This window comes from Ptychodera flava, chromosome 22, assembly GCF_041260155.1.
Source record: "Ptychodera flava strain L36383 chromosome 22, AS_Pfla_20210202, whole genome shotgun sequence".
Classification (NCBI taxonomy): domain Eukaryota; kingdom Metazoa; phylum Hemichordata; class Enteropneusta; family Ptychoderidae; genus Ptychodera; species Ptychodera flava.
In genome coordinates this window covers 22,393,203-22,681,560 of record NC_091949.1, presented here as the reverse complement: position 1 = coordinate 22,681,560, position 288,358 = coordinate 22,393,203, and the positions used below count along the sequence as shown (strand labels likewise).

At 36.7% G+C, this 288,358-nt stretch overlaps 13 protein-coding genes across 18 annotated transcripts in view; 9 read left to right on the top strand and 4 right to left on the bottom strand.

Moving 5' to 3' along the window:
* The window catches only part of LOC139122378 (polycystin-1-like protein 3), a 19,422-nt gene extending 15,493 nt beyond the window's left edge, over positions 1–3,929 (top strand). Inside the window, exons 9-13 of the mRNA XM_070687763.1 lie at positions 157–268; positions 641–768; positions 1,285–1,513; positions 2,126–2,217; positions 2,994–3,929. Coding sequence (XP_070543864.1) covers positions 157–268; positions 641–768; positions 1,285–1,513; positions 2,126–2,217; positions 2,994–3,074 — 642 coding nt within the window. The 3' untranslated portion in view covers positions 3,075–3,929. The remainder of the gene's footprint in view (positions 1–156; positions 269–640; positions 769–1,284; positions 1,514–2,125; positions 2,218–2,993) is intronic.
* A 132,011-nt stretch (positions 3,930–135,940) lies between these two features.
* Positions 135,941–151,462, top strand: LOC139122974 (uncharacterized). 3 transcript variants are annotated; one of them, XM_070688899.1, is made up of 9 exons: positions 135,941–136,081; positions 137,132–137,210; positions 139,588–139,788; positions 140,828–141,020; positions 142,380–142,509; positions 143,070–143,208; positions 144,246–144,464; positions 147,237–147,358; positions 148,373–151,462. In XM_070688899.1, exons 3-9 carry the CDS (start codon positions 139,650–139,652, stop codon positions 148,547–148,549), a joined length of 1,119 nt encoding a protein of 372 aa, XP_070545000.1. In that variant the 5' UTR covers positions 135,941–136,081; positions 137,132–137,210; positions 139,588–139,649; the 3' UTR covers positions 148,550–151,462. The 3 variants fall into 3 exon arrangements, with proteins under 3 accessions (XP_070545000.1, XP_070545002.1, XP_070545001.1); XM_070688901.1 differs by having other exon boundaries at positions 137,132–137,253; XM_070688900.1 differs by lacking the exon at positions 135,941–136,081 and adding an exon at positions 136,144–136,615.
* A 5,952-nt stretch (positions 151,463–157,414) lies between these two features.
* On the top strand, positions 157,415–163,863 carry LOC139122973 (sphingomyelin synthase-related protein 1-like). The gene is made up of 5 exons (XM_070688898.1): positions 157,415–157,550; positions 159,393–159,784; positions 160,139–160,256; positions 161,074–161,224; positions 163,053–163,863. Exons 2-5 carry the CDS (start codon positions 159,459–159,461, stop codon positions 163,388–163,390), a joined length of 933 nt encoding a protein of 310 aa, XP_070544999.1. The 5' UTR covers positions 157,415–157,550; positions 159,393–159,458; the 3' UTR covers positions 163,391–163,863.
* A 1,884-nt stretch (positions 163,864–165,747) lies between these two features.
* LOC139122971 (voltage-dependent anion-selective channel protein 2-like) lies at positions 165,748–176,845 on the bottom strand. 2 transcript variants are annotated; one of them, XM_070688894.1, is made up of 9 exons: positions 176,721–176,845; positions 175,438–175,527; positions 173,106–173,155; positions 171,646–171,730; positions 170,122–170,242; positions 169,160–169,270; positions 168,608–168,724; positions 167,714–167,922; positions 165,748–166,716 (listed from the first exon to the last, which is right to left on the bottom strand). In XM_070688894.1, exons 2-9 carry the CDS (start codon positions 175,505–175,507, stop codon positions 166,625–166,627), a joined length of 855 nt encoding a protein of 284 aa, XP_070544995.1. In that variant the 5' UTR covers positions 175,508–175,527; positions 176,721–176,845; the 3' UTR covers positions 165,748–166,624. The 2 variants fall into 2 exon arrangements, with proteins under 2 accessions (XP_070544995.1, XP_070544996.1); XM_070688895.1 differs by having other exon boundaries at positions 176,439–176,743.
* A 52-nt stretch (positions 176,846–176,897) lies between these two features.
* Positions 176,898–186,742, top strand: LOC139122968 (sphingomyelin synthase-related protein 1-like). 2 transcript variants are annotated; one of them, XM_070688891.1, is made up of 5 exons: positions 176,898–177,062; positions 177,650–178,362; positions 179,865–179,982; positions 180,603–180,753; positions 181,423–186,742. In XM_070688891.1, exons 2-5 carry the CDS (start codon positions 177,716–177,718, stop codon positions 181,734–181,736), a joined length of 1,230 nt encoding a protein of 409 aa, XP_070544992.1. In that variant the 5' UTR covers positions 176,898–177,062; positions 177,650–177,715; the 3' UTR covers positions 181,737–186,742. The 2 variants fall into 2 exon arrangements, with proteins under 2 accessions (XP_070544992.1, XP_070544993.1); XM_070688892.1 differs by having other exon boundaries at positions 176,929–177,062; positions 177,679–178,362.
* Positions 186,743–189,753: 3,011 nt separating this feature from the next.
* LOC139122969 (carbohydrate sulfotransferase 3-like) lies at positions 189,754–192,390 on the bottom strand. The gene has a single exon (XM_070688893.1). It carries the CDS (start codon positions 192,199–192,201, stop codon positions 191,074–191,076), a length of 1,128 nt encoding a protein of 375 aa, XP_070544994.1. The 5' UTR covers positions 192,202–192,390; the 3' UTR covers positions 189,754–191,073.
* Positions 192,391–197,511: 5,121 nt separating this feature from the next.
* Positions 197,512–212,233, top strand: LOC139122972 (uncharacterized). Its single transcript, XM_070688896.1, has 3 exons — positions 197,512–198,219; positions 207,213–207,442; positions 210,247–212,233. Exons 1-3 carry the CDS (start codon positions 197,647–197,649, stop codon positions 210,419–210,421), a joined length of 978 nt encoding a protein of 325 aa, XP_070544997.1. The 5' UTR covers positions 197,512–197,646; the 3' UTR covers positions 210,422–212,233.
* A 4,906-nt stretch (positions 212,234–217,139) lies between these two features.
* Positions 217,140–222,331, top strand: LOC139122965 (S-crystallin SL11-like). Its single transcript, XM_070688888.1, has 5 exons — positions 217,140–217,480; positions 218,698–218,793; positions 219,696–219,811; positions 220,983–221,096; positions 221,916–222,331. Exons 1-5 carry the CDS (start codon positions 217,330–217,332, stop codon positions 222,081–222,083), a joined length of 645 nt encoding a protein of 214 aa, XP_070544989.1. The 5' UTR covers positions 217,140–217,329; the 3' UTR covers positions 222,084–222,331.
* Positions 222,332–222,850: 519 nt separating this feature from the next.
* On the top strand, positions 222,851–227,093 carry LOC139122966 (hematopoietic prostaglandin D synthase-like). Its single transcript, XM_070688889.1, has 5 exons — positions 222,851–223,125; positions 224,252–224,347; positions 225,012–225,124; positions 225,851–225,958; positions 226,246–227,093. The coding sequence occupies exons 1-5, from the start codon at positions 222,981–222,983 to the stop codon at positions 226,411–226,413; spliced, it is 630 nt and encodes a 209-aa protein (XP_070544990.1). The 5' UTR covers positions 222,851–222,980; the 3' UTR covers positions 226,414–227,093.
* On the bottom strand, positions 227,092–235,953 carry LOC139122967 (gamma-glutamylcyclotransferase-like). The gene is made up of 3 exons (XM_070688890.1): positions 235,774–235,953; positions 230,623–230,765; positions 227,092–229,606 (listed from the first exon to the last, which is right to left on the bottom strand). Exons 1-3 carry the CDS (start codon positions 235,873–235,875, stop codon positions 229,336–229,338), a joined length of 516 nt encoding a protein of 171 aa, XP_070544991.1. The 5' UTR covers positions 235,876–235,953; the 3' UTR covers positions 227,092–229,335.
* A 3,530-nt stretch (positions 235,954–239,483) lies between these two features.
* On the top strand, positions 239,484–246,743 carry LOC139122964 (gamma-glutamylcyclotransferase-like). Its single transcript, XM_070688887.1, has 3 exons — positions 239,484–239,675; positions 245,356–245,498; positions 245,873–246,743. The coding sequence occupies exons 1-3, from the start codon at positions 239,574–239,576 to the stop codon at positions 246,141–246,143; spliced, it is 516 nt and encodes a 171-aa protein (XP_070544988.1). The 5' UTR covers positions 239,484–239,573; the 3' UTR covers positions 246,144–246,743.
* A 6,757-nt stretch (positions 246,744–253,500) lies between these two features.
* LOC139122963 (dual adapter for phosphotyrosine and 3-phosphotyrosine and 3-phosphoinositide-like) lies at positions 253,501–268,219 on the top strand. The gene is made up of 7 exons (XM_070688885.1): positions 253,501–253,677; positions 261,199–261,321; positions 262,067–262,206; positions 263,236–263,366; positions 263,707–263,817; positions 265,713–265,892; positions 266,675–268,219. Exons 1-7 carry the CDS (start codon positions 253,640–253,642, stop codon positions 266,714–266,716), a joined length of 765 nt encoding a protein of 254 aa, XP_070544986.1. The 5' UTR covers positions 253,501–253,639; the 3' UTR covers positions 266,717–268,219.
* Positions 268,220–276,763: 8,544 nt separating this feature from the next.
* LOC139122962 (chondroitin sulfate N-acetylgalactosaminyltransferase 1-like) overlaps positions 276,764–288,358 on the bottom strand; it is a 21,440-nt gene continuing 9,845 nt past the window's right edge. The window contains exons 1-2 of one of the 2 annotated variants that reach the window (XM_070688884.1): positions 288,322–288,358; positions 276,764–285,796 (exon numbers count right to left, since the gene is read on the bottom strand). The exon at positions 288,322–288,358 is cut by the window's right edge and continues 118 nt beyond it. In XM_070688884.1, coding sequence (XP_070544985.1) covers positions 284,080–285,726 — 1,647 coding nt within the window. In that variant the 5' untranslated portion in view covers positions 285,727–285,796; positions 288,322–288,358 and the 3' untranslated portion in view covers positions 276,764–284,079. The remainder of the gene's footprint in view (positions 285,797–288,321) is intronic. The other variant, XM_070688883.1, reaches the window with a different exon arrangement.

The following is a 288,358-nucleotide window of genomic DNA, read 5'->3' as shown; positions in this document are numbered from 1 at the left end:
AAAAATATAATAATAATTTACAAACGTCTAAAATGGGTGTGGACTTATAAGGACACTGATTGATATAAAACGATAGGTGTTAATAATATTTTGTCAAAAATCAACAATATGATTGATATCTTAGCAATATGTCGTCATGTTTATTTTTTCTTTCAGGTTAAATGCTTAAAAAGGAAATCAGTTCAAGCTGATGATGCCAAGGATATCGTCTCAGAGTTTGATATTCTGTCATTATCATTTACAGACAGGGCAAACAAGGAAATACAAGGTACATTTGAATTTTGTCATAAGGAATGCACTAGGACTGACGGTTTGTCCACGTCATAACACTGTTCTTTGTGAAGAGCAAAGTAACAACATAATAAGCAATATTTTTAATTCCTAAGCACGTGTTTGTTTAGTCAAACTGTCAAAGTATACCCAGATATAACTTTCATTTAAAGTTCACGTCAGATACTTAAAAGACCTGGACATGAAGACCCGTGAATATGTACAACTTATTGCTGAAAAGACAGGAGCAGCGCTAAATTTACAGATGACATTGATGGACACGTTCGTAATGTCAAATGTATATGTAGAGAAGAAATTTATAGTATTTGGATAATGTCTCACTAACATTTTTTCTCATTTTCATTTTAAGTGACAGGTACAAAGGAAGATATTCGAATGACTTTTACCAGCGACACCCATGCTAATGACTCACACGTGAAATTGGAAAGTTTTTATAGCGGAACCGACCATCTTACGCACTTCGCGACAATGTTCGAGGTAGGAATAACTTAGTTCACGATGCACCCGTGCTTCAAGCATATACATGTGTATTGCTGGTTGTTTAATTAACTATAATTCAGGGATCAATATTGCCCTATGATGTTGTAATGTGTAGCGGATACATCCATGCACAGTCAAATGTGCCTGGATTATGCCCTTATATGTATATGTATGCACACAAGCACACAACTACTCAAGCATAGGCAGGTAGGTACGTGCGTGCATAGTACGCACATACATACATACATGCATACATACATACATACATACATACATACATACATACATACATACATACATACATACATACATACATGTTTAACTACATTAATTCATTCATTATAAATCATTAATCAGTTAATCACATTTTTTATGCAGACATGCTCTTCGGTATGTATATATGATGTAACAACAAAAAAACACCTATTTAAAAATTAATAATTATTAATCTCTAATATCTCAATAATTATTAATCTCTAATATCTCTTAATATTCTTTGTTGCGTACATGCAGGTATCACAGTTGTTCCATGCTATCATTATAACGCTACAAAACTCAGAACCTATGCAAGGAAAATCTGTAGCGTTTGTTTTTAATAGCATCGTCGAGTATTCACATGATTACCGTGGTTACCAGTTTTCTGTGGATGTTGAGTTCAACGGAAACAATTCCAAGATCTTCATTCCCGAGGATTACATTATGAGGACTGGAAAATATTTCTTAACATTTTCCGTTCCAGAAAGTAAGTTGCGATCGCACATCTTTGATTTTGAACCTCCCGAAATGTTATTGTAATACTATAAATTACCTTGAAATGAAATAATTTCAATTCGCAAAGCGGGCAGTAGACACTGTGGCGGTGTTTTGATGATGCACATAGTCGCTGCATTGCAATCCCTTAACGCTTACGAGTTTTTTCATTACACAAAACGGCCGTCAGTATTTCTTTTAATTTTGATTAGGTTGTGAAAGTGATAAATGTATTCAGTAAAAAGTTACTCAGACATGATTTAAAAGACAATGACCAATATTTTCGCTTTTGATAAAATATATAACGTCGTTCGATTGCAACTGTCATGACTTGTGTCGAGGGTCACTGTCTTGGCGCAATATACGCTGGTGTGATACTGTATTATACTGTGAAGAGTGAATTGTCCCTTTCAGTTCAAATCATGCTTTCAATTTTACTTTTGTCAAGCTTAAAGGGTTAGTCCTAATAGGGAGGTTCTGGACAAAGTACTGATAGATATATAGATAACCACCATGAATGTATATATGTAATTCACAATTTGATATTCATTGTCTCATTTTAATCAAACATCAAACAATGTGTTTTTGTTAAATCAATTTGCAGAAAAGACAGTGAAGTTCTCAATGATTGTCAAACAAACTTCCTGTACGTATTTGAACAAGAGCAAGGGCACATGGCAAAGAGACGGGTGTAAGGTATGTATGTATGTGATAATTGTAATCAAAGTAATGGCCATATGCCATAATTATAAATAATGATAGTATGAGTCGCCATAAAAATATGTTCTTTGTATCACTGATAATACAGAACAAAAGCGATACCCATTAGTATGCCACCCGTTTCCATGATAGTAACTGCGAAAGTTGAAACAACTTTAATTGCTGCTAGATTGGCAAAGTTTTGGTCATTAAGCCGAAATGTTTCCATTTTAGATAAAATCTTTTCAAACTATAAAAACGCCTTCATCTTGTATTAGTTTGTCTGTTTATATAAGTTGTCTCTGTGCACATCGATATAATATGACAAGTAGTGGGGTGCCTTGTATGCTATTGATTACCGAAACATTTGTACCTATAAGTCTGCTTATAAAATATGAAGCGTATCGTCGAACAGTGCAAGTAGGAAGACGCATTGGTGAATATGATCTTGCGTACTCATTTAGTGCGTTGAACTGGTGCAAGTAATATTTGATCGGTCTTATTTAGCGGTCGAATGGACTAAGGAGGGACAGGCCTGTGCATTAAATCCAATGATGATTTTTCGCCATGTCAGCATTCCAGTCATTCAAAGATACTGGTTGGTAAAAAATGTGAACGGATTTGATATTCTGTTTGTCTAGTTCTGGCACTAAATGTTATGCATGGAAGCTAGTATTTACGTAGCTGAAAAAAACGATTGCAATTGAAAATATATAAGTAGGACACGAGCGCAAATTATGAGTATTTTATGTCACATTTCTCTCCCAATTCAGGCATCGTCAGTATCTACGTTGATGTCTACAGTGTGTCTTTGCAACCACTTGACCATTTTTACTGTGCCATCATCCTTTTGAAGAATCGGATGTGAGTCTGCTGTCCTTATTGTTATATACCTTTGAGCTGAGCTGTAAAGGTCATGGAGTCATATCGTACTGATCGTTCAGTTGATATAAAAAGACCTTGTTGGTGTACTGAACTATGACTCTTGTACGAGAGACATATAAAGAACATTTAAAATATACTGTGTATAAAGAACAACGAAATTGGAGCAGGCTTTGATGTTTTTACTGGTGATGAGGTGTCCAAAACGGTATGATTTTACTCATCTCGGTTATCTTTTACAGCTTCAAAGCAAATATGTTAAAGTTATCTGTAGCTTTATAAGTACAGATCTTGTTATTAGTAAGTCTAATTAAATAAATAATTAAAATTACATGTATAGTGAACAACTGTTGCCCAACAACACCTACAACAACAACAACAACAACAACAACAACAACAACAACAACAATAACAACAACAACAAATTCTATACCTAAACAACAAGAACAACTACAACAACAACAATTATTGACGACGGTTTGACTAGTCTATTCATTAAGCATGCTTATTAAATTTATCGGTTAAACAATAGACAATATAATCAAAGCCACAGGCAGTGTAATTTTGAATTTTATGACTTTAAACATTTGTTTAATCATTTTTTCTTGTCATATTTAGACATTTTTCCTACATTGATGGTGTATTCATTAGTTGCTAAAAACTATGTGTATTATTTTTCCATTGTATTCCATGAGATGACAAATACAGAGCACATAACAAGCATAACAAGGAATGAAAAGCCAAGAAGGCATACAATCTGAAGGAGAAACATGGAAAATAGTGCAATCCGTTGCCCAACTAGACAGTACATCAGTATATTATTGATTAATGACTTGATAAATTACTAAAGTATATATATATATATATATATATATATATATATATTATATATATATATAAACAGATTACTTCAAATACAAAGTAATGAAATCTATTACTTAAGTTTCATGCATCTTGCAATCCTCAGATAGAGGATATATATATATATATATATATATACACAACTGGACAAAATGCTTGATATGCGTTCAGTATATTTACCAAATTAATATTTACGTGTATGGAACATAAACTTAATGCAATACGAAACTTTCGTACGTTCATCTTTGTATATGAAATAATCCAATACGTTGGTGGTATGCTTAGCGTAAATCTATGCGGATGATGAGTATACGTAATGCAGATCTTTGCACACCAAGAGTACACTGTAGTTTTACATTTTATTAGCATACGTATACGTGTATATATATATATATATATATATATATATATATATATATATATATATATATATATATATATATATTATTATATGTGTGTGTATCTATATATCTATATATATGTATAGATATAGATATATAGAATTTAATTGGGTGAAATTAAAACAAATGAAAAAATTACAAAATTTTTAAAACATTTTGATACACTGTTTTGCGACAATGATGAATTATCCCGAACTTTATCAAATTATAAATAATGTTATCTTTTGCCTGAATTGTCCTTCTTTTATCTCTATCATTTTTTGCACATTTTGTAGGAACAATGTAATTTTTATCCTACATGAGATTTTCAACAATTACACTTTGTTGTTGAAAGTACATTTTTTACTCATCAGTATAATTTTTGTAGTTACAAATATCAACATATTTAAGACTTAATATTCAATTTTATTTTATTTCATTATGTAATTTGTACACCATTTACTTCTAATTTTTCAATCATGCAAACCGAAGATACATGCGCCACACCAAAAAAAAAACAACAAAACAATTACCGTTAAATTATACATATTAACTGTCAATTTTTCTTTCTAAATAAATCCTTTAACGAGTGTGAATTATACGTGTCATTTTGTCCATAGGATAGTATTGCATTTATGTAACTTTAAAAAAAGCATTTGTCTTAAAATTATGGGAAGTATAATTAAATATAGGTACGTGCAATTTAAAAATAGACATCTAATTAAATAATACAGATACTGGTATAAAATAGGATATCGTGAGTCATGATCATTCTTTGAAGATACTAAGGAAATGAATAGAAAAACACGACAGAATAAAGTTTCAGTTTGCAACTTGGGGAAAAGTCTCACACATAATACTTGTCAAAAATACATTCGGAATAATTCGTACATAAAATGCAATAAGTGCTGATTTCTCAAAACATAAATTATCTTGAATAACACTAAGTACATAAAAAAATCAAATCTATGACTACGGCGCGCCAAATGTTTCAAAAATATTTATCGTCATAGAGTAAAAATAAACTGTCAAATTTTCTTTCTAAAAACAAGTCTTAAACGTGTATGAATAATAAAGAAAAAAGTTCTTTCGTCCATATCAATGCATTTTATTAATGTACCTTTTCATAAAAATAGCATTCATTTGAAAATACGTGTCATTAAATATTTGAATGTGCCTGTACAGATAAAGATGACGTGCAACCGTATTTCTTGATTGAAATAAAAATTCGATGGAATTACGGAAGAAAATAAACGAGAAAAGTATTATTGCAAAAAAGGGCAGAATGTTATGTAATGCTTAATTGTAAAATATTCTTTAAACCGTAATGAGAAGATAAACTTTTCAAAATTTGGAATACCACACTCCATACTTATTGACGTACACATACACGTTATTTGATATAAAGGTGCAATGAATGCTGATTATAAGGGAAAAAAGAAAAAAATCAAGCACACACAAAAAATATTGAAATGATTAAAACAAAACCACAAATAGTACTTGCACTACTACCAAAAACAAAACGAACCACCATCAGGTACGGCGCGCCAAAATGTTTCAAAATATTTATCGATTCAGTGCAAAAATAAACTGTCTTTCTCGATTGAAATAAAAATTCGGTGTCATTAGGAAGAAAATAAGTAAGAAAAGTATAATTAAAAAACAAAAGAACATTTTAACTTGAGAAAAAATCTTTAAAGCGTAATTAGGAAATAAACAATTTTCAATGATTTAAAAAAATCATATATCCATACTTATCGACATACATACACGTATAATAGTTCGCGTAAAAGGTGCAATGAGTGCTGATTTTAAAAAAAGAGTAAAATATATTATACAGTGGTACGTCCACAAAATTCACAAGAAAATCACTAAAAACCACTACTACCACACGGAAAAAATATTACAAAAAATTAAAATGTGAACCACATACAGAAAATCATTATAAAAGAATCAGACAAAAAAAAGTCATGCATACATAAAATTATTTATGTACTTAAGAAAATTAAAAAGCGCTACGTCTCATAATAAACGTATTATAGATAATCAAAAATATAATATGAACCACCAGCCGCTTTGACAGTAAAGAGAAAATCAGAGAAAAAATTCGGCAGTGATGGCTCTATACAAAAGTGGACATCATCTACCAAAAAATAAAATAAAATAAAATAAAATAAAATAAGATAAAAATAAAAAAAAAATAAAAAATGCCATGAACACAGGAAATACAAAAAAACGCGTGGGCCTGTGGAAAAAGAAACAAGTGAGCACTCGCCACAGCCACAAAAAAAAGAAAAAAAAAAAAGAAAGAAAATAACGAGCACTCGCCACAGAAAAAAAAAAAAACGCGCGAAATTACAATTAATTTATTCAAAAACTCATGGTTCACGTTTCCTTCGATCGATGAATCCAAACAGCCGGGAATCCGATCACCACATACTCCAATGTTTGACGAATATTAAATGAGCATTTCAGTGATAACTTTGACATCTTAAAACCTAGCTCTGTTTGGCTGGGCCCTGCCATGCACGCATAGCTACTTGAAACCGTACTTGATGAAGTGAAGTGGGCAATATCACCTAAAGAACGTCCAGGTTAACAGTGAATAGTTCCAGAGAGTCAAGTTAACTGAGCCAATTTTAGGCAGTCCACAGGTCAGATCACGAGCGAGACGTACAAACCCATGACCTTTCATAGCAACAGTGCGAACATATCTATGCCTTAAGCGCGGTATGGCAGGGAGCCCACTGCAGGCCTTCCACCGAGCCGCACTGTCATCGCCGTTACATGATTTCTACACAGTCTATACGTGTGGTTCGATACATCGGGTTCCAATACCATAATAATAAACCACCTCGTTGTTTGGTAATTCCTCGTCTATCCTCAAAGATCACCCAAATCATGATAAATTGAATAGTTTTGAAGAAATCTGCCTCGTGTTGGGAGAACGTCCATCTTTTTCCGTGTTCGACAAGATGAGTGACGCAACTGCCCCTACAAGCCTTACGAGTATGAGAGTACTTAGTTACACGTAATTACGTTCGATCAGTACGCGTAGCGTCTTTGTCACGTGATAACCAGACGTCGCGTACGTGAAGCACAGACGTTCAGAACGTCAAACAACACTTCTACACGTTGTCATAATGACGTGTAGTATTTTTGAGATTTGCTCAATGATTTCCACGAATTTAGACAAGCAAACTCAAAAGGTATCATTGTAAATTAGCAAACATCTTTGATATCAGAATATTTCGTAGAGTTTGCAACTGTACAAGGAGTACTTGCCATAATTTCCTTACATGAACGAAATGTTGTAGTCGCATTCCACTTTTTGTCTGACGCCTTCTAAAAGAATTCTCTAAACCACATAAATAACTGTATCAAAGAAAATCGGCCGATTTAAGGTAGTTCGAGGGTACAACGAGCTACTATAAGAGTGGTCCTCACTTATCGAAATTCATGTTTCTTAAAAATTACACGAATTTTTGCATGTTTCTGAGAAAAATATGCAGCAAAATAATCGGGAACGCACAACTAACCTCTCTATTCACACGTGAGCACGGATACGCGTACGCCACTGCGCGCCGTCAGACGTACAGGTAATTACGTGTAACTAAACCTCTCTAGTGTCCGGCCTTCGCAACGCCAGACACTCTCACTATACTCGCAGGGCTACCCAGCTAGACCGGCACATACAAGACATGTCGATCCCCATTGCAGAAAGCTTTATATCCACACAGTCCAATATATGGAGCTACGATATTTGTGCAGTAGCCTATATACACAGCGCTGGGTGGCAGGGCTGTGAGTTACCGGCGTTATACGGCCAAGCCGTATAACGCCGGTAACTCCCAGCCCTGCCTCCCAGAGCTACAGAGAAATAGCGGCTGCTTGATCAGTGTTTGTCAAGTCGGGCGCGTTCGCGTTTTAAATGTACTAGTGAAAACGTTGCCTCGAATTTAAACGGAGTGTTTTAGCCTGAGTATTTTTGCCTTTGCCACACTCCGTTTAGAGGCTAAACCCAAGGGATACGTGTGTGGTTCGATACATAGCGGCCGCTGCGCTGCGTGGTATGCAATTTTACTATGCATAGGCCTACCCACACGCGGCCGCTATGTATCGAACCAGACGTAACCGTGGGCTAGCAGCAGCCATCGTTTTGTTGGGGTAGGACTCCATGGTTTGGGCATAGACTGTCTATAGTTTGGGAGAGGCGGCCCTACACTTTACAGCGAGGGGATCGCTGGTTGCCGGCGTGTACTGTACTAGCGACGGGACCGCCGGCCGCTGGCTTACCACCTCGAGTGTACATTGGAGCGAGGGGACCGGACCGGACCGCTGGCAGCCGACGAACCACCACGAGTGTTTTGTCCACTTGTAAGTGTTTAATTAATATAGAATGGGACATGTCGGTAACTTGGACGTCCAGGAGATGATATATGAAGACTAGAAGCTGAGAGTTATCGCTGAAATACCCCAAATATCTTGTCCAACACCTGAGTGTGATGATCCAAAACCCTCTGGCATTAAACTCTAACAATCATGACGTTGACAATTATTCAATTTACATGTTGGGCTTTTTCTGCGGGGCGTCCCACTCTGTTTTCTTTTCTCGAACGGGCCTCTTTTTTGTCTACTGAGTTTTTTTTTTTTTTTTTTTTGTAACCTCGTTTTGGTTTTTTGGTTTTTTTTTGAACCTCGTCTTGGTTTTTTTTTTTTCAAGCTGACCTCGTTTTGGTTTCTTTTCAGCCTCAACGCCGGCGCGATCTCGGTCGACTTTTCAATTGTGATTCTCTTTCTTTTTTAGTCAGACCTGATAGTGATTCATTTTGTTTTTTTTGTAGTAGTGCAAGTACTATTTGTGGTTTTGTTTTTAATCATTTCAATATTTTGTGTGTGTGCTTGATTTTTTTTTTTGCTTTTTCCCCTTATAATCAGCATTCATTGCACCTTTATATCAAATACACGTGTATGTACGTCAATGAGTATGGGAGTGTGGTATTTCCAAATATTTGCAAACAGTTTATCTTCTCATTACGGTTTAAAGAATATTTTACAATTAAGTATTACATAACATTCTGCCCTTTTTTGCGATAATACTTTTCTCGTTTAATTTCTTCCGTATTTCCATCGAATTTTTATTTCAATCGAGAAAGACGGTTGCACGTCATCTTAATCTGTACAGACACATTCAAATATTTAATGACACATATTTTCAAATGAATGCTATTTTTATGAAAAAGTACATTAATAGAATGCAATGATATGGACGAAAGAACTTTTTTCTTTATTATTCATACACGTTTAAGACTTTATTTAGAAAGAAAATTTGACAGTTTATTTTTACTCTATGACGATAAATATTTTTGAAACATTTGGCGCGCCGTAATCAGGTCTGACTAAAAAAAGAAAGAGAATCACAAATTGAAAAGTCGACCGAGATCGCGCCGGCGTTGAGGCTGTAAAGAAACCAAAACGAGGTCAGCTTGGAAAAAAACCAAAGCGAGGTTACAAAAAAAAAAAAAAAAAAAAAAAGAGGTTATCAAAAAAAAAAAAAAAAAAAAAAGTAGAAAAAAAGAGGCCCGTTCGAGAAAAGAAAACAGAGTGGGACTACCCCGCAGAAAAAGCCCAACATGAAAATTGAATAATTGTCAACGTCATGATTGTTACAGTTTAATGCCAGAGGGTTTGGGATCATCACACTCGGATGTTGGACATGATATTTGGGTATTTCAGCGATAACTCTCAGCTTCTAGTCTTCAATATCATCTCATGGACGTCCAAGTTACCGACACGTCCCATTCTATATTAAACAGTTACCAGTTTTGGTTAAAAGTGGACAAAACACTCGTGGTGGTTCGTCGGCTGCCAGCGGTCCCCTCGCTCCAATGTACACTCGAGGTGGTAAGCCAGCGGCCGGCGGTCCCGTCGCTAGTACAGTAGGCCTACACGCCGGCAACCAGCGATCCCCTCGCTGTAAAGTGTAGGGCCGCCTCTCCCAAACCATAGAGAGTCTGTGCCCAAACCCCAATAAAACGATGGCTTGCCGCTAGCCCACGGTTACGTGTGGTTCGATACACAGCGGCCGCCGTGTGGGTATGCATAGTAAAATTGCATACCACGCAGCACGCTGCGGCCTAGTTCTGCATGGCATGGCAGGGCTGTGTGTTACCGGCGTGACACGGCTTCCCGTATAACGCCGGTAACACGTACACAGCCCTGCCATGCAAAGCTAGCAGCGGCCGCTATGTATCGAACCACACACGTATCCCGTGGGTTTAGCCTCTAAGGGTTGGACCATTTGATATCCTGGGGGGGGGGGGCTTGGAAGATTGGTGGAGAGCCATTATTTTTTTTTCCCACCTGCTTCACCATGAATTATTTTTTTTCTACAGGGCATATGCTGGCAACTTTTTTTTCACTTTCCTTCTTCGAGATATATTTTTTTTTTACCAAATTTCGGTGCAATGTTTGTTTGCTTGGTTTTTCACACCCAGTAACAAGATGCTGTTCTATCGCACACAGACTATATTCAAGAAACTAAATAAAGATATACTAAATACATGTACATTTTTGATTCACTTTACAAAAATATCAGTTTATAGATCTTATTTATACCATGGGTAACACACTGAAAATACAAATCAAACAACCTGATTACTGAGTTCAACATTAAGCATTAACAAACTTACAGTGAAAACTTTTCTGAGAACATCACTGGTGTCATCTGAAGAGATGATGGTATCCTACATCAGGGCTGTCAATGTTTTTCAGAATAGAAGGGTACAAGTGAAAGAACAGGAGGGTACAGCCTTGTGCGGAGTGAAGCGGAGCAAGGCGTGTGCGCAAGCGCACGCGGGGGGAGGCCAGGAGGGGGGTGTCCCCCCTCCTGAAGCTCAAGCTTTTCTAATTATTCATCTTCAATTGGTGGCCTGTGGTGGCACTTTTGAGGGCAATTTACTGTCAAGTTTATTATAACTGAAGTATCAAAAGTAACATGAAATTGAATCTTGTGAAATAAATTATGAAAGACAAACAGAAGTATGTTTATTGATACACCAGGTTATTATTATTTGCATACAAATTCTGTTGAATTACAACCTGCTTAATAAAGATCATAATCTGAAAATCTTCCTCAATGAGACCACTTCAGACGAGTTCTTGTTTTCAGTTGCTGAAAGCTACAGTGATAGTAGCTGTAACTTTTGACAATTTTTCAGTGTTTTTGTTTGTGTATTTATTTCAATTCCTCGTTTAATAAATTCTAAGTTATTGTTCCTCAAGCTTGAAATGGTTTATGCTTTATAAAACTCCAGAGCTACTGCTTGATTTTTATTGATGCTGCAGTGTGCATCGAACAATTGCCAAGATTTTTTTTTCCGAGTCGCAATGGTCCATAATTGTTTTTCCATCAGCCACTTAAAGCCAGGGTTTTTTTGAGCAATTCCACCTGGTATCTTTTTTTTCCCCCAAATCTTCCAAGCCCCCCCCCAGGATATCAAATGGTCCACCCCTAAACGGAGTGTGGCAAAGGCAAAAATACTTGGGCTATAACACTCCGTTTAAATTCGAGGCAACGTTTTCACTAGTACCTGTAGAACGCGAACGCGCCCGACTTGACAAACACTGATCAAGCAGCCGCTATTTCTCTGTATACTGTAGCTCAACACAACCAGCAAAGGGAGTGGTAGGGCTACGGAACCGCAGCAAGACCGGGCTGTGAGTTACCGGATACGGCCAGGCCGTATAACACCGGCGTTATACACCGGCGTTATACGGCCAGGCCGTATAACGCCGGTAACTCACAGCCCTGCCCTGCCACCAAGAGCTATGTATAGGCTACTGCACAAATATCGTAGCTCCATATATTGGACTGTGTGGATATAAAGATTTCTGCAATGGGGATCGACATGTCGTGTATGTGCCTGTCTAGCCCTGCGAGTATAGTGAGAGTGTCTGGCGTTGGGAAGGCCGGACACTCTCGCTATACTCGTAGTCGTAAGGTAAGGCTTGTACAGTTGCGTCGCTTGTCTTGTCGAACACGGAAAGCGATGGACGTTCTCTCAACACGCGGCAGATTTCTTCAAAACTATTCATTTTATCATGATGTGGGTGATCTTTGAGGATAGATGAGGAATTAGCAAACAACGAGGTGGTTTATTATCATGGTATTTGAACCCGATGTATCGAACCATACGTATAAAACTATGTAGAAATCATGTAGGCCAAACGGCGATGACAGTGCGGCTCGGTGGAAGGCCTGCAGTGGGCTCCCTGCCATACCGCGCATAAGGCATCGATATGTTCGCAGTATTGCTATGAAGGGTCATGGGTTGTACGTCTCGCTCGTGATCTGACCTGTGGACTGCCTGAAATTGGCTCAGTTAACTTGACTCTCTGGAACTATTTACTGTTAACTTGGACGTTCTTTAGGTGATATTGCCCACTTCATTTCATCAAGTATGGTTTCAAGTAGAGCAGGGCCCAGCCAAACAGAGCTAGGTTTCAAGATGTCACGTTATCACTGAAATGCTCGATTAATATTTCGTCAAACATTGGAGTATGTGGTGATCGGATTCCCCGCTGTTGGGGATTCATCGATCGAAGGAAACGTGAACCATGAGTTTTTTGAATAAAATAATTGTAATTTCGGGCTTGTTTTTTTTCTGTGGCGAGTGCTTGTTTTTTTCTTGTTTTTTTCTTTTTTCTTTTTTCTTTTTTTTTTTTTTTTTTTTTGCTGTGGCGAGTCCTCATTTATTTTTTTCTTTCCACAGGCCTACGCGTTTTTTTTTGTATCTCTGTTCATGGCATTTTTTTATTTTTTTCGTCTTTATTTTATTTTATTTTATTTTATTGTAGATGAGATCCACTTTTGTCTAGAGCCATCACTGCCGAATTTTTTCTCTGATTTTCTCTCTTTACTCTCAAAGCGGCTGGTGATTCATATTATATTTTTGATTATCTATAATACGTTTATTATGAGACGTAGTGCTTTTTAATTTTCTGAAGTACATAAATATTTTATGTGTGCATGGCTTTTTTTGTCTGATTCTTTTACAATTATTTTCTGTATGTGGTTCACGTTTTTATTTTTGTACTATTTTTTCCGAGTGGTAGTAGTGATTTTTAGTGATTTTCTTGTGAATTTTTTGGACGTATCACTGTATAACATATTTTTCTTTTTTCTTTTTGTAAAATCAGCACTCATTGCACCTTTTTCGCGAACTATTATACGTGTATGTATGTCGATAAGTATGGATGTATGACTTTTTCAAATCGTTGAAAATTGTTTATTTCCTAATTACGCTTAAAAGATTTTTTCTCAAGTTAAAATGAAGTATTAAATGGCATTTCTGTTTTTTATTTTTTAATTATACTTTTCTTACTTATTTCCTTCCTAATGAGACCGAATTTTTATTTCAATTGAGAAAAACAGTTTATTTTTGCACTGAATCGATAAATATTTTTGAAACATTTGGCGCGCCGTACTATGACTACAAACAATTCAAATTCGAAACAACGTCTGGTTTTACATGAGGAAAAAATAGATTGCAAGTCGACCGTGAAGGCGGTTGATTTGAATGCAACTAGGCATCATCTGCTCAACGAAAATAAGAGAAAAAAATGCACTGAAAAAAAAGAGGCCCGTGGAAAAAAGAAAACAGAAAGGGACACCCTATAGAAAAAAGCCAAAATGCAATTAAGTAATTCAAAATACCATGGTTCACGTATATGATTTTCTTCAATCGATGAATACCATGATGCCAGGGAATTCTATCGTCATACGCCAGTGTTGGACAAGATATTATAGAAATAACGGGACGCGCTGACCATTAACGGGCAAGGGCGAGAGGAAAGCCAAAAATTAACCGGCGAGGCTTGCCGAGCACGTTAATTTTGGCTCTTCCCCTTTCCTTCCAATGTACGGGCCATGGATTTAAAGATGTTTTTACTTTCTTCTAAAAGAAGCACTCATTGCACACGGGAACTATTATACGTGTATGTACGTCAGTAGGTATGGGTGTGTGACTTTTTCAGAATCGTTGCAAGCTGTTTATTTTCCCATTATACTTATAAGAATATTTTAAAATTAAGTATTAACAGGCACTTCTTCTTTTTTTCGAATTAAACCTCTCTTTATTATTATTATTATTATTATTAAATGAATGTTCTTAAATGTACTCAATGTCCACGCCAGCGCAGATTTGTATGTTGTCAGCTGTAACTCGGTAGTCTCTTCTTTTTTGCAATTTATATCATTTCTTCTTGTGTATAAAATCATATAAATTCATAAATTTGAAATATGTTATTTTATCTATTGTACATTTCTTATCTACGCTACCGTACCTTACTTTCTCAGCCTCTAATTTTGCCGAATATTTGCAAGTTATGAATCGTAAATAAAAGTAGGTGTGCTTCAAGCTGTTAACACTGTCATCATCCTTCACTAATCAGTTAAGCAATAACCCCCGCTGAGGGCGGGTACAACAATAAATATAGCACAATTCACTACATACATGCAAAGAGTGCAATCTGCTATATCAAGTGGTATACACGTCTTAAGCGGGTACTATTGCTATTATTATTATATCAACTCCATGTTATTACGTTTGTAGACATTAAAATCTATGAAAAGGCCATATTCAAATACTTCAATGGAATGCCAAAGAACATGCATTTTAACTTTCTCCAGAAACACCCGCACTCAAATACCGAGATTTGCTCATAATACGTTTCGTTTCATGATTGAAAGGATGTAACTCTGTGACAGTGTTTATTGTTTTAATTTTGTATTACCATATATACCGATGGGCACAGCAGTTACAGCGCTTCACTTATTAGCTTAGGCTATATGCTACAGTACCTGTAAAAGTACAATATAATCCGCACTCAGGCAAAATGTTGTCATATATTGGACACACCATCGAGTATAATTCTGTTCGTGGACAGTAGCACTTTGGACAGCCTCGTAAATAAGTCGATAATGGGAACCGGTTATTGCTTTGGCCAATCGGCAGTAGACAAATGATTCTTGAATTTGTCTTACGCAAATAAACGACGAATAGTGCTTACACTTACGGCCGTACGTAGCTTATATATACTACTTGTACCAACTTCATTGGCAAATAAAGGGTAGAGATTTTCTTTTAATTTCTGGGAACAATGTGTACCCTTCAAAGCTTTTTTAAAAAACTCATGTGGTCTTTTTCATTCATGATAAAATTAATACACCAAATTGCTCATCTTTGCGTCTTGGCATAATGTTTCTGGCCAATAGATTTAACGTTTGTTTACTACGAAGGTTGGATTGAAATTCTCAATTTTCAAGTAGTTTCCAGGAAACTCAACTTGGCCTTTCTTATACAAAAGTATTATAATCGCCTTTGTTCACTCTACTGGGCGAACTGTCATGCATAAATTTAATAGTTGAAGAAGATCTAAAAGAAGGAACACAAACACTCGGAAGATTTGAAACCTTCAGTGATTTCTGCTTTTGGTCAAAAATTGTCTTCTCTCAAACCGCTTGACGAATCAGTTGGCACAGCAAACATTTGCCTGGGCAGTTGGGGTATTCTTAAATGTCAGTACTCAGGCAACGTGCGCCACCAACGATGTAAGCCGTTAGCAGTCACAGCCAGCAATGATGCATGCAAACGAACACTGGCTACACCCTTTCGCATCCAAAAACATAATCCACTGTATCATCAGTAATGTGCTCGTGATATTCAAAGATTCTTCATTGTTCATTAGTATTCTCTGCAGCCAACACCTTTTATTAAAATTATCTTCCACATGATAGCGAAGCAATAGCAGCCACTAGGTTCCTTGTTAAATTTCACTGCCCGTCATCTAACCATTAAGAATGTTTCAATCTGTCTTTCTTTAAATCCACCAGCCAAATACAAATTATATTTGCTCTTTAAATAGTGAGAAAACATAAAAACCATTTATCCTATAGGATAGAAATGCTCAATGAGTAAAAGAATCGAATGAGAAATTAGGTATGATCACAGACTGTAGAGTTTCTTTACTGTCTATGGTATTGATAGACCATAATATTTTCACGTAAGTATTACAGTCCTATCATAATTTAGACTTTCTTCATCAAAATAATTCTATTTTTTGAGTCACTTTTTAAATTAAAGGTTCAACCCAATTATGATAATCATTATTAGATTTACAAGGAATACAGTGCCATCAGTACTAATTCAGTCAAATTGCCGATCACAGGGACATTCGAACATTCGCTTCGCAGGTATGTTTAATGTTACTTGACCATGTTATTTGTCTAACATTCTGGATACGATATCAAGCAATTTATCTATAAACACGATTGGAACGAATTTAGGATAATTGAATTTTCATATTTTTCAAATTTCTCAAAAGTGTTAGGTGTCGTACAGCTGAATGTCGCAATATTACAAATTACTTATAAAAACAAGTGTGTCACTTATAAAAAAAAGGAAACGAGATTGCATTTGCAGATTAAATCGACATAACTTCACCATCCAGTTATTCCAAATTAGTTCCAATTGTGTTTATGGCATCGTAAATTCATTCTCAAATAGCACAATACCATTTCTAGAAGAGAAATGTTCATAAATTATTGGATAAACTGGTGATACGTATTTATTTATCGAAGAAAAAACATCAACGAAACGGCTATGAAAGGCCAATTATTATCTGCCATCGAGGAACGTCCAAGGTCACTGTTTACAGTATCTGATACATGTATCCCTACAACATTTTCGAATTAGAAATGGTTAATCGATCACAAGTTCAGCATCTGAACCACCGTCATTAATATTTCATGCTCTCGTTAAAACTAAATGAACTACATGCACGTCTGAATAGAAATAAAGAAAATTTGATTCCAATTCGAGCTTTCTCAATGCTAGTGTTAATGTGAATATCGTATAACAAAAGAATATTTTCATTTTATTACCGATATTTTACGGTTATTGAATATTAATGACTCGTTTCCATGCAATTTTTTTTCTACCAACCATCGTGGTCGTCAGCTCTTCACTGGTTACACTAGTGCCATAGCAACGGCAGTGGGAAGACGCTAACAATATAGTTGTCACAATAATTCAACCGAGTCCATTAATCGAATACATTCAAGAAGAGAAAGACATTTCACAGCTGTTATTGGCCGTTTAACTATTTCGCATTTCCGACGCATGATTACCCTCTACAGATGAAAAGTGGCTCCGAAAATGGACAGGCAAAGAGTAGTTTTTGCTCGGGTTATGATGATATTGTTCATTGTTACCATGAGTTTGATTACACATGGTATAAATGCCTCGAAAGGTAAGTAATGTATTTTGACACAATGAAACAAATAATACATTTTTTCCATTCTTTTATAACGTAATAGATAATTTTACACAATCCCTTTGCACCTATATGCTACCAAGTCAGTTCTTCCTTGGTATATCAGCTCTTCACAATCGTGTGTACTGTACAGATTATATTGAAAGTTTCTAACCACAATGCTAAATAACCTAAAGTGTAAAGATTGTGGAACTACTAGAAAGGTATGTTTAAACATGTAAATAGATACGTTTCCACCGCCGTTAAGAAATGCATTCTAAACCTAACATTGCCACAAACACTGACACACTGGTAACTTCATGGCCCAACTTGCAAGCATCCTGACAACTCTGGCCAACCTTATGGCAAAGGTAGAACACCTAGCCAATAAGGGAGGCAAATTATAGTTACTACAGACATCGGTGCAATATCAGAAATATTTCAAGGAATACAGAAAAAAAAATTGCCAACATTACCAATAAGAGCAAAGAACTGAAAGAACAATTTCAGTGATGCTATTGAAATCGTCAACGGCCGACCTTCAATATACGCGTCGCAATAATCTTGAAATAAATGGGATACATTCAAGAAGTGACGAATATACTCACAAATAGCGCCAAGGTCACTGTAGAGGGGAGAGTAACCATCACAGAAATTAATATCGATGTTGGCTATCGTCTGCCAAATTGCTAAATTCTTACCAATAGTAGTCCTTTTACAAAGGAAGTCTTCGAAACAAAATGTACGACGATTAAAACCTCGAGAAACAAACGTAGCAGTGACATAAATATCATTGGTGAAAATGGTGAATATGACAAAATCTATATATGTAAAATTAAAAACTGACCCTCAGGAATAGAAACTCCTATGAAACCAGGAAAAAACTCAAGGGAGTGGGATGGAAATATTTTTTGACACACAGCAAATATATCTTCGTCAGAAAAGACTGAGATGTGAGACATGTATGCAACAAGTCCATCAGGCTGTTCAACGCATACAATAGTGAACCCGGTCCAGTAATTTACAATACAGTGAAAGTCTTTTAAAACTCATGGATCCTTTATTATCCGATGACACAATTTGTAAGTTTACATTTAATATATTGAAAGTTAGTGAACTTAATGAATGTTACTGTAAGAACTCTTCCCATGTCTCTTTCAACTATCTGCATATTAACATACACTCCATCAGCAAGCACTTTGAAATCTCATGCAACTGAAGGATAGCATTAAACACGTACCACTTTATTCCATCGCAATGTCTGAAGTTTTGCAAGGAGGAAACCCATCATTGGACAGTGTTCCAGCTATAAACTAACGACAGTTAGGCCGACAAGGAGGTGGAGTCTGAGTATACATAAACAAATCATCATCCTTGAGATCATTAAAGATATAATTATACAACATAGCGAATCTCTCTGAGTTAAACTTCATACTGGTCAAGAGCCTTACGTCATTGGAATAGTTTACAGAAAACTTGGGATTGATGTCCTTACAGAAGGCGTTGAACATGCTTCTCATAAAGTTAAGTCGATGAGGTTCTAATACATTTTTGATGGTGATTTCACCATTGATTAATTTGACTCTCCAGACGTGTACTACTTTTACCAATACACTCGCAGCCAGTAATTATACACAGATGATTATTGTTCGAACTCGTATTTCCCATCACTCTAGAACCTTAATAGATCACACATGTACTGTAATTTCAGCAACTATTTCATAAATTATGCCTCTATTTTAGCTGATTTATCTGATCACCTACCTATATTTGCAGCGTTCAATAGTCTTTGCAGTATTTTTGCTAGAGAGATCCCGATCAAAATCAAGAGTTTTTCAAATTTCAATGTGATCTCTTTCCAAATATGATAGCTCGTATAAATGGGTTCCTGTTATACTTAACGATAGTATCAACTATTCCTAACACTATCTTTCCAGTATTCGTGAAAGTTTTTGTTCTAATTATGCCCTATTTGTTACTCAATCACATACAAAACAACAATAAAGATAAGCTATAGATCACTCAAGGTCTTGAAAAGTCCATCAGGGCAAAATATAAGCTGTGCTATTCGCTAAGGTTTGTTAAAAGTAATTTCAATTACGCAGTTAGGGCCATCAATTTCACTCGTACTGTACAGGAATATGTTGACCACCCCTAAGAAATCAAAGAATTTTTACCATGCTAATGAACCCAGAGAATTTAAGGCAGACCCTGAATCATGGAAAGTGATAAATTATATCTTAGATACAACGGACTGAACTTTCGGAGTGCTGCCACGAATACTGTTACAGAACCACCTTCCATTATTCAGAATTTTATGACTTCTTTGTAATATTGTGTTTATATAAAATATATAATTCTCAGTTACCATCAATCATTACCTGGACTTCGCAAGGAACACCGTAAAGAAATATCTGCCAAGCTAGCTGATAAATTGACAAATTGACTGTTTATATATTCAGCAAATTACTATATCGACGGGTTAGCTAGCGACCTAGGAATTTTAAACGGGCGTTTTCTTAACTCCGAGAAGGCGATAATTTATATTTGTTGATCCGTATCCATTACAGTCATTTGTTCAATTGCCTTACTGTTGTTAAGATGCACCCGATCGTGCCGCTTATTATCACTTTCAGGGCTTTCAACTACACTAAAGCCGATTTTTCTTCAGAAATACTTATGTAGTCTTACGAAATACTAATATATCGTTTATTTTTCTCATTGATTTGATAACCAGTCCAAAATGTCCGTCAATTTCAAGATCCGACCTTAGGATGTCCAGGCTGAAATTGTTCTGGCCTCACTTTGCCCGAGACATGTCCATACGGTACTGAGAACCAAGTATACTTAAAATGTGTTTTTGCCACTATTAATATCATCAACAATTACTGCTGTAGTTTCATCAAGATTACCTTAGCAGAGTTTTGAATTTATGCTCCGTTTCAAACACATTTCTTTAATTTGTGCACGTTGAGTTGACGATATTCCGTTGAAACCACAAAGAACACAGAGTCACGCGGTGTACGTTGATCAAGCACCGAACACATGATGAATGAGCGTACTTAATACCCATTTCTACCCAAGGAAACAGCCATTTCTTAGAAGTTAAACGTTCGTTAGGGACGTTCATTAGTGAGTTCTACGTTACAACCAGGCTTTCAAATTTCCTTTGATCCTTTCTGCAACCTGCACTACGTTTTACATGCCCTGACGGAGCTTTCGCCTGGCCTTGGCAATGGCGCCACCCTTATGTGATTTCCCCAAATTTTAATTATTTTTCTCTCATTACTACTAATGCCACTTGTTTTGACTTAGATCGCCTTGGTGAAAAGTAAGTTAAGAACGAAAACGACTTTACCGTTTTAACCCCTTTTCGTCAGCCTCGATTCAATTCATGACAAACTATACAAATTTCGTAATCAGCAGGTGAGTCTGTATAGAAACGGTAGTTTAAGGTCCCTAAAGAATTACAAAAGTGAACAAGAAACATACCCTTACTCAACAAAATAACAATCAACACCAGCATGTCATATTAGTCCGTAGGAAATGTTACAAATTGCAGAATAAGTTTTTTAGAGCAAAAAAGTTTTCGGGGAAAATCCGTAAATGAATAAAGCACAAGTACTGCACGTACGTACAGAAAAAAATCAACAACATTATATTAATATGAAAAACAAGCACATTTATTTCTGAAACCATATGCGATAATCTATAGCGATGGAGTGATCAAAATCCCTTGCGAGTATCGCTGCCTATAGGCCTAGAGCAGCGTGGAAACATGATTAAGTTCACAGAAAAAACTTACTTTAGTTTGACAAATTTCTGTAGGTTACATTCATTTGTGTTCATCTGGTACAGGTTATGTTGATAAGATGTACTTCCAGTGTTCAACAACCAAATGAGTCGTAAAGCGTTGCGTTTGAGTATAGTTTATTTGCCCTTCATGTTCATATTACAGTGATATTTATTTCCTTAGCTCCCGGACAACACAGTAGTTTCTAGTTACGACAATATTCGAGATAAAATTCCAACACGTGTATTTCAGACAGGACAACATTTGCGATTTCACGACGTTAAACGTACGCGTCTTTAGAATGTTCAACAAATAGCCGTGGACTTGCGTATTCAAATAATCAGCACCAGTCTACTATTCTTATACATACGGAACCTTTGTCATTATTTCTGATCAATATTTAATCAAATATGGCAATCTAAAGGTAGCCTTCCTGCTTTGCAACGACTTCTTATCAAACGTGAATTTTGTCAGCAAGTTGTGTATTTTTACCCAAGTATTATATATCAACTGAAAGTTACTTCCATGATTTTTTACATGATTAGGAAAATGAGAAATTGGATAAACTGACGTAAAAAAGTTTTAGTCAGAGTGGAAGGGGCTATTGTCTTGATGTCAAAGAGTAATTGTACTGAAGAATACTGGCCACAAAAAGTTGTCTCAGGTTTTTGGAAAAGGCCTTAGTTTTTTTTCACAGTGTTGAATCAAAGTTTATCGACCGATTAGTCTCACAATGCCGTCTAATGAAGCAGCGATAACTCGACTCTAAATATCGTCATCAAAAAATTGATATTTTTTTTTATAGAGAACCTATTCGACGTCTGTGAAAATCTAAAATCTCGTGTGTGGAGGGACTGAGGTTACATGAAGGACATTCTCAAACAATTTTGTTTCATTATCGATCTGTAACAAACAGATTTGAACGAAAGTCAACATAACAGTTCGCGCATGGATATTTTTCATCAAGCGTTAAGTGTATAGCTTGATGTCGAAAACGTCGAAGGGCTTCACCGGACAGGGTAACTGTGGAAACCGGTCACTACATCGTTCACACGGCCCGCTAACTGCCCAGAGTTCCGAATCAAATCAGTGTACTGATTTGCGCTCACATCGAGGCATTTAATAAAATGCAATTTTATGTAACCATTCGATCTCGGAATGGGTTCATAGCCGCAGAAGGTTCTGATCAAGCGATCCTGATAATGAGTGTCATACCGAATAGAATATTGGTTGACAACACAACAAAACTACCTGCATTTGTTGCATTTAGATTGGCAGTGTCTGTAAAAATGGAGGCAAAAAACTCCATGCTGTGATTCGGTGAGCTACTATATTTTTTTCACGCGCTTGAAAACCGATTAACACTAGTGGACAACTACGAGCGTTTCTTTGACAATAGCTCTCTTTACAACATTTCTGTCGTGAAAACCAACCCTGGAGTCATTTAGGCTGACATAAACCAATCGCCAGTCAGTGGCAACAAAGTAAAAGAGTAGATAATTTGAAAAAACTTAAACACAAAGAAAGACAAGAACGTCATATCATGTGAGCCGATGTTGTCGTCGAAGAGTGTCCAAAGAAGTTGCGTGTCATCGGTATCGTAACAAATGCTGTCATCGGACAACGAATCATCGAGCACGATCGAGCGTTAAAGTTTGGTTGTAGTGTGATCCTTCGTCTGACATTCGCAGACTCTCTTTCAAACTTTTTGACATTGATGTGGTTGTTTTAGACATTCGAGGACCCCTTTTCCATTGCCTTTCTTTCATGATGCTGTTTACGTCTCTACCTTGACTGCCGAACATGCACGGGTATCAGTGTCGCGGTATTGGCTATCACCGAGGCCCCTACAGGAAAGTACCATTTATTTATACGGAATGGTCGCGGCCTCTCAAAAAGATGTTGACTCCGAGTGCTCTTTAAAACGCGCAAAAATTTGTCAAATGATGATTTGGAATGTGGCACAAACAACTATAAATACACGTCTCGCCGACACGACTCGTCGTCTGACCCGGATTATACCAAATATAGCCCTTGTATTCTGATCAAACTACTGTCTTCCCTGAGAATCATTGAAATGAACAAAACCAACGAGCGATCTCTGAAAAGCGAACATGACGACCATGACTTTTTATCACTTTCAACCACTTGATAATAACTGCAGGTCCTGCCGTTACACATACTGTAGATGGTAACAGTCGACATATGCTAAAATTGGATTGTCAAAAATTTCTCAAGGCTGGCTTGCCGCTATAAGCTTACTTATGTTGCCATCTTGTTTTGGGCGGCCACCCCTATGAGAAAAACGGTACGATCCACCTTTCTAGGCCTGATCGCTACAAACATACGATCGTCTCAGTGAACGGTAAGTGACAATGAGATTTTCACAACTGATGCTGTCCGAGCGCATGCAACGATACTGTGACGGTGCCGCTAAGCAATACTTTCCTGAAAAAAATTAACTTTTATGTTTTCGACATAAAATACCCCGATAAAGGTGGAAAGCTACCTATCATATGGTCACTGCAGCCCAAAAGCCCCTCATTTTGTCCGATGAAATGGGCCCCAACTTTTCGCCGCACATACGCGAAGTAAGCTTACGCGTACAGAGGGTCTTGTTGAAAACTTCGCCGAATTTCCTCACTGCAAAGGTAAATATTTATGAAAGAGTTGCAGATTCCATTTCCCTTACATGTTGCCCTTTCCATTATAGTATTTTGGCAAGAATTTCAAGGAGGAATTCCAAAAATATCCAAGTGATAATAGTCATGTGCAAAAATAGGTGAAAACACAGTCAACAGCCAAACGATCGTTAAGTCGTCACCTCAGAAAAACAAGAGAGAAATTCAAAAAAGTAAAATCATAGACTTTTTAGTTAACCTTCAAGAGATGTGTAATCTCAAATATTGTAAGAAATAACAGCGAAATGAAAAAGTTAACTCAACGAGTTTTTCAGATGTATTTTTCATTTTACGATGTGGCGAATAAGCTCGATTTCTCTTAGAAAACAATGGCGTCTAATGTACAGAACAGGTTGCACACTTCTTTCAGGTTCAAATTTTTCAATTCTGAACCAATGATGGTGAAAAGTGACACGGCGATCCTTTGATTGATATCCTGTGGTTTTAGATTTTTGAATTTCTTCGCGAAACTTGTTTTATTTGCATTTTGTGTATTCCGATCACTGAAATATATTCTTGCCCGGAATAAAATGGCGATCTGACGGCGTTTACATACACAGAACAAGGATCTCAAATTGACGCATTGTAATCAGTAAGCGTCTCTTAAGTTGTACAGACCAAATACTTGTAAAGTTGTCATAATTTACACACAATTTCAGCGAATATGAACCATGAAAATTCCAGTAAACTGAAAAAATAACATAGAACGGAGGCAAACGAACGCAGGGTCTCCACTGTAATCGTGCAGTGAACGTTATCGATCGATATTCTTTTGTCGGAAATTGATACATTGTTGTGTTGCATACTCGCCGGTCGCCCCCGGCTAAGTGGCGGCAAACTAAGCCAAAGCGCTAAAACACACTGAAACGTTAAAGTATTACAAAAACTGAAAAAGTGTCGTCGATTTCCTTAAAGTACAAGAAACCAACAGAAACCTTGATGTTGTGGTAAATAAGTCAAAATATACGGGTTATTATGGAAATATTCATGGCGTGACCTGAATTACACGAGCGGCACCCAAGCACGTGCACATTTCGATCGATAATCTATTGAAAATAAATTGATACAATGTTCGCCGTTGTCAATAGCGACCGGCCGATAGCGCTGTGCGGTAGGAATTATGCTTCTCGGAGTACTGGACACTCAGACATGCTTTTGGACCGCAGCGGGTGGAGGTTGTATTTATGGTTGCCATCTGTTCAATCGAATAGAGAAAATTATAAGATTGGAATACTACTTACAAAAATCATGGTACGCCATACATTTATGAAATATTGTAATATCAAACATACCTCTTTTAAAGGAAACAGAATTGTCTAACTTTGATGCTGATATACATGATAAAGACCCGATAAATGTAGAACTCACTGTCTTTTTAAGTAATTTGAGTTGTGTCTGTCTAAGGTGAGAATTGTTTTAAGATTTCTGCTGTCTATATCAGGTCAAATTGTCAGTCGTTAAATCTTTAATCCAAACCTGCTTGTAGATATAAGCATACATGCTTCACATTCATAATTTATGGTATATGCCAGAAAGTATGTTACCAGCATATTTACATCTTGAATACACATTAGGTATGAGTAAGGTTCTAATGTTATGAGCTTAATGGCATAAATAACTTCTGACTTAAATAATAATCTGAAAGATAATAAATTTGTCCCATTATCGACTGTATATCATTTATGATATTCCTTTCAGATCCGAGTACACTTGAGTTGAAGAGCGTATATACTAACATAAGCGTTTCAAAACTTATTAATGAAATGTCAGAAGTGACCGTTTGCGTTTGGATCAAAATTAGGAAGAATGAAGGCGAAGCTGCGTTGGTATCGTATTCGTTTGATGATGGCAATAATGAGATGCTTGTCAATTATGAAGGTACCTTATTCGGACTTACCATAAGGGACCAATCTGTACGAGGGAATGAACTTTTGCTATATGATGGCTTATGGCACCACATTTGTACGACCTGGTCATCAATTGATGGCGTCTGGGAATTTTACGATAACGGTGTCAAACACAGCAGTGGCATTGGTCTAAAGGCTGGCAACAACGTTAGAGGTGGAGGCTTCATGGTTTTAGGACAAGATCAGGATATCCAAGGAGGAGTATTTCAAGAAAACCAAGCTTTCATAGGCAGTTTTACAGAGTTCAACATGTGGTCCAGGGCACTGAGTGATGCTGAGATTGGAAGGATAACTGTGGATTGCTCTGCTGAAGGAGATGTATTCACATGGAATGTTAATGACCTCCGGGTACGTGGTGACGTATCACTGACAAACGAAGATATTTGCGGTAAGTAAATTAGTTTTCGTTATTACAGAAAGCACAAAACAAATTACTTTGGGAGTGGTTGTTTTAGTTGATATTGATCCGTATCATGAGCATAATATGGCTATGCAGAAAACCAATTGGTATAAGCTTTTATAACTGATAAACGTAATTAATTTAGGAACTATACTAGTGGGCGATTTTTGACCTAAGATATATACAAGTATTACATCCCTATTTACGATACAATAATATTTCACTTTTATTTTACTTAAACAGACCTACACTATAAAAGCCCTGTTACTGGAAATCTATGCAAACGCATGTTGTGGTCAGTCTTATAATGCGTAATTTTTCATGTTCCAAGCGTTCACTCTCAATGTATCTTGCATATGATGTCTGCGGATATATTATAAGTAAACTTAAAAAAATATTGATGTTAATATTTTATGTCAAGCGTCGTCAGGATTGATTGGGTATTAATATAATGCATCCTAATACAACACATCCTTTCAGATCATGATACATGTTTTGCAATGTCTATGTTATTCGGCTAGCTGTGGAGGCATCATGGGCCAGTGGCTAGAGCAGTGGACTCACGATCACAGGATGGTGAGTTCGAGCCCCGGCATGGCCATGGTGTTGTGTCCTTGAGCAAGGCACTTTATTCCTCATTGCTCCTCCCCACCCAGGAGTGATGGGTACCTGGTAGGACAGTGGTTGTAATGTGTTTGTTTAGCTCTGCTGCGCTTATTGGCTGCACATGTGAGCTGTAGTTTGCTCCCCAGGGAGTTGAGTGGTATCATATTGGTCCAGTGACCAGGGGTAATAATAATTGTAAAGCGCCTTGAGCACATGTACTTGTGGATATGTGCGCTATATAAGAACCCAATATTATTATTATTATTAGGCTAGCTTTATTAACAAAACAGTTGAGATTCAACGCCATACCTCGTTTTCGATCACAATGTGCCAGCAAAGAAATCTTTACATTTATTTTCCCTGTGAACGTTCGTTTCGCAGTGCTTTCATTTCATAATAATGCGATCAAATAAACATGGAGACGCATCAATAGGCAGTTGGGATCGATCAAACAATGTTTTTCAACAATACAAGTAAAGTGAACCGTGCAATTGCCAGTGTTATCCTAGCGCAGCTTGTCCTTCAAATTAGAAAAGTATGATATAATCTAATACAGTCTTTTTATTGACATTGTAAACTCACAAATGAATAATATTACAGTCTCACTTTGATGCGCTTTGCTACGCCAACCAATCAACAAACCAACTGACTAATTGCCACATGATATCGACAAGGCATATAAAATGCAATGGCTTATAAAATGTAAGTCGGTATATGAAAATTCGTAGTGCATGACGCTACGCGCTGCTGGTCTGTGAACTCTACCAAACGAACGAAGACGCAGTGCAGACTTTGTTTGTCATTATTACTTGTTTAGGTGTATTTAGGGTCTATCTTTATTAGCCAAACATTTGCTAATAAATTAGACTGTAACCTACCAAATTTTACAGAAATATCCGGCCAGTGGGGCAGGACGTATAACTACTTCCATAGGGCAGGCAAGTAACTGATTAAGTTACCGAGAAACACAAGGAAATTCGTGAAACACTCGAGCCGATGAAAGACGATATCATAGTGAAAAACTATTGCTAACAGGGCTGATGGGAATGACTGTAATTTGTGCAAACTTTGTAAAACTGAAAACCGTTATAAAAGCCTGTCTTCACTGGTGCAACAATAGTTGATTAGAGCCATACAACTAATGTAACACGTGCACTATTATTATTTCATGAAGAAATGCCATGGGCTCAGATTTTGACACACGGGTGCGAGTAGTTTTATCTATAAAATTCTCTTCCAACTGGTAAATGACAAGGCCTGGGATATTTTTTAGGCAAATGGGAAAATACATCTATATGTTAATATACGTGCAAAGCCTGATCGAGTTCTGTGGACAGAAGGGAGGAAGTTCGCGGTGTAGCTTAGCAAAGCCGATCTTCATCAAGTGAGAATCACATCATTGTGATTTCACAAAGTAACCTTTCTCTCTAGTCATATGATCAGGTGACTATCATGTGACAGTCACATGTTCCAGCGTAACCGATCAGTGATCTGAAGTATGTCTCAGAAAGTACCATTACTCTCTACATACTCGCCGTTTTATTTTTTCTTTATCACTCAAAATGCATAAGGTTTCTTCACTGTACGATGAATAAAGCACAATCGGATGATATATAAACAACTAAAAATATTGTCTTTCAGATCCTCCCACAATTTTGTTGAAAAGTAGTGATACTAGTACAACAGTTTCAAGATCCCTCTCTGATATGTCTGCGCTTACTGCGTGTATTTGGATAAAAAGCGAAAAGAGTGGCGACCAGTCAATGGTATCTTATGCTTACAGTGATTCCGATGACAATGAGTTCTTTATAATTTACCAATCTGGCAATTTCAAAATCTCTATTCTCAATCACCATTTGCTAAGTAGTAATATGGCATGGAATAATGGTAAATGGCAACATATTTGTACCACATGGTTATCCAGTGACGGCAAATGGAAATTTTACCACAATGGTGTCCTTGATAGTGAAAAGACTGGTGTAAAAGTCGGACAGAAAATAAGAGGTGGAGGAGTTTTGATTCTAGGACAGGAGCAAGACAGCTTGGGAGGATCGTTTGAGTTGAACCAGGCTTTCATTGGGAGTTTATCGGAATTCAACATGTGGTCTGTGGTTCTCAGTAATGTTGACATTGGAAGAATAAAATTGGATTGTTCAATTGATGGTGATGTTTTCAAATGGACTATTGCTGATCTCGACATAGAAGGCGATGTTTCAACAGTGTCCGATCATGTATGCGGTGAGTAAGTTAACTGATATCAATACCGTTGTAAACTATGTAGGACTATCAAGGACGATGTATCCACATGACATTCAAGTTATGACTATTGTTAATAAATCATATGATTCTTGTATCGACCATGTGGTAACATTCGACTTGAATAGGGTTAACTAAGCTGTGTACTTTAAAATCAATCAGTAGATAATTGTTTGTTTTAACTAAGATATTAGTAAACAGCAATTTTGTTGAAATTTACTTTTTTCGGTCATTGAGAGTTTAAGAGCGAAATTAGAAGGAGACTTGTCGGGCATAGACTTTGAGGCCACCCTCTCGGTAGAACCTGTGTCGTCTCCTTCCCGATACCAACTGTAAAATAACCACCAATTCTGAATATCAATAAAGCACCAGACAGCTCTCCTTTCGTTGCCTGGGCGATTTATGCAAAACGTACATATCAGACTCGGCTAAGCGGTAATTGTACAATGTTTAAAATCCGTTTAGCATAAAGTTTAAATATTTCGTGTTACAAATCGAAAAAAATAGTGAAACGATAAAAGTATAAAATACTCCAACGACTTTGAAAGTATAGCAACCAATGCAATTGGACGGTAGTTGGGAACGTTACTTGCCAAGTTCGATTTTACCTTGATAATGGGAACCAAAATGACAAAAGTTAGACGAGAAAGCAAGTACGCATGGTAAAACATAGCATTAAAACATTGCATAAACACTGGGAGAATTTTTAGGATTGGAAAAACTTAGATGCCCTGCTTTTTAAATACTGTTAATTACATCTGATTGTTTGTTCGGTAAGCTACAGAAGACTGTAAATGTTCGTCCCAAGAAACGAAATTGTCAGTCTAAGAAGAGAACGCAGCTTTATTCAAATTCCCCTGTACACACCTCATACCGAAAAGATAGGACACGGAACTTTATATTACACTGAAATTTTTATGTCACATTTACCAATATTAACTTTCCCAGTTTCATCGATTACTATTTTCTTCAAAAGTAACTATAGATTGCTTGATCGTTTTCTGACCTTGTTCGGAAAATTCGGTTTATTATACACTGCAAACGATTTGCAATTTTATAAGCTCTAATTTTAGTTAAGACGCGAAATTTATACTGGAATTTAGCCCGAGATTAATCAATTCAAATAAAGTACCGTGTTTGAGTTTCCCTATATTAACCCAAACAAAGAAATATTTGCGGGCAGTCTCATGAGCGTCCCTGATATTCTAACCTCGACATTAAACATATCGAAATGAAGTTGCAAGAGCGTTTAATGTTCTATTGAGGACACGTAATTGCTTCCCCAAATGATTCGTAATCTCAAAGTGATAATTTTTACCCACGTGCATATTATCTTCAACATAATGAGCATTCTTGTGTTTCCACAACAAAACAGATGTAGAACTTCCATCGATAGAGTGTCCATCAGACGTTGAGGTGATCGTCGGAGCAGGGAAATCAGTAGCAACTGCTGATTGGCAACCACCAACCGCAACTGATAATTCAGGCACTTTGTCTATTACGACAAACCATGAACCAGGGAGTGATTTTCCTATTGGTGTTACTATGGTAACTTATAATGTCGTTGATCCTTCTTCAAACCATGCTTCCTGTACATTCAAAATAACGATACGAGGTAAGTTTCCTTGACGTCCCCCTCCGAGCAAGCAGTTGTGCGACATATATGAATGCACAGTGGATATAATACCCGTACTAGTCAGTTTGTCTCGAATAATATACATGTCCCCAGACGTCAAAAATGCCGACTATCTTAGAAAGGAATTTGTAAGAGGATTAGGAAAAACATGAAGTGAGTACACTGTAAGCTGCAGCTGTAGTGTCGTAACTCGTTCGTGATTTTGTTGCTGTACGAATAAAACATATCAAAGGTACTTACGTCGTCTGCTCGTATAATTTCGTTCCTGGCTTGCCTAAATAGAACTAAACTTCCTTTAACAACCTAAACGAAAGTTTGACTGTCCCTAGATCTTACATTGTGTCTGAAACCCGCACCGGTGCCACCGGGCACGATCATGACCTGTGAATCTCACTGACAGATACAAATCGGAAATATAATATATTATAATATGTGCCCCTTGTCTGTTGCGAGATTTTCAGTGCGGTGGATTTTTGTGGCACATTCATGGCTGTAAACGATGTTGCTCACCACCTAGATACTTAACCTCATCGACTGGAAACTTGTCGAAAAACGGTTCTATCATGATGCTCTATCAACCGGTATCTTAATCTTCAGCAGCGTAGACGACATGAAAACACTACACCGTATGGGACCGGCCGTGAACGATGACAGGTGTCGGCAAAATGATACAAATTTCCAATACGTTTGTTTGTATGTTTTTGGTACAACTGTATTTGTACCTAAGTGCAATGCCAATGAAGTGATTTCAAACAACAAAATTTTGACCATAATCATAATGACGTTTCGGATCATCTTCAATTGTATTCACTAAGCTGTTTTATATGTATATGAACATACCGAAAAAGGTCATGCATACCAGGGAAGGTCACGCGTACGCGTAGCTGTAAGTAGTTCGGTTACAGTGAAAATATAATTCGAATTTTAACATGTTATGATATGGGTTCAAATTAGTACCGTCTAAACAATAGGAGAATGGCAATACAGGCATAGCATGTGTGATAATGTCTCATTTTAATTGACACCTAACATGGAGCAAACGCAATTTGAATCTAATGTTAAATGTATTTTTGCATGTCGAAATGTACAAAGTTGTCTCTTACATGTTAATTTTCTAAACCCCCTGGACCATGACGGTCTTAAGGGAAATGTTTTAGAGGAATGCATATCAGTCAGGGCCCATGATTACCCCTCTTTTTTAATTCCTGCCAGATATCTATTGTGCTCCTCGTATTTGGAAAATATCAACGATTAGACCAGTGCCTAAAGAACCGGGTGCTACACTTTTAAACGACTTTAGACCAGTAGCTCTGACCTCCGTTATCTGTAAATGCATGGAGAGAAATATATGTGGCGGGATAACCACGTCTCTGTCCGATAGTATGGATATGCCACAACTTGGATATAAAACTAAGAGAGGAGTAGACGTATGAAACCTTGACACTTCTCAACTTAATAATGGGCCATGTGAATTCCTGCTGAAATTTCGTTAGAATTTTGGTATTGGACTTTTCGTCAACGTTTAACAAAACAAAGCCTCACGTTCTGCCCAAATGTGTTGTCGATTTGGAAGCCAACACAACATTAATTCTTTGGATTAGATCATATCTGTGTGATGTGCCTCAACATGTAAGCATACAGAGTCATCTCTCGAACGAATTGATTTTTAATACACGAGCTCTTCAAGGCTGTGTACGGTCACCCATTCTTTTCTCTGTTTATACAGATGAATTAACTTGAATTCAATGTTGGTAAAACAATACATTTGTGCCATGCGGGAAATGAAGCAGGTTCCAGACTCACTGCTTCCTTCAATAGCAATAGAAGGAAAGTGTCAATTTTTGAATATCTTGGTGCAATTAAAGATTCGAAATGTCGTTTTACAGGCAATACTAAATTTGTGGGTTTTTAAAAACAACACAGCAGCGCTCATTCTTCCTCATAAAACTGAGAGACTTTAACTTCAGCAAGAATATTATAGTAACTGTATATCATTCGCTTAAATCATCTCTTGTTGCAGTAACATCTCAGTAAAGGACAAATGAGATTAAAACAATCTGGCAGGAAAGATTGTTGGTATAAAATAACGGCAACTTTCCATAATATATTACCAATCTTTGAGAGGAAAGCCTCTCAGATTAATCAGATCAAACACACCCACTGAAAATCCTCGCGTCAGATCGATGGCTAAAGGTAGTCATTTCTAGCAAAAACTTGTACAAAAAGTTTCATTGCTTCAGCTTGAATTTGGCATATAATAAATATAATTTTTCAGTTTGTATTTATGTTTGTTTTAATATTTGCGTGTCGGGAGCTTTGTTTCCTAGAGAAAATGTTCAACTTGTGCATGTTTCATTAATGGACAATATAGTAATTTGAATTGAATCGAATTATTGACGTGTGTTAAGGTTGTAGGCCAAGTCGTATCCAATAGTTAAACAATTCACACATTTATTTTTCATTTTAATGCTGAAAATTTTGTAACTTCAAATGAAATAGTACACTGAATATTTTATCTGGAGAGATCTTAAATACTTTGACTAAATACAACCATGTCGTAGGTATAAACATTTGTAACAATTTTATGAGCCACATAAATAAGATGTAGGCTGTTCTATATCTCATTGTTCGAAAGTTTTATAAGATCGCTGTTGATATTGAAACTTCAAGTAATGATGTACCACGTGAATTATCACATCTAGACTTTAGATCCGCAGTCGAGCTAAAACAATTCGTATCAACTCTTGCACGTTTCGCGTCTTATAGCTTCCAATGTACAAGGAATAGGCTAAACCAAATCTTATCAGTAACACTTGCAAAATTTTTACATGAAGGCAATTGAAATTGAGACTCTGCATCTTAGTGTAATTAATTTATTATCTTAAACAGATCTTACTTTGATACAAATAAATCATCTAGTCTTTGCATAAAAGTTCAATATATTTACAAATTTATTATCATAATAAACTTTACTTTGATACAGCTCTATCATTGAGTGACTATATTTCGTATCAACTGTGACATGTTTTGTGTCATATGACCCCCAATGCTTGATAAGGTCTAGGCTTAGCCATGTCTCAACGGTAACAACTTCCCTAAGTTTTATGTGAAGCCATTGGCCAAGGTATGCTGATGTATTTCAGACAACACTCGGCCACAAGCGGTCGGTAATGAGAGGGCTCCTAGCGCAAAATTAAGATCAAATAATTGGTCTTTATATTATGAAAGATATTTTAGCAATGGCATCTCGATCTAACTGCTATGTTAATATTCTTTATGTAAATTTATGCCCCACAGCAATACAGTGTTTGAAGTTTTGCATGATCTTTATTAGTTACAGTGGAGCCAATTTCTTCACAGAAATAAGCAAAAGTGTCATTTACATACAAAATTATGACATCCTTAGTTGCACCAGAGGATTTGCTGTTACTGAACTCTTTAAGCTGCTCTGCTTTTAGAATGGAACATTCTGCATTTCAAAAGATCGGCATTCAAACGTGCTGCCTAAGGTCGACAGTCCACGAAAAGTCAAGTGTGACATTTTCAAAAATCGGTGGTGGTCTCATTAATTATGATACATAATCGTTGAAGTTTGATTCAAATATTGTGAACAACAACAACAACAACAACAACAACAACAACAACAACAATAACAATAATAATAATAGTAATAATAATAATAATAATAATAATAATAACGATTTTAATAATTAATATAAGTATTATATAGAAATAATAACGCGAATAATAATAGGTTCAATTTCCGTGAAAATTTCATCATAAGGGTATTTTTGGTCGAAAAGATAAAATATGATATCGATTTCACTGCCCAATGTTTCCATGGTAACCATTTTAGGGGTTGAAAATTTCAGTCTTTCTAATATGCAATGAAAAGTTACCTTGATTGATATGAAAATTATCTAGCGGTGGGAGTTCGGGTCAGAGAATACAAAAACCAGACTTATTTCAATGTTTTGAGTTGCCATGGTAACTATTCTGGGATTGCAAATGTTCCTTTTTCCCTATTCCTATAAAGAACTATTGACTGATTGATAATGAGGGTTTTTCTGGTTAGCACATCACAACCATAGACCCCCGAGAAGGTCTATGTTAAAACATAATTCACTGTTTTTTATTTATTTTATGGATTTCTAAGAAACAACTTTTAACATTTGTTCTTTAATAATAATAATAATAATAATAATAATAATAATAGTTGTAATTTCTTTGCCTTCATTCTATAAAGAATAATAAAGATAATGTATATTGGGGCCATTTTGGTCAAAATTATGTTTTCCGTTAATTTTAGTGTGTTAGAATTAATGTTATTAATTAATTTATTTTACATAGACCAGAAATAATTTTTCAAGCATTTTTAATTGTGTTTCATGCAGTCATCCCAAATAAGTGTTATATAGTATATTACTAACTTATTATGCATTTATCGAATTAAGTTTATGCCTTCAAATTAATTTTATGTCCTGAAATTAATTCTACTAGTATCTGAACCCAATCCTCCTTATCACCCAATTTAGCATTATATTTATCACAAGCAGTAACAGTAGCGCACGGTTTTTTTTGTTTTATTAAAAACATAATTCACTGGTACTTATTTTATGGATTTATAATTAATGACGTATAATAATGTTCATTTTATAATAATTTATTTTGATTTCTTTGCCTCATTCAAGGAAGAATAATGAAGACAAATGATATATTTCTGATGTTTAACTAAAGTAAAATTATGGCCATGTAGTGGTGTATTATTTTTTGTGTGACCTGGCGTGACCCTACAAACTCTATGATTCTGATGATTAGATAGATCTCCCCCATTCCATGGTAACAATGGCTAAATTTGAACATGATCCCTGTATACCTTAAAACGTTTTTTTAAACCCAGCAGGCCAAGACAAGGGGAAATATTACAAGTTAAATGTTTCATGTTTAGTATTGCCCAGGGCTCGAAATTAACTTTTTTCCCCTGGTAGTCCACTTGGACAACCATATATTCTGAAGTTGGTGGCCCGGTGACACTGGCTGGTAGCCCATTCATATTTTAGATCAGGGGTATCTTTTTTCGTTAATCAGACAAGAAAGGTCTATTTTACAAGGTTCTGCCCATGAAGTGAATTTTCTAGTCTTTTGATATGTATACTTGCACACCTTTAATGCCCAAGGAAACAGGTGTAATGGACGACAGTGGGACTTAAAAGTTTTGTGACCTATACACAACCCGTTGCACTCTCACAATTGTATGCAAATTTTAAAAGTCGCCATGACAACATGACAACAATATGGCCTTTTCAGCACTAAGACATACTGTACCAGGGCTAAAAATAAACCATGGGCCTTCTGTTGGGAAGAGGCATAATTTCCGTGTCATTGAGATTGATACATTATTATCAAAATGAAACGAGAATGCGTTTTTATTGGCCATCGTTTCCTGTGCCTGTCATTCAAGTACGTCAGTTCAGATATGGAAACTTTGTTGCAAAGTTCCACCGCACGGCCGGTCGTCTCAAGAACAAAGTCATACTATGGCAAATTTCTATGCCCAGCTGGGTTTGACTGCATTTATCTAGCTTGTCCCAAAGTGACGGACGCATCTTTCAACCTTTAAGCTTGGTGAAAAACGCATTTATTGATTCGCCAAAGGCCTGTGGACTCGCTTATTTTGCACAAGTGCTATATTGACATAGGAAAAAGTTGTTGAATACTCACTGTTTCAGTGAATCCGCCATGATGAGAGTTCTCAAATCAAAAAATGTTGCCAAGCTCGAATACAAATGTCTTCAACGTCATTGTTATACAAGAGTTAGCATTCCAAAGTCTGTTACCCTGATTTTTTTCAAAGTTTGGAGAAGGCCGGCATTTTCATCTGAATGATTGAACGACGTGAAACGCAAAATTCCATCGCATATTATCTGGCAATATGTACAGTAGAAATACTGTATACCGTCGCTCCAGGTACGTATAAGCTTATACTCCACATAATGGCCACAGGCGGCGTGAATTTTCTGAAAGGATTTCCTAAACGTCCTACTTGTTACCTTAGGGACTCACTTGTGATGTCCTGAAAAGTATTCTCTGCAGTAATTCCAGTTTCTGTCAACATGCAAAGCTCAACGACATGATTATAGCACAAGACGTAGTGTACAGACTACATTCACGCGCAGGTCAACTCAATTGCGCATGCTCATATTGGCAGACTACACCGGCAAACGAGTGCGCATGCGTGATGGTATATTTGCAGCAAATACACTGGCATAGACTCTCCACAGTCGCTGTGCCTTGTTTTGTGCGCGCCGACAACTGCCACGATAGGCCTGCATTCAGACACCTCTTTTTCAGAATTCCCACAGCTTCAATGAACTGTTATTAGATTTCTATATAATACTTATAGCCCCTTAACTTTTAATAATAATAATAATAATAATAATAATAATAATAATAATGACTTATTTCACCAGAAAATATGTGTATAACATGGTGGGGACCAGGGAAATAGTTGTAGTGGAACTAATCAAGTCCCTGGCCTTGGATTCATTCAAATCATGAAATCAAAGTAGTATAGTTTGCCATCTTTTTCAATAAGGACATTCAAAATTTAAGCAGTGAAGTGAAATTACATTAAAAGAAATAAACTTACAGAGATTTCACTATTCTAAGTTCAAAAGGTAATTGTTATTTGAAGTTTTGAATAAATTTTCTGATTGTACAGAGTCTATCTTCTATGAAATTTCATTCCAATACCTATCAATTGAGTAATATATATCATTTTAAGTTAATCTTAAATTTACCTAAATATATGTTTTTTTAGTCAATCTTAAATTTATGATCTCGACAAATGCTATATATTGTCATTGTGTCGGTTAAGTATTAATACGAATATAATCAGCTAATAATCACAAGTGATGTAAATGTATTTTTGTTCATTTAATGTTTTGCAGACGCTGAAAATCCTCACATAATATGCCCACCAGACACTAACGTAACAACATCTCTTGGCAATCCAACAATCCAAGTGATATGGGCAAAGACAAATGCAAGTGATAATTCTGGAATTGTTCATGTAATTGAAAGCCACGAACCAGGTGACAATTTTAACATCGGTGTTACTGCTGTGCATTATGAAGCATCGGACCTTTCAGGCAACACAGCTTCATGTTCGTTTACAGTGACGGTGAAAGGTAAGATTTACTTTGGTATATTACAAGCTAAAGACGCAATTATATTTCGATGTATTTTGATTTTAAACAACTTGGGATTAAGTTTCCCTATGAATTTAACATTTTACGATATTGGTAGACGTCCGTGATTAATTTAATGTCATCATGGCTTTAATATGTACAATCTTCGCATCTTTGTAAGTCTCTGTACATGAATAACTTAAGCTCTGGAGAAAGTGAAAGGTACATTTGGAATTGAACAATCCAAAATTCTAAATTCCAGTGTTTTGACCTGCCTTTTATTGACAGAGGGTCCCTTTCCACAATTTATCGAATAAACAGCTAGCACGTTTATGCGAATAGTGCAGCGACAATTGTACCGTATTCACAGTTGTTACGGGTTGTCACACAAAGCTCCTATAGACATAAGACATTATCAAAACAGTCTTGTCAAGTAGAGGCCTTGTTATATTTGCGATTACTGATCCCATTTCGGCTCGAAGTTGTGCGGTTCCGCGAAAAACACTCGTATATGATGACGTCAAACAGAGAAAAATATCATGGGATTATACATTTATCACATAAACAGTCTTCTTATTTTTCTTTTGATGGATCAAAATTACTTCAACAAATTACATGAATTTCGCCGCGATTTGTGTTTATTTACGCGGATTACTTTCATTTAATGAGTAAAACGGCCCATCACCCAGGAGATACTTTCATTTATAAATCGCATCAAGTTGAAATTTTGATACATACGGTTTCGGTCACGTGAAGGTGTCAATCATTGTCTCGCGCTGTACCGATGCCAAATTGAAGGCATGTCGGCCATTGGCGGACATAGCTTACACCGCGCTAGCGATGAAAAGCCACAGTTTTCAGCGTTATTTAGAATATTTACAAATAGATATATGAAGTGAATGCCACTACACGACCGAAACAGTAATTCTCATTAGATGCCGTGGCTTTTAAAAATATCACACAAGTTTACGACCTTGGCGAGCGCGAAAGATTCTGTTCGATGACACACAGACTCGAGTGTACCTCATTGCATATTTGTGCCGATAACGCTGCCATCAGCGATCTCTGCCGGTGTCAACTCGTCTATCTCGATCTCGGTCGTCAATGTTTTCGTTTACGGACTTTGATGTCTGCAGTAACACATATCTCGCACCTGGATATATCCTAATTCAGTTACTTGACGGAAACTCTCTTTTGAGTGTTGTCTGAGTCAACTTTCGAAGTACATTGGATTCCACAGCGCTGCACTGCAATGCTGCAAACTTTGAAGCTCGACAGCTTACATCTTTGCTACAGCCTTACGCCGCGCTTCAGGTTTGATTCCGAGCGAGAACTTACGGAACTTTTTATGTGATGAAGGGAATTTATCGTTGTTCGTCGCATGACTTATGCTTTTGCCTACTATGTCGTTTTCCCGAAGATTATACTGTACTCATTTATTCAGTTGAACTTACTTTGAGGTGAAGGTTTCCGGTTTATCGCCAACCTGGATCGCCAGCTACGACGTCCACATTGAGCCTTATGACTTGACTGGATATATATGTGGGGGGGGGGGGGGGTGTAGAAAACAGGCGACTGTTTCATTTTGCATTAAGCTATCCTTATTCTACAATGGAAGGGGTTGAAAAATTGAAACTCAAGGAGTAAAGTGATTAAAATCATGATAAGCAAAATTTCAATGTCCTTATCTAAAATGTAAGAACTTTGTTGCACAAAAAATTTTGTTTTGTTATATTTTATTTAAGACCACAGTGTGATGTCTTTTGAAATTTTAAAATAGGGGAAAAGAGAAGCCAGGAAATCGGACGATGTACACATATATTCTTTCTCAACAAATGTACGTTTGCTTGACAAGCTAAAAGGTGAACGCAACCAATATTTTAATCTTCGGTTAATTAATTACTTAAATCCTTCACTCTAAATATGCTAAAATGAAGTGAAAATTGGACGATTATACTTTATGTATCATTTATTTGCTTATTTTTTACTTATTTATTTATTTATCGCAGTTGTAGTAAACCCCTTCAGTGTCATTATAAATAGAACACAGGTGGATATATCAATTAAGGAAGTAAGTATGAAATTGAAATTCTAATTGCAAAATAATTCAGAGTATCCTAAGTGGGAGTCATACGAATGTGTTCTTCAGTACTTTAAAAAGTGCAATATTTTATATTTAAGTCATGCCAAAAAGTGTTTGCTACAATGGTACAGTCGTCACCTAATGTAATTGTTTTTCTAATAAATCATATTCTTCATCGAAGAAGCAAAATTTATGAACTGAAAAAAGATTTGTAGTTTAGTGTTTTACGGTTGAAGAGCAAGCTGAATCAATTCATAGATATAATATGTTTATATATAAAACAATTAGTGTATTAGACTGCTGGTTTTCAGGTTCTAAACATGACATGATGCAGAACGTTTCTAAAATGAGTTGTGTTTTTATCGATATTAGTTCTGATACTGGCTGGAGCCGGATCACTACAATTTACATTTCTATCATTGACAGATAACGGAAAGTTTCAGTAACTATTCAAAGATGATCCACGGTCTGGATAATTTTAATATATCACAACAAGAAAGGCAAGCTTTGGCTTCAGGTTAGTAATTCAAATATTTTTTTTTGATAATGACAAAGTCCGACAATTTGGAATCATTGCCGGATGAGCTTGAATCACTTTGGCATGTTGGCAAAAAGATAATTGTAAATTAAGCTCCAGTCTTTTCGATAATCAAACTACAGAGTTCAGCGCTTTCACATGCTCAGAAACATATAAATCTAATATAAGGCAAAATCCCCGTCTGCAGGGTGTCGTAGAGTCAATTTGAATACGGGTTTCTCTATACAGTACTCGTTAACCCGTCATGACTAATTCCTGTGTGTACCCGCCTAAGGAGTAGATTTTGCTAGATCATCCACATGCAAATTAGACCTGGCTTAGCCTTAACAAGACCATGATTACAAGAGGTCCAACAACGATCATGAACTGGCGAAATTGTTAATTAAACATTGATATGTAGAATAGAAGTTTGAAGCTATATCTGAAAACACAACGAGAAACGTGCTCTGGCATGTCTACAAAATGACTCATGACAAGCAAACATGAAGATGCCAGTTTTAATCATTCTTAATGAAGGAATCGTAACCTGTCTTTGCAGGGGACTTTTGCATTATAGAAATAACGTTCGACGCGCTGAACATTAACGTTTATTTCTTTCCGGGGCAAGGGCGAGAGAAAGGCCAAGCCTCGCCCGTTAATTTTTGGCCTTCCTCGAGCCCGTGCCCTTAAAAAACGTTAATGGCCAGAGCGGAGTCTGTTATTTCTATTATATTATCAACGACCCGAAGAAAAACCGTCAAAATTTGCGAAAATTTTCAGAGCGAACGACAACTGGGCCCAAGAACTGAGCAATACGCAACGCACTGTCACGCGCGCTATAAAAAATTGGCAAATCCCGAGATATTATCAGAAAAAGTATTTCAACTTGGCCCACATGTGTTCCATTTTATTTTGTAAGTGATTATGATTTACGTTTGAGCTGTAAAGTTACGATATTTTGAGTTGTTAATCTTATTATTCATATTCACGGGCATGTAAACAAACCATTACTGTGTATTTGTGGTCAGTCACTTGGTTCAGCTCGACCAATCAAAATGCGACAGGCATGGCATGGTAATAAAATACACGTTTTGTATTGTTTACAATATCCAACAAATAGTTAACAATTGTGTGATGGCTGAAAATGATATGTATGTAATGCGGGTCAACATTTCTTTGCTTTTATGTATGTCGTTCTTTAAAATGCTTTGAAAAGATATTAAACTGACAAATGAAGTTGATTAATGGCGATGTTGTCGATGAAGAAGTACTTTCGAAGTCGTATTAATTTCATACACGTCATTTTCTTTTGTGGAACATATCATTACCTTGTACGCTGAACCAACAAAACAATAATGGCAATATGTTTCCAGTCTAAAACAGAAAAATCTCTAAAGGGTAATGAATGAAACATTTCATCCGACGATACCACCACGAAGCTGAATGTGATGGTCTTCATTCCAGTGCATAGTAAACATTTTATTGATATCATGCCTTCTTGGCCTTGGAAACACTACGGATTTTGGAAGGTTGCAACAACATTTTTACAGCGGCTTGCGCTTACACTACAATTGACAGACGACAGGAAACACGTACTATACCTGACATTTGTTTCTTTGCTGTTTCCCCCCTTCCAACGTATAAAGTTGTGAACTTTAGCATCATACTTTTCAATAACGTACAATTTTGATTTAAAAGTTCCAATCTGGTTCTAAAATCATGGCGAAACTTCTAATTTAAAGCTCTGTAATAGCTGTAACTCTTGAAATTTGTAGGCCTGAAGAAAGCTTTTTATTTTCTTTGATTTTCTTGTCATTCTACAAATTTACATGAGGGCGCCATTTTACGTGTGGGCAAACGTTTATTATTTATCTTGCTCAAAATTGCACATACAGTCCAAGTGGATATTTTATTATTTTTGTATAAACACCCTTGAATGAGTACATTCCGACGTGTTTTAGTGTGGAAATAAATTCACAAAAATAACGCTAAAAGATACAGCTATTGGGCCTTTAAACAATTGATTTTTCTGGGGCTTCAGTCTTATTTCATGTAAGGGATGTTTTGTTTAATTTGTATTGCTTTGGGAGAATACCTAAAGTGTAAAGGGAATTTCACTAAAAAAATCGCATCCTCTCGAGTTGTATAACTCTCTGCGTTCTACAAATGAAATGGCAAGCTCTACCGATGATACTTAACATTACCACTAGTATCTCATGCCTGTTTTCATAATTATTTTTTTCAGAACTTTATAGAATTTAACCATACTAGAAGTTTTGACTCTATTGTAACAAACATTGTTATTGACTAAGGAACAAACAAATTGCTGTTTTCTGAAAGTATACTCATCAATAGTATAGACAATTATGCTGCTTGTTACGAAGCTCACATACTCGGGTCTAGAGACAAATAAATTGTTTAGCTCTCTGCTTTATTTTACATGCATTTTCAGTGTAAAATAATTGTTCTACATCGGGACAGCTACATACATATCAATAAACGGAGAGTGTCGGGGACATGTCAGGGATTACCTGTCAGTGATCGATGCAGGTTCATTAATCAACTAAATGAAATAGGAGAATGATGAAACACTCCTTTTAAGGTAATAAGGGCATGTCCTATATTAAGCGGGCATGACATAGTAGCATTATTTTTATTAGTAGTTTATATTTGCATTACACGATTGTGTTTCTATGTAATAGTGGAGAAAAAAACTTCGCCAATAGGGAACAGTGACTTTAACAGTCTTTATTGTTTTACCGGCTCTATTTACAGATATCTTAAAGGCAATGAACACGGATATTGCAGCATTACACGCGTCGGCAGAAGTCAACGACGATAGCTTAATCGAAAAGGACGTGTTGATAGAAAGTATTATGAACACAACAGACGATCTGTCAAAGTTTATTTTAAAGAATATAGAGCCTGGTAGCGGCCCTGTTATATTGGACACACCCTCAATAAGACTTACTTTAGAAAGTGACAGTTTGGACAAGCTCACCAACCGCTCGATTGCGATGGGAGACGGTAACGGATTTTACTTGCCAGCAGCGGACAAGCTGTTCTCCGACTTAGTACTAGGGGAAGGAACATTAAATTTGATTGTAAGTTTATACTCAGTAGGCAAATAAACACATTTACAAATAAATAAATAAATAAATAAATAAATAAACAAACAAAAATAATGAGTAATATTTAAGCTTATGTCACAGAAGTTATTTATGAAATGCTAGAAAATGATCACTTCTAGACCAATGAAGTTGATAATAATCCTTGCAAAAGAATCACTTTGATGCTCACGTTAGCAGCAAAAAACCTCATTTCCATTTGAATAATTAAGAAGATCAAACCATTTTGATTTCTGCTGAACCCGTTTAAAATGAACGTAGGGTTTCAAGGTGACACTGAAAGGCATAAAATAGTTACTTCAAAGAATATTTTAAAATATCAACCATAAACAATGGATCTGGCAGAATCTTGATGTTATCATTTGTTTCTCTTACAGGTGAAATACTTAAAAAGAAGATCATTTCAAGCTGATAATGTGAAGTCTGCCTTTTCAGAGTTTGATATTCTGTCATTGACTTTTACAGACATGGCAAACAATGAAATAGAAGGTACGTTAAACGTTTTCTTTTATGGAAAGCCATAACGGTTAGCCGGCTTCAAGATACTTTTTCTTGTGAAACGCAAATGAACAACATATCAAAACTTGATTAGTCAAATTATCAACGAGTACAAAGATATTATTTTCATTTCGACGTCATGTGCCTTTTCGTAAGATACTAAAACAAAATGAACACATTTGCATAAGCACAAGCTTACAACAACACACAGCTACATTTAAAGACGGCATTAAAAGGCATGTTCGTGATGTCAAATGCACATGGAAAAAAGAAGTTTGAAGTATATGGAGACTGTGTCAGAAAACATTTTCTCATGTTCATTTTTAAGTGACGGATACACAGGAAGATATTCGTGTCATTTTTACCAGTGAAACCGGTGTGAATAGATCACATGCAGAGTTGGAAAGTTTTTACACTGGAACCGATCCTGTTACGCACTTTGGCACAGTTTTTGAGGTAAGAATACCATGGATCATGAGGCACTTGTATTTCAAACAGATACATGTATATTACCTATAATTGATGAATTACCTTAATCAGCGACCGTGCCTTAATTCAGAGATCAATTTAGCCCTGGCATGCCGTGGTGATTGACGGATGCATCAATGAGAGGTCGAATGTGCCTGAATATATGTCATTAAATGCACACAAGAAAACACCCTACACATACATACATACATACATACATACATACATACATACATGCGTACAGACGTGCATATATACATACATACATTAATTGGCTGCATTAAAAATGCAAACAAGCACACTGGTGTGTGCATATGAACAAATACCACATTAAATATCAATTATTGACCTGTGACCTTTCCAAACGTTGTCTCTGTTGCATTCCTGCAGGTATCACAGTTGTTCAAAGCTATTGTCATAACACTACAAAGCTCAGAACCTATACACGGCAAATCTATAGCATTTGTTTTTGATCGCCCTCTTGAGTATTCACATGGTTTCCATGGTTACCAGTTTTCCGTGGATGTAGAGTTCGACGGAAACAATTCAAAGATCTTCATTCCCGAGCATTACATAATGAGGACTGGAAGACATTTCTTAACATTTTCCATTCCAGACAGTAAGTTCCATAACTTTTGTTTGTCAAGCTGCTGAAGTTAGATTGTACACTGGCATAAATTACTTCGAAGAGAAATGATTTTAATCTCGCACAGCGGGCCGTTGAACGCTGATACGCATACGTCGACACTATTGCAATTCCTTAGTGCCCGTGAGTTTTTCATCACAAATAATTGCCTTCAGTACATCTTTCACTATGATCAAGATGTGCAAGTGATAACTTTATTGAATTACTGAGGCATTGTTATTTTAAAATAAAATGACCAATATCTGCTTAGGGTAAATAGAAAACATCGTTCCACGGCAATTGTCATGACTTGTGTCAAGGGTCATCGTTCTGGTATGTATCTACTCTGTCACTTTCAATTTTGCTCCGCGCTAGCTTAAGGACTCTGTCCTATCGCTATATATCACATTAATAAGCTACTTAAATATACAGCTGAACAGCTTGGAAGCACGTAATCATAAAGTCTTTTCATTGTCTCATTTCATCAAATATCAAACAATATGTTTTGTTAAATCAATTTGCAGATAAGACAGTGAAATTCTCAATGATTGTCAAACAAACTACCTGTACGTATATGAACAAGAACAAGGGCACGTGGGAAAGAGACGGATGCAAGGTATATGCTAGTGAAAATTATTATCAAAGAACTGTAAATATGCCAGAGTTATAATAATAATCGTACACGTCGCCACAATATAGATGATGCTCATTTGTATGTCATCAGTTCTCATAGCAACTAATTGAGGGACACGTTTTTCACATTTCTTTAAAAATGATTCGAACGAATTTAATTGCTAATAGATTAACAAAATGGCGAGAGTTTCGTCATACAAGGTAGAAGTGTTAAGTTTCACTACAGAACAGTAAACATCTTTTTTCTTTTTTGGGTTTTTTTTTTTTTTTTTTAATTAGTTTTCTCTATTCAAATCAATATTACATGACAAGTATTCGGGTGCCTTGCAGGCAACAACGTTTTTACTTTGCACTCTTCTAAGAAAATTTGAAGTACATCCTCAAACAATGCATACAGTTAAACAATTAATAAATATGCAAATGATAAGTAGTGAATTTAACGTTTGCGCGTACATTCAATTAATGATAATCAACTAGTTTCGCGGTGAAATGAGAAAACTTTAAGGCAGACTTGTGCCTCAACATACTCATGTTTGCCGACACTGAATCCCATGATTTCGCAATGTCCGCATTTCCTTAAGCTTACCTTTTTGTTTGAAAGGAATCTGATCTCAATTTAATGTCCCATTTTGTTAGCTATAGACACATTTTCAATCTCAACTCAGGGACAAAACAGACCGTATTGATACAACTTGTCACTTGTATATACTGTTTGTCAATAAACAATATGAATGGATTCAATTATTTTTGTTACGTATTTCTTGACTAAATGTTATGCATCATAGTAAGTATTTTAGTAGCTGAAATAGCAGTATTAGATTGCAATTTAAAACATATTAGATAGAGAAGTGAGAGAACTATGAATATTTATCCCTGCTGTACTGTTAATGTGTTTGTAATATCAATATCAAGTCTGTCACTGTGGTGATTATGATGAAGATTGCGACTTTGTACTATTGTTCTGATTCATTTTATATGACACTTCTCCTCCGTTTTAGGTATCGTCGTCATCTACTTTGATGTCTACAGTGTGTCTGTGCAACCACTTGACCATGTTCTCTGTAACACCATCCTCTTGAATAGCCGGATGTGAGTGTGCTATCCCATTTATGTAACGGAGATACGGATAGGCCAAGAAAACATATAATGCGTCTGATGTCCGCCAATTCTGCTTATATTTGAGACTATATTTAATTATTCGCAGTGCATTTTGAAGACTAATCGGTTTCATCGACTTAAACACGCTGTGTCTGTCTGAGAGCCTCGCCTTAATATGTTCTTTGTCTGAAAATTCTGCAAATTTTCAGATAAGATGGCTGAAGGATGGCTGAAAGATAGAGCATATGCATACATGGAAATATGGCTACTTTACGATTTATGGAAGCAGTTTAATATGCAGATTAGCACTACTAGCTAGAAACATGGAAGAGCCGAGTAACTGTCATCGTTATGTTCACATTGTTTCATTAATTTTTGTCGAGCCAATCCAGAGATATATCATCGTTGAAATATAAGCAATCTTTCCTAGCTCAGAGGTCCGAGCTTGGAGGATTAGACTGAGGTCAAAGGCGGCTGTCGAATACTTAGTGTATGGCTCAAGTATTGCAGTAATGATTGCATGAATCTCGTCATAAAGTCATTGCATATGAACATGTAATTATTAGTTCTGCATAGCATAAGCTCGCTACTAAAAGTTCTGGCATGACTGTGTGCATCAACATGTCGGAACATATCGCATAGCATCACATAGCACGTACTTTGACATGATGAGCACACGTGTTTACACACTTGAGTTATTGTCATAGCGATGTCTGTCTGTCTGTCTCTCTGTCTGTTTACACGATAACTCAAAAACGCCGGAACAGACTCAAGTAAGATTTGGTAGACAGATACCGTATGCTAATTGCAAGAATCGATTAGATTTTGATTAGTGTTGCTTGCATATTAATGAAGTTATGACATATTTTTCTTTTCATATAATGGTTTCCCTATGGAGACAGTAATGAAAATGTCGACATATATTGAGAAATACTGAGCAAAATTTCATGAAACGTTTCACAGATGACAATCTCACAACATTATGATGATACTGTGAGTGTCATGTCAATCACGTGCTCATTTACATATTAAATGAACTTTTGTAATTAGTGACATAACTCTGAAATTCCCGCACCAACTTTTATGATACCTGCAAAAATATTGATCTGATATATAAGTAATTGTACATATCAGAATTGGGAAGTGTCAAGTTAATAAATAACATATTTGCATATTTTATGAAGTTTTGTAATTAGTCGTATAATTCTGAAATAACTGCACAAAATTCGATCCAATCTGCTGCAGACACTGATCAAATAGATATCTAACTTTGTTGTAAAGCATTTAGTTGTGTGAAGTTAACTAAAGGTTCATTTTCCTATTTAATGAACGTTTTAATTAGGCATATAACTCTGAAATTACGGCACCCGATGCGGTGAAACCTGTTACAGATATGAATTTGATTAATATCTAATTGTACTTAGAAGCACAGGGCAGTGTGAAGTTAATATATAGCTCATTTGTATATTTTATGAAGTTTTATAATTAGTCATATAATTCCGAAATAAATGCACCAAATCAGATGACATTTACTGCAGACGCTGATCCGACAGATAACTGACTGTGTTAAAAAGCATATAGTAGTATGACTAATTTAGGGTTCATTTACATATTTAATGAACTTTGTAATTAGGTATATTTCATCTCTGTTTCACTGAACAATAAACAACAGGTAGATTCAATTTACACGGTCTTCAGCAAGGCTTTTGACAGTGTCTGTCACACACTTCTCCTTTACAAAGCCGCCAAGTTTGGTAATATGTGGTAACCTGCATAGTTGGCTGGCTTCTTATCTTCATCTTAGGCGGCAGAGGGTAGTGTTTGTTAGTTGCTTGTCAAAATGGTACACTGCTTCGTCAGGTGTGCCCCAGGGTTCACTCTTGGGCCCACTACTTTTTGTTATGTTTATTAACGATATTTCACTGTTAGACATTTCTGCAAAGCTCAGCTTGTATGCCGACGATGCCAAGATCTATCGCACTATCACATCCCTCGCTGACTGTTTTATGCTACAGCAAGATCTTGACAAATTTGCTCAATGGTGTAACAACTGGAAGCTGTCACCTTATATCAGTAAATGCAAATTTATCAGTTTTTCAATTAAGAAAATAATCATTTCCTCTCTTGATTACTCAATCAATGGTACTCCTCTTCAACGGGTCTCTGTTGTCAAGGATTTTGGCATTTACCTTACTAACCTTAATTATTCTTTTCAAATCAATAACATTGTTTCTAGAGCCTTCAAATCTCTTGGTTTTATTAAGCGTCTCTGCCAACCATTCAATGACATTTCAGCAATTATTTCTCTGTATTTTGTTTATGTAAGATCTATTCTAGAGTATGGCTCTATTATGTGGTCACCCCACCAGCAGGGCCTGTCAGAAAAAATTGAGCGAGTACAAATTAAGTTTGTGAAATACATTTGTCGCAAACTTAATGTTCACTGCAGTAAATCCAGCCACCCATTTTTTTGCAGAATCCTGAACATTCCTAAGTTATACAATAGAAGACTAACCCTTGACATGTGCTTTTTATACAAAATAATCCATTCACATTATGAGTCACCAAATATTCTAAATCAAATCTGCTTTTATGCCCAAAGTAGAAATTTACGCAAGAAACCCCTTTTTAAACCAGACTTGTGTTCTGTTAAATGCAGAAAATTCTCGACAGTGTCTAGATACATGTCTGTTACTAACGATATCTCTTTCAAATGTAATATTAAAGACATTTTTTCCACGCTGTGTAGTTTAAAACTTTTTTATCGAGTCATTTTAACATTTCTCTTTTTTGATTCGTACATGTTTTTTCAATTTAATGTAACGTGTTACATTTATGGTTGTCTTGTACATTTGTCTTGTGATGGTGTGACTTTTTTGTTTCGCAGATCAGTTAGTGGGTTTTGCCCGTTGATCTGTGTATCAAATAAAATAAAATAAAATAAGTATATAACTCTGAAAGTACAACACAAAATTTGGTGAAACCTACTACCGATAATGCTCTAACAAGTATCTAATTGTACAATGAAACACTAAGCAGTGCCAAGTTAATTAAGGGTTAATTTGCATATCTCATGAACTTTGTAATTAGTGATATTACTCCTAAATTACAGCATTAAATTTGATGAAACGTGCTACATACGCTGATCTGATATGTATCTAATTGTCCCATGAAGCATTGAGCAGTGTAAAGTTAATAAACAGCTCATTTGCATGTTAAATAAAGTTTTGTAATTAGTGATCTAACTGTGAGAGTACTTTGCGAAAGTTGATGAAACCTGCTACATATAGTGATATAATAGATATCTGATTGTTCTGTGAAGCGTACTACTATAAGTGAACATGTTGTAAAACATGTGAGCACATTCAGTTCTCATCTGGCTTTATTATCGAACTGCAAAGCAGCAACGTCGCATAGCTGTATCTCATAATGGCGCTGTCGAACTGGCTCACAGCATTCAAGCTCTGTATTACCATGGTTTTCTAATTATATCATGTCATTCCCGTATTGATATATCGCAAAGGAAAATTTGATAGGCATTCAAGGCCATAGCATATCAATTTTAAAGGGATATCGTCGTAACAAGTCATGAGGTCAAATCGTATCAATCGTTTGTTGATATGAACAGACATTGTTGATGAACAGAACTGTTACTCTTGTGCAAGATACATAAATAACGAAAGTGCATATACTTTTTTCTAAAATAGATGTTAAATTCAGCTGTTGTTGTAGTATATTTGTATTGTACTTTTAATTGTATATTTACTTCATCAGATGACAAAAACAAAATACGCAATAAGAAACCAAAGGTCAAAAATGTGTATATTTGATGGGGTCATGGAATAAGTTTTGTCTGTGTCCAGGCTTAACAGAAGGACATAATGTGACACTGAGCATGTGCGCATGAGTTGATGTTTGCATTTTATCCCATTTATTTTCAACAAATTATATATATATATATATATATATATATATATATATATATATATATATATATATATATATATATATATATAATTAAAGAATTATATTCCCACTTTTTTTTCTTGATGTGATTTTCAATAATGTACACTCATTGTATTTATAGTCCATCTTTTGGAAACATTCAACTCAATACTTTAAGGTATGTAGTCACAAATATAATCACATTTAGGATATCACAATAAGCTCCGCTCTCAGCGACGCGGAGCTTATCGTCGTCCGTCGTCGTCGTCCGTCGTCGTCGTCAGTCAACAATTGCCTTCTCCTCTGAAACCACAAGTCCAATTGCTTTGAAAATTTAATATGCAGTTCACTTGGACTGACCTCATGTAAGGACCCTAGCACAACAGACATACACAATAATGATGTATGATCACGACTTTATTGATTTCTGTAATGTCTTTTTTTTCTCAGATTTAATGAGACATGTATTTGAAAATTTTTGATAACTCCAATAAAAACGTTAAAAAAAAAAAAAAAAAAAAAAGTTTGTTCAAATCGTTGTGATATTTGCATATTTGTATTTTTTGGGTATTTTTTACTGTTTTTGTTAAAAAAATCTTCTTCTCTGAAACCGCGTGTCCAATTGCTTTGAAATTTGATATGTAGTTTACGTCGGGTGACTTCAGTGTTCAAATCGTGGTGAAATTTGCATGTTTGTATTTTTAAGGCAATTTTTAGTCATTTTTTGTAAAAAAATCTTTAAAAATCTTCTTCTTCAAAACTACCAGTCAGATAGCTTTGATATTTGGTACATATGTCCCTAGGGATGATCTATTTCAGATTTGTTCAAATTGTGCAGAAATATGCAAACTTACATTTTTAAGGCAATTTTTGCCATTTTTGGTCAAAAAATGTATTTCTCAAAAAGTTTTGAAATTTGGGATACAGTTTTCTATAGATGAACTAAGTAATATATATTATATTTCTGATGAAATCTGTAATTTTGTATTTCTGGGCCAATTTTTGCCATTTTTGGTCAAAAAATGTGTATTTCCAAAACTACTCATCTGATAGTTTTGAAATTTGCTATACAGGTTCCTACAGATAAACTAAATGATATTTATTGAAATTATGATGAAATCTGCAAATTTGTATTTTTGGGGAAATTTGTGCTATTTTTGGTCAAAACATGTGTATTTCCAAAACTACTCATCTGAAAGCTTTGAAATTTGGTATACAGTTTTCTACAGATGAGCTAAGTTATTTATATTGAATTTCTGATGAAATCTGCAATTTTGAATTTTTGGGACAATTTTTTCCATTTTTGGTCAAAAAATGTGTTTCTCAAAAAGTACTGGCCTTACAGCTTTGAAATTAGGTATACAGGTTTCTATAGATAAACTAAGTAATATATATCGAATTTCTGATGAAATATGTAGTTTTGTATTTTTGGGGCAATTTTTGCCATTTTGGTCAAAAAATGTGCATTTCCAAAACTACTCATCTGATAGCTTTGAAATTTGGTATACAGGTTCCAATAGATGATCTAAATGATATTTATTGAAATAATGAGGAAATCTGCAATTTCATATTTTTTGCAATGGGGGCAATTTTTCCATTTTTGGTCAAAATATGTGTTTCTAGAAAAGTACTGGTCCGATAGCTTTAAAATTCGATATGCAGGTTCCTACAGATGAACTAAACTTGATCTTTTGAAATTATGATGAAATCTGCAATTTTTATTTTTGGGGGCAATTGCTTTTTGGTCAGAAATTTTTATTCTCAAGATCAGATAGCTTTGGTTGACATGTTCTTAGGGATGATCTGATGTGATATATTCAAAGTATGATATAATCTTCAATTGTGTATTTTTGCAGCTATTTTAGCCGCTTTTTTCTGGCCATTGCATTGAGCTTTCAAAGATTTCCACCTTCTTCATCAACATGTGTCAAAAATAGTTATTCTCTACATAAACACAGCGGAGCTATATCGGCCGCTAGGTCGCTTGTTATAATTGTTGACATTACTGAATTTTCAATTAGTCAAAATGAAGATACCACTATAAATTATACAAAAAAAATTAAATTTGTGTTCTTATCATTTTACCGAACAAGAATACTGTTTTGCTATATCATTGTTCTTGAATATAATCAATGTTATCATCGATTTCTACATCAGAGTAGTATTTGTGAATTTTCATATGCATGATAAAAAAATAAAATGAATAAATTTCAGAAGGATTTGTCTCACGTTCATGTGGCATGAGAAGAATGAACGCGTTAAGATTGGTGTGATCGCGGATGCTATGTGATTTGCAGGTATCGAGTGATTTAATGGGTCCATTTTAAGGTTGAGCGCTAATTTTGGCCGTTGCAAAATTTGATGCATGAAAACGTGTTGACAGGCGGTCCCGGTGTAACTCAAATCACTGAAAAATAGAGAAACAGACTAGCAACGGGTATTGTTCAAGGCGTGAAGCGGTTACGTAACCCATCCATGTTCGCCTCGCCTCAGGTAGCTCTCGCCTCTCTTTTCCGATGAGTGCCGACCATGCATCCTTCGGTAATTTTCGGATTTTCGCCAATTGTTACGCGAAAGTATGTTCGGCAAAGTTTGTGTTGTTGTTGTCGTGTGGTGCTGATCGGAATTGGCGTGCTGGCGAGAACGGGAGTGTTTTGAGCTTCAGGAAAGTGGGTTTTACCATTTTAAAAATTCCTCTCATATTTTTATAATTGCGTGTGTTTGAACCAAATTTGAAAGTCTTTTATCGATACTGTCTGGTTTTACTCAATGGTTTACGGTCAGTCATAACGTCTTTTACACGTCCGTCAAGGAAGGACATTTTTATGAAACTGCTGGCGTGTTATGTTTTGATTGGTGTGAAGCAGTGTTTCTGCCCTGAGAGCTCACGAAATAACTATGGTTGCTATGCGACTGGCAGCACGATGCCATCTCGTCGTATTTTTCGCATAATCTCGTGCAATTATCAACCACAAACAAAGTCTCCTAAAAGTTTAACACCTTTGAAGCTCATTTTAAAATGAAAAGGCCATAGTCTACCGAGACGGCCGTGGAACAAAAGGCATGTCGCGTTGCTAGTCTGTTTTTCTATTTGTCTGTGCTCAAATAGTCAATAAGTCTGTTCTTTCTGGAGAATTCCCTTGTTGACGGTCTTGTAAATCTGCCATTGTTCTTCCCCTTCCCATGAAATCTGACTCCTACGTGTTCTTAATAGACGCAAGCATGTAACATTGATTTTACTTGATCTATATGCTGCCTTTGACACGATTGATCACGATATGTTATCACACATGCTGTCATAGATTTGGTATCACGTGGATCCTATCTGCGGTGGCGAACGCAGTCTGTGTCGTGTCTTAGGCACAATCTCTCTATTGTGGCGTACATCAAGGGCTGTTCTCGGATAAATTTTATTCAATCTTTACAGATCACCCTTACAGGATATTTATTTTCAAGCATAAGTTAGATTGCATGATGTATGCTGATGACACGCAATCGTATATCATTTTCGAGGCAGATCGAGTGCCGACAACTTTAATTGAGCTATGTGTTAATGAAATCAGGGGATTGATGCGAGACAATATGCTCGCTCTGAATGATGGTAAAGCCGAGGTCACTCATTGTATGTTGTTTTAAATTTACAGGTGTAGGTCCGGCTCCTCGCTGTGATATTCGAATCGGTGATGCCATTGTTTATCCATCTGATAATGTTTGCAATCTCGGTGTCATGATGGATTTTAGTAGCAGTATGTCACCACAGGTTGCCAATTTCTGTAATTATTAAAATCCGTTATAAACTTGATCAGCCTTCAACTGAAAAAGTTATATATGCTTTCATTACATCAATTTGCGTTCATATTGTTATGGGAAATTAAGTAACATTAACCCATTGGTCGCACAGCTTACTGTGGGGATAGAGCTTTTTTCAACTTGTTTGCCTCGTTTGTAGAATTCTTTACCGTCACACCTTAGTGCACTTCAGTCACTTGTTAATTTCATTGCCGGGTTAAAAACTTATACATTGTTATTTATTAATGTATTTTAACTATTTCATGATTTTTACCAGCTGTCACTTTTATTAAAACATTTTTACTGATGTCATTTTCCACTATTTTATTGTCAAGCGCATCGAGATGTTTAAATATGTAATGCACTATATAAGAAATAAGGATTATGATTATGATTAAGGAAAACAAGTCAAGGCAATTATTGAACATAGAACAAAATATTTAAATGGATAATGAAAATGGAAAATGAATAAGTACTTACATGGGAACTTTTATTGAGACAAAAACGCAAAATGACAGCAAGCTGGAAGAACACGCACGAATGGTCTACCAAGCTGCCATTGTCTCCAAAGGCGTCGAAGTCAACGATTTTCTTTGGAATAAATTTATCAAAAATAATAACTAAGTCTTGGGAAAATAATAGGAACAAAACAGGGCAAAGATTACAGTAATTAGCTTAGCTGGGATGGCACGAAACTCCTTAATTACAGTCTCCAAAGATTAGAGTCAAGACAGACACTGATGAGCGAGAAAGTAAGTCCTTCTCTGGCTACAGGCTTGATGTGGGTCTGCACCGTGCAGAGTTCATAGAGCAAGATCCAGTGTGAAAATTGTGAAGACAACCTGATCAGTGAATATCCCAAAGTCTAACTTATCTACTGGATAGCCCCGTTTTTCTAGTGAAAATAATCTATCAACAGACAATTAGAAAATCTAGACTTTCCATTGATATGCTAACTACGGTTTCAAAAAGGATCTTCACTTATAGGAAACATAACGTTCAAGAATGTTGAAGACTATACTCGACTGTGAATAAACTGGTTATAGGGGAGAATGACCGACACAGGTTTCTAATTGGAAAACAAGAAAAATGAATTTGTTGTAAGGGAAAAACATGTTAATAAAATTATCAAAAGATATAGTTAGTGTGATTCGAGTTAGATATAATATACTGTTTTATTCAGACGCAGTTGTTATTATTTGACCGACGCACCTTGAAGTTCATAAAATGAGTGTTGGCTAGGCCTTGAAACCAAAACACTTCTATTTCAGTGCATTCAGTTTTCACTTATTTGTTCCATATCTTTCAAATCAACTAATTACAATTTGTTGAAAAACAGAACCTCAAGTATGACGATTACTTCGGAATATTTCCACCGATATAAACGCCATTGTTCATACACTGTTTATAAAAGATGCACCAGATAAACAATATTGTCAGTAAGTTAGCTTAATACGGCCAGGTCAAATCCAGCTTTTAATGATTTTCTGATGAAAGAGAATAATTAATTATAATGCTACAAATGAGTCATATCTTCGATCAAAACAAAAAGAAACCGTGATCGAATTTTAAATGGCGTAGAAACTGTAAAGCCCTGAATGTTCCTTACATGATATCGTCCAAACCTTGTGCCCCAGCCACAGAAATTCTTAAAGATTGGCGACTCTTGATTTGAAATAGGCCATAATTCGAGCATGGCTCATATAGTTTACGTACACTTTATGATCAGGTAGTATCGAAGCTTCATATGTTCGTGTGTTTTGATTTTGAATGCCTTGACTTCGTCTGCAAAAATCATGAAATGTTTGATAAAATTAATACAAAAGTTTTCCTTTTTTAAATAAGCCGACTGTATTCAGGATAATACATACACGCTATTTGGCCAGTTAATATATGTAGGTACCTATAGTAAACATGCGTTGATTAGCAATGGATTGCCTAATTAGAGCTCTTTTCTCTTGAATACTTCATGGAGATAAACACTATAGAAACAAAACAAGCTCCCCAGTTTACCAATCGATTTTTTCTGGTAAAGGTAAAAAGAGTCAGTTTAATCGAACTTAAAAGTTTGAAGAACCAACCAAAGTACATAACCAAAATACAGCACTTCATTGATGGGTAAATCGTACAAGACTATAGCGAAAACAGCCGTTTATCGCAAATAATTCGGCATTGTTGTTATTCTAATTACTGTAGTATAGGGAAGCGTTGTCCTACCCAACAAATGATAAAAATTGTATTCTTCGGCGAAAATCAAGTATGCAAACGGGACTCCTACATGTGAGACTGGAAACTCTCATTTACAATTGTAAGAATTTTGTTTTGTTCACACCATACAAAGTCAGCTTTGAGAATCAAACATTCTCACCTTTTCGTTTGTGAGAATGACAAATGTTCTATATTTCTGATCATCACCAACGTATTCATAACACAAATACTTTTAATAAAACTGTACACTAAACATTTTATGACGTTGCCGTTAGTGGCATAACTGTTAACTGGTTACATTAACTAAATTACACTTACATACCAATCTAAAACATGCAGTCAGACTTCGACTTAATGTAAGATGCTTGTTTTGATGTATTAGGGATAAGATGGAAACCTGTCCCACGGCGAAAATTTCATTTCTGATGGTGCCTTAGTCGCGCTATATAGTCCATTTAGGACCTGGCTGATACATCTATGTTGCTAAGAGTATTCTTTGTCGCATGGATGAACTAATCTAATTCCCTTTTAGAAGGACCACCTTGGGAATTTTCATTGTTTTCTTTACTTGTTTTCATTGACAGGCTTCAAAAATTTATTTTCACAAATTCTTTAAAGTGCTGATGAGTTCTCTCATAAATTGTGACATACAGAAGTACCGAGTACAGCGTTAGATGTAGTTTCTAATTACAGTGCGCATAAAGAGACAATACGAATAGAAATTAGTTTTAGCTTGAGGTGCCATGCCAATCAGAGAAGCACTTATTAATGTTTTGCATCATAAATGGAATAATTATTTAAGATATCGTAGTAACAGAACATTTGTTATGGCAGTAGTCAGGATATATTGATCGCTAACAATTGAGGTCAAAGCGGAAATTGACTGGAACTCATTTGGGATAATTGGATGGTGAAGTAATGTCTGTTTAATCTGCCAATGTAATAAGCTCATCTGCTTTTCTTTGTAAGTTATACAATTGTTTTTATGAGTAATTTGAAATATTGCAACATTCACCGAACACTTTTGAGAAATTTGAAATAAATGAAGATCCAATTATCAAAAATTAGTTGCAATCGTGTTCACTGTAAACGTGGGTTAGCACAGCTCTTACTTCTTTCATGGCAGCCCTGCGCTCACACAGAACTTGACTGGGTGCAAACCGTCAATCTGGCCTGAAACGACGTTCTGCACCTCGTCTATCAGTTATGCATAGTTTACTTAACCACTAATGGAAGATGCGCTTGGCAACTTTTGATCGCCTTAGCAAACGATCGGCTGTTCCCACTATACGGTTTCAACCCCACTAGAATTTACCAACAGCACCACTGTTGTCGACAATGTCAACATAACTAAATATTTACGACATCATCAGCAGATTTCATCAGTCGCAGTTCATGCCATTCTCCTCACAGTAAAATAAAGCGAGAGTGGTTACACACATCAACTTCTCGATTATGTTTAGATTTTTCGAGTCCTTAGTTCATTGCAGGCTGCTTAAGTGTGTATTGTTTTTCGTGCCGTGTTTGTGTTGTTTGTTTTTTTTGTTGTTTATTTGTATTTTATTGTATACAGTGTTTCTGCAAGGAGTGTGCCATAGCGAGACGAAGCCGAATCGGTTATGTCTGTGACACCATGATATTTTGACGCTTTCGTTTCGGAACCCTTAGATGTTCCTTCATCAGTCGCTTGAATGGTTTGTGTTGATTGTTTTGTTCTTCTAACAGTGTCAAGGCATGGTATAAAGGACTTTCATCGTTTACATACGCGTCTCCTAACAAACTCATTTCTTTTATGATATAAAAATATAAACAAACAGACTCAATTTCTCCGTGACTGAACACATCGTGGCCCTATTCCAGCCCCGCGCCCACAAAAGAATTGACTAGCTCGGTATCATGACCCGTCAACTAACTCTATTATTCCTGATATTTTTCCTCAAATGTTTGGTTAGTCCGGTATACTTCACACCTTTCGGGAAACTTGTACGTGATGGGTGTGAAGGGCTCTTCCCATAAGTTTGTATGGCCCCTTGTACTGGTTAGGTGTTGAAACTTGCTTTTGCCAGTAATAAATTGTCAGCGACACAACAGTGAAAATATAACAATTGCATAGTGTTACATGGCAGAAAACGAACAAAAGGGTGAACTCAGCAGTTTCCGTGTAAAACGAAATTTATCACGAGAAATAAAACTACTTGCTAAGTCAGGGATAGAACAAAAACTGTTAAAGTGTACAGACTACTTATCTCAGCTGGGACGGCAAAGATCCAGTCTCAGAGTTGTAACAGTCTATTGGATGAATGAACAGTCCTTTGGCTTGCAGGCTTGAAGTTGCACAAAGTCCACAGTATAAATCTAGCGTGGCAGTGAAGGTCTTAAAAAGTCTTGAAATTAATACTGCTAGAGTTTCCAAAGACTTGAAGTAACACACGAGAGACATGATCCCAAAATGTCTGACTGCTAGCTGTGCACGTCCCTATTTATACCCATAACACATTTAGAATTATTTTGTGATTATAAGATCTTGACCATTTGTTATAATCTATTTAAAATCATCAATCTAACAGTGTTTTTGTGTGAAGGCGGGGGCAAATTTCATAAATTATTGGTAATTGCACAATCATCAAATACATCTCGAACAAATTTTACATTTTTGTCTAGCTTTTCGCACGCTCAGGAAAGGAGACTTCATTAAATGTAACTGATTTGTCAATTTTGTTTAGGTTTAAGTCAAAATACAAATTTCCTATCCAAGGTTGATTTGTAGGCATTTACTATCCTCACCAAACGATGCATGATAAAATTTCAAATTTTCGATGGGAAAATAGCCTTCTACCTCTACCCAAATCACATCTGCTGTAGTGTATGTTTTTTTGGTGATCTTTCTTTCAAATGATTTGGTAGATGTTAAGAAAATGTCTTGTACATTTATTTATTTCATATGCAAGGAAATAAGACCTGGTTAATTTGATTGAACTACCCTTTTTTGCGAGTGTGCTAATAAATGCTAGAAAATTTTACTAAATTGCTGAACTATTTCAGCCCTCCTATTAAAAATGAACTATTTTTGGTAGATGCAAAGAAGTGTAATCAATATCATGTCTGTTGAAACCTTAAAATATTAACGGTAGGAACCAACAGTTTTTGTCTGGAATTTTTAGTGACTGTACAGAGATGTCTTTTCAGCTTTCAGGGACCACTCTGAGGAGACCCTAAATTTTTTAGAGACCACACTGACTTGACCTTGAAACTTTTAGGGACCACCAAGATGTGATCCTAAATCTTTCAAGGACTATCCTGGTGTGACCTTGAAACTTTCAGGGACCACCCAGATGAGTCCTTGAAACTTTCAGGGACCACCCAGATGAGTCCTTGAAACTTTCAGGGACCACCCAGATGTGACCCTGAATCTTTCAAGGACTATCCTTGTGTGACCTTGAAACTTTCAGGGACCACCCGGATGAGTCCTTGAAACTTTCAGGGACCACCCAGATGAGACTCTGAATCTTTCAATGACTATCCTGATGTGACCTTCGCTCATCAGCTTGTGCATTCACAAGCATTACTTGGTAAAGCTGACAGGCAGAGGAATCACTGGAAAGATTTGGTCCAACTTTCTGCACATAAGCGTAAATATTCATTACCTCGAAGTTAAGATTATGTAATGGCTTAACCCGGCGTCCTCAAGGCTCCGATATGTGACTGGTCGGCCAGCGCCGAAACACGTCTTTGCGTATTTATCGCGCGACGAGATCTACAAGGCTTGTTCTCATAAATGTAATGAACTGGGCAGTGGCTGAACCTTCAGTCGATTTAGACGAGCAGTCTTGACGATTAATGGTTATGTACTCGCTTGTTGAAGTATGCTGTCCCTAGCTGACACGACGCTGGTCTTAACAGTAAACAATTTGCAAACAATCATTTCATGATGGCATATTCCATTTTAACCTACAGGGACACCTAGGGCGCATCGCGCGATTGTGTAAGAACCCGGGTAAGGTACATGTTGCTCTTTTATGCTGTAAAGTTTTCCCACCGTTTAAAATACTGTGGTGGTATGTTACAGTTTTTATGATTAATTTGGAGATGTAGTTAATGATGCTTTTCTCGTTAAGCAAGACACCGAATCATACACCAAATAATATGGTCCTTGCTAATTAACATAATAAAGTTCATGGGTCATATTGTTATGAGCATTGTTTCAAGTCGAGTGTGTAAACGATGCGACGTTCGAATGAATTTTGTCCACTGCACTAATTCCTTCGTCGGGAAAGGTTACCGATTCTGAATGTAGGACGTCCATTACCCCAATTATTTAATGACAGGACTACATGGAAAGCAACGGAATACTGGATATTGCCGATGAATTTGATGTCTGTTACCAAGGTCCTTTGTGGAGTGACAGTGCTGTTCCCGATCTCGACAATGATGTCAGCAACTGTGATCGTAGCGTGAACATGACTAAGTCTATGAGTCCTTGAATCTTTCAGGGACCAATTGAGGTGTCCCTGAATCTTTCGAGGACTATCCTAATGTGACCATGAAACTTTCAAAGACCGCCAAGACGAGTCCTTGAAACATTCAGGGACCACCCTGATATGTCTCTGGATCTTTTAGAGACCACTCGGATGAGTCCTTGAAACTTTTGGGGACCACCCTGATGTGTCTATTAATCTGATATGACCCCTAAACATTGTTTTAAGGACTGGCCTAGAGAGGCACTTTGAAATAGTAAAGAACCAATCAGATATGATCCTGAAACCTTCAAATGCATCCAGGTCCTCTAAACAATACAGCAATCATCAAGTTTTGACCTTTAATCTTGACATTTTCAAGAATGTGTATCAATGAGAAGAAATATCCTTAAAAATTGTCAAAAAGGATAAATTTACAATTTTTGAAAAGCAGATGGCTTTTAATACTACAATTTTTTATACTACTTTAACATTTAATTCGATAATTACAGTTTTGATATTTACATTAGAAAAAATGATAATTACTTAATGCTTTTGAGTAAACGCTCTCTAAGAGAGCATATTCTGTGACTTTTACTGTTCATCTTATAATCACAAAATAGTTCCAATTGTGTTCCATTTGCTTACATAAGGGCATATATGAACAATCTAGAACTTCAATTGACATGCTAAATACTGTTCTAAAATTATCTCTCTTGAATGACTCAGTAAATTTCCAGAACATTTCAAACATGACTAATTGAATTCAAGGTTGTGAGGTCATTAAGGGCAGTGAGCTTGAGAATTTTCTAGACTAATTGAACTCAGGTCATGATGAGTGTGTGGGGAAATGACCTACACAACAATAGCATCTTCTGAGATGACATGGAAGGTTTCGTGGTTGGCTGCAAATTAGAGGCTCTTGACAATAGTAACTGGTGAACCAAAGAAATTGCATCACTTCTTGGTCTTCTGGCCAGAGGTCCATATATCTTTCTTTCATGAATATGACTTTGCTTGTGCACCGTCTATTTACTGTCTGTTCTGTGCTATGTGTCTATGTTTACAACTATTGTGTCTATGTTTACAACTATTGTCTTACGAATTCTGACCTGCTGTCATTGGATTATGGATTGGTATGATTGCGATTATTATACATGTATCTAGTTAGGTTTAATGGTTGGTCGGCAGAACGGCTGTTAATGAACAAGAAATATGAACAATAAAGCAAACAAACAAACAAACCAACAGGAAAAAGTCGCACCCGAAAGAAACTGACATGAAAAAGAGAGGGAAACAAAAGTTTAATTTTCATTCAGAACCTCACATCACACATTTTAACCATCATAGAAATCTGAAGATTGTTTTGAAAAAAGTGTCTGCACTTGGCCCCAAATGCGCCATTTTATTTTGTGATTGATTATGATCTTTGTACAAATTACAATATAGAAATAACGGACGACGCGCTGACAGTTAACGTTTATTATGGGCAAAGGCGAGAGGAAAGCCAAAAATCAATGGTTGAGGCTTGCCAAGCTCGCCCTTAAATTAATGGTCAGCACGGACTCTGTTATTTTCATTATATTATCAACAAACCCCGAAAAACTGTCAAAATTTACGAAAATTTTCCCTTGCGAACGACAACAAAGCCCCAGAACATGTCAGTGAGTAGTGCGCGCTGCAAAAATTTTGCAAATCCGGAAATTTTTTGAAAGAAGCGTCTTAACTTGGCCCACAAACACTCCATTTTATTTTGTGGTTGATTATGAATTTTGTGCAAATAACAATTTTCGTTTTAGCTGTAAAGTTACTATGTTTACGATATTATTCATACTGACGGGCACATAAACAGACCATTACTGTGTATTTGTGGTCAGTCACATGGTTCAGCTCAGCCAATTAAAAAGCGACGGACATGGCATGGTGATATAATGAATTATATCAACGGTTTCATACAGAAAATGAGACTCCGATACATTCTGAGACTAAAAAAGTCCAAACAACACACTTTCACTTGGAAATCAAACTGGGCACCACATCCATGGCCAGTAGTCAAGAATTCTGCACGTTTTACATTTTTTACATTTATCCATGCATGCACGAAATACATTCTTTACATTTAATACATTAATGTAAAGAATGTAAAGAATGTAACTCGTGCAGACCTTTCATGTAAAGAATGTCTTGCAGACCTCTCGTGTAAAAATGTAAAAAATGTATTAAATGTATTAAATGTAAAGAATGTATTTCGTGCAAGCCCATCTAGACCCGGTCCCTATCATAAAATGTAATTCGTGCAGACCTTTCGTGTAAAAAATGTATTAAATGTATTAAATGTAAAGAATGTATTTCGTGCAGACGTTCGTGACATAAATGTAAAAAATGTATTAAATGTAAAGAATGTATTTCGTGCAGACCTTTCGTGTAAAAAATGTATTAAATGTAAAGAATGTATTTCGTGCAAGCCCAGCTAAACCTGACCCGACCATAGAGTGTATTTCGTGCAGAAATTTCGTAATCATAAATGTAAAATATGTTAAATCGGCAACTATTGGCCATAGCTCCGTCAACGACAGGAAACGAAACATATCATGCGCTGTAAAAACACTATTAAAATATTAACAAACAACGATCAAAGCACTCTACAAGGGTAGAGGCATCGCCACCGTCGACACACATGATAACATAATAGAGTGGGAAAGACAGCTGAGCAACGAACAATACTACAGGCAACTAACAAAGAACAACTCTGAAATTCTCAAATGAAAGTACACAATCTGGCTTCAGAATCACATGGTAAAAATACATTGATCCACATGGAGCTCTACGATCTCGATAAGTGAAAAAAGCTTGATCCTGCAAATAAAACTACATGAACACCACAGTGGTATCTATTATCTTCAGTACACATTACTCTTACGCCCGGTGCAAAATGTTGTAGGAAGGTCAATCATTATCGGTCGTTCAAGTCCTACACATTACATCTCTTAATTCATAGACTACTACATTAAAACAATAGTCGCCAAACAAAAAAAAACATACAGTCGATATCCAACTGACCTCATACGGAAAATAGAAACTTCGTGAGTTCCGAACAACAAAGTTCTCGTCACACTTGACGTTGTTTCTGTGTACACAAACACTAAGTCGGCAAAGCCTTACAATAAACACAAAACGTTTACAAAATCAAAAAGCCACCCACGGACTATGCTAACACTCATGCATACTCAAAAGGAACACATTTGAATTCAACAACAAATCCTATTAACAAATCTGCGGATGCTCAATTGGCTCCAAATAATCCCCAGAAATAGCTGACATTACATTCTAATGTCTAAAAATGAAAATCATCTAACAGAACGAGACACGGATAACTCTCTCGTACAGATTCAGAGACGACATTTTCATGATATTTTATTGAACACAACATGATCTAGTCGAACTCATTGCCGAAATCAATAAACTACACCGACATTCGAATTTTCTCATGAGAGTTCGACACAAAAGGTAACATATCTTCATCTAGTCATTTTCAAGTGCCAGAGATATAACAGCAAGCAAATTCTTGATACCAGAACACATACAAAAACAACAGAGATTCCGACATAAAGATTCGTGTCACCCTACAGCCACATTAAAAGGATTCATCAAAGGGAAACATTAAGATACTGCAGAACATGTAACAAGAAAGAGGACTTAGACAAACAAGGTAACTTAAGCTTCTTCACAGAACGAGGATACAACAAACATGAAATATCACAAATAATGAACAAAATAAATCGCGAAAACCGACAAGAACTTCTCAGAGACAAAAGCAAAACACCAGTCTTCACAACAAAATACAACCCATTTATTAAAGCAGCTGATATAAAGCAGGCACTTCCCCTTAAACACTGGCATACAATTGAGAAAGATGAAAAACAGAAAGAAATTTTTCCGAAACAATAAAAATTGCATACAGAAGAAACAAAAACACAAAAGACACATTAGTGAAGGCAAGACTAAACAAACAAACGAGCAGCAAAGACGCGGTAACAGTGTCCTTCACGTAATTTTATGTCCATGCCTTTGTCATAATCTTACAAAATTGGCACAAAGAATAGTAATATTTCACGCTTTAGCGTTCTGGGACGCGAGTGATTAACTTGAAGCTGACGTTTCTTTGTTTGGACTCTAACAATGCTGGCGCCACGAAATACCAGCACAGTATCGACAACATGATCTCGCTTATTTAGACATTTGAAAGAATTATCCAGTAACAAACTCATTTTCCCATGGAAGTATTCTGCGTACTACCCCCATGTTCTATTGTGTTTCAACCAATCGTAATATTGATCCGTTGTCATCATTTTAATTTATTGATGGCATGGTTTGAAACAAAAGAATTGTAGCAAGTCACGCACGGGCATGTGATAATTTCTACTTTGTAATCTTTTCATTGGTTGAAACAAAATAGAACATGGGGTAGAACGCAGAATACCTCCCTCAGAAAATAAGTTACTGGGTAATTGTTTCATGTGTAAAAGAGCGAGATCATGTTGTTGATACTGTGCTGATATTACGTGGCGCCAGCATTGTTAGAGACCAAACAAAGAAACGTCAGCTTGATCATTCGCGTCCCAGAACGCTAATGTATTTTGAGCGCGAAATATTACTATTCTTTGTGCCAATTTTGTAAGATTATGACTCCTTAGCAAATCAAAACATATACATTGTAACATGGACGTAAAAACACTGTTACAAGAACAAAACACTCAATACAAACCATTCAAGCGACTGGTGAAGGAACATCTCAGGGTTCCGAAACAAAAGCGTCAAAATATCAGCTTGTCTCAGACATAACCGATCCGGCTTCGTCTCGCCATGGCACACATTAATTGCCAAAACACTGTATACGATAAAACACAAATAAACAACATACGAACAATGTAAAAAAAACGGAACGGAAAACAATTCACGCTTAAACAATCTGCAAGGAAGGAAACACACGAGAAAACAAAACACAATCAAGTAGTTGATGTGTGAAGCCACTTTTGCTTTATTAAACTGTGAGGGGAACAGAGTGAGCAGTTATTGATCACGCTCCCTCCTGGACTGATGAAATCTGATGATGATGTAGTAAATATGTAATTAGATTGTCATTGGTCGACGACAGTGGCGCTGTTGATAAATTCTACCCGGTTGGAAACCGTATAATTCGAACAGCCGATCGTTTTCTAAGACGACCAAAAGGTGCCAAGCGCATCTTCCATTAAAGTAGTAAAGTATTATGCATAACTAATAGACGGGGTGCAGAATGTCGTTTCAGATGAGATCGACGGTTGGCACTCCATCACGTTCTGTGTTGGCACAGGGCTGTCATGCCATACAAAAGGACTGTGTTGACATAAACAGTTCGGCAACAGGGATGTTCTCGACACCGGCCAATGTCTTCAAAATTATTCATTTTCTCATAAATTTGGGGAGGTTGAAGGATAGATAAGGACTTGACACAAAAAAAAGGTTGTTCGTATTGAATCTATCCCATCGCAGAAACCGTGTCACAGATAAAGGGCGATTTGGGAGCGGCTCGATGGAAGGTCTTCAATAGACCCCTTCCAGACTGCAACTGAGGCATCACTCTGTTGGGGACCGCTGGCGCACCATGAGCACTTGTCTACTTGTATGATGCAATGGATAGTACACACTGTAAACAGTATGTCTTTACAATTTATTCAAACGCAGAAATCATGTTCCCCGGCACGGCAATGGCAGTGCGGTTCGGTGGAAAGCTTGCAGCGGGCCCCGCCAGACCGCGGCTGATGCATTTCTATGTTCACGTTGTTGCTTTCAAGAGCTGCATGTCTTGCTTTTGGACTGAAGTTGTGGACTCTCCAAAATTGTTCACAGTTAACCTGACTCTCTGAAACTATTAACATTTGACCTGGACGTTATTTAGTGATATTAATAACTTCAATTTATCAAGTAGGATTTCAAGATGAAAGTTATCAATGTTCCAAATATCTAGTCAAGCATTGGAGTATGGTGATCGGATTCCAAGTTGTAGGGATTCATATCGATCTAAAGGAAAGGGAACCGTGTGACGTTTTCGATTAAATTAATTTTAATGTTAACTTTTGTCAAGAGCCATCACTGTCGACATTTTGTCTCTGATTTTCTTTCTTTTTTACAGTTCAACCGACTGGTGGTTCATGTTACATTTTTTAATTATCTCTAATATCTTTTTAATTGGACGTAATACTGTTTTTTACTTTCTTATTACTTATATAATTGTTTGTATGCATGACAATTTCTTTTCTGTATGCTTCTTTTATAATGCCTTTCTGTGTATTTTTTCTAAGCCAAGTCGAACGTGGGTCACATTTTTCATTTTTGGCTATATCTTTACCAAGCGGTAGTAGTGTTAAATTTCTATTTTGATGTTCTATTTCGTTTTTGTGTACGTAGCATTGCATTTAAAGATATTTTTACTTATTCTAAAACACTAATTACACTTTTTACACGAACTATTATACTATAATACTATGTACGTCAATCAGTATGGTTGTAAGATTTTTTCCGACTCGTTGCTATATGTTTATTTTCTCATTAACCTCTAAAGAATATTTAACAAAAAAGTATTAAATGGCATTTCTGTCCTTTTTTAAAATTGCACCTTTCTTAGTTATTTCCTTCCGTAATTCCACCGAATTTTTATTTCAATCGAGAAGGACGGTTTATTTTTACACTATAATGACTAATATTTTTGTAACATTTAGCGCGCCCTAGATACCATTAAAACTATATAATCATAATTGTATTATTTTTCTTTAACCAAACACAGATAGTAATCTGCTCAATAATTGTTCTCGAATGTAATCAATATCTACATCAAAGCAATATTTCTATTTTGGAACCTGTAACTCGAGAGTACTATCATTTTTTCATTTTGTATCAGTTTTTCTTGTATAAAATCATTATATGAATATATAAATTTTGAATAATTTCAGTCAATCTATTGTGATATCTTGTACATTTCTTATCTGAGCTACCGTATCTTACTTTCTCAGCTTCTTTTTTGCCGAAGTTTTGCAAGTTATGAGCCTTCAATAAACGTAGGTGTGATACAACTTGTCAAGGTTGTCATCATCCTTCACTAGTCAGTAAAGCTATTAGTTCAGCAATCCCCCTCCCCACCGATGAGGGCGGGTATAACACAAGATAGAGCACATTCACGATAAGCGAGTGAATGCAATGAGAGCAATGACTGTGCTATATCGATTGATATTCTCGACCGCGGGCCATCCGGGTACTTGCGGGTTCTTACTTCATTTTAGCGTCACAGCGCCGTGAAAACAAATAATTGAAGTTCGGATTTTTCAACCATCAAAGCAATATTTACAGTTTCAATATACATAAATGACATAACTTTTAGTAGTGCTTTTTCACACAATTTCTGTATCATTCTCTCTTCTGTATAGTCTGATCTCTCATTCACCTCGCTCGTATGCATTTCACCTACTAACGTCACTCCGCGGTCGAAAATACCCGTCTTTAGTAGGGGTTATTGCCATTTAAGCGATAAAGCACACCCAGCGATGGTATACCACGATATTTTGACCAGTTCACGACATATATAAACGAGCGAGTGCATATATGATGTGGAATGGTCAAATTCGAGTGGTATACCGTCGCTGGGTGTGATTTATTACTATTATATCATAAAAGTATATTGAAATTCTGGCGTGGAACGTCAACAACGGATTTTTGCTAAAGCTGAGAGCTCGCACGTACGCCAGCCGTGGTATATCGCCAATATACCACGGTTCTTTTCTCGTCTCGACCAATCAGATCGCTGTATTTGCGCCATCAACATACTGGTTTAATATAATATATATGATATGACATTTCTTGGCGATGGCCACAATCAGCTCCAATCAGTTGGTACAGCACACGTATTGCTTTTTCATCCAAATTGAAAAGGGCAATGATCTGATTCCGGGCTTAAAATCATCTCAAACGAATGAGATTTTAGAGAATATAGAAATTACTATATCAGCTACGACGCTAGCTCAACTTTTTTCTTAACATTTAAACTCTTCGTACTGCGAGTCATCACCAGTACGTTTATTTATTATATTATAATTAAAGGCTCAACCTAATTGTCCATTTGATGTGGTAATTACAGGCCAATTTCAATTCTGCCAGTCTTTAGTAAAATTTTTGAAGCAGTTATCAACAAACAACTGGTTTCTTTTCTTGACAAGTACGATATTTTAATTGATACGCAGTATGGATTTCGCAAAAAGTACAGTCCTAAAGTTGCCCTCGCTGACATTGTTGCTGATCTTATAGAGTAGATGGACCTTGGTTATGTTACATTAGGTATTTTTGTTGATTTGAAAAAAGCCTTTGACACTATAGATCATGATATCCTTCTTCAAAAACTACATCATATGGAGTGCAGGGCCCATCACTAAATTTATTTCATAGTTATTTAACATATCGTAATAAGTTTGTTATTGTCAATGGTAAATCTTCTTGTTACAGGCAAATCAAATGTGGTGTACCGCAGGGTTCCATTCTGGGTCCGACTTTATTCTTGGTATATATTAACGATATTTGTAATTCAACAGACTATTTTAATTGTAGACTTTTTGCAGATGATACCAATATTTTTAAATCTCTACGTACCCAGAATGTAAATCTAACTCAAATTAACGCCAAATTTAATGAAATTATCAGTTGGTGTATGGCCAACAAACTCACAGTCAAAGTTGACAACACCAATTATATGATCATAAAGACACCACAGCGAAACACCACATTTGAAGGAAATTTGTCAATTGGGAATGATACAATAGAAAAAGTTTCTTGTGCAAGCTATTTAGGAGTTACGATAAATTCATCTTTGTCATGGAAATATCATATACGAAAGGTCATGAAGTAATTACACCCAAAATTGGTATCATTACACGACTAAGACACTATGTTCCAAAATCCATTCTCATTCAACTATATAATGCTTTCATCTTACCTCATATAATGTACTGTTTGGAAATCTGGGGAAACACTTTTTCCAGCTATTTAGAGCCAATTTTTCGCCTTCAGAAACGGATTGTTCGCTCAATTACCTTTTCTCATTTCATTGCTCATTCCGAACCTCTGTTTTACAAACTGAATATTTTAGATATCTACAAACTAACTAAATATTGCCTGACTATCTTAAACAATTTTCAAGTAGACAAGTTTTCAAGTCTGCATTGAAACATCACTTACTGAATTTACATTAAAACTGTGTTTGTTTCTATCCTCCATCACACTTAAGCTTGTACTGAATAATTATTAGTATACTCACGGGCCATGAACTCGACTAGTCCTTTTAGACTATTTTCATGGTCCCCACCAGATTTTACAATATTGCAATGTTCTTTTCTTTTCTTTGACTTTGTACAACTTAAGTAATAAACAGTTTCTTATAATTTTCATTATTGTACATACTGTGAAGCATCTGGTGAAATAAAGCATTCATTCACTCAATTATAATCGTTATTAAACAAATCATTAACTCCACAAGGAAAACAGTGCCATCATTACTAATTCAATCAAATTGCTGATCAGAGAAAAATGCGAACATTCACATTGCAGTGATGTCTAATGTGTATGACTCAAATTATTTGTTGAACATTCTTAATACGATATCTGCAAACTAAGTATCAGTAAATTTATTATCAAGTAGCTAAAACTATTTCTAGAAGACAAACTCCAATAGATCTTTGAATAAATCGGTGATACGTACATTTATCAAAGAGAAAAAATCAAGAAACTGTTGTCAAAGGTCAACGAGGAACGTCTAAGGCCAATGTTTATCTGATACCAAGCGTCGACCATTAAAGGCACGACGTGACACAATAATGCCTCTCAAACATCTTCTGATTTGTAACGGTTAATCGATGACAAGTTCAGCATCTGAACCACCATCATTAATATTTCAGGCTCACGTTAAAAGTGTATTAATTACCCCTACGTCTTCATGGAAGTGAAGAAACAAGTAAGTGAAGTACATTCGAATTTGAGCTTTTATAATGTTCGTGCTAATGTGTATATCGTACAATTAAATAATATTTTACTGCCGTTATCTATATCCTACGGTAATTTTTTATGACTCGTGTACGAGGCGCCAAATTTAAAAAAATAATTTACATACATACATACATACATACATACATACATACATACATACATACATACATACATACATACATACATACATACACACACACACACATACATACATACATATATATATATATATATATATATATATATATATATATATATATATATATATATATATATATATATATATATATATATATATATATATATATATATATATATAATACAAGGTCCTATATATAAATAATTTTGCGGCTGTATCAGTAAGTCAGAACGAGGTCCTATGTATATAACATTTTGCAGCTGTATCAGTAAGTCAGAACGAGGTCCCATGTATATAAATTTTGCAGCTGTATCAGTATGTCAGAATATAGCAGGGTACACCAGAATTTGAAAGGTCTTTACGAATATGTTTTAAATTTCTCAGAAGTATATTTTTGAAATGTCACCCATTTATTTCAGGGTTTATTTAAAGATAGTACAAACAAACAAACCTTTTTGTTTATGAAGGACTTTGTTGGACAAGGAAATAGGTTTTACCCTGCCAAGGACCCACTTTCCCCATTTCAGCATGTTGTGCCTTACTGTGACACTTTGACAACTTGACATGTGTTGACATGTGTTTACTTTAGTGTGGACAACTACTTACCATGTGCACCAGAGAAGCCTTGACTAACTTCTCTTTTCTTCAAAATTTACAATTGTCTATACAAGAGGAAATGTCTTTAAGAAACCATCTTACAAAAATGGAGTATGCATTTCATACATATACATCTTTTTAACACAATAAGTATGCCAAATGTTGAGCTTTTTCAGATGATTTTTGTACGTTTTATGTTCATACTTTAAACAAGTATGAACATAAAACGCACTCCACAATATGGTGATTTTTATTGCTTATGTTTTGATAGGAAGGTGTTAACACTGTTGTTTTTTTTTCCTCTGACAAACTTTACATACAAAGTTGCAATGTTTAATTTAGCAGTTTGTTGGTAAACAACGTAAACAACAAAATGGCTGCTGCTCCCCGCCTGCGAAGCGATGTCGCCGAAGTAAAAACTTGAAGGGCTTCGAGGAACACGGGTAAGCTTATTTCTGGTTGCAAAATACGGAAATAACATGTTGAGTCTTGAAATGTTTTCCCCTGGTATAGTTCTAGCAATCATTCTGCCGTTCGCACTTCACCGACACTGTGCATGGTCTCCCCGAACAGGTAGTTTGGCTGGTCCCCGCCTCAGCGACAAGCACAAAGAGGCAGATAACGGGGAAACGCCATTTATCGAATTACGAAATCTGATTGGTTGAATCATGGGGCGCTGTCATTGGCTGTTCAATTTTATTTGAGTGTAACGCTAAAATTATCACAGTTTCATGATGCGAACGTGGCTAGAACGTAACTAATGATTTAATTACCATTCTTAAAAGTTTTGAAAAATTGGCAGCTACCACATTATACAAAAAAGCAGGTGACAAAAAATGATGCACTATATGTGCGGGAATGCGCAATTAACAACTTCCGGGAGACGACTGTTGACATGGCAACTCTCGGGGTAAATAAACAAAATGGCGTCCCCTATCCGCGCGAGCTCCGTGCCGTACAACGATCGAAATCAGGATAGATTTAAAGCTGAGCACAGTTTTTGATCGGTTTTAATTGTAATAGCATATTGCACCTTAAAAGGTTCCTCCTGTATGATGATTTTTGTATCTCAGTTTCTTTCCTCTTGGGTTTCATTGAGATATGGACGACTTGCAGCGATATCGCGCTTGATGTTGACAGCTTCGTCGTATAAGCTTACTTTATGAATGAAGCCTGTTAACATAAACATTCTGATATTTATGCGCAAGGCGTAATAAAGTAAAGCCTAAATATTTAAGGTTTTTCGTTCTATTAGTAAAATTATGGGCATGGATATATGATAAATCGGTTATTACCCAATATCGCCTGTTCCTTGTGTCGTATCAGCATGAGTGTCATTTGTGCTGCGTCAGACACTCGACTTCATCCCGTATCTGACGCAGTACAAATGTCACTCATGCTGATATGAGACAGGAACAGGTGATATTGAGTAATAACCTCTAATTATTATTCGGGAAGTAATATTATCCACCTTGTCACTGATACAGAATGTCGTTACTATCACGCCTCAAAAATAGAAAAAGGGAGAAACCTGTCGTGCATATGAACGAGGGCATACGCAAAGAATGCTGGATTGAATTCTAGAAAAGCGCCCCCTGTGTCAATAACTAGATGCAAAAATTGAAGTTTGCAAGTGGAAGTTGGGCAGTGAAGTTACTATTGCAACGATAACGATGGCATAAAACGTCCCTTGTTAAATAACATAGGCTATTATCATGGTTAAATTGCCAATTTTTGTGCAACACATTTACACATCACAGAAAACCTATACCTCCACGGTCTGTCGTCGTGTACGTGTGTGAACTGTTTTTTTATCAGAGGGTAAACTGGGTATAGCTGTTGTACAAACGTATAGAGCAAGTAACAATTAATTCTATTTTATCATGAATCAGTACAAATAACATTTCGAGTCTTAACCCCTTGCGCGACACCAAGGGCTGAGCCCTATATATCATTATGCTAACTAAGGTTCCAAAAGATATCTTCACTCATAGGAAACATAACCTTCCAGAATATTCTAGACTGTACTGGACTAAATTAACTGGTCATTTGGGTGAGTGATCTAAATAACACAATCGATTTTAAAGGTTCCTAATGGGAAAATAAGAAAATGAATTTGTTTTAAGGGAAAAAACATGTCAATAAAACTATTAAAAGTTATCGTTATTGTGATTTGAGTAAGATATAATCTATCGTTTTATTCCTGAGCAGTTGCCATTATTTGACAAACATACATTGAAGTCCCTAAAATTAGTGGTATCCAGGCTTTGAAACCCACAAACTTCGATTTTCTGTGTACTCAGTTTTTACGTAACAATTTGTTCTGCATCTTTCAAGTCAACTTATTACAATTTGTTGACAAACAATAATTTCATGGAGTTCACTTAGGAATATAACCACCAATAAAAACGTCAGTTTGTTCGTGTCATTGTTCATGCACTATTCATAAAAGATGCACCAGATGAACAAAATGATAGCAGTGATTATAATTGATCATAATACGGACGGCTAGAATCCAGGTTTTATGATATACTGATGAAGTAACACTGCTGTGCATTTATCTGTTTGTGCATTCCTATGTTATTTTCATATTTTTGCGCGTTATTGTTGAAGAATAACAAATTTGAGAAGAACACACCCACGTCACAGGCATCATTTCTAGGATGACAAACAAACTTTTTTATTTTTCTTAGCCTTTTAATGCTGTTCTGTCTTCTTTTCACAGTCAAGTCGAATGTGGTTCACATTTTCATTTTTTGCTATATTTTTCCAAAGCGGTAGTAGAGTCTTTTATTATGATATTTTATTTTGTTTTTGTGTACGCAATAATTGCAGGAAATAGGGCACGATTCATTTATGCAAATTATACTTTGGGTAGCGAAGGGTAGCGGAGGTAGCGGGCCATGATTTCAAAGTTTTATCTATTCAGCAATTGTTTAAAAGCACATTACTTGCTAAATGTCAAACAATTACTCTAAACTAGCAACCTTTATCGTGTCTTCGTATTCCTATAACACCTGTGCGGCAGTTATGAAGCTACTAACACTTCCCCGTATTTTTGTCGAGGGTAACTTGTGAGCTGCATAACTGCAGCTACTTCCAGTCACCTCGACCCCTGACAGTCATCTACGGCACTCGCTCAACTGTTTGCTTTACATTGAACTTTTCACACTGCGAGTCACCACCTTTAATTCCATTTACAGTGGTTTTACGAGTTATACTGCATGCACTGTAGCTGTCAGTGTCTGTGTTTACACTTTGCCACCCATGGAGTCACTGTAGTCAGATCAGATATCAAGTTTGAAGTGAATTACACAAGTGCTTTGGTAATTACCGATCAAAGTCTCAACATCATCAGTGAACTTGCTGGTAATTACCAAGTTTCCTGTTCGGATAACTCTAAAAACCACAGAAGATATAAAAATGAAAGGTTTAACCTTATTATGATAATCGTCATTAAACAAATCATTAAGTCTAAAAGGAATAAGTACCATCATTAATAATTCAATCAAATCGCTGAGTACAGAAACATGCAAACATTCACATAGCAGGTATGCCTAATGTGATTGGCCAAAGTTGATTGCTGAACACTCTGAATACAATTTCTAGCAACTTCGCTAAATCACCATTAAGTTCGGCTCTAGTAGCTCAATACCATTTCTAGAAGACAAGCTTTCATAGGTGTTTGATTAACCGGTGATACAAAGATTTTATGAAAGAGAAAAAACTTCAAACAAACGGCTGTCAAAAGTTAATGTTCATCTTCCATCGAGGAACGTCTAGGTCAACATTTGCAGCAAGATGCATGAGAGGTGGATTTGTATTTATTTATGCAAATTACATTAGACAGCATTGCTTCGGTATTAAAATTGTCTGGTAATGATTCCCTATCAATGCGTAATATTCATTTACCTAACATTTTGCATGGTACCGATAAAAAGGTCAATGTTTATCGGATATCTAAGAACGACCATGAAAGTCACGATTTAACACAACAATGCCTGTCAAACATATTCTCTTTCGAAATAGTTAATCGATGACAAGTTCAGCATCTGATCCATCATTATTCATATTTCAAGGTCACGTTAAAACTCGATGAATTACAAGCACGTCGTCATTGAAATAAAGCAATAAGCAAGTGAAGTACATTCAAATTGAGTTTTCATAATGCTCGTGATAATGTGTATATCATACAATTACAGAATAGTTATATTGCCGTTATCTACATCTTATGGTAACTGAATAATAATGCCTCATGTCGATGCGAAATGTTTTCTAACATCCAACCTGGTCGTCCGCCCTTTTACTATTTACATATAGTGCCATAGAAACGGCCGTGGGTAGACGCTAATAATAGGTATTTTATATTTGTCTCAATAAATAAACCGAGTCCATTAATTGAGTACATCGAAGAAGAGAAAGACACTTCGCAGCTATAATTGGTCATTTAACTATTTCGCAGTTCCGACGCATGATAAACTTCTGTAGATGACAAGTGGCTCTGAAAATGGACTGGCAAAGAGTAGCTTTTGCTTGGGTTATGACGAACTTGATATTTGTTACCATGAGTTTGACTACATATGGTGTAAGGGCCTCGAAAGGTAAGTAATGTGTTTGACAACATAAAACAAAAAAAATGTATTTGTTCCGTTCTTTTATAACGTAATAGGTAATTTGACATAATCCGTTTAACCCAATTCCGCTACCAACTTAGTTCTTCCTCGGTACATCAACTCTTCAAAAACGTACGTTCTGTAAAGATTATTTTGAAATTTTCTCACCAAAATGCTAAATAACCTAAAGTGTTGCGGAACGACTAGAAAGGTACGTTTGAAAAATAATCGCAATCATACCAATCCATAACCCAATAACACTAGGTCAAAATTTGTAAGACAATAGTTGTAAACATAGACACAAAACAGCACAGAACAGACAGTAAATAGACGGTACAAACAAAGTCAAATTCATGAAAGAAAGATATATGGACCTCTGGCCAAAAGACCAAGAAGTGATGTCAGGTGTTTTGAGTTATGTAAGTAGAAACATTCCCACCGAAGTGAAGGCACGCATTCTAAACCAAAAATTGCCGCAAACACTGACACTTGTAATTCGACGGACTTTATTGCTCAACTTGCCAGCTTCAAGATAACTCTCATCAATCTCACAGCATAAGTAGAACACTGAGCCTATATAGAAAGCGAGGCAAGTTAGAAATACGACAGACATCGGTGCAATATATAAGAAGTGATATTTCGAGGCATATATAGACAGGAAGCTACCAACATAAGCAAGAAGAGCAAAGAACTGAAAGAACAATTTCTGTCATTCAACGAAAATTGTCAACGGCCGAATATACGCGTCGCAATAATCTTGAAATCCACGGGATACATGTGAGAAGCTTAAGTGACGATAATACTCACCTAATAGTCGTCAAGGTTGCTGCATCAGGGAGAATAGCCATCAAAAAAATAAATATAGATGTTGGCAATCGTTTGCCAAATAATTCACAATCTTATTCATTACTAATAATCGTCGTCTTACGAGGGAAGTCTTCAAAACAAAATGTAGGACACCTAAAAGACTCGCGAAACTAACGTAGCAGTGACATAAATATTGTTGATGAAAATGGTGAACATAACCAAATCTATATATCAAATGAAAATGGCCCTCAAGAATAGACAACTCTTCTTTGAAAGTAGGAAGAAAGTCAAGGAAGCGGGATGGAGATATATATGGACACACAGCAAATATATCTCCGTCAGAAAAGACTAAGGTCTGAGACATGTATGCACTAAGTCCATCGAGGATGTTCAACGCACGTAACAGTAAACCAGTACTTTACAACGCGGTGGAAATCTTGATTTATTCATGGATCCTTACCATCCTACCATCCGATGACACAGTTTGTAAGTCCACTTTTAATACACTGACAGTTGGTGTACTCAATGAATTTCACTGTAAGAACTATTCCCATATCTCTTTCAACTTCCTGCATATTAACATACACTCCCTTAACAAGCACTTTGGAAATTTCATGCTACTCAAGGATAGTATTAAACACGTATCACTCAATTTCATCCTAATGGCTGAAGTTTTGCAAGTAGGAAACTCATCGTTGCACAATATTGCAGACCATCAACTAATTCTATATCAAAGACTGTCCGGTCAACAAGGAGGCGGCGTTGAAGCATACAACATCATCAGCTTTGAGATCATTGAAGATAACGACATAGCGAATCTCTCTGATTCAAATTCCACACTTATCAGGAGACTTTAGTTATTGAAGTAGTTTACAGAAAACCAGGGACATCCATTGATCTCTTTACGGAAGGTGTTGAACTTGCTCTTCGTAAAGTTTAGTCAACTAAGTACCAAATATTCTTGTAAGTGATTCCAACATTGATCACTTTGACTAACAAAATCTCCAAACGTGAAGGTTTACCAATACACTCGCAGTCAGTAATTATACACGGTCGATTACTGTTCCAACACGTCTTTCAGATCACTCTAGAACCTTAATGGACCACATAGACTGTAAATTCAACAACTATTTCATAAATTGCGCTTATATACTGGTCACCCAACAATATTTGCAGCCGTCTTTGCTGCTTTTGTTAGAGACAACCCGATCATAATCAAGAGTTATAATACACAGTCGTCTTTTTTCAAAATAACGTAGCTAGAACAGACCGGATACTGTTTTACTCAATCATGATGTCAACTATTCCTACAGCTATTGTTCCGTTATTCTTGAAAGTTTTTGTTCTAATAATGCTCCATTTATTACCCAACAAACAAAAAAAACAACAACGGATCATTCAATGTTTAAAAAAGTCCGTAAGGGCCAAATCCAAGCTATACCATTAACTAAGTCTTCTCAAGCGTATTTTCAATTTTGCAGTTAAGGCCATCAATTTAACTCGTAGGAAATATTTTGACAACCATTTAGGCAATCAAAGGAACTTTACCATACTAATAAAATCAGAGACTTTGAGGTAGATTCTAAATTATGAAAAGTGATAAATGATATCTTAGATACAATGGGGAAAACAAACACTGAACTTTCCAACAAAATATTTTTGATATTAGAAGTGCAGCCACAAATACTGTTATAGAACCATCTTCCGTTATTGACAATTCGATGACGTTTTTGTGATACTGGAAAAAACAGTAGTAGAAAATGTAGACTCAGGTATAATTCATAAGAACTACATTACTTTCTCTCAGCCAAAAACATTTCCTGTATTAGAACAAGACGTTGTCAAAAGAATATTGAGACTTACCCGTCATAATATGCAAGCTCGTTTGCTTCTTGATGTATCTCATATAATAGCTAAGCCTTTGTGACACATGATTGATTTATATTATATTGTTATCATGGTAATTTTCATGACCGTCTAAAATTGCAAAGATTTGTCCTATGTTCATATAGTTCCCGTTACAATATTAGTAACCAATTTCCATCCAACCTCATCTTAGTAAAATATTTGAACAAATAATGTGTCAAAGTCTAATTACCTTTCTTGGTAAACATTTTCAGATCTACTAAGCATGCGTTCAGGAGAAAGCTATAGTAAAAATTAGCTCTTACTAATCTTATTGAAAAAAAGATTAATACAAGGCTGAATGTTATCCTGATACAGTAATCTTTATTCATTTAACTGTAGCTTTTGATACATTCAACGGGTGCATCTTATTGGACGAGTTGCCCATGTTGAACTGATGAGAAAGTTTTCTAACTTCGAAGAAAAAACAGAATGTTTGTACAGGAAACATACTTCAACACTCAAATCCAGGGCACATGGAGTACTCCATAGTTCAATTCTAGATCATTTCTCTTTCTATTTCTCCTTTACGTCGATGATTTGAATATATGCATGTGAAACGAGTTTCCAATCTGTTTTTGACGGGTTGAAACAGTTTCTGGCCGAAAGCTTCTTCACTACGTTACTTGGCATGTCCATTAGTTTTCTTTTAGATATTTTCTAGCTCCAATTCACATTCATTCGTCTTTCGAAAAGAGAAGAATTTCCTAAAAGGGCTGTGTTTTTTACAGAAGTGATTGCGTGATTGTAATGATTGATGACTTATTGTGATATCTTCCCTGGTATTTACTTTTTCGGTTATAATACACAGTAAGTTTAACAAAAGGTCTTTATACTTCATAAGAAAAGCAGCCTCTCTAACTTGTAATAATGGATTGCGATACTATAACATTTATTGTAAATATAGAAACGAAAATTGAATGAATGAAAAGAGCGTTTGCTTGTATTCCTTTGGATGAGTCAAATGAAGATGGTTTACTGCTATGTGACCAAATAATGGTCGTCTGCAAACTTGTCTATTCGATTTTACTATATGTAAGTATCACAGATCGATGTTTTCACGAAATGTGCATATCGAAAATCTGACGTTAAACTACAGGGTGACATTATCGAAACATTTTGTTCTAAATTGCTTTCGCCTTCATAGCCAGTTCGCAAAGATACATGTATACATTAAGTTACATGTATGCTGTTTACGATTTAAATTCTACTCTATATCAATGTCGTGAAAGTTCTCAAACTGTGCATCATATGGTATGTGTTATATGGTCAAATTGCAAAGCACTAAATCAGACACCAAATACCTTAAACCTAGTAAGACGTTGCAATAATTCGGTTAAATATTTTTTCTGTATAATCATTGTAAAACATTGACGCCGTACGCGCATTTTCAATTCAGAGTGTCAAAAAGCAATAGTCTTCTTTTGGCAAGGGTAGTACAATATAAGCCTGGAGAAGCATGGTAACACGATTTAGATTACATAAAAATCACTTCAATTTGACAATTTCTGTACGTTACTCCAAAATTACAGCATTAAATTTGATGAAACGTGCTACAGATGTTGATCTAATATGAAGCATCGAGCAGTATCAAGTTAATAAACAGCTCATTTGCATATTAAATGAAGTTTTGTAATCAGTGATTTAACTCCGACAGTACTGGCGAAAGTTGATGAAACCCGCTACAGATAATGAGGTGATAAATATGTAATTGTTCTGTGAAGCGTACCACTCTATGTAATGAAGCTGTTGAACATTCAGTTCACACCTGGTTGTTCAAAAGGTACGGATTATATTGATAAGATGTTCTTCCATCGTTCAACAACAAAATGAGTCGTAAAGCGCTTGGTTTGAGTATAGTTTATTTACCCTCGATACTCATGTTACAATAAGGCTTTATTTCATTAGCACGCAGAGAACACAGTCGTGTGTAGTTACGTCAGTATTCGGGAGAAAATCCCAGCACATGTATTTCAGACAGAATAGCATTTGCTATTTCAAGAACTTAAATTTACGCCTAGATAGAATGTTCAACAATTAGCCGTGGACTTCTCACATTGCTAAATTGCGTATGTAACAATCAACGTAATCAACACCAGTCTACTTTTCTTAAATATGAAGCCCTTGTCGTGATTTCTGATTTTTCTTAAGGTAGCTAGATATCTTATAGACACTTTCAGATTTTTATTTTTCCTCAGTTACAGAAGTCCCAAACCCAAATAAAGTATATATATTTTCTGAAAGCCCTGATTTGAGAAAATGTGACCGTGCACAGAACATGGTCATTATTTGTATAATAGTAACGTGACAAGCGTTATGCTGAACCTTCAAAAAAATCGTTTTTCCTCCCTTAAGCAAACATGCTGCACGATTTCTGGTTCAAATTTGTGCATTGACAATCTTTGGTAATATCCTTTAAAACCATGTCTGGGATTGCCTTTATTTGCTTTTGTTTTTTTGTTATGCACTACTAATGGTGTTAGACTAAGGTGCTTTTCAAGGAATTGTAATTCTCGCGCCATATAATTTGAATGGAGACTCGGAGAAAAAATCACAGACACGGATTTGAAGGGTATAAAGTGGGAAAAACAACTATTGAAAAACGCTTGTCACGTGGCAATCATGCAAATAATGACTGTGTACTGTGCACGGTCGAATTTCCCAATATCAGGGCTTTCAGAAAATATATACTTATTAGCGTTTGGGACTTCCATAACTGAGAAAAAATAATGAAAGTGTCTATAAGGTATCTAGCTACCTTCATGTTGTTTTGTTTTCCTATTTTCAGTATTACATCGTCGACTTTTTTATGTTAATTACTCTGAACTCTCTCAAAAAGCACCAAAACTCTGGTAAATACCGCACATATAGCCAAAATCTGAAGGCCTATTTTATCAATTACGTCAGATTGAAAATTGAATGCTTAGTTGAAAAGGCTAAAGATACTTCATTATGTTTTTCAGAAGACCCAAACAGCCAATGTAAAAATGAACTTATCGGAGTCAACACCATACTCGTTGAAAAACATTTTTTTTAATTCTTCATATGGAATATTCACCTACTTGCGGGTTGGTCCTGTAAGAATTACATATGTCGAACAGCTGCATTCGTTGAACAGGTTAACTTTGCTGAATTAATGAACATGATTTATTGTTATCAGAGTATCCGTTATCTAGTGGAGTAACCAAATAGTCCAGTTCGTATCTGTCAAATCATCAACAAATAATCTATGATATGGCAGTCAAAATTCTAACGGCTTGAAACTGCAAGAATTCAACATGTATTGATTTTATTTTCATTATTATGCTGCTTATAAACGATCAATTATTATTCGTCGACTTATATTCCTTGAATATGATATGTTTATTCCCAAAGTTCGATGTGTAGAAATTTACGTTCGACTCTTAATGCAACCTTGCATTGGGACGTTCATGTTTACAATTTGCGTAAAAAATCTAGTATATGCAAAGCTCAATTCTTCTAGATTGCGACAATACATCCTCTTTGAGTAACGTACGTTATAGTATATTTTTGTCTATTCAACAATGCTATTAGCTATTGACGTATAGTATAGGCCTGGGTAATATTACAGAGAAAAAGCATATTGTCAACGTTTCCCCTTTTTATAGCATTATATATACTTTTAGAACTTCCCATTGATTCTACTTCATAAAAGGCTTTTATGTTGTTCACACAACGTAATTCTTACTTGGCTGCGTATGAACTGGGCCAGTCTATTATATTAATTCAGTCTGGTTATCACCTTTAGCAATGCACATGATCATTATCCATAGTCTGCTAATCCCTTGGACTGTAAAGTACCAAGAAACACTTTACGTTGGTAATCGCAGGCTTCACTTCCGAAATACAGAAAGGTGCAGAATGCCATACCTATATTAGTCTTAGGAATGCACAACAGCGTACTAGTGCAAATAAATCTCCATGGTGATATAATTAACATAGTGGCCAAGTGGCCAGTCTTGCTTAAGAAATTTTTCTATAGACTGAGTTATTCGACTTTGCACTATTTATGACGTACATTAACATCTACATGAATGTCAGTTAATCGACACTACATCAAATATGGCCATCCTAAGGAAATTTGATTCGAAAATGTATTAATAGGGTAAAATAATAATACAATTAGGTGTAAAAATATCTTTAAATCAAACTTACCTTTCAAAAGGAATCGACAGCAGAATTGTCAAACTTTAGTAATGATGTACATGATAATGACCTGATAAATGTAGACCTCACCGTCTTCTTAAGTAATTTCAGTTGTATTTGTCTAACATGGGAATTTATTTAAGTTGTCCTGCTCTCTATATCATGTCAAATTGCCTGTCATCAAATCTCTAATCTGCACCGACTTGTAAATATATTTATGCATGCACAAAATTGATAATTTATCGTATATACCAGAAATCATGTTATCAGCATATTTACATCTTATCTATATGCTAGGTGTGAGTAACGTTCCAATGTTTGTGAGCTTAATGGCATACAAACGTCTGACTTGAAAAAAAAAATTACACATTGACAAGTGATTTGAAAGATAAATAAATTTGTCACATTGTCGACCCTATATTACATGACATTCCTTTCAGATCCCAGTACACTCGAGTTGAAGAGCGCATATACTAACATAAGTGTTTCGAAGCATATTAATGAAATGTCTGAATTGACCGTTTGCGTTTGGATCAAAAGTAAAAAGAATGAAGGCTACGCTTCACTGGTGTCATATTCGTTTGATGATGGCAATAATGAAGTGCTTGTCTATTATGATGCCACCGCATTTGAACTCTACGTAAGAGGCCAACATGTACGAGGTGATGAACTTTCGCTACATGATGGCTTATGGCACCACATTTGTACCATCTGGTCATCAAATGGTGGCGGCTGGGAATTTTACAATAATGGTGTCAAACACAGTAGTGGCATTGGTCTAAAAGCTGGCAACAACGTCAGAGGTGGTGGCTCAATGGTTTTAGGACAAGATCAGAATATCCAAGGAGGGGAATTTCAAGAATATGAAGCTTTCATTGGCAGTTTTACAGAGTTCAACATGTGGTCAAGGGCACTGAACGATGCTGAGGTTCAAGGGATAACAGTGGATTGCTCTGGTGAAAGCGATGTATTCACTTGGAATATTGATAATCTTCGGATACATGGGGACGTTTCACTGACATACGAAGATATTTGCGGTAAGTGAATTAGTTTTCATTATCACAGAAAGCACAAAACAAATGACCTTTGGAGAAGTTGTTTTAGTTGATTTTATCCGTATTATGAGGATCATATGGCTATGCAGAAAACTTAGTAATATATGATTGATAAACGTCATAAACTTCGGAACTATATAGATTTCAGAGAAACTAGTGGGTGATTTTTGATTTACGATATATACAAGTATTATATACTTATTTGTGATACAATAATTTTTCACTCTGAGTATTTAATGAAATAGACCTCCAGTATAAAAGCGCTATTACTGGAAGTCTATGCAAGCGTAAATGGTCAAGCGTCGTCAGGATTGAAAAAAATGAAAACTAGTATAATCCTAAAACAACATATCCCTTCGGATCATGAGACCTTTTTTGCAATGTCTATGTCATTCGTATTTGCTTTACCTAACGTAACAGTCATGATTCAAAGCCGTACCTCGTTTTTCCGATCACAATATGCTAGCATAGATATATTTAAATTTATTTTCCCTGTGAACGTTCGTTTCGCGAGCGCTTTCATTTCTTAATAATTGGATCAATAAAATATGCAGACGTATCAACAGGCAGTTAAGATCGATCTAACAATGTTTTTCAACAATACTGGTAAAGTGAACCGTGCAATTGCCAGTGTTCATCCTAGCGTAGCATGTCCTTCAAATGAGAACTGTACATTAATATAATCTAATAGATGGGCTATTTATTGACACTGTAAACTCACAGGGGAATAATAGAACAGTCTCACCTTGATGCGCATTGCTATGCCAACCAGTCAACAAACCGACTAACTAATTGTCACATGATATCGAAAAGGAACATATAAAAAAGAAATGGCTTTTAAAGTACAAGTTGGCATACGAAAACTCATTGTTCATGGTTTGTTACCTGTACCAAACCAACGATGAGGCGCCACCGACTCTGTGTACGTCATTATTAGATGCATGGTTTGTCTGTGTTTTTGAAACCTTCTCGAGCTCAAGCACTCAAGCAATTTTCTTACATTGGATTTCAATTAACTCATACCAAATTGTTATGCCAAGTCAAATAGTTTTTTGAAGATAGTATCGTGTAATTGCCGTTTAAGAAACAAAATATCGATTTTATTATGGAGTTATGAAATGGAAAGAGCGTCGATAGGTCAGCTTATTTTTTAGCCGCCAAAAGACTTGTACGGGTTTGTCCCGCTAAATTTCCTTGAGCAGATTGACCCCTATTGAAATTTTACCTTGGAACTAAATATATGTGTTTGATTTTTTAAAACCGCCATTGATCTCGAAACCAACCATATGGCGAAGATTAATTCAACATGCAGCAATTATTTATGGAAGGCAGAGGTCTTTTTCAATACTCTCAGACTTGGAACAGAACAGACGAACAACCAAACGTTCAGTATACCGTGAAAGTTTGGACAGCTTCAGCTAAAATATGTCACTACTTCTTTTTTGTATATCCTATCATTATTTAAATTAAAGCACAATGGATTCTCTGACCTATTGTAATTCACGTTTCCGTAAAAGCCCATCCTTTCTATTGTAAGTTCCTTTTTTGTGATTTTTAGCTCATGTTTTCATACACGTGAGCCAATGTAGCAGCAATTCCTGTCTATCTATCTGCCTGTCTGCTAGTTGGCACGATACCTCAAGAACGGTTTAATGGATCAGAATCAAATCCATTACATAGATTCTGTTTAAGAATGACAAGAATTGATTAGTCTTTGGTGGGTGTGGCTTGTATACTTTATGCTAGTTTGCATAATTATGATTTCAGAAAAAACAGACATACATTGAGAACGGCTGCAATGAATTGGATGATATTTGCTACAAATGTTGATCACACAAGTATTTATGCGCTATGAAAGACATAAAGGAGTGACATGAAAGTTAATTGCTAATTTGCATATTTGATGAACTTTCTTAATTAGATATATATCTGAATCGACTTGACCAAATTGACGAAACTCGGGATGTGTATTAAAGATACTATGCTTTAACTTTATTGAAAGTCATTAAGCAGTTTGACTTCAGCCAATTTCTAATTTGCATATTTAACGAACTTTCTTTATTAGGGATATCTTCATGGACTTGACCAAAATTGACGAAATCACAGGCGGTCCACAATCTATTACTAAGCTTATGATTGAGTTTTTCTCAGTTTTCTCTATCAGTCTCTCTCCTTTTCTTCATGCTCTGACTGATCGTAGTAAATAAAATCAATGACTATATAGCCTAACCTATCCTCTTGACTCTTTATTTATTTTACACCCCATTACAAGGACGTTTATCTCTCATATACACACATCTTGTAATTAATTAGTCAACACAACTAATTATGCTAATCCATGGATTTATCAGGGATTTTATGGGTTGGTCAACTTTGCGAAAGATAGGAAAGGCTCCTTTTTCATTAAAAACACTATGAGAAATATTTTGAAAAATGAGATTTGCTTATTTTTCATGTTTTCCCATACAAAACAGAAGAAATAGAGGTAGTCAAAATAATTTCAATCTTTACCTCTCATAATTTCTAAAAAATCTCCGAGGCTACCAAAATAACCTAAATGATTTCTTTTCCTCTGATGAAAATCAGAGTTTGCAAAAGAACACAGGTTACCCATTTTTTATAGATAATTTGTACACTTGCAAGGAGAGACTTGAATTGCTGGGGCAGAGAATAAGCACCCCTGGAACCTGTTTGACAGAGAATTAGAACCCCTACACTTGGTGAGGCAGAGAATTGGTACCCCTGGAAACTTAATTAGTGGGACAGGGATTTCGTGTCCGACACTTGCTGGAGAAGAGAATTAGTACCCTGAAACTTACAGGGGCAGAGAAATAGTACCCCTACAACTGCTGGAGCAAAGAATTAGTACCCCTGGAACTTACAGGGGCAGAGAATTAGTACCACTGGAACTGTTGAAGCAGAGAATTAGTGCCCGACACTTGCTGGAGCAGGGAATTAGTACCCTGGAACTTGCTTGAGCAGAAAATTAGTACCCCTGGAACTGTTGAAGCAGAGAATTAGTGCCCGACACTTGCTGGAGCAGAAAATTAATGCCCTGGTAAAGCTGGAGCAGAGAATTAGTACCCCTGGAACTTGCTGGAGCAGAGAACTAGTACCCCTGGTAATGCTGGAGCGGAGAATTAGTACCCGTGTCAAGTTTAGAGAAATTTCTCCTAGCAAATCAATGCAATGTTGGTAGTCTAAATAGCATGATTTGATTTTCTACCAGAGAAACTACAACTTTAGCATGAAATACTTTCTTTTTCAAGCAAACATCATTTTCTTGACCTTTTCATTGGAAATAACAAATGATTGCCAACCGAGCATATAGTTCACATTTAACTATGCAGCTGATGTTAACAAATCTACACTGTAAATATTTATGTATCAAAAACGCCGATTAATGTGGAGTTGGCTGCACAGTTCAAACTTTTGCACTGAAAAAACAAGAAAATGAGTGGTTTTCCTTTGATTTTCATTTATTTTGCTTCAAAATTTGTGAAAATCAGCAAATCTCATTTTTCAAAAATATTTCTCATAGTGTTTAAATCTCTCTATCTTTCCAATGCTGACCAACCCTTGATAAGTCCACGGATTAGCATAATTAGTTGTGTTGACTAATTAATTACAAGATGTTTATATGAGAGCTAAGCGTCCTTGTAATGGGTTGTTGAATAAATATAGAGTCAAGAGGCTTGGTTAGGTTATATAACCGTTTATTTTAATCACTCCGATCAGTCAGAGCATGAAGACACAGTTCCTATATCCATATAGGGACTGTACGAAGAAAAGGAGAGGAAGTGATAGAAAAAACAGTGAGAAAAACTCAATAATAAGCTTATTAATAGTGTCCTGATCGCCTGTGGCGAAACGTGCTAAAAAGTACATTGAAGATACGCAGCATGATTGAAAGACATTTAGCAAATTTTACCCCAGGCAATTCAAAATTTGCATATTAACGAACTTTCTTATTAAGGGATATATACCCCCTCTCAAAACCGGACACCTCTCAAGACTGAACAATCTTCTCAGTACCACTGGTGTTTTATTGTATCTTGATTGGCATAGGATCAACTTCAAGATAACACAGATTATCACAAGAAGTGACCCGTATCTCCACAAGTGTGACGTACACCAGCACAGTTAGGAAATCCATATTACCCCTGTTGTACGTCATCAACCAGAACCTTTTCCTGCATGGTACCGTTCATACTTGCACGCCGCCGCGGACACAGACCGATTTGTCGTGATGAATGCCGTGCTGGCATGACACTTTTACAAAAAGGTGACCCGAAAAATCCACACATGGAAACATGGAAGGCATGTCAAACGACATTTCGAGTCGCTTAAACTATAGCTATTCTTGAAACTTAAATGGGCATACCGTCGATCGTTTTATTTTAATGGCTCAGCATGGACTCAGTAACGTAGCGGCTAGGCTCCAGTCGAGTCGAAAAGCAACCTGGCGATCCCGGTAAAGGTTGGAGATAAAGCTGAAATATACACCTCAGCGTAAGTTCATCTGAATAAATGAGTAATGTATAATCTTCGGGAAAGCGACATAGGAGGCAAAAGCAAAAAGTCATTCGACTAACAACGATAAATTTCCTTCATCACACAAACGTTTCCTAAATTCTCGCTCGGAATCAAACCTGCAGCGCCCTAAGCATGTAGCGAAGACATAAGCTGTCGAACTTTAGTGGAATCCGTTGTATTTCGAAAGTTGACTCAGACAACTCTAACAACAGAACAGAGTTTCCGTGAAGTAACAAAATTAGGATGTATCTACGGGCGAGATATGTGACACTGCAAACATCAAAGACGTTAGACGAAAACATTGACGACCGGCGGAGATCGATGATGGCAGCGTTGTCTCCACAAACAAACATGCAATGTATGTGGCCTACTATGTGTGTCATCGAGCTAAATCGCGCTCGCAAGGTCGAAAACTTGTGCGATATTTTCAAAAACCACGGCATCTCTAGGAATGAGACTAGACTGTTTCGATCGTGTCGTTGCATTTTACTTCATAAATCTATTCGTAAATATTCTAAATAACTATGGCTATTCGTCGCTAGCGCGGTGAAAGCTATGTCTGCCGATGGCCGACTTGCCTTAGCATCGACAGCGGGAGACAATGATTGACACGTTCACGTGACCGAACCCGTATGTCGGATTGGTAGAGTTACCGTTCGATGTATCAAAATTTCAACTTAATGGGATTTATGAATGAAAGTTTCTCCTGGGTGACGGACCGCTTTACTCATTAAATGACAGTAATTCGCGTAAATAAAACACAAATCACGACGAAATTCATGCAATTCGTTACAATAATTTTGATCCATCTACGTCAAAAGAAAATAAGAAGACTGGGATTATATATAATTATGAACGCAAGAGAAATGACTGATTTCTAGATTTCAGCCTGTTGGAAAAAAACGATCTAAGATGTAAGGAAGTAGCAAAGCTTTAAGTTTCTGAGTAACACAAGGACGAATTGAAACATTAGAGCAGATGAAAGAATATATAATAGCGAAAGCAAACTAATGCTAACATACCTTATGGGAATGACTGTGATCTGTGCAACTTTGTAACACTCAATTCAGCCATAAAAAGCCTGTCTTGATGGGTGCAACAGTAATTGAGCTGATTAATATACAACTAATGTAAGATGTGCACTATTATTATTTCATGAAGAAATTCCACGGTCTCAGATTTGGACACACGGGTGCAGGTGTAAATTTATATGTAAAATACCCTTCCAACAAATAAATGGTCAGGGATATTTTTAAAGCAAACGGGAAATTACGTCAATGTATGAACATACAGTGTTGTTCAGCAAAGCTGATGCATCGAGTGATAATCACGTGATCACAGATTTCATAAAGTAGCCATTCTCTCCAGTCATGTGATTAGGTTATAGTCATGTGACAGTCACATACTCCAGGCTGGCGTAACCGATCAGTGATCTGAACAATTTCATAAAAAGTACCGTTACTCTCTTCTAGGGTGTTTCATAACTAAAAATGCATAAGATTCCTACACTTTGCGATGACAAAAGCATAATCGGATGTCATATAAATGACTGAAAATATTGCCTTTCAGATCCATCAACAATTGTACTTAAAAGTACCAATACTCGTACATTCGTTCCAATCTCTCTGTCTGATATGTCTGCAATTACTGCGTGTATTTGGATAAAGAGCAAAAAGAGTGGCCAGCAGTCATTGGCATCTTATGCTTACAGTAATGCCAATAATAATGAGTTCTTAATAATTCATAACTCTGCCAAGTTCCAAATCGCTATCCGCGGTCTTCACCTGTCAGGTAGTGATATGGCATTGAATGATGGTAAATGGAAACATATTTGCACCACATGGTTATCCAGCGACGGCAAATGGAAATTTTACCACAATGGTGTCCTTGATAGTGAAGAGACTGGTGTTGAAGTTGGACAGATAATAAGAGGTGGAGGAGTCTTAATTCTAGGACAAGAGCAAGACAGTTTGGGAGGATCACTTGATCCAAGCCAGGCTGTCATTGGCAGTTTGTCTGAATTCAACATATGGTCTACGGTTCTCAGTGATGCTGACATTGGAAGAATAAAATTGGATTGTTCAATTGATGGTGATGTTTTCAAGTGGACTATTGCTGACCTTGACATAACAGGCGATGTTTCTACAATGTCTGATCATGTATGCGGTGAGTAACTATACTAATATCAATACCTTTATAACTATGTAGGACTATAAAGGACGATATATCCACATGACATTCAAGGACGACTTATGAGAATTGTTCATACCATGTGATTCCTGTATTGACCATGTAGTAACACTTGATTTGAATAGGGTTAACTAAGCTGTATACATTAAAATACATCAGTAGGTATCTGTTTGTTTTACCTAAGATACCTATGGGTATTTAGTACATAGAAGTTTTATTAGAATTTGCTTGTTTTTTCGGCCATTGAGAGTTTCAGAGCAAGACCAGAAGGAGACTTGTCGGGCAAAGACTTAGAGGCCAGACAAGTGGCACTCCCACTTGGTAACATTTTTAAAGCACATTTTTTAATGCCAACGGTCGATATTTGACGTGGCGACTGTGCGCGGATCGCGAGATATCGATAAAAACATGTCTTCAAAAAAGTAAAAGTTTGAATTCCGGTGGCCCACCTAAATTCAGCTTCCGAACATCGAACGTTCGGCACTGGGGCCGTTGTCAACTAAGCTATAGAGTACCAGTCTACGCTAACGCTACTGTACGCCACAGTACCACTCGCGTCGGTGATCGGTCATGCCCCTTGGGAGAAGTCTAACTGACTTGGTCAAAAAACGAAAAACAAATTTTTGCTGATTACACTAGAATTTGCGTAGGTGACTAGCACAGTTACGTGGGTTGATACATAACGGCCGCCGCGTGGTATGCATAGACTCATACCACGCTCGCGGCGAATCACACGTACTGTGTGGCGTACGACAAAATGTAGTCATTGGAGGCGGCTAATATTTAAGACGTAAAAACTGATGTTTATGTGGTATTGGTTAAAAATATAATACAACTGATTTAGAATAATGAAAACGACGAAAACTAAGGAGAAGTTTTTAAAAACTTATCTTAGGTAGAGGCATAATGCTGTGTATAAAGCTTTTGCAGTGGGAAGTAAATTAATTGCGTCGTTCGAACTGATTGTAGACTCCCTAGAATATTGTCAATCAGCACAACAACTAACCTTCGGGGGATTTCGGGTCAAAATCAGAAACGATCGTAAAACTTCGGGATGTGAAAAATACGCTCGGGAAATGACATGTTTTTATCGATATCTCGCGATCCGCGCGCAGTCGCCACGTCAAATATCGACCGTTTGCATTGAAAAAATGTGTTTTAAAAATTATACCAAGTGGGAGTGCCTCTTTAACGACCATCCTCTCAGTAGAACCTGCGCAGTCTCAGTCTCGATATCAACTTTAAAATAACCACCATTTCTCAACATCAATGAACCATCAGACAGCTCTCCTCTCGTTGTCTAGGCGATTAGTGCAAAACGTACATATCAGTCTTGACTAAGCGATAATTGTATAATGTTCAAAATCAGTTTGGCATAAAGTTTAAATATTTCGTGTTGCAAATCGAAAAATAATGTTGAAATGATAAAAAGGGAAATAGAAACTAACGAAAAAGAGTTAAATAATGTGGACAAATGTTTCCTCCGAAAGAGAAAGCTTCATGTGGATATTCCAGTCTGATTTACATATAGTAGAAATTGATAATGCGTTTATCAATTTATCAAATTTAAATTTTGTAAATCTTATGTCCGATAACTTCCCCAAGAGACATTATCGATGTCTCAGTGCAAAAGGGACGTTTCTCTTATGCTTTGAAATAGGAGATACGTCAATCAATGTATATATTAAAAGGTAAGGAGAAAGAATGTATCCTTACCTAACATTATTATATAGGGAAAACCAAAACCCAATCAGCCACTGAATTTCCAAATTGTGTACAAAACAAGTGGTTTGTGTATCAAACAAAATTGATCTTGCTATATTGAGGGAGACATTCCCTTATCAGTCAGCACCTATACTAATTTGAAGTGGTTGACAAGATCGAAGCAGTTTGATGCGTCTAGAAAAGCAAACGATCTCTGGAAGCCCTTGCTGGTACAGTATGACACATTTTTGAAGGCAAAGAAACAAAGGTCAGTTTAATAACTGCGTTTGAACCCAAACTGTATATATCGGAAATCATATAATATCAATATCTCTTACAAGCATAAAATGCTCCAAGGCCTTTGAAAGTACAGCGGCCAACGCAATTGGACGGTAGTTGGGAAAGTCAATTGCCCATTTCACTTTGATAATGGGAACAAAAATGACATCCGTAAGACCAGAAAGCAAGTACCCATGGTAAAGCATTGCATTAAAAAATTGCACAAACACTGGGGGATTTTTTTGGAGTGAGAAAACTTTAGATGCCCTGCTTTAATACAGTTAATTCCACCTGATTGTTTGTCCAGCAAGCTACAGAAGGCTTATAAATGTTGGTCCCTAGAAACGAAATTGTCATGAGAAGAGAACGTAGCTTTATTCAAATTCTCCTGTACACGCCTCATACCGAAAAGATAGGACACAGAACTTAATATTACACTGAAATGTTTATGTCACATTTACCAATGTTAGCTTTCCCAGTTTCATCGATTCCTGTGTCTACAAAAGTAGGTAGGCTGCTCGGTCGTTTTCTGACCTTGTTCGAAAACTTCAGATTATTTCACTGCAAACGATTTTCTATTATGTAAGCTCTAATTTTATTTAAGACGCGACAGAGATACTGAAAATCTGCCCGGGTTTTCCTAATCATTTCAAATAAGGTACCGTGTTTGAGTTTCCCCAATATTTACCTAAACAAAGAAATTTTCGCCGGCAATCTCATGAGCGTCCCTGATATTCCGACGGGGATATTAAACATATCGAAATGAAGTTGCAGTTGCGTTTAATGTTCAATTGAGGACATTTAATTGTTTCCCAAATGATTCGTAATCTCGAAGCGATACTTTTACCCCCGTGAATATTATCTACAACAATTTCAGCATATTTGTGTTTCCACAAAAAAAAACAGATGTAGAAATCCCTTCGATAGAGTGCCCATCAGATGTTGAGGTGATCGTAGGAACAGGGAGATCAGTAGAAACTGTTGATTGGCAAGCACCAACCGCAACTGATAATTCAGATTCTCTGACTGTAACGACGAATTATGAACCTGGGAGTGATTTCCCTATCGGTGTAACTATGGTAACTTACAATGTCGTTGATCCTTCTGCAAACCATGCTTCCTGTTCATTCAACATAACGGTACGAGGTAAGTTTCCTTGGAGTCCCCTTCCGTCTTTTTCACTCACACTCACACACACACATATACATATACATTATATACATATATATATATATATATATATATATATATATATATATATATATATATATATATATATATATATATTCATATTCAATTAAACAATCATATATATATATATATATATATATATATATATATATATATATATATATATATATATTCAATTAAACAATCCTATTGCACAGTATTTCAAGGCAATCTTTGGAAGTAGACCTAGAAACCATTGCAGACATATGCAAGTAAAGCATGAACAAATAAAAAGTCTCACTTAGCTATACAAATGATGCAATAAGCACGATTTGGTGTGGAATCACAATCTGAGTGTTTTACAGTGCTAACGAATGATATATTTTAGTAATTTTATCGTAAAAAATGTCTCACTTTAATTGACACCTACAATGGAGTAAACAATTTGAATCAAATGTCAAATGTTTTTGTGCAGGTCGAAACTGACGAAAATGGAAGTTCTTTCACAGGTTAATCCTCACAAAGCCCTTGTACCAGACGGTCTTAGGCGAAAGGTTTTAAAAGAATGTGCATATCAGTTATGTCCAATGATCACATTTTTGTATTAAATTCCTGCTAGATATCCATTCTATTGCTTGTATTTGGACAATGTCAACGATTAGACCAGTCTCTAAAACACCGGGTGCTAAATTGTTAAACGATTTTGGACCAGTAACTCTGACATACGTTATTTGTAAATGCATTGAGAGGAATATATTTAACAGCATCAGTAGGTCTCCGTCCGATCGTATGGATCTGCTACAATTTGCATATAAAGCGAAGGGAGGAGTAGAAGATGCAACCTGAACACTTAATTATGAGCCATATTGATTCATCCGGAAATTTCGTCTGAATTTTGTTTATGCACTTTTCGTCAGCGTTTAACACAATAAAAAGCTTCACGCTATGCTCAAACGTCTTGTTGATTTGAAAACCAACACTTTATTAATTCTTTGTATTAGATTATTTCTCTGTGATCGGCCACAACATTTAAACACACAAAGCCATGTATCAAACGAATTAATTGTGAAAAGGGGGCTCTTCAAGGCTATGTACTGTCATCCGTTCTTTTCTCTGTTTATAGAAATAAATTAAGATGTAATAATATTATTCTCAGTCTCATAAAATTTGCTGATGACATGGCCTTGGTTGCATGACTAAAAGATGAACGCTCTCTTAGTCTTTATTTTCTATTTATACATTACTTGAAGTATTGGTTTGATTAATGCTTTCTGGAATGAAATGTTGGTAAAATTAAATAAATTGGTATCATGTAGGCACAGAAGTAGATTCCGGATTCACTGTGACGAACAATAACAATAGAAGGAAAGCAAATTGAAAAAGTGTCATTTTTTAAATATCCTGGTTCAATTTTAGATTTTGATTTAGTCATTTTACAGACAGTACTAAATTTATTTTTAAAAAGCACAGCAGCACTTATTTCTCCTCATGAACCTGGGGATTTAATGTCAGCAAGAATATTTTAGCAGCTGTGTATCGTTAGCTTGTTGAGAGCAATTTTACGTTTAATATCGTCTCTTGGTACAGAAACATATCAGGTCAGGAAAAAGTGGGATCAACAAAAGTCTGCAATCTGGTAGCAAAGACTCCATAATATATTACCAATCTTTGAAGAGGAAACCATTCAGATCCATGAGGATCAAACACATCCACTCAGTACAAAATCAAAAATCCTCCCGACAGGTCGACGACTTAAGGACCCTTTGCCCGTAAAAACCTGTACAAAAAGTATTTCAATGCTTCAGCTGTGGCAGTTTTAAACTCGAAATTTTATACATAATTCATTGATTTTTTCAAATTGTGCTTATGTGAGTTTTAATAATTGTGCGTCGGGAGCTTTGCGTTGCCTAGAGAAAAGTGTCTATTTTTGCGTGATTTATTAATGAACAATTAGGTAATTTGAATTGAATTATTGGCCCATGTTAAGGGTGAAGGCCAGATCATATTCAATAGTTAAACATAGAACACAGAATTTTATACAATCACACTGAAATGTTTGTGTCACATTTAGCAATATTAGCTTTCCAAGTTTAAATATTCCTGTATCTACAAAAGTAGGTAGGCTGTTCGATCGTTTTCTGACCTTGTTCGAAAACTTCGGATTATTACACTGCAAACGATTTTCTATTATATAAGCTCTAATTGTATTTAAGGCGCGACAGAGATACTGGAAATCTGCCCGGGTTTTCCTAATCATTTCAAATAAGGTACCGTTTTTGAGGTTCTCCTTTATTTACCAAAACAAACAAATTTTCGTCGGCAATCTCATGAGCGTCCCTGATATTCCGACCAGGATATTAAACATATCGACATAAAGTTACAATAATTGCGTTTAATGTTCAATCGAGGACATTTAATTGTTTCCCAAATGATTCGTAATCTCGAAGTGATAATTTTACCCCCAGAATATCATCTACACTAATTTGAGCATTTTTGTGTTTCCACAAAAAAACAGATGTAGAAATCCCTTCGATAGAGTGCCCATCAGATGTTGAGGTGATCGTCGGAGCAGGGAAATCAGTAGAAACTGTTGATTGGCAAGCACCAACCGCAACTGATAATTCAGATTCTCTGACTGTTACGACAAACTATGAACCTGGGAGTGATTTCCCTATCGGTGTAACTATGGTAACTTACAATGTCGTTGATCCTTCTGCAAACCATGCTTCCTGTTCATTCAACATAACGGTACGAGGTAAGTTTCCTTGGAGTCCCCCTCTCTCTTCTTGTACACTGAAAAGTGTTATCATTGCACCCAACAGCTTGTCGCAAAATAATTACACAGTTAAGTTAAATATAACATAATTTGAATATGATTCAACAAAATTGTCCAAAAATATCTTTGCATTAGAGAATAAAGTGTTGTACAACACAACCGTGACAAGACAATAAGATTGTTGGTTGAAATAAAGATTAATCACGATCCATTTGTACTTTCATGAAATGATTAGCTTCTGAAAATACTGTATGTATTGTCGTTATTTTTCTGCTCGGCTTATAGAGTTGAAAAGTATTTATGTCAATATGTACAGCATGTGCTAGAACTATTAACACGGTACATAAAATGGTCGAGTTGAGCTTCATTGGTGTTCACTTATCTACCTGAGACTTTCTATGGTGTACATTTTATCCGAAATAGCCAGATAGCCATGTGTATTGAAGAGAGAGCGCCATGTTTTCGGAACAAAATTAAAGATATAATTGAAAATTAATTAGTGTCAAATATCAAATTCCCACATATTATCCAAAGCACGTGTAAACAATCCGAGGGCACAACCGAGTGATTTCATTTACATAACACTTAGGGACTGTTCAGTCAGTATAGCTGGAGATCAATCGGCAATTTTTCTGGCACCTCCTCCGTCGCACTTAAAATATTTATGAACCCCTCAAGAAGATAATAAATATTGACTAACGCCTCCCTACTACGCTAATTCTTACACAGGTATTTAGTTAAATTTGTCCCATTTATTAACTACAGTTTTTTTGTCTACTTCCAAAGATTGCATTTTTGAATACCTATCTTGTCAATGCATCTTATCAGTGTGCCCTGTGTTTTGTCATTTGAAAACTAAAATTGAAGTCTTAACCTAAAGTGTATTATCTACGCCAACAATGCAGGCAACACAAACATACATACATACATACATACATACATCATACATACATACATACATACATACATACATACATACATACATACATACATACATACATACATACATACATACATACATACATACATACATACATACATACATACACACACACACACACACACACCTATACACACACACACACACACACACACACACACACACACACACACACACACATATATATATATATATATATATATATATATATATATATATATATATATATATATATATATATATTCAATTAAACAATCCTATTGCACGGTATTTCAAGACAATATTGGAAGTTCACTTAGAAACCATTGCCGACATATGCAAGTAAAGCATGAACAAATAAAAAGTCTCACTTAGCTATACAATTGATGCAATAAGCACGATTTGGTGTGGAATCACAATCTGAGTGTTTTACAGTGCTAACGAATGATATATTTTAGTAATTTCATCGTAAAAAATGTCTCACTTTAATTGACAACTACAATGGAGTAAACGCAATTTGAATCAAATGTCAAATGTTTTTGTGCAGGTCGAAACTGACGAAAATGGAATTTCTTTCACAGGTTAATCCTCACAAAGCCCTTGTACCAGACGGTCTTAGGCGAAAGGGTTTAAAAGAATGTGCATATCAGTTATGTCCAATGATCACATTTTTGTATTAAATTCCTGCTGGATATCCATTCTATTGCTTGTATTTGGACAATGTCAACGATTACACCAGTCTCTAAAACACCGGGTGCTAAATTGTTAAACGATTTTGGACCAGTAACTCTGACCTACGTTATTTGTAAATGCATTGAGAGGAATATATTTAACAGCATCAGTGGGTCTCTGTCCGATCCTATGGATCTGCTACAATTTGCATATAAAGCGAAGTGAGGAGCAGAAGATGCAATCTGAACACTTCTCAACTTAATTATGAGCCATATTGATTCATCCTGAAATTTCGTCTGAATTTTGTTTATGCACTTTTCGTCAGCGTTTAACACAATAAAAAGCCTCACGCTCTGCTCAAACGTCCTGTTGATTCGAAAACCAACACTCCACTTATTCTTTGTATTAGATTATTTCTGTGTGATCGGCCACAACATTTAAACACACAAAGTCATGTATCAAACAAATTGATTGTGAAAAGGGGGCTCTTCAAGGCTATGTACTGTCATCCGTTCTTTTCTCTGTTTATAGAAATAAACTAAGATGTAATAATATTATTCTCAGTCTCATAAAATTTGCTGATGACATGGCCTTGGTTGCATGACTAAAAGATGAACACTCTCTTAGTCTTTATTTGCTATTTATAAATTACTTGAAGTATTGGTTTGACTAATGCTTTCTGGAATTAAACGTTGGTAAAATTAAATAAATTGGTATCATGAAGGCACAGAAGTAGATTCCGACTCACTGTGACGAACAATAACGATAGAAGGAAAGCAAATTGAAAAAGTGTCATTTTTTAAATATCCTGGTTCAATTTTAGATTCCAAATGTCATTTTACAGACAATACTAAATTTATTTTTAAAAAGCACAGCAGCACTTATTTCTCCTCATGAACCTGGGGCTTTAATGTCAGCAAAAATATTTCAGCAGCTGTGTATCGTTAGCTTGTTGAGAGCAATTTTAATATTGTCTCTTGGTACGGAAACATATCATGTCAGGAAAAAGTGAGATCAACAAAAGTCTGCAATCTGGTAGCAAAGACTCCATAATATATTTCCAATCTTTGAAGAGGAAAGCCATTCAGATCCATTAGGATCAAACACATCAACTCAGTACAGAATAAAAAATCCTCCCGACAGGTCGACGACTTAAGGACCCTTTGCCCGTAAAAACCTGTACAAAAAGCATTTCATTGCTTCAGCTGTGGCAGTTTTAAACTCGAAATTTTATACATAATTCATTGATTTTTTCAAATTGTGCTTATGTGATGAGTTTTAATAATTGTGCGTCGGGAGCTTTGCGTTGCCTAGAGAAAAGTGTCTATTTTTGCGTGATGTATTAATGAACAATAAGGTAATTTGAATTGAATTGAATTATTGGCCCATGTTAAGGGTGTAGGCCAGATCATATTTAATAGTTAAACATTTTACATATTTTTGTATTGGAATGCTGTTAATTTTGTGACTTCAATTGAACTAGTGAACTGAATGCTTTTTTTTATCTGAAGAGATCTTACAGCTGGCGTACGAGTAATTGGCACACCAAATTAGGTATTAACCCAGCAACTTAGCATTTTGCTACATGACCTTTCGTTTACCTAAACAAGTCGGTTTTATGGTCTTAAGACGAATAAGAAATCCACCAAACTCAGCACGCAGCTCCTTCGCTGAGTAAACTGATATGCCCAAACTGGAAAGTTTTGAAAGGCGAAATAAAATAGTGCAGAGTGTAAAACGTGATCTATTGTAGTCATTTTGTGTCCTGTCTTTACTTTTGTATTTGAATTATAACTATACCAAATCATGTTTTACATCCTTCAATATTTTATCCCCTCCCTTCTAAACTCTCCAATGAACTAGGTGCTAGTTGAAATGATTCGTTCTAGCATATCCGTTTACTCAGATGAGGAGCTGCCTGCTACGTTTGGTTGATTCCTTACCAGTCTTCAGACAATAAAACAGACTCTTGTTTAGGTAAACACCGGGTCAAATAGCAAAGTACTCAGCCAAGTTGCTAGGTAATTACCTAATTTGGTGTGCCAATTACTGGTACGCTAGCTGTAATTCTTTGAGTAAAAGCTTCCATGTCGTAAAAATAATTTGTTTCGAGTATCACATTTCTATTATGTAACAATTTTATGAGCAATTTTATGAGCCAAATATATGAGATGTAGGCTTTTCTATGTCTCATTGTCGAAAGTTTTATTAGATCACCGCAGATATTGAAACTTCAAATACTGTGATGTGTTAAATATATATTATCAAACGTAGATCATATATTCGCACTCAGCAAAACAATTTGTATCGACTATTTCACGTTTTGTGTAATATTCCTTCGAAAGTATAAGGAATAGGCTGAACTATATCTTATAAGTAAACACTTGCCCATGTTTACATGAAGGCAATTGAAATTGAGACTTTGCATAAGTTCAATAAATGTATTATCCTAAATAGATGTTACTTTGACACAGATCTTTCATGGAGTAAATATATTCAGTGTCAACTATGACGTGTCTTGTGTCATATAAGCCCAAATGCTTTAACAGATATTGGCTTTGCCATGCCTAATCGGTAACAACTTCCGAGCGTTTTATATGTAGCCATAGGGCAATATGCCTTTATTGCGTTTAAAAGCCTCCGGCCCATATGTAAGTGCAGAACCGAACTAACACATACATGCAAAGCATTCTTAAATTTTGAATGAAGCCATAGGCAAAGGAATGCTGATGTGTTTATAGCTGGCAACACACCGTCACGAGCGGTTTGTAATAACTGGGCTCCATAGCCAACTTAAGATCACATAATTGGTCTTCATAATACTGAAGATATTGCAGCAAATCCATCTTATCCTACGCGATGTTAATTTATTTAAGTACATTTATGCCCTGCAACAACATATTGTTTGAAGTTTATTGGAGTGTTCTTAGTTACAGTGGCGCCAGTTTCTTCACACAGAAAAGCGAAAGTGCCTTTTACATACGAAATTATGGCGTCCTTAGTTGCACCAGACCATTTGCTATTAATGAACTTTCTTGGCAACCCCAACGCCCTTCATATAGTACAAAATATAGTTTTAACACTTGTGGGTTGTAGTCATTCTGTCTATTCAGTATAAGTAGGGATATAAATCAGTTAAGTGATTTAAATGTTTGTTTTCCTGTTTATTATTTACAGACACTGAAAATCCTATCATAGTATGTCCATTGGCCACTTCTGTAACAACGCCACTTGGCAACCCCAGCACCCTGGTGATATGGCCAATGACCAATACAAGTGATAATTCCGGAATTATTCATCTACGTGGAAGCCATGAACCTGGTGACAATTTTAACATCGGTGTTACAATTGTACATTATGAAGCATCGGACTCATCGGGAAACACTGTTTCATGTTCTTTTACCGTGACGGTGAACGGTAAGATATATTTGGCATATGAAAAGTTAATAACTCGATGTTACTTCCATGCTTTTTAATTTTAAATTAGTATCTCCATAAATGGGATGAACGTTTTACGATTTTATAGTTTTTTGCGATTAATTTCTTGTCATGGTGGTTTTAATATGTATAATTTTTTCATATTTGAAGGTATCTGTATATGACATTAACTTAAGCTCTCGAGAAAGTTACATGAACATTAGGAATTGAACATGTTCTTGTTCTCCATGTTCTTGTCCACCACATTCTTAAAGCACTTGTTAAGTTGTACTGTAAAGTCGCTTTATCACATGTTAACGAACGATCGTCTCTCAAATGACTTCACCAATACCTATAACTCTGCAAATAGTAAAAGATGATAATATTTTTCTGAATTCTGGAAAGCTTCAGATTGAGATTCACACAATTTGAACAAAAAGCCGCCTGACAATGGTTTCAAATTGCGATGAAAGGTAGATGACACGGCAGAGACAGAGGAGGGAGGAGCAAGAGATGAATAGTTTGTTACACTATACTTTATTTTAACTCATTTTGCTACAGCAGTGATTGTTAGGTTATTTAAATGTATTTAGAATATTGTACTTATTGCACGACATGGATTAAATGTACTCAATGTGGCCTTGTACTTTAACGAAAACAGTTGTTCTATGGAATATTTTCCGTCAGAGATGACACGTAAAACTCCTCGTACTATATATTTTCAAAATGCAGATAATCTACGGGTCTAATATTGTAGCAATAATTTACTTAAACGATGAAGGGAATATATTTTGGGGAAGGATATCCTAACTTTTGTTATAAATGACAATAATTTATTTAAGTCTAATACTTTATACTATTTTCTGAAATTTCATATCTCACTTGAAACAAGATTGTATATTGAAAAAGCGACAATTTTATTTTGCATTAGCTATCCCTATTCTAAAATTGCAGGCAATGAACGACTGACACTCTTAAGGATGTACGATCGGTAAAATTAAAAGTAATGTCATTTCTCTAAATTGTCAATTTTTGGATTCTCCTTTGTAAGTATTATCATAATGTGTGATAAAATATAGGGGTCACCGCGCTCGTTTGTGAGATAAATGACCATGAATTTTGCCATTTTTGAGAAAAAATGCTGAGTCAGCATTTTTTCACCAATGCATTTTCTATGGACGAAATAATTCAATACTGTTTATCTCAAAATTTAGCGCGGTGACAATATAATTTTATTTGATCAGTATTATTTATTTCTCTAGACTGAGCTTTGTGCAAATTTTCATGAAAATGACATTAGTAGAAATTGATTTTCCAGCAAATTTCAATGTAATCCTATGGGAAGTGACAAATTCCACGCGCGCGTACCGCTCGTACATCCTTAATAGTCTTTAAAATTATGATAAGCGAAATTGATATGCTTTTATCCAAAATATGATAATTTTATTGCAAAACTAAATGGCTGTTTTGTTATAGAGTATTGTAAGAACTTAATGTGAAAATTTCATAAAATTTGACCAACGAAGACGAGTTAAATTCGTTTGAAATCTTGAAATAGGGAGGAAAAGAGAAGCCAGAAAATCGAGTGAATTGAAAAAGTTTGCATAACTTTACCCCTTTCTCTCCTCCATCTTACGGCTAATTTACCACCTTAAAGGTGAATTAAACCAATATTTAAATCTCAGATTAACAAATTACAAAAAAGTGATTCTGAGCAAAATATGCTGTTATAACATGCAATGCCACATAAAATATGCTAAAACGACGTGCAAATCATTGGACAAATTATAATAACAATTTATTTATTTGTATTTTATGGGTTCATTGCAGTTGTTGTCAAGCCGTTCAGTGTCATTCTAAATAGAACACAGGTGAATATATCTATAGAGAATGTAAGTATGAAATTGAAATTAAATATGCAAAGTATTGTAGGTGACGTTCATGCGAATGTGTTGTTCAGTACTTTAAAACGTGCAAAATCTTATATTAAAGTAATGCCACCGTTTCTAATATTTACTACAATGATATACTCGTCGCCAAATACCATCGTTTCTTAAATGCCGATCTAATAAATTACACTTTTCATTGATAGAAGCTAAATTTTATAACCTAACACGATTGGATCTAATTTGGGATAATTGGATTTTTATATTTTGCAAATTTCTCAAAAGTGTTTGGTGCCATATAGCTATATGTTGCAATATCGCAAATTACTCATAAAAACAAGTGTGTAATATAAACAGAAAAGCAAATGAGATAACATCTGTGCATTAAATCGGCATTACTTCACCATCCCATTATCCCAAATAAGTTCAAATCCCGTTAACTGAAAATAATTCTGTTTAGTAATATTTTGCTGAAGAGTAAGCTGAATAAATTCATAGATATGAGATTTTTATTTATAAAAAAATGTATGAGACTTCCGGTTTTTCATTTACGCAACATGACATGATGCAGCAACGTTTCCAAAAGTAGTTGTTTGATTTTTTGCTCGAGCGGGATTAATGCTTTTATGTTTCTACCACTGACAGATAATTGAAGGTTTCAGCAACTATTCAAAGATGATCCACGATCTGGATAATTTTAACTTCTCAAAGCAACAAAGGCAGGCTTTAGCTTCAGGTTAGACAATGAAATGTTTTATTGATCATGACAAATCTTGTACATTTAGAATCATTACCGGATCAGCTTACATTTCTTTTGACATGTTGGCAAACATTTATATCTGCAAAATACTCGTAAGTTATCGTGTTTTGGTAATAAAACGACAGAGTTGGGAGCTTTCATATGCCGGGAAACATATCAATCTAATATAAAGACAAAAAAACCGTCTGCAGGCTGCCATACAGTCAATTTGTATACAAGTCCCTCTATAAAGCACTCGTGCCACACTTAGCCCTTGGGTTGATTGTTATAAATAGGGTTAACACGTCACCCATATTTGTAACAATCAACCCTATTTGTAACAAAAGTTAACCCAATATAGGTTATGTATGATTTCTGTCAGAAAACAAGATTTTTTAACATTTTTGACAGAAACAAACTTTTGGCATGTATCTGCACGACTTGATTATATCTCACAAGTAGGCCACCTATCCCTAGGAACTGCACAACGAAATTTAATCTAACGAGCAGTTTCACAAGAAATGAGTTTCGACAAGGAAAAAAAAGAAAATCGTTCCCATAAATACAAATATGCATATTTCATCAAGATGTCAACAAATACGGCCAACTTTTTTTTAAAATTAGGTTTGTTACAAATTGGTTACATTTTGTTACAAATTGTGTTAATGTTACAAATAGAGTTGATTGTTACAAATACGGTGGACACCTCAGCCCTATTTGTAACAATCAACCGAATTTGTAACAAAAGTTTACCCCATATAGGGTTGGTATGATTTCTGTCACAAAACGTGATTTTTAACGTTTATGACCGAAATTGGTGAAAATTGCCCCAAAACAAACTTTTTGCATGTATCTGCACGACTTGATTACATCTTACGAGTAGGCTTCTTATCCCTAGGAACATGCACAACGAAATTTAATCTATCGAGCAGTTTCGGAAACAATGAGTTTCGATAAGGAAAAGAAATGTCCCCAACATATAGGCCTAAATATGCATATTTCATCAAGAATTCAACAAATATGGTCGGTTTTTTTTGAAAATTAGGTTTTTGTTACAAATTGGGTTAACTTTTGTTACAAATAGGGCTGCTTGTTACAAATAGGGTTGATTGTTACAAACAGGGTCGACACGTCGCCCCTATTTGTAACAATGAACCCAATTTGTAACAAAAGCAGTTTCAGAGAAAAATGAGTTTCGACAAGAATAAAAAGAAAATTTCCCCCGAACATACAAATGTGCATATTTCATTACGATTTCAACAACTACGGCCAGGTTTCACCCCTATTTGTAACAATCAACCCAATTTGTAACAAAAGCAGTTTCGGAAAAATGAGTTTCGACAAGGAAAAAAAATCGTTCCCAAAAATACAAATATGCATATTTCATCAAGATTTCAACAAAAACGGCCAATTTTTTTGGAAAATTAGGTTTTGTTACAAATAGGGTTGATACGTCACCCCTATTTGTAACAATCAACCCAATTTGTAACAAAAGCAGTTTCAGAAACAATGGGTGTCGCCAAAGACAAAGAAAGAAAATTGCCCCAAAACATACAAATATGCATATAAGGTTTCAACAAATACGGCCAAGTTGTTTTGAAAATTAGATTTTGTTATTTGTTACAAATAGGAATGATTGTTACAAATAGGGGTAATACAGCCACTCCAGTCTTATTGCGCTCTACAAATGAAATGACAAGCTCTGCCAATGTAACTCAGCATTGCAACAAATATCTCACGCTTATTTTCATAATTATTTCTTGTTAAAAACTTAATAGAATTTGACTACCCTAAAAGTTTTGACTTTGTTGTAATGAATATTTTTACAGACTTAGAAAGAAACAAACAAATTGTTGTTTCCTGGAGTATACTTTTCAATAGTATAGGAAATTATGCTGCTTGCTAAGAAGCTAACGTACACGGGTCTACAGACAAAGAAATGTCATAGATTTCTGCTTTAAGCGTTTTCAGTATGAAATAATTTTATTAGTCTTTCTATATCTGGCGGAGACATGTCAGGGATTACCTGTCAAGTGATCGACGCAGGTTAATTAATTCACTAATGAAAGGATTGAATGGTGAAACTGTAAACTTTATAATCTTTTCAGCCCTGATACGGCTTTTGCAGCCTGAGGTCGTACGGCGGAAGGGCCCGAGCGTGCGAGGGCCCGTACGCCGTACGACCAAGGGCCACAAAAGCCGTATCAGGGCCGTAAACGTTATATTATATACCTTATGGATAAATATGTAGTTTACATAATATTCAACATTGTTTAGGAGATAAAAATGCGTGCGATATCAAAACGTCATCGCCATTTGTGTCAGTTTTCATAAATACGATGGCCGCTTCCCGTCGCGGATTGACATACATAATGACGTCATTTGTTTACCTGCAGAATTCTAGAACGCGCAAAGCAATATGCGTACTAATTACGTGACCAACAGAGATCAAGGCTTAAATCTAGGTGTAAGAAGTACAAAAGTGTGATGTCTGTTTCTTGTAATTTATACTTAACAGGAACGCACTTAGTATACACGGGATTTCACTAGAATTTAGAAATAAAAGCCGATCCCTGTCACAGTTACCGGTGCGGCTCCACTGTCGCCACGCGCAACTACGATCTGAGCGAGCAGACGTTTTCCAAACTTTGTGTACCAATGCAACGTTTGCGGATAGCAACGCGCGTAGTAACCATAATCGAGATAGTTCAGAAAGGGCGCTTTCCCCCATAGCTTTATACAGGCACGTGAATGTAGGTATATGATAAAGGTAATTAGGGCATATCCTGTATTATATTATAGCTTTGTCAATACCAGTGAATTTTGTGACGTCATACCCATACATTATTACTGATAAAGTATTCCTTTATTCAGTATTGCGGCCTCACAGCGAACAAGTTTTGTTTTGGAAAACGAAAAAAGGACTGCACATTTAAAAGGAGGGAAAGTATTTTCATTAGTGGTAGTAACAGTATTTGCACGTCGTTATTGTATTTCTATGTAATAGTAAATAACAAAGATCGCGATTAGTGACTGTCCTGATTGATTTGCTGGCTCCATTTACAGATATCTTGCACGCAATGGACACGGATATTGGAGCATTGCATTCGTCAGCAGAAGTCAACGACGATGGGTTAATTGAAAAGGACGCGTTGATAGAAGCTGTTATGAACACAACGGATGAACTTTCAAAGTATTTTTTAAACTATATAGAGCCTGGTAGTGGCCCTGTTGTATTGGACACACCATCAATAAAACTTACTTTAGAATGTAACAGCTTGGACAGGCTCACCAACCGCTCGATTATGATGGGAGACGGTAACGGTTTTAGCTTGCCAGCCGCGGACAAACTGTTCTCCAAACTTGTACTGGGGGGAGGAACATTCAATATGATTGTAAGTTTGTACACAGTGGACAAATACACACATTTACAAATAATTAATTAATAAACGCGTAATATTTATGTCTAAGAAATTGTTCATGAAATGTTAGAAAACTATCGTTTCTAGACTGAAGTTGATAATAATCCTTCTGAAAAAGTCACTTTGATGATCGCTTAACCGGCATAACCTTATTGCCAATGGAGATTGCAATTGAGAAAAACGAAACATAATATTGATTTCTGCTGAACACGTTTAAAACGAACATAAGTTTCCAGGTAATACTGACAATCATAAAAATAATTGCTGCCAAGAATATTTTGTAAAAACCAACCATTAATAATTGATCCCTAGCAGCATCTTTGCGTTATCATTTTTATCTTATAGGTGAAATACTTAAAAAGAAGATCATTTCAAGCTGGTTATGTCAAGGATGCCTTTTCAGAGTTTGATATTCTGTCATTGACTTTTACAGACAGGGAAAACAATGAAATAGAAGGTACATTAAGAGTTCTCTTATATGGAATACCATAACGGTTAGCCCGCGTGATGACACTTATGTTTGTGAAACGCAAATAAACAACATGTTAAGTATTAATTTTATTTACTCACATGCTTGATTAGTCAAACTATCAACGTGTACAAAGATATTACTTTCATTTTGACTTCATGTGCCATTTCGTAAGATAATGAAACAGACATGAACACGCGTGCAAGAGCACCACCACTTCGTAATGTCAAATGTACATTCAAAGAAGTATATGGAGACTGTCTCACAAAAACATTTTCTCGTGTTCACTTTGTAGTGACGGATACACAGGAAGATGTTCGTGTTATTTTTACCAGTAAAACCAGTGTGAATAGCTCACATGCAGTGTTGGAAAGTTTTTACATTGGAACCGATCATGTTACGCACTTTGGCACAGTTTTTGAGGTAAGAGTAACATAATTCAGGAGGCACTTGTGTTTTAAGTAGATACTTGTATATTAGCTAGTTGATGAATTACCTTAATTCAGAGATCATTTAGCCCTGGGATTCTGTGGATGGATGATGGATGCATCTATGCATGGTCAAATGTGTATGTATGTATGCCATTAAATGGATATGCTTGCACACAAGAAAATAACTTCTCACAAATAGACACAATACACACATACATACATACACACATACATACATTTATTGGTTGCGTATAGGATTCAGACAAGTACATTGGTATGTACATATGATGTAATGACAAAAAACACTATGTTAGAAATATCAATTATTGATCTGTAATATATATTCCAATGTTGTCTTTGTTGCATACTTGCAGGTATCACAGTTGTTCAAAGCTATTGTCATAACACTACAAAGCTCAGAACCTATGCATGGCAAATCTGTAGCGTTCGTTTTTGATCGCGTTGTCAAGTATTCACGTGGTTTCCATGGTTACCAGTTTTCTGTGGATGTAGAGTTCGACGGAAACAATTCCAAGATATTCATTCCCGAGCATTATATTATGAGGACTGGAAAATATTTCTTAACATTTTCTGTTCCAGAGAGTAAGTTACACAACTTTGATTTTAACCTACTGAAGTTAGATTTCACACACTATAAATTACTTTCAAGTGAAATAATTTCAATCTCGCACAGCGGGCTGTTGAACGCTTATACGCATACGTCGCGACATGTCGGGGCGATAAGTTTTTTTTACGTGATACACATAGTCCCGCTATTGCAATCTCTCAATGTCTGTGAGTTTTTCATCACACATAATCGCCTTCGGTATTTCTTTTTACTATGATAAAGATGTGCAAGTGATAACTTTATTGAATTACTGACTAGAGGCATTTTTTATTTTAAAATAAATGACCTATATTTTGCTTGGGATAAATATACAACATCGTTCCATAGCAATTGTCATGACTTGTGTCAAGGGTCATCGTCCTGACAACCGAAACTGGTATGAAGTTGTATCCACTGTGAACAATTAGCTGTCACTTTCAGTTAAAATCATGATTCCAATTTTGCTCTGCGCAAGCTTAAGGACTCAGTCCTATTGGTATATATCACATGGACAAACTACTTAAATATAAAGATGACCAACATGGAAGCACATTTGTAATTCACAAATTCATATTCATTGTCTAATTTCATCAATCATTCAACAACGTGTTTTTGTTAAAACAATTTGCAGAAAAGACAGTGAAGTTCTCAATGATTGTCAAGCAAACTACCTGTACGTATCTGAACAAGAGCAAGGGCACGTGGGAGAGAGACGGATGCAAGGTATATGCTTGTGAAAATTATTATCAAAGAACTACACATTGTGCCATTGTTAGAATGATAATTGTATGCGTCGCTATAAAAATATGCAGGTGTTATTGACAATAGAGACATAGATGATACTCATTTGTATGTTATCCGTTTTCATAGCACCTAATTAAGGGTTAAAAGATCACGTTTTTCACATTTCTTTGAACGAATTTCATTGCTATTTTTGTCATACAAGCGAGAAATTTTACGTTTAACACCAGAACTTTTCAAGAGTAAACTCTTGTTTTCCTTGTTTAGTTTATTTGTTTGTTTGTTTTTATTATTTGTCTCTATTCAAATCAATATAACATGGCAAGTATTTAGGTGCCTTGCAGGCAGTTGATTGCCAACAACTTATTATATACAATGCAAGATACATGAATATTCCACATTGATTAAGGGTCATTAGCATAGAATTTTAATACCGAAACAATTCTCATTAATGTAATCTGCATATTCGAATATCATTATACCTCGCATCTTGCACTAATAGACTTTTTAGTTTGCACTCTTCTCAGAAGATATGAAGCACATCGTCAAACAATGCATATAAATATGCACATACTCAAGTAGTGAGCTCGTACATTTAGCGGTCGAATTAAAACAAAATTAGGGAAGACTTGTGCCTCCAGAGACTTATGTTTGTCGACACTAAATCCCATGATTTCGACATGTCCGCATTTCCTTTCAAAATGTGTGCCTACGTTTTTCTTTTAAAGGGAAACTGATCTCATTTTTAATGTCCCTGTTTTGTTTTTGTTTTTTGTTTCTTAAAGAGATATTTTCAATCTCAACTCAGCAACAAAACAGATTGTATTGATATAACAAATCACTTGTATATACTGTTTGGTCAATAAACAATATGAACGGGTCCAATCATTTGTGTTACGTATTTCTTGCATAAATTTTATGCATCATAGCAGCCATTTTTGTTGCTGAAATAAAAATATAAGATTGCAATTGAAAACACATTAGATAGAAAAGTGAGAGAAATTGAGTATCTATCTGTACTGTTTGAGTTTGTAATATCGAGTCTGTCACTTTGGTGATTATGAAGATAATGGTGGCGTTGTACTATTGTTCTGATACATTTTATATGGCACTTCTCCTCCGTTTTAGGTATCGTCGTCATCTACTATGATGTCTACAGTGTGTCTGTGCAACCACTTGACCATGTTCTCTCTTACACCGTCTTCTTGAAGAACCGGATGAGAGTGTGCCATCCCATTGATGCAACGGAGACATGGATAGGCCAAAAAATATAATGCGTCTGATATCCGACAACTCTGCTTGATTTGTGAGACCAGATTTAATTATAAGCAGTGTATTTTGTTTCAACAACTAAACACGCTGTGTCTGATTTAGTGTATAGCCTTAATATATTCTTTGTCTTAAATTTCTGCACATTTTCACCAAAGATGGCTGAAGGATGGCTACTTTACTAATTCTGGAAGTGGTTTAATATGCAGATTTGCATTAGATATCCAACACAAAAGTGCCAACTTACTGTCTTTTTATATTTACATGCCGTTTTCCATCAGCTTTTGTCGAGCCAATCCAGAGAGATACCATCGTTGAAATGTTATTAACCTGTCCTAGCTCAGAGGTCTGAGCTTGGAGGATTTGACTGAGCGGGTCATAGGCAGATGTCGGAGTAATGATTGCATGAAACTCGCCATATAGTCATTGCATGCAAATAATGTAATTTTTATAGTATTTTGCATAGCATACGCTCGCTATTAAAAGTTCTGGCATGACTTTATGCATCAACATGTCGCAACATCGAATTGCATAATCGCATCGGGGTAGTCTGACATCATTTCATTATCGAACTATAAAGCAACAACGTGAAATTGCTGTTTCTCATAATGTCAAATCGAACTGGTGTACCATTCCATAATATGCATATGTTTCATCATTGCGTCGCTTTAAAATTAAGATTTTTCCCAAAATAGATGTTAAATTCAGCTGTTGGTGTATTATATTTGTATTGTACTTTGAATTGTTTATTTATCTCATCAGATGCCTAAATCAAAATATACAACAAGAAATCAAAAATCGAAAGCAACCTTATAGGGTCACGGAAAATAGTTGTATCTTAATAAGTCTTGTGCATGACTTGGGTGAACAGTACAACATAATGAGACTGATGATGTGCGCATCTGTTGTTGTTGGCTTTTTTAACAGCTTACCATTTATTACCGAAAAAATTATTTGTTTTATCATTAAAAAACTTCCTTATATATATATATATATATATATATATATATATATATATATATATATATATATATATATATATATATATATATATATATATATATATATATATATATTATATGTGTGTGTGTGTGTATGTCTGTACGTATTTATATACACCTAACATTTTTGAGAAATTTGAAAAATATAAAGATCCAATTATCCCAAATTAGTTCGAATCGTGTTATTTACATATTTGCATCCTTATTAATTTACTGAAACACGATTGGAACTAATTTAGGATAATTGGATGGTGAAGTAATGTCGGTTTAATCTGCAAATGTAACCTCATCTGCTTTTCTTTTTAAGTTACACACTTGTTTTTATGACTAATTTGTAATATCGCAACATTCAACAATAGGGCACCTAACATTTTTGAGAAATTTGAAAAATATAAAGATCCAATTATCCCAAAGTAGCTACAGTCGTGTTCTAAACAGAGAAAATGTTTTGCTAAATAATTGTTCTTGAATATAATCAATGGTATCATCAATTTCTACATCAGCGTAGTATTTTAATTTGTCATATGCATAATAAACTTAATAAATTTCAGAAAGATTTGTCTCACTGGCATGAGTGGAATGAACGCGTTAAGATTGGTGTGATCGCGTACGCCAAGTGATCCTCAGGCCTCATCTGATCTACTTTGCCAATTTTAAGGTTGGCAGCACAACGCTTGGCCTTGGAAAACATTTGAAACATAGTGAAAACAAGTAAAGGCAAACACTGAAAATAGAACAATATATTTAAATGGATAACGAAAATAAGAGATGGAAAATAAATAAGTACTTACTTGGGAATCTTTATTTAGACTTAAAAACGCCAAGAGACGGCGAGTTGGAAGAACACGCACGAATGCTCTTCCAGCTGCAATTGTCTTCAAAGGCGGTGAAGTCAGCGATTTTCGTTAGAATAGATTTATTAAAACTAATAGCTAAGTCTAGGGGAAATTAAATAGAAGTTACAAATCAGAGCAAAGATTACAGTACTTAGTTTAGCTTGGTCGACACAAAACTCCTAAATTACAGTCTTCAGGGATTTGACTCCAGACAGACACTGATGAGCGAGAATATGGGTCCTTCTCTGGCTACATATTTGATGTGGGTCTGCACCGTGCAGAGTTCATAGAGCAAAATCAAGCATGAAAGTCTTGAAGTCAACACTGATCAGTGAAAATCCCAAAATCTAAGTAATTCACCGGACCGCCCTGTATTTATAGTGAAAAGAATCTATACCAATGCCTTGACTACGTCTGTAAAAATCATGGCATGTTTGATTCAATCGATACAAAATTCCTATTTCAGCGTGTCTTTCCCCTATTTATCAGAGCAAAAAAAATAAAAATGCTTCATAAGTTTCCCGTTTTTAATTTATCTGAATCTATTCAGGATAATGTATAGATCGCTGGCTGGTGAGTTAAAAATACATGTAGGCACCTAGAGTAAACATGCGTTGATTTGCAAACTGTCTCATTAGCTTTATGTTCTCTGGAATGCTTTACGGAGATAAGCATCATAGAGACAAACAGGCTTCCAAGTTTCCCAATTGACTTTTTCTGATAACTGTGTAAAAATGTACCGAAAATCTAATCTAACTTACAGTTTGATGAACCAACGAAAGTACATTACCAAATTACAGTACTTCACTGACGGGCAAATCGTGCGAGATTATAGCGATAAAAAGTGGTGTTTGTCGCAAATAGTTCGGTATTGTTGTTATTCTCATCGCTGAAGTTTAGGAAAGTTTTGTCCTGCCCAACGAATGATAAAAATTGCATTCCTCGGTGAAAATTACGTGTGACAACGGGATTCTTACCTGTAAGACTGGAAAGTCTCATTGACAGTGTTTAGAATATACTATTCTGACACCATACAGAGTCAGCTGTGAGAATCAAAAGTTATTATCTTTGCATTAGTGAGAATGACAAATGTTCTACATTCTGATTATCACCAACGTGTTCATAACACAAACACTTTCATTAAAACAGTGCACTAAATATTGTATGACGTTGCTGTTCAGTGGCATAACTGTTAATATATGTTAACTGGTAAGATAACACTTACATACCAAATCAACCTAAAACATGTAGACAAATTTTGACTCAATTTAGAATGCTCATTTTGATGCGTTAGGGATAAGACGGAAACTTGTCCTGAAAAGAAAATTCTATTTGTAGTGCTGCCCTATCATATATGTGCTGTATTGTCCATTTTGGATCTGGCTTATACATCTATGCTGCTTAGAGCATGGATGAACAAATCCAATTCGTTAGTAGAAGGCCTACCTGCTGAAATTTCATTGTTTTCATTGCTTTCATTCATTGTTTTCAGTGACAGAATTAACAAATTTATGTTCACGAATTCTGTAAAGTGCTGATGAGTTCTCTCATAAATCGTGATGTACAGGTACAGCGTAAGAACAAAGAGACAATACAAACAGAAATTATTTTTAGCTTTAGGTACCATGCCAAATACAAACACACGTATCGATGTTTTGCATCTTTAATGTAATAGTTAATTTAGATATCGTAGTAACGGATTATTTGTTATGCCAGTAGTCAGGACTTATTGAGGTCAAAGTGGCCACTACTGTAAACCTGGGTTTACACTGCTCTTACTTCTTTCAAATTTTTTTACCAAGATTTACAAGTCTTCTCATCGTTAGATAAAACGTAAACAAATAAATCGTTCTAAATCGAACTTTGAAAGAACCAAATATAGTAACGGATAATCGAAAGAGAGAACTAGTTTAAGAGTGAAACACACTCTATAAACAACACCATTGCAACTAATTGGGGAGAATAAGGGTCTAGTAATTGTTCAAATTTATCAAAAGTGTTAGGTGACCTACAGGTGAAAGTTGCAATTTATAAATTACTCATCAAAAGAAGTGTAACCAAACAAAGAAAAGTAGACGAGCTTACATTTGCTGATTAAACCAACATAATTACGATATACAATAATCCCAAATTAGTTTCGATCGTGTTAAACCTACATTTCACCCCGTGCTTCCGTTAGGCGATCAAACGTCTCACGTGTACTGAGTTATACTTACACACCGAATGGACAATTATTCCGTTTATAATAATAAATCTAATTTTATTAATACAAACACTTTATTTTGCTATTTCAATGACGGCAATTTGCCAGTATTTGCGGAATTTTGCAGCAAACCTTACAGCAGTGTTTGCGCTTCAAAGCCTGAGTTGGAAAAATTATAATAAGATGAACTGCAAACAAATAGACTTTTATGCCAGCAATTTCACAAGCAATGCTTGACGCGACTCATCTGAAACTCGAGACAATGTATGGTATGTTGATGCATATTTAGAAAACATCTAACATCTTCAAGCGGCTGATTCGGAATCCATGCCCTTCTCTATCGTATCTGACTTCGACTACATATTATGGAATGGTACAATCGCTGGAAATTTACTATTGCAAAGGCATGATTTTCCTTAATTAAAAAAGCGTGTCGATATCCTGGTCGATCTTCCAATCCATCAATATAATAACTGCCAGGCTAGAATGTCTGGAATTCAGTACTATTTCTATCGGTTAAAAATCGCAATTTACCGTACAAACTCATTTCGCAGAGACGTTGACATGAAAAAACGCGCAGACATATCCCCAACTCGATAACATGGCGGTTTTATTGGTGGTAAGTTAGCATCAATAAATTTAATTAGTTTGTCATTGATACCCGTCTAAAATCCATTCACTTGAAGAAAAATAGCGGTGCAACTCGTATACATCTCAACAGAAATCATTCGCATTTTCGAAGTAAAAAAGTTGTAAATATTAGAAAGATCCTGATATCCAAACATTTAAGAATATCGCTTACGGGATGATCACAAGCTATTGTAGTGTACTTTATGATAATTTGCGTCACTTCACTTACTTAAAATGTCTTACATACTGAACATTAAGTATGTGATATTCCAGATACTAAAGTACTGTATATAGAACCGATTAGCCACGGCGAAACACAGCTGTAATCAACGAGTAAGTGCACAGTCTCTATACTTCAAAGTGGAGACACGGTAGAAGACTATGATCGTTAACGCTAATTTCAAGTTTGCCAAGCTTTCACCATCAGTCGCCTAAAATTTATCTTCGTTGGAATCTTCGCCGTAGCTAATCAGCTCCATACACAAGATAGCGACACATAAATGCACTTACAAAATACACCGAACGTTAACGCTAATTCCTATTTCAGCGTGTCTTTCCCCTATTCATCAGAGCAAAAAGAATAAAATGCTTCATAAGTTTCCCTTTTTTAATTTATACGACTCTATTAAGGATAATGTATAGATCGCTGGCTGGTGAGTTAAAAATACATGTAGGCACCTAGAGTAAACATGCGTTGATTTGCAAACTGTCTCATTAGCTTTATGTTCTCTGGAATGCTTTACGGAGATAAGCATCATAGAGACAAACAGGCTTCCAAGTTTCCCAAATTGACTTTTTCTGATAACTGTGTAAAAAATGTACCGAAAATCTAATCTAACTTACAGTTTGAAGAACCAACGAAAGTCCCAAATTACAGTACTTCACTGATGGGCAAATCGTGCGAGATTAGGCCTATAGCGATAAAAAGTGGCGTTTGTCGCAAATAGTTCGGTATTGTTGTTAATCTCATCGCTGAAGTCTAGGAAAGTTTTGTCCTGCCCAACGAGTGATGAAAATTGCATTCCTCGGTGTAAATTACGTGTGACAACGGGATTCTTACCTGTAAGACTGGAAAGTCTCATTAACAGAGATTAGAATACTATTCTGACACCATACAGAGTCAGCTGTGAGAATCAAAAGTTATTATCTTTGCACTAGTGAGAATGACAAATGTTCTACATTCTGATTATCACCAACGTGTTCATAACACAAACACTTTCAATAAAACCGTGCACTAAATATTGTATGACGTTGCCGTTCAGTGGCATAACTGTTATTATATTATATCATGCTACCATGCGCCATTCTGATTGGACGAGAGCTGCATTCCACCAATGCTAAAATACTGTTTTAGCACTGATAGCAGTGCTAAAACGGGCCCCTAAACCAGCATTGTCGTCGAAAATTGCCAGGTCGGTGCATTTGAACGTAAACCATAGACCCTCAAGAAAGACCGAAACAGTCCACTTTGTTTCAAAGACCGAAGACCGAATTTTGATACACCGATAAAGTGTGGGTCTGTAACTCACCTCTTGGTGTAAATAAGTTGGGATCGATGATGAAAGACATCTCTGAAGCAGCACGTTTGGGTATGATGCACACAAATATTAGGGCGACAGCGCACCGTGCACTTTGCTTGATATTGCGGGAGTCGAGACGCGATATATCCTAGTACCGCTCTTTAAAATGAAGATGGTCTTCGTTCATACACAAATAAATTGACACTTGCTCACAGTAACAGTGTGTCAGATATCAGCCAGCGGATATCAGCCAACGCCCGAATCTTAAAGACATTGATTAAAGGGATATAGTCGTCGGAACTGCGCCTGTGCGAGTTTCTTGTTTACAAACAATGTATTTCGTGCACGATATCAAGATGCACCTCATCATCATAGCTGCAACATTTAAATTATACGATGATAGATTATGACAGACATGTTTTAACTGTCATAAATCACCATTGTGCCTTGGATACATTGTTGCCATGGGTCGTATGGGTCCCATACGACCTTTGAGCGCAGTTCCGACGACTATATCCCTTTAACCGCGGCATGTCCACGAAGGACACATTGGCGTACCTCGATCACACAATTAACATCGGGGATTACGCGCAATCTTTTACGACATCATCAGTTTTATCGTATGATCACGAGTATCGCAAGAAACAGGCGACGGACTCAATCACATGGGTTCCGTGGACCTCCATTTATCACTGTATCACCTCGATAAACGACAGGCAAACGGAAATACGCCAAGAAAAACACTACGAAGGACACTGCGCGCCGCAACTTTGTCACAGGAGAAACCGAAATCTGCTTTGATTTCCAAAAACCAGCCGGCTGCAACCGCACTTCCTGCCGTTTCGCGCACGTGTGCATAGAGGACGGCTGCCGCAAAGACCACCCACAACACCGCCACAATTCGCTGCTCAGCCAAGAACTGGGTGGCCAAGCCTAGCATAAGGTAGGAACGCTCGAGGGTCAAAGCTAACAATGAATACTCAAGGTAGCCTCGTTCCCACGATATCCAGCACAGCCTCGAACCCGCCCCATTTAAATTACAATAAAACAAGTATTATTGCACACGATATTCTTTACCAAAGTTTGGGCTATAACAGATCGGGATGTCCTAACGATGTAGACCAAGAAGTTCAAAATAACAATGGGATGACTCCTGGCGACTGCGACGATATTTGACATCAAATGCAACGGCAGTGTCAGCGTCCAGCTCTCCCTGCAGCGGGCAACACACTCAGAATCTGCACAACTGTTCATCACAGTTTCAGTCATCGCACGTCTGGATTATTTTAAAACTGCTTGTTTTCTAGTACAATTAACGTCCAAATTATCCATCAAAAATAGATCCTGTAACTTCACTGTGCCAACACTGAATGTCGCGGGCTTATGATGAACAACGAAATAGATGCTTTGCGAAATCGCGAAATAACGAAATGACACATTTCCACAACCCCCAAATTTTTTCTTCAATAAAATCTAATATTTAAATAATGTCCGTGACCGCAGCAGTTGGTTTACTGGGTTAAATGAACGGATTAGGTATGTAATGGAATATTTTGAAGTGACTTCAATCACGGTCGAACTACAAAGTGATACATGGCGAAATCATGGGCCGCCATGAAAATATCAGTATGAACACGTACTCCCACAGTCACTACGTACAGTACCTGTTTAGTCAGGGGAGTTGTGAAGCTTCACAAATCTCTCTCGAAATAAGCCATAACATTTTGGAATTGAGGTTTTTAATCTTCAAACACTAGCTGTCGAAACGCCGCTATCTGTTGGCGGTGAGCGTGCGTAGATATGCGGTGGCAGGGTTGACCTTTGATCCGCAAAGCTCTGCATGCATGCAGGGCACAGGCGACCCAATAAGTATTACTGAGTTTTTCACACTGTTTTCTCTATCATTTTCTCTTCTTTCTTCATGCTCTGAATGATCGGAATAAATAAAATAAATGGTTTATATAACCTAACCTAGCCTCTGTGACTCTTTATTTATTTTACACTCCATTACAAGGACGTATATCTCTCATACACACATGCTGTAATTAATTAGTCAACACAACTAATTATGCTAATCCGTGGACTTATCAGGGATTTTACGGGTTGATCAACATCGCGAAAGATAGGAATGGAATACTAAAACCTACCTTTCCGATGTTGACCAACGTCTGATAATTCCACGGATTAGCATAATTAGTTGTGTTGACTAATTAATTACAGCATGTGTGTATGAGAGATATACGTCCTTGTAATGAAGTGTAAAGTAAATAGTCACAGAGGCTAGGTTAGGTTATGTAAACCGTTTATTTTATTTATTCCGATCATTCAGTTCATGAAGAAAGCAGAGAAAATGATAGAGAAAACAGTGTGAAAAACTCAGTAATACTTATTGGGTCGCCTGTGCCCTGCATGCATGCAGAGCTTTGCGGATCAAAGGTCAACCCTGCCACCGCATAACTACGCACGCTCACCGCCAACATGCAACAGATAGCTGCGTTTCGACAGCTAGTGTTTGAAGATTAAAAACCTCAATTCCAAAATGTTATGGCTTTATTTCGAGAGAGATTTGTGAAGCTTCACAACTCCCCTGACTAAACAGGTACTGTAATAACTGTGGGAGTACGTGTTCATACTGATATTTTCATGGCGGCCCATGATTTCGCCATGTATCACTTTGTAGTTCGACCGTGATTGAAGTCACTCCAAAATATTCATTACATACCTAATCCGTTCATTAAACCCAGTAAACCAACTGCTGCGGTCTCGGACATTATTTAAATACTAGATTTTATTGAAGAAAAAATTTGGGGGTTGTGGAAATGTTGTAATTTCTTTATTTCGCGATTTCGCAAAGCATCTATTTCGTTGTTCATCATAAGCCAATGTCGCGACGGTATGCGGTACAGAATGAGACAAATCTATTTTAGTATGCCAAAAAAGCCAGGACTATTGTTCTTATGTAAATTTACGAAAAAAATTGTTACTTTTTTCTTTTGATTTGAACTCTTGACCCATTTTCTGTGTGAGTGCAGCAGGTATTTTTGACAAGTATCGTTCGTGTTGCATGCGAATAAAATGCAATGTCGATATGAATGTAATGCGTATTTATCGTAGGATATTGTGTGCCTGTACGGAATCCCAACTTATAAAAATGCTCGGTCTCGGGCGCAGAATTTCCGACGTTCGATCTCTCAGACGTCCGTTTTCTGCATTTGGCGCTTAGAGTTATGAAAATACCCAAGTAAGACAACAAATACACGCAAGTTGATATAATATAATAGCAATAACCCCCTTCGCAGTCGGGTATACACTCGATTTTGGTACAATTCGCTCCATATAGCACTCGCCTATCGGCTCGTGCTATATGTCGCGCATTGTACCAAAATCTTGTGTACATACCCTCCTGCGGCAGGGGTTATTGCTTAAATATATGTTAACTGGTAAGATAACACTTACATACCAAATCAACCTAAAACATCTGGACAGATTTTGACTCAATTTAGAATGCTCATTTTGATGCGTTAGGGATAAGACGGAAACTTGTCCTGACAAGAAAATTCTATTTGTAGTGCTGCCCTATCATATATGTGCTGTATTGTCCATTTTGGATCTGGCTTATACATCTATGCTGCTTAGAGCATGGATGAACAAATCCAATTCGTTAGTAGAAGGCCTACCTGCTGAAATTTCATTGTTTTCATTGCTTTCATTCATTGTTTTCAGTGACAGAATTAACAAATTTATATTCACGAATTCTGTAAAGTGCTGATGAGTTCTCTCATAAATCGTGATGTACAGGTACAGCGTAAGAACAAAGAGACAATACAAACAGAAATTATTTTTAGCTTTAGGTACCATGCCAACAAGAAACACACGTATTGATGTTTTGCATCTTTAATGGAATAGTTAATTTAGATATCGTAGTAACGGATTATTTGTTATGCCAGGAGTCAGGACTGATTGAGGTCAAAGTGGCCACTACTGTAAACCTGGGTTTACACTGTTCTTACTTCTTTCCAATTTTTTTACCAAGATTTACAAGTCTTCTCATCGTTAGATAAAACGTAAACAAAGAAATCGTTCTAAATCAAACTTTGAAAGAACCAAATATAGTAACGGATAATCGAAAGAGAGAACTCGTTTAAGACTGAAATACATTCTATAAACAACACCATTGCAACTAATTTGGGAGCATAAGGGTCTTTTAATTGTTCAAATTTATCAAAAGTGTCAGGTGCCCTACATGTGAAAGTTGCAATTTATAAATTACTCATCAAAAGAAGTGTAATAAAAGAAAGAAAAGTAGATGAGCTTACATTTGCTGATTAAACCACCATAACTACGATATACAATAATCCCAAATTAGTTCCGATCGTTCTAAACATACATTTCACCGTGCTTCCGTTTGGCGATCAAACGTCTCACGTGTACTGAGTTAAACTTACACACCAAATGGACAATTATTCCGTTTATAATAATAAATCTAATTTTATTAATACAAACACTTTATTTTGCTATTTCAATGACGGCAATTTGCCAATATTTGCGGAATTTTGCAGCAAACCTTACAGCAGTGTTTGCGCTTCACAGCCTGAGTTGGAAAAATTGTAATGAGATGAACGTGCAAACAAATAGACTTTTATGCCAGCAATTTCACAAGCAATGCTTGACGCGACTCATCTGAAACTCGAGACAATGTATGGTATGTTACTGCACATTTAGAAAACATCTTACATCTTCAAGCGGTTCATTCGAAATCCATGACCTTGTCTATCGTATCTGACTTCGACTACATGTTATGAAATGGTACAATCGCTGGAAATTTACTTTTGGCAGGGCATAATTTTCCTAATTAAAAAGCGTGTCGATATCCTGGTCGACCTTCCAATCCATCAATATATTATAACTGCCAGGCTAGAATGTCTCGAATTCAGTAATGTTTCTATCGGTTAAAAATTGCAATTTACCGTACACACTCATTTCGCAGAGACGATGACATGAAAACAAAAACGCGCAGATATATCCCCAACTCAATAACATGGCGGTTTTATTGGTGGTAAGTTAGCATCAATAAAGTTAATTAGTTTGTGATTGATACCCGTCTAAAACTACATTCACTTGAAAGAAAAATAACGGTGCAACTCGTATACATCTCAACAGAAAACATATATGCTGCTTAGAGCATGGATGAACAAATCCAATTCGTTAATAGAAGTACTACCTGCTGAAATTTCATTGTTTTCATTGCTTTCATTCATTGTTTTCAGTGACAGAATTAACAAAATGTGTTCACGAATTCTGTTAAGTGCTGATGAGTTCTCTCATAAATCGTGATGTACAGGTACAGCGTTAGCGTTAAGAACAAAGAGACAATACAAACAGAAGCTTTAGGTACCATGCCAACAAGAAAGACACGTATTGATGTTTTGAATCTTTAATGTAATAGTTAATTTAGATATCGTAGTAACGGATTATTTGTTATGCCAGTAGTCAGGACTTATTGAGGTCAAGGTGGCAACTACTGTAAACGTGAGTTTACACTGCCCTTACTTCTTTCCAATTTTTTACCAAGATTTACAAGTTTTCTCATCGTTAGATAAAACGTAAACAAATAAATCGTTCTTAATCGAGCTTTGAAAGAACCAAATAGAGTAACGGTTAATCGAAAGAGAGAACTCGTTTAAGACAGAAACACTTTCTATAAACAACACAATTGCAAATAATTTGGGAGAATAAGGGTCTTGTAATTGTTCAAATTTATCAAAAGTGTTAGGTGCCCTACAGGTGAAAGTTGCAATTTATAAATTACTCATCAAAAGAAGTGTAACCAAACAAAGAAAAGTAGAAGAGCTTACATTTGCTGAATAAACCAACATAACTACGATATACAATAATCCCAAATTAGTTTCGATCGTTCTAAACATACATTTCACCGTGCTTCCATTCTGCGATCAAACGTCTCACGTGTACTGAGTTATACTTACACACGGAATGGACAATTATTCCGTTTATAATGATAAATTTAATTTTATTATTACAAACACTTTATTTTGCTATTTCAATGACGGCAATTTGCCATTATTTGCGGAATTTTGCAGCAAACCTTACAGCAGTGTTTGCGCTTCAAAGCCTGAGTTTGAAATATTGCAATTTCACAAGCAATACTTGACGCGACTCATCTGAAACTCGAGACAATGTATGGTCTGTTGCTGCATATTTAGAAAACATCTAACATCTTAAAGCGGTTCATTCGAAATCCATGACCTTGTCTATCGTTTCTAAATCTACCTTCGACTATGTGTTACTGAATGGTACAATCGGTGGAAGTTTACGGTCGGCAAGGCATGATTTTTCTTAATTAAAAAAGCGTGTCGATATCCTGGTCGACCTTCCAATCCATCAATATATTATAACTGCAAGGCTAGAATGTCTCGAATTCGGTAATGTTTCTATCGGTTAAAAATCGCAATTCTCCGTACAAACTCATTTCGCCAAGATGTTGATATGAAAAGAAATCGCTCAGACATATCCCCAACTCAATAACATGGCGGTTTTATTGGTGATAAGTTAGCACCAATAAATTTAATTAGTTCGTGATTGATACCCGTTAAAAATCAATTCACTTCAAGGAAAAACAGCTTTGCAACCCGTATACATCTCAACAGAAAACATTCACATTTTCGAAGCAAAAAAAGTCAATATTAGAACGATCTCGATATTCAAACATTGAACAATATCGCTAACGGGATGATCACAAGCTATTCTATTGTACTTTATGATAATTTACGTTGCTTTACGTAGTTGTAAAATGTCTTACATACTGAACATTAAGTGAGTGATATTCCAGGTACTGAATGTACTGTATATTGAACCGATTAGCCACGGCGAAAGACACCTGTAATCAGCGAATCAGTGCACAGTCTCTACACTCCATAGTGGAGAGACGGTATAACACTGCGATCGTTATCGCTGTTTTAAAGTTTGCCAGACTTTCATCTTCAGTCGCCTAAAATTTATCTTCGTTGGAATCTTCACTGTAGCTAATCAGCTCCATACACAAGATAGCGACACATAAATGCACTTACAAAATACACTGAACGCAAACAACAAAAATATGAACGATCTGTTGAGTTGATTTCCCTCTATTGTTTAAATCGCTCTGTTAACTGTAATGATCAAGTGTGTTTGTTTTCGTTTTCCCTCCTCCATAGTCGCTACTGTTTGGTACATTGATTAATGAACGAATCAACTGCTGACTCAGTTTTATTTATCAAACGAAATAATTTCATCAAGGCAACTAATTGAATGGAAAGTATCTGTTGCAAAGAATTCTATTAGCCCTAAGTTGCTTCAGTCAGGAATCCAATGATATTCCCAGTAAGCAGGGATTTTGTCATGGATACTGAATTGGTAAGTTTCTAAGTATACGATTCATCTTATATTATAAGATTGGTCACACTATTTAAAGCGGCACTTTTCAATCCCTGGTTTTCGCATTAGTGGAGTTCTCCTCCCAGTCAAACACATGGCCAGTATGTTTGATTTCTATAACATTAATTACACAAACTCATCTCAACATTTTGTCACATGTTGCTAATCCTGCAAACAGAGTTTATGCAAGCTTTTGATTGACGGTCAGTTCAAAAAGTCAATGGTCATTGATTCCCCACCACAAACGCTCGAATTTCCTAAAACATTGTCTTCCAGTCGCGTTAGACTTTGAATATAACCACAGAGTTCGATCAGCAGCAACGTCACGCTGACCGCTTGGCAGTCTGTCTGGGTTTTTGCGGCCGGGGAAAACTAAAAATTTGCATTTTCTGGAGCGAGTGCCCGCGTGTTGCCTGTTTGGTGTCCACTTAACAGTGAAAGCCGCCATACCTTGGCGTCCTTTTAAAGGGAGGCTCCGCCTTTAAAGGTGGCATGGTATGCGCCTGGAAAGAGAAAGACTTACACTTTTGTTCAAACTTTCCTTAAGGAATCTTTCAACCATTCTCATTCAAAAACAAAAATAACAATCGGGGGTCATCGTGCAAATTTTGGTACTAGAGAAACAAATAACCCAAGATTTACCGATTTTTACAATTCAAAATGGCCGTGATCTCTGTCTCAATGCAGAACAATAATTCGTCTTCGAATTTCGAAAAAAGTGAACCAGTGAAAAGTTTTCTTTCACCAAAAGCTTTAAAATGAACCGTTGTGACCCCCACAATTTGTATATCAGAAATTATATTATAGCTTTGTCAATACCAGTGAATTTTGTGACGTCATATCCATACATTATTACTGATAATGTATTCCATTATTCAGCATTGCGGCCACACAGCGAGCAAGTTTGTTTTTGTTTTTTTTGGAAAACGAAAAAAGGACTGCGCATTTAAAAGGAGGGGAAATATCGGATAAACCAAGTAATACACAAAACTATAAATCTTGACAATGGTTCACAATATTGATAATAATGTCTTACTGTACGATTTATTACATTTTTTGAGTCCTCACGCACGCACTTGCCGTCTGTCTGGCTGGCACTCAGCATGCAGTCCCCGTCCGATACGCTGGTTGTACTACTACGTTTGTTTACAACATGGTTCGCTTCGTTGCCGTATAGGTGAAACAGAACTCAGGACGTTTGCAAACTCCTAGACGATACTGGGTTTGACAGATGGCAAATTATGTATGTCAGTGGCCATGTAAACGATGCGAGCGTGAAAGGCTACTCGAACCAGCCGTAAACGGGCCAACAATTAACGGCAACTGTCATCAACGTTGACCGTAAGTGTCTACGGAAATTACTACGGAAACATTCAAAGTCTCGGTCCAAGGTCAGCTACTGCCAACAATCATGACGACCGTTGACTCTCCGTTGATCTAAGGGACTGGACACAAATTACAGGGGGGGTGGGCCGGTGTTTTTGGGGGTGGGTCGCCATTTTTCGCGCAAGCATTTTGAAGGGTCATAAAATTTTGTGCAAGCCTATGGGGGAGGGTCACCTTTTTTCATGCATCAAAGCTGAAATTGCATGTGCACGTTATGGAATACTGAAAAAAGAAAAAATAACTCCTGGCACTTTCATTTTCTGCCATTACCAAATCGGCGCGCCCTTCGGGCGCAAATTTCAGGTATAATAAACAATGTATTGATGATCAAAGCAGCCACATTGATTTAAGTTGTCATGATTTCTACTTATTCAACACTATTGTGCATAACTGTCCCCTATAATGACTCTTTCAATAACAATTTGGGAGATTACTTATTTGACATCATTCTCCCATTGACATACATTGGGTATAGGTCGGTGTCAAACGTTCATGTCGCTGTATGTACATTTTTTAATTTTTTGAGGACATTGACAGAATACAAACTGTTCAGAATAGTGCATAGTGTCATCAATAACAACTGGAAGCTTCAGGTCGAACAACTTTTGAATAACAATTTAGGATCAGATAACCTATGAGTTATTTGTAGTTTCCTCATAGCCACAATGTATAGTGAATCAACATTTTGGTGAAATTCCGAAATCAAATTTCTTGCACAACCATTGACTTGAAACCACTCTAGTCTAATCATGAATATTAATACTAATAATTAGGTGTACATAAATGCACAGGTTTACCAAGTTTTGTATTGGAAAAAAATTATTCATAGTTTCATCATAGACTGCCATGTATAGTGAATGGACATTTCAGTGAAATTCCAAATCAAATTTCTTGCACACCCATTGACTTGAAACTACTCTGGTCTAATCATGAACATTAATACCAATAATCAAGTGTACATAAATGCACAGATTTTCCTATTTTTGTATTGAAAAAAATTATTCATAGTTTCATCATAGACTGCCATGTGTAGTAAATCGACATTTAAGTGATATGCCAAAATCAAATTTTTTTGCACAACCATTGACTTGAAACCACTCTAGTGTAATCATGAACATTATTACCAATAATTGAGTGTACATAGATGCACAGATTTACCTATTTTTGTATTGGAAAAAACATTATTCATAGGGTTTCACCATAGACTGCCATGTATAGTGAATCAACATTTCGGTGAAATTCCAAAATCAAATTTCTTGCACACACATGGACTTGTAACCACTCTAGTCTAATCAAGAACATAAATATCAATAATCAAGCATACATAAATACACAGATTTGCCAAGTTTTGTATTTAAAAAAAAATATTCATAGTTTCTTCATAGACTACAATGTATAATGGATCCACATTTCACTGAGCGAAATTCCAAAAACAAAGTTATTGTACACAGATGCATGTGTTACCACCCTCTTCTAATCAAGCAAATTATGTCAATTATTCAGGGTCATATATACACAAATAGTGCATATTTTTAATTCTGAAAATTTTTTTTACAGTTTTGTCATAGACTCCCATGTATAGTGGATCAACATTTTATGCGAAATTCCAAAAACAAAGTTATTGTACACAGATGCACATTTTACCACCCTCTTCTAATCAAGCACAATTATGTCAATTATTCAGGGTCCATATATGCACAAATAGTGCAAATTTTTAATTCTGAAAATCTTTTGACAGTTTTGCCATAGACTCCCATGTATAGTTTTGTCATAGACTCCCATGTATAGTGAATCAACATTTTGACAGAAATTCCAAAATCAAATATCTTGTTCACATGTGCACTTGTAAACAACCCATGCTAATCAAGTATATCTATATCAGTTATTAAACATCTGTATATGAACAGATATAGCTAGTTTTATACTGGAAAATACACATTCGTAGTTTCCTTTTAGTCGACTACATGTATAGTGAATCAACATTATCGATAAAATCTAAAAATTACATTTTTTGTACAGGCATGCACTTTTTACCTGCCACTTCAAGCAAAGTACATTTACATGAATAACACACATATGATTTGATATTTTTTGGACAACGCGTTATATCGGCCACATTTTGCCTTCCTTTCGGGAGGGCGACTTAAAAAGTATAGCAAGTCAGAAGGGGGTCTTTAACACATTGCGGGTTTTTTTGGGGGGTATTGAGTAACAGGGGAGGGTCACTTATTTTCATGCACGGATAAGGGGGAGGGTCACTAATTTTTGTGCATGAACTTTTGAAGGGTCACTATTTTTTACGCAGCGGTTTTTTCGAAAAACACCGGGCCCACCCCCCCTGTAATTTATGTCCAGTCCCTAACATCTCGGCAACCTAATTCTGATGCACTGTCTGTAATCGGAGACAACTTTCATTCATCGTTTTTTTCTCCATCTCCGTGATTTTACCTTGCCTTGTTCTCGATATCGCGACGGTACCGAAACCCTCTAGTATGTTTGTCAACTGTACCTTTCAAGCACCGGTATCTGCTAAAGTGCGGGCTGCGGGTTGCGGGTTGCGGGTTGCGGTTGCGGGCTGCGGGCTGCGGGTTTTTAGAATTATGGCTAGATTTCTTATATATGTAATATGGCATTTAGTATATAAGAAATAAAACCTTTAGAAGGTGTCTATTATCAATAATCATGATCAGGTCTATCGTACAGTATCCCTTTTCCTGCCAAGTCCATATTTCAACATCAGGTCAAGATGGTTAAAATTAATGAAACACAACATATTCCATATTGTGTATTTTACATAATACTGTACATTTGAAGGCTGTTGAAAACATATATGCTGTAAAATTGATTTTTTTGGACTAAAGATGCTATAACAGACCAAACCAAGTGGGTGAAAATACGTCATGTTTCTGAAAAAAATCAAAATCTGCTAAACTAAAAGCGGCGATTCCGAGGACCAATTTATTTGTTCCGAGCTGCCTGGCCATTACAAATAATTTGGGATCTGAAATCACTTTTCTTTCTTGCCATGGATGTGAGTGAGAAATAATACCAGACTGACAAAAAAAATTCGCGCCTCGGAAATGTCGCCACTTATCGCGGAATGAAAATTGTTACATTTCTAGTATCAGGCCATAGGAAGTAAATTCTTTGTAATGCATCTATTCACAATTCGGTTCTAGGGCAACACATACAGAAAATTAAACAATGCCTACTTAAACGCAATGTGTAAGGAAAGATTTGACTTACAAAAGCGTGGAAGTGTTGTGTATTTAAATGCCGTGTATTTTTCATGAAATCTTTAAAAAGAAAAAGACGTACGACAATGGACTTAGCTTACTTTGCCGTTTCGGTTCAACCGAGGTCACGACCACAGAGAACGACATTCCGCTAACATTTTACGCGAGAATTTCAGCGGGAAAAACACGTCGGTGCGTTGACTTATTTTCAAGAATCGATCTAATAGGAATATTTTTGGATGAGTTTGTGTTCTGCAGCTCTCAATAATTGTGTATCTCCTAATATCATGAACATATTCTATGACTTGCACCTGCAGCATGATAGTCGCTCCATATGCATTTGATCCAGCGTGACTATGAAAAGTTTCCTAGGACTATTATCGTGTTCACCACAATAAAATAATTTTAAACGGCATTGAAAACGATTCTGAAAATTGTGCTTTTATCGGCGGTTGAACTAATCTGAAGTGTGAGAAGGGCATGGCATTCTATGAAAAAGTAACAAGGCGTGTCGAGTTTCAACGAACTGAAGTTCATCGCCCAGTTCATCTGTGCTGTCAACGATCCGAAACTTACTTTTAAACTATCCATCCTAATCATAACATAAAAAGTTAATATAGCGAGTTGTTGTGAAATCTGTCTTGTGTTCATATTATAACTCATCCGTGTTCAGTCATATCATTTCGAAAGCTTCGATCTGCAGTGCGCTGTGCAACGGCTAATGTTGGATGGGAAATGGACTATTCTGACGTTGGTGGCGCTTTACCAGATGTAAGATGAAATAACGGCATTATTTTTATTTTTATTTTTTTTTATTTTTTTTTATTTTTTATTTTTATTTGATACACAGATCAACGGGCAAACCCACTAACAGATCTGCGAAACAAAAAAGTCACACAAACACAAGACAAATAAACAAGACAACCATAAAAGTAGCACGATACATTAAATTGAAAAAAAACATACACGTATCAAAAAGGAGAACTGTTAAAATGACTGGATAAAATAGTTTTAAAACTACACAGCGTAGAAAAAATATCTATATTACATTTAAAAGAGATATCATTAAAAACAGACATGCATCTGGGCACTGTCGAGAATTTTCTGCAATTAACAGAACACAAGTCTGGTTTAAAAAGGGGTTTCCTGCGTAAATTTCTACTGGGGGGATAAAAGCAGATTTGATTTACAATATCTGGAGCATCATAATGTGAATGAATTATTTTGTACAAAAAGCACATGTCAAGGGTTAGTCTTCTATTGTGTAACTTAGGAATGTTCAGAATTCTGCAATAAAATGGGTAGCAGGATTTACTGCAGTGAACATTGAGTTTGCGACAAATGTATTTCACAAATTTAATTTGTACTCTCTCGATTTTTCCTGACCGGCCCTGCTGGTGGGGTGACCACACAACAGAGCCATACTCTAGAATAGATCTTACATAAACAAAATAAAGAGAAATAATTGCTGAATGTCATTGAATGGCTGGCAGAGACGCTTAATAAGAGATTTGAAGGCTCTAGAAACAATGTTATTGATGTGAAAAGAATAATTAAGGTTGGAAGTAAAGTAAATGCCCAAATCCTTGACAGCAGAGACCCGTTGAAGAGGGGTACCATTGATGGAGTAATCAAGAGAGGAAATGATTCTTTCTTAAGTGTAAAACTGATAAATTTACATTTACTGATATTAGGTGACAGTTTCCAGTTGTTACACCATTGTGCAAATTTGTCAAGATCTTGCTGTAACATGACACAGTCAGCGAGGGATGTGATGGTGCTATAGATCTTGGCATCGTCGGCATACAAGCTGAGCTTTGCAGAAATATCTAACAGTGAAATATCGTTAATAAACTTAACAAAAAGTAGTGGCCCCAAGAGTGAACCCTGGGGCACACCTGACGAAGCAATGTACCATTTTGACGAGCAACTACCAAACACTACCCTCTGTCGTCTAAGATGAAGATAAGAATCCAGCCAACTGTGCAGATTACCACATATACCGAATTTGGCGGCTTTGTACAGGAGAAGTGTGTGACAGACACTGTCAAAAGCCTTGCTGAAGTCCGTGTAAATTGAATCTACCTGTTGTTTATTGTTCAGTGAAACAGAGATGAAATCTGTATAATCCACTAAGTTAGTTGTAGTGGATCTGTTTTTGACAAATCCGTGCTGGTCGATGGAAATATTTGGTTTAATATGTTGATAGATATGAGGAACAATAACTGCCTCGAAGATCTTAGCAAAAAGAGGCAACAAGGAGATTGGGCGGTAATTTTCAACTGCTGATTGACCACCAGATTTAAACACCGGGGACAACATGGGCCTGTTTAAACTGAGAAGGAAACTGACCAAGACAAATGGATTTTTGGAATAAAATTTGGAGGGGAACAACAAGAACATCGGTACAGTGTTTAATGATGCAGGCGGAGATACCGTCCGGGCCACTCGCTTTGTTCAAGTCTAGAGAAGCGATGACTTTCTTAATACTGTCCGGACATATATTAACATGTGATAATTGTCCAAAACATGGATAATTAAGCTCGGGCAGATTAGGATCATTGTTTTCAGTGAACACAGAGGCAAAAAAATCTGCAAACATTTGAGCAGCCTCGGAACTGGAGTTAGAATGCTTACCGTTAAATTCAAAGTTCAAAGAATTCAGAGTTAATTTACGTTTTGATTTCACATAACCCCAGAAGCGTTTGCTGTTATCGTGGATGGAGGACTGGACATCTGAGAGATGTCCAGTCAAGAAGTTCAAGAAGTTCACGGCTTTTATTCCATAAACAAATACATCTAGATACTCTTTTAGCATTCATTCTAACTACTAGCGAAAATGATACCGAAAATCACGCATTTTTTTATGCCCGCAACCCGCAGCCCGCAACCCGCAAAATAGCGCATCCGTCAAGCACCCGTTTACGTCAAGTTCTGTCGTTCGCCGAAATAAAATAGCTCTTCTCAAGGAGCCATCGAAAATTAAATTTATAGACACAATTATTATTGAAATATGAACATTTGAATAACAGTGTTGAACTCTGTTGATGTCGTTTGCAATGAATGCTGTACTACTAGCGCCATAATAATGATCGTATTGATCAGCTGATACCATGGCATGCAGCTCGCTGATCATGCTGATGTCGATGCATGAACATTCCGTTTTCTTCATCTCTGGCATTTCACCGTGTCGATTTTTTGAATGGCATGATATTTAAAGGTGATGTTTCAAGTTTGATATAGACGGTAGGGATGCAGTTACTTTTCATTTCCTTCGAAAATACATCGTTTTTCATTCAAAATGAACCGTGAAAGTGCTGGTCATTTTTTTGTGCTGAACGTGCGTGTTCAGTGCAGTGCACTGTGCAGTGGTGGAGTGCATGTAATGTGTACAGAGTCCAGGGCCGATCATGCTGGACGACGCTCACTGGCTTCAAACTCAGTTATAATTTCCTTTTTTATTCGTTTTCTACAACTACAAATTCACTGGTATTGCCAAAACTATAAAATAATAGCAATAATGCACCCCCTCCCGGCCCATAATGGACTCAAGCAAACTTTGCACTCCATAATGTACATTATGTCGTGCAAAGTTTGCTTGAGTCCATTATGAGCCGGGAGGGGTGCATTATTGCTTAAATAACTGTAGAAGTTTGAGACTCTGAAAATCTGTCCCAGAGGCGCATTTGTCTGGTAATGGTACAAAGAACAGTGATGACTATAATCATCCCGTCCCTTCGTTTAGACGTTATCACCTTTTTGAATGAGAAAGACGGGTGTAAGATTCTGCTACAAAGAGGGACCTCTAGTATTCACTTTACTTATCTATATCCAGTATATAATATTTATAATGAATCAAGTTAAAGCAAGTCAAGGTGATTTAGACCAATACGTCGAAAGTGTCAGCCCGGACAACGTGATTGCCTGGTTGCAGGCAGTCTTTATAGCCTGGGATAGTTTACAACCTTAGAATTACCAGGCTGTGCGTGGTACGTAACGAGTTGTTTTCGTTCAATGCTTTGCTCATTTATCCTGTTTTGCGTGATAATCACAGTCAAGTCTTTTGGATATACATATAATTAATATATAATATATATATATATATATATATATATATATAATATATATATATATATATATATATGTGTGTGTGTGTGTGTGTGTGTGTGTGTGTGTGTGTTGTGTGTGTGTATGTATGTATGTATGTATGTATGTATGTATGATATAACGGTATTGCAGGTCAGGAAATCCCCAGTGGATTGTGCAACGGATTAATTAGTAACTGAAAAAAAACGTTGAAAAGTAGCAGGCTGACACTCTGGTTAATTCTTGTAGACTTAGATGTATTTCTTGTGTACGACGTTTCACTCTATAGGCAAAGCTTCTTTAGGCACATCTGCAGAGAGTGATGAAATGTTCAGATCTCGGTATTGAATTGCAAGATGCGCAGTATGATGAATGTTTTTCAAACCTTCGAAAATACATAGCTTGTGTAGAAGACTTTGAATATGACATACCTTGTATAGCAGACTTTGAAAATGTAGTGAGTGATGCGAGGATAGAAGTGGATTTGACTGAAGAAAAAATTACATGGCAATCTACAATGAAAGAAGTGTCCATAGCATATAGTAAAGAACGTACATGATATGCTGCGGGATATATCTCGGTTACGGGAAAAACATAATAAAGATATGAGTGAGTTTGAGTATTTAATTTGTTCAAGAACGGTGCTTGTTTGTTGATTTATTTATTTATTTATCTATTTATTTATTTATTTATTTATTTATGCATTTATGCATTTATTATGCATTTGTTTGTGTTTGTTTGTTTGTTTGTTTGTTTTTTTGTTTGTTTGTTTGTTTACCAGGATAGCCAATAAATGTTACCTTACAAAAACAATTTGCATATGAAGTAAAACTCTCTAAAGATAAATAATGCTGTCTGTATATACTCGCCCTTTTTATTTGAAAGGGTGAGCATTCGAGAGTTGTTGACACACATGAATGCTTACTCCTCGTGGCAAAGGAGGGGCATTCCTTGTTTTTTTAATTGGTTAGTATTACCAACTTTTTAAAGTATCCCTTCTTTTAGTATACTTGTAAACAAACAACAAATAAAGAAACAAACACCGTTCTTTTATTGACAAATATGAACAAAAATACAGCTCGTTATTGTTTTTATTGTATAAGGAAACAATCATACTTGACAAATAAACAAACAAATAAACAATCCGTGTGGTTTGCATGAAAAATGGAGAGGTGATAGATTTTGTGAAATCACTTTGGTTTTGTTTCTGATTTGTTTGTGTACTCTTGTTTATAATGGCTGTCTTCATTTGTTTTTTTATTTGTATGGGCGATTTTTAACTCAGTGTAAAGTAATTTAAAATAAATGTAATTAATATTACTAGGTTCCTTGCGGAGCTGAGTACAGTGAAGCCTACAAAGGGAAAACTGCGCAGTGACTGTACGCAAGGGGTCACTAGTTGATCTCCGTACCCATTTCTACCGCTGGCTGCGCTGCTCACGAAAATAGCGTGAGCAGCGCAGCCAGCGGTAGAAACGGATTAGGGGACCGGGGGCACCAGGGGTCAATGTAAGGTCAATGCGTCCTTGCACTTGTGGGACAAAACAACAGACCCTGTGACGAAGCACCAACTCGCCCGTCGTGTGATATATGTAATATGTATATGTGAGTACACCAACGCCGAATTTATCTGACGTATACGTCAATATGAATTAATCCATGTTCATGTACACTTACACTGGGTGGACTTGATTGGGACGCCCCGGTTCATGTGACCGGAGTATGACCGGTTCTTGCCGTCACGTGGTCGGGGTCGTCCGGTGGATTCTCCAATCAAGTGGCCGCCATATTGTATTCGTCGTCTGCCCCGACCAAAATCGATCGGGCTATTCGGGGATCCCCGAATAGATGCGCGCGCAGAATCCCCGACCCAATCAAGTACGAACTTACTTGGCCTGGGTGCACCGGTCTACACCGGTCGTCCCAATCAAGTCCACCTACAGTATTCAATAACTCTACGTAGCTCGCGGGAGTGCAGCCCTAGTCTGACACTCTGACAGTCTTCAAAGCCAAATCCTTGATGATAAATAGCTGCAGTGCTGTAGCGAAAGGTTCTGCCTCGGTATCGGGGTCAGACAGCAAAATCTGCAGCAAAATCTGGTTTTGCCGCCCGACTCACATGAAAAGCAGAATCTTGAAGTACAGTACCGTAGCTAAGTCCTTGACTGACTGACAGTGATACACTCGGAATTTGGTTTCCGCGATGGAGTAGAAAACGACATCCTTTCACCGCATGCAGTAGCTGCAGTACAGTAGCTCGAGGTTTTGCCTGGGTATTTGGGTCGGACGGCAAAACCAGACCCAAATACCCAGGCAAAACCTCGAGCTACTGTACTGCAGCTACGCATGCAGCAAACATTTTAGCCACTTACACGGAAAAAGGTCAACCTCAAGGTCACCATGGGTGTCCGCCGAGACGTTGTAAGATGGTGCATAGAATAATGGGATGTCGTATAAACGTTTACTGGTGATGTAAAAAATACAATCACTTGGAAAAGACCTGCACGATGCAAGCAAATCCATTTTTACCCAAAAACTGAATCATGCCTATTTTAACAAAATGTTGGTCTTTAAGATGCACACATTCATCTAAAATTAGTGTCCATACATTTAATTATTATCAATTTCATGAATTCCCAAATTGTTATATTTCAGTTTATTGTATGGGTGCTTAATGTCCCTGAGTCTTCAATAGAAGAGATCAGGTCACACAGATTTGTAACAAGGACTACAGGTAGGTTGACCTGTTTTCATCCAAATTCATTCTCTGTACACAGGTATGTATATACACTCATGATTGATAACAAGGCTTTCAAACCAAACCATGCTAATGAAGCAGTTAAATTTATCTGCAATTATATTGATGACAGTCAGAATCGCAGGCTTGTGCACATCCTACAAAGTTTCTTTGTATTTAAACAAAAAATTAAATTGTATTTAAACTGATGAGGACAACAGTGTTCAATTGTTCTCCCCAGGATTTTCTGGTGGAGTAGCATCTAATTTGGATAACAATAAATTTAATCGTTATTGTAATGATTTCTATTGTTTACCTAAATTTAAAGAGTGGTGGTCACCACTCTATAGGGCCGTTCACATTAGCCAAAAAAGACTAGGCCCTTGTCCTAGCCAGGTTCGTGGCCGGCCAAAAAAACAGGTGTGAACGGTTCTGGCCGGCCACTGTCCGAACAATTTCTGTCCTAGTCGAGAGGGGTGGTTTGTGGCCGACCCAGGTCTCTGGCCGAGCAGTAAACAGCGTATGTGAACGCGTTTTGTCCGACTCAGGTCCCAGTTGACGCCCTCTGTAGTTGACATGCAGTGTAGTCTTTGACCTATTCGACGATTCAGTATCATTTTAGACATGGCGAGTCGAGGAGTCAACTGGGCTACGGAAGAAATCAAGTGTCTTTTAGGCATTTGGAACGAAGATATGGTGAAAAATCTGTCAGAAACACAAAGCGCCTTCTTGACCGCCAAATTTCCTCACGCTGCTGACGACCACTCCGTCGATTTCGCCTTCGAGGTTCACCAGTTAACTCTTGTATACCAGATACCTCGTTTAAAAGCGATCGATGGGTCAAATTGTCCTGTCTCAATCGCAAAAATCGTAAAAACAACCAGAACAGGACGAACATGGTCCTGTTGTCGAAGACAGCCATTGTGACCTGTATAAGGTCAAAGGTCGGCTAGACCACAGGGCCTCATAAGTGGCTATTTAAGTCAATATTACAGCGTTTTTCTTTCTTTTTCAATGTTACAAATAAACTAGCTGAAGAGCACAACACTTGTGTAGCTGTCTTTTGTGTAGCTTGTATTGGCATGTATAGTGCGCCCTCAACGGAGAATATGATCATATGTAAATGCGACCTTTAGTTCCGTGACCTCTGGCCATGCTAGCCTTCCCTCTCCATATGGCCGGCCATGCGTACAGACGTCGCTGTGTTTACTGACGTCGCTGTGTTTACTGTACTAATTTAGTACAGTAAGCATGGCGAGGACAGGAAGTAGGAATGGCTAGAGGTCACGGAACTAAAGGTCGCATTTACATATGATCACACTCCCTATTGAGGGCGCACTATACATGCCAATACAAGCTACACAAAAGACAGCTACACAAGTGTTGTGCTCTTCAGGCTCAGCTAGTTTATTTGTAACATTGAAAAAGAAAGAAAAACGCTGTAATATTGACTTAAATAGCCACTTATGAGCCCCTGTGGCTAGACGCTACCAAATGATCTAGGCTAGGACAGCGTTGAACGTAATGTGAACGCGGACAAAAGATTAGCTTATCTTCTCACATTCTGCCGGATTAGTTCTGGCCGGCCCTGGGCCTAGATGTGAACCCCATATATAATTGCTCTGGGGAGGGGGGTCCAACAATTTACCAGCCACATGAAGGAGTGGTTGTATACAGCAAGAAGTTTACAGTCATGTACATCAAATCTGATTTGACTGTGTGGATGAATTGTAATTAGGAATGTACAAAGCAGTAAGTTGTTTGTCATAATTTGCCTGAAAACAAAGTTTCAAGCAAATTTAGTGCTCATTAATTTGATGTCTAAACAGCTGAGTATCAATAGAGCAGATCATAATTCCAGGTTTGTTACTAAATATAGCTGCACATGCACAGCATCAGACGCAACTCCGTGAAATTCAGACCAGCTTTGTTGACGTGGCTGTTGTTACCCCCTGTCGTCTGAGCCATAAATTAGTGTGATTTTTTTATCCTTTGTAACACTAGCAGGTTTTACTTTCGTCATCTAAGCGGAAAATGTGGACAAATATTTATATTTGCATATTAATGAAAGAAAAATTGTCATTTGCGATCATTGCTATTATGGTGATTAAAATTCAGCATACTGTTAGTTTTACCAAAACTGTGGTTCTGCCATAAATGTAAAATCTTTGAAGTATGTCATCAGAATATACAATTCAATAATTCAATGAATAAGAACAAGACTCAGTGTTCTCAGGCCAACCCTATACTATATTTTGTAGCTTTGTTACTTCCCAACAGCGGACATAAATAATCTACAATTTACCATTTCACAAGATCTGTCACTATCCTGGTTGATCCCAACTCATAAACTATACTTTTTCATGCATTCCAGTATTTCCGTGTTTTAAGTGGTCAACAGAGACTGTTTGTCCTGAAGACATTACTGCAGACAATATGGGCTGTACATCAAGTTCAACTGCATATGAGGCTCCAGATCCCTTGGCTTTTTTGCCACAAGATGCTACGCCATACAATGGACCACCAGTTGAATATCTGTTCGTTAATGTGCCTGTCACAATGACAGCAAAATACAGTAAGTACACAAAGATATTAAGGTAGAATGCGCCTCGGGGACAGATATTCAGACTCTCAAACCTGTACAATTCTTTTCTGATATACCACTTGTGGGGGGATCATCTTAAAGCTCTTGGTGTAAGAAAACTTATCATTGGCTTAGTTTTTCAAAATTTGAAATCTTATTTTTCTCCCAAGAGTTAACACAGGGATAGAGGCCATTTTGAATTTTAAACATCGGTAAATCTTGGGTTATTTGTTTCTCTAGTACCAAAGTTTGTAACAGTGACCCCCTATTTTTATTCTTGATTTTGAAAGCGAATGGTTGAAAGATTCCTTAAGGAAAGCTTGAGCAAAACTTTAAGACTTTCACTTTCGAGGCGTATACTACCTTAAGGGGCAATTAATAGCAAGATAACAAATGAAACACTCCTTGAAATTGACCACGAATTTGGATAATGTTGATGCATAGTACAGCTTTACAACAAGTTTAAAGTTATAACACCAGTAATACTGCACTCCAAAGTTTGATGTTCATTAAGTGCGTGTCAGTTTTAGAAGCTTGCATATCTATGACAGGAAAATTGTACCGATCAAGACTTAGCTGAATAAAGATGCAGACTTGAATTGCATGCTGAAAATAATGTCACTCATTATTGGCATCTTTCTCAAAGAGGGACTGAAGTAAGTGACAGTGAGCGTCTGTGTGTCTCAACATCTTTCAAGATGATAAAAACTATGCTTAAATTGACTTTTCAAAGTACTTACGAAATTTTTAACTCAAAAGCATTGTCTGAAGAGAAAGTCTTTACCATACAGATTCACAAATCTTACATCAGAGTGCTATTGTTATTGACTTTGTCAGATGTTATTTTCCACCAATCAAACAATAATTACACTTGATGGTACAACTCCTGAGTTTAGACAGTGTGTCTATTTCTTGTATTGCCAACAGTTCAACACAAACTACTGTGTGCGTGATCGTCAAATGTCTCATATTTTTGGTTTCGCTTCAACTGTTTAACACTGATATTGTGTACGAATGATTTATTTTACAGGAGGTTTAATTGGTTATGGTATGAACACAACCACCGATATCGATGCATATTATCCACTGTTAGCTCAGCAATATGCCAACGGCTATCACCTGCTACAGTTTAATATGATTCCAGGGACTTACGATCGGCATGGAGCATTTTCCATGAGCATGACATATGACTTTCAGGGAATATTTGCAAAAAATCAATATGAGTAAGTAATTGTGACAATACTCAATCTATTATCATTTGCTAAGACTTCAAAGAGTTAGGTATAACATTACAATGGAGTAGCATAGTCTAGAGATTAAATTGACCTTTTTCAAGAAGAGCTGATGATTTCACCAAAATAGTACTTCAAAAACCTCTCCTACATTCTGTCTCTTCTGTAGATACCTGTGCCATAAACAGGCATTGCGTCTTAACATAGTGTCAATTTCAGGGATTGCAGAGGAAAATATCATTTTGGTGTGATTGTGACAAAGTATTGCTCATTAAACTGTAGATGATCCAACCTTTAATCATTAACAGAAATCTGATCACTTGTGTACTTTTTTGAAACACTGTGTAGTTCCTATCGAATCAGTTGTTTACATCTATGCCATTATGCATTCTAATGGATCATCAAACAGCCATACATGTATGTACATGTACTATGTTGATAAGCCTTTTCTACCTTAAAGGGAACTAATGTGGCAATGGTTATAATGTACCAATGTTTAGTTAAGTAAAACAACACATGACAGCAAGGGCATGAGATCATGATTTGTAACCTGCCCATGAGATGGTGCTCATGACAGTAAAATCAGTTATGCCTAAGCCAATGGCAAGGGTATTAATTGGCGCCATATGAACCAGCCCAAGGGCAGGTAGCAAATTGTGATCTTGCTTTCATATTAGTTTTATTACATGAAACAAAAATCAGTGTCCGAACTTCTGCATACCCAATATTCAGTATATATAGTAACAGTATAGGATGTACACATGTAGGAATGTCACATGTAGAGAGCGGCTGCTGTAAATCATTGACACAGCTTGAAATTACGGATCAAATAATTTGTAAAAACAAAGAAGGCGTGGTTTGTAGTTAGCCTTGTGTACTTGCTGTCCAAGTGCACTAAAATACATGTATCATGTAATTCAGCTGGAGTTGTTGCGTATATGTCTTGGGGTTGTATGCCTGCCTTTCTAGTGTATGACAATATGATACAGATGTACATGGCATATAATACCAGATAAAGTGAGTACAGAGGTCCTTTGGCAATATTATTGCGGTAGTAGAGTTGTTTCAATATTGCTCATACATACCCCATACCGGTACGTATATACACACACATTCATCAATAGCCTACATGTCTAATCTGTATGCCTGGAAAAGATGCGTTTTAAGTTCAGAGACAACAACCGCTGGCAATATCATGTCATTACAGGAATGAAACTTGACTATGATGTATTCCTTTTTCTGCCATGCTATGTGACTAGTTGTCAGCCAATCACAACACACCCATATAATATATGTGATGTGCTATAAATAGTATAATCCAAATTCCAATATATGGTTATTTCTATCCAGGCAACCCAATGAATGGCAGTTATATGTCATAAAGAGTGCTATAACACCCCAGTTCCTTCAGACCGGAATTCAAATGATGTTCTCAGTTAGCAGAGATGTTGTCACGGATACGTCTCATCTCATTGGACAGGTACGTTATTGCAAAGCGACATAATCGAGTCATCGTATAGGATTATTATTCAGGGTGTCATTTACATTGGATACAGTAATGTGTTAATTCTCCTTCTTTGACAACTACATTCTGCCTCTTTATCGTGTACTTTCTCATCACCTGTATGGACAAAAGAGGCGGGGCGGGGCAAGATACTACCTGAAAAAGGGACGCCTGCTATTTATTTCATGGTGGTACGGTCTTGATATCTACCAGTAATCAAGTGAAAATCCAATGATCTCAGCTTGGTCTGCTCCAAAAATCTTTAGCTCATACCATAGAGTTTGTCTGATGGGCCAGTGAATGTTTATGTTAGGGGGGGGTTCATTGTCCAGAGACTATTTGTGTGGGTCTTAACTGTCCTAGAACCTTATGATAAACATTGAATGTATGCAGGACTAACAAATTTGACAGTGCCACTGGGCGTTTGCTGCATAACACATGTCAACTTGTAATCGTGGTGGGCCTAGAGCAATGAGCTACGGGAAGATATGTGGAATGGAATTACAAAAACATAATTATATGACAATGTATTTCAGATCACGGACATCAGTTCAAGGGGTGGCAGACTTATTTGTTTGGAAGGATCCATGCAGACATCTACATCCTACCATGCAATGGGTAGGCGGGGTCAGCGATTGGCAGCTCTCGGTATGGATGTCGGTGGCCAAACAGGAGGTATGCATCTATACAGAAACTATATTTATCTTAAAGCGATGTTTGACTTTGATCTTGTCTAAATCTCTGTGAAGACTGAATTGTCCAACTGATCAGTCGTAGGACGTAACAGTATTGTTGTTTCCACCATTCGGCTCTTACTCTGAACATCCATGTATGATCATGGTTTGAGTAGCTGGTAATACACAGCTGCATATGGCTGTGTTGTTGTACATTGTGGTCCATCCATGGACCAAGCTAATTCAGTCCTGCATCTTGCAAGAGGATTTCCAATACTTTTCCATCTGTCAAATTAGCTATATATCTCAAACTCAGGGAAGTGTTCTTATTGGTAAACTAATGTTAGTATTAGTGGTTTTGTCCTGGATTCTGATATTCTAGTTGACATTCTTCTCTTGTTCACTGTAGTTCACTTCCACCAGTTCACTCGCTATCACCCGTGCATATATGTCATGAACTGTTCAAAATTTCATGGTTTGGATACCTAATTGTAATGTTTCAAACTTTTCACATTTTCAGAACAAAGTGATTTATAAGATTGTTACAGCTAACTTGCCCCAGTCATTGAAGCCTCAGCATGTACCATTCTGGCATGTAGTAAATTCAGCTAGTAACTCAACAGAGTTCTCTCTTGACCCACCAAAAATGTTATGTACCAATATTACAATGATTAGATGTATGGGAAGACTTTAAGATATTTAAATAAACCCCCAGTTGACTAAAAAGAGTTCCCCACATCAATAAAGAGTTTATTCCTTTTGTACTTACAATTTGTACCATATCTTACATTTGTACCAAGTGAAATTCAAATTGTCATAATTTTGTTGCTAATTTGTCTCATACTATGTACATGCACTTCATAATTCAGTGTGTGACTAAATCCAAGCTATGCATAATCATTTTGCAACGTGTGGGTATAGATATCGAGACTTGTTCATTTATGACAAAAATGAGGAGAATATATGCATACATTTTCTTCCTAATGATAGTTCAATGTAGTTCTTAGTGGATTAATAGTTACATTTATTTTTTCGCAGTTGTTGGTATCGACTTATTATTTCAACTTCCGACAAACCCAAGCCCACCAAGGTATACATATCAGGCTGTGCATATTCCCATAACGTCTACCGTGAGAACTGGATTCATGACCTCTGGCTTTGAAAACAACTTTGACTGGAGCGCGCCTCTTCAATCTTACCTGTCTGCAGGATGGAAGCTTGTAGATGTATTCTATGACAATTCTACGTCCGTATCTGGTAAGCAAATCTCATACATTGGCAGGATTTTGTCCCCAAGGACACCGTCCAGGCAGACTTATAGGTTTGATCATGTCTGTGCGCCTGTCCGTCCATGCGTCCATCCATGCGTTCAAGCAGATATTTAAGAGATGCTTGGAATGATTTTATTCAAACTTGGTACAAGGATTAATCCTTATGTCACACATATGCATGTCTATTTGTTTTGTGATCCAATCCAAAATAGCTGTTTGACATCCATTTTATTAAAACAGCGGGGACTATGTCATTGACAATGACTGTTTGAAAAATAGCTCTATTTGTAGAGCAACTGCACTAAAATTTACTGGCAGGTTTTTGTAGTTGTAAGCAAGAAAAATAACACAAATGATAGACATCATGTCAGTTGTGTATTGTAAATTTAAGGGAGTGACATGAGGGAAAATGCCAAGAGGATTTGACCGGTTAAGAAGGGCTTGACTACGCAGTTTCTGCGTAGTGAAGCTTCATAACGTATTCATGGTGACCCCTGGCCAGCTGTCAATATCTTTGGGGGCTTTTGTCTTTGGCCTGCTTTGCATATGCGTCGTTGGACACGACCTGCCAATCACCCAGGTAGTCAATTAAACTATTAATTGACTGTTTACCGACCCAATTAACACTATCCAGCAGTATCAGTCATATTTTAATCGCGTGGCCCGGGTGGGCACAACGTAGGAACGCGTGTATTTCTATGTGTACGTTTCACTTGTGGTGTTGTTTGTACCATCGTGCGTTTGAAGTCCTTGTTTCACCTACAGCATTACCTTCAAGGTGACAGGCTTACTATTAATGTTCAGTATCATTGCACTGAGTTCTGCCCACGGTGAAAACCACCTGTTTTGCCTACTAATTACTACCCATCGCTGCCCGTCCTGAATGTAGCCTATCTATAGCTACAGTAATCACATAAATCATTTATCAGTTTTGATATATACTCCTAAATTGTAAGTTTGATCAAAATCGAGACCACATTCAAGGGCTATGCAGACTGTCCATGTACGCACACACAGTGACAAGAAGGTGGCAAACACCTACTCACCAAGCACATCGAATCGGCGAAAAGAAGCATAAAAAAGCTAGGCTCATCGCCAAAACAAACGCGCCAAGCGCTAACAAAAACCCATACCAAGCGGCCCTTTTCAAATACTCCAAAAAGAGAACTACCAAAAAACCCCATAAAATGACATAGAACACACAAACACTTAAAAGAAATAACAAAAATCGTACACATAACAAACAACTGAAACACAACATTAAATACAAAATAAACAATCACCGTAACGTAACAGAAAACATGGCCGTGGAAATAAATCAGCTATTTCCAAAGAAAAGCCGACAACAACATGAAATTCAACAACAACCTATCATCGCTCAAACTATGAAACTCCGAAAAATAGTACTAGGCAAAAGCCTTAAAATTCATTCGGACACCAACAAAACCAAACAGAATAAAACCACCTCAGGATTTCAACAAATAAAGTTGTATAATGTGACTACGCTACATCGTGAGACACAAACAATCGCAACACCAATTCAAAGAAAAGTCAAATTGGACTCCACGAACAACAAAAAAACAAAAACTTGAAAGCTATCTGAAGCTGCTAAACTCGCACTTCTAGAGATACCCTTTCAAACAAGGAAACAAAACATGTCGCGTGCCAAAAGAATCGCGATAAACCAGCTTGCAAACAATGGACAAATTTCGGGAAAATAACCCTTCGACAAGGGTCGGTTTTTCGTTATTGTCAACACAAACGATTACGTACTCGAATGCGAAAGGCAATTACGCAACACTCAGTATTATACACAACAAGCCAGAACAAACAGTAACCAAAGTAAACGAACTATTAATCAAATGTAAGAGAACAAGCGCATCAACCAGGATACTTGTAAGTATCTTGATCCAATAAACATAAAATCTGTACCCCGCAGTGGTACTTATTGCCTAAAAATTCACAAACCTCTGCAAAAATCTATAAGACACACCAGTCAAAACAAAATTTACCGAAGTAAAGAAATATAGAACAAACAAACCGAACCACCAAACGGACTCACAACGTGACCAAAATTAATATACTTGCCTCGCTAATCGGAAAGCAAGACCACTAAAATGCATTAAAATAAATTTTCACAAACACAAACTAAGGAAAGAATCTACACTGCGACTGATGAGAAACCACACTCGGGTTTCGAAACGCAAGCGTCAAAGGGCGACTCTATCAACTTTTGTAACAACATAGGTCCGGCTGCGTCTCGCCATAAGCTTTCCCCACACAAACAAAACGTTACCGTACACACTAATCCAAACTTCTCTACAAATATCCAAAGCGAAACAAACATTTCATTAACACAAACAATCGGCTTTTGCTCAAACTTTCATCAAGCATACTTTAAATTATTCTCTTTCAAAATCAAGAAAAAAATTTGGGGGTCACCGTGCAATTTTTGATGCGAGACAAATAAGTTTCCCAATATTTACCGATATTTGAAATTCAAGATGGCCGCAAACTCTATGTTTTCTCAATGGAAGAAAATAAAATTCCTGATTTTAACAAAACAAAGCAGGTGAAAACCTTTGTCACTCCATAAGCTTTAAAGTAAGCGCAAACAAGTGGTAGGCCTAAAAAAATAATGTACAAGTTTGAGAGTCTTATGACAAAGTAGCGTGATAATTTGCTGATTGGATCTCTGTCGACTGTTGTATGTTCCATTAGTCAGTCATTGACCTACTTCATGTATTATCTCTACCAGGTGCATTTTCAAGATCTATCACACAGAACTCTGTGTGGTTCTTTGAGAAGGAAGTACAGAGACTAGAAGATCCAAGACCACAATATCAAGGTGCTGTCATTGAATACTGGCATCAAGTTCAGGTCAGTAACCAGATCCTTTTGTCATAGTCTGTTGCATATTTGTTTAATCCCCATCATGCATACACATGGGTATAAAATCCGCTTGCTGCATGCATAATCAGAACATTTTGTACAATTGAATGTCTATGACTTTGTATATTAATGCGAATCATTACATAATTTTTTTTAATGACTAGCCCAAACATTTGAAATTAATGTATCAGTTATATTCATAGTGGTACTATGCTTTGGTTATAATAAAAAGTCAGACCTTTAGTTAGGTTTTTGCTCCAAATGTGTAATGAATGATTTCCTCAGATATATTGGACAGTGTGATGTCAGTCCCTTGCAGACTTACTGCAGTGGTACACACAACCTTATGATCAAACCAAAATGTTTCAATATTTCATATTTATAGACAGATAACAATTTTTTTTTTTTTCGCTTGATTTCTGTCTGTCAAAAAAAACCAAAGTCTAAAGATATTGTTTGCAGCTACACCCTAGCAAACTGGCTTGTCAACATTACTGTTTTTCACAGCTTGGATAAATACACTGTACCCATATTGACAATCGATAACTCTTCTTTTCCTTGTCTGTTACATTTTGTTCATCCATGGATTATTAGTATAACAAACTCAGAATTTGCCCACTTGTAAAATTTCTTGTTCATTATTTTTGTTCTAAAAATAATCTCAAAAAGCATGATTCTTGGAATTTAGTAATTTCTTGGTATACATTGTATAAAGTTGAGATGCTGCACGCATTGTAACGGTAAATGTGCCATTACAACTGAGCTACCTAACTCCTTTTATATTCATGCATAAAACTTCGCAAGAAACGTGTGACATACATGTACAGAGTAGTGAATAAATGCATGTATTCACATCGTTACTATAGATTATCAATAATTGTTTAATTTGTGGTATACGTGTACTGAACTTCAACAAAAATTTTGAAGACTGTCTTTGTCATTTGACATTTAATTTCTCTCAATTGTTCACGTCTGTCTATATATTCTAATGTTCTGTTTCAGCTTGGCTGGGTTTCTAATTCCAGAGCTACAGCGATAGGAAACTGGAATGACACAGTGACTGAGATGGGACGAAGAGGATGGGAATTGTCCTGTATTGTACAAACCAATGGCGTCCAGCTTACCGGACGTACTGTCAGCCATAAGTTAATGCTCATTTTCCAGAGGAGAATCCTGTAGGATTCCATCAAAAAAATTTCTGTGCTTCTCGTGTGGCAGTGTGTAAACTTTTTCTCATTTCATGTGTTTCCTAGAATCAATGTTGCTGGATTCTGATATGGATATTGCTCACGTGCCTGTACCACATCGTGTTGCCTCTAGCGTCCAGTGACAATTTAGTGTTTGATCACATTACACAGTGATATGTGAACAGTAAAAGTTATACAAAAGATTTCTGTGACGAAAATTTGTGGATATGAGATAATTGTCTAGTGATGTCAGCAGGAGAGAGTGCAAAAATCGTAGTGATGCGGGAATTATGTCAATTGTAGTGATTAAGGAGTGAATCATGTCAAAACGAAATTTTGTATCAATATATTGACTAATATTATTATTATTATTATAAACTTTATTTCGGACTTAAAAGTCCATATAAATGTTGTGAAATGTTATTACAGACTCTTTTTCTTGGAAAGTCTGTATAGGTACTTTTCAGAGCTTTTGTAATATTTGCTTACATCTAATGTGATTATTATAGTCTGTCATGTTAATGTAGGAATGAAATGATAATAGAAGTCTTCTTGTGCTGATGTACTGTATGTTAGGACTGTATAAGAAAGATTCTCAGTATTCAAAGGAACAGGTGAAGTAATATTTTAGTCTTAAATACTGGACTCTGGTTAGTTTTCAACAGTAAAACTGAATTGTACATCATTTTAAGGTAGAACGCACCTCAGGGACAGGTATTGCGACTCTCAAACTTTTACAATTCGTTTCTGATCTCCCACTTGTGGGGGTTCATTTTGAAGCTCTTGGTGTATGAAAACTTTTTATTGTCTTAGTTTTTCTATAATAGAAAATTTTAATTTTTCTGCATAGAGTTAACACAGGGATGGCGGCCATTTTGAATTGCAAATACCAGTAAATCTTGGGTAATGTGTTTCTCTAGTACCAAAATTTGCACAGTAACCCCCAATTTTTATTCTTGATTTTGAAAGAGAATGGTTAAAATATTCCTTGAGGAAATTTTCAGGAAAAGTTTAAGTCTTTCACTTTTGAGGCACATACTACCGTAAACAAACATACTAAAAGGCTGAATATCTTCAATTGAACAAAATATATACAAGAAGCAGTTCTTACTTGTGGATTTGAAAACAAGATGAATGGCATGAGCAGATGCTTCTTGTGATATACAAGAATAACTGGTATGTGTAATTTTATAAAGTCTCAATTTGAGACCAAGTTTCTTGACCAGTATGAATGTTTGATTGGCATTTGATATGCTTTGAATACCTGGTAACACTAATAGTATATTTTCGACAATTCTACAATTTCTATTATGAACAACAAAACTTTACATCATATTTGATGTTTCTGTACTTCACTTGTGACTTGATGATGAACAAATCTCACATGTTATGAAAACACTTCTTGTTTTTCCAGGTTCAAAGATTAGATTTATGACATCCTGAAACGATAGTGTGAGGTGGAATATTTTTGTGCTCACCTTTTTCTATGCTTTTCTTGAGTATGATTTTGTACTTCAGTATTTTACTCTGCATTTTACTCAATCATCTTTTTATCGTCCCAAAAACTGTGATGTTAGTTTAACTTAAAATGTGATGACCAGTTTTAATGGCATTAATATATATACATGTAGGTTAAACACCGAATTCAAACGGACTACTGTACAAATAAACTCATGAGCGCAAACGTACATGTTTGTATTTCCATACACCCATGTTGACACATGGGTTTGTTTGTACCAGCATCACATGATGTCTTGGGCATACTAAGTCTGTAGAACACATAGTGTCCTTTTTTATTCCGGCAGCATAGACCCAGATTTTTAAAAAATTGTGTATCACAAACAACTTGAAATGACTGAGAGTTGAAAGATGACAGGGTGACATTACAAAGAGCAATGCCCTCGGAAGATGCCCTGCAAGAAGCATTCAGGAAAACATGCTCAGGTCAAGTTTTAATGAGAACAAAAAACGAACATGGCCTTGTAACAAAAACTTGCCTATCTTGCCTGTCATAGACATTACAGATTTACATTTGACCTCTAAGGTTTACCTGAATTCAGGTATTTTGACTGATGACAATAACAGTATAAACAACTCAAAAGAGTGGCATTCTTTTAACTTTGAAAATTATCTTGTTTTGAATGACCTAAGAGGTATTGTAACCCCGTTTAGTTGTAATGTGTTGCACACTTTAACCTTCTGTACACTTATTTACTGAAGTAACATATTTATTATGCACATTTGTGTTCAATGATAATTCCATTTACATACGACTCGAGTCAAATGTTGAAGTCATTTCATTTTTATTTGTCAGATATTGTTTTCAAACATTGTGAGTTATTCATTTCCCTGTATGTTACATGTTTCAAGATTTCAGCGTACCGGTCACAAATATTTACCTCTCTTTGCTGTTAGTTTTGGTGTATTTTCTGTTTTTGTTGTATTTGTAAATAACAGTGTATTGGTCCACTCCTAACATGATGTGAAAATGCCTAGTTTGCCAACACAGCCTTTGTATATGTCCAGTATTAATGATAGTTTCTACAGCAATTCATTTGTCTATAATCACATTACATATGTGCAAAATGCATCGTGTTCATTTGTTTATTTATGAAGCTACTTCACTAAGACAAATGAAAACAAAAATTTTTTTGGCAAAAATCAGGGACAAGTATGATCAAACGTCTGTTTTATGTGAAATTTCACTCACAACGATGTATTTTTTCAAAGTTTACATATATTGTAGCTGTACTATACAACAATGGAGTGTATGTAATAAGGTTTTGATAATGTAATAATATCTCAGTATATTATAGATGGCAGGGATTCCTTCTCAGTGTTGTGAAAAATATTTTATCCGATGAAACATTCAGTAAAAATAAAACAAGGGAAGATGTTTTCATAACCAAGTTGTATATTCTGGTTGACAAATGTCTAGATAAAAAACGAATAATATCTGAGACTGCATTAATTATTGAATTTTTTTATCCAATGAAATTCAATATTTTTGCTTTCTCACTGTAATTATTTTACAGGGTCAATGTGCTTTCGTATACATTGACATATCAATGTCATGAGGTCATATCTCCGTTTAGAAATATATTCCATTCTTGGGTTCCAGGAGACATCAGTCAGTGAAACAAGTATTTAATATGATGTAATTACGATGTCTTCTAAGTGTCATCAACAATTCCAAATAAAATGATTGCAGTCAGTATATTGTGTTGAGTCACAACTATGTATTTTTCAGGATATTTATGTTGTTTTTAGACAATTGTTGAAGAGTGATTTTTTTCAATATTTTTTTTCACAAATTTTATTTTTAATGGCCACTACAGTTTCTTAAACCACTTCCCAATTCATGGTAAAGATACACATAGTTGAGCTCATCAGTCCATGTACATGTGTAAAGTGCATCCTCAACGCAAAGACAGGACACAGAGACAAAGATTTGGCTGAAATCCAGGGGTGACGGCACATCCCAGCGTAGTCACCACCTTTGCCCTGAGAGCATTCGCAGATTTGAGTGATCTCAGGGGAGGGCAGCATGTTACCAGGATGCAAGTGTGGGGGTGCCACAACGGGGGCGTCAAAACATGTCTGCAGTTGAAACTTCCAAGAACCTATTTTAGCAATTTATTGCATTTTGGGGGATGTTCAAATCGTAGTTTTAGCAACTGATTTTCACACTTTCAGACGAAGGGAGTTTGATCTATCTCAAGTATGATCAGCTTGGTTTGTCATGCATATAAGTTCGTTCTCTACACCCCATGGGCACACTGTACATTTCATTCAGAGGTTTAGGTCCACTTTACCGTGCGTGACTTTCACCTTGTGTGTAAAAGGGACACATTTCAATAGATCAAAGATACATTTGGCCTTTGTTCAAGTAAGGGGAGTCATTGTACAGAAAAGTGAAAGACATCACAAATTGAATACTGCAACCGATCGTGTGATGCTTCATAACATGAAGTCATAGAGTGTTCATGTTATTCTCTTAACAGGGCATTCTCTTGGTAAAATCCTGAAATTCTTATATTTTGACAATCTGATAGCTTTTTATGAAAATTCAATGACAATTTCTACATCAATTGACCGACATTAAAGTTTTCAACCAGTAAGCGCATAAGCATTCCATGAGATTTAACTGACTTTACGTGATCCATTTTCTCCAGGAAATTTATCAGAAATACATCAACATACACTTTTTTATATCAACGTAGCATAGAACTACATGAAAAATCACATCAAAAGCAAAATCTATGACATTCTTTTACTGGTACATTGCGTACCCTGTGCGAATTGGACTGACTCAGTGCCCTACGGTCAAACAGCTGAAAGTGCGCCCTCAACGTTAAAATTAGGCTCCCGGAAAATTTTAACAATTTCTGTTCACGATCATAAGCTTATCACAGCCTAGCAAACGACAAAGTCACCAGAATTGTACTCAAAGTGGTAGAACTGACTTGATTTGCAGTCTCCTGCCTTTGTTTAGGCTTGCAATCCATCATGAGGCGGTGAAAACATGCATTTTGTCCAATTTTTCTCTTTAATACTGTTACGGTCGAAATTGGCATCGATTTGACCGGTGCGAGTTTTTGACAGAACATGTCACCAGGCCACTATTAAAGGTATACAGTCACCTGTAATCTAAATATGCCCATATATGGTAAAAGGGGCGTTCCTTGGTATTCAAAATGTCCATGTGAGGGCGCTGTTTTTAAAAAGCGGCCACCAGCTTAAAATTTGTGATTGGTTAGATTTTCTCTTTCCATTAGGGAAAGACTGCATTAACTTGCATGGTACCTGAAACCCAGGTCCTTGCTGACCAACTCGGGTGACAAAGAGAAGACTTTTAATCCCCAAAGGTGTTAATGTTCCATTGTTACGTTTATCTTATCCAGCTAGTGCCATTGTAGGAAAGGCAGGTCTGTGAAATTAATCCTCTGATAACTAAGTAGGGAAGTGCGGTATTCCTAAGTTAATAGAGCTTTCCCGTAATGCCATGGTAACTGTGGCAAAATTTGGAAAAGGTGACAGTATACCTTTAAGGGAACGTCCTTGACTCACGTGGGATGTACGATTTCTAACAGAAATAAAAAAGTTCTCTTTGAAATATTAACTACTATTGCAAACCAATTTTCACGTTTCATCTCTACTCACGTGATATTTTTCATAGATATTGTATGTATATGAAAATATGATCAACAGTATTTTTAAAATCCATAAATGGCCCTTGTACATAAAAGGTAGACAAGATGGTGCATGATAAGTGTTTTCGACATTTTCTTACAGTCGTTAGAATAAATCTCGCGAATAATGCCCTGCAACTCAACTTTTTCGAATAAGCATAGCATTACATTCGTACACGTGTTGGCGAGCCCTTTCTCTGAATCAAGTGTGAATTCAAATTCTTTAATCAATGCTAAAACTGCTTTTTACTGGACTAAATATTCTCCATATTTCACTGCCCACTTAAACGTGTATCGACAGAGTTGAAATTCAGGGTTCGTGACAGGCTTTTTGCTGAGGGAAGGCGCTACAGATACAAGTATATATCTTTGACCATAAACAAGAAACATCGAGCTGGCATTTGTCGAGAATTTTCAATTTTGTTGTTTGATAACTGTAGGCCTATTGCTGATATAATAATAATAATGTTTATTTCGTACTTTGGCCTCCAGCCTATGGTACAGTAGTAAATAAAGAATACGTATACATCGCCACAGGAACACAGAGGATAAATAAATCTACAATACAAAATCTTGATACACGAACAAGATAACACTATTAATCTATTCATTAGTTACAAATCTTTCTCTTCGTTTGTTTGCGAAAAATACATACATATTTCCAGTTGCATAAGTTGAAGGAATTTCTCATAGGTATGGTTTGTATAAAAATAAACAGGAATGTATTTCTGACGCAGATCACCATAAAAAGGGCAAACTAAACAAAAATGATATTCGTCTTCGATGACATTTAACTTACAAAATAAACATATTCGCTCGTTTCTTGCAACATCATACTTGCGATCAGTCTCAATTCTCAACTGATGCGAAGAAGTTCTAAGTCTACAAAGTGCTATTCTTAGCTTATTATCCTCTAAAGTTGACAAATATGATTCACAATTAAAATTAATCTTGAATTCACAGTACTTATCTAATTTGGAATAACTAACCATGTCAGACCTCCATAACTGAATATAAACATCAGTAAATCTTTGTTTTAAAGTATTAATAAAAGCTAATTCGTCTTCAACACCTTGATTAAGCCAGACAAAACCAAAACCATGAGAAAATAAAAGCTGTTTCACTTGTAAAGCCAAACAGTTACGTCCCAGCTCTGCTTGTGCATGTTCATACATATAACATTTGTAAACAAGACGATTTATATCCATTTTTAAAATCTTTAACCAATATTTTACAATACGAACATATCTTCCATAAATTAAAGGAATCCTACCCAATTCACCGTATATGGTTGGATTTGATGAGTTTTTACATAATCCCAGTACATGTCTGCAAAATTTACGATGTACTCTTTCCAAGTTTTCTGCTTTGTGAAAACCCCAAATTCACTACCGTACATAAGTATCGGTAAAATTTTACAATCAAAGATTTTCATAGAAATTACAATATCAACAGAACTATATAAGAAAAGATGGCTTTACAAGCTTGTTCGGCAATTGTCTTTTGAGCAATGTCCCATTGGCCACTACTTGAAAACTTAATACCTAGATAACTAAAATTTGATACCACTGAAAGTTTTCTACCATTATAAAACCATTTTTCATAGCGTCTCAGACGGCCTGCTTTTCTGAACACCATTACTTTGGTTTTGTCAATATTGACTTTTAATTTCCATTTCGCCGCATAGCTTGATAGGTCGTTCAAAAGACGTTGAAGACCTATGGCATTGTAACTAAAAAGAATCAAATCGTCGGCAAACAAAAGGTGAAATAGTCTCAAGATTCCAACATGAATTCCTACAAATCTTTGTTCTAAATGCTGTTCTATATCATCTATGAACAATGCGAAAAGTAGGGGTGATAAAATTGAACCTTGTTGTACTCCACACAAACATTTGAATGTTTGTGTAATACGGTGTTCTGACTTTTGCTTTTATATTTTGATACATAGAATGTAATATTCTGTATAAATTACCATGTAAACCCTTTTTAACAATTTATAATACAACATATAATGGTTAATGCTATCAAATGCTTTTTCGAAATCAACAAAAACACAGTACAGGCGACTTTTCAACGAAAAATATCTGTTAACAATAGTATTCAATACAAACATATTATCAATTGTACTATATTTTTTACGAAAACCAGACTGGTTTTCGCTCAGAGGACACTTTTTCTCCACCCATCTAATAAGACGATTATAAATAATTGAGGAGAATGTCTTCCAATCAATGAAAGCAGTGTGATTCCTCTGTAATTATTGACCTCATCTACCACCTTTCTTATGCAAAGGAACAATTAAACCCATAGCCCAATCACTTGGAAAATTACCAGAGTGAAGTAGATTATTAAACAACACTACCAAAATTTCTTTAAACTTTCTTGGTGCATTTTTAAGTATATATTACCATTACTATTGAAGGAACAGGATGTACAAAACTTGCCGTACGAAATAGTGGTAGCATGGAAATATGAATATATGTAACCATGTTTTTTATTAAGTATTGTTATTTAAATTAGAAGCCTATGAAAATGTATGGAGGATATGTTTTTGCATCGTTACTCTGGTATTACAGTGCGGTGGTGGCCAGAGTGCTTGTCACTGGTGGGTAGCGTATTATGGCTGAAATATTGTGTCCTTGAGCTGGGCACTTTTTGTCTTGTTTGTTTCTGAAGAAGTCGGTACTTGAAACTGTGCAATTGCCAATTTTCATAATATATAGTATATTGCCGTAAATTTTGGCCTTTTGATGGTATGACAGTATCCATTTCTGAACGAGAAAATCAATTTATGTAAAATATGAAAACAAGCGGCCTGTCAGGCTGTAAATCCAAAAATCCAAATGTTATGTGAATTACACGAATCACTCTCGGTCGAATTTTCTTCTTTCCGTTCAAGTACGTGGTAAACAACCATTTTCAGCTCCGAGTCACACATCGTCTCGCACAAACTTTCTCAAGAAGGGTGCCCAGCTCTAGTGTATCAGGCCCAAGCAGCTGGAGAAGACATGACCTTTGAACCTTCTTAGACACTATTAGTTCTGGATTCCAGAATTTGATCAGATTTGATTGGTTTTTAATTTGTACGCAGACTATAATACACAGTTGAGCCAAACACTGCTCTCTTTGGAACAGATAGCAATGACAAAGCCACCAAAGATTGTGGGCAGAGGGATTCGGTCATGAATATTTTGCAATCGTCTTTTTCTGACAGAGAACAATTTACTTGCATATCCCCAACAACCGTAATGCCTCCAAAGTCTAGTTCTAAAGTTTTGCAGTCCCATACATTTGAAACGGTATTGCAACGTAAAATATGAAAGAGACACAACTTAACTTCAGATTGAAAAAACTTGCGCAGCAAAAGTAAAAATATATAAACAACTGTATGAGAATTGAATGTCATAAATACTCCTTGACTTTTTTTTTAGCAACTGTACATTGAACTCAAACTTCAATGTGTTTTCCGTCGATAGAATTACCGTCACAAAGTACTTGTTGCTTGCATGATGCCAGGGACAATTTTTATGTCAGTGATTCTTCACATATAGAGTTTGCTGCTGAAGGACAATGTCATCAATGATATGAAACTTGTATGGGAGTGTGCCTAAGTGATGACCGTGCCTTATTTCTCCGCAAATGCATGAGGGCGCTTCATAGATCGTAAGTACAATGGGCTCTCTTGCCATGCTCACCGTGTTAATGAATGAAGCCTGTTTCATACAAATTTCAATGACATAACGCAAAGTACATTTATTAATGATCTCGACAAGTGCGTCCATCGGGAAGTTTGAATCTGGTAAGTAAAGTGGAAGAAATTTAAGTTATCATAATCTCTTGTCGAATATTAATATGAATAGACTGAAGTTGAATGCATGTAGAATATACATGTACAGTGCCCTCATTTTACGCTTGTTGTGCCTCACAAGATCATTTGCCTTGTCAAGGTCATTTGAAATTATTGTTTAGAGTAGGCATCGTAGTGCAGTCACAGATTCGCATATACTTTCCAGTTTATACATGATGTACAGTACGATGTGCATACTTGGTTCTGAAGCAGTCCAATGACGTACAAAGTAAACGTTAATTTTATTCTGTGATCTGAATCGCAGGCTTCTGAGTTCGTTCACTCCAACAGGAACGAAGGACAACCTGTCTATGGTACACCGTAGAACTATTAATTGCTGCAAACACATTCTGATCTCTTCTGTCAAACTTCAGGACTATACTTAAGTTTCCATTTTAATTGATTCCTAAGAATAAGAATACTGTGTGCATTTATTCTAAAATTCAACAGCGGACCACTATTCAGTAAGGCAAGGACGATTTCGTGTACAATGCTATATACAGAAATAGCTATGCAAATAAGCAAAGGTCAAACTCAACCATCGACCTTCAAGTTTGGTTGAATGGTGAGCAAAGGCCGAACGTCTCGTTTGACCTAAAATCATATGCAACATTATCACGGGCTGACGTTATTGCATTGTCAATACGTCTTCGATCACAACTGAGACCTGAGACGCGCGGTCAACACATTATGTTGCATATGCTGTTAGGTATGACATTATTTTCGGCGATACACCCACTCAGGCATCATATAGAAACTTCAACTATTAATTTTCATGCACTTTATCAATATTGGTAGACTGTCATTACATTGTATCAAGCAGCCTAGATACAACAGTGATCCGATGTCTCGACTGTTCATTATTATTTCTCCCATCAACACAAGGCCTTACAAGGATTCGTCTTTTCTTGTATCTCTGTCTTTTAGTGTCAATCTGTTTGATGTACAAAGGGGGCTCTGTATTATCTGCTAATCCAATGCATCAACGGCATTTTACAGCGCCCTCGTTGAGTGCTAATTCTATGGAGAAAAAATAACATTTCCTATTTTCCAAAAAAGTTTCTTAGACCAAGAGCTTTAAAATGAACCGCCACAAATGGTAGATCAGAAAAGAATTGAAAAAGTTTGAGAGTCCGAATATCTGTCCCCGAGGCGCGGAAAATTTTAGAGTTGTGTTCTCTACATGTAGCTTGAACTGTCTACAATAGGCTGCACCTGTACCAAATTCGGAGGTCCCTTTCCTTTCGGGTGGATGTACACAAAAGTTTGAACCGTTTCTGTGTTCTCGGTTCGTACACGTATTATCTCCATAATCTAAAACTTTAAGTATTACCGTACAAAATACATAGGATCGGATTCAACATTTTTATGTAATTGAAGAAGAAACTGCGAAAACAGCGTTATTTCTAACTGAATGACAAATCACGTTTAGTTGAGTTTGTAAATTTTAACGTACGTACGTACACGTATAATCTTAGCTGGAACATACATCAAATGAAGTCGGTACAAGAATGTTAGCTATCAGTGAAAATTGTCGCAAAGTGATAATTTGATAACATAATTCATATAAACACCACCATGTTTGAATTTTCAAATAAATAAGAAGGTAATAGGATGGGAACGTTATCTGGCATGATAATGCGCCCTCATGCCGTGTATTTTGTATCCAGATGCCCTCGTATCAGTATTGTGATGTCCTTGACACTGAGGGACTTTGACAGCGAACTCTGACTGTTGAATATCCTTGACATTCAGATCTGCACGTTATTCATCTATGTTAGATATTTTTTTCAGGCGAAGTAGCAATCATTATAGACTGCCATCACTGTGTTGAGAGACAATACTAGAAACACAGCGACAATGAAGGCAAGGAATGCCCACGTTCGGACTGAGGAAAACGACGGAACACAAATGGAAACGGAAACCGACATCGGAGACATATCCAGAAAGAAAACCTTGATCAGCATCCTATACTTCGTAACCATAGTATTGTTTTCTGGGTACATGTCGATCATTGTCAACGATAATGTACCTGACAAGTCAAAACATCCACCGCTACCGGACGCATTGCTGCAATACGTGGCATCCAGTCGTGACCAGATCGTGTTCGCCCATTATGTTACGGCGGGAGCTCTCGTGTTTCTAATGACCACCATGGCAATCACAGTATCGCTTCATAAATACAGGTATAAGACTATTGACAACTTTTACAAGCTATGATTAGGAATAGCTCAACCATAAAACATTTAGTATTTTGTGTCTATTGTCCAATCTACAAATTGTGTGAAGCATACGATTGCAATACTGTTCAATGTTTTAATCAAGATTAGTCTTGTTCAGAGAATATATCCCCAATAAGCCCTTGTAATAAAACTGAGGCTGGCTTTTAGAGCAAGACACACAAATGTAAGCAAGCTCATGTAAGAGCATGCATATACTTGGTTCAGCCTTAACTTAATATTCAAAAGCTGACGTTTCCCTAATGTAACAATAATTTTCACTCCTAAATCCGTATTATTTTACTTATGTTTCAAACACAGACATGTGATAACGCGCAGATATTTCAGCAGCATTGCCTTCCTATTTCTTTGGAGGAATGCCAGTATGATGGTGACGTCACTGCCAGTTACCCATCCAGAGTCTCCCTGTGCCACGCAGGTTGGTTTTTCAATCATGCGAGAATATTATACAATTACTAATTCTCACTGAATGTCCGCATTCTCATTTCTTTCAGAGATCTGAAACGCGTAAAGAAGATTTGTGCAGAATCTAAGCATCTACATTTAAGTAGTTATGATGGGAAACGTACTGTACTTCTATATTGATTTCAACATGAACCTACGCGTATATCTGTGTACATATTTTAATATGCATAAGCAATGACAAGAAAAGTAAGGTATTAACAATGATACACGGGGTTATCTATAAATTTTATACACGTTATTTCATATTAAGGTAATATGCGCCTCTAAAGTCTAAGACTTAAATTTTTACTCAAACTTTCCTCAATCAAACTTTCGACCATTCTCTTACCAAAGCAAGAATCAAAATCAGGGGTCACCGTGCAAACTTTGGTACCAGAGAGACAATTACCTAAGACGACCCGATATTTGACATTCAAAATGGCCGCCATTTCTGTGTTAACTCTAAGGTGAAAAACAAAATTTTCCAAAAAAACTAAGACGGAGAAAACTTTTCTTACATTAAGACCTTTAAAATAAGCCCCCACAAGTGGTTGGTCAGAAGAGAATTGGTAAAATTTGAAAGCGCGAATTTCTGTCCACGAGACGCGTTCTACTTTGATGAATACAGGTCACGCCATGTCTGATAATTACAATAGTAACAGAAAAAGGACATAATGAAAACATTTGATTTTCGTACTTTTGTTCCCCTTTTCGTGCTGTTAGGCAATACACGTAAGATGTATTTATTAACGTCGTTCCTTATTGGTCCTCTGATGTGATTTCTTTGACAGACAGATGGTTCTGTGCCAATGAGATCAAAGCAGGCCCTAGAGATGATTTTAGCATTCGGTGCTACAACCTTGTCTGGTGTTATTTGCGGAGACTACATGTACAGCGGGCACACCGTCTCTTATCTTTACATGTCTGTACATATCACAAAATGTAAGTTGCTCTTACCTGAATATCGACCCATGGTTTTGAAAGAGACGGGGTGACGGGTTGAGTTTTCATGTTACAATTTGATCCACAAATAAGGCATGTTTGTACGATTGTTGTTTTATTCACATGGAACACAGCATGACTGATATGATTGCCTCAGGCGGCTTTCAGAACTATTCTTGTGGTAGTTCTCTTGGGCGATCCAGACAAACAATAAGCTAACTTATGTATTAGGACAAATTTGAACAGATTTGCATTATCTGCTCTTAGAAGGGGTTGTAAGACTGACATTCAAAAAAATTATTAAAATCATGATAATCAAAATTGAAATGAATCTTATTCAAAATACAATAACTTTTTTGCCAAACAAAATTCGTGTTTTAATATAGTATATAAAGAAGATAATGTGAAACTTTTTACAAAGTTTGACGGAGCCAGAGTGGAGTTAAATACTTTCTCAACATGACCTTGTCAAAAGAGACAAGTGAACATTGAAATAGGGAAAAATTCTACAGATGCTGCAGCTGAAATTAGGAATATATTAAACTTTTCAGTGCCCCTTTGTTAACGCCAAGAAATCCAAATGGAGCTTCTGCTTATAAATGTATATGCTACAGAAGTGCCTGGGATTCCTAATATTCAAAGATTGTGGCTTTTCACTTGGAATGCAGATGCTAATTTTTGGGTGTATCCCGGTGACATGCTCTGAAAGAAAGAAAAAAATCAGTCATTAAATAGGGCTTGCATATTTAGACATTTAAATAGGTCTATTTAAAGGCGAATGCTTGTGTCATTATCTAACCCTGGTCTGATTGCCTTGCAAATGTTGTGCCCTTCATGTATAACAACAACTTTTGTTGATAGGTCATGATATGCCGGGTCCGTAATGTTAAAGGGCAACAATGGACATCAGGCATCTGGTGTACAAAGTATCATTAGACTAGGTGAATTGAGTATTCCAATATGTTGAAGAGGCCAAGCAAGAGAAATTGTAGTAGAAGCACAACAAATACATATACTTCCAGAAGTGTATACATGTATGCTATTTTGCCAAAAGTTGACCACTAGAGGGCGGCAAACGAGATTTCCTCATCGAAGTATGCATGCATATCTGGGGTTGGGTGAATATCGATTAACGAACATTATGTTTTCTACCTGTTCCACTTGGACTTGTTTTTTTGGCTCGTTTCACCATCCTTCTCAGAGGATTTTTTATCTCTCTAACCGACAATCCAAGACCGTAAACACACAACCATATAAAATGCACGATTGCACAAAATCAACATTAGACTGTATGTAGATAGCGCAGGTACTATTATTAATATGTAAAGGAGGTAGCTGTTGGATAAGTCGCTCTGAAATACAGTGAAAATGTGATCCCCCACTGCTTCCAGACTACTTCCCCGATTTGTCTTTTTTTAACCACCATATTTCAACCACCGGTTTTTAAAGAGGACGTTTCCAGTAAAATTGCCTTCCATTCCGTAAAGTGGCAGCATTCAATGCACAATAGGCTATGTAGACAAGCTGAATAAGTTGTATTTCAGTGCACTTTAGAGAGAAAAGGAAGAGAAAGTATTGAAGAAGCTTGAACAATACTAGAAAAACTGTCAAAGTAATACATTTCCTGTATTTGTAAATAATATGTTCATCCAGAGACCACATTTGAGAAAAGAAAGCAATACTCATGGTTGTCTATAATTCATATCAATGCAGTCACATTGCCAAAAAGACTATAGGTACGGGTATCACATTGCTATGGCAACATAGCCATGCTAATTGTGTCATTTTTTTACATTTTTTCATGTATTTCACTTTCTTTGCCTTGCAGATTCACAAAATTTTGGAAAGATCTTTCATCCAATATGTTGGGCAGTTGCTGGTATCGGTATATGTAGTTTGATAGCTGCTTTTAACCACTACACTATGGATGTGGTAGTTGCTGTGCCATTGGCTTTGTTCTGCCTGACATTACACGAAGTATTTGCAGAAAACCCACCTCTGAGAAAAAAATACACAATTTACAGAATATTTTTTCCTCTGCTGGACTATCTGGAGGAAGATCGGAATATTTCCAATGCCGCTATTACAAATGATTATGATTGGCATGTGGTGAAGCTTACCGTGAAACGTTTTGTAAAAAGGTTTTGTGGAACAAAGCAGTATTAAAAATGTTAACAATGATCCTTAGGAACTATATATTGATTTGCTTTTTTTCTAGTTCTCATGAATGGATAAGTACAAATAATTATACATGCCTACACACTTTTGTATGGCTATAACTTCAAAGAGATTCCGTTCATTTTTGAAACTAAATATAGCCTTATAACAATACAGTGGCTGTCGGTTTGGAGTTCAAAATAAGCCAGAGTGAATGAGTATTGTTTGACTTCTGTACATAAACAGATAAATCAACGGGCATTGTTTTATTCTTTTTATACCAGCTGTGTAATTCTGTGAAAACAAAATGCCCTGCTGGTTGTACTCCAGTAAAGTAGTATTGCTTGGGTTGACCAGTTCAACAACCCAAATACAATTTACATCTTTTGCTAAAAGTTACCAGTCTAAAAATTTCGTAAACATGTTGCAATGTTCCCCAGTATCGATTTTGAAAGGAAAAAAAGCACAGGGGCAAAAGGTGTTATTATTCCGGAAAAAGGTGTAAAAATTATTTGCTGTTAATAAATTTATAATTTTGAACATCGTTGATAGAAAATGTAATTGTGTCATTATTGTATACTTACATTTTAAGTACCAAAGTGCACTGCAATCCTGAATAACATTCAGATTTTATTATGCCAAATTCATGAGGTTGTAGCACAGATCCTCCGAAATAGGATCTACCAGGTATAGTTATAGCATTGCACAGTAATGCGTGTTCACAGTACTACCTCAACAGTGGCTCTGAACAGTAAATAATATACTTATACTATACTTATACTATACTGCATACAATGTACATGACAAGGCTATGTCGTGTAATCCATGGCGCTCAGTGATTTTCTTTGTACTGCAGAGTGGAAAGGAAGCTTAACTCTGATAAAATGCAAAACTTATTTTATCAACATTATTCATATTTCATAATAATTGATATATTTTGCTGAGACTACAAACGCCTTTTTGGCCTGTGGCAAGTGTTGAGTCTTTCTAGTTCATAGTCCAGCCTTCTAAGGTCAGAACAGCTTCTATAATAATGAACACTCATCAGTTTCTGTTCACCCCCAATCACATGAAAACCGTTCCACACTCACCCCCTACTGATAACGAACTTTTGGCCACGCCATGGTAGTGAAAGGGTTAATATATGGAAATAGATCATGTCAACTCCAGGTCAATATGGCACACACTGTCAAACACTTGTTTCAAGCGTAGTGATAAAATCTCCGAGAGAAATTATAGAGATTATTGCCCGAACTATTTGCTATGGATGTCCTCTGCTTCATGCAACAAACTATCACCTTTCATGTACCGTTTCATTAGCTGTGATTACCAGCAATATGGCTGGCTTCACCTTAAGGTAGTATGTGCCTCGAAAGTGAAAGAACTTTTTCTCTCACTTTCCTCAAGGAATCTTTCAACCATTCTCTTTCAAGATCAAGAATAAAAATCCAGGGGTCACTGTACAAATTTTGGGACCAATGAAACAAATTACCGAAGATTTACCAATATTTGAAATTCAAAATGGTCGCCATCCCCATGTTGACTTTACAGGGAAATGTATTTTCATTTTAAAAACTAAGACAGTGAAGTCTCTTACACCAAGAGCTTTAAAATGAACCCCCACAAGTGGTAGATCAGAATAGAACTGAGTCAGAATAGGTGTCCCTGAGGCACATTTTACCCGAAGATGACTAGTTGTCCAACGACAGTTGGACCAGACCATAACTCCACCACTCAGAGTACTTGTGAATCAGAAATGTGTGATGAATAATGTACTGAAGGTTTAGATGGCGATAAAAGCCATTGAGATTTTTAAGACCAGTATGTGGAAATTTGGTTGATCAACAGTGTTTTAAATGTCGCCGGGAGTAGACACATATCAATGGTTCTACTCCAGAATGATAGGCAATTGTGTTCTACAGACTGTAACAAGCCAAAAATCGTGTGATGTTGGTACAAACCCATGTGTGCAAGCGCGAATGGAAATGCACATATTTCTATGCGTGTTTGCGCATATGGGTTTTATTTGTACCATGGTACAGTCCACTCGAATTCCAGGTTTATTGAATCATTGAAGTGTTCCACTATTGTACATACGCTAAGAGCAATTTGCTGATTACAGCTTTGAGCAAGGTATTTATTTTATAGTACAAAGAGAAGTTCAGTGTTCAACTTTGGGATGTAGATTTGCTGCGATGATGAGATTGTCAAATTGTTGGCCGTGTCCACGCTGTACAGTCTATAGCTGCCACAATTATTGTCATAATCAGAAAACTAGTACCAGTAAAACTCAAGTCGAGTGCTATCCTTGTATACAACACTAACAGACAGCAACATCACATCATAGCAAAATACCAAACACAGTATTTCAATTGGGGTTAACATCAGTCTATTTAATAATTCATTCATTTGAGGAAAAACAGAAAACATTTCTACAGCAAGAAACAGCAACAGCATCGAGAGCTCTCACCACAGGTACTACATAAATACATGAAATTATTCACAAAGCATTTTCGTTTGGTTACCAGAGAAATGTTTTACCATGGCCGTCCAAGCAGTCAACATTGCGTTAGAAATGCTCCTGATTACACAATGGCTGGAGTTTAGCACAAGAGAAATCCATCTTGTCACCCAGATTCTCTATTCTTTTCTTGGAAGGGGGACGGGGGGTTTTTACGACTCTTTGAGGTGGGTTGCCGTGACTCTTGTTTGATTCAATTCAATTTTCCTTGCACTTTGTCAGACTGTTAACAAACTATCGCATTAAAAAAAAAACTTTGACTATCCAAATAGACTCCTGATTGGAATGAAGCTCTCCGTTATATATTCACACTACAATGAACAGGACCAGCAAAACACTGAAATCTGACCACATCAACTCCTACATCTCTCAATTCTCAGTAAAAAAAAGAGCTAACTGCAAAGCTAAGTGCTGACATTTAAGACCCTTTCTAGCTTATAACTTAAGAATATAAAACATATTACATTGCCTCAAGTTTATGTGGAGAATATACAGTTTTTATTGCAATGGTGTGACACAGGCAAGGCTCTTTTTGCTGGTCCTCTTCATAAATGGTTCACACGTAACACACTAAATCAGGTTGGCCCACGATAGTATTAATTACAGCACTCTTTCGTTTTTGAAATCATGTTGTGGAAAACATTGATAGGTTCTCGGTTGTTAAGACCAGTGTTACCACAGCACCTGTGTTTTTTTGTTTCACATTTACAATGGACTTGCGTCTAAGCCTCGAGGTCCAGTCCTAGACCAAGCTTGTGGCCGCCGGCGTTTATGTTCTTGCCATCGATAAGACCTGACAGTGTGAGCTTGATTCCTGTGAATCAATCAGAAAATAATGAGATCAGAATTTCTGAGCAATGAAAAATACCTTTGTGCAACATAAGAACTCTTGCAGCTTTCATTTTGCAAAACTTGTGATTTTCACCTGAAAGCAAACACGTCCTAAAATACACTACATTTCAATATTCAACAGAAGAACAAATCTCTAGCACATACATGTAACGCAGAAAATCTAAACTTGGCAGACATTTTAGTTTCAACATTTCAAAAGACAACAAGGCACATCAAAGCTTTGCCAGAATATTGGTACAGTCAAGTCTGAATTACAGCTTAGTTGCTGAATGCCGGCAATGTTAAACAAAGCAAGCTTAATTCCTACATGTACATACAGCGTGAAACATAGCACTCATATATGTTTTTGAATCAAACAGCATAGCAGTACTTTACATGTCATCGCAATTCCCCAGTATGCATATTGAGAATTATAGCTTTATCAATACAAGTGAATTTTACAGCGTCATCCCCAAGATTAATATTGATAATGTATCTGATTGTCCAGCATTGTGGCTTAGATGATTTCTGCATTTACAAATTCACTGGCATTGCCAAAAACTGTAAGATACTAGCAATAGTGTACCCTCTTCCTGGCCCATAATGCACTCAAGAAAACTTTGTCCTCCATAACACATACTCTGCTTCACCTCGTACATTATGTCGAGCTAAGTTTCCTTTTGTCCATTATAGGCCACGAGGGGGTACATTATTGTTTAAATAAAGCAAAAAAGACTGAAAAATGGTTAGCGTATGTTATGTTCTGAGGTCCTAGCAATCAGCTTTTACATAGCTGTATAGATTTGCCAAGCATCTGACCTACTGGGCTGGTTCATGCCAGTTTAGTGTACCTGTGTGACCATGAGTTGATATGTAATCATCAAATGGGTTTCAACTGACCAAGCATAAGGAGGTCACACGGTAGTACACATTATTTGCTTACCACTGATGATGCGATGAAAGTATAACAATTTGCTCACCTGCTCTAAGTTGATGTGTAATGCCAAGACCAATCTGACTAGAGTTATTGACTTTGGCCTTGATAGATGTATCATCATCGATGACGTATTTGGCAGCTAGACCAAAGCGAGTATTGTTGCTACCTGCAGTCCAAGCTAGGTTGACACCAGTTTCAAGTTTATCGTTTACTTTCTGATAAATTGAACCGGCAAAGTCGGAGCCATCATTTCTGAAGAAAGACAAAACAAGAATTTTACAATTGAATTACTCCTATTCTCAACACTTCCCCAGATATTGCCAGGTAAAGACCACTAGTTCTGTCATTGTACAGTATTCATCATTTGAATGAAGTTCATCACAGACAAGTGATGTTTTCATCATCCTGTCATCAATTACTTGCCTTAGAGTTCTGACTTACAGTACAAATCAGAGTATGGAAGAGTATGGATTATTGACATTAACGCCGTAAGTACGGTAATTTTTTCCCACCAAAATTTTCAAGCAATATTTTACCAATGTTTTTGAATTTCTCTATAATTTTGTTGATAATTTTGGACCAAATGGATATCACATTTCGTTGGTTACAGTTTTTTATCAAAATTTTAGCAAAAATCAGAACAAAAATTGACTGGGGTATATTTTATAAAAGTGAAAAAAACCTGACTTTGGCACTTAAAGGCTTAACAGAATCAGCCTGAATATTAGTGTTGAAGTTATCAGTGCTTCAATTTCAAAGTAGACAAGTTACATTCATTTATTTCCCAGTACACACTGTCACATCATCGGATCTTGTAACAGCATACCATCCATTACAAAACCCTTTCTTTACAAAATTGGTGTGCATAATAAGGTTACTTGAACAGTAGCAACTGATTCCTTGATGCCAGATAGGAAGCCAGGGTGTCAATACTTACACATTTGTGTGGAGCTGGAAGTCACCAGCTTTGTATCCCAGAGCAAAATTGCTTCTAGACAACTTTGACTTGGCCGTGTCAAATGACATCTGGTAACCAGCTAGCCAACCTTCATAGCTGTAAATAGACAAAATTGGATATTGTTTCAATGTTGTGTCGTGGATTGGGGTGGACAGTCAGTAATTGCAGAGAGATTAAAAATATAATCATACACTCATACATCTTCATATTTGAGCATCTATCATCACTTCAAAAGACTGTTGAAATTATATCATCACTTCAAAAGATTGTTGAAATTCCCTATAGTAATTACAAATGGTCTAAGAAATGCCAAAACACTGAGTGAACCAAATAGTCAAAATAAAACTGAAAAGATTGATCAACAGCTTAGTTGTACAGAAGTATAGCTATAAAATACCTATTAAATCATGTTAATATATTTGTGAAATAATCTAAACTTGTATAATGAAATATATTGTCTGTGGTAATATCAAACTGTATTGAACAGTAACAATAACACGAATAGGATCGCAGAAAGATGGAATGGCTTACCCAAGTACAAGAGCACCATGAACTGTTGGGCCAGCAAAGTCAAAATCTACATCAGTGTTCATGTGAAGGTAGTCTCTCTTGTATGCCGACTTGATTTTGCCACTCTTCTTGCTGTGAATTATGAACATGAACATAATGAATCAGTTACACCAATTAACATTTTACAACTTTACGAAGCTCCGAGATCAAGTGTTGCAGCTTCTGTGAGATTAACTCTGTGTAAAGCCAAAACATTTTTCTTGTGAGAGTTTATCCATTTTGTGACTTCAAAATTGCCATAAAAAGATGCAGTATCTGTCAAATTCAATACACTGACATTTTCATTTCCTAAAACAGGACAAATTTTCTTTTGATCTTGTTGTGTTCGTTTACACTGTCTATAGATATATACAGAAACGAATCAACCTCATATAAAAACTAAGTTTAGTGGAGAGCAAATCATTTTCAGTTTCACTACACGGGCTAGCAGCCGAAAAAAACATCAGCATTCTGAAATGAATTAAACTAGTGAACTATTTCACATTTCCTATACCAACTGAACAATTCACTGTTCCTTTGGGAAAGCCTACAGCATACAGAAGAGTAGCAGCCAAGATATATATACTAGCCCAAGAGCCTTGGCTTGTGGATTTGCTCAACCCTTCAGTCCTATGATGCTGGCACACTTACACACAGATTTACTAAAACAATTTTTTTTTATTTGAAAACAAAAGATAAGAATACAAAAATCTGCAAATAATTTTGTTGCAATAATTTTATCAATACAAGCCTCATTGATCAAAATCTCTTGTGATTTTCAACCTCATTTGTGCAAAGGATTTCCACATAAAGAATAACTTATGGATTGAATTTGACTGTCATTGTATACAATCGTTGCGTGGCAACCGAACACTTGACTGTGCAAAAATGAGAAATCTGTTGAATATTGCCAGCATGAGTTATAGATTGCTGGAATAACTTACCCAGTTTGTGGTGAGAATGAGGTATCAAAAGTCAATTTCAGACCACTAGCCAACTGGTCCTCTATGGTCACCTCTGTACCAAGTGTGTTATCTGTGTTCCATTTCTCTTTGAATGTCAACCCTGACAAAAAGAACCGGTACAATACACACATCAATCCCAACACAACCATTTATTCAAAACCCTCAATTCTAGTTTAGCTCTTGATGCAGACTATTCCCTAAAAGTTCTGTCTCAGTGACAGAGAAATTGTATGATTTCTGTCAGATTTGCTTGGTTTATTAACAAAGTGATGACAGGTTTACGCTATCCTTGGTTTACTAAAAGACAGATTATACAGGTAGCTAGGCTGAGCTTTCACTGGAAAAGTGTGTTACATTCCACAATATTTGTACTGCATTGCATTCCACAAGATCACAATGACATCTCAGTCAATACATGGTATGTGGCAGTTATGACTGAATATGCCAAGTAAACCATCACTTCTGATTTGTGTCAACAGCTGGTATGATTTTATGAACTGTAACTTGCAAAGACACACTACATGTACATGTACTTGACTTTTTACACGCATTTGTACAGGTCTTTCTACTACACTTGTGCAAAAAACTTGAATACATCATAAAAACCAGTATATTGACTACTTTATTGTATTTATGTCAGTCTGTGCCCGATTTATTTAGCAAACACACTACTGTGATATGGAATAATCAATAACGACAACTACCGACATTTAAATTTTGCAACTGTTTGACAGGTAACATGATTGTGGGAGCTGTTCTTGCATTCAAAACACTACAATCTGTGTTTCCTTATTTATAGCCCGTCATGATGTCCAGCAAATAAGCCACAATTCACACTAGGGCAGGGTGACCCTTGCTACTTTGGTTGTTACACGGGTAGCAGTTGTGCCACATGGTATGTAGATATAATGGTTTTGGCATACAGCCAACTCAACAAGCGGTTACATGTTCGTTAAAATTTAACCACCCTTGACAATACACAGTTATGTCCTAAACCATGTTCTCTTTTCCACACACCATGTGCAGAAGTTGTGTTTTGTTAAGAGTCTTTTCTTTTCCTTCTCTGATCCAGTATGTATTAAACCAAATATGGGCTGTATAAAGGTAATATTATATTCTTTTCATGTAGCATTCATGAACAAATTCGTGATGCTAAACGTACGAAAACTTAGGGTTTTCTTTGAGACAGGTTAATTTACTGTTCGCCATTTTTTCAATTTCGTACTGACCATTTGCAATGATCAAAACGGGTTGCTAGTATTGTGCTGCCCGATAAATTTTTCAGGGTCAAATCAGTCACAACAGTGAATGAACCAGCAGCACAAAGACCTAACCTCGCTATTGTCTGGTTTTAGAAACACATTCAATGTATATCCACACACACAGAGCAGTATGGAGGTCATCAGCCAGTACCGCACCTGGGGGTGCATCTAAGAGTATTGCCATGGCCACTTTGAACTTTGAACTCTAACCTATGGCAAGGATAACCTTAACCCTACTTACCATAATCTTTCCAGCTATATTTGGTCTCCAGGCCACCATCAACTTTAGAGGTATCATTGTTGGATGAACCTGTGGTTGTGAATTCCTGGGGGAAAAAGTTTATAGATCGTCAATTCAGTGTCATGATAAAGATGTGGATGGTTATTTGTACAGAAGGTCACTGAAGATATTCTACACTGACATGGGCAATACAAATTCTATAACAAGGCTTTCCATTCAGGCAAAATATATGGGTAATTTCTTAGTCTCATAAGAATGCCTGTTTGAGCCAATATTCCAGCAAACTCTTCATACGAAAACGCACATTGTTTTACTCAGTGACAAACTGGAATTTCAATGATTGAACAATGAATAAACACAAACGGTCATTGTTCACATGGCAAATATAGTTTTGATTGACAATATATTTGATTAGATGCTTTTTCTTTCAAGTACTGAGTTTTAGAATTCATATCAACAATGTCAACTTATCTGCATGCTAATCCAATTACTCATGAAACCAATATCCAACAATTACTAACATCCATCAGATCTATGGCGAAATCCACTCAATTGAAAAATACACTGCTTTTTTCGTATTTCATGGGTACGTTCTAAACACTTGATGATAAGAAAAGTTACCACTTTGATTCAAAAGAAAAGCTGTATCCTATTCATAATACCTTTGCTCAGATCCAAACCTAAAAATACCTGTAATTTGTGAGTTAACATGGAAACTAACTTGTTGAAATACTAATGTAAAGTTTCAGTAAAGGAATACAGTTACAATTCAGAGGGAACTACATGACCCTTGAAATTTCACTGGAATTTCTTCATGTCATAATATTTGAAGTCGATAACAAAGATATTCCAGGACAGCATTCGATGATATTGCCACTGCAGTAAATACTGCATTTCTTTCTCTTTCAACAAACATGTAATAAATTTACGTCTCAATGTTTCTAAAAGTACAGAGTGATGATGTTAAAAATTTGTTTGCAATTAACGTCATCTGAACCTGACAGAATTTGCAATTTATAACAACTTCAAATAACTTTTATTTTACTTGAGATGTTTTTACATTTAATCAACTCACTCAAATTCACTTCTGAAATGTAAAACCTGACAAAAGCGTGACAATTAATGACAGATTTTGCTAAATCGCAACTAGCATTTACCACACACATGACTTGCATTACGATGATGTGACCTAGCATATACGTGAGCATTTGAGATGATCAAATGAAAAGATTTCAAGTAAAAGGGTAAAATGTGTGAGGACAAGCAAAGCATTGTTATCTTCTAGATCTATGTTCTATACAAGAGAATTGTCAGGGACACTACACCACACAACAAATCACACAAGAACAGATTTTCTTTGAAGTGCTGCTGTTTTTAGGTTTTGTCAAAAACCATTATGGACAGAAGAATTGATTTCACATTTGAATCATACAAGGCAATGAACAATACCATTGACTTACCACGCCACTGCCTGTCTTTGTCTTACATTCAAGCTTCACAAAGCCAAAACCTGTGAAAACACAATTGTATGGTTTCTAAATGTTTCATTCAGTTCAGGCACATCTACATATTCAGTTCAAGCACATCTACAGACTAGAGACTGGGCCTCTCAATCTGCAAATGTCATTTTTTGGTTAAATATTCTTCTAGTTTAATGGGCCTCAATCTTTTAACAAACCAAATGAATTAAATTGCTTCATTGCCAGAAATCCACTGCAGTATTCCAACAAAGATGAAGGTCACCAATTAGACACAGAAGCCCGTTGAACTACAATGGTGAGCCTTCGTGAAAATTATGACTAGCCAGATATTTCCCGAGTACAAAGAAACAAAGTAGACAACTCTCGTGTCAGATTTTTCTGCTAAAAAAAAGCAGAGGTACAGATTTCTGTTAGTCAACCTTTTGTGGAAAGAGTCTGATTGTATCAGGCTATTTCGTTGAATGATGGGGCTTCCATCCATGGTAATATAATTAAATATTCACTGACCTGAATCGATTTGATCTGTACAGTTTCAAGGTCAAGTTACTCATCACACACCATCTCGGCTGCTTGTCTTTTTTACATTTTGCGTCATACTGCTCAGACTGAAATCAATTTGCAAGAAATATAGTGAAATGGCTGAGCATTTAAGCATTGTTCAGCAACCCTCCACCCACATATCTATTCATCACTGAATTCTGACCATTCTCTGTTCTCAAACAAATTTAGAGGGAATTGGTGCCAGATAACACTCTCTAACACATCCGTATTTTAGCAAAATATCTAAATCATGGGTGCCTCTAAATCTTTTGCCTTCAATAACAAATAATAATTCTGCCCACAATCATTATGTAACACACTTCCTATGTACAGGGTCCATTATGCTAATTGGACACCTTATTAGCATATCTGGATTTGATATTTATCTTTCTGCTCTCTTTCTACCATGGGTTAATATCCTATTGAGAGGTACAGTGGTTCAAAGTATGAAAGGCCAATATAAAAGGCTTCTGGGGAAGCCATGTTGCTCTCGCCTTGCTATCTTATCACTACTCATTGAGCACAGACCATTAAAATTGCAGAATGTGCTGTGTATGATAAAGGATAGAATGGTCAAGATTTTCACTTCCTTATGATAACTCTAAATATGAAATACTACGCTTTCAGCACTAGAATTTAGAGTGTTGGTTTATTATAAAACCCTTTGTTGAATTTTCAAGACCACTGAAAGAGACATGTAGAAGTCAGTAAAACCTGTACATTTGTGCATCAATGTACTTGGAAATGCATTTGACTGTCATCATTTAGTCTAGCAATGAAAAGTCATTTCATTGTAAAAGTGGTTCTTACAGTGCTGGATTTTTTTCCCAGTATTACCTGAAATAATATATATCATACAATCAAAGTTATATACACTGAACATAGGAGTTTAAGCACTATCTGTTGTTGTCAATTTTTTCACATGATCTGCTTGTGTTTTGCACAAAAATATATAATCAAAACTTACATATTCTCTTTACAAGACTTTTGAAATATTTGTTACTTAGCAAATGAGAGCTTGCTCATTCTGAATAAGAATTGCTGATACAAACAGAAGCCTATTTAGGTAGGCACTACTTTCATGATCACTTTAGCACTTGCAGTCACAAACAAAACACTGTTGTTACATAATGCTCTGGTATGTGCCCCTCCCCACTACACACTAACATCTAACACTGGGTCAAGCACAAGATTGCCTTTTCATGTATTTACAAACTCCCTGCTCTATTCATCGATGATGACAGCAGCTTTAATGGCAAGGAGCAAAGTGAAACATGCATTCCAAAACTTGAAAACAGACACTGTGATCCTCCAGCAACTTCCCTTCTACTTGAAATTTTTTTTCTAGAAATACTTTGTTCAATTTTAGGTCTTTCAAAGTGAAATAATGTTATCCATGTTTACCTAGAGCTGATATTTCAGAATGATATATCCATAAATCTTTACACTTTGCACACTGAGTGTCCAATAAGATTCTGTGATCATCATATGGATTGACACATTATTACATTAGCAGGATAGCTGGTCCTTTCAGGTTGTTAGACAATTTAATGGCAAAGAATTTTTTTTCTCAATACCATCTTATAAAAGCAAAAGCAACATTACAGGCAAACTGCACAACGCCACTGATGATTTTGTATCTTTTCCTTTTGGCAGTCCAGAAGGAAGTCAATGTTTGAGGAAATCCTGATTTGTAGGTTGTTTTTTCGGAGGGGGAGGGGTTCCAATTACATATCATCATCATATAAATATCTTATGCACTGACACTTACCGAAACCTTTGCCAAAAAGATCTCTTGCGGCTTTTCCAAGATCTGCATAGCATGGAGGAACATTCGACATCTTTGATAGTTTGTCTGCTCCTAAAACATGTAGGCAAAAGACAAAATCTTGTTACACACTATTCTTTCTACAGAGAGGGATACGTTATCATTATGCTGAAATAACACTGGTACTCAATACATGACCAGGTTTTGCAGGCCAGTCTAACAGCTGCATGTTAAAGAGGTGTGTTTTTTGTCCTGGCAACCTATTGTTCTCGAGTACACCTACCTAACTCAAACCGTGCAAGTCTTTGTCTTCCCTTATCTATTCCTTGAAATCAATTGCTTTCGTTTTCAAATTCTTCAGGAATATACCCACTTATGGAAATAATCACTTCACGATTCTTACTCTTTGGCCCAATTCACACACTGTTATTGTTCCTACTAGACTGTGTCAAGGAGAGCACTGTTCATTATTCATACACTACCCTTTTGTTACACCCTAGTACCCTTGAACTACTATCTGTAACACACAATAGAGTCTATTGCCCTATCAAGTAGTACATCAATTAAACTAATTATCAGTTTTCTTAAATGCTAAAATTCTAGCAAGTTGCATTAAACAAACAGTTACCAGTTAATCCTGTTACGCTCAAGCTTATGAATACAACTGTCCAAACGACAATCTAAAATTACTGCCTGGGCACCTGATGTCACTCATGCATTTGTTACATCATCACAGTATCTGACGCAGTTTCAGGCACCTGATCACACGTTCCGTTTATAGATTACACCATTACAACATTATGCGACCCAAAGGAAGGGGTGTTAGCACCTTTCCGCTTTTAAAACAATTGGATCGTGACTTGACCCTACGCTATGTATATATAGTTCACGCACGTACGATGTAGGTCAATAAAAATGTGCCACTTTGGGAGAAATATGCGATGGTAATTAAAATTAGTTGTCTACAAACTGATATTGCTACATAACATTTTCAACTAACTGACCTCTCGGGTTCTTTACCTCAAACCTCAGGATAACCGATAATCTCAGAAAATGTAACACCTAGGCTATTCAAATCTGTGTGGACGTGCGGCTGCACTCGGAAGATCGCACGATCTGCAAGGAGTCAGTTTCGATGCCGGTTGGAGGATGCCGAACGATAGGTTATGGTAAATCTAACCAATAATCGAGCATTGCATTTCAGTGTTACGGTACAACTACTTGTAAAATTTGTTTCAAAAGTAACCATGGGGTTGCCCTTTCATGTAAAAGTTTAAATGTCTTACCCGGCACACGTGAGACCAAATTCTCTCCTGGATAACCAAAATGGAGGACAAGTCAATGGCTTCCGTCACTAAACGGGTTTCAAAAAATGTAATTCACGGACAATCGTGTCAAAGGTCATTAGTGGCGCACTTTCATCGCGTCGAGGTCAACTAATGGTGGCGCCTTATATACCCGGAAGACGGTCGAAAAAGATTTGCCGACTGTACGTACGGCGTAAGTATGAAGTCAGCTGTATGAAATACGGGTTTAAACGGAAGTTTTGGGGATTTGTTGTGAAAATCAGTCGCCACATACCACATATAACATTCAACTAGCTGAAACGACCACAAGTCGCAAAAGAGGTAGGTTATCATATATTGTACATGTCGTTGTTCGGGATCGCGATTCTCTGAACACTGCTGAATGCTGAAAACATTTGATGTCCACATGGCACATGATGATCTACACCATGTACTTAAACGATGATGTCAGCAGCATTTCCTGTCCACTTCTATTAGGCGCAGCACGCAGAGATTAGCTAAGATATTTATCATATTCCGCCACGCATTTCCAGTAAAACGTTTTCCCGTAATTTGTTCTCAAACCAAAACTAACTTTCATTGAAAGGTTCAAGGTCGAAGCGAGTAGTCGTAAACATGCAACGATATTGCACTTCCGGAGTTGCGCTTTGCGAATAATATTGTAATTTCGTAGATCCATATCTAGTACTATTGCACGGTTTATAATGCCTGTACAGAATGTGAACTTAATTCGCTGAGGAAACGACAAATTTAAAAACTTGCTTTTGTCGAGGGCGTTTCCTAGCAACTTGTAGAGCAAAACTGATAGAGATAATTAAGCCATAGAGTACTCCACTCATATATTTTGATGTTCAAGTTAAGGTAAATCTGTTCAGCGCATGTTTCAACATGGTATTTATTACATTTAGGTGTTATACACCTGCCATACGTTCAACAGGATTTAAAGTGAGAGAAAAAGCCTTGAAGGTCGTACAATGTCGTGTAAGCCGCCTGAGTGGAATACAGAGCAAGTTGGCAAATGGATGAAAGAAAATGGATTCTCAAAGTATGTACACTTGCTATGCAATGAACACAATATTGATGGAGAAGCCCTACTTTCACTCACTGAGTATGATCTCAGGACACCTCCGCTTGAGATCAAGATTCTTGGCGATATAAAAAAATTGAGTCTGGCCATCACGAGATTAAGGAAAGAAGAAGGACAAAGCTCTGAGCAAATTAATGGAGGTTCAGCAACAGACATTAGGTATCTTCGTTCTTGGAGAACAGCTCAACACAGACCGCGAGAAAGACTTGAATCTACAGATTCAGTCGGCTATACATCAGAAGACAATGACAAACACCGAGAAACTTCTCGGAGAAACAGAAGAAAACCCAAATTCAAACGTGAGAAGTCTAAAACTCTGATTAGTTTTGGATATTTTATCACTGCACTTTTATTGACGTCATTCACAATGACTGTGGTGCATGATAAAGTTCCTGACATGAACAAATATCCACCTTTGCCAGATATCATGCTTGACAATATTCCTCACATACCATGGGCCTTTAAAGTCTGTGAAGCAGTCGGTATCATTCTAGGGACCATACTCTGTGTTGTATTAGTTCTTCACAAACATAGGTAAGTAACTGTACATGTATCTTGTGAAGTTTCATCATTGGATATTGCACATGATATAAACCAAAACAGTATTTCCCTTTGAATAACAGTGTTATCATTGCTTAAAATTAAAACGGACATTGATAGAATGTCAACAATTACCGTACAATGGAGAAAGTGAAAATGTTCATAATGCGAAATTGTCACATATGTTAACATCATGTACAAGGTAAAAAGATGGAATTGAGGGGTTTTCCCTTCTTGTTAATGGTAAAACACTAAAATCCTTCATTATAGATATTTGTTTGGTTCTGTGTGTCATGTTACTTGTCTATTGTATCAGTACATAAGCATGTAACATTGCCTGAATGTAGATTACAGTATTATTATCAGATAAGATTTGATAACAAATTACCTTTAATACCTTACCTTACGCAAATCATGAAATTTCGGAGTACTGAATGACATTCATTAGAGGAAACCTGTCGTCATGAATTTTGTGTGCATTTACCATTTACACAGTTGGTTTACACAGTATATTAATCATCAAATACACAGTAGATTTTAGTGATTTTTATCTTTATTTTGCCAAAACAATTTTTTTATGGTGTACTCCACTATCTCCAAAGCATTGGAGTCTGCAATTGCTGACAGCCAAAGTTAGTTGCGATTTAGACAAATAGTCAATGAACTTGCAGTCCAGACATCTCATTGGATTTGATACACCATCCATTCAATCTACATCAGTACTATGTGTATAAATGTTTAATTTTGAAGTATTGAAGTTACACTCAGTATTATCTATCGATTGATTTGATCTTGAATTTGTTATATTTTTAGAGGTGTTTAGGTTAGGCAGCTGGTGTTTTGGACAGACAGCTTCTATTTCACAAGATTCAACTTGGTCTCAGGTTTTCTTCAGAGTAGCCATAGAACCTAAAAGTGAAGCTTGATTTTTGTTTACAAGAAAGGAGAGACCTAGCCAGGATCTTAGAAGGTGTAGTACGTGCTCAGATGGATAAAACACAGCACAGCATTGTCAGCTTGTATGACTAGTAGGCCTAGTAACACCGTTACCATACATCAGGAAAATTTCACTCCTAGGTATTAAACGTTAAGATTCCTATACGTCAGCTTTATAGTGTGTGTTTCTACACTGCAAACAATATTGAAAATGTAAATTTTTGGACTGAGTGTTTAACTGACAGAGGGATTACTACCAGTAATGCTAGCACTGTTTCCAGTACCAACTAGGTTAAGATTGCCATTATTGAAGTTGGATAATCACTCCTAACAACACTACATGAGTTATACATGTATGTCTTCAGAACAAGTACTGCCATAAAGGGTCAATATATATTTACAATGTAGTTAATACATTGATTTGCGTGCAGGTTTCAATCAGAGTAAATATTGCATTATTCAAACTTTATTCATATGTATTCATGTGGACCTGTCTGTCTGCAACTTCTATATGTACTACACTGGCGTTGTTAATCAAAGTTTCATTGATCTGTATTCAGATTGATTATTCTTCGACGAATATTTGCACTGACTGGAACTGTCTTCTTGCTGAGATGCGCAACAATGTTTATGACATCTTTGTCTGTGCCTGGAGTTCATCTTCGATGTTCTGGACAGGTGAGTTTCCATGGAATTTAAAACTGATAGTCAGTCACCTGGTACGAGAATGTCAGTCTTTAGTTTTAGGGACAAAAATTTCATATATAGGATGACCATTGTCATCACTAATATACTGCAGTATCATAAATTGTTTAATCACAAACCAAAATCAATGCTTTTTAATTTGTTTTCAATTTTTTTCAGTCAGTTTAGTAGTTTTGTAACGTTGCTGCTTGCAAATCTTGTTCAAAGTGAAAACTATTGAAGCTCAGCCATGTTGTGCGATGATGCAATCACGGGAATCATGGGATTGCAATTTATTGCAAATTTTATTCTTATCGTACTGCAGTGATGCGTGCCTATCAGTCAGTCTCTTATGGCAACCTTTGATGGCCTGCTGCTCGAGCTATTACACCAACATATTTTCTGTCTTGTTTCCATGCCAACAATCTTGAAATTTATAAAAATCACAAAGGAGGAATTCTTGATATAACTGGATCAGTATTTTGATGATAAGGGAATTGATTATATCATTAATTTCAGTATCACATTAATGTTGTTGAACCTGTAGAGGGTTGTAAAAGCACATGTTCAACTGTGTCTTTTTGCCATACCTAGTCATATTCATTGTCTTACAGATTTATGGTGATATATGGTCTAAATTAGCGAGGACTCTGGAAATATTTGTAGGATTAGGAATGTCACTAACAGGTGTCAATACATGTGGGGACTACATGTTCAGTGGTCACACGGTTGTTGTCACAACTTTCAACTTCTTTGTCACAGAATGTAAGTACACGTATAGTACATGTAGATGTCTGGCCTAAAATGTGAAGTGTTTTTATTTGTGATGATTAACAATGTATCACTTTGTAAATTGACTGACTTTTGCTCAGTAAGAATGTGGTAACACTGTACAAATGCCAATACTGTGCAGCGGCGTACATAGCGACTTACTTTCAAAGAGAGAGCATCATGGGAAAACTTCGCTCGCAGTTATTTCTTCACTTTTCACTGTAATAGTATACATGTCTAGGATATACATGATGTATTGGTGAATGTACACTTTATACAATTTCTGTCCTGCAAAATACTTGCTTTCCAGTACAGCCTCTGCAGTTCCTGTTGACAGTTCAGCACAGTAGGATTGTATTCATGACATTTCTAAGCACAGGCAATTTTACTTTTATGCAGAGTCTCAGTGCACCGTTGATTTGAATATTGATGCACAGTAGTGTTCTACAAGTATGCATCTGAAAGCATTTGACCATTGGCTGTCCTACCAATGACGTGTCGCATGTATGATGTAGTACCACAGTCCTTTTGATACATTGTGTGCACAGTCTTTGGATAACATTACAGTTACTGTAATACTGAAATATCTTTTCAGCATATGTTAAATTGTAGCTTGCTATTTTTCAGACTTAAAAAAATGGTTTCCTTTCTTTCTGTTTGCAGACACACCGAGGCACTATCATCTGCTTCACACAGCATCCTGGGTAATGAACATCTTTGGTGTATTCTTCATTTTAGCAGCTCACGAACACTATTCTATTGATGTCTTTGTTGCTTTCTACATCACCTCAAGGTTGTTTCTGTATTATCATTCACTGGCCAACAACCGTGCTCTTCAACATGATGAAGACAAACGCACCAAGATCTGGTTTCCGCTTTTCAGTTTCTTTGAATCCGAAGTGGATGGCATTGTACCGGAGGAGTATGAATGGCCTCTGTCAAGACCTTTATGGCTGAAATATTTCTTTGATCGTTGAAGATCACCCAGTCTTTAAACAGTCAAAGATTGTTTTGTGACAAGATTTTGGTCCACATGTTCCATAGTAGAGAGTTCACTTTGTGTTATTGCTCACTGAAATATACTGCATTATTGATTTTCAAACCATTGCCATCACTCTTTCAGAGATTTAACTAAAATTGCATTTTGAATTTCCTCTGTGTAAGGGCAGCTTTGTCATTATGTTACTCATTACATCATGCTTAAAAGATTGATAAGTGATTGACAGTTGCTAACATCATTGGTTTGACTCCTAGCTTCCAAAGCAGTCGATTCCAGAAAGTACACTTGTGTATTCCTAATAGTGTACGGTAGATAGTGGTGCCACATAAAACTAAATCAACTCAGATCAGTTTCCAACTCAGCCCAAAACCAACTTGATCCAAAAGAAGTTCGGTCAAACTACATGTAACTAACTGGCCTGTAACCATCAAAGTGTTCAATACTGTGAAATAAAATAAATAACATTCCATATGTTTCTATGGTCAATTGGATAATGTGTATTGGGTACAATGGTTTTGGTTGGCAGTGTTTGGACAGAGCAAGTGTAAGGGACAGAATTTTGACAGTGTCCATCATCTAACTCATATCATGAAATTGTGCAAATCAATCCACGAGGAAACCATACAAAAATTTTACTTGCCATTCTACTGAACTGTGATGTTCTGCTTGAAATCTTGTGATGCTACAGTGGTCAGCTGTAAATATATCTGTATTTTAAGTATGACAGGATTCTAATCATATCCTTAATTTTACTTACACGCTGTACTATTCTTTCAGCTCTGGCCCAGCACCTGGCTAAGTGCATTTGAACAGTCAAACATCATCTCCATAGAATCAACATTCATTTAAGATGGAGCTGCTCATAACCAAAACAGTTTTTTGAAAGCAAAATTTCCCATAAAAAATGACACGGCAACCTCATAACATACACTGGCAAAAAACAGAGAATCTAAAGTTTAGTATGGTAGGAAAAGTTTTCTCAAAGAATGAAGGGGGTATATGTTTGGGGTAGAAAACCTCAATTTTGGTATTGATGGAAAAATTTATTTAAATCAAAAACTTGATACTATTTTCTGAAATTTCATATTTCACTTGAAACTAGAGTATATGTAAAACAACGACTTTTATTTAGCATTATCTATCCTCATTTGGAAATGGCAGGGGTTGAAAGACTGACACTCAAAACAGTGATTAAAATCATGATAAGCAAAATTAAAATGCCAATTATTCAAAATGTGAGAATTTTATTGCCAAACAAAAGATTCTTTTTGTTAAATAGTATTCAAAGAACATATGGGAAAATTTCAGAAAATTTGACCTAGCCAGAGTGGAGTTAAATTCTTTGGAAATCTTTCACTCGGGAGAGAAACCAGGAAATCGGGTGATTTACATAAATTTGCATAAATTTACACTTCTTTCTCACCCAACTTACAACTGCTTGACAAGCTAAGAGGCGAACCCAACCAATATTTTAATCTTGGGTTATCACATTTCTTAAAATGAAGGAACAGTTGCAATATAGTGATTTTGAGCAAAATACACTGTGTTACGTGCAGCGCCCCCTTAAGGTTGGTTAGTTGAATTCTGATGAATATATAATCACTAGGCCCAATGACGTAATCATATGGTATGTCATTGAGATGATCACATTATCATTGATAAAATCATATCAATTGTCATATATTACCCTGTCTATCAATTAACATGTCACATGTCACACATGTCAATGGTTTGATCATCAATCATGCTTAAACTATAATTGCAGAACTGGCATGGTTTTTAGTCACAAGAATTTTCACTATTTGTTATGGTATCTCAGTTCACCGTGGAGTGAGTAACTTATTGTAGTAAAACAAGATACATAATGTCATACTTGTATTGTTTATGTAGACCAAGGTTGGATTTTATGCGTGGACATTTGTATCTGTTAGAAAAGTAAAAAATGTACGTACAGCTTTGAATTACTGAAATGGCAAAGTGTAACATAATATCAATTGTTTCTCAGTTTGGTTACTGAACTGTATTTTTGTAACTTCAGGTTTTCTTCTCATCAATGGATGAATTGTAACATAGAGTTTGTCACTTATTAGTCGATAGATAGATTTTCATATTCAATGTGTCACTCAGTGGATCTGCATGTACACGTGTTACATGTGTATTCTATCACTTGTCCTCACCACAAAGCCTTACAACTATTTATTATCATATTTTTAGCTTGCACATAAGGTTGAACATTTACACAGTGATGCAATTATCAAAGCTTCATGTTTTACTATTTATAGAAAGCAAGCACCTATGGTTTTCATTTCCGTAATTTATTTTTGTGTTTTGTATGTTAGTATTATAAAATCTACGTATCTAAGAATATAGCAATTTTACACTTTTGAATTTTACAGCAATTTTCTATGGAAATGCCACTAATGATATTGTAATAATTATTTTTGGCACATGTTAACTAACAACAGTATTTGCAGGTTGTAATAATATCGGTAAGTCACAATATAAGGTGCTTACAATGGCAGTCACCCCTGTTGAAATTTTCAAATACATAATTTTATCATAACAAACTGTCCTGAATCTGTATCAAAACTAACAGATAGCCGAATTTTCATTTTCAGTCAAGCTCTTTAGATTTTAAGTTTGAATATTTAGAGTTCAGGATGATCCACTTATTGAACAGAATATTGTCTGCTATTTTGACAATAATTTTTCTAGCTTATTCACAATATTGTACATGTAAAGTGCAAGAGTCTATGCGGGTTCAAATTTTCAGATACATGTATGTATATGTACTGGTACCATGTATATTTGAATGATTTTTTTAATATCACAACGTCGTGACAGGGACTCATAGACTGCATTCCATCTGTTGTGGTTTGTTCAGATCGATTTCTCAGGCAATCCTGGAGTAATGTCTTTCAATCTCGATAAAAGGATGTATTTTCACCAATTAATCTTGCCCTTGATGATGTGAGATGTCCCTTTCCATAGTAATTTGGTTTAGCCCTTTGAGTGCCAAAGTCAATTTTTGTCCCCTTCATAAAATATCAGGCAGGCAAGATTTCCCCCAATTTTGATCAAAAAATGTAGGCAGTGAAAAGTGATATCCATTTGGTTCAAAATTATCATGAAATTACAGAAAAATTTATAATACATTAGCAAAATGTTGTTCTAAAATTTTTGTATGAAAAATTACAGTGCTCAAAGGGTTAATGATATTTTTCAGAGTGCTTGTCTATCTTTGATGAAAAACTCAACCTGATATCATTCAAAATAGACACAGCATTTGAACAGTGATACAGCTCAGACAATCAAGCTTGTAATGTCACTGACAATGACCTTTGTCACTTTTTTTTACAATGTATTTCAAAATACATGGAGCCTGTGCTTATTTTTAAATCTTCCTGGTACATTTTTAGTGCATGGGGTGTGCTATCATCAGATTGTAACTTTTAGTTTTTATGGTAATTTTTAGCTAATTATACAGTCTTTCTTAGAGAAAAACAAATTCATTTTATAGAACTGTGCTTTAAAATTGGCTGTTTAGCCAATTACAAGTGTTATACATCTCATGCAAGTCAAGCATTGATGGGTGTTTGTACTGCTATGTGAACATAATTTAATGAAGCACAAAATGTTCACCTGCAATTTTTTACAATCTTTACAGTTACATAATAAGGATAAAAAATTATCCAAAGTTCAAATGAAACACAAGTTATCATTTCACTACTTAACAATTCTCAAAATCTCTAAGCAGCGTCCAGTTATGCACCAGAATGTTTTGGTCAGAGAGTTAAATTACCTGAAATCGACTGGTATATAAATCAAACATGTTGAACTGTGTGTGAACTACGTAACCATTTCAGCAAACAGTCTCATCGTATGTAAGATGACCATATGATATTTAGCATTTGAAACTTTACATATTTTCAGAAGACTGAGGAGTGAATCATGTTCAGGAAAAATGTTGATTTCAAAGGTGAAATGCTTGGTATTTTGTGTTGGAATCTTCTGATTTACAAAGACATTGCACAATGGAATAGTTTTGAAATTCTCAGGCAATTAGCATAATTATCCAAATTATATTTTTATAGTAGTTTTGGTTTTTCAATATTTACATCCGGTTTTAAGCAACAGATGTTCACCATGATGCAATCAACAAGAATTTTTTCAACTTCCAGAGCAGCAAAACATTGTAAAAATATTTCACAAGGCTAGTCTAAGCTCTGTTATGACTTTATAAAAGGACAGAAGCAAAGAAAAATTCCAAGTATTATTTTGAACTTGAAAAGTTGAACTCACTTTGAAATCATGGCAGATAGAAGCACAAAGTAAATTGGTAAACCATTCGCAAATACCAATTGACATTATTCAGATTTCCGAAAGCGTTCTATTGTATAATCATGTGTATTTGATAACTATATGAATTCTCAGAATGTCACATGTGCCAAGAATTAAGACAGCAAATTTGCTATCCATGACGTTCTCTCTATTTTTTTGATGTTCCATCTCAGAAGCGATATATTTCATTTTGCCAGCTGAGATTAGCGTACAGGTCGTTGAGCATTTCAACTCATCTGTCTTGCTTGAGTATGTAACAACAACTGTCGATGCTTTGACGGAATAAGTCAAAATGTGTGTCTGAATTGTTTGGAAAATTTTCACATTGTACAGCTGTTAGCAAGTATCATGAGTGGCCGTTTCTGTCACTAGGCAACATTAACACATGAAATTCTAAGATACAAAAATAACAAATCTCCAAAGCTTTTCATTACCAAATTGAATAAGAAAGAGCAGTTTAAAGACAAGACATTTGTGTTTCACATCTTGTTCTCATCTGAAAATTGTGTGCATTAGTGTGTAATGACCATCTATTTTTAGTCACATTTTTATGGAGGTCATAAGTCAAAGGGTACAAACAGGGTTATTTTTGTTTCATGTGCAAAATAAACAAATGCGTGCTTGTAGAGTACTTATCATGATCGACAGATTTTCTTGTTTTTTATTAAGATTATCAAAAGTAAACAATAAAAGAGTCTATAAAGGATTTCGGGATAGAAACAGGTGCAAATCACCCATAAAAAGTCAGTCCCCCATAACACACTACACAATGAGCAGAAAGAAAAGATGACATAAAGTGTACAATCTAAAGTAAAAATACAACAATGAAAGAAAAACAAATGAAATATGTGTCTAGGAAGGTCTGCATTTACTACAGAGACAGTGGATTATCCATGTACAAGTGTTTTGGGGGAACAGATGAACGGTACAATTTGTCCCCATACCATTTTTATTGCCTGGTAAACACCAGTGTTGAATTGATAGTCCGTAATGCTGTGGGTTAATTATTCCATGAAGTGTGTATGCCATTCAAATGTCTAATTGGTGCTGTAATTTATGGTACTTATGAGTTTTACTCATAGTGTAACATTCAGATACATATATTTGTAATGTTATATGTAGTGTCAGCATATTACTGCATGTATTTAGAGGAACCATAGTGGTCAGTAAAGTTAGAGACAATAAAGAGGAACGTTTAGTTGATCTTTACAATGGCGAATTTAATTTTTTGAATGTGAAAATTGATAATGTTTATGAATAGCAGTGTTTATATATATATATATATATATATATATATATATATATATATATATATATATATATTTTTATATATATATGGAATTCTGCTATAGAATCTTCCAAAACCTTTCATTGCAAAGATGTGTGTATACTTTAGTTAGACTGTTTTGCCCGCTGGGTCCATGAGCAAGGATAGCCAAAGTTTCACCGTGCAATGCCTCTAGGTTTCACCACAGGGAATTCTGACTGAATAACAGTAAACAAGAACCTAAAAAATAGAAAAATAACAAAATAGAATAAAACTGTCGAAAAGAGAAAAACAATGACTGAACAAAAACAAACAGTAAATAAAAACAAATAAATAAGCAAACAACATGAGTGATGGATCAATTGTGAGACTGAAAAGAAAATTAGACAATAAACAAAAACAAACAAGTAAACAAAAACAAATGAGTGAACAAGCAAACAAACAATCGACTGACAGATTAATTGTTACACTTCCACGAAACAGACTATATTCACCTTGCCAAGGCATTGTTCTTACTTTGCTATGGGCATGGTCCTCCTCTAGTTAGTAAATTGTCGGCAATTTGTGAATTTTGAGAGTCGGTAATCATCAGGTAATTTATTCGTCTTGTTCAAAATGTTGCACAGTGCCCCTGGTTTTTAGCTCCGCTGTCAGCGACGCGGAGCTTATATGATAGGTGGATGTGTGGCATCGTCCGGCGTCCATCGTCTTGCGTTTGACATCCGTCAACTAACATTCCAAGCTTCTTCTTTGAAATAGCCAGTCCGGTTTCCGCTTTTCAGTTTCTTTGAATCCGAAGTGGATGGTATTGTACCGGAGGAGTATGATTGGCCTCTGTCAAGACCTTTATTGCGGAAATATTTCTTTGATCGTTGAAGATAACCCAGTCTTCAAACAGTCAAAGATTGTTTTATGACAAGATTTTGGTCCACGTGTTCCGTAGTAGATAATTCACTTTGTGTTATTGCTCACTGAAATATACTGCATCATTGATTTTCAAACGACTGCCATCACTCTTTAAGAGATTTAACTAATATTTCATTTTGAATTTCCTCTGTGTAAGGGCAGCTTTTTCATTATGTTATTTAGTACATAATGCTGACAAGATTGATAAGCGATTGACAGCTGCTTACATCATTGGTTTGACTCGCTGCTTCCAAAGCGGTCGATTCAAGAAAGAGCATCTGTGTATTCCCAGAAGTGTGGGGAGTGCCACACTTCATATTCAGCCCAATCAACTCAGAATAGTTTTAATTCTGATCGAAACCAACTTAACCTAAAAGAAGTTCAGTCAAACTAACCAACTGTCTATAACCATCGCAGTGTGCAATACTATAAAATGAAATAAACCACATTATACATGTTTTCACTGTCAACTAGATAATATGTAGTGGGTACAAGGGTTCTGTGAGCTGATGGACATTGGTTGGACAGAGCAAGTGTAAGGGACAAAATTTTGACAATGTCCATCATCAAACTCATATTATTAACTTATGCAATCAAGCTACCAGGAAACCATACAAAACCTTTGCTAGCCATTCTACTGATCTGTGATGTTCTGCTTGAAATCTTGTGATGGTGCGATGGTCAGCTGTAAATATATCTGTATTCTAAGTATGACGGGGTTCAAGTCATTTTGCTTATTTTACTTATATGCTGTAGTGACCTTGCTAGCTCTGGCCACACGCCTGGATTAGAGCATTGGAACAGTCAAACGTCCGTGTAGAATCAACATTCATTGAAGCTACGGTAATTGAATTCTGATGCATATATAATCACTAGGCCCAATGACGTAATCATATGGTATGTCATTGAGATGATCACATTATCATTGATAAAAAATAATAACACTTGCCCTATATCTTTATTATATAATCATTATTATCCTGTCTATCAATTAACTTAACACACATGTCAATGGTTTGATCATCAATCATGCCAAAACTATGGATTTTAGTCATGAGAATTTTCACTATTTGTCATGGTATCTCAGTTCACCGTGGAGTGAGTAACTCATCGTAGTAAAACAAGATGCATATCATACTTGTATTGTTTGTGTAACATCATATGCTCTACATTTGAATGGACAAAGTTGGATTTTGTGCGTGGACCTTTGTATCTGTTAGAAAAGTAAACCGTGAACGTACAACTTTGAATGAATGAAATGGCAAAGTGTAACATAAAATCAATTGTTTCTCAGTTTGGTTACTGAATTGTATTTTTCTGACTTCGAGTTTTCTTCTCATCAGTGGATAAACTGTAACATAGAGTTTGTCACTTATTAGTCGATAGATAGATTTTCATATTTATTTTTCACTCAGTGGATCTGTGTCCATCTTCTACATGTGTGTTCCATTACTTGTCCTCACCACCAAGCCTTACAAATACAACTATTTATTATCATATTTTTAGCTTGCACATAAGGCTGAACATTTACACAGTGATGCAATCATCAAACCTACAGGTTTAACCATTCATAGCAAGCAAGCACCTGTAGTGTGGTATAGGATTCCCTAATTTATTTTTGTGTTTTGTATGTTAGCATTATAATATCTATGCATGTACCAGTTTTACACTTTTGAATTATAAAGCAATTTTCAATGATAATGCCACAAACAATATTATAATAATTGTCTTTGGCACATACTAACCAACAGTTATATTTGCAGAATGTAATAACATCAGTAAGTGGCGATACAAGATGCTCACAATGGCAGTCACCCTTGTTGACATTATCAAATACATGATTTTATTATAAAGAACTATTCTCAGTCTATATCAATGCTAACAGACAGCAAAATTTTCGTTTTTTAGTCAAGCTATTTAGATTTAGCTCCTAGCGTTTTAAATTTGAACATTTAGAGTTCAGGATGAGAGCAGTCTATCCAGCAATTAAATAGAATATCGTCCAATTTTTAGAAAATCATAGTTTTAGATTTCTTATTATGCATGTAAGTGCAAGAGTCTATGCGGGTTCAAATTTCATGGACATGTGTATATGCATTTACATGTACTGGTACCATGAATATTTGAATGGTTCTTTTAATATAACAAAGTCGCAACAGGGACTCATAGGCTGCATTCCATCTGTTGTGGTTTGATCAGAACCATTTCTCAGGCAATCCTGCAGTAATGTCTTTCAACCTTGTAAAAGGATGTATTTTCACCAATTAATCTTGCCTTTGGTGATGTGAGCTCCCTTTCCATTTCAATTTTTCATCAGCCAAACATAGCAATTAGGTTTAAAGATATTATTCAATGTACATGTCTGTCTTTGGTGATACGCATAATATAATATATGGATTGACTTGATTAAAATTGACGAACCTTGCTCTGTACACTGAAGAAACTATGAAACCAAACGACGGATGTTTTAGAATATCCAATTACTAATTTGCATATTCAACGACCTTCTCTAATTACAGAAATATATCTGGATAGGCTTTATCAAAGTTGACAAAACGTGCTATGTACATTGAAGATACTTCTGAAAAACAGCCGCTTTCACTTGACCGACAGTTTATCATCTGTTATCAGGAATTCTTTATTATATGCGTTCTTGTATAGTCGTCTATGCAATCGAAAAGTACACCTCACGTTTTAGCATCAGCAGTGTAATTTCAATGTCTTCACAAATACTGGTAGCAGACATACAATCATCTTAACTGTCCTATTTATAAATCAAAACAACCATTTGTCTACTGCATCAAAAAAGATCCCCATGTGTAAGATTTTCTTCATTCTGGATTAAAGTGTAATTGAATGCTTGCATGTATTTCCTGCAGACTTTCTCACTTTGGATGGCCTTCACCAGGTCAAACGTCACTTTCTTTCGCCACTGTGTCACGACTTCTATTGCGTTTCTTAAGAGCGAAAAGTTACTACTTTGATATGATCTATTGGTGTTGGCTTCTTGCGCTTGCATTGGTTTGGCTTGAGTGTGTTCATCAATCCAATCAAGAGTATCATTATGGAGCTTGATGTCCAAGAAATCGTATATCACCCTGGCGTAGGTCTTCGGAGCAAGAGCGATGTTTTCAAAACGTAAAATGAGTAAATTCTTTCTCCATGGCGAGAAGATACCATCAGCCGATTTCAAGAGAAAGTTCCTTAGACTATGATCACAGTAATGTATCAGCACAGACTTCATTTGTTCATCCAAATCATTTTCTCTCAGGATCACATTTGTCCATTCGTTATTGTCCTTCCACATACTTTTGTGGAGTCGAATTAAACTTGACATCATTGCACGTGGATCTCGTACAATATTGATTACTTTCAAATCAATACCAGGATCTTGCATCAGGGGGATAAAGTCTCTGATATCGATGTTGCGTATAACTTTAGTGGCCGTATGGTTGGCCTCTCGACAACAGTGTGCTGCGATCGTCGCATTCAACTTCGGACAACCTCTTGTAGACTTCTTCCAGCGAAAATACTCACGCAAATATTCGTTTGCAAAATCACAGCGGTAAATTTGAGCCAACAGTTCAATGCCACCAGTTGACATTTCCCGCTGAAAAGTATATTTCTTGAAACCTTGCAAAGGTTCAAATAAATAAAATATTTCAGGATTTGTCTCGAAAAACTCACCAACGAAAGAAGAACCAGTTCTCGCTCCAGCCATCACAAGTATATTGCTGCGTAATTTCTTCGATGGCGTTTTTGCTGATTTGTTATTTGAGTTCTCTTCGTCAATCATCGTTTTCTTTTGATGCAGGGTCTCGGCCATACTTTGCACAATTTTGGTTGGCTGTGGCGAAGTCAAGAAGAGCAATACGGCGATACCGACCAGAAGAAGGATATACCAGAGGTGACGATTCAGCTTGTGCATGGCAGAAAGATAGCTCGATGGCAAGGTGATTCAAACAAAAAGAAGTCGAATCGATGGATAAAATTACGATATCTCCGATCGTTTTGCTCTCATAACAGTGTGCTTTTCTATAATAGATCAGCATACGCTGCTGTAAAGATCTTGGGCAAGTGCACAGATCAGCAGTGCTTTTCTCGATCTCCACGAGTGATCTGGCAGCGGGCACTATCGCCGCCCGCAATGTAAAGTGACAGCGGGCGCAATTTGTATTGAAAGTTTTCACTCACATAAGGAACTGGACAGAAATTACAGAGGTGGGGGTATTCGGGGGGATCGCTATTTTTCGTGCAAGCATCTTTGAAAGGTCATGAAATTTCACACATGCCTTTTGGGGAGGGTCATCAATTTTTGTCCAACTATTGCAACGATAAGAAGGCAAGATGTGGTCGATACAGTGCTTCAACGAAAAATATCGAATCATAATTCAAACTATGAACAGTTTTCCCCTACAAAACAAGCTATATCTGTACATTTACATTGCAAAGGTCACATACAAGTTTATTCTTTCTCACTGTCATTGGTCGGACTGTGTGGCCCTCGCCTGCCATAGTTAGCCTGGGTCCATGAGCTAGCAATGCTTCTGGGTTTCACATGGCAATACTGTAGACGGTACAGCAGTGAGCAGCAGAGATTTTAAAGCACATAACAAATAAGATGCTTTTAAAAGGTCTAACGATAGCTATGCAACATAGGATAGAATGGTTGGATTATGAGAAATGTGTGTAAGTTTTAAACCATGGTTTGGATGATAGTTTTTACATCATGAGTTGCCGGCGACAACTTTAGACTTGGGGTCAGGAAACAGTTTCAGTTTTAATCTGCATCGAATTTGAAGTTCTGTTTGCTATAAAATAGCTGTGCCAATAACTCCGCATACAGTATAGGACCATACCACGTGCATAGCTATAGCAGCTCTACTGTGCCGTGTGCAATAGTCAAACTTTGAACAGATGAAACTCAGTCTAGTGCGGGGAATGTTTAATGCACTTTTTGAAACCATACTCGCAACGCTATTACACGTAGAGTTGTTTGATAAACTATGTAAATATTGCTGGTTTTCAGACGAAGGAGACCGAATGCCCAGAAAAAATATCCATTGATCAATCATAATCTAAATCATATGTCAAATTTAAAAAATTTCAGTTTACATTATTTTCTGTTTTTACTAGTTAGGTAGAATGTACCTCTAGGGCAGACATTCAGTCTCTCAAATTTTTGCAATACGTTTTTGGTCTATCATTTGTTTGGGCCAATTTTGAAGCTCATGGATTAAGAAAACCTTTGAAAGTCGAAAATTATATTTTTCTCCACACTGTAGAATCAAACATTGTGTCGTTGGCAATGTTGGAGTCGGTAAATTATCAGATAATTTGTTTATCTAGTACAAAATTCTGCACAGTGCTCCTGATTTTTATACTCTATTTCGAGAAGCGGGTTTCCTTGAGGAAAATTTGGACAGAAGTTAAAGTCTTTCAATTTGAGGCGCAAACTACTTTAAAATCTAAGTCCAGTGCCCCGTGTTTCATCGTTCTGTTTTACTTTCATATATTTTGATAACGCTTGAATGGTAATGTTAGAATACAAATATGAGAGTCAGAAGGAATCATTGACTACGTAGTTGCGTGTTTGCAAAACATTGAGATGTTGTACCTCTGAGTTGAAGACAACAAAAGGCTGGAAATGCAATTCTGTATCATATTGCCATGAAAGTTACTATGGTAAAACAGTCACTTTATGACTTTGGCCTTAAAGTTGGTGAAAATGTATAAAATAATTATAAATACATACATGCGGTAAATAACATAGTTGAAACATGAAGATGTGTGTTTGTTTGAAATAAAGCAATAAATAAAGCATAAAATGTGAAATGAAAGCCAGAATTGTACGCATGCTCACACTCAGCAAGAAACACTGCCTTGTCAAATGAATTCGAATGTGTTTTGTCAGCGGGGGAGAGTGTTAGTCCAGGCATAGTGTGCATGCTGTTCTGGCTTTCATTTTACATTCTATGCATGTTTCTATGTAAAAACACTCGAGATTACAATCACTTTTTCAAAAGCGGATGTTTGGCTGCCCCGGAAATTCGTATTAATGTACATAAAATGTGTAAGCCGTTCGATTGCTTCACAAATGACGTTGATATGCGTCTATTTTAATCGTCTCGTGAATCTCTTATAGGCCATATTTTGACTTCAGGGCTGATTTGTATTTTCCATATTCATTTTAAAAATCTTAGACTTCTAAGCCCTTCCCTACAGGAAGCCACATTGTCATAACTCTCCCAACTTTGATACAAAAATTCCCTCACTTCACGAATTCCGAGTTGTCAGCAGCGCCCTCTAGTGACGGACTGCGCGTTGTTGGGATGAAGTTGCCAGATCATATTTTTTTTTATTTTCTGAAATGCTTGTTTTTAACACTGTGTTGGTAAGATATATTATTTCACATTAGAAAAGTTTGATACTTGAATTTATGACACCAGTCTGAACTTATGATGGTTTCATTTCAGCTGCAGCTGTGATTCCAGCTAGGGTCCCAAATAATGGCATTGCAATATTAATTTGAAAGTCTTGAATGACAGAGGTGATTAACACTAACGCCTTGAAAAGAAAGTTGTAAACATGTTTGTTCAATTTTTTAAACACCTGTCTGCAACACGCATTCTACCTTAAAAAATCATAAGTGCAATGAAGAACGTTTGAATTTAAATTACCTTCCGAAACTGTACTCCCGATGGCTTCAGGAGAACTACATAAAATGCAACATAAATTCCAGCTGAGATGTTCGCAGATTTAGTTATAGTAATCATTTTCAGAATTCGGACTGTCGGTATATGCACGTATAGGACATTATCTAAATGTATTTTAGTACTCACAAAAAACGTAGACATCCTTCTCGCGAAATAATACATAACTATCCGGAAACTGTTTCATCGAATATCAGAAAACGTGATCGATCTGATACTGGAAGTGAGACTTTTTGGAATTTTGCCAGTGAGGGGTTATCTTATAGCTTTTTCGCCTTCCCTTGATATACTTAGTTTTATTTGTTTTGAGACGTGCATTGAAAATAACATTCACGCAATCGAAACTGCATTTAATATTGTAAACTACCACAAGTCTTAATTTTAGACTTCACGTCGTCGTTTCTTAAGCGACAATTATCATTTACAAAAATAATCAACAATTCTGTTCAAGTTCATTTGCTGGGAGTCTTTGAACTTTTTGCCTTTTATCGAAGGGTTGTCTTGCATCATGCCTTTCTGACTTGTCAAACGAATAAACTGTGCGGACACTAAAAGGGACGATCCACAAATACTCGCCCTGTTGCCTTAATAACAGTAATCCTGAGAAACTGTAAAAGAAAGTATATCCTACACGTTAATTATCAGTTGTTGAACAGAAAGCACAGAGTGCAATTGCAAATACAAAGTTCGTTCAAAACGAGCTAACATCGCTACTCATATACAAGTTGTATTTAGCAAAGCAGGAAAACGCCATGAAAAGAAGAATAAGACCAACTCACGGTATAGTTAACTTATTTTTGTTCAACCGCGAACAGTATTGTTATTGCCACCAATGCCTTGCTCAGTCAGCTACCTTTCAGATCTCAACTCAGTATACAATCATTTTCAAACACACCACATGTTAACGCGGTAAAGACACTGCACACATTCCAACAAACATATTCCGCTTCCTCGTTTAACACTGTATAAACAGCCTTGAAAATACTATTAATATGTCATCAGTACCGGTAGTCCGTGACTCGCCGAGAGCCAAAAATAGCCATACGTATACAGGAAGATTTACAAAAGTGCATCAACTGTAGGAGGTACGGTTATTCCGGCGATGCTTACACTCATTTGTCCAGTAATAAAATATTTTCGTACCAAAATACTGTCACTATCACCTTGAAAAGTTGTCAAAGTATTCAGCAAACATAGAATTTTATACATTTCCTGTGAAGTTTGGATATGACGTCACTGATAATTTGCCCTTGGCGTTAAAACATCCAACTGCATTTTGATAGCGTAAATTAATGATGGGAAAAATTATAAAGCCGCTGGAATGAGCTTCGATCTTATCAAGAGATGACTTTCGTTCCTTGACTTCCTAATGAAAATCTAAACACGCAATAAATACTTTATCTTTCCCTGTCCAACTTCGCTGAAAAGGATCGAATTTCGACCCAGATACTTGCTTTCCGGGGGTGACACGCCACGTTCCCGTAAGCTGTATTTTGCAGGGCTCTCATAGAATGAACAAATTGTAAGTGACAAAATCAATCGTTTGAAGTCTGTTTCAGCTTTTTCACCTACGCTTTGGTTCTATCTTTTGCTCACCGCCATAAGCCTTATATTCAATCAAATCTGCATTCGAGCAATCATTACGAAGTTATCAATGAAATCCAGCTTAAGATATATATTCTCGTTAAATATCAGATATTTAGATTCCTAATGATTGAAATTGTGCATTCTTCCGAATTGTGCATTGTGCACACTGTTTTGAAGAAACAGTAACTGTTTTTGCTCATTTTCAAAGACTTTCTCCTTTTCAAAGACATATCGATTTTTATCGTCAATTTCTGACTTACCAAGCAGTATAGTAGGTACCTACCCAGGGCAATGAGCTTAATTTCTCTCTCTGTCCAAGAGGCTATTCTTAACTGTGTCAACATAAGGAATCAACTACTACAAATATATAGACTGCCATATATTTGCATTCATTATCAACTTTTATCACATTCAGACAAAACCAACCTGCATCTTGTCCCAACTCTGATCCTCCAATATCCTTTGTTTTCTGAATTATCAAACTAGGCTGAGAAAGACACACAGTGAGATATATAGACAAATAACTTAACTAGTCACACCTCTATAGCTAACTAGCTAGTTAACCAAGAGCAAGACAGCTTGCTTCAGGCTTATGCTATATAAATTCAGAAAGTTATCACCATATAATCAAGCTCGCTGGCTAGGTAGCTTATCAGACAATTACGAGTTTGGGGTAGCTTGCATGATTGCATCCTAACCATAAATCGATTCTCAATCTAACTGTCAAATCATTGTCATCTTTTTTTCAACAGGTGCGAACTCATTATGAACTATTGAAATGGAGTGGTTTAGCAACAATTTGAAGTTAACGAAATAAATGTCGAAGAAAAGTTCACACGGGTCTATTTCAGGCGGGGGATATCTCTGTGTCGTGATGAGTACAGAAGCAAGATAAATGTTATAAATGGGTTTGGCTTCAAAAATTACACTTATACGGCGTATCGGTTGCCGCTGTTTGTTCTCTGTGTTTAGATATGGTCACAGCTGGTGAATCACACGGTTATTCTCCGACTTCTACTCCCAGCGTTTAGTACCCCTGAGAGCGTCGAGCTGAGCCGATGTCGTCATAAGACATGCAGACCCATTTACACGAGGTCACACGCATTCTGCAGTGTATCAGTGGTGTACATTTCATCCTTAAAATATTTGATTGGCGTATTTTGCATAGGACCTCGGCTTGTATGTTTTCGTGGTTTGCCACCGACTCATATGGAGCTACAATGTGCTTGTTTCTCGTTGTATTGCTCACAATTCTCCTGGCTGCCTACAAAGTGTACACTATGATGACAGAGAATGCGTCCAGCACGGAGAACAACTTGGACGCCGTCTGGAGCAATGTGCAGGAGACGCAACAGCACGTTGTTCATTTCATGTGCTTCGATACCCCTCTGTGGTTTCGGGCATTTCAAATAGGACTCAAAGTGGTCATCGGGCCGTTCTTTCAAAATGACATGAAAAAGTGCATAATTTCGGAGCGGATGAGTGAAGACGATCTCGGGGAGCATTCTCCGTACAAGTATGTCACGAAAAACTTATGGCCAGAGAAGACGCTACCAATCGCCTTTCCAGAAGGACTGCCAACGTCAAGTGATGGCAAACATACAGGAATGTGGCCGTTGAAAATAACACACGCAGGGGCCTTTAAGGTTAGTTTCAGTTCGTGTCGACTACATCATCGATATCGCGTTTCAAATATGAATACATCACGGTCGATTCTGCAAACTTGAAAGGCGTTTCATGTTCGACCAATTCGGGTTATCTGTTATTTTCGCGAGGTCACAGAAAACAGAGATAGCACAAATATGATTATCTAGGGAGTCTGTTCTGATACCATTAAATGGCTATAATATGTAACTTTATTTGGAATTTACGTCAGCCCATGGTATCCTGCGGGCATGAAGTCTACCGTCTAGAGAACTATCTTGCACTGTACAACTATGCCCCGTTTAATACATGCCCAGACAAATAACCGCTGTTTTTCAGACGTGACAGAAATGTGATCAGCACACGAAATATTGAGTGTATTTGCTTTGGATTGGTTGTCTGTTCCAAGTTTTGGTAATTGAAGGAAATATAATTATTTAGATTGAGAGTAAGATGATGGATTCCATTATTTTTAATGCAATTTAATGTCATGCCGCCTCTCTTGAGCCGTAAATCATAAGCTTTATTATGCAGCTTAAGGGTGCGATATTTGCAGCTGGTGGAGATAAGTATGTATTTATCCGATTAAATGTTGTATGCTTAAACTGCCGAAGGAGACAGCATGTATTTCAGCGTTGTGCAATTTGTATAACAAATATATCGCCCTGTTGTGATATTGAATACAAACACTTGATTTAAATTTGTTAAAGGCTTGACTGCTGTGTCCTCTTACGTAATGAGAGATCTGTGTGACTGCATGTCTGGAAAGGTGAGATATTTTACACCGTGGTACCCACAATTCATCTGCAGAAATTGTGCAGACCCATGCGGTGCGCCACTTGGCCTCGCAGTGAATAGGGGCGGAAATTTATTGAGTGGCTAGATTTCCCATTGTGGCACATTAATGATTAAACCATGCGGTAGGCTAACTTCAAACGGTGAGTTCACTGTCTTCCATTGACATCACGCTCTTTGATGAACTTCATTACTTAAAACGAATATAACATGGAATAAACGCAATGAATTAATTTATTATACGTAAGTTATCGTTCTACAAATTTAGAGCTTTCAATGGTCACATCGCGTTAAATTTGTGAAAATGAATTAACAGTGTTTACTCACGCCAAAATTCATAGTATAAAAGATGTTCGCTTATGATAACATTTGACAGGCGACCGATTCCTGGAAACATTTGTAAACACTGCCTCTGATAATTATTCCATAGAAACAATGTAGAAAGTTTCGATTCGGTGTAAGATCCGGATAGTCTTTCCGCACAATGTTAAAAATATAACCCGGATGCGTGAAAGTTCACTTCACCGGCTTTGTTTCAAGAGGCAAGGCACTTTGCCATATTTTCATTTCATGTGTTCATAAAAAAACAGTGATGTCGGGATAGTTGCATGGTCCGCGGGAAGAAAACAAAAAGCGAAGAACAGAATTGATTTTTATCCATATAAACTTATACTTTATTATTTTATACTGCTCTGTATGCTATTGACGGCGTCCAGTAGCAGATCTTGGTAATTAGTGCGCGAGAGTTCATGCCTTGAAATAGGCCTTAAAATTTAAATTGGCATGATTATATCAAAAGGTTCGACGCTCTCTGAGTGTCGTTTACTCATGAACACAATTGGACGAACTTTGTAGATTTTTGACGAAGGCATTAAATTAATAGAATCAGTTATCGCGATAGACAGATCATTTCTACGATTTCGAAAGCTCTATTAAAACGTGTTTAGAGTGATACATGCGCGATAAAGAAATCTATCTTTGTGTCCGGCGAACACAAAGTATTCTCCAATCATGAGGGAAGTAAAAGCCTAAAACTATTATAGAAATCTGGTTGAATTCAACAAATGCAAAAGGTTAATAATTACCATTTTCACAGTCTAAACACTGTTAAATCATTTAATCCATACCGATGTTTAAGCTCTTTTTCATGACAAAATCCACAATAGAAAAACAAACATTTTTTATTGAATTCATTATGTGAAAATTTGCCTAGTGTTTTAAGGATTTTAGAAGATGCGATGTTTCTCAATATTACAATTACAGAAAGCGTCGATAGCCATAATTATTATATAGGTCAATTCATAATGGCTTGTTCACTTTTATAGCCAGTGTTGTAGATTTCAGTTCCGTAATACACACATTTTCAGTCATAAAAGGGTGGCCTTTGTGAAATGGAATTTTGTTCTGTTCTGACTGATGGTGATATCAGAGTTTCATGACGTCATGATTTTATTCAAATATTCAATGGTAGATTTTTTTCAATGATAGTTTTTTAATTAACGAGTAAGGTATTGGGTCAAAAGGATGAAAGTCATAGTTTAGAGTTGTTCACAAGAAAGGCAAATGTGCTTCTTTCGAAGGAGAGTTTGTGTTAAAAGTTGAAGTGTATTAATACTAAAAGTACAAGCTCATCATCAACTTGAAGACCCAGAACGAGGCCCACAAGAAGTAGAACCGAACATAGCGAGTTATGCTGTCTTGGTTATGTCAATTTGAAAATAACAACAACTTTATTTTATTCAAGGGAGGGGAGATAACGACATCTTGTGAGACAACTTGGTATGTATTTAGGGAATGAATCCATAGGTTGGGAAATTGATGTATGGGAAGGAATAAGAAATTCATGGGTGATGAAAGTGATGGATGGGGAAAAGGGAGGAATGTCATCGCTTCTATTTACATCATTTTGCTATTCTTATCATTATCAATGGCGTTAAGGTTAGCTTGAGTGTTAGGGTTAGCTACAGACAGTTTCTTGCTTCTCACATACTTCATTTATCGTATGCGTAGCATGGCAGTGAAATAAAACATATAACATTTTGCGGCCAACTTGTGAAGTTGGATTTTCAATAACTGTTACAAGAGGAATTCCTCGGGTAATGCAATCACGAAGACCCAGGGCTCCTCGACCATGTACTGAGTCTAATTTTCCGACAATTTAGCGAAGATATATGTGGAATGTCTTCACGGTGACATTGCTATCTCCATGTCAGCGAAGTCATTGACGTCATTACTGAAAGCAGTGTGATGCTGCCAGCACGGAGGTCAAAGTCCAATCTTAGCTTTATGACCCGAGGGCTGCCAGGAGGGGCGAACTATCTGGCATGCAGGCGTAATATATGTCTGGTAAAATGTTTTCCGTTTGGTTTTGGTTCCCTTTTACACCGAGATACGTATCATTAAACAATATCACGAGATCTTTTAAGGTAAAATGCGCCGGGGACAGATATTTGGACTGAGTCTCTCAAACTTTTTCAATTCTTTTCTGATCTACCTCTTGTGGGGGTTCATTTTAAAGCTCTTTGAGTAAAAAAACTTTCACCGCTTTAATGTTTTGAAAATATAAAATTTTATTTTTCTCCATAGATTTACACTGAGTTACACAGGGATGGTGGCCATTTTGAATTTCAAATATCAGTAAATCTTGAGTAATTTGTTTCTCTAGTATTAAAATTTGCAAGGTGACTCTCGATTTTTATTCTTGATTTTCAAAGTGAATGGTCGAAAGATTCCTTTTGGAAATTTTGAGCGAAAGTTTAAGTCTTTTACTTTCGAGGCGCATACTACCTTAAAGTACTAGTTAATATTTCATAGTGTTGTCTGAGACATCCAGAACACACACACACACACATTATCAGGGTCAAAACTCAGTTTCCTATGCCTGTCAGTGGCAAAACGTCGATAAAAATTTTACAAAACCTGGGTTCAAAAGGTTCATGTGAATAAACACAGGGTATGTAATCGTAATATTCTCGTACATTGCTCTGGGATTTATTGTAATCCTGGACAAACGTTGTGGAATTACGATTTAATCCACATTTATTATGATTTCTGACAACCTAGCAGTACGATTATAGCAATTAAGGCCCTAGCTACCATACACGCGAACCAACAAACTCCAATTTTATTTACCACACCTGTTAATTTAAATCGGAAAATCAAAGTTTTCAGGTCACGTGGTGTGTAATGATTGTTTCTCTGTGAACCGCAGGATGTCGCAGTAGTTAGCACAGCTGTGCTGAAGATTCTCTTCAGATCAGATATACCCATGGCAGAGCTTCATGTGCCGTACATGAACTACCTCTGGACCATTAATATTTCCATGACAACAACCTGATTTTTTTTCCAATACTCGACCAGTCTTTCTGCTGACGATGATGTTCCAGATATGAACTGAGATAAGGTTTAATAGACGGGTAAACATGACAATCTTGGATGTACATGTTTCAGCTTGAATTTGTCAAACTGTAATTTCGTCACAGATGTACAAATTATGAAAACAAAAATTTAAAGTCTTCAGACGGGAGAGATGCCTCTCAAGGTTAAATGCACCATACATCTTCAATCACTATATTGCTTATCAATTCACAAGTCTGTAGGGTGTTGTCCTTTTAGCTATTTCAGGAATTTTACCAATATCAGTAAACTGCCTGACTTCCGTTCCACGTGTGTGTAACACACTGATATAATTTAATGGTAGAGGGTACAGCGGAGCTATTTAAAGGCTCTTTTGAAATTCGGCCATTTTTCTGTTATTATTGTCATTACGTTACGAAACTAAAATCGAAAATTTAGGTTGATAATTAAAATGTTCACATTCTTGTTCGGATAGTTAACATGTCAGTGTCTTTCCAGTCAATCGACGTCCCCTCTGAGAAAGGACACTCACTAAATGGTGGTGGCAGAATGAAATTTCAAAACCGTACATCGATATGGAGTATGGCATCTTCTTAATGTAGGAAACAATGAGAATAATAGCCGATGAGATAGATAGCGCATAACCGTACTGTTCTAAATCAATAAATTGGATTAAGTGACGTCAATGGTATTTGAACTAGCTGACAGGTCATCATGTTTACATATATCGAATGATGTGGGTTCCGTATCAAATTTGTCCAGAAATATCTTTTTATGAGTTGCCTGCATACGCTTAAGACTGCTGCAGTTGTTATTTTACAACTTCCTTCGGCAAATGTGCATTTTTAAGAAACCGGTTTCCGTTGTAAAAGAGAAATCTGTCTTCGGAAATCAGCTGAAAATGAGGTACTTAAATTACTCTAAGAAGAGCCAACATATTCAAGTGTAAAATATAATTATGTAATAAAATATGCTGGGATTTTCTTTCTTGGAAGTAACTATTAGAATTATGAAGGAATTACGTTGTTGAATGTTGTCAACATGTTGTCACCATTTTAAAGTATAGGTTTAGAATTCGAAAAATTTTCATGTCTTTCTGAACACTTGCTTATTAACACATGATCGCCATCCAGCTTCGATCTGTTGTGCACGTGCCTACCTTATATTTAAAAGTAGCCGGGTAAATTAAGAAAGTAGCCGGGTGGACTGCGAGGGAGCGAAGCGACCGAGCGGCGAGTGAGCGTAGCGAACGAGGAGGGGGGACAGCGCGAGAGGGGGGGTCCCCCTCTCGCAAGGCGAAAAATGAAATTTTGGAGTGGAAATGGTGTTCTCTGGTGGCATCTGAGGTGACATTTAGCTGAGACTGAAACAGTACTTTTGTTGTGTGTCTTAGACGTGGCTCACATACAAAAAATCAAACAAACATGATTTTTGTTTTGTTTGTATTATTTATGCCACACTTATGGTTTTATTTGCAGTGAAGATGCAACATTTAATCTTAAATCACCCGCTGTCTGCTCATTTCATTGCTCATTTCCCATTCTTCATTACCACATAGTAGTTTCCCCAAAACCATCAAACTCATTCTATTCTAATCAAAACAAATTCGCTTTTGTTAAGAAAAACATCGGTAAGATAATTCACTGTTACAGTGTTCGCATTTACGAAAAAAAAATGCGTATATAGAAAACTCATAACAATGGAAAAATGCGTAGAGTCGATCAATGCGTAATAATATTACGCATTGGATTCAGGCTAGCGATAGTTTCTGAAACTTATGACACAAAGTGAGTGATTGACAGAAATGTTGCAACAAATTAAATGCAAACCGCGCACGATCATCGCGTCTCGCTGTCCCCAAATTTGATCAAAGCAGATATGCAGCATGGCGTCGGAAGGAAACAACTCTATTTTCTTTCAAATTTGCTCCATGAGTCCGTGAAAAAAACGATTCAGAGGGTCCATCGAAATACACTATCGGGCAACCCAACACGGAGAACATGGAGAGGCGCAGTGAAATTGAACCCATGCCGGAATCCACGACGTATTGTCCAACAGGGGATCAGCGCCACGGTGAAGCCGTGAGCCGTGACGATGATGCGCCGGTCGGCAACGGTCGGCAACACACATGCCTGTGACCGTGGATTCTAGTACGTAAAAATTAATCAATGAAAAAAATACCCATTCAAATAAACAGTTGCTTCTAAAAAAATCATGCGTCGGTATTGCTCTGAGAATAACTTGACTTGTTGAGAAGATCATCATACTCGTAGTGATCGTGACGTTGGCAGCCAGTCTCATGAACTTCGAATCGTCGATCAAAATCACATCTTTTCGGCGCTTTTTTCTCACAAATTCAGCGAAATTGAAGTTTTTCATACATAAACTAAATATATTTTTGGAATTAAGTATACCTTTCGAACGGGCTTTCTTCGGGAAAAAATATTCCATCGGCAAGGTGCCAGTGGTCGACGCCACATTTCTTTTTGACGCCATCGCTAAAAATCATGGCCTAAGATGACCTTCATACTTCTCAAACCAATTACACTGCTCGTAACAAAGACAACACCATAGGCGCGTCCATCAGCCAATCACACTATTTAACAAATAAAAGATCGGGCTCAAAAAGCCACAAACGGGCATTTAGAAACTGTTTTATGTTTGTGCAGTTCCATGCGGGGAAAGGGGTCGCGAAACTGCTAATCGTACGTGTGCCGGCTAACAGCTGGCAGTGCAATCCCGAAATTACAGGTCTATAAAAATAATCTAATGACGTTAAAAGTAGCCGGGAAAAAATGCAAAACAGCCGGGTTATTTACCCGGCACCCGGCTTCTAAGGACAACACTGACTGTTGTGCACGTGCCTACCTTGCTATAGTTATGAGATAGGGGCCAGTTCCTCACTCAAACTTAAACGCATTGTAACTTAAATTGTTGCTTCTTTACGTAAACAGACAAAGTCTATTTTGACAGTTTTAATTTTTTCAAATATCGACTTCAATGTTCAGTTTCCAGGCGTATGCGCTGAAGTTTCCAAAAGAAATTTTAAAATCGACAAAGTTTCGTAAAATCTCAAAGTTTACAAAATCCTGTCACGTGAGTGACGCCGTTCATATCTATAGTGACCATGTGACGTACTGTTACTTGTGAAAAGCTTTCAAGCGAAGTCACGCGTCGGTCTTTTCTTCACTAAAGTTATGGTATACTGTTTACACGCAGAGTTTTTCCAGATTTGATTTAAACCTATAAGCCTGTGACACTTGACTTCGACGACGCCATTGTTCTTTCTATCAACATGATATGTTCCAAATGTGTAAAATTTGCCAGTAATGGTGGTATTTTGCATCATCAGAATGTCCTTTGCTTTAGATTTGGTTAAGCTCTATGCATTCTTAGCAGTGAACTCGAAAATAATATCGAAAAACTTGCATCCAAAATTGACACTTGAAGTGTGACGTTGTGTGTTTGAGAGTGAGAGAGAGATATTTTAGGAATGGATATGCAATGGTCGAAGAGCAACCTAGATATTTATCATCGACTGTACGATTATTTATTACTCGTAATTATTATTTATCAACAATATGTATATATTTTCTCATCAGCTTTTTTTCTGTTTTTGTATGTGTTTTATGTGATATATATATATATATATATATATATATATATATATATATATATATATATATATATATATATTGACAAGACTGTTCAAGAATAGAAAAGTTTAACCGTGAGAATAATGTTGGGAAGCAACTCTTGGTGACCCGATGACCCTTTGCAATCACGATACAGTGGTGTTGAAGTAATCTGGTTGTCATAAGTCTGAATTACCCTAGTAAATTTACAGGTTTCTGCTGAAGATTTACGAAAATGGATTTCGCCAGTTTTAGGTAGTGTGTACTTCAACGTACGCAGAATTTCAAACAAAGTTACTTGTGTTTTATGTGCCATTTATATTTGAAGTTCAGAGTGCCAAGCCTGGAACGATCGCGACCCGTACTTTGATCTAGTCAGAAATGTCTGAAATCTACGTGTTAAGTATGCGCAAAGTGATATCGTAGAACTAAAAAGTTGAACGCACTGTGAAAAATGAAACCATCAGTCACACCATATGCTTAGATATGTTCAGCAAGAATGGACATTGTCGGCCATATTGAGCTTGTAATTACATCCCATTCGGAGCTATCCTAATCTCTTACACGCATTTTAGAGTCATGGCTTTTCAATCTGGAGACTTACAGGGATTTTGAATCCATCTTCAGGGAAAAGTACATGATTGTCTGTGTGCTAATGTTCATTCAATTTCAAAAAAAAATAATTATTATTACTGATGTGATGTGCCTGCGTCCACTGGCCTTGAATCCGTTAACACCCACTAGCTATAATCCGTATAACATTTTCTGTGTAGATAAAGTTTGCAATGGTTTATCTCCGTATCTTTCTGAATGTTCTAGCTATTGCAGTAGAAAAATGTGTACAGCTCCTTACATACCGTTGAAACAATTATACGATGCAACGCATACAGAGGCTTTGCAAATTGAAATACGAATTTCAAAAACTTTGCAATACACAAATTAAGAAAATCTGAGTTTCATATCTAAGTTTCATATTAGTACCTTTTGGAGAGAGGGGCGAGATGGGAGAGACATATAAAGCTGGGAAGAAAAACGGACATGCGCAGAAAAATATACCGACAGGGAAAAAACAAACAGAGAGGGGTATAATGCTACTGTAAGAGCGATAAAGCGAGAATCAAAGAAAGACTTCATTACAAGTAGCACTTTTCATACACCACGATAAAAACTTTCCTCATTGATCTTTTAATATTTCGTTATCTCCTTAGGTTTATTCCTGCGATTTTACCTGCAGTATGCCAAGTCTAGGTACCGGCACGTCGCCTTTCACAATGACCAACACAGAAAAGTACATCATTTTCTTTAAGAAGGACAATAAATTTGCCAGATTACTCGGCGACAGAGTGAAAAGTGTTGTTGCCGAGTTTGTGCACCACGAATCTTTCCAGGGATACATTATTTACAGAATATTGGAAGCATCAGGAAAACCCTTGGAAAAGTAAGTATATGTGATAGTTGTTTGTGGCTTTGGAAACATGATTTACAGAAAAAATAAAAAGTCCATCGTATTCATTCTTATCGTGGACGTCCTTCAAGTTTAACCATTACAGGTAAAAGTCACACTGCTTTGCTAAATCTTTTCAAATTATGTGCCAAGACTTAGGCAGTTTTCATAATCATGTATTAGCCAAATAATCAACTGCATAATGGCGAAAAACTGAGAAAAATGTAGGTAATAAAAATTTACCAGACGTTTTGAAAGAGTGTATTTCAGACGTATCTCAAATAAGTTGTCATTGTTTTCTTGATTTCGATTCGTAGGGAGCGTTTAAAAAATTAAATACAAAATCAGAGATCATAAACACGACTGTCTGAATTAGAAATGAAATGGTAGGTTTCTATCAGCTCACAAAATCTAGAATATGTATTGGTGATTCAGTCGAATGTGTTTGGAAATACAGCTCTAAAATGTCAATATTAACAGATTAAGTTTCAAACACGGGAAGAGTTTAGAGGCATATGGCTCGGGCTGTTTATTTTCAATCTTAAGTTTATGATTCGAATGTTTATTTACAATGAATTTAAATCGAGTAAGATTACCGCCTCTTCTGTGTAAACAAAATTTAGCACTTTAAAGGAGAAACCAGTCTATATCTCTGTTGTTTCTGAAGATTACAACAAGTTCGGTCACCACTTCCACAACATTGAGTTGCCGTCTTGTATAGGGAAAACCCATTCTGTAGATGGGAGACTGTCAAGGAATACCAGAAGACGTGGGCGGTCATTTGAAAACCTCTGGACCCCAAAGTGGACAATTAAAGTACAAAAACGGCATCAATAATCGATTCGATGATGCCTCCCAGGTCGAAGTCACAGCTTTGATGCAGGGCAACACGATAGTGTTTAGGGTTGCCCCGATCAATTGATGATGATTTGGCACAAATTTGCATGAGATCGTACGCCAAGAGCCAGCTGGGCTGGTAGGAATTATCTCCTGTTTAGTAGGCTTTGTAATTTCTGAAATCTAAATCTGATAAATTAATAATGTTTGTGATCAAATACTGACCGCGAGAATTTTGTTGACTAGGATGAATTGCAATTTTATTCCGAGTAAGATAATTATATATGACATTGAGATATTTTTGTAATCCTCATCAGACTGGGCAAGTCTGATCACCCAGATGGAAACGACTGACCCAGGGTCATTAAAACACTAAGCCGCTGTAATGGTAAATATCCATGTCGACTTCTCACAAGCTATGCGACACCAATACCTGCATACAACAGCTGAAACATCATCGACCTCGGTATAGTTTATGAGAGACGGGAGATGAATGCCTACAAGATGAACTCACTTGAACTCACCGCCTGAAATTTACGAACATGAGTCGGCGACTTATATTGACTATGTGATAGTGGCCACAACATGCTGACATACACTCTAGTACTTTTTGATAAAACAAAGCCATATATATTTGGGAATTTACGTGATATGATGTCTCTAAAAGGTATATCTATGGGACGTGAAACCAGTTCATAAGATGCAGATACGTGTTAAATCGTTCTAAACGACGTGTAACACTGAACGCTCTCAAAGACACCCCTCCCCCACCTCCCACCTCCCCGCGCCTTTGAAAAGTGACATCACTCAAAGACTTCAAACATGCAATCGCTAAGTATTGGCCTGGGGTTTTTGATTTGAGGATTTCTTCGAATTCCTGTCTTTGCAATACTGCATTAGGTGAAAATTAGGTATAACAATGACTAGCCTATGAATCGGACATGTAATCGATTTAAATGAATCTTAATTTCGATGACAAGTCAAACGTGTCCTGTGTACTGATAGATCTGTTATGTTACTGAAAAATCCCAGGACGGTTATTTATTTGGCGACCTTGTTAATTACTTGTACTTATTTCCGCTTTTTTCTAGCTGACAAAAAGGGTGGCAATCACTCTTCTTTTGCTCTCAAGTACCCTTTTACAAGACGGTATAAAGTCGATCAGATGTCAAGCCGTTCAATTGATATCTTGTGAAATCTTAGCGCTATTTGCAAATTCGATCCTGGCTTCTTTCCGGAAGAGTTGGCTTTTACAGACGATTATTGCTATCGATCATAAACCCTGACATAAATACTTGAATGATCCGCGAAGCACCCAGACAGTTTCGGTCGTTTGCGTTTTTAGTGTACGACTAGTCGACTGAACATGTATCACACCTGCATGTAATGCTTAGTAAATGCATAGAAACTCCGAAAAAGCTGTATTTTATCTGACTGTCTATTTTTTATGTCATTACAAGTAATCTCTTCAAGTATCACTTTGTAAAAATGAGAGTTTAATAGCCGAACGTCTAGCGCCGGATTTGTGCAACCTGGCGACAGTTGCGTGAGAGAGAGAGAGAGTGAGAGAGAGAGAGAGAGAGAGAGAGAGAGAGAGAGAGAGAGAGAGAGAGAGAGAGAGAGAGAGAGAGAGAGAGAGAGAGAGAGAGAGAGGGGAGGGTGTGTAGGCTTATTCAATACACAGACTATAGCTACTTTCAAGTCGCATCATGAAAATAAGGTAAAAAACCGGGCTACTTTTAGAGTAATTCCTTTCTCTTCCGACAGATTGCTATGGTTAACTGTTCGATAGAGGGCGATGTTGCTCATTCTAGAGGATAAGTTTTCAGGGTAGATGTGAATACATATTACTATTAACGATAGGTTGTTTTGTGTCATACGATCTCATTTTCGTGTTACCTTTGGTAAGATCAAATTTTATGTCTACTTTCTAAATAAGGGTTTTTTCAATTTTCATTTAGGTACTGTGAATGGGTCCTAGAAATGTATTTCTCTGAGGGCGGTCTGCAGCCGACTACAATCCACATGGGGCATATAGCAGCAGAGTTGGATAATGACGGCTATGAAGTTACCTATGCTGGTTATAAAGACGTGTTATATCTTCCAAACCAAACAGCAAACAACAAAGACAAATAAACAAATTGCTTTAAGATGCTTTAACAAATGGCAATTTTTTATATATTGTGAATTGAGCTGAACGTTTGACAGGGAAAGAGAATTCAGAAGAAGAGGCTATTTCGGACCTTAATGTTGCTAGGAGACAAGCCCCAAGATGTAGAATGTCATCGCTCGATGCTTTTTCAATCTTCATTATTTTAGAGACACAGCTATGACGTCATCCTCTTATAATAACGGTATCTCCGAAACTACTAAAGGATAAAAAATAAAAAAGAACAAAAAAGGGTAAAGTTATGTGATTACGCAAATATGAAAACAAACTGAAGAACATTCAGTTTGTCCCGTTCACATAAACAAGAAAGGAAAACGACACCAAGGCAAGCCAAAAAGACAGTCACGTTCGGTTTTCAAGTCTTAATCAAATCCACTTTGCGCTTTTTCTCGACAGAAGTAAACGAAGACTTACAACACTTTTTAATGCGACGTTTAAATAATTATGCTGCGGGAAAGGTCTAAATGTTTACAAATGAAAGTAAATAAAATGGAATGCCAGGATTGGGAAATGAAAAGCAAGCAAATATTATGTACTTTGACTCAAAGTATAAGATGGAACAGACCTGTTTCATTTCTGTCTGATCAATCCTGCTAATATACAGGCTTTGATTTCTACAGATATTGAGAGGATCTCACTGTGTATACCATGCACTAGGCAATGAAATGTCTATGAGTTGCAATCTAAATTGCGATGTTGTTCAGTCTCTCAAGTATAACATGCTTGTGTAAGATCCACAGGACTCGTCAACACTAGGAACAGTATGGAAGATGTTCCAACCCTTGAGGCATACTTCTCATTTTCTTTCGTTTTCATGACGTCCACACTGGCTCTAGATGGCCTACATAGAGAGACGTGACAGCTGAGACTACAAGACAGCCTCGTATACGTAGCTTGAGTATGTTCAAGAATTGATCTTGCAATTGGCTCAAACTCCAATTCGACACAGCATTTTGTAGTAAGAAGACACATAAAACAGACTTCATGACAATAAATGTCTCGTGTAAGTCACTATTTTACAAAGTTCAAAGCCTGAAGATTCGGAAATGTCTTCCAGTCAAAGTGGAAAAAGAAACGAATTTGTTAATTAACCGCATAAACTGTGGAAAGTTGCTCGTCTTTTATATGATAGAAGCCTGGCATTAACATTTACCGAAGAAAATATGGGAAAATCGCACAGACTTTTTTAAATTTTATAAGTTTGTAAGATATGAATCTGAACTGAAATAAATTTTTCGATTTGACTTTAAGCGCGATTTCGTTTTGAAGCTGATTGACAATTTTCTCTAAAAGAACAAAATAATTATATAATAGAACTTATTAACTGTATTTCGTTGTTTCGCCTGACTTTGAATGAAATAAATTAACGTTTTACTTAGTATCGTTTTCAAGCTTTGAATCAGATAGTTGTATGGTTTCTGCGTTTGGACATGCAGTGTAGATTTACTGTGTTCTCTTTTTCTAACTTTTACACCTGCCCTTCACTCAGAAGTAGCCATCGGTTTTAGTTGTTTTCACCAGGAATTCGCGCATATGCGTACATGTAGGTTTACAGTAACAACTAGACATTGTCGTTTAATGGGATGGATTGCAACCTCTACCATGATTGATCAAACCAGTTTTTGCTTGGTAACTGGAGAAATCCTTTAATAATTATTGAAATGTATCAATGACAAAATGAATTTAGAAAAGATTGGATGAAACTCGAGTTTGTTGACTTGGCTAGACAAGTAAAGTTACAACTCAATTCTGAATTTCATTAAAAGTATTGTTTGGCATCTATTGAGTCTGTGTTCTTTTATATGACGAAGAGTACGTTTATCTGCATCAGAGGAAAGGTCTAATAGACCTAATACACACCTATGGTATCACACATATGTATCGCCCACAGCGATTGGTGTTCATGGTCCAAGAAGGTTCGCTTACTGGGCACTCATTGGCTGGACCCTTTCGGTCTTAATACCATGTTATATTCAGTTCATGGCACTGTGATTGGCTGCCTTATGTCCCTGTATTAGCCTCGTTCTGTAATGTTCACTGACTCAAGGTCACAGGTGACAATGACAGGTGGTCAATCTCTGAAAATACCCAATACGTAAATTTCCTTCGTCATATCAATTTTTAAAAATCATTATCCAATATTTTCAAACATATTTAGGCACAAGTTTTCCTACCTTTTTTGAAACTTTTTATAAGCCTTTCAACAAAATGATATAAAAGTTTTACAAAATTGTTATCTCTATTTATTAACAAAGACCATTTCCTGGTATATTTAAAATATAAAATGAAAAATACAGGAACACAAATCCTACGTTTTCTGTATATTCCACGGGTATTTATCATAGGAGGAGCTTCTACAAGACTTCATGAACCAAGTTCTGTTGATACAAAACAGAATGAATCATGGTATATCGCAAGTGTTGTGATGCAGGTGCAGATATCCTCAATGACAGATTACTACAAGGGTATCTGCTATAAAGTGAGCATAACTTGAATACGAATTGGACCTGAGAGAAAGGCTCCAGCCAACCAGTGCGCTGTAAGCAGAGCTTTTGCGACCACAAACACCAATCACTGTGACCGTATACCGGTACATATATTTTCATCGTGTAGGATAAATCGTGTGTCGTTTTAAAACAGGACTATGAAGACCTCAATAGCGACTCAAGTTTTTCACGTTCTGAGTTTATATATAATCTTTTCACACTGCAGCAAGCTAATTTTGAATTCATTACTTTGAGAGATGAGATATTTGGCGGGATGTTTGCACTCCGTGGCATGCATGGGAAAACAAAAGTATTTGTCATTTAAACAATTTTTCATGATAACTTTCTAGGAGATCGGTAATTTTCTTTCTGATCCCAAGTTACTGCTTTCCAGCGTTTTGGTGACAGGATTTTATTACTTGGATATGTTCCTAATGATGATTGTTCCCTCTTTTTTGACAAAATCGCTTTTATTATATCAGACTATTTTAGGTCGGATAAGCGTCGATATTCATTTTATAAATTCAGTTTGTTTATCTACAAAAAAGTCGCAGAGACGCTCAGGACTACCCCCCTTTAAATATGTATGACGAAGTGTTTATACGTGTACGTAGGGTAAGTCGAGGATAAAGGGAAAGCGGGGGAGATGCTATATGGTCAGGATGAAAACTGGAGCAAGATGTTCTCGAAATGAAGTAATACGGGGGATGTTCAAAAAGTAAGTAATGAGGAGGTAGTATGAATAGCGCTTCCTGTGTTGAAGCTTGGCAAAGTCACAAAATGTCAGTGTAATTTCGTATTGCCACATACACTGGTACTTTTATACTAAATGGTATCATGATGGAGCCAAGGGGAGGGCAGTAGTTCCCTCTTCTACCAATCCCTTGGATCTGTGACACTGGTTTATAGTTTAAATCTTCTTTAACTCTTGTCTGCCCCTCTCCTTCACTGGATATATGTAGCTGAAAACACACGCTAACATTTCACGGTTCAAGAGGTATCCCATGATCCATGTGATAGTGTACCATAGGTAATTCCACAGTGAAGTCTGATATGTATTCCAAATATTGACAAATTTACGTTGTTTAAAGGATTGTTTCATAATCTTTCAAACTCACTTGAAAGCACACTATTCTTCTCATTTCCCAGGCGATAGCATTTTTGTAAAAATTCTCAAGAAGTGTGTCTTCAGCTATACAGAATACAGTTGTACTTATTTTTCTAGCAACGGGATATTTATTCTTTCCAATGGGGAAAAAATCTGCATGTTATTGCGTTTCTTGCTTCAAAGAAGTAGGGCATTTATAATACCTGCAGACTTTTATGGTCATACCAAATGTCAAAGTGTGCTTTATCAATATGCACGTTTTCATTGTGTTATGACCCCGATGTCAGAATATCAGCGCAGTCATTTTGAATTTATACGGGTAGGTTTTAGCTCTGGGTCAAGCAGGGGAGAAACGGGAGAATATGCTGTGCTTTTAACATTGCCCGTTTTCAGTCTATAGTTTTTACATCAAATAACTACACCACTTACATGTAATTAACACTTCGCAACCACAATCAGTTGGCCACTCACTGCCGTAATTAGGCCACAAACACTGCCTTCGCAGTGGTCCATCGTGTTTACCTGTTTTTAAGGGATTGTATCTTCACACGACATACTCCAAGAAAACAGTGGTAAAAGACTTCTTCTCTGTTTAGGGGAGAACCATTTGATTTCTGGGGAGGGGTATGGAGGATTTTGAGAAAAAAAAATTGTCACCAGGTGAGATAGAAGTAAAAAAAATTGATCCTGTCATGGCCTGAGAAAAAAAAATTGTCATAACAGACAGAAGTGAAAAAAAAATTGTCACAATGCACCAGAAATTAGCAAAATTTGGAAACCTTATTCTCATGTATTCTTTGCCGGCGCGCCTCCATAGGCGGCGCAAATGTTTTTACCACAAGCAATTCTATGTTTTTTCCCAGCACTTATGATATAAGCATGCACTACATAGGTCTACTTTACACCTCAGTACACTCAATGTTTTCCTTCCCTTTTCTGACCCAAGAAATCATATTTTAGGATTTCTGTTGCAATATCTCAATGGCATAGGCACTATCTAAAGGGGACTATTTGACTTCTGTAAATTGTGAAAATTTAAAACACAAGACAGGAGTCGATAAACTAGTGTTAAAACCAATATATTATTCTCTCAATAGAAATATGTTAGAAAGATGTACAAGTTGACAATGAAAAATTGAGGAACAACAAATATAATGAAATACAATGTGTGAGCCTTGTTTCTCTGACCACAAAAGATAACATCTTCCCTGAGAACTTACATCGATGCTTGGTCATGTTAATTATAATATGACACCACACACCGGATCGCTCACTATAGAGTCCGTCAATAGTGGCGAACTCTCTCAATAACTAATCTGGCTTCTCCTCTTTGAGGACGAAGATGACTTAATAATCACACAACCAAGCGGAGGGGATACAAAACAAGAGAGCGACTGATGAAGGAACCCCATTCTTGGTTCTTAAACACCGTTAAGACGAATCACTCAATCAACAAACCGGTTTACCGGGGACTGAGATCACATGACCAGGGTCAAAACACTATCGATTCACCGGTGTCTCGCCATGTATTCGGAGGAATGTGAGGGGGGAGGGGGTCACTAAAAAAATTGAAAACTTCAGGGGGCGTTACTCAAAATGTGGAGAGGAAGAGGGGACGGGGTTACTCAATTTTTTGTGCGAAATAAATTGAAACATCTCAGATTGCACCATTGCACACATCCATTTCTCAAAATTTTCAATGCGAGAGGGGGGGACCCCCTCTCGTGCTCTCCCCCCTTGGGTCTTCTAACAGTTTTACTGGTAAAAGACAAATTGAAAATACCTCTCGGATTGCACTACACTGCACCGTGGCGCACATCAATTTCTCAAAATTTTCACAGGATATAGGACAAAACTTAACTAGCTGTTGTGAATTCATCCTTTATTATCACAGAAACATGTTTTAATTTACCTCAGTTCAATGACCATTTTGACAGTTAAACATACCATATTCAGGCTTTTCATTAGAAGCTGGCAGCTGGAGAAATGACACAAGAAGGTCACAGATTTTCCGTTCCTGTATATTCATTTGTCTTCAGTCTCTGGCAAACAGAACTGTTTTTCACAAATTGTATTGTCATTGTTTGGTTGTTGAATATTGTGACTAAAACACTGATCATGCAAAAAATGTAAAAATATCAGTGTTCAATGTCATTTTCAAACAGTTTTACTGAGTGCAAAATAAACTGAAACTCCTCTAAGATTGCACCATTAAACACATCAATTTCTCAAAATTTCCAATAGCAGAGGGGGAACCCCTCTGTCGTGCTCTCCCCTTTTCTAACAGTTCCATTTAGTAAAAAAATAAAAAACACCTCTCAGATTGCACCAGACTGCACCATTGCACACATCAATATCTTAAAAATTTCCATGCAAGATAGGGGAAAGCCCCTGTGACACTTTCCCCCTAAGCCTCTCGCGTGTTCTCCCCCTGTACTTTCAAATTCTGCCCGGTCAGATATCCTAGTGAAAACCCTGTCATAATACCAATCCAAATTAAACAATATACTATATGGTTAGATACTGCGTGAGCTTTTATATCTTTATTTTATTGTGACCTTGAATTTCATTTTGATGGGTTCACCTTTTTTGAACCATCATGAGATAACTGATGATAGTCTAGCAGGGTACATCAGGATTTGAAAGGTCTTTAGTGTTGCTGTATTTTGTAAATTTTACAATTACATGTATTGGTATTTAACTTTTCTAAGTGGGGGGATCAGTCAAAATTTCAGAGTTAGAGAGGGAGGTTACTCAAATTCATCATGGTTGGCGAGGGGGGGGGGGTCACTCGAAATTTCGGAGTTTCAGGCCGTAAATAATGACGACTCCCTTATATACAACGCATTACAAACTTGATGACCAATAAAAAAAATTGCACTGCTACTCCATTTGAAAAAAAAATGATGCAGGTCTGACAGTAGAAAAAAAATTGCTGTCACTCTGACAGGAAAAAAATTGCTTCCTCCATACCCCCCCAGAAATAAAATGGTTCTCCCCTTACTACTTTAACCTCTCATGCGACGTTGACAGGCCGACGTCGTGCGCTGATAAGATCAAGATATCGGGCAGTGTTGACGGGCAGATTACAGCAGAGTTGAATACGTAATCAAGGGATATGATGTACAGAGATATAGGAGAAGAAACAAAGTACGCATTTTATTAGGAATATTACAGACTCAAAGCAAATCAAATTCATCCACTTTTTGCCTACATTTGCAGAGGACCATTACTTCTACCACACAGGAAACGTTAACCACTGCTGAAATATCAACCTAACATGTCCACATACAAATACAAGTTGACTTATTTTAACTTCAACGCTCGTGCAGAGGTGATTAGATTAATCTTTGCGGCTGCTGGTGTCCAGTATGAAGACGAAAGACTGGCTGTGTCGCCATTCGAGCAAGAATGGGCAGTTGTGAACAAATGTAGGTGTTTCCATTGTGTAATCTATACGACTCTGTGTGTTAAACAGTTCTGCTGTTGAGGTGAAAACAGTATGAGACTCCACCAGCCTGTACATTTGCGGAATCAAATGGTCAGTTGACTTGCAAAATTTGTCTCAATGAGACGAACCAGCTTGACTTATATACTACGCATTTCTTTATGTGTCAGCGTTTACACCCTAGAGTTCAAGGGTCATGGAAACTGCAAATAAATGGTGACTTCCGACTACAGGAGTGGTATACACTTATGTAGTCTAACGCACAGATCACTTAATTGTTACAATTAGAAGGAAGTTACCTTAATAGCAACAAACAACTGTAAAGTCATATAAAAAACTAGGATCATTCATGTTGCTGCACTAAATTACAAATCAACACCAAAAAGTAATCAAGGCGAGTATCTATTGCTGCTGTAGTTACTGTTGTATGAATATACAAGCCTCTGCATGTAGACATATAGGCGAATAGATAGATAGATGGATGGATGGACGTGCGGATTGACGGGCGGACGGACGGAAGGATAGACAGACAGATATATATAGGTAGATAGATGTATCACATATACCATTACCTCTTAAAACACTTTCGGGGCTAAGCACCATCTGACGAAGCAGACTGGCATCCTTTAAAGTTTCAAACCACTTTTCAACATGTCATGTTAGGTAATTCAAACATTTCCCTACATTAGCATTATGCTCAAAGTGTTTTAGATAAATTAAGAACCAAGCACTTAAAATACCCACTTCGCTAAAAAGGTATGCAGCTAATACGAAGTGTTTTACAATAACTTAATTTTATATACATGTATACACTAACAGACGTATCATATTAAAATTTAAAAGTTTCCTTTTTACTATTTAATTGCTGATATTTTTATCATGTATAATAGATTTGCTTGTGTTTGTAGAGTGTAGTGAGTGTTTGTAAAGTGTATTTAGATTTTTAACGCATTGATAAGAATTAGTTTTTATTTATATCAATTATTTATTTATTTATTTATATCAATTATTTATTTATTTATTTATTTATTTATTTATTTATTTATTTATTTATTTATTTATTTAAAAAGTTTGTACAATATTCCAGCATTTCTTGCTTTCCTAACATAATACCACCGAGAAGTGTCTTTCCTACTGATTAACAATTGCTGCCTTCCTTTTGGTCATCATGATTAATGCCAATCTGTGATTGTTTTTCAGCGTTTCCGTTCCAGCAACTTCCAGTTCTGGAAATAGAGGGCGGTGTTGTTTTAGCCCAAAGCCACGCCATAGCTCGTTACCTTGCCAATGAATTTGGTAAGAGTCAACACTTTCACTGCTTCTGATCTTAACAAGCAACTCTGGTAACTGCTAACTTAACTTAATGGGCACTAAATCTGAAACAAATTTCTGGTCGTTTAAGTTTCTTTCAAATTCATGACCGCCAAGAATTACAACTATTAATGCCACGAAGAATAGTGTGAGAACCATTTACCCTCAGACCATCAAAATTTTTAGGCAAGGTGAACAATAATTTGTTCCCTTGAATCGCAGTTTCTATTGTTTTGAAGGGACTGCAAATAGGTCTTTACGTAAATCGTCTAGATGCTTGTTTAGCGAACGAGTTCCAGTTGTTTCACCGGCGTTGCTCAGGAAATACATTTTAAGTATTTAACGTCTCTCGAGATACAAACTGTATTTAGTTGTTATTAAGTATTGGAGAAATAAAGAGATTCCTGAAAAAAGTACAATCTCGTTTAGCTATCCTACTTAGGAAATAAGTGATGAAGATTGTTTGGTTTTTGGCCTTATATTGGTTTATGCTTTACAAACTTAGGTTCAGTGTTGTAACAGCAGACTGACACATTTCTAACATACAGGTACGCTATAGGTTCTGGTTACTGGTTATAACGTGGTTTTCTCGGTTGCCTGAAATTGCTTTGTCTATACGGCAACTTGAAAGTGTTATATCACGTCACTGCAACTTAATGATGTCCGACGCCTTGGTAATTAAATCACTTTTTTTTTGAAAGTGATGATATCAAAGTAACGTTTCAAATTTCTTACAATAGCTTTGACTTTCATAGAACCATTTAATAATATGGAATCTATGAGAATAACAGGTCAATTATTTCATCATAAGTCGTGAATTTATTAACGTATGCTGAATTAAAAGAAACAAAATTATCATGTAACCTACGTGATATGCTTTACTACAGGCTTTGCTGGAAAAACAAATCTGGAAAAAGCAAAAGTTGACATGATAGCGGACGCAACTGAAGAATTGTACTCGCCAATGAGAGTGTATTTTCACGCCAAATACAACAACGCAAAGGTACAGTGATTGGGAGACAACTGACATTCCATTACCACACATACACAGGCGAGCTAGGAATAAAAAAGTCTAAAAAATATGATATGGGTATAATATGACATGGGTATCATAATAATAAAATTCATAAGTCCAGTTATATCACAACGTGTAATGTGGGGGGACTTCAAATATTCACATATCAGATTGTCAACATCTGTAAGGTCACAGTTGAATCATGGCGGTACGTCATGACGTCAGCGGTTGATAAATGCTGATTGGTCAACCGCTCTTTGATATCAGCTTTAATACACGATCTGTGCTAAATAACCAACGGTAGCTGAAAATATTGAATTTTACTGACATTCTCAATGTCACAATCAAGAAAATGCCGTGATTTAGAAAAAACTGAATGAAAGACTTGACACTCCATTTCAAGAACGATAGCTTCACAGGGCGACATTCAAGAAGGATCAAACAAGGTAGATTTGACGGTCGTATTATCAATAATCAGTCCTGCGAAGGAGAAACGGCAAATAAGTTCATGGAAGTTTGTAAAACGGAAGGTTTTCATGCACATGTAGAGAGGGACGGGCCTAATAAGATAGCTGTCTTCCCTTTTCATATACCCATACTGTTCAGGACGAACCGTAGACTACTATTTCAAGTACAATTCATACACATTCAGTGATTTTATCAAGTATAGCTGAGCAGAAAATCTTTAAGCTCAACCCTAACGAAATATCAAAACGGTTTTATCAATAACACCAACATTTCATGATATTTCATACCTATGATATTAATAACATATGTTAATATTATATCAATATCATATTTCGTAGACTATTTATTTTTAGTTTGCAGCATATGCCTAATGTTAAGATTAAGATAGAAGGTACAAAATCGAGTACAAATAGTCATACATTATTTTTAGTCTCATCAGTCGGGCTGAATCAAAAGTTCAATAACAAAAAAATGTATTTGGAATGCACTGTAACATCTTCTGAACAGCTGGTCTCTTATTGGGAGTACGCCTGTGATTTATGAATTAATAAGATACGAAGTCCAAACATAGTCTTGTCACATATAGAAAAAAATCGATACATCATTCTGGATTTTAAAGTTTATCGGTAGCTGTGCTAGGATCGAGCTGTTTCTTCTGTTTTAATATTGGATCTGTTTTCTGTCATGCAAGCACTTGCAAGCGGCCTTTGATGACATTTTCGTCAAACTGCCACATGGAATGAGCAATCTGGAACGATTGTTGACCAAAAACAATGGAGGAGATGGGTTCTTTGTTGGTGACTCGGTATGTAAAAATAAATCACAAATTTAATTTTTTTTTGATGAGTCGGTATGTAAAAATAAACCCTTCAATAGAACAAGATTGGGACTAATTTGGGATAATTGGATCAACATATTTTTCAAATTTCTCAAAAGTGGTAGGTGTCCAATGGCTGAATGTTGCAATATTACAAATTAATCATGAAAACAAGTGTGTAACTTAAAAAGAAAAGCAGATAAGCTTACATTTGCAGATGAAACCGACATGACTCCAGCATCCGTGTTCAAATAAGTGTCCTACATTATAAGGGAAATAAAATAGAATAAGTTGACTACAAGTGTTTGAATATTTTGTGTCAAATATTTGTCATAGGACCAGTACCTGATCATGAGATGATTCGTTGTCAAAAGATTTCAACATAGACGTCATCGTCATTTGGTCATGGGTGCATTTCTTGCCTCTGCGTCAATCATCGATTAAGATAGGTCACAATAGCGACCTAAGCTGATTGAAATTTAAGTTGTTCGCATAAAGTTTCGGAAATTTTTAGTACTATATGTCAATTTAGTTTGCCCAGTCAATCTTTGATCCCACGGCATTTGAAACACATAACTTATCTTTACAAAAGTTTTCATGACAGCTTTTCTGGAGACAGACCGTGTCTTCTTTCTGTCTACTTCTTTGCGCCAATGTGATTGCAGGGTTTTCAGTTTGAACTTAAATTTCTCATGTTAGTTTCTTAATCTTTCTTTTGATTTCTTTCACTTTCATTTCTACTGTCATGTCACTGTTTATTATTTGAGCTGCAGTCTGTGACTAAGGTGGCATTATTGTTTATTTCAGTTGACCTGGGCGGACTTGAAGTTCTTCGGTCGGATAGGCAATAATATCCAGCGTTTGAATCCGGAATTTCTAAAGCAGTATCCAAAACTCAACACTCTTTGCGATAGAGTTGCTGCGATTCCCAGGATTAAAGAGTGGATAGAGAAACGACCAGAGGTGCAATTTTAGTGATAGAGATCAGTTAGTCAAGACAGATAGCCGAACCATCACCAAAATGGCATGTGTTTGATCGACATCGTCTGTCTGCGGAAGAGGACGTTTATACTGTCCCCATTCCACAGACGATACCATGCGACATCAGAGATCCCTCAAAGCATTTTTGTGCAGATGCTCTGTCATATCATACTAACTTTACGATTATCCCTATTTGTTTGCCGTCATATTCCTTTCCAGTTTCTGTCTCATGTGAAATATCAGTCGACTCAGTCAATAGAAAATTAACATTATCTGAGCCATTATCCACCGAATTAAAGTCTGTAAATAGCACAAATATAGCAAATAAATTATTGACAATGTAATCACATTTGTCTTGCAACAGCGTTTGGGTCGAAAACTATTTACATATATTCTAGGGGTGTATCGTTTTAAAGTGGTCAGGGGTTATGTAATTTAGACAGAGACAGAAGAAGATTTTTTACTCTAACAAGATAAGGTATTGCATGGATTTTTTGGTCAAAGAATAATCCTGATGATATTTTACAGTATTTCGATCGTTTGTGTTTGTTTGTTTGTTTGTTTGTTCGTTTGTTTGTTTGTTTGTTCGTTCGTTCGTTCGTTCATTTGTTTGTTTGGGATGTATGATTCTGTTTACTTTTGCCTCTGTGAAATAAACGAGGTAAGACGTAGAGGAAAGAGAAAATATAACTGAACGCACACGGGCCCTTAATCAGTGTCATTATCTGACCTCCAAGTCGATTAGGTCAGCCATTCGTCGGGGTCAAAATATTGGTACCACCCAGAGCTTTTCTCATTCATTTGGGTCAGGTGGTAGGTGACTATTTCGAGCTGCAACAGGGCATAGAATAGACAGCGCGTTTTCGCCCACTGCTCCGTGAACAGCTAAACATGTCTACGTGTAAATACAAGCTCACCTATTTCAACTTTAACGCTCGTGCCGAGTTTATAAGATTAATATTTGCTGCGGCAGGTGTCGAGTTTGAAGACAACCGGGTAAGCAGGAAGCCGGAAGAATGGGAGGTTGCAAAGAAATGTGGGTACTTTTTATTATTTTGTCCCAATCCCAGCGAAGAGCTCGAATTGTGGTCAAGACGACAGAGACGAATCCCTTAAGCATATGACGTCATGACGTCATAGACTCCTACTGCAGAGATTGCCCTAATTGCATGATTATCTTCTAGTGGTATGCCAGCTCAAGGCTTTGCCATAGACATTGTGAAAGGATATTGTCGCCCGACTGAACCTCTCAAACAAAACTTTGAGCTATTTAGGTCAAGCCATGCATTGTGTAGACTGGTAGCCAATTGAAGCATTTTGAGACGCGATATCTTTCTGAGATATCCAGACTGAATCTCCTTTTTCAGTCGCCATGAGATGTTATGGGATCACGCGACCACCGTGAACAAACGATTGACCTTCAGACCGAGAGATTCGTTTTCAACAAAGGGCAAGTTGACCTGTATGTCACGAGCACCTTCCCATGCTTTCTGGGTGCGCCACTTTCTCATCAGGGACAGGTACAATTTGAGATCAAAGCAAGTAATATGTAGACCCGATTTCAGTGTGAATACTTTATTGGGCTTTCAAAGATCAAGCAGGCTGATTAACTGTTAGGCGCGCGCGCACGTTAGCATGATAACAGTTGACTTTTTAAGGGAACGTCGATAAGAAACGCATCCTTAATTAAACAGTGGTTCGTTGAGATAGCCTAATGAGATGGGCGCATGCACGTGGCTTTTGCATATGTCTCCCTGCCAATGTCTGTTCGTCAATATTGAATTGGCATGCACACAGGTTTGTACATGTTTCCACTGTGATTGTCAAAAGTCTTCGACAATGCTTTTGTGCGCGGTTTGTGAAAGAAAATTTTATAGTTTATAGTCGGTACAAAATGTGACTCACATTTTGGGGAGGTAGGATTCACAAATACAAACATTGAAGAATAGAGATTATAGTTTCGAAAATGTTTCAAGTCTTACACTTCCTAATCTGCCCTGCTTCACCTCTTGCACATGCCATCAACACAGCCTGACACAACATTACTATAAGCAAGTAAGCTATTCTACAAAAGAATGATTAATACGTGATGTGCCAATTATTGTTTGCACTGATTCGTTTACCATCATTATTTATAATGTCTTGACTTTGTTTTCTCCCAGCGCTTCCTTTCCAACAGGTTCCTGTTTTGGAGATAGAGGGCGGTGTTGTGTTAGCCCACAGCCACGCCATAGGTCGTTACCTTGCAAATGAATTTGGTAAGAATTAGTAATTTGAATATGAATTCATTGCTTCTAGCCATGACAAATTACCGTCACTATGGAGTATACTACAAATGCAATAGACTCTAGGAATACCTGCGAAAATCTAATATTCATAGCAAAACCATCGCAAATAAATAAACGCAATAACGTAATTAGATATATTCCCTATGCTAATATTTGTCTTCATTCATCGAAGGAAAATACTCGTGACGTAATGATCGTGTCATCACTCGTCTTCGACTGGTGGTACGGTTATTACGTCACGAGTATTATCCGAGCTGTACGAAGAAAATGAATAATATATACTTAAGCTTATCACTTATCCCATTTATATGGTTGATTTGGTAAGAGAAAGGTTGAAAGTTTCATTCAGGAAAGTTTGAGCAAAGTTTAAGTCTTTCACTTTAGAGGCGCGTACAACCTTTAATTAGAGATCAGCTGTCACTACCTGTATAACACAGCACTATACTATTATGAAATATCTTGTCATGTAGACGTTTACTTGGTGATATTGATTCATTTCTTCTGAACAATTAGGAAAGAAGTCGGATAGGATGATCATCGATACAATAGCGTCGGGATTCAACATCGATAATGCCAAATACTGAACTCATTCAGTTCTCAAATAATTTGGTGATCACGTTATATTTTCACCTAGGCTTGGCCGGAAAAACAAACATGGAAAGAGCGAAAGTGGATATGATAGTAGACGCCGCCGAAGACTTATTTCCTCCGATCAGGGTGTATAACTTTGCTCCAGAGGATAAGAAGGTAAATGTATTAAACGCTTAATGGGATACAGTCGTCGGAACTGTGCTTACTGGACGTATGGGTGCCATACGACCAATGTAAACACTGTATCCATGGTACGATGGTGATTGATGAAAGTTAAAACATGTCTGTCATAATCCACATATCGTATAATTTAAATGTTGCAGCTATGATGATGAGGTGCATCTAGATATCGTGCACGAAATACATTGTTTGTTAACAAGAAACTCGCACAGGCGCAGTTCCAACGACTGTTTCCCTTTAAAGGTTATAGCGAGGTGTTGAATACCAGTGCATATCTTAAGTATAATCCGCACAGCCATCATAATTCGGGACGGGAACGTAAAGATGTGTCCGTTCCTCTGTATAGATTGTAACAGGTTTCTGAAATTAGTAATCAACTAACATGTATGCATAATACGATTAATGTCAAATAAACCTTGGTATGACCATGACTTGGAATTGTTCTGTGTGTGAGCACAGTTGAACCTTTTATCCTGCCGATCTCTTTAAACGGTTGTGAACAGAATATTGACGTGACAAAGTAAGAAATGCAGCGCTCTAGTTACCCATAGACCCTGGAGCGAGATAGATCCAGAGTCTGTGAGTTACCAGACAACACTTCTGAGCGATTTGCATTTCATCATGATAGCTTGAACGGAAAAAATCATCAGAGGCAAATACAAAAAATGTCAAGATGGACTTGTTATTTTTCTTCCACGCCAGCAAGCCGCCTGTGATGAGATTGTCGCCAAACTGCCACCTGGACTGAGTAATCTGGAACGAGTGTTGACCCAAAACAATGGAGGAGACGGGTTCTTTGTTGGTGACTCGGTATGTAAAAATATGTTTCATTGATTTTTCCCGCTGGTACATTAAATAACTGAAATTGCATTACTTTTACTTCCATGTATATCATTGAATTGTTAGACGACTGATATCAAATCCCAAAATCTCAGAGGCCGACTGCTACAGTTAAATAAAATACACTTGTTTAATATTACAGTATGTCTCTTTGTGACCTTTACGATAACTAAAGTTAATTCCTTTCGCTATTCCATACAATCTACCCTTACAATTTTTAGAAATTCGTTTTGTGTATTAACATTTGTTTATTGCAGCTGACGTGGGCGGATTTGAAATTCTTCGGTCGGATAGGCGAAAACATTCAACGCATAAAACCAGAAATTCTAAAGGATTATCCCAAACTGGCCGCACTCTGTGACAGAGTGGCAGCAATTCCCAGGATCAAAGAGTGGATAGAGAAACGACCGAAGGTGCAGTTTTAGTGAAGGAAATCTCATCGTCAAGACATACCTAAGAAAAAAAGCTCATCGGCTATTTGAAATGTTTAAACTACATTGTCGAGCAATAAAGAATAATTACAGGCTTGGTTAGATGTTTTGAATCCACGACTAGTAAAACAAAATATGTGTGCTACTCACCAAGAATTTCTTACAACGATATGTAATGAAGATTAACCTTTTGGTAAATGTGACCTTAACATTGCCAGATCTAGGAACGTATCATGGTGATATTTTCAATAATACTCAAATAGAATAGCCATGTCAGGCAATTTTAAATACTAGCTAATTGGAACTAATTGGGGATAATTGGATCTTCATATGTTTCATAATTCTCAAAAGTGTAAGGTGCCTAATTTTGTAATATTACATATTACTTGATCAGCGAGTGTATAACTTAAAAGGAAAAGCAGATGAGCTTACATATGCAGATGCAAGCGACATTATTTCAGCGTCCAATTATCCCAAATTAGTTCCAATCGTGTGTATTTTAGATGCGCAAGCTATCACCACGAAATGAAATAAAAAGAAACTTTGAATGACTAAGATCCGACCAGTTTCTTTCCTTCCAAACTTAACTTCTGAAGATTTCTTTAATTTTAGCTTTTGACTATTTTTGGGCATTAATATTACGGTAATAAAAATCTAAAACTCTGGGTTTTTCATCTGTTGCATTCAGTGGTATTATTCTTTTTGCATCAAGATTGGTTGTGTATGAATGGAAAAAAATATGTATTTTTGTACTATGTGATGACGACACTGCAAAATGATCTGCGCGGAGAAACAGCGTTTCCCCAGAAAAACTAAGTCACACTAATTAAATATGCATAAATGATCTCATTCAATTATTTTAGGCCCAGAGCCTTAAAATTTAAGATTTAACCATTTTGAAGAGTGCAGAAATAACGTCATCAAAATTTCCCCCAAACCCTTGCAAAGGAATAAAGTTTTGTAAAATTATGTACATGCCAGGAATCAAGGGACGAATACAGATGAAAACATAAATTTCTCATCCTCGCCAATAAAGAACGATTGGCTTGATCGGTCGACCCGCCCTTCTAATGTATATTTTCAAAGACAACCAGAAGTAGTCTCTGAGCGATGTTCTACATTCGATCGTCTTCATTAACGGAAACGTGCAGAATCTTACGAGGGTTTCTCAGAGGTAGATTTTTACTAACATTTCGCTTTTAGTCGAAAATGTAAACATATTTTCAAAATATGATATTAGAAGTGTAATGTCCGCCTTTATAGACATTTAAATGGATTTATCCAATACGATCAATGAACCATTATAACAGTATATTACCAGGCTTGCGGTTTTTACGTCTAAAATTGCAAAAGAGGGTAGGCGTGATAAAGTTATATAGTTCATTCTTTTTTGTTTACTGCAGAGGAAAAAAGTCATTTACTTCAAATTCAAATTATACACCTCCGAAATAGATAAAGTGGCATATGTTAGCTGGCTGAATAGACTTAGCTCGTCGCTGACATTATAAAAAAACACATTTCTCTGTGGAATGTCGTAACGTTATCGCCGCTGTACAGGCGATAAACTGGGAAAATCGTGTCGTTTCTAACAAGAAAATTTCAATAGGAAAACGCATAATATACAAACGCATATTTGACAGTTCTTATTAACGCCATGCAGATTATATTTTACATCAATTACATGTTTGTATCCCATTTTATGCATATTTTACAAGATCTGGATGCACAGTCCAAAATGTCTCTTGATATTCATATGAATTGCTCTACAAAGTCCATGATCTGCTGAAAATTTCAAGCTGTACCCAATTGCAATGCCTTGGACATAAATGAGATATGGCGATCATATTAAAGTGTATGTCATAATCAACAGCTCTGGAAATTACAGTCTCTGGGTACATTGAAGACTAAGATTTCCTGGCGTCAAAGTTTTGTAATGTAACTGTTTCTTTCCATTTTCGTATCTAGCCAAAACTGTTGCTCAGAGCCAATGGTTTTCCCCTTTTGAAATCCTTTTCTGGTCGTCTTTAGTAACCGATGTATAGTCGGTACAAATTCAGGATGACTAGAATCAGTTGCATTACATGACTTTGATGGCAAGATTGAGATGACTGAAATTCATTTTTTCCCAAAAACTACTGTTTATTGCTAGCTCTTGTGAAATGACAGCGAGTACATAGGTAAGTAGAGCTATGGTCACATTATTGCGGACGGATGTGTTGTGGATGGATTTGCATCCATGGATTACTGAGCCAACAGCTCTTTAGTGGTATTCTTGCAGTTTTTGGTTCCATGTATCAATTGAAGTCTCGTGATCTGCACGCTAAAGACTGTTGAATTACTCAGTGCCACGCTTGTCAAAATAGACTGCGCGTGAGCATTATTGAATTTCTGTCGAGACCAGAAAACCCTAGTTCTGTAAATTGAAATTTTCCCACCAAAAATTCAGTGCAAAATTTTACCAATTTTGATGATTTTTTCTGTAATGTTTTTGACAATTTTGGACCATAGGGACATCAATTTTCATTGCTAACAGTTTTTGACCAAAATTTTTGAAACTCTGAAAAAACTGTTGGGTTACATTTTATAAAGGTGACAAAAATTAACTTTGGCACTCAAGGGGTTGATATGCCAACAGCAGCCGTACTCATTACACTTTCACAAACATAACTGAGTTGACAAATCGAACGACTGGTATGGTGGTATGCTATGGGAATAGACCAAGAAACTACAATCGATGCATAGACGCCAAAGTACTCAGACAGACAGCGTTACGCTGCCTTTGACTTCAACAAAAAAACTATGAAATCACAAAAGGAAAGGAATCAGTTTGAATTGAGTTTACACAACTTGCTCATTTACATACAATATGTGCACGACGTTTGGAGCATAGGATTGTACAACTTTCAGAACTGAAACTTATATCGTGTTCATAAACATGTGTTCACTGAGTCCAAGTTTTCCTTGGTAACCGTTATGGGGAACGTCCTTCAGCATGTCGATGTATTTCTCAGGCAAACCTCGATGCGCAGCGCCCGCTACGATAATGCTGAGGTACTGTGGAGACGGTCGTGAAGCCCCCGGTAAAGCATTACGCATCTCTAAGCAAACGCATGCCAGGGCGTTGTTGTCAGGAGAATACACAACTACCTCTTTCATGTGATATATTCCCAGGCATCCAGTCATGTTCCTGAAAAGGGGAAATCTGGGGATTAGAACTCAGATAATCTATCGGTATGACACTAATTTAAAAAATATGTATTTCACAAGTGCCCAGCGTTTAATGCAGCGTACAAAATTACTCCGAAGGTTGGCAATGGCACTTGCGGCTTTAAATTTGCGAACATGATATATTTAAGCAAAAAGCACACTCAGCGACGTTATACCACAAGATTTTGACCAGTTCACGACATATATGCACGAGCGGTAGCGAGTGCATATATGAAGTGAACTGGTCAAAATCGAGTGGTATACTGTCGCTGGGTGTAATTTATTGCTATTATATCATAGCAGTATATTGAAATTCTGGCATGGAACGTCAAAAAAGGATTTTTGCTCTAGCCGAGAGCTCGCACGCGCGTGTACCAGCCGTTGTAAATCACGCATATACCACGGTTCCTTTCGCGTCTCGACCAATCAGATCCCTGTGTTTGCGCCACCGATATACTGGTATGATATAATAAGTCTTGTCGGGAACCTGTCGGAGCGTGTGACATGCCGCCATTATCTAATTTCTTTGATAAGAGAGCTGGCAACGGGTCGGATTCCGTATAAAATATTGTACTCAACTTTGAAATTCAAGTTATAGCTGTTTTCTGTGATATATTTTTCATTATATTGTCCTGTTTGTAGAAAGTTGCTTGTTCTACTCCAAAAGTCATATCGACATGCCTGGTAATTGACTTGACAGACTATATGTGTGTTCAAATTTTACAAATTGATATCTGATTGGTTGTCCGGACTAGAATTCATTTGTAACAATGACATTTTATAGAGTACCAAAGATGCTGTATGTGTCGGCAAGACTGATATGTAATACTTCAACTTCCTAAGGGCAAAAGAATACAAAATGAACTCGATTTATAAAACAAAACAGTGATCTTACTCATAAAGCTATCGTCCCTTCCAATGTCTGTCATATCTGTACTGAAAGTTAGAAAATTCTAATCAAAGATTAGATGAATGTAGAGATACAAAGTAACTTGCCTCTCTATGTTCTTGATTGTTTCTTTATCGATTTGATACACAACACCCCACACAACGTCTCCGTCTGATTTGGCAATGTTCGCCATGGCACCGTGCCAGGGACTCTCGAAGTCGGCTACGTCGTTGAAAACCAGTTTGTAATTCTGTCGAAACAATAAGTGCATAGAGTAGATGAATGCTACACTTGCCTTATGTTATGCATAAGTTTAGACACAAAGTCATATTTTAAGACAGTTCGCGCCTGGAAAAAGAAAGACTTAAACGTTTGCTCAGACTTTCCTCAAGGAAAATTTAAACCAAATGGAATGTCTTTCAAAATCACGAATATAAATCGGGGTCACCATGCAAAGTTTGCTGCTAGAGAACAAAATATCCAATATTTACCGACACTTGAAATTCAAAACGGCCGCCATCCCTGTATTAACTCTATAGGTGAAAGTCCGAATATCTGTCCCAGAGGTACAATTCACCTCAAAATGTTGGGTGTGGTCGAAAGGTGGAATATCACAAATCTGGATATGCACGAATTTGATTTCACGCCAGGGCAGCATAAAACTTCGCGAAAAATGTACGCATTATATGAGCGAGGGTGATTTCATAAGACTGTATGTTATGTGCAAAGACCATTATTTTACAGATTTAAAGGGATCTACGACACATTGGTGAAGCAATTTTTGTAACTTTACTTCTTGTCTGTTACTTCAAGTAACCTTATCCTGAAACAAACAGAATTATTCTTCTGGTACGCCGCAAAATAACGCAATGATTGTCTGAAACTATTATGATTGCAGTAAGAGACATATTTCCTTAAGGTTTTAATGCGTCTTGAGGACAGACATGTGAACTCTGAAAAGTCTTTTCAGATCGACCACATATGGAGGTTCATTGTAAAGCTCTTGGAGTAAGAACAATTTTAACCACCGTCTCAGTTTTTCGAAAACCGGAAATTGTATTTTTCCCCATAGAGACTAACACAGACATGGCGGCCATTTTGAATTTCAAGTATCGGTAATTAATATTAGGTAATCTGTTTCTCTACTGTCAAGTTTGCACGGTGATCCCTGATTTTATTCTTGAGTTGTTGAGAGAATGGTTGAAAGTTTGATTTGGAAAAGTTTCAACAAAAGTTAAGGTATTTCTCTTTCGACAGGCATACGACCTTAAATCAAGTGTTCATGCTGAAGATTTTTAGGGTAGTGGTGTTTGTTGATACTGTCTCCTCCACTGTGCTCATAAATGAAAACATGAACAGTCCTGCACTCGTGCTCTTTTTCATATTCTACAAATAAAACATTCACAATGAACCTCTATTGGCATTTTACACAAAAATCTAAGCAAGGTTTTTAAAAAGGTTGTTCAATTTCGCAATAAATAAAACTATCTAATGTTGAGCTAGTTGAGCTTCCAAATTTGTAGGCTTTTGAAACGATTTTCATACCAAAGTATGAACTTGATTGTAGGAGAGCTTATTTGAAAGTGGTTGGTTGTTTTTGTTTTTGGACGACAAAGAAAGCATATACCACAACACTTCGACGTATTTTTCCGAGCAGCATTTCTGATCACATGACTGTGTATCATCGCACTACGAAAAGTATCATATCAGAAATTGATATTTGACGCCGGAAATTGATTCAGAGCCGCAAAAAGAATAGAAAACTCGACAATCGCCGATTCGTGTTATGATGGGTCGTGGGTGGTTGATTAGTTTTCGTCAATTATCAATTCGTAATGAACTGCATCATACGAATTTTTTACTCTAGAATTGAAAATAGCCCTGTATCCAACAAATGACGTAACCCAAGAATTCATTGCTATCATCATGCCGTTGTCCCTGGCAACGCTTATTTAGAATGCGCAGGCTCAAACGCCGACAAGTGATCGACAAAGTCGATTAAATCATTCTAAATTACTTTCTGGTGAATCAACGGAGATCGGCGTGGTTTTCAAGTCAACAGGATGTTAAACTGATTTATTTAAAATTCACCTTTCTGATTCCTCATTTCATCGTGTTTGAAAACAAGTGCCTATACACTGATACTGTGTTCGATTCCTTTACGACTCTGGCTCCGAGAGGTGAATAAGAAATGATTATTAATTTTCCCTTACAATACATTCTGTTCGGCGATGCAGTGCGAAGAGAATCAAGAAAGATGCAAAGTTTTTTTTCGGATTAGAGAAATCCATGACGGCGTCAATATCCTTCTTTTGCGAGATCCACGACGGGACCATACTGCGACACATGACTGTGCAACATCTCACTGTCACATTCATTGGTCAACTATGAAATTTCCATTAGTCTTCGTCATGTGTCAATGAACTTGAACATTAGCGCGTATACGATGTCGACATCAATTACGCTAATGCGACCCCCTGTGATTGCAACCGTGAAGAACTCAAATAAAGACTCCCTAATCTTTCAATACGAAATATATCCCTTAACGTCCTGTTTTCACAAGTTGACTGAATGCCATCCAGCTGCAACCATCACCCGCGAAATTCATTTGACAGTTACAGGTAGCCATTGCATTTCATCATGTCATGATTTTGTTGGCAATTACACAGATTAAATTCATTCCGTACTACCCGATCTTGCCTTGTCACACCTCCGTCAATTTAATTACAGTGACTTTTTATTCACAAGAGTAAAAGACCAGCCACAATCGTTCGACGGGTACTAGTGAGAGCTAGTTGGTGTTTACACAGACTAAAACTGAGCGTATTGCGAAGAGCATCGACAGTAGAAAGAGACAACTTCTCATGCCTATTGAAGAGAACACGAACATCTTGTTGATAGTCAGTGACGTGGAGAAAGGTCGGAGCAAGGCTCAGATGGTATCCGGGTAACGTGCTTCCTTGAATGAATACACTGCATGTATGTTCAGAATGAAAAACAAAGTTGGTGAATTCACAAATAAGTTTGCAGGCTCGATAAATAGTGATGATCTTCAATAAGCTTATGCCACTTCTTTCAAACGAACGCAAAAAATCAGAACACAACATTGTCAATCTCTGGTCACATTTTGATGGTTAATTTAGCTTTATCGCGATTTCATTTAGAAAGCTTGTTGTAAAGATAGACTACTTTCCTGTTGTGCACGGTTAAACTTTATTTAATAAATAAAACAAACACAAGAGAAGGTTGGCAAGGGATCCCAAAATTGAATGACTTGCGACAGCGAGCAACGTTCTAGATTTTTCAGCGTCGGGTCAATGCATGGTAGAATACCCAAAGTAGGCGATTGCTCCTTGTCATCTCCAAAACTTCTTGTAGGACATAAAAAGGACCAAGGGATATTTATACATTAAATCTTATGGCAAAGAGACGTATGATTTTTGAATGAAACGCAACACATTTGCTGTGTATATGAATCGCCCAGACACGCAAGTCTCCGATGTTTGGTGAATAACCCGAGTGCCAAAGGTAAGGGTTACTCCACAGAAAGGCTCGGGAACACATCACCTTAAAGTGCATGTCTTTATTGCTGGATTCGTTTATGACTGAGCAACGACAATGTAGGGAACTGAATAGCACAGACATCTCTTTTCTTCAATAGAGTGTCTACGGACGTGAAAGCATCAACTCTTTTTGTGCTTTGACAAAAGGATTTGTCAGTCTTTGATAAAAGTACTCAGAGGTTTTTCCGGTCACCGATCTACATATTGTGTGTATTGGTGATCAAAGAATGATTTCTCACTCCATGAGGGATAGCCATCGTCCAGGCATGACTTCTTGCAGAGTTCTGAGTATGGCTGATTTTAGGATAAGGGGTCAATTTAATGTAGTCTTTTTTTTAAATTTGTGGCTGTGATATCTCCAAAGTGTCTTTTATTCATACAAACCAAACGAACTCCAAGTCAGTATCAGATTAAGATTGAAAAAAAGTAGAAAGTCAATACAATGTGCAATAAATTAAGGTAAAAGGATTGGCCTTTGACAACATTTTGGTCTAGCTGTAGGAACTGCTTAATAAACAAGCACCGCTCTTACGCGTTAGGTGAACATGTACTCAAAGACTGCATTCCTCTATTACAGTGCGCCCCCTTTATTAATTGTGAGTCAAACTTTTCATAAGTTGCAGATGATAAACGTCTTCCTGTTTGTATCAGGATGTCATCTGAACGTTGCGCCTTTTGTCTATCAATATATGTGTCATTGAACACCTTCGAGGACTTGACAGTGAAGACGAAAAGCAACGGTTCTATTACGTGAAGTAAAGATATCTTGAACAGCGTAGCAAGCAACAGTAAACGACGTATGATATGATCTGAACCGATGAATGGAATTAAATGTGATAATAAATCGTTGACGTCTTTTCTATCAGCCAAAAGAAGACACGCGACTCGTTAAGAGTCTATTTGTTCAGTGTGACGGTAATAAAGACATGTCGATTTATGAAATGCCTCGAATTATAATCATAAAATGTCTTGTGTGCAATGGCTGATGGCTAAACTGCGCAATCTATAAGTTCGCTGCAATCAGGGCAGTGACATAGTGAATTATAATGACAAACTCCGATCGAACGAAAGTCTTATATTTGTGCAAACATTGTAATTACGGCGTTAAAACGAATTTGCTAAAAGTGCTAACGTTTGTCGCATTGATTCCAAACTAACCTAGCAACGAAAGCTGTGAAAACACGTAGAAACAATTAAACACAGCGAAAAAATATTACAGGCAGTAAAATGTTTAAAGTAAAAATCAGAACACTTCAGGTAATGGCGTACAACAACTTAACAGAAATCTGAGAGTACTAGACTGAAGTATGATCATGAAGTCATACGCAGTTGAGCACTCACTCGCTTTAGTTGAGATCACCAAGTTATAAATTTGTTGCAAAAATGCTCAAGAAGGCGAAAAAACTGCTAAACCGTGACGCTTATTTGGCCTGTTTTCAGCTACAAAGGTTAACTATTCAAAGCCGCAAAGGTCTATTCGCACAGTCCCGTACAGTGGAGGGACTATGGTCTAAGCAAATGTACATCTCAGTGTCGGGATTTCAGTAAACCCACACACAGTCCAACAAGCTGCTTGTCACTGGAAATGCAAACATTTAGATCGGTTGACACCATAACGGTACTGATAATTGGGGAAATGACATCAACTTGAAATGATAAACACAATTTTGAAGGCAAAATGTAATGAACGCTTACCGGTAACTTGGCTATAGTTCGAAATTTAGCAGTCGGGCTTGTTTCATATAAACGTTCGTCGTGTAAAACTGAACCGTAGGCAAACAGAAGCACCGGGGCCATGGTGTACCTCAGATAGGCTTCACCGGGTGTGATGTCGTCATAAACACCCCGTCCTTTAATAGCAGATCATCTACAGCTACTCAAATAAATGTCCAAACCTTACCTTTTCCTGTCGTGTGAGGCGCTGTGCCGAACTGGGTCGACGGCGGACCAGAAAAAAGGACAGCGTTATCGTAAACACTGTGTGACACCATTAGACGTTGCTTGCATATGTTATAAATAGATTGAGAGAGAAAGAAGAGCAAATATGAATTTAAAATTCCATGTACTCATTAACGTTTCTGACGCACATTACTTGAATTGAAACGGTATATTATGGTGAGTCTGGTCAAAAGTGTAAGCAATGTCGATATATCATATGATCATAGATACTCCGTGTGTACCGAAGAAAACACAACTTGCCACAGAAAAGTAGAAATTATTAACGAAACTGATAATTTAACACCTTGAAGTCAGAGAACATGATTGTCGTAGTCAGACGTCATAAATGTGTTAAGCGGTTAAGTGGCTCATATCATAGAAACGGTTAGTGATATACATAACTGATTGAAAAGGTTGCTGACCCATTAATTCAAGAACGAGCAACGTTCAGTCTTCCCTATCTTATAAGTAATACAGCAGCGAACGTGACCCTATACGCTGATCGCATTACACCTTCAAGTGATGTATTTGTTTTTTGTCTATTTATTGACTTAGATAAAACTGAGAAACACAATACTTTGGTTTTCTAAAAGACTTGAAGCTCAGTTAATTGTACGTGTCGTTTTGCATTTTTTTTTCAACGAGATGGTTTTAATGCAAGTTACACTAAAAATGCCTACAGAAGTGTGACCGCAAAACCTTGTTCAAACATTGGCGACGAACACACAACTTTGATTTTAACAACTCGGTTGGCTAGATACAGCCAACGGGGCTTCAATGCAATTTCAGACATTTTGATGGAAAATAGGTAATAAAGTTTTGCTTTTTTTTCGTGAGGTAAATTTTAATTTTGATTCTGTAAGACATTCAGTGTGTTTTACGTCGATACATACCTTTTATAAGTTTAAGACATACTCATGATCGTCTTCGCATTTGTTGTATCAAGGAATAAAAGACGTAAACTTGTGCCCACACCAGCGTAAGATCACAAAAATATTGTAAAATATTGAGAGTTTTTATAACATCTGCCCCCGAGGCGCATTCTACCTGAATGCAGATCTTCCTTGTCATTAACTTTATTTGGTGTTCTCAACATTTCGTTTCGTCATAGACTAGATTTTGACACACGGTGTTAAGGTTCAGGGGACAGATATACATCGCGTCCAAACAAATCATTCCACATCAAACACCGATTTTATACTTCAATTAAAGGGACAAAGTCGGCCATTTTTCATGAATTTTGTTTGATGCAAGATACTACTTATATTGTTTGGCATGTTGAAATATACTGAATAAATGGGTGACCATGCATATATTCGACCCCGGTTTTAGACAAATTAAATGAAACCATCGCGAAAATGAATTAATGGTCATGACAATGTCAAACAATAAAGGAAGTATCTCGTATCAAACAAAATTCATGAAAAATGGCCGACTTGCAATTGGTCCCTTTAAGGTAGCATGCGCCTCGGGGACAGATATTCGCACTCTCAAACTTCCACAGTTCTTTTCTGATATACCACTTGTTGGGGTTCATTTTAAAGCTCTTGACGTAAGAAAACTTTGTATTTGCTAAGTTTTTCGAAATTTGAAAATTTTATTTATCTCCATAGAGTTAACACAGGGATGGCGGCCATTTTGAATTTTAAATATCGATAAATCTTGAGTCATTTGTTTCTCTAGTACGAAAATTTGCACGGTGACCCCCTATTTTTGTTCTTGATTTTGAAAGTGAATTAATATGGTTGAAAGATATCCTGAGGAAAGTTTGAGCGAAACTTTATGCCTTTCACTTTCGAGGCGCATACTTCCTTAAAGTATGCATTTTCGATCATCAAAGATATATCGAGTAACTCAATTATGCAAGTTTTTATTTCAAACTTTACAAGGATTATGTGACATGGATTTGAATGGTCTAAAAACGCTCACGATAATCTTTTTTGTGGCTTCCTTTGGCCATTCTACGAGATTAATCGATTTTTACGATGGGCAGCTGTGTTAATATTCTTATCAAGTCTCTCTGCTTTTTTTTATCAACAGTTTATTAAATATTCAAACAGCTCTAAAGGAATATTAATGAGTTACATTTTTCAAGTTTAATAAATCTTGTATAGCGTTATACAATAGGAAATCAATATGTTAAAAAGAGTTGATTTATTGCTCTGAAATAACAGGATGGTGTCCAGGCTTCCAAAACACTTCAATTTTCAAATGACAAGGATTGGTCAATCACTCTCTACAAGACAGGAGCATCCCCCTTGACAAGCTCCTCAAGTAAAACACCCGTGCGTCTATACGTCTCGTTATCAATAACATCAGAGCATGTTTGCAGGTTTACTCAATTCGTGACCTAAGTCACGACCACGAGTTAGAGTATTGGTATTAAAACAAACATGCGAATCAATCTAATGCTGTAGTTCTTCGGGTCACGGTGGGTGATAGTATTCCAAAGTTCGCTGAAAAGTCATTTTTTTCTTTTTCCAAACTTTGCACGTGAAAAAGAAACAGGGCCTCCAGCTAGCTCCGTATTTGTAAATCATGTTCAACAAGTATAGTAAGATGTATTCCCAGTTAGTCGCTTTAAATAAATTTCTTTGTTTGCTGTCCGCGTGCTGGTAGGTTTTCAGAAAAAATTAAGAAAACAAACACAATGTTAACACTATTACAAATAAAAATATTATTTTTCCAAAGAAACCAAATAAAAATTTTAGCTTATGTTAATGCACTTGCGTTTTTGTCTCTGTTTGTTTGTTTGTTTGTTTGTTTGTTTATTTTTGCCTCGCTGTCTGGTAGGTTTTAAAAAATCCAAGGACGGCAAATAAAGAATTTTCTTTAAATGGCCTTATTGGCGTTAGCACATTTTACCGGCAACAACATTTAGGAAAACACTTCAAAGCTACCTGTTTTTACTCTTACAGATGAAAAAAGCCCAAATTTTTACTAAAAAAAAACTGGGTGTACTTTGTAATACATGATCTAACTTTATATATGCATGCCCGAAAGTCTACAAACTGATGTCCATATTTAGATATGAATATGCTGACGTAATTCAACACGTAAATGTCGAGGATATTTGGATAACCTTGTCAAAACAGCCATTAATTTTTGAACCGAGCCTCGAAGTGAAAAGTAGGGTATGTCACGATTAGTGCATTACGGATAAAATATTACTCATTCTTTGTAAAGCCAAGCCGACACTATCATTGCATTTTATCGAAAAGAAGCCGTTGTCCAGCCGATGTTTCGAACATTCAAAACAGTTGCCTAAACCCTTTGTCGACCGGCTATACCACACTGCTTCTACGTCATACAGATTGGTGATATTGATGATTTCTGTCTAAGTTATTGCTTTATTGGGAATTCGAAAAAAAAACTTGTATGAATACTGGCATCACTGATTCTGTCGTCAAAATAAATTGCGCCCTCATAAGATAAGATTTATGGCACCAATTTTCACAATTTGAATAATAGCCGCAGTCTGTATGTAACACAGCGAGTACGGAGCTTACACCGTCATTCACCGGTTACAGTACGTAGCCTCGGTAACTTTGAGAAACATGTCGTCAACTCTCTTCTTTGGCTATTCAACCACACTGCTGGATGAAAGAGTATTTGAAATAGTTCCAACAGCAAAGTTCCGCACTATAGCGAAATTACAAGTAAGTTCAAAGTTCAGTTTTGTCCTCGATCGTTTCACGCACATTGTGCCCTTTCGCAGTATAGCCATTATGTTATTCGGAAATTAATATTCGTATCGATTTTCCTCATCGACTTAACTTACCTGTATTGAGATATACATTGCAGTACATTATACGTAAATGTCACGTCATTATGCATTTGTTAGATCATATACTGTCCCATAACTCTTAAAAGTACTTAACATTTTTCGTAGCCAACAGATAATGCTTTGTATCGACGACACGATTACGCACAGGACGTTGCGAGACTACTGGCAGTGCAGTGTCAATGAGACATTGATAGACTTCATAGAGATAGTTACCATGTATGTACAACGCTACCGAAAGGGTGGCCAAGGCTTTTTGAGACGATTCGGTACTTTCTATTTCCAAAGTCAATACTATAATTTAGGTGACAGTATGTAGGTTCACGATTCTCACTTTGTTCAGATTATATATCACGTACAGAGAGTAATGTCAAATTTTCATTCTGTCTTCGAATTGATTTCAAATGTCGATTCTATTTCTATGAGGAGATTAATCAATGTGTGACTTACATCGTATCTTCCATCAGTGCCTACGATGAGCTCAGATTTCATGTAGCCTATACATGCCTATCGCAAATAATAATTCAATTGTTGACTAGTCGACTAGCACTTTTACAACACCGTGTGAATCATATCAATTTTTATCGCAAGCTTATTGTGGGCATACGTCACAGGCGACATCGCCTATGAGACCCGTCCTTCATGGTAACCATGCCTGGTTACTGGATCAGTTGCAGTTTATTGTCTCGAATTCTAACATCGGGGCATTCATCCTGTATCAATGAGGACGCGAATGTTCCAAATAACGCCTATTTATCATATCATTGTTCACATATCACGCCATGTGACAAGCTGTCAAACTTTGATACAAGACGATTTCTTAAGAAGAGCATTATCAACTCACAGAAACACAAGCCCCCTTATTTACTCTACATCATACTATAGGAATGGACAGGTCACTCCACAATCAAAGCGTCTAGTCAGTGTCACATCTGCATAGAAAATCCCCAAAGAGAAGAAACGAAAAGTACAGCCTGGATACGTACGCCTACCATAGAACACGCAATTGTACAGCATTTATCAGGCTGTTAAATATTGCCGAGAGCCGATCCACCTCGACGTCATTTTCAACATTTACAACATCATAAATACCTTAGTAGGTTTTGTTGTGATGGAACTGGCGATACTTGAACGTCTTCACTGCTCGGCTACCGTATCTCAATTGTAGAGTAAACACGATATACAATTCATCTAATTAATACTTATCATTGTTCACTCTGCCGAGCGTTAGAAGTGCAAATGCTAACATCGTAAATATGTAAATGTCGCCGCGATTTTTTCAAATCAAATGTTTGTATCGATAGCCTGGTGTACTAGAAATGAAACAAATGTACAAGTATATCTGTAGTTGTGGTGCTCATCATTGATAGAACAGATGAACAACCGGACTACCAGTTCCTATATTTCTGAAAAGTTGTGGTAGCTGCGAGTAATGGTATATAAAGCCACGGCTTTGTCATGACTGAGGTACAGTAACTACATAGGAGGCCATTCTGAAGAATGGCAAAGATAAGGTCATGTGGCTGTTGAGGACACGCCACGGTTGGCAAAAGTCCAACAGATTTTCACAATCAGTTAACATCCAAAATATTGGTCATGATATTGTTTATTAACATTTTTTATTTACAAAAGCACATGGTAGTCACGAATCAAGATACAGTGCGTTCCACCTAGGTACCGCAACTCAGCGTATGAGACGGACACAATCCACGTACAAAACACACGATTAGCTTGGGTATCACGACACATTTCAAAGCCACCGACTCATTGATTAATTCCAGTTATACCACTCTCCGCCTCGTGCCCATCGTTCTAACCATGCTCTCTAATTTCCATAACCGAATATTTTATTATATACCACCTTGCTTTCTTTTGTTTAAAAAGTGTCCGATTTACAAGTTCTAAATCGGACAGTTCTTTTGTTAAAAACTGTCCGGTTTACTAGTAAATCGGACACTTTTTAAACAAAAGAAAGTCACGTGGTGACGAGTAAAAAAAACAAATGCGAGACATTATACCAGAAGAAATTTATTTCACCATCAAGTACAGAGTAAAGACACTTTAAAAGAATCACCGGTCTGAATTAATTTTGCACGACTGTACATCTCAAAACCAATTACAGGTCACCGTGAAATAACGGTATTGATTGCAAATATCACTTCTGTGTTAAGGTTATTGTTATCACGATCATTCGAAGCTGAAATTTAAGACTTCAAAGTCAGTTATTAACACTGAATGTAGAGGTTTCAGTCGCCTTTGGTAAAGTTATATCTAGCTACAGGCAAACACACACGCAGTACCACGGTCATTGTGGATCTACTTACGTATTTTTTATTGTACTTGCAGTTTCTGTTGCGCCTTTCTCTGACGTGGCTGTGTAGCTTGGTCTTCCGATTGTGGCCGTTAGCACTGGCGTGACAGGGGGACTTTTCTTTTCCATCTTTGGCTTTGGTAGTTGAAGTGCACCGGATACAGCTTTCATTTGTACTTCATCCGCCATATCGATATATGTAGAGTGACTCGGCAATATCGTGTATGCTGCTCAAAGTTTTCGACCCAAATGAGCAAAGCGTGACTCTAACGTCGATCTGCAAACACCTTTTCACTTCATTCAACCAACCAATCAATCAAACATAATTCATACAATTCAAATCAAACCAGGTGCGCAACCACGTCATCGCACTACTATAGCAACACATGTCAACTTTGTTTTATCCAATCATGGGTTAGTTTTTTATACTTTCGTTCAACAAGGTGTCAAAACGCGTCAATGTTTTCCTGCCAAAGTTTCAACTTGCACTGCACTAAAATTACAAATAAAAACATTCGGCGTGCAAACAAGGCTCTAAAACTCGGCAAATTCGTGGTATAACACGGTCAGCGAACTCGTAGTCGGCGGTTTACGGAATTTAACGGTACAGTTTGCCATAAAACTCCTCGGCCCTGCGGGCCTTGGAGTTTTACTGGCAAACTGTACCGTTAAATTCCGTAAACCGCCTCCTACTCGTCCGCTTACCTATAGTAAACCAGCATGGGACAGCCGCTCTGTCTAGACTGAGAGATGCACTTGATCTACAATGTGTGGTTTTTTAATTAGTTTCTGTCGAGAATACCTTCACTTCTTGAACTCCTAGCTGAAATTGTAAAAGAAACAGTTACATTGCAGATCAAGTCTAGTCAACTGTTTATCTCTCAGTCTAGACAGCGGCTGCCCCATGCTGGTTTTATACTGGAATTAATCGATGAGTCGGTGGCTTTGAAATGTGTCGTGATACCCAAGCTAATCGATTGTTTTGTACGTGGATTGTGTCCGTCTCATACGCTGAGTTGCGGTACCTAGGTGAAACGCACTGTAAGATACAATGACAATTTTATTAAAATCAAGGATTCCAGTTACACATACATACATACATACATACATACATACATACATACATACATACATACATACATACATACATACATACATACATACATACATACATACATACATACATACATACATACATACATACATACATACATACATACATACATACATACATACATACATACATAGGGGGCCTACGTCGTATTTGTTTGTGTCTGATTTTTTACATGTCATGATCAGTTTGTAGCAATTTGGTATAATATAATGCTATTTGAATTCACTGTTTGCGAGATCATTGGAGTCCTTCATAAATTCAAACACAATCGATGGAACATACGCTCAGGACTTTGATACAGTGCTGACAGGTTATAGAGGGACTACCAGGTGACGGTTAGTTCAGATACACCAAGAACAATGAATTTTTTAAAAAATTTATAGTGTCCAAATTTTGCAACATTTACGTTTACATTTGTGAATTTTTGTGTCTTATTTTTGCGATGTTCTTGAGTCTGAAGAAAATGAATGTATTTCGATGATATACTGTTTCGCTAGTTGTTGGGCGTTGACGATGCAAATTCCACATTTGAGTTGAAGGGTCAAAATTGTTTTACAAAATCACACCGAGAACCCGAGACAAAAGTCGAAGATTCGTAGATAACTATCAAAGAACTCCCATCCACATCTTAAGTACGCCCTTGATGTAAATGTCTGACAAATGAAGCGAAGTTGATATAATGAGAAAGTCAAATTCGGTGATCAGGCCAATATTCTGACATGCTTACCAAACAATGCAATATTGAGATAAACACCCTGCAAAAAGATGTCATTTAGCAATCAGGTGTTAATGTAGGCTATAACCAAAGAAAAATGGTTCATTACGCTCGATTACGTCTCAAATTCTAATACCGACCCAGACTTACGATTTATCTTTCGCTCAGTTTTGTCTAGTTTGTTCATCCTCATCGTATATGTGTTCAGCAGCTTGATGAAAGCTCACATTCAATTCCTTACGTAGGTCAAACCAAACAGAAGGCAAAAGCAACCTTCGATCCGATCGTCTCTTGTGGGTTTCGGTGTTCAGCGCGATGCAGCTTCAACAAAACTTAAACTGAAAAACTCAACACCAATTTCAAACTAATAATGCTAAGGTTAATCGTGTCATTTTATTCGACGTTTTCTTTCCTGATTCTCGTGTTGTGTGGTTTTTCGTGATTAAAAATCACTTGCTAAGATATTTCCTGTCTGCCAACAATTAACATGTTGAAGTACCCATCTATGAGTTCGTCTGTGTTTACACTTCAGACTGCTGTATCTGGTGACATGCATATTCGGGTTCACAGACATCGTACCTCCAGCTATGTCAAAAAATCCCTGTCCACATCGTTTGTGCTGGGATCAGATGCGAAAATTCAACGTCACACTGTGAAGTGATTTATAATTATTTGGTAGATAAATTTGTTGAATGATAACAGAATATTAACACGTGCACTATTGTTATTATTGCATCATTGGACCACAACCCCATTAACGCGAGGAAGGTACACTCTTATCGCTGTTTGCGCCATCGATTGGTACCCGCTCCAAATTGTTCCCTTATTATTTAATGACCTGTTTGTGTACATTTGAGGAGTAGTGATCTTTGAGGTGGGCTCGAGTATTTGCTCTGGCATTTTAGGGGCTTAGTAGGTATCGCTGGGGTTTGGCACAAATAACACTTTGATCAGTCGATATTGAAGTAGTTAGGCACTGATTTTGTAACCATACGCGACAATTAAAACAAGTCTAAACTCTGTTGAGGTAGTATGCGCTTCGAAAGTGAAAGACTTAAACTTTCGCTCAAACTTTCCTCAAGGAATCTTCCAACTATTCTCTTTCCAAATCAAGAATAAAAGTCGGTGGTCACTGTGCAAAATTTTGGTGCTAGAGAAACAAATTACCTAACATTTACCGATATTTGAAATTCAAAATGGCTGCCATCCCTGTGTTAACTCTATGAAGAAAAATAAAATTTTCGATTTTCAAAAAACTAAGAAGGCGAAAAGTTTTTTTACACTTTTGAGTTTTAAAATGAACCCTCACAAGTGGTAGATCAGAAAAGAATTGTAAAAGTTTGAGAGTTAGAATATCCGACCCGAGGCGCGTTCTACCTTAAGTTACCGTCTACAATTCTTTTTTTCGCTGCCAGAATCACAAACTGGTTTTCAACGATGCAGCCAACTACGAGAGTCCATGGCACGGCGCCACTGCAAACATTGTCCCATGTGATGGCGAAGAAGTCTGGGGTGTTGTCTACGAGACCGAACAACCAAACATCGGTGTTCTGGAGAAGTAAGTTGGCGACTTGATAAATGTCTGATATGATTTATGAATGTGATAACATTGTGCAAGCTGTGGGATTGAGCACATCTTTCAACAAGTTTTCATAAAACGTAATGGAGTAAACACAGGTCGAAATATTCCTGGATAGCGACAGTTATCCTTCAAGTCATTGAGGTATATCTATTTCAGGCGGACGGTGAATGTATCGATTTTTGGGGCGTCACAGGCGATTAGCAAAATATTCTATAACAAATCAGAAAGGTTTCTGTACAGTTAATTAACAGTAGCCGCACGTGACTAATGTTTGATCAGAAACGTTCTATAATGAACTGTACTCATGACAAGTAAAGAACTGCACTGTAATCATGTTTATTCTCTTCCAGGCATCTCGTTGGCGAAAGAGGGATCTACGTTGCACACGGTGTCATGGTAACCACGCCCAAAGGCAAGATGCTGACGTGTACATGTTTAAAATTGAGAGATCCTTTGCCGCTGGAAGGCGTACCGTCACCTCAATACCTGAGTGTACTCATAGCGGGCGCTGTTCAAAAGAATTTGCCGAAAGATTACATCGCCAAACTGAAGAGCAGCAAACATAACTCATACGACGGGAAGATTGGAATATCTGAGAAAATACTGTTGGCATCCATATGAACGACACTTGTGAATTGTAACGAATTTAAAGTAATCTAAGACTTTGGTAAAAACTCTGAAATGCTATGGCACATTAAGATATATTAAGATTTCAAAAAAAAAACCTCCACCAAGATATTTACAGGTAAATTACCACCTATCCCACGGTTATAACAAAATATGGATCGAAATCAAGACAAAAAATGAAATGACAAGAAGAGAAAGCTGACGGTCAAGTGTCTGTTTAAAGCTTTATTTACAATCTTTCCAGCTTTAATCTTTAAATCCGTCCAACAAAGCTCTCCCATTACACTAAATTGCTGCAACATGTTTTCGTACTTCCTGGGGTCAAAACACACGTACAATTATCGAGTGCTCTTTAAGACATTGACACTTACCATTTAGTCACAGAACACGGTGTATTTACAACATGTAGCCAATATTTCACGTGTAACATGCACCTGAACACGCACCGCACAACCGTCCAACCGTCATTTTTGTCACTTGCACCTCTCAACAGTGGCCCCGTTATTTGCCTTGTGATGGCGTATTCTATAGTTTATCAACATAAACAGATATGAATTAAATAATCTTATTTAGTGCAATCGGAATCTATTAAAGGTCTTCAGTAAACGGTTTACAAACGTTTGACATTTAGTCTGTTGCATTAAATATTGATATTGGTTTTATCTCTCTTTTGAGTGACATCTGCATTGCAACGCTGTTATGTATGATGCAAGGTTTATTTGAGCAATGACCCCCGCCGTATAGTGGAGATTTTAGTACATATGGAACGAGGCGAATCCGAGTACATTATGTTGTGCAAAAGTTTGTTTGAGTCCATTATGGGACGGGAGGGGGTACATCATTGCTTAATCAATGAATGCGTTTCTGGCGTTTGAAGTAGTTTTCACCATGGTTTGAGCAACCGAAGGGAGGAAATTGTAGCGACTTTGAAAGGATGATTCAGAGCCTGGGAACGAGGATTGTGAAGAATGGGGATACGTCGACGTCGCACGCATACTTGTCTACGACACTAGAAATCAGACAGTGAACAATATTAACTTCGGTACGGGAAAGCACGTGCCGAATGTTCCAATCATAAACCTCTTTGAAACATGATTGTACTATTAAAAACTACGCGCTTTCATAATTTGTTCTAATCCCGAGCTTTCACTGTTACATGTAAACAGTTCTGGTATTAACCTTCTGTATTCTTTTCGGGGCCATTATAGTACTGATACTCATATTTTATAAACAGTATTCCCTGTTTTCATGTCAACCTTCTTTATGGTCGTTTAGGGGTCCGTTTTAGCGCTGACTCTGAGATAAGACACCGATTATACCAGTTCACTTATGGCAAAAATACAGCGATTATGATGGTCGAGACGCCCTGCCATATTTGTAATACACGACAGCCACTCATTTGTGATGTCGTCTGCTTTGGCAAATCTTACAGTCAGCTTTGCGCGCGCACCGAAACACATTTCACTGCAATGTATAGATCATCAGTATATAAAACTGTATAAGCATGGTAACCATGGTAAAAGTAAATATTTATACTTCTTGGCAAACTTTAATCGAACTTTCAATATTAAGAAAAATCACCTTAAAAACGTTCTACAGCACAAATTCACTCAACTGTAAACTAATAACAAGTCAGCTTTGATCAATGCACAGCATGTATGCACGAGTGATGCATAAGAAATTAAAGAAAAAACAAAGGAATTTTACGAGGATACTTTGAAAGATGCAATCATTGTATATACAGGTAAGGGCGCCATAACTTTCATAGCGGTCAGAGCGCATATCGTAAATACATGAATGCATATTGACATGTCCCATGACAGTACTCAATGACGATGTGTATCGTAATGCAGTAAAAACCGACACTTTGCAAGTATGCACTGTCTGTTGGGGGCGCTCTTCATCACGTGGTTGTGGTTGGCAAAGGAATGTGGCCAAGACCCACCTTTAAGTATAAATAAATTCATCACAGGCGTCTCTTGCTTAATTTTCATTCAAGCTGTCACTTTTGTTGACTTTTCAAAGGAAGATAAAAGACTTCAGACACAGTCCACCTCCTTTCCGCAAACATATCTCCCCGTCAAGAAAAGGTTTATCACGCGTGAACAATGATACAACGAAATCGTCAATGAATTCCGACAGTTTCGGTAGCTTGCTTTTATAAATAATGTTACTTAATGCCAACCAGACGGAAATTTTAGACAATGAATCAATGCATTAATCATGGAATTTTAAGCACAATGGAATTAAGTAGCGATACGAATACAATTAAAAAGTGTCGAATATGGAACGTCTTATTGAGTTATGTATTTGCACCATGAACTGTTAGAGGAGGTGGCGATATTTCTGCTTGAAGAAGATCCTACCCTTTGATTACTGTAAATTTTCCCACCAAAATTTTAGTGCAACATTTTACCAATTTTATTCATTTTTCTGTAATTATTTTGATTATTTTGGACCAAAGGGATATCACATTTCATTGGCTAAAGTTTTTTATCAAAATTTTGTAAAAACTCTGAAAAGGCGACAAAAATTGACTTTGGCACTCGAAGAGTTAGCCCAGCTGACCACGTTGCATGGCCATCGTTGTGAGCATGATTTGCCATGAGTTTGTGAAAATCTCAAATAGAAAAGCCATCATTTAAGGGATTAAAGTCCATGAAAATATGTCCTAGTGTTTGATATATTACAGATAAGCGATGATACCCTACTTTAACAAAGTCGTCGCTATTGATCGATAATGTCGTTACTGAACGTACAAGGCAACAGTACAATGACGATATTGGCAATTGTAGTCTTTAACTGCAATGGGGAAATTGGAGGTAAGGAAATATAAACAACCAGCAAATTCCTACGACTATTCTCAATATAATATACTGCGATATTAAACGCTGGAAAATGTCTGGTAGGAGTTGAACCAAGACACATATAAAAATCACAAGTTCCATATTCCCTAAGGTTTTCACGATGCTCGGAACTGTTGTGTCCAAGATTCGAGCTCACGCGATCTGCCCCAACACTAGCTTTGGCAACTGCCTTGGTATTTCACCACACGAAGAGCGCCACAAGAGGGTTCTGATAGTCCGTGAAAATGACATTGAACATTTTGGAGTGACACTGCACATTTTGGTCAAGCATTGGCAGATATCTAGCAGACTTTGGTCTTGCTCGGTCGCTTATGATACAACTTAACGCTAAAAACCAAATTCCTGTTCCACGAAGCAGCTATTGAATGAATTGTGATAATAATTAACCAGACGGTTGTGTCGACAATCGCCGTGAAGGTTAAATCGTTGGTCAAGAGGCTTTTACAACTAATTTTTATCTCCTTCGCAGGGGCATTTATAAGCTATAGGGGCTTGCCCGGGGCCAACATATAAAGTGGAAAATAAGTTTACTAATTAGAGGATTTCCTATATTCTTGCTATACTTGTCCGATTTTCACTGATTATTGTTCGATGTGAGACTTCATTCAAGCAAACCTTTCCCCTGCTTTATACGGTTCTTTCTCTTTTTATGAGGGATGTCGTTTTGGTGCTTTGTTACATTTTGTGATTATTTAGGCCTACATGTAAAGAGCGATAGGCAAGAATGGTGGAATTCTTTGAATGTGTCTTACTTTCATTGTAATGAAAGACACGTGCAACTTAATATTCATATAAATGCGGTAGTAAGGTTTTCTAGTCGAAACACCAACAGCCACGACTTTAAAATGAGTGTTGACTAATATACCTCTATATCACAGGATCCTGGTATTCCTAGCGTGTGATAAAACGTTGTTCAACCACAACAACAGGGTGTTACGTTCACTGATGTTGATAATTATAGATGACGTAGGGAAGTGTTTCTGGGTTTTAATATTCTGTTGACAATATTATTTATGTTTGCACATGTATGCTTTTCAAAAAGACAGCATTGTGTCATATTGGCAGTAGGAAAGGGAATGTCTTCTGTCCATGATTGTGCGCATGTGCGCCAAGCTTTAGAAATCCACAAGTGTCAAAGCCCAGTCATGATTGCGTAATTTCTGAACGTTTCGTATCTAAGCAACAGACCCCCAGCATCAAAGGTGACAATTTAAGACAGAGAAGTTGAAGACATTAAATAATCTTCGCTCTTGTGCAGTGTTCTCTGGCTGCATTCACTTACTGTATCCCATCGGTTGTGCGGTCACGGTGGTGAGAGGGACAAGTTGTTTGCCGAAACTGTTGAAGTGTAAAGATATATTTGAACCTGGTAATAGTTGTGTTCCTTTGTAAAATTGTTAAATTAGCGACACTAGGGCCACACTTGACATAAATTATTGACCCTTTTCATAAGTCTAACGCCCTCCTGTGGCAACTGTGAATTTGAAGTCAAAACGAGGCCACTGGGGAAAACCGTGGGCACGGCCTGGAGGGTTTTCCCCAGTGGCCTCGCTTTGACTTCAAATTCACAGTGGCCAAGGGAGGGCGCTAGACTTATGAAAAGGGTCTATTGTTAAGCTACTGAGCTGTCCAAACATTGGCGATGAACTCACAGACCTACATTTCTGAACAAGAACAATATGATTGAAAAAAATCACAAAGGTACTCTCATTGTACCTACATGATGAAACACATCAGCAAAGAAAGGGGAGTAAACTTGTCAGAGATCACAGCTTATTTGGTACATTTATATGCGTTCACTGTCATCGCAGATAACATGTCCTCTGGCCTCTGAACTCTGACCTGTACACATCCCGCCCTCTTGCAAGATTTGTCCCGAGAAAAGGGTTCTGTAGGGTATTTATTTACAGCTACTGGCCATTTCGTTGACCTTTCATCTATCAGTTTTACTAGAACTAGCACAGAAATCATTGACAAAAACGAATCATTTTCAGTATTTAATGTTGGAGTTTTCAATAGAAGCCCAACATAAAAAATGTGATTTCAACTTATTTATTCATCATTACTCAATCCATCAACGACTTTTCTAAATTGCTTCCCTTTGCGCCGTGCGTGTTCATTTGGATTCTTTGCGTTTGACACGACTTACAAGTGCTGAGCTAATCATAATTAGTTTATTTTTATCAAGCCGACTGATGTAAAATATCTTACTGTATAAGGTTTCAAATTCGCAGGGAATTTCCACTTCCCGAAAATACAGCTAACAGCAGACTATGTTGACAGGGTGCATGCCCAGAGGAAACTGTTTGTGCACTCTAAGAATATACCGAGAAAATGTTGTTCAAGTTTAAGGTCAGATCAATACGGAGATGTGATTAAAAGCTTACATGTCAAACTAGGGTTCTAAAACAATATCTAAAATGTTTTCATTGGCATTTCAGAAAAAAAGGATGCGATGATAAATATGATGATTAAATATCTCTGGGTCAATGAACGGCGCATGCTCTGATTTCGAGTCACTTATCTTTCGCGGAAGGACACATGCTGCACTTCCGACTAAATGTGAATATGTGCGTTTTCCCCAGGCTATCATGTTCCGTGTTCTGGAACATCTCGTTCAGAAATACAGACCTTGTAGGCTATCCCTGAAAGCTGAGAGGACTGAACAGTTTACTTCATTTCTGAAAGCGAGGCTATAGCATAACATACACTAAGGGCCCGGACTACGGGCTGGCAATATGAATTATACACGTAAGACCATGCAAATATTCAACCCCAGTTTTGGACAAAGTAAAAATTATTTAGTGTAGATTTTTAATTGCAATAGCTCCCTGTAGACTTTTGTTAAACTTAGGTAAAATCACCCCACTGCATTTCGATTTACACCGTTGTGGCACTGATACCTCGTCTTGTAACTGTCATGTTGTTATACAGATTGCACGTCTGTAGCTTTGCTATCAAAAGCTTCTTCAGGAATTGTGTACAAGCAATGTTATGTAACAGTCTACGCCAACTCACAATAATACATGTACTTGTTAAAGTGTTACTGACTGAGAATCGCACTGACGAGTGAATCGATATCAACTACGACGTTTCGGACATAAACGTAAAATGGCAGAATTTGTGTATGTATAAAAAGAATGATGGTACTGGTGAGACGGTCATCCGACGTCAGAAATGGCTCGTTTCGCGTTGAGTCTGTATCTCACTAGAAAGATCTCTCTCTTTGCAGCGAGGGGAAGCTCATGTTATCATGTTAAACTGAAAGCTTGAACCAAGATAGGTGTACTTGCATAGACACGGCAAACCATGGAGCCTTGCCTTTGTAGTTTCGTCACCAACAAAGATGAGACCCATTATTAAACTTTTATCATGATAGTAAGTAAAGTCACTTGTAGTAGATGCATCGCATACTGTAAAGCCAGTAGGTGCTATTTATAATTATACTGTAGTGATTGAAAAATATTACCGAAATGTGGCGTAATACGTACGCTTTAAGAGGAGGGCTACTTTATTTTAAAGCATCACCTCTGAGGCGATAAAGTCAAGGTAGAACGCGCCTCGGGGACAGATATCCGGATTTTCAAACTTTTACAATTCTTTTCTGATCTGCCACTTGTGGGGGTTCATTTTACAGCCCCTAGTGTAAGAAAACTTTTCACCGGCTTAGTTTTTCGAAATTCGGAAACTTTATTTTCTCCATAGATTTAACACGGCCCGGGACGGCGGCCATTTTCAATTTTAAATAGCGGTAAATCTTGGGTTATTTGTTTCTCTAGTTCCAAAATTTGCACGGTGACCCCCGATTTTTATTGCTGATTTTGAAAGAAAATGGTTAAAAGATTCCTTATGGAAAGTTTGAGCAAAATATTAAGTCTTCTCACTTTCGAGTCGCATAGAAAGTTTGAGCAAAATATTAAGTCTTCTCACTTTCGAGTTGCATACCATCTTAAGTCGGCGTGAGGTGCTCAGAAAAATGAAAAGTGTTGAGATAAGGTCTTAGTGAATTGTTTTTCCTTTGTACCGAAAAGGCATTTTATTTTGTTCGTGAAAAAAGTGTGCAACTATTTTTTAAACAAATAAGTCTACCGAGAAACTTGTTCCGAGACTAATCCAAGTACCCCTTGGCCATACCTAATGGTCCAGCCCTTGGTGCCGTCTTTTTAGATGGGTTTCCGGACTCCCGTGTATAGCGACACACTGTCCCTCCACACTGTGAGTGACACAAGCGTACACTTCCATTGCCATACACACCTTTAGACAATCCAAGAGATTTTTTACTGTGTTGTTCATGGGCCTGTTGGCATTGAGTGAAGGGTCGGAAATTTTCAGAGAAATTCAACTATTTTGAACATAGTACGGCGGCTGCACGTGCACTATTAAAAACATACATGTGTTGTCAAGTTACAAACAGTACCCTGGAATAGATATAGAGACTGTATAGGTCACCTCGTCAAGGTTGATTCTGGTCACGTGATCGGCTCATTGCTCATAACAATCGGGTTAGGTTGCACGTCCGGGTTAAGTTTGCGACCATTCGTTCCTACCGACCATACACAAAGTTAAGTCTGCGATAGTAACTCAACATTAACAGTGCACCTGCTTCAGTGACTGGGTATCACCATGTCGGTCGGCGGAGCAGCGAGTTTTGAACAACTAAGGTAGGTCGTTACGTTTGACATACTGCGGAGATACTAACATACAAGGTGTTTTAAATGGGGAAGTCACAGATGTGGAGATCTCAATCGGTTGTAGATAATAGTTTAATTCCCTGTTCCTACATTTGATGCTTACATATATATGATTGGGCCCACACCGTTCTTACTGTGTCTTCCTTGTATAAAGTCAGCAGGAAGGGGCACAGGCACGATGAATGCTCACTGTAGACCATCTTCGTTCGCCCAGGTCTCTTGTCTGGGCAGCTGGATGCCTCCCGAAAACAGGTAGATAGTGGACGGTAACGGACCCGTGCGAGCGGACGATGACTGTAGACTAATGTAAAGAGAGTCCATTTTTGCTGCGTATAACCACATTGGCACCCCAAGCACCTATGGGACGGGGGGTGGTGGAGCGTCTGGCGAGACTCGTTTCTTTCCTCAGTTTAATAGAATGGACTTTAATCAGCTCAACAAGTTTGTTCACAGACAGCGACCTGATGCGTTACCATCGTTATACCAACAAAGCAATTTAAAATTGCGGCAAAGTAGCCAGAGTTAGTGTTTAATAGCCGTACCAACCATTGTAATGATTGCTATTCGATCAGACATGCTTAAATTCAATGAATGCGTCTCTCTTTCATTTCTATGTACCAAGAACGTGATGTCACGGGGCTATTGACAAAGGTTGAGACGACCCAAACTAGCCAAAATTAGCCAAACCACCATAAACGACCCATATCATCAAGTAAACGACCTAAAATAAGCACAGGGATGAAATATGTCTCAGATTTCTGGAGAAACCGCCCCAAAAACGGCGAAAACCAGCCGGCATTTTCGATCATTGCAAATTCCTATACATGCCATCAACGAGTTAAGGGGTTCGGTTTGTTTCTTCAATAGAGGGCGCTGTGCAAGATTGTTACTGCTTTTACAACGTAAAGTGTAGCACAGGGAATTTCCCCGTTGTCGTGTTTAGTGGCTTACCAAGGAATGAGATCAAAGTTTTTAGTTTATTACATTTTTACAGCTCATTCACATTTTTTTTGATACCAACATTAATTTATTTGAATAAATTCTACAAACCAAATATTAAGATAACATGTGCCGTGGCCCTGGTTCCATACATGTACATACACATACCTGCATATATGTGCATGCATGCATGCATGCATGCATGCACACAAACATATATATGCGTGCATGCAGGTTACCATGGAAAGTTGAAGATCTAGCAAATAACAGATTAAGTGGGTGGTCGCTTTAAAAAAACAGCGCCCTCACATGGCCATATTGATACAAGGGCATATTACAGGAAACATGCATGTCTACATTTATATGTGGAGATCCGACACACACACATACATACATACATACATACATACATACATACATACATACACATATACATGCATGCATGCATATACACACACATACATACATACATACATACATACATACATACATACATACATACATACATACATACATACATACATACATAGGCAGGCTGACAGATAATGAATGTAGACTCGGACTCTAAGCACGTGGCATTATCAACATCACGCAGGACTTTCAACTGCATAAAGGTTTTAATTTCAAAAGTTTGAAGCTTTAATTTTTTTCACAAACAAGTCATCATCAATAATACAGCTGCATCCACCTGATAGAGGTGTTTGAATTATCATGGTGACTGAATAACACATGTAGTAGACTTGTGCTTCAAAATACATGAAACAATAAAAAAAATTCTTCATTCACTTGGCTGGATGTACTCAAAGTGGATCCATTTTTCAATTACACATATTACCCACAGCAGACATGGCATTAAATGGCAAGATAGAACTGCTTTGAAAAAGCGCCCTCCTTCGGTGAGCCAGTTACGATGCTGAAGTTATTTTCGTTTTCAGTTGTGTCATCGAAATGAGCCCCACAACTTGGTAATTGATAGTACCAACAACATGGCTGCCCGCAATTCTGTCGACGGTTTCTCCAGAAGGTGGAGTTTTATTGTATCCCTGAATACCTAGAATGTTTGTTTTAGGTCGTTTACTTGATGATATGGGTCGTTTTTGGTGGTTTATGCTGGTTTGGCTAATTTTGGCTAGTTTGGGTCGTCTCAACCTTTGTCAATAGCCGATGTCACGGTCTTTCCCCCTGCAGTCTAGCTTTTTCTCGGAAACCAACCTTGACCAACGGCAAATACATGTAATAACCTACTGCTTGTGCAGTCATCTAGTAGAAGTTGTGAAATATTAGGCTTTCTATGGCACCGTTAAATCTAGTCAATTGTACCGTATCTCGTTTGTGTGCCACGACTTCCCCACCGTATCATGAATTGAAAGGTCATGACCTGGTTTTCAATGTAATGTAGAAGCGACAAAGTGAAAGCAAGTCTGAATGGTCGTAGTCGTCAGCTTGACCTAAACACAAGTCAGGTTAAATTTAGTTTTATGTCTCAGATACAGGATACTGTCACGTGATGGTCTATAATATTACAGAAACATTGTACATCTACAATGCTGTTGTACCATACACGTTTGTCCTTTGATCTCCGTTCCCAGTTCAAACTTTAGATACAATGCGTGCACGTCTATAGCTGTATCGCTAAAATGTTCTGTGGTAAAGTCGTTTTACACTAAGTCCCGTCAGACTGGTTGAATAATATAGGATTTGGTGTGTGTTTAAATACACATGAAAATAGTTTCAAAGTCAGGTTGATGCTGTGAAACCTAATTTTATCATGTAGATCTGATGGAACAGGAACACGACAGTATAGATTAATGTTCTTCCTAAATTGTAATGAATGGGAGTAAACGGTGAATCTTAACGCCGGAGGGTTGTTCGCCTTGGCGCAGTTCTTATGAAATATGTTTAACTAGGGAATGGTTGAATTTCCCAACCTATTCGGGCGCCCTTATAAAATTCTGTAAGCTTATAAATTGTAGGCTTGGAAATTCCCCAAATAAAGTTGAGCCAATACTAGTAAATGACGACACCCAACTTCTACCTACTTATGTACTCCAACAAGTTCGGGTTCAGTATTTGCCGGAAGTAACTGTTGGTTCCTTAGTCATAAGCAAAAGTTTGTGGAACAGTGTTCATGATGGTGTCACGTTCGGGGAGGAAGTGACGTCACGTCAGGGAATTTCCCACGACATTGAGCGTTCGGTAGGGAGGTTTACTAGATACGTAAGAAGCATGTGAAAATCACGTAATGTTTCCCACATACGGTTATTTCATACGTTTGACGTATCGCTATACCTCAAGACTGGAGGAAGACCTTATATGAAAACCTAGCAGTCACCTACAGTGTTTTGGCCTATCTCTAAGTGATAAACTATAAACTAAGATTCAGCAATATCTTCGAATTTTCATGAATTTTATAAATTCCAAGGTGTTTATATTTATGGTAATATTGGAACATATGAAACCCCACACATATGATACATTTTGGATTCGATCTAGTTATAAACAAGGCAATATTTAAGTTTATTTCGATCTACGCAAAACAATAGATCCAGAGTCCTTACTAACCCAGTGTAACGGACTGTCTGCAGTATACACGGCTAGTTTCCTGTAATAGTTGACATAAATGCAAATTATTTCCTGGAGGACGAAGTTGTTTTGCCCGATAACGACACATTTATGGCCCCATTACAGCTCGGCTTTCGTTCGTAAGATCGAGTCATTCCATTCATTTGTGAACTACAAATCAAATAAAAAGTAATTTTTATGACACGTTTTTATAAGTGCTCTTTACTTTAGTTTATTTGGCAATTGAAAGATCCTATCTACGATGCCGGCAGTGGCACACTCAGTGAGAACTGATTGAAAAAGTAATCGTGGATATCGATATGTTGACAGAGTGATAGAGCGAAAGATGTCACCTACCGTGAGAAACACTCAGTTCATTCTGGTATAATCCCCTACCCACTCATTTTACCATTTTGTGTACGCTGAAAAAAACTGCCTTTAACTGCTTTATTGTAACAAAATGGGATAATATACAAAATTGGTCACTGAGGAAGTACTTACTGATCATGTACGTGTGTAATTTACTTGTTATGCTTTAACACATGAAACGACTGGATACACTTAGTCAATGTGAAGTAATTGGAGTAAGTTAAAGAAACAGCGGCGTTCACTGTTGACAATGAGAGATGAATAGAGCTTGATAACATTGATACACGCGTTAACGATATGATGATATCGGAACTAAAATTGCCACCCTCCTAGTCTCCTTTCCTCTATATGTACAATAACAGTTCCCATTTCACTGTTTCCGGGTTTGTGCTCACAGAACTCAGATTTAATTCGATTCAATAATATGACATCAAGTAAGGTTAAACCCTCGTTACGCTACGCTTCACTGTAAATCGATGAATTTTATTGCAGGCCTATTTGTACATTCTATTTAATATCCAAAGTCCGGGCAATAACAATCGTACACTCACATCGTTTCGGAGCCACGATGTCACTTACGCCCCTACCTCCTTCGTGGTTAATCATTTATCTTCAAAGGAAAACCTCGCCCGCCAATGTTGCACCCAGGAGCTACTTACCTTATTTGTGCAGAGCTCTTGAGTAAAGTATGTTGCTACTTATTGCTTCTTAAGTATTTCGATTCTATTCCATTCTATCCTAATCTATTCCATCCTATTCTCTCTATTCAATGCTTTTCAATTCTATTCCATAAGTAGCCTTCCGCAGGCTGTTTGATGATCGATATGAAAAATGTTTTATTTAAAAATTGTCCTCTCCTTGCATCTCTTCTGCTAATCATTAACTTCCAAAGTTTAAGTTATATTGTAAGACGCATACTTTCAATTGATTTTCACCAACCGATAATCTTGTTATCGCTAGAAATGTATGACAACCATCCTGTAGTGACCATTCTCCAAGCGAAATGTGACAAAATTAATCCGGTAAACTCTCTGAATACAAAATAAATCACCTGCGAAAGGCAAAGTAGTTAAGTGTCACACACGCAGTGGATACAGGAGACGGCTGGTCAAAGGTCAGGATTCCACAATAACAAAGTGTCTTCAAAATGACACTTGCGTTTTACCGTATGCCTTCTCTTTGTCAAGGCCTATACGAAACTGTGCAGGTCTGCTTGTGACTGCAACCACCGAGTAAAGAGAAAACTGCAGTCGCAATTTTTAAAAACTGAGTTAAAGGTGAAGCTATTTTCCTAATGGGATGCCGATATAAAGGCACAATTTCCTTTAACGATAGTATTAATGGACTAAGGAAAGTTCCTTCGCTAAGAATACATGACTGAACTCGGGCTGTCACTCGATATACACTACTCTCCGGGCAACAAGTAATTATTGGTCCTTCACGCTTGCAACGTATAAACTATTTTTATCTCAAACAATTGGGAATATTAAATTAAATATATATTGAGATATAATATCTCCCGGAGATTATCAATGACGTATCGAAGATATGACCAAAACAGGAAATATATTTCAAGTTTTGATTTTCTCTTCCCCAAAACGTTTAATTTATTTTATTTAGGCGTATCGCGTACTGGGAAAAATTGTACTAACCAAATCTCAAAGTTCTTTGAAGTAATGTGTGTGGACTATATATGTAGAGAATTTACAATTTTGTGTAGTTGTCATAAATATCGGAGATTTATTTCGGAACTTCTTGAAACAAAATTAAATTTCTCGGTGGCCATGTTGAACTACAGAAAATGGCGGTCATTAAACACCCGATCATTAATTTTGATATTCGTGCAATTGATTTTTGTTGAGTCATTCGCGGTTGATGTTCAATTGAAAAATAAATCTCATTTCAAATAACGTTCAGCAGGGCTATGCATGTTGTACTGTATGTATTTGCTTACAGAACAGTATCTTTCTCCATTTAATCAATTTTTCACTGAGATGACTTCACAAAAAAATGAAATGATCAAAAACCCAAATTCACAATGCATATCAAACTGATATATTGTGTCTTGAACATGAGACCATTACCGTAATTTACTTCTCTGATCCCAAAAAATATATTCTGGGTAATAAAATTTCTCTGCCGAAGAATGATGAGTTCCAGTAAAAAATCTTCATCTTTGGGATGATTTTTATTATTAAAGTTGACATCCAGGAAGAATAAACTTAAACCATAGATCCTCGAGAAAAACTCGAGGGTATATGGTAAAACCCAGTTCAGATTTACAAATTTCAAAGCAAGGCAGTGATGGCGAAGAGTACATGAGAAAGCTAAAGACTGTCAGTCAGTGAATGATAATTTGGCGAAAAATTAAGAGAAAGGTCGAAAACAAGAAAGGGAGCTCGTTCAGAAGTTGTACGAACGAGCTCCCTTTTTTGTTAACCGCTGTATCAGAAAACTGACAAATGCAATTTGTGTTTTCCAATTGTCACGATTTTAATATTGTATGTGTGATCACAATCTTATTATCACTGCCAAATTTTAATTATTCTAATTTAAAGGGTCATTTAACACGTTATCTTTATTGAGAGCGTAAAATAATAATTTTAGTAAATAACTTTTAGGCCCAAATCGATGGCCCATTGCAAGAGGGGCGTATCCCCTGTATTACGTGTAAAGCATAGGAGGTACGCCCCTCTCGCAATGGGCAATCGAAATGACATAAAATATATCAAACTCCCGGATTCATATGCATCATTTCTGCCGATTTATGTCATTGTGAAGTCATTTTTTTCGTATAATTCATGCAAACTTTTAAAATTGACATGTAGCCCTTCACCTAGGCAAGCAGTATTAATGACGTCACCATTACATATGACAGCACAGCAAATATTAAAGACGGCTAGACATGAAATGCGGAAATGTTTGCCTTATGTCTAACACAACCAAAAATACCCAGTGAGGGCTTTACCTTTTTTTAAGTCTGAAAATTTTCCGACGAAATTATTCAAATTTTGGTTTAATTTAACATCTTTCTTTACATTATTACATTATCTTTGCGTGCATGTGCAAGATCTCTCAATGACCACGGTAATTTTGTGTATTTGACGTCGCTGCCATTCCTGAACTTAAAATCTATATTTCACTGGTCAGTTTGTTATTCAGCGTGTGATAGATTAAACCCGGAAATTCGAATGGATCACAATAAAACCGCGTGCACCAACGCGAACAGAAATAAGTGTATTTCCAATACGCGTCTGGTTTGTGTTTCCATGGGTTTGTGTGCACCGCCAACATTTGAACTCTTGAGCTTATTGAGTCTACAGACATCGCGCCTTTTCATTCCGGAGTAGAACCATTCACGGCAGTGGCCACCATACAGTCATTCATTCATTCTTATATTTCCTCTTTAAACAAACATGTGCACTTTCTATAGTCCATGTTTACAAAGTTAGTTTAGTTTCGATTGATTACATTTATAAACTATACTGTTTAACACCCACACTTTAAAAACTTAATGGTATTTACTTCCCGTTAATGTAGACATCACTCAGAAATGTTCAGCTTTGCAAAACTCTTTAACATCGTATGATGAATAGTGGCATTTTTTCATATTTTTTTCAGCTGGTTTCATGGCAACATGTCGCGCCATTTGGCGGAATGTCTGCTCTTACAGAATGGTAAAGATGGTTCCTATTTACTGCGTGAGAGTCAAAGTAACGCTGGAGAATATACAGTCAGTGTCAGGTATCCTATCTAAACTCATATCATTTTTCCCTTTGACAAGCTCAATTCTGATGATTGATTTCATGTTGACTTGTTCTTCCTCTGACAACCGCTCCAGTTCATCTACGGTATTCGGGGTACCTGGCTCCAAGCGATGTCAAAGTCATGGCGATCTTGGTGTACATCGATCGCAAAGTTTTTTATGACACCCCCCCCCCCAAAAAAAAAGAAAAATTAACTGTGACGACAAAGCAACAAAGGGGTGAAATTTGCATATATGTTAATCGAATGTGCAGCGATCAAATACTGGCAAAACTGTGTGTTTATTGTGCACGGAATATTCAGTTTTGTAAATGTCCCACTTCGGTGAAATCTTTCAACAACGGGATCTATCAGAAGATTATCAGTGAATATCTTCTGTTTGCCCCATGTACCAGATCCGTATTTTTGCTATTGTAACCATCTTTATTGTGCTGTACATAAGACTTTGATCTATCTAAAATGATATATAAGCCTATGCATTGCGTTATATCATCATAATTAAATATACTGCAATAAGTACCACTATCAACCAGAGATAAAATTATTTTCTGCCCTCTTGCCGACTGTACACCATATTTCTGCAACGCATTTCAACGGTGTACCTTCCGAGCCCACGGTGATTCTGTTTCTTCAGATTGCACATACTAGCACTAGTAAGCAAGCTGGGACTATTTATTAATTACACAAATTATAATTTCTGTCTCTTAATGCTTACTGTTTCCAGGAGTAAAGACTCCGTGAAGCACTTTCGGCTACAAAGGGGAATTGGAGGAATGGCATACACATTTGGTATGCTCTCGTTTGACACTTTTCCAGAGCTTCTAGCGCATTTTGACAAGCAACCGCTCGTCGGCGGGGAAACAGGTAAATATGTCACTAACTTTGGTATTATTAGGGTAAAACCAACAATCAACGTCATTCTTGAAACATAGAACCTGTGAAATCATGCATACGCATTCGCACATTGACCAAAACACAAATTAATATATGCAACAATAATAAAAATAACAACAAATTGCATAATTAGTACTGGCATTGATATCATAATAGTATCATTCTCCTTCTTTACCTCCTTCTTCTCCTCTTCCTCCTCCTCCTCCTCCTCCTCCTCCTCATCATCATCATCATCATCATCATCGTTAGGTGTGTTTCCGCTTGCCGGCTAAAACACAAAGTGCTTTATCAGACCTTCGTAGGCGCTGTTATTTTTTCCAATAGTCACAAAGTCAGTGGCACTATTTACTCTTGCTGTAAGGATTTGAAGGTTTGCCAAGGTTAACATAAAAGCATGGTATAGTCACGTGATTCAATCAATTAGAGCTTCCAAATGCATTTGGTCCTCCGTTCTCCTCCAACCTTAGATTAGCTATGAATTTCTATCTTGGGGCATATCATTCACCCACACAACATACAACACACTAAACGTGAATCTATAATTTAGTGCTAAATATTATTTATTAATATTGAGTTTGAATTTCCAAATGCTTTTCTAGAGTTATATCACTGGCGCTGTGGAATATGTTTTATTCATATTGTACAGCCGAGACATCTGAATACAAAACTTGCTCCCTGCCGTATATTTTGTCAACTATGCGCTAACAAAGCAATGCCATAAAATTATACACAGAGCATAGAAACTAATAAATCATAAAAATTAGATAATAAAAAGTTCAGATTTTTATTGAAGCGGCATTTAAGCGACAAGGCAAGATCGTCAGAGCATCCATGAAAAGGCACTTTAAGACTCGAATCCACACTGGGCAATATAAGAATTTTAAAACTGTAATTTTATTCATCGAAGTCGACATGAAAGAATTTTAAGACTGGAATGTTACTCAGCAAAGTCGAAATGAAAGAAACGCTACACTCTCTCTATTGCCTTCAATGCCACAGGCACACTAACCACCCTAAAGTACCCGTATGCAAGAGATGTAGAAGAACCACCTTGCTATGAAACTTTCAAGGTTCATGCCGCGTTCGGGACTCCTCAACGTAACAGCTTCGATGAAGACCAACACTTTGCCGTGAGTAAAATATTACGAAACATTCCTGTAGAGGGCGCTCTATGTCTCCGTACGGCAGTGCAGTTTGTATCAAGCATGACATTCAACTTTAAGTTGCAATATTACTGTGTGAAAACTCAGCACCAGTAGCGAGAGTTGTTATCATTTAGGAATGTCAGCTAAATATTTTGATCTTCTCTCACATCGAGGGAGTATGAACACTTTTATACCATTGTTTACTATCACAAAAGTTTAGTGCATATAATAGGTCTATAACGGCGATGAAGAGATACCATATGATAAGATCCATATCATCTGACCAACACTTACTTATTTATATTTTATGCGTCGTCTTCTTCAGAACGCTTCAAAAGAAGGATATTTGACAAAAGAGGGCGGTATTGTTAAAAATTGGAAAACCAGATGGTTTGTACTCTGTAAACACGAACTCAAGTATTACAAGACAAGAGACGTACGTATTAATTATCTTCAATATTTCTATCTCCATTTAACTTATTTTTTTTAGCTCACATTTGGTTTTACCAATGTGAGTTTATCGTATAGGCTGAAGTCGATGGCGTCTGTATGTATGTGTGTATGTATGTATGTATGTATGTATGTATGTATGTATGTATGTATGTATGTATGTATGTATGTATGTATGTATGTATGTATGTACAGTATGTCCGTCAACATCAAAAACACGCAAACCACTGCACGTTTCAGCTTGGTATTTGGTGTGTGGATGCATCCTGGGCTATAGATGGGATTTTCTAGAAATGAAGTCTGCATTGCCAAAATTATGCAAATGAGCTTACAAAATGTGAAAATGGTTAAGAATTAATAACTCAAGAACCGCTTTTTTGATTGCTTTGAAAATTTGTGTGCAAGTACCTTAGGTCAACCTTATACAGTTTTATGAATATTGTGAAGATATCCTTAATTTTGTATATTTGCTGAATCTTTTTGTGATTTTTCTCATTTTCAGTAAAGATTCTTCTCCTCTGAAACCGCCGGCCCAATGGCTCTCAAATTTGGGTTGTCTCTTTGCAAGGGTGTTACTCTTCTAATTTGTTGAAATTATGACAAAATTGGGAAAATTATTATTTTTGTGCAATTTTGTCATTTTTGGTCAAAATATCTTAGACTGTGTTTCCTTTTTAAATCCCCTGGACAGACAGCTTTCATATTTCGTACACAGACGTACAGAGATGACAATAGTTAGATATGTGGAAATTGTCCTGAAATATAAAAAATTGTATTTTTAAGACAATGTTGTCATTTTTGGTCAAGAAAACTTTATCTCGACATTACTTAATTGATAGCTTTGTAATTTGGTATAAGGTCCCTTGTTTGATAGCTTGTAATTTGGTATAAAGTCCCGAAAGATGTTATTAGATAAATTTTCTGCTCAAAGTGTTGGGAAACCCCAAAATTTGTATATTTTAGGTACTTTTCTCAGTTTGTGACCTTAAATGACCTATACTAACCCAGGATAGGTTGTGAGACAATTTTGAAGGCTGTGAACATAATTTTGTCATATTTGATACCAATTTGTAGCCTAGAAAACAAAGCTGAGGTAATTTTTTTTCATTTTGGACCAATCTTTGCAACTTTTCTATGTAAGACATACAAAAACTGATGAGAAATTTGGATCCAGGATAATTCCAGATGTTGTAATCACCACCCACAGTGGAAGGCATTTCACTATCTGTAACTAACTTAAGTGCGGTTTACATTAGAATGATAACACTCATGGCATTAATTAAAAATCTCCAAGGTTGTAAATGTACTTCCTGTCATTTGGTCTTATGTAATACCAAGGGGTGGAACATTTGATATGCAGGAGGGTGTAGGGTTTAGAAGATCAATAATGTAGCATTACTTTTTTACCGGATCCCTTGGGCATTTTTTGCCCACTCCCACCTTTTCTTTTTTTCAAGCCTTCTCTGTTTTTTGTTGTTGACATTTGCTTATGTATTTAGGATCTGCTTCTCCCATTGCTATAGAAGTTGATATGCATGTTCCTAAAGATGACCTCCAGTACCTAAGTTGGAGACCTTATTTGCTTTTGTCATTCTTGTTTTTCCTGGTTTTAATATTTCTCGAATGGACCAATTCAAACCGAATGTGAGCACATAGTGTCCTTGACGGTATTTTTATTTTCTAAAATGTGCGACGTTGGATCAAGGAATCTCCTCATCCTGATTTCTAGATCATTTACAAATATTCGTACATTGAGCATATCAAACTAAGATGCTAAACTAGACTTCTATAACGCAATGTTATCCTGCTTGCTTGTTGTTCCCAACACCAGTTCGGAATGCCCAAAATGAAAACACCTGTAACATCTTTTGTCTCCTCTAGACGTTGACGCCCATCAAAACCCTGGATCTGAGGGAATGTCAAGGTGTTGACTGGGACAATTATAGAATGAAAGACAGAGACAATTGCTTTATATTGGAATTCCCGGAGAGAACCTACTACGTCTGTGCAAACACCAATCCAGAGGCAGAGGAATGGATCAAAATACTTCGATGGCAAATTGTAAGGGTCACTATCATGTACTCTATCCACTGCTTTTAAGTTAATTGCGCCGTGGATAAGCTTAAGGTTAAGAGGCACATGTTACACCCAACTCACTAAAATTTGTATACCCGATTTTCATATAACTTTTAATGTTTTTTTAACTTAAATTGGGTACACAGAGTATTATGGCAATTCGTACAAAATATTGTTGTTTTTGTGTTTGTGTTGGGAAGCGCGGTCAACGATTATAAAGCCATCGCGATCAAAATTGTTTCGGGCAATTGTCTCTTATGGAAGGACAGGGGACATGCTGATGTGGAAAGCGCCCTCTGTGACTCATTCCTGCACTATAAGGTTTTGGAAGCACTAGGAATCTTTGTAATGCCGCAGTTTCACTGTTGCCATGATGGACTCATTACTCGTGCCATGGCCGTGAAGAGGGCTTTAGTAAATGTTTGTCGAACGACAATCTCATGTTGCAAATTTGCCACCGTTATCGCCAAATAACTTACCTTGAAAAAACGATCACAATAATGTAGAGAAGGGGAAACTCCATTCCCTTGGTTCGTCAGAGAGAGACTAATTCTTGTACGGCACTCGAGGGAATGAAGTGGTGCATAAACAAGTCTATTGGACGAGCTGGCGTATCGTTGTTGTGATTTTATCTGTTCAACAATACACGCAAACATACGTGACCCTTTGCAGGGTCAGCCCTATGTTGAGTCACAACTCAAAGTTAACAAACTTATTCTGATCCAAATTATAAGCTTATATCTTGTCATGTTTTTGTTTTTTTGCAGAGACATCTTCAAGGAAAAGGAGACACGATCCGACTTAACTAAGAATGACAGTTTTCGTGATTGTTTGTATTCTCAATGCAGATACATTTGTTATTCACCGTTGCATAATATTTTAGTCCAACAAACAAACTGAAACCGATAGGATTCAGCGAAGTCTAACACAGTGCGTTGAGAACGAAGGCGAATTAAGGAACAAACTGGAATATAGGCCTCTTTGTAAAGCTGAAGCAGTGGGCAAAGCCTGGGATCAGATTCTGTTGCCATTCTGCAGTCAAATGACAAATGCACTGAAGCTTCTCAGTTTGCATAAAACGATCCATATTTGTACCACTACTTCTACTATCAACTTTTTAAGACTTTATGGAGTTGTCTTGGTTGAAATAATGTAAATATAAACTCCAACTTTGTTTCGAACTAAATCGGCCATTACTGTGATATTAAACGTTTGTCTAACGTACTAATCTAAGTGCACGTAAAGAGTTTTCAATAATATGTTTTCAGTTTGCAAAGTAGAAACTGCCAATTTCATTTACTCACAATATGCCCATGCAAGCACATTATTACGTTTTACGTCCATTTAGTGTAGGTTTTTTTCTTGATTTTAATTAAAATATTAAAAGTTAGGGCCAGCGAAGTTTGGCGAATGTTGTCTAAGTGTTTGTCTTCCAAACAAATAATTAAATGAGAAAAATATTAAAAGTTGGGTCGGATTGAAATATACTGTAGATCTAGATCAAAAAGTACAATTGTTATATAATTACTCCTTGCGTTTCCTATGGTCAGTTCTTGAAACTTACATTTTGTTTTCACGGAGGTTAAAAAAGCTGTTTTCTCCCCCCCCCTCTCTCTCTCTCTCTCTCTCTCTCTCTCTCTCTCTCTCTCTCTCTCTCTCTCTCTCTCTCTGCAATAAATGTTTTTGTCGAGTTATAATGTTGTGAAATAATTGCCAAGTTTGTTTACCAGTTGAAGGATTTTGCAATTCTGTAAGCAATAAATCAGTGTCGTTTTCTCAAGGTGTGATAATACTGGCTAAGGGATCGTGGATAATTAAAATATGCACATGATAAAACGGAATTCGTCTTATTTAGGGGAATGAAATTTTATGTCGATTATGTCAAGGTGGATATTTGCGCTTTATAACTTTCGTCTTGGGAAAAGAGAGAATTTCAAGACAAACACGGCGAGTTTCGTTTGCCTTGCGCATGTTTTCATTATCAACGGTCCTTCAGGTTCGTTGATTTTCTGATCGGACATGACGGGGAGCACTGGCAGTTGAACGGTGTAACTCTGTACTGTATACTGTACAATGTTGGAAAGCGATCACTACCAAATCTAGAGGGTAGGGCAAGGAGCGCCCTCAAGCGACGGATGTTGTGTTCTAGATATCTCAATACGTGAGCGTTTCTTACGGATCTTTAATATCTGTCGATATTTATTTTTCTCGGTTTTTATAGGATCACTTTTGGTTGTGTCATATACTTTGTCAGGGATTTAAACATTCTGAGATAGTTAAACAAAATAAATATCTGAATGAGTAAAATCAAATTCAAATAGCTTGTATGCGTTATTGTCATGCATATGTTCATGACATTTCCAAGTCTGCTTTTGGTCATACAAGTCCAGGGGTAATGCTACACCGCGCGTGCCACTCATCATATGGAGTAGGCTTGAACACTGGAGAACAGAAATTGGATTTTCTTTCCGGTTAATAAATCATCATATCGACTTAGGGGTGGACCATTTGATATCCGGGGGGGGCTTGGAAGATTTGGGGGAAAAAAAGATGCCAGGTGGAGTTGCTTGAAAAAAAAAATCTGGCTTTAAGTGGCTGATGGAAAAACAATTATGGACCATTGCGACTTGGAAAAAAAAAATCTTGGCAATTTTTCGATGCACACTGTAGCATCAATAAAAATCAAGCAGTAGCTCTGGAGTTTTATAAAGCATAAACCATTTCAAGCTTGAGGAACAATAACTTAGAATTTATTAAACGAGGAACTGAAATAAATACACAAACAAAAACACTGAAAAATTGTCAAAAGTTACAGCTACTATCACTGTAGCTTTCAGCAACTGAAAACAAGAACTGAAATTGCTCACCAGTGTTTTCCAGAAATGTGTAAATCTGAATGTATGGATTTTGTCAAAATACCACAAGAAGAGAGACAGCCTGCCATGAACTGGGTCAAGTGGACTCAGTCAGTCAATTGGACTGTTCAACTTGCTAATATCACTCAAACCAGGACACTTGTCAGACAATGACATATTTTTTTCAAGCACAAGTAAATGCCATAAATGTATATGATTTTACAAATATATGTAGGATACCATCATCTCTTCTGATGACACCAGTGATGTTCTCAGAAAAGTTTTCACTGTAAGTTTGTTTAATGCTTAGGGAGCCGTCATTATTTATGGCCGGGGGGGTCGGAGGAATCTGAGGGGGGGGGGGGTCACTCAAAATATTGAAAGCTACAAAGGGGGTTGCTCAAAAAGTGGAGAACAAGAAGGAGGGGCTACTCAATTTTGTTGATATGTACTTAAGCATTTAGTGAAGTTATGAATTAATAGAACAATAATAGTAAAGAACAGCAATATATATGCTTGAAATATGTATGTTCATACCTGGTATTGTACACACACACAAACATAATATATATATATATATATATATATATATATATATATATATATATATATATATATATATATATATATATATATATATATATCATAATACATGTGGTTTCAAGTAGAAACTAAAATCTCATTACACTATGTGTTTCACCTTATCGTGATCTTCAGACGAGAATGATCAGCTATTCGAAGTGGCAAGCCTTATGTTAGAGGCTAGTACTGAGTACATTTTTCAGTATTTCCTGATTATTGATATACTTGCCTGATCATTCATGAGAAATGTCTGCTTTCTATATTCTACATTGTATAGGTTACCGATAGGGGAAAATGTGTAAAGCAAGCTAATTCTGATTCTATAAAGTTTAAAACCAGTGGAATGCCTTGATAACAAACCCATCTTTTATTGGAGGAAAATAATGATAAATAATAAATGTGAATAAATGTATGTCTTTTGCTATTTTTTGATTTTCAAAAAATGTAATCTTCATTGAAATCAGTGAACTGGAATATAAGTTTTGGAATACTGTCTCAGATTTCTGTTCCTTTGAGTTTTTTATACAAAAAAAAATCTGAAAAAAATACTCCCCAAGTGCCACCAAATAACACCATTTTAATCTTAATTTTTCAAAAGCTCCAACGGCAGGAGGGGGACACCCCCTCCTGACCTCCCCCCTTGCGCAGTCCCTTGTTGTGCTTTTGCACCACATTTTCCCCCCTCTTGTAAAAAATCCTACAGAAAACACTGCATGTCATCAGAACACTGGATACAGACCTTTACATCAGCCCCTGTCACGGCAATGGAACCTCTTCCGACACTGCAGACATGTACCACAGGGTTTAATCAAGGTCTGTAAGGGTCTATCACAGCAGCAATCCACTTTACTGTGTTTTTATTCAACTTTTTTTTGGGGGGGTCCCTCAAAATTTCTGTAGCAGAGAGGGGGGTTACTCAAACGCGTCATGGTTGGCAGGGGGGTTACTCGAAATTTTGGAGTTTCTAAAGCAATTCCTCCGACCCCCTAGGCCGTAAATAATGACGGCTCCCTTAATGTAGAACTCAGTAATCAGGTTGTTTGATTTGTATTTTCAGTGTGTTACCCATGGTATAAATAAGATCTATAAACTGATATTTTTGTAAAGTGAATCAAAAATGTACATGTATTTACATATCTTTATTTAGTTTCTTGAATATAGTCTGTGTGCGATAGAACAGCATCTTGTTAGGGACGATTCAGAATTTACTTCCAGGGGGAGGGTGGAGGATTTTCTATTTTCTTGGTGATTTTTTTCCACGGCCCCCTCCTAGTAAATTATAGAAAAAATCTATGCCCCCCCCCCTCATCTTTCCTGTTTTTTTTCATGGCCCCCCCCCCCCTAATATATACATGCATGCTTATACATTATAGACATATCCAGTCTAACAAGTTGCAGGAACTGTAGTGGACATTTAATTGATGATATAACAAATTTCAGGGTTATGTGACTATAAAAAGAATGATTTGCAGGGACTGTAAGTGGCACACTTTTGGAATGGGTATAGCAATAAACATATCTGGTTGTAAATTTTTGAAGAAAAGTTAATTACTAAATATGAATACTTTTTTCGTTATGTCTCACTGATACATATGATGCACACAAAGACAAGCAAAGATGTCAGTTAGAAATGGTGAACAGAAAATCAGAGGAGCAGATAATTGGCAAAGTGATATATATCTTGAAGTTTAATGGTACATCATTTGCAGATATCCAGATATTTCTGGAAAGTGAGATGTACATGTACATGCACACGTTCAGCATACATTTTCATTGCATGCTGAATATTTGCAGACTCACGGTGAAAGTTTTAAACATTAGGAATTAAAATTGGTGAAAGCCAACTTTGTTTTTAATTTTCTCTTTTTTTTCTAATTTGGTTGTCATAAAACCAAGTAGCTGCCACTGAAAGCAACAATGCTGAGGAATATTTTAGAACATTTCTTGAACAAAACACCTTATCCAAAACATGAATTCACATGTTATTCTGCTCATTCCATTCACAATCCAATGTTCATATTAAAATGCAGATTACCCTGTGTAAGTCAAAGTTCACATTTTGTCAGCAGTATTTTTCAAAATTGACAGAGCATTCATATTTCAAATTTTTTTAACAAACTTTAATTTTAAAATAGTCATGATGCGCATGTTTTCAGATGACACGAAACAATACATGTTAATTTGTTTTTTTGCCTTTTCTGCCAGCAGCCACTGTGAAATCTTTGATTATACATATCAGAATGAATGGGACACAAAAGTATTAGCATCAATACACAATGTGTAAGCCTATCCACATTTCTCCTAGCCTCATACACACTGAGATCACTTCTTGGACTACAGCAAATTTCTTATGTATACAATCTTTCAACAATCTGTCATGTTTCTATAATTTGTACCGGTTACTGTACGTAAATCTTCAATCTAGTAATTCGCCAAATTTCAACATTTCGCCACTTGGGCTTGAATTTCCACGATTTGCCGGAGGTCTAATTCTTCAAAATTGGCGGCAAATTTACATTTGCAAGTCTCTCCTGTGTTCAAATTCAATGGCAGCACCATTCCTGGCACCCTCATGTATCGTGAATTCTTATGATTATGCATGAAATGTCTCACGCAAGGTTGGACAATAGAAAGACAATGTAGACGAACTTTTATCAGAACTGTAGCTGTTAAGTATCGCTTTTCATATTTTCACAGCTTGGATTTAAAACAATGGTGTTGTGACATGTCTCATGCATACTATGTATTAATCATTGTGAAACTAGCGTTGGCAAGTTTTCTTATCGACAAAGTTTTGTAAAATTGAGAGTCAGACTTTGGGGGCCTTGGAGTGAGCATATCTCCAGGCTCTCGGAGCTAAGGGTTGCCCCAGGCAGCCATCAGGCTGACCTGGGGAAATAAAGTTTCGAGCGCAACGTTAATTCCTGTGTCGCCAGTTACTCCATCTACGCGGACTGTGGTTAGAAGTTCCCCTTTATCCTGATTCCAGAACAGCAAGAACATTTCCTTTACTATTTGATAAATCCGACACCATAGCATTGATGCAGTGCCACATGATCTTCTGGATGCACATACAGGATTATTGAAAAATCAACCCTTTTGTAAATTTTTCACCATATATTTTTGACAGTAATACATAATATTTTTATTTTCAACATTAAAAAACTATTCGCTGAAAAGCAACTTGAAGATGAGACGGCCATAAATTTATTTTAAAAAAGTTTATAGTAGATGTAAGCACTGTAAAAAGTTATGTAGAACATTTAAAAAATTTAGAAAGGGTAAAATTGATGAGAATGAAACATAGAAAAAAGGAGCATAAAAGAAGAGAGGATAAAAAATACGAGGAATATGACTGGTTAAAGTTGCTCTTGAGTGGGAACCTTCAAAATTTAAACGTAAGAGAATGAAATAAATACCTTGATAAACATAAATTACCAAAACAAAAAAGAATGAAAGCTGAAAAAGTTCAAATTATAACCGCACATATACATGCACAACCTTCATTCAATTTAAGAAAACTGTCAGGGAAAGATATTGTAACAACTTATGTCACAGATGAGTCAGAGTCAGATAGCAGTGACTCTGAATTGGAAACCTCTGTCAATGGAGTCATTGAGAGTGATGATGATGGTGTTGGTTCTGAATATGATAGTGACACAGACACTGACGCTGACAAAATCCCAGAGAACCAACGTGACCATGTTAATTTAAGAAGTGGCAGAGTAGCAAGTCGTTTTGTTTTGAATTAAGGTGGAGCTGCATGTTGCCAATACAGTTTTTTTTCAAAGCAATATTTCTCATCAAAGATGACAAGGAAACCCTGGTCTTCATACCATATATTTTTAAAAAGCAGAGACTCTAAAGTTTAGTATGTTAGCAGTAGTTTACTCAATGGATGAAGTGGGTGTATATTTGGGGTAAAAAACCTCAATTTGGTATTAATGATAAAAATTAATTTAAGTCACAAACTAGATGGTATTTTCTGAAATGTAATATTCCACTTGAAAGGAGAGCATATGTAGAAAAAAAACAACTATTTTATTTGGCATTATCCATCCTCATTTTAAAATTGTAGGGGTTTAAAGACTGACACTCTTAAAATCATTATCAGCAAAATTAAAATGCCTCTTATTCAAAATGCCTCTTATTAAAAATGTAAGAGCTTTATTGCCAAACAAAACCAATAGATAGTCGTTGTGTTATATAGCATTTAAAAAACATAATGTGAAATTTCAGAAAATTTGACCCAGCCGGAGTGGAGTTAAATTCTTTGGAAATTTTGAAATTGGGAGGCAAAAGAAGCCAAGAAATCAGGTGATTTGCAAACATTTGCATAAATTAACACTTCTTTATCATGCAACTTTCAATTGCTTTACAAGCTACAAGGTAAACCCAACCTTAAAAAGACATTTGCTGTAAATTTTAGCATTTGTTCAATGTTCATCTCTGTGTATCAGCATTTGTTTGTTATTCTATCACTACATAGAACACCCAATGGTGTATTTAGCAACATACCTGAGTGTGAACATAAATGACCATTGTTATTGTTGATAAATGAATTCTAGTTTGGACTTGATCCGAGATCTCTTGTCAACAAAAACAACCATGACTGTTCACTGTATGGTTTGTGTTGACATGCTAAATACTGGACATTTCATGACGCTTCAGGGAGGAGAACAAGATACTGCAGTGGATGCATAAAACAAACCACTGTGAATATTACCGAATTTGGCAGCTAACGGAGTTTAACTAAACATGTTGAGTTTATCTGTCACCCAGGTAGCGTCTATGGTTCTCTTTTGTAGAGATCAGAAATTCTTGGCAAATATTGAATTGATGTTTTTTTTCCTTGGCCCCCCTAAAAGATTGTGGTATTTTTGTCTGGTCCCCCCTAAATTTTCTTGGGAAAAATGGGTGGCCCCCCCGAAAATCCTCCACCCCCCCCCGGAAGTGAATTCTGAATCGTCCCTTACTGGGTGTGAAAAACCAAGCAAACAAACATTGCACCGAAATTTGGTAAAAAAAAATATATCTTGAGGAAGGAAAGTGAAAAAAAAAGTTGCCAGCATACGCACTGTAGAAAAAAAATAATTCATGGTGAAGCAGGTGGGAAAAAAACTAATGGCTCTCCACCAATCTTCCAAGCCCCCCCCCCCCCCCCCAGGATATCAAATGGTCCACCCCTTACCAGTAACAGCAAAGAATCTAAGTATCACACTGGCAGAGCAGTAACAGCAAAATACAAAAGTGACTGGAACCAGAGGGAAATCCAGATCTGTTCTTGCCTCTGAAATCTGTACAATTTATGACAAACTGAACTCTGAACACCTGGAAAACTCAAGCGCAGTAAATTTCAGCATAACTATTCGTCATACTTCTTCACTTTTTCAATCTTACTAGTAACACACCGTGCAACTGTTGCTGACGTATGTGCCCAGTTAGCTGTGCGTTTGGTTGACTGCGGTGGGTGATGGATGCAAAACTGTAAACTTGGTGTATGAAGTTCCACGCTATACATTGAATTCAACAGTATTCAGAGAAGTTAAATTTAATTTGAAATGTATTCATTACAGGCACTAGGATCCTGAGATAGAAAATCTCAGCCAATCACAATTTCGTTCAATTAGATTTCAGCTTGCATCCCGTTCAAATTACTCTGCCACCTTATTCTTCTGTTTTCTCTAATGTTCATTGTCACAGTGCATATGATAGGAAGGGCTAATCTGTAGTTTTGGGACGGGGATGCTTCATGGCTTTGCTTTAATAAGCCTTGCTACTCTGGTATCACTACTAGTTACCGTGTTTGTTGGATTCGTATTGTAATAGACCAACCTGTGGTTTGTACAAAGAACTGAATCACTCGCTGCTGCTGCTTCTCATCGTCACACTACTGTCCAACACTACAGCAGGCAACTCTGTTACTCTGAAAGAAGTCAACATCTTTATTCACAACATGGTATGCTAGATATGTCAGTTGCTATCCGACAGTACATTTAGGAAATAATGGACGATCTGATTAAAATATGACGTAGAGATGTGCCTGCATATGCTGACTGTATTCCTAGTATGCCATTAATCTGTTGCTCACACATGTAGCTAACTGCACGATCTTTACATTTGATTGTAAAAAGATTGAGACAACTTTACCTATGGGCTCGACTACTAACCTAATCTGCTCCGTAATCAAACATTGCGGTTGTTCACGCCTAACATTGAAGTATGCAAACACACTGGATTAATTTATAAGGACATCAAATCAGTGATTACATTGATAAGATTTTGGTGAATAGGGCAAATGTGTGCATTATGCCCCAGCCAAGCAGTGAAAAACAGCATCTATTGGTGTTACTGAACAAGTGAAAAATATGAATTTCAAATCAGCAGAATTTATAAATTATTGGTAAGAAAGTTTGCAAATTCATGGAAAACTAAATCCTCAGACAAGATGCTGTGTTCAAAGAGAATTGGATGCTATAACCTTGTCAACAAATAACACATCCATCTGTTTACTTTGATAAAGAGCACAAAACATGGCATCATTCATCGGAAACAAACCAAAAACGAGAAGCACAAATTTAAAAGAAAATGCTGAGGTTAATAATGGGAATATGCATTCACTAAAATACAACTCACTTTCTGAAAATCCTGAATCCTGATTAGTTTAATACGTACTCCTCTTTACACACTACTTATTCTATTTTGTGAATTCATTGACAAGGCTGTGGTATAGTGGGACTGAACTGAGAAATTCACAATCCAACAACATCATACTGGGTGGGCCCACTCTATTCTCACCTGGAGTACCACCTGGGCAACCTGTCTTAGATCACCTTATCTCGTGTATGCAGGAGTGTCCCCTTTGAACAGACTTTGCGCAGTGGTTTTTGTCTGTACAGTGTTCTACTCACACATTGGTGATGGCAAATATCACAAGTAGTTCACAGTGAACCAATGGACATGGAATCATCTGAATTATCATGCTGAATGCAATCCAGATTGTAAATAAAACTGCCCTGTTAGGCATTCCCTCTACATTTTCAAACAGACGATCACAAATACACAAGAAATGAATGAAATCAGAAAATTGATTTGACTCTACACCGTAGTATCCCTCTTGCTGTCGGAGACCACAATGAATTGAGTGTTTGTTCATTGAAAAGTCATATATATGTTTTGGAAAAAATAAATTTGCATATCGAGCATTCTTGTTGGTTTTCTTAGGTATAATTTGCAAATCAGCACTTGAAGACAATTTAATTATTGTGACCAAGTGGTAAAAATGTTGTATGACTTGAATCTTGTGCAAACTCTGAAGTATTTCCACCCACTGAGAATGCCTGTATATATAGCAAGAGGGGGTGACAGTGAGGGAAAACACGCACTGCCAATATAACTGGAGATCACATTTGCCCAGAGTGTTTTGAACGAAAGTCTTTTGTTGTTTTATTTGGCTGCCTGTTTTAGCAAATCAAACATACAATTCATATGGCTGGAGACATAGGCTAACAATTCAAAAGTACTATAAACTAACATTTCTTAACTATGACACCAGCCCTCTATGTTGTACATAAATGCATGGCCCACCATGAAAAGATGCAGATGTGTAAAACCAAATTATGCCATCATTAAGAAAATGACTTGTCGTAAACACTTAGCACACATAACTGTTTTCCTGAAAGAAATGTTATGAAACATATTATGCCATGACTAATATGTAGTACTTCAATTTCTGTTCTGTCTTGAGAATCTTAATTTCTAATGTGAAACTATAGATGTAGATGAAAAGTATGGGTAGTCTACATACCAAGGACTGAAAGTATGGAAATATGATATACATACTCTTGATAACTGTTTGAATCACACTGTGGATAGATACTAGACAAGCTTTTTGTATCAAACTATGGATAGATACTAAATTACAGGTACAGACAATTCAACAAATCTACCTATGAAATATTGCTATGTTTAATAAGAATCACATTTTTTTTACTAGTTTTAATAACATTACAGAGTCGGACAACTGTCCTATCCAGGAAAACTGCAGACTATAGCCCTTCTCAGGGACATTGGTTTGCCCTCCACTGAAGCGCCCTCAATGGTCTGGCTAGGCCAGTCCCTGGGCAAACAAAACCAGGTTGAATACATGTATGACAGCTCACTGATGATAATGATGCAGTGTATCAGTAGTTTGTCAAATGTTTGAGGTTCTGAACTTACCAGAGGTTACACAAACAAGTCACATACCAGACACTTAAACTGTGAAGGTTTCCGGAAACATCTGGACCAAAAAAAAAATCAAGTCAGCATGTTTCAGACACACGCAAAAAGCATAAGCATTTTGTCCTGCCAGCTGCTATGGTAAAAATCAGTGATGACCCAAAATTTTCAAAAACTTGTTATTACCATAGGAACGCAATGTAATATGTACTTGGGCTTGGCTTGGCTTTGCAGTTTGAGCATAATTACCTTAACTCAATGTATGTGTCACTGGACTTTGGTGGCTATCATATATCGACATCACTGACTTTATTTACCTTGGCAGGATAATCCACCACAAGATGCCAGAGTTTCTCTGGGCATCATGATGATCAATGCAAGTTTCGCTGACTCAGCAGAATTTGGGTCAAAGAGCTGTACCGAAACTACAAACACAGATGATAAAAGTTTCTTCTTGAAAATGAAATCTCTATAGTCTGTATACTGCAATCATGATAAGCAGGAAACATGACAAAGTAGAAAGACAATAACACAAAACTTAGAAAAAATTCACAGACTTATTGTATATATTAAAGAGAAATGTAGTGTAAATTAACCAAAAACCAATGTTTTTCCCAGTGTTTCTGTCAAAAGATTAAAACTCTTGAAACTTAGCAATAAATTCAAAAGGATAAATTCTTCGGAAATAAATAATGGTATTTTAAGAAGATACGACAGTTGGTAAATGCTGATAAAAGACAATATTTTGATGAAAAATAACATAATTCATTGTTTTGAAAAGGAGAATAAAGTTATCTAAAGAACGAAAGTGACTCAATCACTATGGTGTGCTGAATTTGACCATCTCTATAAATACACAGTATAAACGAGGCATCAGCTGTCCAATAGAAAGAAGCAATACTAAACTATATTATGATTTGTCATATGATCACTAATTTATGTTGCAGTTTATCCAGTATTTTTCAAATCATTACAGATTGAATGGACAATGTCTACACCATGAGTGCTTACAGAAAAAAATGAAACAGAACTGTACATCAATGAAGTCATTTACTTAATCTGCATTTGAGTACACAGAACATTTCATATAAAATAAATAGGAATATATATCTCCACATTCACAACTAAACCCTATTTTTTGTCATCGCAAAGAGCTACTCAGTAGAACTGGAATGGACAATTTAAGAACTGATCACCAATATTCAATGTATATCCTTGTTGTTGTTTCTTGGTGCGTTTTTACCATGAGAGAACAAATTTATATCTGTATAACACTCAATTTCAAATCTGACCACAGTTGGGAAGTTAGCCTATATGATTGACGAGTGCTGCAAAAATTTTGAAGAGAAAGAAAAAAATGAAATTATTTGGTAGGGCAGGATAAACAAATGTATTTAACAAGTACTAAGTAAGGTACATTCACAAGTCTTTTACTCTATATTGGCTGCTATTTACAGTTTTGCCACACACTCTGGATGGATTAAACAGGTTGAACCCGAAGAGAGGTGGCGTCAATAGTCAGGGAAATAGTGGGTGGTCTAAGACCTTGAACAGCTGGACTTTCTCAATTCTGGCTGGGACTACTGAATTATATGCCTTGTGGGTGTAATGCGTGGCACATACCTTATTTCATAATGAGGGTGGGGGGGTTGAGGGCGCTATGCAATAGCATCAAAGTTACTCTCTGTACGCAAAACAACCCATACAATATATCACATCCTAGCAATACAAAGGTACAAATGTAACAAAACTGCCTTAATACAATTTACATCATTGCTCCTTTCTTTCTGACATCTGATGATAGGAACACTTTAAAATTACTCATCTAAGTAACATTAGTACCACATTAAATGCATCTCATGCAAACAACATCTACATTGCATCATACTGGCTTTACAGTATAACTGGTCAAATTACTGTCAAAAAGTTCCAATAAAATATGCAACAACTTATTTCCAACAAATCTAACTTGGAAACATTGATGCATGGTTTACGACTTCATAGAAATATCTTAACAATCTAATGAAAAATATTACTAGCTTTACTGAGGTTACATGGTAAACTGCCAGTAATTTATTTTTTTAAGATAGAGCGTGCCTCAGGGACTGATATTCAGACAATAAAATTTTTTACAATTCCTTTTTTCTGTTCTTCTACCTGTGGGGGCTCATTTTAAAACTCTTGGAGTAAGAAAAGTTTTCACCATTTTTCGAAAATCAAAAATTCAATTTTTTCCTCATAGAGTTGACAAAGAGATGGCAGTCATTTCAAATTTCAAATATCAGCACACGTTAGGTAATTTGTTTCTCTGGTACCAGACTTTGCTACATGATCCCTCACTTTATTCTTGATGCGGTAAGTTTTAAACCTTTGAACGCCAAAGTCTATTTCTGTCACCTATGTTAAATATACCGTGGTAAATTCTTTTCTGATTTTTACCAAAATTTTGATAAAAAGCTCCAGCCAATGAAATTTGATGTCCCTTTGGTCCAAAATCATCAGGAAAATCATAGAAAAATTCATAAAAATTGGTAAAAATATTGTACTGAAATTTTGGTGGGAAAAAAATTACAGCAGTTAAAGGGTTAAGTCATTCACTTTCGAGGCGCATACTACCTTAAATGACATACTCTTGATATGTATCTTCCTGATTTTCTTTCACAAAAATAAAAGTATTTCATAATTTCTATGAAGGGCACAAAAGATCTGAGACATGATTCTCCAATGCTTTCAGTAGCACCAGCAATATTGCTTTACATGAAACTGACCAAAATTTTAAACTCCAGCTATATTTCTTATGTTTACAAGATTTCTGTTTTGAAAATTCTGTTTTCAGAGAAACCAAAACTACGGAAGGATTGTCAATATGTAAAGATTGTCGCACCATGCAGGGTTACAATGATTTGTTAATTTTGCCAACACGCCAGAACTCACTTGAGGGAAACTTTGCCAACATAATTACCGTACATGACATGGTACATGTATCCTGGATATGACATACTTCCTTGGTCGTCAAACTGTTGATGCAAGCGGAGATTTTGTGTACAATGAAAATCAAAAGTGATGGTGCCCAGGGTGTCACATGGCCGTTCACTTTAAACAACAACAATCAAGATTGATATAGCGGATACCATAAACAACGCATGCTCTGAAAGTGCTTATTGAAGAACATTATCTTGAGTGGTGTATGCCAATTGTAAACTTTCTCTTTAATCACTGTAAGCATTGTTGAGTTTGTTTCATTCAAACAAACATTATCTATAGTTTCATGTAAACCATAAGTATATGGTCTCTTATCTGAAGCCAAGGACTTTTAAGTGAAACATGTACTATGTACTGCCTTGGATGTTGGTACAACAACTTCAAGGTGCCTACCCCTCTCACCACAATGGTTTACTCTGATCAGATTGCTTTCTTTGCTCAAGTCGGACCTTTGTAAAAGCCAAGAGAGATGTGTTAATGGGTTGAATGGCAGGGAGCAGGGAAACATTCACTTTCATACTGGCATTATTTGGTTTATGTCTGTTTCACATCAAAGTTGTTATCTTCTCCACGCTGACATTAGACGACAATGTTCCGTTTAAACACAAGTCTCCCACCAGCAGACATAACATGTGAACACAGATACTGTACGTCTACCCTAACCTGTCTAGGGTACAATTTCTGATCCCCTACTTCTGAGGTACAATTTCTGATCCCTGTGTACCAGAAATTTCTTTCTGTACATACCAGTGTGTATGTGTCGTGCATTCACAGGCAGTGTGGTACAGTGGTTCTTCCACTAAAGCAAAGTCAAGGTTGTACAATGTAGGTAAAACATCCAGTTCTAAAAAGTTCTTACATAAATGTACAATACTACATGCATCAACAGAGACAGGGATCGTATTTCAATGTCTTTAATATGCAAGAGTCATGTCAATTGGGTGACAGTTAATGACTGAACAGATAGCCAATTGCAGTAAATAACGATTGCATGTTCTATTCATCCTTAATGAGAGACAATGTTGGTACACCCAATCTGCACCACAACGCTAAAAATCTTCAAAAGCTATCACCATGACAACCATCTCCTCATTCAAGGAATGTGAGTGCACACTCTGTTGTTGACTTCTTGTAATGAGTCTTTGTTGAGATAAGATAGTGTTCCACTTAGGCAATTTCACGCTTGCTTGGCAAAACCACAGTCCCTCTAACTTCAGAAAATTTGTAGTACATTTTAGACACACTAAACCCCAAATAGTCTTTTTGAGAATACAGTGATTATTGACGTTAAAATATAAGAATATCATCAAGAGTTTCCAAATCACAGGGATATCAATTTTTTCAAAGCATTCATGCATTGAGATTATAAAATCTAGGTGTTCATGACAATCATTACAAGGTTTCCTGAAGAATTTTTTTCTCAATCCAACCAATGCAGTTGAGAGAACTCGATTTGAAGTGCATATCATATATGTGGGCTGACTTTCTCATGATGTCACAAGAGTTTGGGAAACACTGCACCTTTGTGACCATGCCACTGAACAAGCGAAAACAAATCTACTTTAATTCTACTTGACACACAAACACTTGACATTACAAAGTTACTTTTACAGCTGCAATATTGCTGAAAAGTGTAATTTTCTAGTAGTGATCATTTTGAAGACCATCATACATGAAATTTATTAATATACACAGAGGTGATAATTATGTAACAGTAGACTGAGACAGTTGGTGGCAAAACTACATCTTGTTAAAACAACAAAGATGCAATGTACACTATTTTTTTGCATGTTTTATATGACAACATACATCTACATACTACATGGACTCGGTTGAACTAGTGTAGTGCCTGGAGAGTAAATAACTCATTGGTGATGTGTAGTCATGATTATGATTTATATATTTAATAGGAAATGATGGCTTGCAAGCTGTGAGGAACGGAGAAGGTCTACTACAGTCTGACACCTGCTCTGTTTACGCTGTCATGATAATGACATTTACACTGTACACGTCTGTTTATTACAAATGTACATCTACTGTGACAATATTTGAAATCACTGCATGTACGTTGGTACAATTTGTCTAAAAGACACTAAATTGATCCGGTGTTTATGCTAAGGTTGGTGAACGTTGGTAAATAATGATTTGGGAACCCATGTGACATTTCTGCTGTCCCCTGATCTGATTGCATCGATATACATGTACCAAGGGGGAACCACAGTAAAATGAATTTGGGAGCCCAGGTTACGTTTACTGCCTTGCTGCACTTCACAAATAGACTGCAGACCAGTATGTAAATATTGATAGTACCATTACTACTATCAGGGTCAACACTTCACCCTGCATTGTACTGTACCATGAAATAGTTGCCTGGTGTAAATTTATGAAGCTGTGGTTTGCTTACCGTACTTAAAAACACACAAAACAAGTATACTTTTTTCAAAAAACTAAAACAAGAACCACAAGACAACTCTGTGTTAGATTATACTGTAAGTTCTTTGCACCATAGACCCTAGAACTGTAGTCTGTGTTTGCTGTAGATTATGTATAATATTATACAGAACATTAATACACATCTTCATCAAGCAGTAATATTCTATCACCAGCTCATGGATAAATTTTCATAAATGTCAAAATGTCATATAAGTTTTTTCGAAAGTAAGTACGTCAGAAATGGCAAAGCATCTACACATGCAGTGTGCGGATTAATTGTTCATGACCACTTAATTCATTAAGATTCACATGGATCTAATTTCACCGTTTGGATGCCAGAGGCATGGTCAGGCAGAGTAAATTTCCAAGTTTACAAACAAATCTCACTGTTATCAGACGTTTCACTTAAATTCAATTATTAGCAAGGCTATCAATCAAGGAAAACAGTGACATCTGATCCAATTGAAAATACATGTACTAATTCTTTTTCCGTATGTAAGTGAACAATGGGAGAAACCGTCTGGGATTCTGAAGATCTGCATATGGCATTGCTAAGACACGTTTCCGGTGCAATTTTTTTTTTGTAACTGCACCAGAAAAAAAATTTAAACACATTGTGCAGAAATCAAAACTAAGCAACTTATTACCTATACAGAATGGCAGTCAGTAAAAGTGAAAGTACATGCATCGGCTGCAAGCAGACTGAGGAAACATAAACAGTTGTAGGGAATGGAACGCGAATACTTAGTGATGGAACTGCAGTAACCCTTATCAATAGGTTAAACACAGAATTCAAATGAACCATGGTACAAACCAACCCAAGTGTACAAACATGCATAGAAATTTTTGTATTTCCACACATGCTTGCATATATGGGTTTGCTTATGCTGCCATCATATAATCTTTTGGGCGTACTGAGTCTGTAGAACACATGGCATTCTGTTTACTTTGGAGTAGAACCATTACTTATAATGGCACAAATTATATATAACAGTAGGTCACTTTGATGTCATGAACATTATGTATATTTTTACTTGCACCGCTTCCTTTCCTCAAAACCATTAAGTTTTCACTAGTCTGCGTATGCCGTTCACAAATTTTTAGACTTTTGCATTATTTTTAGCATTACTGTACTGATATTTTGCTTTGGACTGCTGTAGCTGAGCTTGAAGTTCAGACCTAAAGGCCATCATTCCCAGCTGTGTATGAGATGCCTCGTTAAGCGCCTTGGAGCCAATACAGGCTTTATATTGTTCTGGAGTCAGCGATGGTTCACAGTGCTTCGGGTGGTACATGTGGAAAATTCCACGATCGGGAACGCGGATCATGGCTAGGTTAGAATGTAAGTACTTACGATAGAGATGGGTATCTTCCATACCCCAGCCTTTGATGTCGACGTCGAAACCTTTGATACTGACAAAGTCTGATCTATACTGGCAGGTCATGCCGAAACCAAAGTCGCGCCAAAATCCGGTATCTTTGTGTATTCGGAGTTGTTCTTCCTCTGTGGGCATCACGGGGCTGTCTTCGTACACTATTGCTGGATTGAACAGGCTGAAAACGATCGGATAGTACACTTTAGTTCCTGGTTCAGAGTGCAGTCGACATCGATCCAGGAAATCCTGTGTGAATGCGATGTCAACATCGCAGAAAAACAGAATCACGTTATCACCCTGCCAACTTTTCACGCCTTCCTCGAGACCTCTTCCTCGGGAAAACTCCGCTTCAATGTTCACCACTCGATATTGTTTAAAATTGTTTTTCACTGACAAAGCATTGAGTGCCTGTTGTATTTCCGAAAGTCCATCCGACCCAAAGTACACAACTGTAAGATAAACATTTTTATCTGTGTTGATGCAGACTTGTTCAAATCTGTCCAGGAAAGTGTTGAACTTGTCAACTCTTCCCGACAGCGGTAAAATCATGTTTATTGTCTGTTTTCTTGGTTCAAAAACTTTACTTCGAAGTTTCTGAATGGGTGCAAAAGGGCGGACGAGCTCAATTTGATGATGGAGGCCCTCGCTCTCACTTTTAAAAACTAAACTGTACGACGATCCGACAGTCTGGTGCGTCCTGAAGATGCCCTCTACAAAATTGTCCACGCTGAATGGAGGAAGATCTTTACGTTCGGCATTCAGCATATCCAACGCTGCGTACACAGCTTCGATCAAATCATCCTTTTTATCGGCTTTGGGCTTCTCCGCTGGTTTGTGCGACAACTCTCCTTCCAAGTGATACACCAGCTTAGAAGTCAAACTGCTGTATGCGTTCACTTCATATTCATCTTTCAGAGGTTGATGATTGTCAGCCTTTTTGATCTGCTGTTGTAAATATTCAGAGAGAGCCTTATCTTGTGTGTCGACCACGGCCTTTGATTTGTCTTCGTGTAATTCCATACCCTGTTTATTGTCTCCAATATAGCTGTACCTCTCACCTTGCCGTATAATCTCTGCCTTCAGATCGTTGATCTGTCGTTTTAGAGTGTCCACCTCAGCCTGATGTTGCTCATCTTTTTCAGCAATCAAGTTTAAGTAGAATTCTTTCTGAGGCATTTCTTGGTTCACTTTGTAAGGTACTTCTACGTCTTGTCCACCCTGTTCATTGGTCTCGGTCAGAATTCTGTCACTTGAACAGCTCATCATATAGATTGCCCAGAGAAGCAGAGACAGACCAAGAATGCAGCCAATGCGCACAGTGTTCCTGTTTATAAACAGTGTCTTCATTGTGCTGTTGCTGCAATTATTCATTCTTCTCAACGCCTTTCTTCTCCTTCATGAATAATTCATCAGCTACCTATCTCCCTGTACACTTTCCTTCCTGAAAATAAAAATATAGAAGAAATACAGTCATCTGTATATCGACACACATTAATGTAATACTGAATTTTTAAGATCACAATAAACTGTTTTCATGACCAATTGGTAGAACCACAGGGGACCCAGACATCTGGTTGTTGTTGTTTGTATTGTTGTTTATGTTTATATTAGTCATGTTGTTGCTGTTGTTGACCAATAATATTCAACGAACATAACTACTGTGTTGTTGTTGTTTCTGATACTCGAGCTGGAAGGAGGATTTAGTGGCACCCATTGTGTAAGTATATGAAGAGAGTTTATGTTGGGAGCAAGTTGGGGTCAAATAATGACAGCGTCCTTACACTGTTTCTTATGACATCTACATTACGTTTGAACACGGTCCCTAAAACCGTAGTTTCGAGCAACAACAACAAAAGAGTTATATTCGTTGAATTCTACTAGTTAATACATAAACAACAATATAAACAACAACAATCAGATCTCTGGGTCCCCTGTGGTAGAACAACTGTTTTGCATCAAGTCATTTTCTCAATATCAGGTATATGTACCGGTACACATGTACACAGTGTATACATGTATACTACAGCAGTCTTGTATGTATATGTAAGTTCATACAATACGGTAGATGACTGTACACTGTTAGTTGTACTTTCCCCATGTACTGGCATTTCACAAGAATGTGTACAGATTATTGGAATCATCCATGTCTCTTGTGATCTAGCGCTCTCATTGCAAACACTCCATTCATATACATGTAGCTATAGTTACTCGGTATTGTACAATGTATGAACAATTATTTCCCAAGGGCAAAATCTTTATGATACTATCTCAGACATTCATCTTGTTGTGCATGAAACCAAGGTAACGGAAATTGGCAGTCATACATATGTAAAATACTTAAATATCTGCCCATTGTACTCATGAATAGATACACTCCCACGTGAACATTACATGTACCCTAGCTCTTCTGTACAACTCACAAATGTTTACATACATATGTATAGTACACATGGTGAACTAATACCTGCATTCTTCATTCTGTATATACATTACACTTCACACAGGATCATAAAATATTTTCTAGTAAATGCTATAATCATCAATGAGCTCTGGATAAAATTTCACATTCTATGATGGTTGTACAAAGCAACTGATTCATTCTCAGAACAGTGCTGAACAGTTTTGAGAATGGATTACGACCCAGAATGCTATTAAAAGCTAAATCAGCTTTTATAAAAGCTTGTGTTACCCAAGCTGCAGATGTCTGATAGACTTTATTCCAAGGTTGGTCATAGTATGTAGAGTATCAAATAACAATTAGAGAGTGCTATAGATATACTCTGTTTCCACGCAACGATTCAATTGGGATCAGAACTGCATTGTCTTCTCTGACACAGCCACTGTAACAAAATTCATGGGAAACGCACTGCAGTACATGTAACTCACAGACAGCATGTGTATCTGTGTTTGAAAAGTATCAACTACACAAGAACTCAACACGTAAGGCATCATGAATACTGGACATATCTAGTAGGTGTGTGTCCATGTTACCATAAGCAAATCCCAGATTTTCCACAAATTACTCTGACATATGTACTGGTACAATAAAAATAGAATATACGAATTTTGTTGTATGAAAATCAAATCACATTATTACAACGATACATACAGTTTACTGATACATGTACACTGCAATTTATTGGAAGACTCCTTCAGTATACTTAATCCTTGTTTATACACAGTGGTAGTTTGTTGAATGTTTTGTTGAGCTCATGGAATCTTAAAAACGTCAGAAATTCAAGCTCTTCTCCATAGTCAGAGTAAATTTGATATTTCAAACATAAACACAATGAGAGCTGATGACACATCACATCAAACGAAACTCATGGAAGATAATTCGATGCACACAGTTTATCCAAACAGAGCATTCATTCAGTGAAATTCACCCCTGCATGATAAACAGGATTAACATTCTATAAGACTGCAGTTAGATTTGATAGAATAAGTTTGAATGAGTCCTGTGATAATAAAATATCATATGATATGCTGGTCAAATTATGGTACAATAAAGCAAAGTAGTTTTTTGAAATGTGAATGAACTCATAAATGAAGAATTTTGTCCTGCAAAGGTATTTTGTCAATGTACTCATTATGTGACCTTTTCATTCTGTATTTGGAGATCGTCAGTTTTTGCAGATTAATAACAAATCTGTCGGCCGATTGATGATACATAGGTTATATGCTTTGGTTTCTACTTGTTTTCATTAAAGTAATATATCAATTATTGAAATCACAGAAACAACACTAAACTTTGGTGAAACATTGCATCAACCATCAAGGACGGGATACGATCAGTATTTCTCATAAATGAAAAGACCAAAATGTATGGTTGTAATTATGACTCAATGAATGGTGTTATTCGGAAATAAAGAGGACATATCATACATGTAAGTGTACCGGTAGTGTCTTTCCAGTGGTTTGATTCATACAGTAACAACATGTAATACAATTCAGTAATCTACAAACCTACTGCTGACACCGTGAGTCAGTGATAGTCAACAAA

Excerpts from the sequence above, each read along its gene's own strand:
- LOC139122974 (XM_070688899.1), top strand. The coding sequence starts at position 139,650 with ATGGGCTGTACATCAAGTTCAACTGCATATGAGGCTCCAGATCCCTTG. Across the intron at positions 139,789-140,827 it reads CACAATGACAGCAAAATACA|GAGGTTTAATTGGTTATGGT; the intron begins GTAAGTACACAA and ends TTTATTTTACAG. Across the intron at positions 147,359-148,372 it reads AATACTGGCATCAAGTTCAG|CTTGGCTGGGTTTCTAATTC; the intron begins GTCAGTAACCAG and ends GTTCTGTTTCAG.
- LOC139122973 (XM_070688898.1), top strand. The coding sequence starts at position 159,459 with ATGAAGGCAAGGAATGCCCACGTTCGGACTGAGGAAAACGACGGAACA. Across the intron at positions 160,257-161,073 it reads AGTCTCCCTGTGCCACGCAG|ACAGATGGTTCTGTGCCAAT; the intron begins GTTGGTTTTTCA and ends TTTCTTTGACAG. Across the intron at positions 161,225-163,052 it reads GTCTGTACATATCACAAAAT|ATTCACAAAATTTTGGAAAG; the intron begins GTAAGTTGCTCT and ends TTTGCCTTGCAG.
- LOC139122971 (XM_070688894.1), bottom strand. The coding sequence starts at position 175,507 with ATGTCGAATGTTCCTCCATGCTATGCAGATCTTGGAAAAGCCGCAAGA. Across the intron at positions 169,271-170,121 it reads TCATTCTCACCACAAACTGG|CAAGAAGAGTGGCAAAATCA; the intron begins GTAAGTTATTCC and ends CATAATTCACAG. Across the intron at positions 166,717-167,713 it reads TACACATCAACTTAGAGCAG|GAATCAAGCTCACACTGTCA; the intron begins GTGAGCAAATTG and ends ATTGATTCACAG.
- LOC139122968 (XM_070688891.1), top strand. The coding sequence starts at position 177,716 with ATGTCGTGTAAGCCGCCTGAGTGGAATACAGAGCAAGTTGGCAAATGG. Across the intron at positions 178,363-179,864 it reads TTAGTTCTTCACAAACATAG|ATTGATTATTCTTCGACGAA; the intron begins GTAAGTAACTGT and ends ATCTGTATTCAG. Across the intron at positions 180,754-181,422 it reads CAACTTCTTTGTCACAGAAT|ACACACCGAGGCACTATCAT; the intron begins GTAAGTACACGT and ends TTCTGTTTGCAG.
- LOC139122969 (XM_070688893.1), bottom strand. The coding sequence starts at position 192,201 with ATGCACAAGCTGAATCGTCACCTCTGGTATATCCTTCTTCTGGTCGGT.
- LOC139122972 (XM_070688896.1), top strand. The coding sequence starts at position 197,647 with ATGCAGACCCATTTACACGAGGTCACACGCATTCTGCAGTGTATCAGT. Across the intron at positions 198,220-207,212 it reads CACACGCAGGGGCCTTTAAG|GTTTATTCCTGCGATTTTAC; the intron begins GTTAGTTTCAGT and ends TTATCTCCTTAG. Across the intron at positions 207,443-210,246 it reads TCAGGAAAACCCTTGGAAAA|GTACTGTGAATGGGTCCTAG; the intron begins GTAAGTATATGT and ends ATTTTCATTTAG.
- LOC139122965 (XM_070688888.1), top strand. The coding sequence starts at position 217,330 with ATGTCCACATACAAATACAAGTTGACTTATTTTAACTTCAACGCTCGT. Across the intron at positions 217,481-218,697 it reads ATGGGCAGTTGTGAACAAAT|CGTTTCCGTTCCAGCAACTT; the intron begins GTAGGTGTTTCC and ends ATTGTTTTTCAG. Across the intron at positions 218,794-219,695 it reads TTACCTTGCCAATGAATTTG|GCTTTGCTGGAAAAACAAAT; the intron begins GTAAGAGTCAAC and ends GCTTTACTACAG.
- LOC139122966 (XM_070688889.1), top strand. The coding sequence starts at position 222,981 with ATGTCTACGTGTAAATACAAGCTCACCTATTTCAACTTTAACGCTCGT. Across the intron at positions 223,126-224,251 it reads ATGGGAGGTTGCAAAGAAAT|CGCTTCCTTTCCAACAGGTT; the intron begins GTGGGTACTTTT and ends GTTTTCTCCCAG. Across the intron at positions 225,125-225,850 it reads TTGCTCCAGAGGATAAGAAG|CAAGCCGCCTGTGATGAGAT; the intron begins GTAAATGTATTA and ends CTTCCACGCCAG.
- LOC139122967 (XM_070688890.1), bottom strand. The coding sequence starts at position 235,875 with ATGGCCCCGGTGCTTCTGTTTGCCTACGGTTCAGTTTTACACGACGAA. Across the intron at positions 230,766-235,773 it reads GAACTATAGCCAAGTTACCG|AATTACAAACTGGTTTTCAA; the intron begins GTAAGCGTTCAT and ends TTGTTTCGACAG. Across the intron at positions 229,607-230,622 it reads ACAATCAAGAACATAGAGAG|GAACATGACTGGATGCCTGG; the intron begins GCAAGTTACTTT and ends TCCCCTTTTCAG.
- LOC139122964 (XM_070688887.1), top strand. The coding sequence starts at position 239,574 with ATGTCGTCAACTCTCTTCTTTGGCTATTCAACCACACTGCTGGATGAA. Across the intron at positions 239,676-245,355 it reads GCACTATAGCGAAATTACAA|AATCACAAACTGGTTTTCAA; the intron begins GTAAGTTCAAAG and ends TTTCGCTGCCAG. Across the intron at positions 245,499-245,872 it reads AACATCGGTGTTCTGGAGAA|GCATCTCGTTGGCGAAAGAG; the intron begins GTAAGTTGGCGA and ends ATTCTCTTCCAG.
- LOC139122963 (XM_070688885.1), top strand. The coding sequence starts at position 253,640 with ATGTCGGTCGGCGGAGCAGCGAGTTTTGAACAACTAAG. Across the intron at positions 263,818-265,712 it reads AGTATTACAAGACAAGAGAC|ACGTTGACGCCCATCAAAAC; the intron begins GTACGTATTAAT and ends TGTCTCCTCTAG. Across the intron at positions 265,893-266,674 it reads AAATACTTCGATGGCAAATT|AGACATCTTCAAGGAAAAGG; the intron begins GTAAGGGTCACT and ends GTTTTTTTGCAG.